Source organism: Acanthopagrus latus, chromosome 19 (assembly GCF_904848185.1).
Source record: "Acanthopagrus latus isolate v.2019 chromosome 19, fAcaLat1.1, whole genome shotgun sequence".
In the NCBI taxonomy this organism is placed as follows: Eukaryota; Metazoa; Chordata; class Actinopteri; order Spariformes; family Sparidae; genus Acanthopagrus; species Acanthopagrus latus.
In genome coordinates this window covers 11,689,497-11,972,997 of record NC_051057.1, presented here as the reverse complement: position 1 = coordinate 11,972,997, position 283,501 = coordinate 11,689,497, and the positions used below count along the sequence as shown (strand labels likewise).

Genomic DNA, 283,501 nt, shown 5'->3' with positions numbered 1-283,501 from the left:
ATTTGAAAAAAAAAAAAAAACACTTATTAAGCTTATACTTTCCTCATAAAAGTCCTAACACATCCTCAATCTACTGCATTTAAAAGAGTGGATTTGAAAAAGAAAATAAATACAATAAATAAATATGAAATAACAATATTTAAAAAATAAAGTAATATAAACCCACAAGCAGCAGCTCCTTACCCTGAACTTTGGTAACGGGCTGAGGTCAGTTGTCAGGAGGTCTGAAGTCGTTGTCATTGAGCAGGTGTGCTCCACCGTATATATCCACACCGCTCTGATGATGAATCATGAACGTCAGTCACACACAGTGATCCCAGACTCCAGGATGCATCTACCTCCCCCCTCCTCTTCATCTCCTCCTCCTCCCACTCATCCCTCTGAGAAAGGAGGTTTTGGAGTTTTCCTTACGTCTGTCACGTAGCAGAGCAGTCCGTCAGGCAGTCAATGACACGCGGACAACTTTAAATTAGTGAACACGGGGAGACCCAGCACCTCAAGTGGGCCTATCAGACAGTGACCCGGAACTGTGGTGGGCGTCTTTTTGATGAGCCTTTCATCAATCAGCTTGATTAGAAAGGGACGGGCAGAACACAAAGCCTCGGCTTGTTTCATGAACAGACTGTCTTGTCACCAGAACTTTCTAAATAAAACCACCCCCAAATAACAGGTCTTCAGGAGGGAATGAGAGCTTTAAATTCACAGCTTTGACTTCACACTTTGCCACCGAGCACTGAGAGGTTACAGCGATGAATCACATGCGAAAGGCCAATGTGGGGAGAAGTTGGCTCAGTCAAACGTACTCAGGTGTAAAAGTCGCCTCTGGGACTAAAGCAATGTCTGTAAAGGTCACGATACTATGTGACAGCGCAGCTCAAAATATGTCCATGCTGCTCAAAGTTAAAGTATCAGACAGCCAGGAGTTAAATAAATAACTTTTCAAGTAGAATTTTTATTGGGGGGGGGGTGACTTTTTTGTGACTCATTCAAATGTTGAGAAAATCCCATGACTAGTGTACTGGTTTCAAGGAAAACCATCCAAACATTGGCCAGTTCCAGCTTCAGGAAATGTGCTGCTTTTCTCCTTATTTTCTCCATAAAATGACAGAAAACATTCTGTAAATATTCATTTTACAAAGAGTTTTTTTTACACCTTAGATGGACAGGTTTGTAGGAGAAGACCAAAGGTTAGTCAATTAATCAATTGGTCGATCGACAGAAAAGTAACAGTTTTGATAATCCATTAATTATCGAAAGTGTGCGTAGCCTACAAGAAACGTAGATGCGATGACAGATGTAAGATCTGTCTCGTATTAGCTGACTTCCTGTCCTTTCTGCGGTTGGCAGTTCACTCCCTTCTCTTTTCTACGTCACCACAATCACGACTCCATTCTTTTGTTTCTTCTTTTTGTTTCTTTTCTTTACTTTATTTAACACTTATTTTAATAGGTAAATACAGCTTTAAAGGTGTCATCAGCCATTTCAGATCACAAAATTTGACACTTTCCTCGCAACATGTATTCTAAGTGGGTGAATCTGGATCATGATCCAGTTGAAAGAATGTTTCCTACATAGAATATAATCAGCTATACTCTAATTCCTACCCAGCGCATGATAAAAGGTTGTATGTGTGTGTGTGTGTGTGTGTCCATGTAGGTACACATGTACACAACTCCACCCTAGGGCAGCGCTCTGGTTTTCCTCCACACATTAAGGGGGCCATAATTTTGTCATGGGCTGAGATCAGATGGTATGACGCAGAGCCCTGCAATAATGAGAGGAAAACTACCTGAGGACGTGTAATCATGCCGCAACATGAAGGAATCCTTAACGAATGCAGCTAATTCGATTTTAGAAAAGGGAGCCCTTATTTGAAACACTGTGTGATTTGTTGGTGTCACAGACGCGTTAGGCACTGTGCAAAAGTGCAGAAAACACATCAGGAGCAGTTCGATTCATCCCTGTTTTGTGGGTAAAACATGGACTTGTTGGTGCTGCTTATCAATAGATGTAGGGACAAATAAATGTACACATGTTCAGTCGCAGACCTGTGTTTAAAGTTGGCCTCTCTCTTTCTTTAGACCTTGAATTCATTCACAGACAAACTACCCTACATGAAGGCAGTGGCAGACTTACAATGTTTAAAGGGCAGGGGTGGGGGAAAAAAGGGCACCAGATGTGTGCGTTGACGCAGAAAGTCACGATACATTACAAGTTTACTGTGAGGGCATCCTTTTTTTTCCCGCTGGAGGGACATCCTGTAAGGCACTTCAACATGTTTTGTCCACAGAAAGGGCAACCTAGAGGGCACTTTATCACATTTTTCCCACTGGTAGGGCAACCAAGGCAGAACTTTATTAGGTCTCTCCATTGGAAGGGCACCCTAGAGGGCACTTTTGCTGTGTTTTTTTAAAAAAAAATGGGGCAGGGGGTGCCCAGTTGATGTTACATTATCATGCAGGAATCTTACATATTAAACCTTTTAGCATACGGTCCTTTAATTGTCGCAGCTTCAAACTTACCACATCAACATATGAACATATCAACATCAACATATATATATATATATATATATATATATATATATACACACACACACACACACACACACACACACACACACACACACACACACACACACACACACACTACTAGGTTGGGGCTGTCCACATTGTCCCTTCTCAAGATCTTTTATTAATCACAGCGCTGCCTCCGACAAGCGTGTTCTTCCTCCTCTTCAAACTATGACATCATGTTCTCATCAGCACCTGATTGAATGGCTTCATCTTTTTCGTCTTGTCCATGTTGCTGTGAATGGAGCCACAGATGATCACTGGTTCAGTTACAATACAAAGTGACCTATCAGACCTCCCGCTTTGTTACACAGATTTCTGATGTATCACGACAGTAGAAGAAAGAATCATGTCCTCTGCATCTTTAAGGAGCAACTCTCATTCATAGAAATAAAAGCATGGCCTTACTATCCACTGATGAGTTTAAAGAGGATATTCCCTTGTTATTGTGGAACGTGAGAGCCCTGAGGCATCTGGTATTGATTGAGAAAAAACCCTGCTTGCACAATGATTCACAGCTAAGCTTTATGGTCTAAATCACTCCCCTTACGTGCTACAGTATATTTTGTTAACTGCCTCGTAATTCGTGACCTACAGAGTGTGTGGGCCGACACATTCACTGACCATGTTTGGTTGACCCTCTTTCTTAAAAAAGCCAACCAGTCTCACTTGAAAGTGTGTGTAAGCTCCTCTGGTCCACCGTGCAAACTGTCAGATTTTCACAGCACTGGCTCTTACATTGTTAGATAATATATTTTATTCTGCCTATACAAAACACATTTAGTATACATGTAGCTCAATACTTAAAATATTGCATTCCGTACTGATAACGAAAGAAACGTCCACCATGGTTTTTTTGTTTGTTTGTTTCACAGACCTGAACTTAGCCGTCGCGTCTCACAAGCCATCACTATGAAACTGCTCCATTTTGCACTGTAGTCCCATGTAACTATAACACATTTTGATGTTGCAACAAGGCTCAATTTGGAAGTCAGTGATCAGCAGGAAATTGTATTTAAAAGTATGTCCTGTTGATGTAGGAACTTATTTTGGCCAAAGGGCATTTAGGTTGCAGTTTAAGTAGTTCCTCCTCGAACGTGAAAGATTCACAATACCAAAGAGAGAATGGTTACAAGAATAGATAAGACTCTGCTTTGTGACATAAAGATTATAGTGAATTATCCAGTTGTGGCCTGTGCTGAAGGGACTGCAACTTGTGTAACCCAAGTGTTGTAGACTGGAAAATAAATTAACCTTGACCCATGTAGTGTGTTTGAATAGGCCCGGCATCAGCTCCCAGAGCTGTTCAGGTAAGCTGACATAATTTGTTATGTTTATATATCTTCATCATTCTAACACCATCATCATACTGCAGCAAAGCACAGTAATTCCTAATCATGTAGCTACTTGACTGATCCTACAATCATGAAGTCAACTACATTGCAAGGATAGTTTACAGGTTCCTCATGCAAGACACAATTCCATTTAGGGAATGCACAGGTAAATAATGAAATCAATAATTTGCAGCTAAACTAAATTCAATTTAAATTCAATTTTCTCCTAACTTTATTTTGCTGTTTCTATTTTTCTGCTGTTGTTTGTTTATTTCTGTGAGGCACTTTGAGGTACTTTTTTCTGTATGAAAAGCGCCATATAAATAAAGATTGATTGATTGATTGATTAGCAGCTTTGGTTTTGGGGTGCAACTACTGAGCATGCTGGCACACATATCATACATGACTGGAATATCCAGACACTAGTCAAATTATGCTGTAAAAAAAAAAAAAAGAATCAATATTTCATTTATGGCATTTATCATTATATGTACAATATGTTACCATTGTGTAAGCAGTGCTTTGTTTTTTTGTTTTTTGTTTTTCTTACTTGATTGCCAATAAAATAGATTAATTTGAATGAGAATGCAGCATGCAATATGAACTAAAGTTATTAGATAAAAGTTGTAAAAGCATCAGAAAACAGAAATAATCAAGCAAAGTACAAGGACCTAAATGTACACATATATATGTATGTTGTGATCATTTTAATCGCTTTATATTTTACTGAGCACATTTCTATTTAAGCCGATTGAATGCCTTGTCAAATGTTGCTATTATGAAATAAAGATGTCAAAACAGATGTATTCAGCAGAATTATTCGGAAGAAAAGGGGAAGAGTTACAGCTGGCCTAGATCTTTGTGTATTTGGGATGCTTTGCTGCCCCTTTGTGGTAAAATATGTGCACACAATAAATGGACACACACACACACACACACACACACACACACACACACACACACACACGTACTGTGGATAATATCAAATGCCCAAATTGTACCTAAAATTTAAATATTACCAAAAACCCAGCTAACATGCTAACCAAGCTAATCATTCATTTATCATTTAAAGCAGCAGCCACCCTCATGAATATTACAATAGCATACGTCACCCCACAAGCGACGCATGCGCACCACGAAGTGAAAGCATACGCAATCAACAACACACGCAGCGTCACCAGAATCAAACTATTGTCAACAACCTTGTAGTCAGAAAGCTATGGGACATCCAGAAGAATATTATCATCGCTCGGCAGCCGAACGGAAACACTAAACCTGCCTGAAAACCCTGCCTGGGCCGACGCTGTGGCGACAACGGAAGAAGTGAGAAGTGAAACCTCAACACTTTCTTGGAAGTGGCTCCAAATAGTTGTCAGGCTGTACGCACTTGCTTCCTGTTGTCAGTGAGGCTGTCGAAAAAAACAAGCGACGAGGTAACGATGTGAGAAATATCGTCAGAAGGACACTCAAAGCAAAGGTGGCAGCGTGGGACAAGAGGTGAACAACAATCTGGGGCAGCCGTGTGTCAGTGTGTTGTTTTCTACATGAGTCTGTCGGCAGGATGTCGCTGAGTTCAGGCGGGTGGACCTCTGGTTTCACACCGGACCAGTCCGCCGCCGCCGCCGCCGCCCTGCCCAATCACTATGGGGCCTCGCAGCCACAACTCGGCTGCCAGACCGTCCTCATGTCGGTTCGGGTGTCGGTTTGCCATTCTGGCATTCGGCCGCTGTGTCTTCCGGGAGCAGGTGATGAGTCACTCCGCCTGCAGCTCAGCATGGACCCGGGGAAATCCGGGGAATTCCGGCTGTCGCTGCAGGACAGCAGCGGGACTGGCCGGAGTGTGGTGAGTTCACGACACAGCGGTGGTGTTGTTGGGCTTGTTGTCACGTGTATTGTACGCTCTCCATGCTGGATATCTCAGTACTCAGTGTAAATATTTAATGTGTTGGGATGTATTTTTAATGGGGGACAACTTAGAGCAATGTTTCCCAAACTTATTGGGTTATTGTCAGGGCCACATTAAAGGATAACTCCACCAATTTCACACAGTTAAAGTTTGTGTTCACAGGTTTCTGGGAGCACAACCACATATGTAAAATAGTTGTATTAAGCTTTTTGTGGCTTCAGAGGAGGCTACATCTAATGTGGTATCCTGATTGCTTCCAGTAATGTCACTAAGTGGTTAAGTTGCATTATGGGTAATGTATGTGCCAATTTTGATGAGCAGTCCACTGGTCTAGCATTGCATGACAATAATACTACTGGACTCATTGTTTGAAAAGAAATTAACAAAATCGATATAGCAAACGCTAAGATATCACATTTTATTCCACACGATGTTTACTTTTCACAAAACCTGCTGCCTATATTACCCACAGTGCAACTTGGCCACTGACTGACATCACTGGAGGCAATGTAAACAGACCTGTAAACACACTTTAATGTCAAAAATTGGTGGAGTTCCCCTTTAGGCCATGAAACTGAGGCTCACTTTCTGTGCATTGGATTTGTGACCTGTTACCTTTAATTATACCTGTGCTTGACTATTTTTTGTAGGGATGCACAACATATATCAGCCCGGAATTTATATCAGCGGGTATTTATCCATATCAGTGATATTCGAACTGATAAGATGAAGCCATATTGCTTCCTTGTCTTCACCCTTCTAATTTTAAAAATACAAAAGTGTGAAATTATCTATGATCTTATCGGTATCAGCCAAGAGAAGCAGAGGTGTTTTCATTCATATCTGCTGTAGTCTCTTCCGGTCCGAATAATAGAGGTATTTGATATGCCTCTAAATGACAGGGCTTTAAGATTGTGTTACAGTGGTCTTTTTGGTGCATATTATATTAACTAACTTAGAACAACCTCAAACACTATGACATGAATATGGAGACTTTTGGCCTTGTGTGAGGTTGAGGACCAGGGAGCAGTTGCCCACTTTGCCCAGTTGGTATATTTAGCATTGCTTGTAATATGAAGCAATGTCTGTGTGTGACCTTTCATTACAAGTTGTAAATAAAGGTGTATTCAAATCTTTTTTTTTTGCAGGGCTGAGGAGTCACAAGAAAGAACTAAATATAAAACCTAATTAAACCAGTTTAAATCAATATGAAGGACAATATCTGTATAAGATAGATGATTTAATATTCAATATCTTTAATAAGATTTGTTGTTTAAAAACTTGTCTTGTCAGTTGTCTTGTTTTCCTCTGAAACCTTGAAAAAATGTCCACACCTGCAATGACATTTTGGTTTTCTCGTCTACAATGTGTAGCTCTTCTTCTTCTTCTTCTTCTTCTTCTTCTTCTTCTTCTTCTTCTTCTTCCTCTTCTTCTTCTTCTTCTTCTTCTTCTTCTTCTTCTTCTTCTTCTTACAATACTAATAAACAGGCAATAATATACATTTCCAAACAACGGCCCAATAATTGATCAGTACGATTACTATTGTTTATCTCGTTGCTGTTTTAATCGTTTTCTCTGTCCTTTTCTCAGACCATCGCTGAGTTTGATTTGGGGACAGTGAACTATGAGGTGAAGTCACCAAAGTGCCACGAGCTGAGCTTAGTGGCGCCACCACATGACCGCATCAGCTTTAACTTCCGCTGCGAGACGGAGGCCCAGGAGTGGGCTACGGTGGTGATGTCTTCATTAAGAGAAGCACAGAGAGGTCAGTCTTCCTCGCAGCCAAGTACTCACTGTTCTATTAGGTAACAACCACAGCAAAAAGATGAAGAAAATTGTACGTTGTAACAGACTCCTGTCTGTTGTGTATTCTCAATTCTCAGTAGTGGAGTTTGTTTGCCCTGTAGTGAACTTAGTTTGTGCTAATTGAGCGTAGCGTGTCAGATTGTTCATGCAAATAAAAGAGCTTTTCATTGCTGTGTTCGATGCTTGTTACTGATGTCATTCTCAGCTACTGTAACTGAGCTCCATATTTTGCCTTCAGGGGGAATTTCAGTAGTTTTGGTTTTTGCTTACTTGTTGGAGAAAAAGATAAAAACTGGTTTTAATAAACTGGCTTTTGTGACCATTGTGGGCTAATGTCATATTGGTATTTATACAAAAATTGTGCAGATAAGAACTATGGACGAAGTTGTCAGCTGTGAGTATAACACAAACTTAGCCCCCATATCTTTCATCTAACAGTAAAGTAATGCTGGCATAAGAATGTCTCTCGAAGAAAGAATGTCAGAAATAGTGCTAGGACATGCATAAAGGGATACTTCATGAACATGTAGAATAAAGATTAGACTGGGCAGCTTCATAGATTTATGCTTCCGGGCTTAATTTTCCATACAAGAGGCTGAATTGTGTTTTTTTTTCTTGGACGGACTTGCTTGCATGGCTTACAAACCAAAACATTTTCGGAATCAGTCTTGGAAGTGCTGGTGTAACCGACAAATCATCCCTGTGGCAGCAAACACAGAAGCCATTTTGTTAACGGATCTCATTTTAACAACTAAGTGGATGATGGAGCTACAGTCCCTGTCGTACTGGTGTAACTTAAATGTACATACTGCTCTCCTTCTTCATGATGATGCATAATAAATGAGCTAGCTGTGCTCACTGTGTCATTCTGATGACAGATACACATCCCAGATCAGAGGGAAAAATTCACCTTGTTATCCCCTATTGTGATGTCTGTTTTACTAAAGGTATCTACATCATGTAACGCTTTTAATTTTGGACTTGGATTTCAGTCAACAGCTAGAGAAAGAGCGAAATTAGAAGTTGAATGTTTATTGTTGGGGGTTTTTTACTTGTTTAAATCCTTTTTTTCCCTGGTTTTCAACATTTCTTATTAGCAGTGGCCCCGCAGGAAAACAGCCAACAGCGCCCCCTGGATGAACTCAACCAACAGAACACAATGGTCTTGCAACGAACAGGTGAGCATACTGAACATCTCCCTGCCAATATGTGAAATATGATCTGATATTGTTCAAAGATGTGATGTAACTAATTCCCTCATCCTTTGCTCATTTTATCCCTTCATTGAACCATTACTGGCCCACTAGTGGCTGTTTAGAGGTATGGCAACATCCTCTGCACACACTTTGCTCATATGTTCACCTGTGTGGGCTTGTTTGTGTATCTCTTTGTGGTGTGTGTGTGTGCGTGTGTGTGTACTGTGTACTGTATGTGTGTATCCATCCGTAGAGGAAACCTGCATAGAGCTGACCCGCGCCATAGAAGCAGGTGACATGCAGTCTGCTTCTGTCTTTGCTGCCACGCTCGCCCGACAACACGCCACACTCAAGATTCAGCTCTCTACCAGAGACTATGAAGACACTGAAATCACGTAGGAGCATCATTATTTACTATGCTTTTAACATTTTAAAAATATAACTGGTGGTCAATAATCAATACAAACTATGTGGCTAACAGCTGGTGTTTCATTCTGTCTGACAGCTTAGCTGTTGTCGTTGAGGATTTTTCGTCGTCCTGTTGCGTCACTGTGAAAGTTTTCCCACATATGACTACTGCAGCCCTGAAACAGCAAGTTAGTCTGGAGAATGCTTCTCCTCTTCGTTTGTCCTTAATGCAATCAAGATGGGTCAGTTTTATTAATTTAACCCAAAATCACATATCTCAAAATCTCATATGCCTTTTTGTCCTTTGGTTTTCTACCACCTTAGATGTTTCTTGAGTATGGCTTTCACCCACGAGTGCAGCGCTGGGTGATCGGCCAGTGTCTATGCCACGACCAGCGTTCTCTGGCCTCATACGGGGTTCATCAGAATGGCGACACAGCCTTCTTGTACCTCCTGTCAGCCCGTCATTCTCGCTTGACCCTCCAAGTCCTCCAGCAGGACCAGGAGAGTGCCCTCCTTCTCAGTCCTCCATCTCTGTCACTCACCACTCCCCCCCTCCCTGCTACCTCCACAAATGGCCCCTCATCTCTGGACAGGAGGCCTTACACCACCCTACCTCCTAGACTCCATACCAGCACCAATACTGGTGAGTGAAGGCATTAACATGTAGGTTGTCGGATTAGATTTGCTTTAACTTCTCAATTTCATTGAGCACATACCATTATTTAGTGCTTTATACTAAACACAGTAAAGGATTGATACATCTGGTGCCCAAAGATTAGTAATACCAGTAGAATGTATGTCACATCACCATTAATGCTAATGAAAAATCTAAACCCACTAGCTTGAAATGGCTACCATCTCAGGATCTCCGGTGTCGAGGGATAACGACATCACATTTTATCACCACGGATTACTCTGTTTTTGACTACATATGTTACTGAAATGGATGTAGGGATTAACTGACTGTTTTGGAGTTTGATGCACTACTGAAACTCTCAAACACTGTATCAGTGCACTGGCATGACTATACACTTTTATTGAGGAGTTTGCCTGTTTGCTTAGCTGTGTAAAGTTTTGGGGAGGGAGCCAGATGGCCCGTTGAGTTTTAACAGTGTTCGGCTAAGCGTACAAAAGCAGTTGTAGCAGTGGGAAGTAGAAATCGTTAACTTTTGCCAGTTGACCTATTTACAGCAGTTACACATCACAAAGCAAAAGTAGTGCTTTGCAATCGATTGTAGGAAAAATCAGCAACAGTATCACAAGATATCATCAACCCAGTTGAATTATTCTGGCGTGACTTTATAACATCAAAGTCCTTTTAGTTCTGTCAAAAATAGTTTAATTCTACCAAAACTGAATGTAAAATCACCGCCTCTAATTAAGGACTATTTTTGGGAGGGTTTGCACTTTAATATGGCATATTTATCAAGGGTTGCATATGTAGAGACACAAAGGCATTCATACATAAGCTTGATGGGTGCACATATTCACTTGCAGGTGTTTATTTATTTCCCCTTGAATGTTTCAGGTGGGTCAGAGAGAGGAAACGTCAGTGAGATCAGAGATCTCATCAACCTTGAGATGCCTCAGCTCAATGAAGCAATGAGCCCCAGCACAGCTTCCACACAGGTAACAGACATCAGCTGTGGTGCTTGTTTATATTCACACACTGTTAATAAAAAGTGTATGTTCTTACACGATATATGATCAGTGCAGTACAATTTATAAGATGTATGTTGCATTTAGTGCCACATCTCTAATAGACATAATGAAAAGGATTAATCTCAACTGAAAGCAGAGACTAAAAGCACCACTCTGTGCCGTAGGGTTGGTCGTGCCCTTCTTGCACCTACATAAACAAACCCACACGGCCGGGCTGTGAGATCTGCAGCACAAACCGGCCAGAGAACTATGTCATCCCAGGAGGATACCGACCTGACGCACTGGAACTCCGACGAATCCAGCAGGAGAAGGAGGCTATCAGACAGTATCAGCAGGTATGAAAAAACACACTCACAGCTGTACACCTGAGCATGCCATGCACTTACAGTCTTACACATAGAAAACATTTTTTCGGCATAAAGATGCAAGACTACACTCTAAATTTGGAAAAAAAACAACAACTCAGGAGAGGGTAACATGAAATTGATTTCAAGTTGAGATTTGAATTCAAAATTACAGGCTCTCTCAGGTTGACTCTCTTCTCTTTTGTCTCTTGTTTTTTTTTTTTTTTTTTTGAAGGAGAAAGGGAGAAGAGAGGTGCTGAGGAGTGCTGTGGCTCAAAACAACTCACTCCTGTATAACCTGGACCAGGACAACTGAACACATACAGACACAGACATACATGTTTATTTATGTTCCATTCACCGACAGTTTGAACAGACACTCATTTTTTAGATCACGTTAATCGTCAAGCACAAACTCTGTATGCACATCTATATGCTTGACTTGAAAGTGTGTAGCTCAGTTGTGTCTTCCCTGAAGTTGAATGTTATTTAAAGAGTTCATTTCAGATGCACTTATTCCACTGAAGGCTATTTAAGCCTTATGTAAGCCTATTATGGCTAGATAAGCAATACAGGTGGTGTTTTGCACGTTCATGAGACTGTAGAGAAACTCTGTATGAGAACAGTTGATTTTACATTTTACACAGAAAATGTGCAAACTCTGTTTTTGTGAAATGGAGAAACCCTGATACTGAAGTTTTTTTTGTTTTTGTTTTCTAAATTGACAATTCTGAAGTTTTCTAAAGTCATAAAAACATAACAAACAGAGATGAAATTTGAGCAGGGGGCCTGTGAGTACAAAATTAGTGAGGCACTCCTGAGGTTTCCTGGCTTCACTGAGGCTAACATTGGCCCTCTGGTGTCACGACGCAGGTTATCAGCTGGTTCTGTTAACTGTGGGATTTTCATATCCAAGAACAAGTGTGTTCATCTGGAAGAGCCAGAGTTGTTAATTACAAGTAACAGCATCCAAAACATGAAGGAAGTACTACATGAAATGAGAAAACTGGTGTAAAAAATTCAGTTACAGTGACAGCAGAAAGTGATGAAATAAAATCTAAACATGATAATGTAGTTTAGCAGAAGGAGATGCAGAAATGCCAGGAAATGCCTTGGCCATATAAAGTGGGTGAATTTCGATGGTTTTTCATTATGATGGTCACTGTTCAGCCTTTTTTTTAATGAAGCCCCAAAGAGCAGAGGTCACCGCAAATTGAATGTATTAGCCTGATTGTTGATTTTTGTACTGTTGATTACATGCACTCTGTGAAACAGATCAAAATAAAATGTTTTTAAAGAGAGGGTGTGTTTGCATGTGTGTATGTGTGAGGCTGAAAACGGCAAATTTAGGTTGTCTTATCAGTATCGGCCACGAGTAGCAAGTTATTTTCTGTATCGGCTGGGAGAATAAATCTATAAGGTGCGTCCCTATGTGCATTACCAGTCTCGCTGTGTCCCTGTACCAAAAACTGAAGGGTAATGGTTTACGGAATATTCCTTTAACGCCTCAAACAACACCACCCCTTGTGTCAGGCGAGGGAGGCGGAGCGCCGGGAGAATTTCGCCCATCTGGTGATGATGGACAGCCAGGACCTTCTGCCTAACCCTGAGCCTGTGGACTGTAGGATCTGCTACATGGACCTGCAGCCTGGGGAGGGGGTCCTGCTGAGGGAGTGCCTCCACTGCTTCTGCAGGTAGGGTTCAGGAGACGGTGGGGAAAAAATTGGTGAGACGATGTATCATAACTGGTGGAAAAGTGGTGGGAAATGGGGGGGAGGGGAGAGAAACAGGTAGAGAGGGGCATCACCTCTTCTTTGAATTGGATTAGAAATGTGTTTCTTTGAGCCTGATTGAATCACCTGTATGTTTTCTCGTGATTCAGTATCTGTATGTTTGTGTGTTTGCCTGCCCAGAGAGTGCTTGCGTTCGGTCATTATGCTGAGCGAGGAGCCGGAGGTGTCCTGTCCCTACAGAGATGACACGTATTCCTGCGACCGCTCCCTGCAGGAGAGGGAGATTAGAGCCGTGAGTCACACCAGTAAATACAGTACTTGCTCCGACGCTTCAGTCTGATATGTAGACAAATGGATTACCTTCAGCTGAATCAGCCAACACGAAGCAACATTTGTCCAAGATTATAGCCTGTCAGTAAAACCAAAAGGGGTCAATAAGTCCGCCACAATTTCTCTCTCCATCTCCTGTACAGTTGGTGCCAGCAGAAGAGTATGAGCGCTGGCTGCAAAGAGGCCTGTCAGTGGCCGAGTCTCGATGTGAGGGCAGCTACCACTGTGCCACACCAGACTGTCTGGGCTGGTGCGTGTACGAGGACACGGTCAATGTCTTCCACTGCCCCGTCTGCAGGAAACACAACTGCCTGATTTGCAAGGTATGATGTTTGTATAGTGTTAACACACATTTAGTCATTGTACCGTGCTCTGATAAATTAGTCATTAGTTCATTCATGACAACAAGTGAGTCTCCACGTGTGTAAGTACTCAGATGTTATTCATTATGTCAGAAACACGATGTCTTTTCTCCTCAGTCTATCCACGAGGGAATGAACTGTAAGCAGTACCAGGATGATCTGGCAGCCCGCGCTATCAATGACTCTGCTGCCAGGAGGACGACGCAACTCCTCAAGGTGATCTGCAGTATTATTTATTTCCATCGTCAATTAATTTTGATGATCATTTTCTCGATTAATTGATCAGTTATTTTAGCTACAAAAGTCAAAGCCCAAGTTGACGTCCACAACCCAAAGATGTTCAGTTTGTTGTGATTGAGGAGTGAAGTAACCACAAAATATTTCTATTTAAGAAGCTGGAATGGACGATTAAATGACGGAGCAGATGAGCAAAGTAGCTGGTGTTAGATATAGATCGCTCCTTGTAGCTCTGCTGTTACATGTACGGTATCAGCAGAACTGTGTTCCACACGTTTACAGCCGAAACAGAAACTTGCACCTACCACATCCTCTCACCTCGTGTCCTGTCTTCTTTCCTCTTGAAAGCCTGTTCTCCATCTCACACCAATGTCTTTCTCACACAGACTCTCGTGCAGTCAGGAGAAGCAATGCACTGCCCCCAGTGTGGCATCATAGTGCAGAAGAGGGATGGGTGTGATTGGCTGCGCTGCACCGTCTGTCACACTGAGATCTGCTGGGTGACCAGAGGACCCCGCTGGGGGCCCAGGGTAAGAAACCCTTACTTTGTTTCCTCGTGTCTCTCCTAATGTACCTTTTTTTCACTGTGTTCCAGGAGCCGCTTTTTGTGTCTGTTGGAATAGAACTATAATTCATGAACTTTGGTTGGATTAGTAGTTCAAGTAGTTGCAACATAACTCAAATGTTTGATAACTCTTATTCTGATCCTTTCCAAGGGACCTGGTGACACCAGTGGAGGATGTCGCTGCAACGTCAATAATCAGAAATGCCACCCTAAATGCCAAAACTGCCACTGAGAAGCTCAAGAGTGGTCGGATTGTAGAAGGGAACGAAAGACTCAGCTTGAAATAAACTATTTTCTCAAATAGGGAAAAGAGGGGGAACTGTATTTAAGCCAAAACTGACTGCACAGGATTGTAACGTGTGATGCATCCTTCTTGTCACTGACATTCTCAATTTTCTCTCAGCAATCAGAATAACAGAAACTATATGTTGACATTTAGCTCTGCCTCAGGCTGTGTGAGTTTTAACAAAACAGTGTTCATTATGGGATAAATGATTCACGTCTGACTGTTACGATGAGAGGAGTGGTTAAATGTATGCAGGGAGAGAGTGTTAACTCTTATTGCATTCGGTGCTTTTATTTTTTAATAAGTGCGCTGCAGAATGGAGTAATACAGGCGTGTTGTGTTTGTGTTTCCCAATCCCAGGATGCATTGCATTAAACTGAAGTGGCCTTATTCTCGTGCACAAAAGCTGTACCGGGTGTTGATGGAGATGTTTTCCGGGGAACGAGACAAAATCATTGTGTCCTTGATATGCAATTTTTCTGCATAGAGATAGAACAAACTAGTGCATAGCCATGGAAGATTATATATTTTTTGTGTGTCGGTGTGAAAGTTGGACTGCATGCGCACCGTGACGCCAAAGAGGTTTGAAATGTGTGTGGTTGGTGAGTGGAAGCAGGCTGTTCACATGAGTTATTCTCTCACGTGCTTCTGTATCTGACAGCAGTGGGTACAGAGGTCACTGTGGTGCTGCTGACCAGCTGAGTGATGCGTGATGACACTGTCGATAAAAAGCACAGTGTACTGATTGATAGTGATAGGTCAGTCACGATACTTGAACGGGTTCTGTAAGCGAAGGCACATGTAAACACATAAGCTCATATTTCTGTGAAGGAGCTCAGATACGACAGGGTGCATGAGGTGATATCAGCCAGCATACTTAATACTATTTCCCGGTTATGTGAAGAGTTCGTATCCACGGTAACCTTTGGAGTATTTTATAATTCATCATTGCATGAATTTGTTTATTCTAAACACATTAATGTGATTTAATAATGCATCATGCATGACCTTGCCAAGGATAAGCGACTAGCCTCACCAACTGCACTCTCTGTTACCCAGAATGATAATAAAAATTAATAAAAATAAAGTCGACTACACTACTGCCCGTCACTGACAAGCCACGAACAAGTCCTCACTGTTCATTGTGTTCAAACATCAGCTCTGTGTTGCTGGTGTACTGTTGTGCCTTAACTTTCAAATAAATACTCTTTAAACACGTTCTTCCCTGTGTGTTTTCTCCTGTGTAATTGAATGTTAAAGTAATGCCAGCACGCTAAGTAACACACTAGCTAAACTTTAACATATGCACACAAAGGTCCCACGTTGTACATATTTCAATTCAAAAAAGCTTTATTGGCAAGAATGGAGTTATATCATCACTAAATCTCAACTACATATTATTTGATGATTACATTTTACTCAAGAACAAGAATCCTCATGCAACTTTTTAACTTTTACTTTTGGATTATTTTGGCAAAGGTGTTTTTTTTTTTCTGTTGTTAAACTCTCAGCTGATATGATATGACACACTGTGTTTATTACAGACAGTTACATATTATGTGCCATTAAGACCCATTAAAACTTTTTGTTTTCATCCCACAGCATGAAATCATGCATCTCGTGTTATCAGACTTGCATCTTTTGGTCCTGGGTGAGTTTTTGTTATTTGTATTATTTCCATATTTTCCACTAGACACTGCAGGGCCCACAGGCCGAATACATGCTATTTTCCATTTGTCCTATAGGGGGCTTTGCCCTATGATAAAACTTTACCCTCATGCAATTAATAAAAGACTACATTTAGTACGTAAAATGTCCCATCTTAAAAACTGACATAAAAAATATATATATTATATATATATATATATATATATATATATATATATATATATATATATATATATATATATATATATATATATTATATATATATATATATATAAAATAGCAAGTTTTTGTGTGTCTTTTCATTAAAACAAAACTGTGGCTTCATGTATACAAACATGTATTCATGGGATCCTGAAAATTAATGAATATTTGGAACATAGTTTGTACCAAATGTGTTCTGAATGAAACATTTTTTCCCCATGTGTTATCAGTTGCTTGAGGATTACATATTTAAATTTGAATTTAAATCAGCCTTGGAAACAGAACGTTGATCAGAGCTGTCAGCACTGCAGGAATTATTCATTTCGCATTTGCGCCTGGATCTGACACAAGTCGAGCTGCTGCGAAGCTTTTTGTTGGAAAGTTTAAATCTTGGATTAACTGGAAAACTTTCAGCCGAGACACAACCCTTTGGATTACCGAGTTTGAGGACAACTTCTGCAACAAGTGTACAACCTTTATCTGCTGGACACATGGCTTCTGTTGGACCCTCTGTGGCGAGGCACCTGCTGTCCAGAGTCGGACGGTGGATCAGTGGCTTTGCAGGTAAGACATCTTTTAATATTATGCCAAACTGATTTATTAACCGGACGCTTATAAATATGCTTCAAGTGAACCTTTGCATTTGATTATCGTAAACTGGTGAATATCCAGACAAGGTATTGATAGAATTTTAGTTGACCCTTGAGAAAAAAAATCAGCTTTGGCAGACACGTTTTTTCGGTGCAAAATGATTTTTAGATGTTAAGAATGTTCTGAAATTCCCGGGACGGCTGAGGAATGTGTTGACAGCTGTGTAGTGATTTCAAACTACTGTTATTTTTGTTTGAGAGCCTCAAATGTATCAAATTTGGCATCGAAATTTTAGGGCCTGGGCCTTTTTTCTTTCTTTCTTTCTTTCTTTCTTTTTTTTTTTTTCGAAAAATGCCAAATAAAAACATATTATCGTGCGTCATGGAGATAATGGAACTGCCCGTTTCTCAGTTTCTACAGCAGAGTTTGCTGGTTTAATTGTCGCATTTAAACTTAAAATGTATCAGAAGATGTTGCAGAAGAGCAAATTTAAATGATCATATATCATGTTTGTGAGAGATGTAAGCGGTGCGTCCTGCAGTGACAGGGCCTGAGCCCAAGATGCCACCGTCTCCTCCAACCCACGTGATATGCGACTAATTAAAAACACTGGTTGCAGCAATTTTCTTTTCGATGTGTGTTTATTTTGTCAAAAAGTCCTCTAGTTCACTGCGCTCCATGTTATACGCATACGCACAGTTTGAACTGCGCGATGGCCCCACTTAGCTCTGTGCGCATCAGATGATTTGGCTGCATGTTAAGGTTTTAAGAGAAGTGACATCCTCGGTTGCCAAAGTGCCGTGACAAACCATCTCTCTGGAACTGAATAGCTGTTTGAATGAGATGTTTTCAGATCATGTGAACAGGGTGATGTTGTGGAATTGTGTCCAGCAAACTTGGGTTAAACTTACAGTAGCACCATATTATATATAAGCATACACAACTCAACAGGTTAAACTCATTATAGCCACCCTGTGGTAATGCGTCTGGTGCTGTACACTGAGTCTAGATATGTGGAGCTATTACCAGAAATTCACATGTCTAAAAATGACTGAAGCCTCCTGTTTAATTAAAGTGCACAATCTGACTGTTGTATACTATTTTTCTTCCCCAGGTGGCTCTTTATGGCCTTTTATTAACCCTGTTGTTCATAGTTCCCTGTATGACCCGGTCCTCCCTGACTACGAGGACGAGGAGGACGAGGTTGTTGTTGCTAGGTCAGATATTGGTGATGGGCTTCCATCAGCTGAGGCCCAGAGGAGAGAGGAGGATCCAAATGTAGCTCTGATAAATTCTAGACCTCCCTCTCCTCCTCTCCAGCCGATCCCATCACCGCACGGTGGGATGGAGAGGCCACAGCAGGGTCATGCTCCTCCTTCTCCTGCTCTTTTCCCTGATCCCTTCCTTTTCCCCTATGCTGTTCCACATCCTGTTCCTAATGTTTATCCCCCTGCTTTCCCTCTAGCTGCTCCCGCTTTCCCTGCTGCTTTCCCCCATGATGCTCCTCTTGATGCGCCTGTTCGTCTTCCTGCTTTCCGTTTCAATGATCCTCATGCCTTCCCTAGTGCATGTCCTGCTTTTCCCCATGCTGCCTCCGTTTTCCCTCCAGCTTTTCCCCATGCTGCCTCCGTTTTCCCTCCAGCTTTTCCCCATGCTGCTTCCTTTTTCTCTCCAGCTTTCCCTGCTGGTTTCCCTCCTGCTTTCCTCTTTGCAAATCCTCATGCCTTTGCTTTGGATAATGCTGCTCCTGCTTTCCCTCAAGATGACCCTCAACCTGACCCTCAATCAGACCCTCAGTCTGACCCTCAATCTGACCCTCAATCTGACCCTCCCACTGACTCTGAGTATGACTTTGATAACGAATTTGAGCATCTGATGGACATGTACAGGGGACCTGATGAAGACAAAGACTCAGAGCTCTCGGATACGGATGACGAGCAAGTGGTCCCTGTATTTAACATTGGACCGGAAAAGTCTTCCGAGGACGAAGAATCTCCCTCAACTTCTGGCCTCAGCTCCTCCACGAGGAGACGCAGGGAGGACAGCGACCAGGACGAGGCTGCTGCTAAGAGGCCGAGGTGGTCTGAAGAGAGCGACTCGGATTGACTCTGAATTGGGTGGACTGACAGTCCTCCATCTGAGCAATCAGTGAGTCCACATTCACTCTTCATCAGCTGTCAGGAAGTTAACCAGTGGATGGCTGCAGTGACTCTTATCCCCACTGATGACTGGTCTTTGCGCCTGGCAGGGCTGGTGACGGCCCAGGTAGCATCTTGCACCGGGACCTGTGTCATCACATGGGCAGAAGGAGAGAATTGATTTATTTAAACCCTGAGGGCTGGCCTTGGCATCTGGCCGGGCAAGAAAAAGCCCCAGGTGGCCTTTGCGTCTGGCAGGGCTGGTGACTGCCCAGGTAGCGTCTTGCACCGGGATTATTTCTTCATATTGGCGGGGATGTTGGATTGACCCCTTTTTTAAACCTTGACTGCCAGCCCTTGTATCTGGCAGCACAGTCAACATCCTGAGAAGTGTCTTTTTATTGTTCTTCTTTGGTCCTCCTCCTCATATCGACTCAGGATCAACATTTCTTTCATCCTGAAGTCCGGCGACGTCTTGTGCATATGGCAGGTCAGGAACCTTTGTCTTGGTCGTGCGAAGAGGAGGACAGCAGAGAAGAACATCTTCAACACAAAGACACATACTCTGTGGAGCAAAACGGCTGAGGGTTGCGTTAGGCAGGGTTTCCAACATCCCAGGTAGTGTTTTATTTGTCCTACCTCCTCATTTCGACACGGCGGCTGAATCAACGTTTCTTTCATCCTGTGGTCCGGCGACGCCCCAGGAAGCCCTCGCGTCTGGCAGGGCTCGTGCACGTGGCAGGTTAGGAACCTTCAACTTGGTCATGGAGAGAAACTCTTACAGTCTTACAATCAGTCAGAGCTCCCTGGGAGAAGGTGTAGAGGAAGCAGTTAAGGCAGCTCGGACAGCCTGGAAAAAAAAAAAACCCACCAACACTGATAGGACATCGTCTACTAGCTCCTTCAACTGACTCAATATGGTCAAAAAAGGTAAGTATGAGCCTCTGAATTGTCAGCAAATATCATTATATCACTTATTCAACAATTCAAAGACGTCCTACTAACCATTTATTTTTTCCCCCGGCTGAAAAAGTAAGTAGAAGCTTTTGAACCTGCCACATACTGTAACCCACACATATAATTCATTGAGTCATTCAAAGTCTGTCTGTTTTACTAACTGTTAAATCCTGTTGTCGCTCCTATTCCCCCACATGGGCCGTGCCCATTCACTGTGGACGAAAAAGGTAAGAATCACCTCCTGACATCGCTATAACATAAAGACAGACTAATGTCTACATACTGTATCCCACACGTGCTTATACACATAATATGGCTTATTTTCTCATTTAGATATTTGTCTGTCTTACTAACCAATATTTATTGTCTTCTCTCAAACTCCACCGCCTGAGTCGCAGCCGCTGTTCACCGTGGATGAAAAATGTGAGTGTGATCTTCTGATTCCTTGAGAAAGTAACCTCAAGTACTGTGCAAACAGGCTGCACACTGTACACTGATCACTAACCAATCTTTATTTTTTCTCTCCTCTAATCTGTTCTCACCGCCTGAGCTGCTGCTGCTGCTCTCTGTGGGTGACAAAAAGTAAGTAGCATGGCACGATTACTGAAATAAAAGGCTTACTCTGCCTATGGCATTTTATAAAGCTAAACTTCTTTATATAAATATTTTATTGCTCCAATTTTCAGAGTCAAAGATGGAGCTTGCAAATCTTATCTTGTCTAAAATAACCTGTGATGGATAAATGTTGGATAACTTGGATAACAGGCCAACACTTAATAGGAAAAAGTCAAGTCAAATAGTCTTGAATTTAATTTCAAATAGGTTTGAATTTAAGTGAAATATTAAATTTCCTTCTAACATAAGAAAAAACACTAAAACTCATATGTATTTTGATGACATAGGGCAGGACTCCCTCTGAGCCCCTGACAGCCCTGAGAGAGGACGTCGACCACAACCACACCGAGGCAACATGGCAGCAGTCCGCTGAGCTCACTGAGTCACCTTACTGTCTCAATTTAACATGTTCATTGTCGTATTCAATAAAACACTGGGCCATCTCAAGTGACGTTGTGCATTGTGACATTTTTCTAATATATAATATAAAGTATAAAATATAAAGTGGTGATTCACCTGCACATGGAATAAAATGTCTGGCTGTTGAACTGCTCCTAAAACAAAAGAGGGAATGATAAACTTTATGGACTCCAGCTGGGACCAGGAACAAAAACACTTGAATCGGGACAGAGCAACATTTAACTTTTTTTACCTTAAAATAACAGCTTTAAAATCATGTTGGCGCTACAGTGTCCTGTAATGAAGTGAATGGTGTCTCTGTCTCGGCCACTCTGACAAATATCCAACAGAATCTGATCTTGTCAAGGAAAATATTCTTCAGAGGGTTATAAATGAATTCCTGCTGCCCAAGAAAAAAAAAAACATACACAGTCACGCTGTCACACTGGATGACTCTGTAGAGCCGAGAGCAGAGCTTTTGACATCAGTCCATAATCACAATGAAGCCTCCCCACATACCCAACAGATCTGATAAAACACTCAGTAAAAACCAGGGGAGGAAGAAGGTTTTCATGCGATAGATCATGTTATTTATGGTACGTGAGAACGCATCTCTTTATATTCATTAAGATTAATACATTAGAGGTCGCATTAAAGGTGCAATGTGTGATATTTTTTGTTCAAAACAATATTAAAAAAAAAAAAAAGAAGTACTAAAGTGCTCCAGTTATGAGATTATATTATTGTGCCGCTTCAACACTGACCCCTGCTGGTGGCTCGCTGGTAGTGCAGGCGGACACAGACACTGAGGATGGATGAAGCTGCACTTTCATGTTTCACAATTAATTATCAGTCTTCAACTAGATACTAAGGGAAACGAGGAAGACATTGAGAGAGCTTTGCAAAATCACCTATTTCAATGTTACAATATTGTAATTCTCAGGGGGCGGGGCTTAAACTCTTGGCAGCGGGAGCGCAGAGAAATCGCTCCGACGTCCCCTTCTGACGTGGTCCCTGTGGTTCCTTGTCGTGACAGCGCGCCGGCACGGAGGAGCGGGGAGGAGGACCTAATAGTTAGTTACAGGGATTGTTGAAGATTACCACCCAGCCGGTGCAGCAGCAGGTGAGTCAAGATGTCGGCACGGTCACCGCGATTTGCTTCGACGATGTCGACATTTGCGCACAGACTGTGACTGTGTGTGTGTGTGTGTGTGTGTGTGCAGCTACAGCAAGGACGACCCGTAAAGGTGCTCAGCCCCAGAGGTCGTTTAGATTAGATTGCACTGAGTGTGTGCAGCTGCAGCGGGAGCAAGTTTGAGTCCATTCCTGCAGACAGCGTTGTGAGTTTATGGTGGTCTTGCTTTGTGGTGGCCGTCCGCTTCATGGGCTGCAGGGCTCGTCTGGGACACAGGGGGTGTGTTGCTGTTATGCAGAGAGATAAAACAGTTTACAAGCTGCTGGTCTTGTCTGTACTTTATATGCTGAGTTCAAGTGCCAGTGTTCACATGTAGGACCCGTAAACTGACCCAAATTAGACTAAAAGGCCCCAATTTGATGAGATTTTTGTTCCAGGTTCCTCCGTCTCATAAAAATGTTTGCCTTTTTAAAGGTGTGCAAATTAATGTAGTTTTCGGGAAGGAATTTGAATCAGAGGACAGACAAACAAGAAGGACCCCACGGCTCTAGATTCAAACAGTGTTTCCTGGGGACCTTATTTTCCTCTGAGAACAGCTTGTTGATTCAGTTCTGGGAAAAGAATAAATGAATGGCGTGAAGTCGAGCCTGACCCTGGAGATGTTTAGCCCAGAGAGAGATTAAAAAAGACAAAGACAGGAAGGCAGGGTCATATACACTCTGCAGCGGCTGATTAGATATGTCGGCAGTGATTGAGGGTGCAAAGAACTTGTGTCACTGTATTGATTTTTCTGAATGAACAGGTGTCTCTGCTGTTTCCTTATCAGCACTGTGTTACGGAGGGGATATATCTAATCTCTCCCTCTGTCTCTCCTTCTCTGACTCCACTTAGTCGCAGACTCGGCAGCAGCTTTTCTCTCTCGTCTCTCTTTCTTCGCTATGGCCGAGACTAAGGGGAAATTCGACTTTGCCATCGACCGGGGGGGCACCTTCACCGATGTGTTCGCCCGGCTGCCCGACGGCAGGGAGAGGGTCCTGAAGCTGCTGTCCCGGGACCCCCAGAACTACAAAGATGCTCCCACTGAGGGGATCCGCAGGGTCCTGGAGGAGGTAATGTGACAGGGATGGATGTGAGCTCTTCTGAAATATTAGCAAGCACTTTCTTACATTTATAGGAGAGCTTTGTGGAATTTGAGGTCAAATTGAGATGAAGGAAAAACAGAAAGCGCCTCCCTTAAGTTCTTAAAGTTAAATCTTGAGGACAAAACATGTCTGCAAACCACATCAGAGAGCAGGATGTGGAGTCAGGTTATAGTACAACGTCACCACTTCGCTTGTGTGAATATTATATGATCTAAATGTGTTTTTCTGTGAATTTCTTGGCAGGAAACGGGTCGGGTCTTTCCTCGCGAGCAGCCAGTGGACACGTCTCTGATCGGCTGGATCAGAATGGGCACAACGGTGGCAACCAACGCGCTCCTGGAGAGAGAGGGAGAAAGGACCGCGCTCCTGGTCACGCAGGGCTTCAAGGACCTGTTGCACATTGGCACACAGGCCAGGCCAAAGCTTTTTGATTTGGTTTGTAATGCCTGTTTTCTAAATCCACAGACATATATACGGAATGTCTAGTTGTCTAGTGTCTGGCTGTCTAGTGTCCCATCCACAATAGACTTGATCTTTTTCAAGAGACAGGTCTTGGAGTTTGTCCTCAGACAAGCTGTACTATTAAGTCTTTAATTGGTCACTTATCTGTGAGCTGATGCTCTGTTACAGAGCAAGCTGTCAGGAATGCATCATGATGCAATAAATGCAGTATTTTGCTCATGTTTAAGCCATATTCACATGCAGTCTAGGCAAACTTCCAGGTTTACTCAGCTCAGATACACTCGAGGTGACGTAACTGTGTGTACACAGGAGGTGGCGGTTCCTGAAGTGCTGTATGAAGAGGTAATAGAGGTGGATGAGCGAGTCGTCCTCAGGCAAGATGGCTGCCAGCTGCCCAGGAAAGACCCCAAACGTACCGTCACAGGTGCGAAACACGACTACACGTTTCTCTGTTTTGTTGTAAAGAGAGTTGTGAAGCTTCGAGTTTTGGGTGAAGCAGGAAATGAGTCACAAACCTCTCGACTGTAGCTAAAAAGCACTGCAATGTGTTCGTGAAGCCTTACGTAGCCTTGTTAATATATAGCACAGCTTACAGCCTTTACTGGTCTGGACTGACTTTTCACCCATGTTAGGTGCACCAGCACATAATTTAGATAACCCCAGTCATACATTTTAGGCAATTATTTTGAGTCATTTTCCAAAAGCTCCTCTCTCGAACACTTTGGCGTAATTTATCAGTTGTGACGGCTGTCCAAAAACAGCAGTTTCCTGTGTTTATGGCTATAAATGTAGGAACGTAACATCTGCCCACTCACGGATAACTGTCATGGATGTGTGGATTGTCTGAATGCTTGACATGATCTGAAGTAATCCTGGTAACCTCTGTGTTTGTGCTGCCGTCCCCTCAGGCAGCACAGGGGACTCCCTGGAGGTGTGGAGGGAGCTCGACCTGGAGCGAGTGGAAAAAGACCTCAGGGGAGTTCTGTCCCGCGGGATCACCAGTCTGGCTGTCCTGCTGCTGCACTCGTACACGTCAGTAATACGGCTTGTTTTTTTTGTTTTTTTTGTACTGACAAGATCCTGATCTGTTTTCTTGTCATCGCTTCTTTCATTACCTGTCATCTATCTGAGCCCGGAACAGATTATGTTATGATATTCTAGCTTCATTCTCATGTGTAGGGCCGTTTGTCAGTCAGTTTTCGCTCCACATGTCAGAGGAATGCGGGTTAGTAGGTGGAAGTTCATGTTTGTCTTCCCGTGCTGTCTCTCTTATCCTCTATTCATCCACCGTTGGTTCATTTAAATCCCGTCATACTTGCAGTCCCAGCCTGCAGACTTGTAACCTCTTTCCATTAAAGAAGGTTGAATTTGAAGTGTTTAAAAAAGACAACATAGACGGCAGAGCAGTGGTAGAGTTGCATAAGAGCTTTACATTCCAGCTCCTCCACATTCGTCTCTCCTTGTCTCTCTTCTGATCTCTCTCAGATGGTCCGATCACGAGAAGGCTGTAGGCGCCCTGGCTCGTCGCCTCGGCTTCACCCAGGTGTCTTTGTCCAGCGAGGTCATGCCCATGGTGCGGGCGGTGCCCCGCGGCTACACCGTCTGCGCCGACGCCTACCTCACACCCAAAATTCATCAGTATTTAAAAGGCTTTACCTCTGGGTTCAAGGGGGGCCTGAAGGTATGTTGATACCACATCATTCAAGATCGTAGCATACTACGGAGTTATAAATCATGGCCTCCACAGTGCAGCTCACGGACAGAAGATTTTCCAGATGTTCCAGTTGCTGGCTGTCAGTTGAAGACCCTGTTTCATCTGAAAAATTAAGTGATCTTATATTTCCCTTTGTCCTCAGGATGTGGACGTCCTGTTCATGCAGTCAGATGGCGGTCTGACTCCCATGGAGCAGTTCTGCGGCTCAAGAGCCGTTCTGTCAGGCCCAGCGGGAGGCGTGGTGGGATACGCGATCACCTCATACAGCCAGATGGAGAAAAAACCTGTGATTGGCTTCGACATGGGCGGTGAGTAGGGGGAGTTCTGAGGATACGGACACTGCACAGATCTGAGGAACCTCCTGGTGTTGTTTTGTAGTTCTTTGTTGCACAGTTTACTGTACTGTACTGTCTACATTGTTTCTAACATTATCTAGATTAGATTAGTTTAGATAGATTCATTACGGATTGAAGAAATTAAAAAACAATCCTTCTGTGCAGGAGAACTTTGCTTCTCCTTCACTTCACCTTTTATGCGTCCTCTCCTCACTCAGGAACATCCACCGATGTAAGTCGGTACGCCGGCCAGTATGAACACGTGTTCGAGGCGACCACAGCCGGAGTCACCCTGCAAGCACCTCAGCTGGACATCAACACCGTGGCTGCAGGCGGAGGATCGCGACTGTTCTTCAGGTCTGTCAGTCAGCTCCTGATAAATGTTTGTACGTGACTTTAATCATCACACCAGGTTACATTAAAGAGACACTCCACCAAAGTTACTGTGGTACAGAACAAAAGAGTACCTGAAAGTGATATACCTCCATAAAAGACTTTTTTATTTTCATTCATTATTTTGGTCTTCTTACTATAGATCCAGTTAAATCTATTGTGTGGATGTGTAGCTCAGAAAAATTATATAGTAGGTAAATATTTCTAAGTTTCTTTAGGTTTATAAACAGGGATTATACATACTTTATGCATTGGCATCTTTCTGGTAGATCTGACTGAGGCATTTATAATGCTTCAACTCCAAGAATAACAATTATGTGAAATGCCTTCCTTGTCATTAAATAAGATCTGATTTAATCTAAATTGTGGTAGCATCTTTATCAGAAATGGTAAAGCTTTGAAAGTCTGAGGTTTGATGTGATAATTGATACAAGTATGTTGCTTGCCATATACACTCGCGTTCATGTAAATCTATCACTTTAATTTTAAATCAATTAAGAATGGATCTTAACTATATTTGGCTCCTCTTTTTCCTGTTTTGTGAACTCTCTTTCCTCTGTGCTTCCCTCTCAGATCAGGGATGTTTGTGGTTGGACCAGAGTCTGCTGGTGCACATCCAGGACCAGCCTGTTACAGAAAAGGTAACAGACTGTGTTTCTTTCAGCATTGAACTATTTTACTTTTCTCCTCAATGCATAATGGTAATTTCTTCACTAAATCATCCTTACAGTACATGTAGTAGAGCCACCCTTACACACACACACACACACACACACACACACACACAGCCTGGATTTTCATGTTATCATGTCCAGTTCCCTTCCTCCCCCCTTCTTGTGGATTGATCCTCTGGAAACTGGTGCTTGTCCAAGTTTGTACACACTTGCCTCACATATCTCAGTTGGAGCTGAGAGTTGTGTGAAGAAAAAGAAACTTGACTCTGACATTGTTTTTTTCCCCTGTGGGAGAGTTGGGTTGCGGTTGCCTCCATTTCATACAGCATAAGAGACACACAGAGTAAAGCATCAGTATGGAAGAAATATGATATCGATGTGTCTGTGGGATTTTTCCTAGGCGGCCCTCTGACTGTCACAGATGCTAACTTGGCTCTGGGTCGCCTCCTCCCCTCCTTCTTCCCGAAGATCTTTGGGCCTGGAGAGAATGAACCACTGTCACTGGAAGAAACCATGAAGCATTTCCGCCATCTGACCCAAGAGATCAACCTCTTCTTGTCTTCTAATCAGCCACAGGCAGGAACATTTACTGAGAAATCGAGAAGAGTTTCATATTTTCTGCGTTTTTCTCCAAGGGAGTGTTGATTATTAGGCTTTACTTTACGTGTTGTCATCACAGGTTGGCAAAAATGGGGCGAACCACTCTCACGACAGCACGTCAGGGATGAGCGTGGAGGAAGTTGCTATGGGATTTATTCGCGTTGCTAATGAGGCCATGTGCCGGCCAATCAGAGCTCTGACACAGGTATTTTGCCTTCTGAAGACTCGGCTCCTTCTTGGTGAAGCAGTGACACTGGCAAACATTTAAAATCATGTTCTTCTTTTCTTTCTTTCCCTCTAACTCCTCCTCCTCCTCCTCCCTGTCCACTCACAGGCTAAAGGCCACGATACATCTCAGCACGTGTTGGCATGTTTCGGAGGTGCAGGTGGCCAGCATGCCTGTGCTATTGCTCGAGCCTTGGGGATGAAAACTGTCTTCATACATAAGTAAGGAGGGGGGGGATGTTTCCATATTGTGTGCATGTGTAAGAGGCAGTAAAATTGATGTATTTACATCTGGTTGCTATATTACAGATACAGCGGGGTGTTATCAGCGTACGGTCTGGCTCTAGCTGACGTGGTGGAGGAGGTGCAGGAGCCGTGTTCGCTGCAGTACGAGCAGCGCTCTTTCGGCAAGCTCAATCAGAGGGTGGAGCAGCTCTCGAAACGCTGCCGCGATACACTCTGCGCACGCGGGTTCATCAGGTCAGCACCCACAACACACTGCAGGGTTCGGGGTTAACCATAGGCCTCATCCTTAGAAGAACCCAGGGTGTCTGCAGGACCAGTTAAAATGTTGCCGCCTTGTGTTTCATGTCTTCTTCAGCGCTCAGATTACAACTGAGGTTTTCCTCCATCTGCGTTACGAGGGCACCGACTGCGCTCTCATGGTCACTTCTGCCGGCTACCCCAGCAATGCCCAGTCCTGTCAGGCTGGAGACTTCCGCAGTGCCTTCACCAAGCGGTTCGCTCTTTGTTTTCTCAGTGATTTGTTTATCCATGCACATTTACACTTCTGTTTACAGTGTTAAAGCAAACACGCCATCAAGTGCATGTGTCATTTTTCCATTTGAGATAAGCTTAGCAAACTTCAGAGCTGGCATTTGTTTACGCTTCTCATGTTTCTAACTTCTATGACATGTCTTCCTCCTCCTGTTTTTTTTTTTTTCACCCCTTCTTTTAGTTACCTGAAGGAGTTTGGATTCACTATCCCAGACAGACCCATCATGGTTGATGACATCAGAGTGAGGGGTTGTGGGAAATCTGGTATCAAATCAGTGCATAAGACAACGATGGGACATGGACAGGCCAAACCGGTCACGGTACAAGGACACACAGACAGTCTTATAAATGACAACAGGGAATTATAGAATCATGTGGTTCAAGACAACATCTTTAATTCCCTTCCTTTCACAAATGTTATGCTTTAATAGATAATTATTCAAATATAATAAGTTATCTGGTATTTTTTTCTCTGTTAATCAACTGTAGGTGACCAAGTGTTACTTTGAGGAGGGTCACCTGGACACCAGTGTGTATCTGTGGGAGGAGCTGCCGTGTGGTCACAGCATCCCGGGACCAGCCATCATCATTGACAAAAACAGGCAAGCATGTGTCAGATACATATTCAGTCTACATGAAAGTAAATAATAGTATCAAAGCAGACTCAGTATTGGAAACGCCAAAAATAAAGGATTTGCTAAAACAAACTAGATCAGGGCGTCCCTACTTTATTTTAATTTTTTTGTTGTTGTTACCAAGTAAATTGTCATACAGGGAATTTGTTATTACATGCAAAAAAAAATACACATACAAACGTAGCACAAATGGAAAAAGTTAGGAAGAATGTAAAAAATATAACATGATGCCTTTGAATTGTAATTCTTAAATTTTGTTTTGATGCACTATTTCAGGGATCCTTCTCAGAACTTAAGGTTAACTTGTCAGATCACACTGTAATAATGCTGGTGCTTCTCCTCTATAAACAGCAGGTCTTGTCCATCTCCTCTCCTCTATTAGTACCATCCTGGTGGAGCCCAGCTGTGAGGCCCATCTGACGGAAGGGGGCGACGTCTGCTTGTCTGTCGGCTCTGACCGTCACTGTGCCCTGGGCACTGAGCTCAACACTGTGCAGCTCTCCATCTTCTCCCACCGCTTCATGAGCATAGCAGGTACGCCTACAGAGGAGAGAGGATGGGGACAAAGCCGGAAGATGGCAGAAAATATTGGTTTGCTCAGTTGTGTTCCATCTCTCTTACATTTACAGAACAGATGGGTAGAGTTCTCCAGAGAACCTCCATCTCCACCAACATAAAGGAACGGCTCGACTTCTCCTGCGCTGTATTCGGACCGGATGGTGGTTTAGTGTCCAATGCACCTCATATCCCGGTGCACCTGGGGGCCATGCAAGAGACGGTCCAGTACCAGGTGAGGAATGTGTGCTTCTGAGTTTAGACAAACACTGAAGAATTAACCGAAGCCTTTTCTGATGGAAAGGATGTTGCGTTTCTTCTTCTTTTCTGAGCAGATCAAGTCATTAGGGACCAAGCTGAAAGAAGGTGATGTGATCCTGAGTAACCACCCGTGTGCTGGGGGCAGCCACCTCCCAGACCTCACCGTCATCACACCGGTCAGTCTGTCCAGCTCTCTGTCTGCATTACCTTTGTCTTCTCTTTTTATTAGAAACGTGTCATTACGCCTGGCTTCTCCTCCTTTTTTTCCACCCCCAGGTGTTTAGGAAAGGGGTGAGCAGTCCAGTGTTCTTTGTAGCCAGCAGGGGGCACCACGCTGACATTGGAGGCATCACTCCGGGCTCCATGCCGCCCCACTCCACCTCCCTTCAGCAGGAGGGGGCCGTCTTCACATCCTTTAAACTCGTCACCGGTGGCGTCTTCCAGGAAGAAGGTAAGAGAGGAAGAGGACTATAGGGGAATGATGACAGGAGGAGAGGGAGAGATAATACAGAGCTGCTGACGAGTTGAGATAAAGACTCCTTACAGTTTACTATACCAGTGACTTTGCCTGGTGTAACCAAATATCTACAAATAGCTCACACTTAACATTACTTGGCACCCTCCATTTTCTTACTTGTTTTTTTTTTATAATTGTTTTGTTAAAAAACACAATTTCTCTTGAACATTTGTTTCTAAGATGCTCAGTATATAAAGTAAAATACATATATACAGTAGTAGTGTTACAAGTTAAGATCATTTTGTTCATGAATTGATCTGGTGGTTATTTTCCTGATTAACCCTTTAGTTGTTTGGGCTGGGAAATGACTGACTTTCAAGATCCCAAGTACAGATTTTATATATTGGTTTCTGTGTTCAGCAGTCCAAAATTAAATTGTTTTTCTTGTCATTATCAAAAAATATAGACAAGGTAACAAATAAATTAAACGTGAGCATTAAGACTGGCATTATATATCAGAATGTCTTTGAATGCACCATCAGCATCTGTGTTTGAAATAACCACTGTTCGCAACCGTTTTACAGTGGAACAATAATGTAATTTTAGCAAGAAAAATAAAGGCGAATTGAAGTGAACACATGATAGAGGCTCATTCCTTCTAAAAGCTTACTGTCTACCTTTGGGAACGATCAGCAGTAATCTTGTGCGTACACAACCAGTATGTAGCTAATGAGCTAAAACTGTTTTGTTCTGTTTATCTCTCCCCCTCTGGATTCTTCTCTTTCCTCCCCCCTCTGCCTCCATATCAGCTGTAACTGAAGCTCTGATGGCTCCGGCCCAGTACCCAGACTGCTCTGGGACTCGTAATCTCCATGACAACCTGTCAGACCTGCGGGCTCAGGTGGCGGCCAATCAGAGAGGCAGTCAGCTGGTGGGGGAGTTGATTGACAGCTACGGGTTAACTGTGGTCCAAGCCTACATGGGATACATTCAGGTAACTGAGAGGAGAACAAAACTTTAAGTACTGCTGTTTTTTTCTGTGCTAAAGCCTCTGTGTTTGTGTTGCAGAGTAATGCAGAGCTGGCGGTGAGGGACATGCTCAGAGACTTCGCACGTCGCAGACGGCATCAGACTGGATCCTTGGAGGTGGAATCGGAGGATTTCATGGATGATGGAACTCCGATCAGACTGCGGGTTCAGATTAATGAGGAGGAGGTGAGCAGGGAGAAAGAGAAAAAGAATAAGTTGAATAATTTCTCAGAGTGAATGTGCGATAAAACATATAAAAACCTCCATCACCGCAGGGCAGTGCGGTGTTTGACTTCACAGGGACGGGAACTGAGGTTTGGGGCAACTGCAACGCTCCACGTGCCATCACTCTCTCTGCCCTCATCTACTGCCTGCGCTGCATGGTGGGACAGGACATCCCGCTTAATCAGGTAAACATAAAACAGACGACCTGTGAACAGGAGAACATTGTTTGCATGATGTTGTTTACATTGATTTAAATGGAAAAAGCAAAGGTTCTTGTTTGGGTTTTTTCAGACATCACAGTGTACGCTCAGGACGCATTGTAAGATTATCTAGGGAATGGCATCACAATAAGGAAAAATACCAATGTGAGCACTGCCGAAATTACAGATGAAACATTAAATGCTTTTGCACTTTGCCCATGAGCATAATATCTCAAAAACTAAAAGATATACATGGTTCAAATAACTTATTTAGTGTGAAATGTCTTCATGTTTCTACATTTTTGGCTCTATGTTGTTTATTTAGTCAAATCTGAAGAAAATACAATTTATCGTATTTTTCCATTTTTTTTCTGTCTGTTTAGTAAATCTTCCTGCACCTCAGCTGTTTTCTTTTAACTATCCAGGGCTGCCTCACACCAATCAAAGTCATCATACCCCCTGGCTCAATTCTTCAGCCCTCCCAGAATGCAGCTGTGGTAGGAGGAAATGTGCTCACATCCCAGCGGGTGGTCGATGTCATCTTTAGGGCGTTTGAGGTGTGCGCCGCTTCGCAGGTGAGAATAATTTTTATATTCAAAATATGTTGTACAATTCTGCTGGTGATTTACCCATTAGCCACATTTATTAAGTGTTATCTTAGGCATAGAGCAGTTATTATCTTCATGTGTAAATTGATCAACATTTGCTTATTCATTGTCATTGCTGCTCTCTTCAGGGCTGCATGAACAACATCTCATTTGGGAGCGAGAGGGTAGGTTACTATGAGACGGTTGCCGGGGGAGCAGGGGCGGGGCCAGGCTGGAATGGGCGGAGTGGAGTTCACAGTCACATGACCAACACCCGCATCACTGACCCCGAGATCCTGGAGAAGAGGTCGGCCATGTGGTAGTTAAAGAAACTAAATTTGTTGCATTTTTGAAAAACATTATTGATACTTACTTGATGTCACTGCTGTCCTTCGTGTGTTCAGATATCCTGTGGTATTAGAACAGTTCTCTCTGAGGCCCGGCTCCGGAGGTGCAGGAAGATACTGTGGCGGAGACGGCGTGATTCGGAAACTTCTGTTCAGGAGCAAGGTGGTTCTGTCCGTGCTGACGGAGAGGAGATCCACCCGCCCCTATGGCCTCCAAGGTAAACTCTGACCTATTTAACCTGCCTGCGGAAATCCTCAGTGGTCATTTTAACTTTTTTTGTGTTTTTGAAATGATAGTTTACTTACTCTGTATCCTTTCTCTTCTGGTCAGGGGGTGAGGATGGTGCAGCAGGGCTGAACCTGCTTCACAGAGCAGACGGCCGAGTCCTCAACCTGGGAGCCAAAACAAGCGTCAGCATTCAGCCTGGGGTGAGATTGCAGAATGTGCAAGTGTCAAAGAAATATTATGAAGTGTTACTAATGATAATAAGAACATTTCATAATGCAGCATGAACAATTTTGCACACACAACTATAAATTGCCAGGTAACCGCTGGTAGAAACTGTTAATCTGCCAGTTGCATCCACTCATTGGCTGTCTGTCTCCCCCTACAGGACACATTCTGCCTCTACACTCCTGGAGGAGGGGGATACGGAAAAGAGGACGACACCAACAGGAGACCTCTGACCAAGCGCAGGCGTTTGAACGAGACCTTTCCAGAGAGAGGCAGCGTCTTCGAATACCGAATGGCACAAGAGGGAGTGTGAAAAGAAACAGAGAGAGAGATAACAGACAAGTCAGAGGAAGGAAAGAGGTTGGAGAATCACAGGAAGACAAGCAGAGTCAGAGATGTTAAAGACAGACAGAGTGGGGCTCTTAAAATGGAGAGCAAATGGTGCTACCATCAGCTCTATCATAATACCATGCGAATCACAATTAAGAAAGATGCCTAGATGTCGTCTAACAACAGAAATATCAGATAACTTAATGGTTTATAAACGTACTGTAACAGTGAGGAAAGGCAAGTGACAGAATACCACAGCTCAGATGAAGGTATCAGTCAGATTTGTGCAATGGACACCTAAGATTTAATATTTTACATGTTAGTTAAAAAAAAAAATTCTCCTTTTGTGAGTAGCTTAATTTTTATAATACAGTTTGTAGTGCTGCAGAGATATCCTGGACTACAGATCTTGTTTTCCAGGTCCAAAAAAACATGTTTGATATGCGTCATCATGATTTTTCAGTAGTTTCAATGATCAATAGTTTTTTCAGTGCAAAATTATCATTCCATCATAACACCTTTCACCATATCGTGCATCCTCACTGTGATGTATTTAAATATATTCCAACTGTGCGAGAAAACACCAGCCATGTGAAGCAGCTGCTAATCTGTTTTTAACTGGAACACAACTTATCTAACACCACAGAGTCCTGACGTGGTTACTGCCCTGTCTGTGGTAACAAATAAACCACATTTCTACTAATGAGATTGTCCTCTTCTTTTTCCATGTCACGTCTATGGGAGAAAACAGTTGGACTTATCAGTTTTTAAGTAAACCACGTGTTGCAATAGTCCCTGGATTCTGTGAAAAGTGAACCATTTTACTCTTAGCTGTTGTCACATTTAGCCTTTTGGTAAAAGGGTTTGTTCATTAACAAAACTGTTTTTTTTTCCCCAAAATCTTTCTTTGTTTTGTGAAGCAGTTTCTAAATGAAGCAGAAGAGCCATTCAGCTCTACAGCCGTTGGAATGTAACAAGTAAGAACGTTTGCTCAAGCACTGCACTGTAAAAGTTTCTAGGTAGCTGCAGTGTTGGATAAAGTACCCAAAAGTCATACTTAAGTAAAATAAATGATATTGGGATAAAATATTATTGTGGTAGAAGTGAAAGTCATGCACAGGAAAAACACTTGAGGAAAAAAGTCTGATGTTAAATGAGCATAAGGTAAAATTAACCCATTATCAGCCTGGATCTGATTCCATATTCAGCATTGATAATTTAATTTTTAAATGTTTTCATTCTTTGATTTTTAAAATCAAAGTAGTCGGTATCACAAAATCAGTATTATTATTTTGGTTACTAATTACTTTGCAGATACAATACAATAATATGGCATGTAATCAACAAACATACTCTGTTAAAGGATGATTTATTTAGTTGATAAAGATACAATTTTATTGATCCCTTGGTGTACTTCACAAGCTACACAGCAGTAAAAAATAAAGAGAAAAACAAGAACACAACACATGACTGTCGATAATTCTAATTCAATTATCGTAATTATTCTGATCATACAATCAATCATTTCGCAAAATGAGCACATTTACTTTTTGTACTCAAGTATATTTTAATGCCAGTACTTTTGTAGTTTTACTTGTGTGCATTTCTGATGCAGCATGTTAGCTTGAAACCGAGTATTTTTCTTTTAGTGAGAGATCTGAGTACTTCTACCACTGCAGGACACATCTGTGGTACATGGCCACGTTTAAGCACACACGACCATCCAAGGCCTGGTGTGACTCCCACTCATACATGTAAATTCATGAGTGAGAGTGTTGAGATACAACCCAGTTTGGTTGTGTGTGTGTTTTTGGGGGAGGTTGGGGGGAGCACAGGTCCCTGTTTAAGTAGCGTCCCCTCCTCCCATGTCTTGGTCAGGAATGATCGGGGAGAAGAGGAGGCAGGATGGTGAGGGAGTGCAGGCATGCGTAGGCAGCAGATAAAGAGATAGTGGCCACAGCAGTGGAAGCAGCAGGAGGCTGACGGCTGCTGGACTGTTGATGTAAATCAGCTGGCTCTGTGTGTGTGTGTGTGTGTGTGTGTGTGTGTGTGTGTGTGTGTGTGTGTGTGTGTGTGTGTGTGTGTGTGTGTGTGTGTGTGTGTGTGTGTGTGTGTGTGTGTGTGTGTGTGTGTGTGTGTGTGTTGGAAACTCCAATTAAAGAGTCCATGGACTGTGGATCAAAGATGGTTTCCTTGTCTGCGGATTGTGATTCTTGTGGTAAAACTATCTATCATACTGAGTGGATTTGAGACTCACCCCCCAGCTGCCGCCTGGAACCATCTCTCACTTGGTTTTTGGGGAGCCACGCTGTCATAAAGAGAGAATGAGACAGTATGAATCAAGAGAAAGTCCTTGTCCATGCAGTACAATATCCACACTACATGCAGAACACTCACATGATTCAATCTGAAGAAGGGAAACTGTGCTGCAGATAGCTGGCTGTTGAGAAGGTAAACAAGACTTCTGCAGGAAAAGGAAGAACAAATATTTAGTGGTATTCAAGCAGTGAGCTGGCCAGTAATTAGTCAGCTCTTTAAAGTAAATCTGACAATTTAAAATGTGGTCATATCTCCATTTAATGTAGTGATGCGTCTCTATTTTTCACTTCTATTTCACATTACAGATGGAAATATTTTGTTTTTTGCCATTTATAAAATGGTCAAAATTAGCTCAGACTGGAACATTAAAGCATAGAGCAGTTACATTTTGAGGACTTGTCATGGCGTATTTGTTCGTCGTGGTTTGACTCCTTCTACCAGAGCTTCTTCACATTTTAGGCACCGAATAACTACAGAGCCAAGACTATGACTAAGATGGTTTCACACACATTCCTAAACATCCTGCTCAAAGTTAAGGACCGAACGCCGCAAAGTTTGAGACACAGATCAGGTTTAATTATTGTTAGAAAACTGGGAGTTGTATGATGAGAACCAGCAGGCGTAAAATCCTTAAAAAGAGAGAGGTCTTAACACCTCTCAGTCGAGCTGTGTTACAGTAGCGGCTGAAAACTGCAGGAGGGACAGCGAAACATAGACTAAATGCATAAGAATATCAAAAGAATTCAGTTTCTGTATTTGCACAAATGTGTCAAAACTGACTGACCTATGAAAAGTGATAATGTGGGAATCCAACATGAACAAAGGCACAATCAAAACAGAATGAAGTTATTTAAGATTGTGCAGTTGTTCTTCTTTTCATATATACATACACACAACAGTGAGCAGCAGCAGTTAAAATACACAGCACTTTATTACATACCCTGTTCAACTCCATAACCTTCTTTTTGATACTTAAACATCTGAGCTGCTTTCACTTCAGCTCATTTCTGTACAAACTTTTGACAAAGACCGGACAGGAAAATGGTTTAAAAAAAATACTAACCAAACATTCACTCGCCACTGAGGCAAGACATTTATAAGCAATTTCCCTTTAGAATATGATCCTATGGACATCAAAATAGTGCAAGTAACCGGCAGTGCAAGGTCCACAGGAAACGTTTAAAAAAACCCTGAGGCAGATTTGTTGTACAGTGGTTGATTGTCTCCAGTGTCCTGAGAACGTGCAGCATCTCCACAGATCGACTGTAATCTAAACTGTAGCTTGTTTTTCTTCACCAAAAGCATTATTTTTTTAAATCAGTAAACACTAAAATGAAAAAGCCAATTATAGGAAAATCATTATGGTAAACAACTGGTCCTGTATTTCATTGTCAGAACAAACAACAACAACAACAACAACACCACAATGGATGTTTCCCTGAAATTGTGCTGGTTGTTTATGAATATTGTATTTTCTGTTTAACAGGCTTATTATAAAAAAAAAATAAGGATAAATCTAGCTTGATTTTTACTGTTTGTACCATCTAAAGCCCTGCTCTGTTTTAATACGACTGTAAAATCCAAGATTAAATCCGACAAAACATTCAGCGGTCACAACAGGTAGACAACAAATTCATGGGGATAATATAAAAACAAAGCAGTGCAAATGTGATCGGAGGTGGAAAGAGCCTCTAGTAATACACACTCCATGTCATTGGAGGACTGAGGTAGATACTTGTTTTGCTGTATAGCTGTTGGAGGTACGTTTTCTCCAATGAAACCATGTAGTCAAGTGTGCATCTACTCATGGACAAGAGGGCTAGCTAAATGTTACAAAGGCTGATATCCTCCAAAACTCTGCAACGCACACCAAAACAATCTAGATGGATAAAAAGCACTGCAGCGGAGGAGAGAAATATGCATGTGCACCGTCCCTTTAAACAGTTCACCTTTGTTGAACTGGTGGTAGCGATTGAGATTTAATTTAGGAGAATTTGCTGCAGAAATGTGTTTCCTTTGTGGATCTTCATTAAACCTCCCATCCTGCGTCATAGTTTTTAGCATCTTTGCATTTCTGAGTGTATCTCAGTCTGTTTAAAAGGAGTCACTGTCAGTCAGTACTGAGGGTACCTGTTTAAAGGAGGCCCGTTCTGCAGGCCGTACTGACTGGGTGGTTGATGATGTGAGTGAGAGTTCTGATTGGTCGGCACTAACGCGTCAAACACGCTCTTATTGGGAGGCACAGACTGCAACATGTTGTCCAGGTCCATGATGAGGGGAGATGCTTGGACGGAGACTCGCCCGCTGGGGAGGATGGGCCAGTAGGCGTGGCCTAAGAAGTGACCCGGTGCTACAGGAGAGCTGCCATAGCCGTAAAGAGGAAGTCCGCCGTGCAGAGGCATTAGAGGACCTCCGTTGAACCGCATGCTGGGCGGGGCGACGGCGTTTGGCGGGGCGTATTTGGCGTAGGAGGTGGGGAGCTCCCAGGGAGGTGCAACAGTCTCCCGTCGGGCCGATTTGTGCAGCGGCGGTCTGTAGTCGTCGTACCCGTCTGAACCGGCCTCGCCATCGAAAGGAACACGCTTCCCAGACAGTGACATCCCCTTCCACTCCTCATCAGAGGAGGAGGTGGAGGCTGGGCTGGCAGAGCTAGCCGAGGCACTTCGAGCAGAGGAGGCGTAGCGAGGTCGTGGAGGCGGTGAAGATCGCGGGCGCTCCACCTTCCCCCAGCAGTCCCTGGTGGACACCTCCACGTCCCCAGAGGCACTGGGCGGCCGCAGGCTGTGCAGCAGAGAGTCGATGGCAAAGGATGAATCCAGCTTGGGTCGGAACAAATCCTCTTGTGGTGGGGATGGGTTTCTGGAGTGCATAGGTGGGAGGGTGGTGACGGGGGCGGGGGCTGGGGGCGGCTCCGATTCTGCCTTGTGTCCCTGCAGGATGTAGGGCGCCAGATCCTGGGCGAAGATCGTCTCATCCTGGCGCGACACGGCCGTGTTTTGCCTCTTGAGGAGCTCCAGAGGAACACGGCTCAGCTCCACCGCCCAGAAGTTGCCTTTGCCCTGAGGTTTGCCCGGGTCCTTCAGCACCTGTGGGTGGAGAAGAGAAGAGAGGGAGGTGAGCACTTGGCCTGAGAACCTGGTCAGACAGGCCCTGCCTAGTTTCACATGTAACCATCACAATAAGAACAGATTACAAGATAAAAACTAGTTTGGAGATTCAATTGAAGCCCTCAGGCGGTGTTTAAGGTTAAAGAGAGAAACAAACCTCTCCTCAGGACAGTAACACACAAATGATTGCTGATCTTTTCACATGGAACCCAGTGGTATGACCCAAGACTGAACAGATTCCCTCATTAAACGTAAGAAACAATCACCTAGAGCGTTTCCTTTCTTCCATCGGTTTAAATTTTGAATCTCCTACAAACAAGACACACCTTATGTTCAATGTTTAATTCATTTATTATGTATTATGTATATTATGTAATTTCAGCTTTTTGCCTTTTTATGGGAACTCCTCTCCTTCAATCACACAGATACCTTGGTGTGTCATAGATGACTGTCTTGCAGTGCATCACGTGTCACAAAATCGCTGTGCCTCCACCCGTAAGCAATGTAACACAGTAGTCTCTGCGATTTCGACCCCTCGGTTTCGACACACATACCTTCACAAAGCAGTCATAGGAGGAGAGGTTGTGTCGCACAGAATCTCGCCAGCCCTTGTAGTTTCCTTTGAAGAATGGGAAGAGGGTGCTGATCTCCTTGAGGATCTGGAAATGAAAACAGGATAAAATGTCAGTGTGTCAGTCTGAAGAGGATGCTCCACATCACTGCATGTCAGATTGGGTATGTGATGCAGCTGGCCAGTGCTGTCCAAACACACACACACACAGATGTGGTAACGTTAATATTACAGTCTGAAATGTAATGTTTACTTCACTTTTAAAAAAATCTTAAATAAGACAAAAATTTGGGAATCCCACTTGCAGTCCAGGAGCTGGAGTACAGTGTGTATGAGACAGTACCTTAAATAGAATAGTTACACATTATTTGCTTAATGAAACGTGATTTCACCATGAGCTGTGTATCTTATCACTTCAAATGATGCAGATCAGCGTCTGGTTTCACTGCAGTCCGACCTTATCAAACCAGACCAAGAGTGGCAGGGGGTGGAAGTCACTGGAGTGTCACCGAGAGGCTGCTGCTGCTGTTTAGTGTCACTTTACGAGCCGTACATGATCTCAGCATGTTATCCATACATTCAACAGAAAAGTGGCGCTAACCCTCTGATTTAAAGTTGTTTTCCTTAAACAAATACATGCAGAACCTTGTAGTTCACCTGAGATTTATTTCAATAAAAACGCTGCAGATTTAAAAAGTAACTCCTCGCGTAAAATCCACCACGCGCCATCTGGAACCTAACTACCTGCAGGACAGCGCTGAAGACGCCAACACGTGAGCAAAAGAAACTCATCTTACCTCCGATAGTGTCAGTTTCTTCTCTGGTGATCTCTGGATGACCATGGCGATCATAGCGAGGTATGAGTACGGTGGTTTTGGATACCGCTGATAGTTCTTTTTCTTCCCGGCGCCGGTGCCACTATTCTCCCGTCCGCTACTCCACGAGTCCCCGGCGATACTTTCCTGTTTGTGCGGGGCATCTTGAGGATTCCGGCACGATGCGTCTTGATCCATGGGTGCGGGCGCGCTGGTGCCGGTGGTGAGGTGTTCGTGGCGCGCTGCGGGCTTCTCGTGACGCGAAGGCTGCTGGGGAACCATCTGAGCCGGGTGGTGAAGCCAATGCTGGGCTTGAGTGCTCCGCGCTACACCGCGGAGGGGTAAACTCCGCTGCGCATCTCTGTGGAAGTCAAGTTGATGGTCGTGGTGTTCTCCGAGGTGGGACAGAGTGGGTACTGCCAAGAGGCTCTGCTCCGGCCAGTGCTTTGTCATGCTGATCAACAAGAGGGGGGAAGATCGGCCCGCACGTTCGGACAGGAGAACGGACTGATAGGGGGGGAGGGAGGTCAAAGAGTCGGTCCTTAACTTCTGGCAGACTGCTGGCTCCAGGCTGACTCTATTTGAAGAGCAAACAATTAACAGTTTCATGTAAATCCCGCTGCGTAATCGAGGGGAGAATGACGCGTTATCTGAGAGCAGAATGAGTGATCACCCCGGGGGGCTGGGGAGGGTCTGTGTACGAGGAGGGGCGACAGAAAGACAGTAAACCTGTAAATAACCCTTATGATAATATCAACATGGCACTTTAAACGCAGAGATTCTCAAGGGTTTGCTTTGGAATCAGGGCTTAGAAGGTTTACGCACGAACGCCCTCGAGAATTACGCACGTATTTTGGAGCCAAAACAAGCAATGAGGTTGTATTTTAACAAGTCCAGAGACGATGCCGACATCTTCACCTTACCGTCTCCTCTTAAATCACAGTGCATGTCTTAACTTAAATATTAAATCGTGAAGCCTTTCTTCGAGAGGGACGCAGGGCGCAGAGCAAAACTCGTGGGGGATGGGGAGGGCTGCACGAGAGCGAGGCAATTTCGATTGAGGCTTACATGCAATCAACAATTTTTGGTGAGCAATAAACATAAGGAAAGGCTAATATACAAACGTGGAAACGTTAGAAGTTGGTTATTGAAACGAATTAGGAATCACTCCTATTATATGCTACATCAAATGATTTCCTCTCGAAATTATTTGGGTCATTGGAATTCCTTTAAGATTGTGAGGAACAAATGAAAGTTGCCAGGTTGGTGATATTGGTTGGTGATGTAGGTTGGATCTATACATTCACCCCTGAAACAGACTAATATATTTTGGGTGAAAATGTACAATTTGGACTTATAAGACGCAGAATAAAAAGAATTTGGTGGTGCCGTGAGCGCGCAAAAGTCGAGGGGGTGTTTTTACGCACAGCAGGGTCTCCATGTGACTATCCAGGATGTCATTCGGTGTTGAATGACTAAGTTTCGGGGAATGCACGTCTTTTGTTCAACTTAACGTAGTGCTAATGTGCAAACTCTTTCTTCCCAGCAAGGCAGTGAAAACAAGTTGGATTAGCTGGAACCCCGTCGGCAAGCTGGAGACTGTCCCTTCCCAGAGGAGCTGCTTAGCATGTGAGGAAATACAGGGACTATTCAACACCATTTGTGGGTTTTCTGGCGCTTACAAGCTGTTAAGTGTCGTCGTTGGGTAGGACGTTCACACCTTAAAACAGGAGCCATCTCGCTCTCCCGAACAGCCTCAAGATGTATCCCAAACAAACAAAAACTCCCTTTGCTCGATCCAAGAATCAGCAAGCTCTCCGTACCGCAGCACACACCCTGACGTCCAGCTCTTTATTCCATTAACGGATATATTATTACATCCGATAAGATAATTAAAACACGACTCTGTTGACTCACATGATTGTGCCAAAAAAGATTTGTCACCAGAGCAGACACAAAAGAATTGGAAACAAGTCAATTTTCACACTTTTCTAACTGATATCACCCAATTGCCCATCATTCGACGGTCAGCCTCCATTTGGACCAATCTGCACACAAGTCACCTTCAGTTTAAAGTGTCTTAATCTAGCCTGAAACGCCCAATTGACTGTGCAGATTGTAGAGCATTTTATTTATTTATTTATTTATTTATTTTACAGCTGACTGCAAAGTAATTTGACAGTTTCCAAAACTGTGCAAAATAATAATAAAAACTTACCACGTGAATTTGCTGCTTTTGTAATTTCTGCAGCAGAAAAAACTTAAACTTGTGAACTTCCCAACCATGGTGAGTGCCAAACCTCCCTCACCTGCTGCAAGTTTGCATTTTTCTTCTCTGGTTGCTTTCCACACACTGTTTGCATGGGGCCGGAGAGTGTGTCCCCCTCTAGTGGTTCTACTCGAACATGACAGGCCTGAAGAGATAAAGCACCCAAAAGGAAAGATGTCCTGTTAAGATATTATCCTGGTAAAAGTGAAAGTCAGTCAAATGAATGGTACTTGAGTAAAAGCCTCACATTATCTGGTATGAAATTAACTTATTTGAGAGTAATTTTCTGGCAGTAAATGGACTTAAGTAAGTAAAAGTAAATCAAACAGATATTTGCATGTATGCAAACTGTACGCTTGGCCAGTTATAGGATCAACTTTTTTTTTTTATCTGATTGCAGATAAAGTTAACTAATTTGGAAATGTAACTAGTAACTAAAGTGATCTAATAAATGTAGCAGAGTTAAGAACAGCAAGATTTGCCTCCAAATATGGTGTAGTGGAAGTAAGAAATAGCGTAACATTGAAATACGCAAGTACAGCACAGTACGAATACCTCAAAGTTGCACTTGAATAAATGTACTTAGTTACATTCCATCACTGTCAAGCAGTGGTATTGAGGGCGTTCTCTTTTCTAAAGCTGAATTTGAGTTTAAAAATGAGAATAGTGTCTTTTTTTTTTATTTTTCTGTGAATTCAAACATGTGCAGGCGAAACTCCCTCACCCATCTTACCGAATGTTTGGACCCAATTTACATGCCTTCACGTGGAGAAGTGCTCACTGCATAACACGCTGATTTAAATACAAACTGTCAATCTTTCTCTTCCTGTCTACCAGAGGGCAGCTTAATAGGTTTTGCCTGGATTAGTGAGCCACGCATGAGAAGAATGGGAAACCAAATGAATAGGATAGCATCCAAGACAAGGCTGTTCACATGGGCCGATTGTGTCTGGAAAAATCCCTGCTAAGCTGCCCTGGGACGCATCCTGAAACTGACACGATGAGGAGGAATTAAGGCGCAGAGAGAGAAAGTGCTGGAGAGTTTTAATTGCGCTGCCACAGCTTCAATACTGAAAGAGTGTTGTTGTGTATAGTCTGACTTCTGTCTTCGTTTTCCCTACAATTTCTTTAGATTGTTTTTTGTTAACTACTGCAACTTGCCTCCAGGGATGTGCAGGTTGACAAAGTATTAAAATGTACAACAAAAGTCTTGTTCTGGGTGTTAAACATCGCTATTTGTGGTGTTCACTCATATGTTTCCACCAGTTGTATCTGGGCAAACAACTTTGGAGATATAAGTCACCTAGGACGTAGAGCAACGTCTCTTTTCAGACGTGGTTTCCAAGTTTCTCCACAGAATGTACAGTCAAACGTTTTGACAGTAGAAAGAAGCTCAGATGTTTGACAGAAGTCTGTAGTTGATTATTGTTTCTGGAAAGATGCATTGCCGTTGAAGTTTTTAAATATTAAACGTGGATCCGTTTACCTTCTGTTTTATTGCTGTGAATTCAGATATCTAAAGGATGGTTGTGTAAAAAATCTGGGCACATAAAACCAAAGTTGTATTCAAATTGGCCTGAACAGCTTGATAACAAAGGCATAAGTGTGAACATGTTTGTTATTTAGGTGAGTTGACCTTTAAAGAGAGCTGGCTTATTGTGTTTTCATTAGAAGTTAGGCGGCTTCATAGTTATTTCCCACAGGTGAAAAAATACTTGAATGTATTATAAAAATATTCATATTTTATACTCTTATTTTGCAAAAGTACTAACAAAGAATTTAACTGTAGAAAGTATGTTAACGTCATGCCCGTACCAATCTTCACAATAAAACTTTTGAAATAACTTTAACTTTAAAATAACGGAGTTTTAGCACACTTCATAGAAACATATGGGGAATAAAACCTCAAAGGAAAGGTATCAACTTTCAACTTAACACATCGTCTGTATATTTTAAAAGGTATTCTCAAAAATATTATTGTAACAATGAACTGAAAGCATATTTTGAAAAAACACATTTCAATATACTGAAGTTTTTGTATATTTAAAGTTACATTTAAGTTAAAGTCCATTCATACTACTATTATGTTCTTTTCTTTCAGATTGTATGGCAACATTCATTCATTCAAATGTTCCAATATTTTAAACACTGTAAAGATACAACATTGTAAAAGAAGCTCGTGCCCTGAGTCTATATCCTCGTTGTGCCTGCAGAGTGTTCAGCAGATCACAGGGTCATCACTATCACACCATCTATCTGTTCCTAGGTATCAGCAGCTGATTCTGATGCAGATGGGAGCCTCCTATGGTTTAAGAAACCAGTCAGACAATCCAGCAGCTTGAAAACTGGCCAATTGTCTGGTTGGTTCACTCGGCTGAATTGATATTTAATTACAGGGATGTTAAAAGTGCATGTGTTCAGGCTTGTATGGGGACTATAACCGAGAGGGCAAACACACCCAAACAGTTTACTGTGAAACGAATGTATTCATGCTTGACAGCAACCGGTAAAAACTCATATTGATACACACAAACACACCTGTTATATTCAGCTTAATAAAGGTGTGTTTACACTGTGGCATGTCACACCTGCTCGTTTTTGTCTTGACCATGTGCTTTCCTTTCATAACATGCTCTTCAAACTCAGATAGACTGAAGCTAAGTGTACACAATTCACAATAAAATAATAACCTAATCTAAATATATAGATATTGTGTGTTCTCCCTCAGTTGTTTTAACTCTTTAACCTTCACCTGGTGAGTGCTAAAGATAATATTGCCCCCTCTCACCAAAGAGGCCTGTGCTGGGTGTCAATGACCCTATCATTTTTAAAAATTAAGTTTATACACTTACATCGTTGCCAACTTTTACACAGGAGCAATAGAAGACGATCTGACTGGAAACATCACAAACTGGTTCATGCATTTTTCCCCCCAACTTGATAATTATTTATGAATAAGTCTGTAAATCTTTATTTGTAGTTTAGGGAATTCCAGCTGGAATTTCAATATACAATCAATGTAAATATTTGATAGTGCCAATCAAATTGATCTTGAATCTAACATACTTGTCACTGTACTATGGAAGCCCATTTCCACCAGTTAAAAAGAAAAGAAAATAGGGTAAAAGCTGAGCTTGATGAACAATATTCCCTTGGTATGATACAGAAAGTCAAATTATGAGATAAAAAGGAAATAGTATGACTTTAATCTCATAATTATGATTTACCAAGGGAACTTGGTAAATCCATGTCATCCATGTTTCATTCATTTTTCCATAACAGTGGCATGTATGTAACATTCAAGATCCATTTGATTGTCAAACATTTGTATTGATTGTATAATGAAATTATGAAAAAAAAAAATCCTACTTTTTTATTCATTATGACTTTTTCACTCGTAATAATGACTTCACCTCATAATTTGAACATCTTTTTAATCTCACAATTACTTTTTTCTCATAATTTGACTTTCTGTATCTCATAATGACTTACAAAGGACATTTTTTAATTCATCTAATCAAGCCTAGTTTTCATTTCATTCTCTTTAAATATATATAAATCTCGTTATTATAATTTATGACACCATGCGAATATCTTTTTATCAATGCTAAGTTTAACATCATTTCCTCTTGGTGGATATTGTCCTCCTTATATAAAAAGTAACGCACCTAAAGTACATGCAGCTTTGTCGCCCTCTGGTGGCGGTCGTCCTGCGGGAGGAGAGGGCGCAGGTCCGGTTGTTATGGTGAAGCATTTCCCCTGAGGGCTGCCGGAGCAGGAGCAGCAGCAGGAGCAGGAGGAGCAGGAGGACAGCTCAACAGCTCAACTCATTCAGTCTCACAGCCGCGGACCTGCAGCAGCCACTGACTGTCAGCTCAACAGGTAAGATGTGGCCACATTGTTTCCTGTCGCTCAACTCGATATTGTGCAAGCCTCTGCCCGGTTTAAGTCGCCCTGTGTGAGTTAAAGTGAGTCGTCCCCGAAGCGACGCAGCATTTAATTAGCTTGCACACGGCTGTCTGCCGCGCGGCTGAGAGGTGAGCTAACCTGAGGCTAAGGTAACGTTAGCACGACACAGCGTCAGTGTAGCCGACTTTATCGCCGCTCAGCAGGTGTCCTCGCCATTTTTCTAACAATTGCGAGTTGCCAACATAGGATAAACTCGCTGGTATTAACTTTATCCGCGTCCTGTATCGCCATGAATGAAGCCAGGTAGCTTAAATGAAGTGCTTACGTTACCTGTCAGACTAGCCACCTGTTGAGCCCGTCTGTGGACCGCTAGGTAGGTTAGCTAATCTGCCGCTCACACTTAATCCTACAATCCCAGTCAAGGGACGAGAGAAGACGCGTCGGTTGTTGTTGTTGTTGTTGTTGTTGTTGTTGTTGAGGCTTTTTAAAGCTATTTAAAGTGATTGTAACCAAAATGTTGGGGTAAATAGAGGCTAACAATTATAGTTTCAGTAACAACCTGACCTTTAAATCAGATTGAAGATATCACAGAGAGCTTTGTGATGGGGCAACTCGTGCAAAGTCTTACTGCTGTCAGTGCTACATAAGCTGACATAAATACTATATGACACTTTATATTACTGGCTGCAGCTCATAGTACAGTGTCAAATAGGTCCACTGTAATTAAGTGCTGTAGCCCTGCAGTAATATTGTGTTTTATCATAATGTGGGTATAAGCCACAATGATAAAATAACACACCTTTTCCATAGAGTTTAATCAATACCCGTTTCACACACTGTCAATAAACTTTAAACATTGAAGGCATCATATAATGCAGAGTTATTGTATTAGATTAGATAAGATTGTACAGCTCCTCTAGAGTAATCACAGACTATGTTGATCGTTGATTAATCGGTTTGAGCAAGAAATAAAGTTGCAGTTCTCCAATTCCAGCTTCTTCGAGGTGCACTGTGTAGTTTTGACGAACAATGTTAATCAGAAGATAAAGATATTTATTTGTAATGCCAAAACAAACTGAATTATATAAAGTTTGTTTTTCTTTACTGAATAAACAAACTTTTAGTTATCTTTACTGAATAAATAAACTGACACAGTTTCATACTCTTACTTTATTATATGTGGCAGACCCTGCCATGTTTTTAGCTTCAAATAGTGTTCTGAGGACCGTTTTCCTGCTGACAACAGCTTTTTTTTTAATCAGTTATGGAAAAGTAGTTTGAATTTCTTCTCCAGAAACTACATGGGGCCCCTTTTTAGATTTAAATTTTAAATGTTGTGGTTTCTTTATCTGCTGTGACAGTAAACTGAATGTCTTTGAGTTGTGGTCGACAACTATAAACCAGACATTCAAGCAAAAAATGCCTTGTGTTGTAGCTCCTCCAGTGTGAGGAGTTCCAGCTTTTATGTAATATGTGGCAGTAAACAATCACTTTTGGTCAAAGAACCGATTGATCAAGAATATAATTTAAAAAGAAAAATTCTAATTAGTTGCAACCCTTGTTGCATGTGAAGACAGGGTGTCTCAACTAAAAGGAAAAAAATATTGTGATTTGATTTTTGCTTATCTAGGTGTTTGTTTCCCCTCTAAAGTTCCCTGACTGGAAGCCAGACTGTAGTTTATTAACTATTTGACTTAACTACTACATAATTGAATAAAATAAACTCACAAATTGTATATTCTTGTCAAGTCAGTCTTGCTAAGCATGCCAACAAGTAATGCCATGTGTGGTCAAAGTACTTCTTCAAGAGCATATCCTTGGTATTTATAGTCAAATATTTGCAGGTTTCACAATATAGACAGAGATAAGCTTGTAGGCTCCTTGAAACACAACGTGACGGCACATGCACAGACGTGCGCGGTATCAAAGATCTGGGAGGATAATATAGAAGGTTAGATTATATTTCAACTCTACTCATACTTTAATGGACTGTAGTCTCTGTGATCTCACAGGGAGGCACGTTGACTCAGTTTGGATTTAATGTCAGCATCCTCCATCGCTTCAACAATAGCTTATCTCTACTGAACAACTATTCGATACTGTAGGAGGACAAAGACATGAGGTAATCATTATACAAAGATATACTTGTCATTCTAATTATTTTTTTTCATTTGTAATGATAAGATAATCCTCACAAGTCAGCTGACTCAAGCATTTCTTCAAAGGTCAAGCTGTCTTTGCTAAGGTTTGGCGCTCTGTTACATTCCTTCTCTCGCACATAAACTCCCCCTCGCATTACGTATGTACTGCATCTTTAAAATGTGAGCGATTAAGAAGGCGGATGTCCTACACATCATATCATCTTGTGGCGACATTTAAAGAGTCTTTATCCCTGTTTTTCTCTCCACGTCCGTGCCTTCATATGACCTCACTTCCTACTTAGGAGCAGTCTGAGGAGTTAAAGTAGGCTAGTTTGCCTGTCTCCTCCCCATCCTTCCTTATATCCTCCTCTATCCCCTTCACATTCTTTCCTCCACATCCTCCTGCCCTCTCATTCCATATCCTGTCCTCACGGAAAAAGCAGTGACTCTTTGTCTGTTTGTCTCTATATCTCCATATCTATTTGATCGGTGTGCATCATACGTTCACACTCCCTCTGTTTTCCCATGGCCTCTTGCTCTCTCCCTATTCTGGCTATTCTGCGGCATTACTGAGATTGCAGGGTGATTATATGGAGCAGCTCAAACCATTACACATGACAGGACTTAATGTGCCCACCTCTTCTCAAGCAGACCCCCCCCCCCACTCTCAGTTTTGTCCTTCCTTCAAGGGCTCTAAATAATGTGCTGCTCGTTCTCGCAATTAATAGTTTGGTCTGTTTCTCAGAGCCCAAAATGTTGTCTAGAAAAGCCTCATTTTCAGTGGTAGAATATAACTATCTACATTGATTCATCTTACTACTTGAAAATTGCAATGTGAAGATTTTAGACTACTTCTACTTCTACTCCACAACATTTCAGAGGGAAATATTGTACTTGCTTCTTCCCTACATCTGAATAAATAACAATGCTAATATTAAAAGTTAAGACAAACAATAATATTAAAAGTTAAGATGAAACTAAAGTTAAGATAAAACTTAAGTGATCTCAGAGGACAAACTACCCAGAAGTATATAAAGATGGTTACCATCAGCTTCAGATTTACTTGCTGTAATATTAAAGGTGCAATTTCTAAGATTTAGCTAGAATGAACTTTATCAACAGAGGGTGAAGAAATCTTCAGTGTCTTTTGGAGTTTGCATGCTAGCCAGCTAGCCCCGGCCCCACATTCTGCAAAATACACCTTCTTAAAGTGAATCAGAAGAAAGCATCAATAATCGGACTCCAGTAATAATGTAATTCTAAATGGGCCATTCTGTGTCATGAGTGCTTTTACCTCTGATGCCTGAGGTTCATTTAGCTGATTATACTCTTGTACTTGACTTTTACTGACAACAGTATTTTTACACAATTGTATTACTATTTAAATACTATTTTTTGAAAAATATTTTCATACCCTCTTCTTATCAAGTAATCAACAGCCTGTTCTGAATATTAGGCAGGCAGTTTAGGTGACTTGGCATTGGTTCAGATAGCTGGCGGGATCGTTCCCGAATCATCAAGCTGCATTGACTCAGCATTGTTTGTTCCAGTAAACGGGAAGGTCCTGCAGGTCACATCAAACAGCACACTGGGCTGGTAGTCAGACACAACAGCTGAGCGATGTCATTTTATGATGGCAAACCATGAACGAGGCGCAAAGCGCTGTTTGACTATTTCCAGTGTGGCCAGATTTAAGGCTGAGCCGGAGTTTTGGCTGTTGTGTTCTTGTAAATTCAGTCATAAGCTTGGACACCACCCACCTGATGAATGTATGAGCTTTAGTTTGTTTGTGTGTGTGTGTGTGTGTGTGTGTGTGTGTGTATTCATAGTGGTCTATTCATTCCAGCTGTTGAATGAAAGTTTATGTTCCTGAGCAGCTGAGGAAGGCCCATCCTGTTGGGTCATTAGGTGGAAAAAGTCAGACATGTACAAATGTCAGATTGATGCTGGGACACACAAAATGTTCAGTCAATATTTTTACAGTGTGCGTGTGCAGTGCTGCCATGCCACAGTTTGTACAATATGGATGAGCTCACCTCGTCTTTTCCTGTCCGTCTGGGATCTGCCTGAGTCAGAGAATCACAAGGCTCTTACACAGTTTAGCCGACAACAAATTCCCCATTTGTGCAGGAGCTTATTTTGTATGGAACAAAACTTAGACTAATGAAATGCTAGTTTAGCTCTCTGCATCCACCAAAAGCAGAGCGCAAGTTCTGAGTCCACCTGTTATGGTACAGACTATTGAGAGCTATATTTGCAGGACACTGATAGATGGGGTAAGACCACAACATTTCAGAGAAAGTATTGCTAATATTTGTTTTCATTTTTACCTTACTATACTTTACACCAAAGAAACCATTTGTCATCTTTTTGTATTTCTGTTTGGTCATTTAGTTTAATAGTTAGCTTGGATGTATAGCTGTTCTTGTTGTCATAGAAATATCAATGTTTGCCTCATCTATCATAGATTTCCCTCTATTTGTTTGTGAGGCTACTACTGTCAGACTCCTCTTCAGCTTCAGGCTCTGAAGCATACCGGGCTGAGATGCTATATTTAAGATTTAAAAACACATGGCACTTTGGATGTAAGCACTTGTGTTGACTATAAGCTTACACAGAGAGAACCCAGATAGGAGAGAGGAGAGCAACAAGTTTTACAGACACCTACAACATCTGCATATTCCTAATCTCCATTTTAATATATTTATTTGAGTTGCTGGTTGATTGATATGGTATGGGCCATAATGGTCACTTAATATTAGGAACATAAATTAGTTTAACACTTGTGGAACTTCCTCAGTCCAGTTTTGATAAATCCTGTGCAGAGAGCAAGCACATGATGTACTGTTAGATTGTACAGTGTTTACTTTACGAGTATGTTGTGTCTTCCAGTGATGTATTCTTGCTATGTCAGTGTAAAATATTACATAATGCTCCTTACCCCCTCATCATTTAACCCCTTTCCTTTCACTTGAGTCAAGTTATTATCCTAGGGAGATGAATCATGACTATACACTGCTGAAGGTATTTGACCCTAATTGTATGTCTGTACGGTAATATTGTCCACCCAGATTCATTTGGCTGTGAAAGTCCTGCATTGCAGCTCACTATGTCTGAAATAGTTTTGAAGCAATGAAGTCTGAGGTTCATACAGAGCTGGCAGTGGAGTCCTGTCTCAGGCATGTCAAGAGGAAACTCATCATTACTCTCTACTGCAGTGTGCAAGCAGAGCTGGTGTATGTCCAGAAGACAATATACTAACCCTGAACTGTAGAGCTGCTGCAATTTTAATTTTTGTAGTTGTTTATCAGATTATTTTCACAATTGTTTGGTCTATAAAAAGGCAAGAAATTATGAAAAATGAGGCCCAAGAAGCTTAAAGTGATGTCTTAAAATTGCTGTGTTAAACTGTGTTTAAAACCCAAAGACTCTCCATTTACTATCATAAATGACAAAGAAAAGCAGTAAATCTTTACATTTAAGAAGCTGGAACCTGTAAATGTGTGACATTTTTGCTGAAAAAGTGCTGCATCAATAATCAAAATAATTTCTCTCCTCTTATCAACTGTATGACTGAGATGGAGCGGAACAAAAAAGCATGGTTATTTGGATGTCTGATCATGGTTGGACATGATGTGTCTGTTATGTTTGTGACTAACCAGACATGTCTGATCCTCGGCCTCAGCTCCATTCCCCCAATACCTCACACTGATTGGCTTTGGCTGAGATTTGAGTTGTCTGGCTCGCTCTGCTAAGTCAGATAATCAGGAAGTGTGTGTTTGTGCATGTAAATGTGTTATGAGTGGTAGGATGAGTGTATCTGTGCAAGTGTGGCTTTGCATGTGTGCATGTCTCGTAACAGATGTTTTTTTTTCCTTATTAAATCTCATCTTATGTAATGAATTAACCTCATTACTTCAGCCACTTACCTGACCAATGATCCATCAAATGATTTTATGGACCCACATTCTGCAAAGCTGATTGCTCATGTAATGTACCAGCAGATCTTGATACAGCCTCAGTGAGGTCTACTAATCAACACTTAAAAGACTCCATAGGATTTAAATTGTATTCAACCTGTTGTCAGGGACTATATTGTATCCTTGATGACATTTTTGAAACCAGACAACAATCTTGAGAGATTAGACCTTTTTTATGGATAGAAAAGGTCTGTGTTGGTTGTCTCTGTAAAATACCATGATGCTTTCAACATGGATGTCTGTAGGTCTATGTAACACAGAGTGACCCTACACTTACAGCTAAGTGTACATTGAGGCTTAGCACAGATCTCAGGTGAGGCAGTGTGTTCTTAACATTAGTGTGTTCTCTAAATGTGATAAAATTCAAATAGGTTGTGAGACTAGAACACGCTTAAGTTGCCTGCTTAGTATGTTACCCCGTCTCCGACCTGCTTTTTACACAATTTTAGATTAAGAACACAGTAATCTAATTCCCTTACTGTCAGGTAATGTTACAAATCAAGGTATTGTAATATAACTAATACAAATCAGGCCTGCCTCTAAGAAGAGTACTGTCAACAAATTCAAGCTGACGTAATATTTTAATTCTGGTCGTTTGTTATAGCATATTCAGCAAACTTGTGACATGTTAATGGACTCCGGTAAAACATTATTATTAACACTGGAAGCATCTTGTAGGGAAAATCTTTAAAAAAAAAAATGTAGAGCTTAGTTGTTTTGGAACATGATTTTTGTTGTTGAATTGTGTTTGGAAGCCATTTCTTCACTGCTGCATTCCATATTTAGTCAAACATTTATTTAAATAAAGTCTGTGAGGAATAATATCTTTTTTTTATTATTTAAAAAAAAAGAAAAAGAAAAAAAAAAAAATATATATATATATATATATAATGTGTGTGTGTGTGTGTGTGTATATATATATATGTGTGTGTGTGTGTATATATATATATATATATATATAATGTGTGTGTGTGTGTGTGTGTATATATATATGTGTGTGTGTGTGTATATATATATATATATATATATATATATATTTTTTTTTTTTTAATGAGTTTCATTTCATGAGCAACACAGTACTCATGTTTAAGTTTGTGATCTCTGATCTCTTCTCCACTGATCTTTCAGATTGTGTCTGGTATTATCCCACTAATACAGCAGTTAAGTTCCTGCAGGGATTTTCCCTCTCTCTCCAATCCTTTCTCCCGTTAAAGCCCCTTAAAATGCCACAAAACATGCTCCCTTTTTTCATTTGTTCACTGTGGTTAAGAGCACCAACCAAAAACTGGTTGGGCTGCTATATGGCCTGGCTTTAATTGCTCTTCAAGTGTTTGGCATTTAATGTGTTTGTTTCCTGTTGACCTTTAAACATAAAATGGACTTAGGACATCATGGCTTTTTCCTGTGGGAGGAAAACAGGTTAAAGAAAGTTGCCTCATGGATCATTAGCATTAGAATTGACCTTATATTCATTACCCATGTCTTGATCCTGTGTTCCAACTCAGTGTTCATGTGTGTATTGTTTGAATGAATAATCCATGTGGTGGCCTGCCAGTCTATGAGAGGGAGAAAAGCTGTGGCCTCAGTCTAAGGAAATCCTTACATTGTCGCTCGTGACAAAGGGTGAGAGGTTAGGTGAGCTAAAAATAGAAAAATAGAAGGAAGGAACAAATGACAAAACTCGGTCTATCCCCATAGCAGGAACCATTAAGATTTTAGTTTGCCAGGTAAAAAACCTTATGGAAACAGTGACTGGTAGGTCACTCTCATATATATATATATATATATATATATATATATATATATATATATATATATATATATATATATATATATATATATATATATATATATATATATATATATATATATATATATATATATATATATGATGTTATATATGATGTTATATATAGCCCTTAGTTTGTAATGTACAAATACATACAGTAAAAATTGTGTGATAGCTGTTCATAAAGGATTTATTTGTTGTGTTGTAACTAATGACTATATGCATGGTAAATAACTCCTGTACTAATGTCTTGTGTATTAGTTATATAAGAGCAGTCGAGCCAGCTAGAGGGTAAATTAAGAAAGGGAGCGTCATTGGCAAAACAAAACATTATTTGTGATGCCCTTTTTGCATCTCCATCACTTAGGGATGCACTATCGATCAGCCTGACATCAGTATTTGCCACTATAGGGGATTGTTGACTGACAACAGCCTATCATCAAATAAGGTGCTTTAACTGATGTCATTGGCCGGTGTTTATGCGTCTCATACTTTTATGGGTTCAGACACTTTATCGCTTTTCTGAGTGTTTTTAAATGTACATTTTAATTCCATTGAGAGAATATTGGGGAAAAAATGTCAACACTTAAAACCCTGTAACAGCACTGGGGCTGCAACTTAAGTTTATGCTCATTGTCAGTTAATCTGGAGATTGTTTTCACAATTAGTCATTAAGTTACATTTGTACTGCATGTTTTAGAGGTTTCCCTGCTCCAACTGATCCAATTCAAATGATGAGCTTGTTATCAAGCTCTGCTGAAGCCTGATAACGACCCATTCATTTGAATCAGGTGTGTTGGAGCAGGGAAACCTCTAAAACATGCAGAACAGGGGGCCACCAGGAAAAGGACTGAAAGCTGCTTGGTGCAAAATGTTTATCAGTGGTTCCTAAAGGTGAAGATGACATCCTCAAATGTCCTTTTTTGTCCATAACCCAAAGATATTCAGTTTACTTTCATAGAAAAGTGAAACCAGAATAGAAATCACATAGATCGATAGAAAATGAATTTTCTTTCAAACTGACTAATCAGTTATCAAAATAACATCTCTTCACTATCTCATCGGCTGATTTATGGAGCGCTGTGGTCCAACCACCTCCCACCTTTTCAGCTAGTTGGCTGATGCTGCATTGGCTCCATGGCCGAGGACTACTGTCTTGTCAGTCACTCTCTCTATCTCACTGAGTGCCTCTAGTTGACCTTCCTCTCAGCGCTCACAGGCCCCGGTCTAAATAATAAATGAGTAGCTTGGAAAGAGCCGAGTGTGTATGCGAGCCACGTAACTCACCTGGGAAGTTAACGAAAGGTAATGAGAGTGATCTTGCTGACCGAGGTTGCCGTGCTCAGTACTTGCACTGAAACATGTTAGACTAGCTTTTTAACTGCTTTATCACAACGCCTCCTCTCTCAGTGTTGCCCTGTATATATGCCATTGGCGGCGCAGTGTATGTCGGGCTGCAGGGTGTGTCAATCATTAATGAAAAGCGTCCCACCATCTCGGGTTTCCTTCGGGAGAGGAGTGGGAGAGGAGGGAGTAGGGGGAAGGAGCTCAGGGGTTAAAGATAACAGGATTAGGAGAGCAGTGTACATACATTATACTGTAACACAGCACTCACATTTTCTCCCCCTGCCTTTTTTCTCTTCTCTCCCTTCAGACAGAAGCCAATATCATTGAGGAACAGATCGTTGGAACCTTTGTACCCAGCTTATCCTGTTGAAGACCTGCCAAATGTTGCACCAACAACAACGACCATGGGATGTGTGAATCCCGTCACTGTCTGCGTTAACTAAAGTTGGCCTGCAAACACTCCTTTTTTCTGTCATTGCTTTGACCTTTTTTAACCTACCCTGTGCATTTGTCCTTCACTGCCACAATATTCTTACTATGTATACTCAAAGACTCACACCTCTTGGATACACTCGCCACCTCTTTGATTCAGAAGCTCAGATGGAGCATCTAACATGGAGAGCAGTTTGACTCTGCCTTTCTAGGACAGTATTTTTTTGCTGTTACTCTCTTTCCTTCCTGTGAATCATTGGCCAAGCTACCCAGAGTTAATATGGATGGGAGGACTGACAGTTGCTTACAATCCAAAACTTGGATGATTATGTTTTGGACACACCTTTCCTCCTTTTCGGCACGGTAAGAGTTATCACCTGAAAGATGGGAAAGAGACATTGCAACTTATCTACGTGTTGCTCACTTTTGAAATCATGGAGATATCCGCCACCTGATCATATAAAATAAGTTGTTTCGTTTCATCACTCTTTGGACATTTTTGATTATTTTTACAGATAGAATAAAGCATCTTTTTGTCCTCTCTTGCAGGCCCTAACGTGGGCCTGTTTGACCTTATAGAAGGACCTCTTTAAGAGGTGAAATTTACGTTTGTAAACCTGAAACTTTTAGGTTTTAATATCCTCCTGGACTAAGAGAAACAAAGAGGAGCGAAACCTCGACTATTGCGCTGACATGGCAGCAGAGCACGGCGAGCTGCTGGCCGAGATGGCCACGGTCGGCCGTCTGAGTGCCACTGAACGCCTGAAGCATGCCCAGAAGCGTCGGGCTCAGCAGCTCAAAACCTGGGCGCAGATGGAGAAGGATGCGACACGAGGGTCAAGGGCCAAAGCGGATAAGAAGAAGGCACGCACCACCAAAATTAAATTCCCCCCCGCCATCACACTGCTCGATGCAGCTGCGCGCAATGATGTGGAGGAAGGTTGGTAGAAACACATACTTACTCAGAGGAAACTCATGTTAGAGACCCTCAAATTTTATGTACTGCAGCCCCACTCTAAAAGTCAGGGGATTCTATGATCTCTGCATTTGACTTATTTGTGTTATTCACTTTCTCTTGGCCTTTAAAGATTCCAAGGAAGTGATTGACACATAACTTTCTCTGGATACGTCACACTTTGTTGGAACAGTCAAGTCATTTTTGTTTTCAGTGGTGCTACTGTTGGCAGCAGGATCGAGGCTGATTATAGTTGCAAATCTTTTGCGTTGTAAGACACACACAACAAGTGGATATCATTTCTTATGTCTATTTAGGGCAGACAGATGTGCCAAGTGTTGTCATTTTTATGTGGAAAGGACTATGCCCAGGTGTTCAGTCATAACACTGTGTGTTTCTATGTGTGCATGTGCTTCGTCCAGTGAGGGAGATGCTTAACAGTGGCGTCAGCCCAGATCTGGTCAACGAGGATGGACTGACAGCTTTACATCAGGTACATAAACACCAACTCACATATACATAGTTGTCAGAGTCATCAGTGAAGTAACAACAACATGATCCCTTACTGTCCTCCCACTTGAAGACATCATTAAATATATTCACCGGAATTCACAATCAAGCCAGTGATATGGTGGCAGGGAATCAAGCCCCTGAATCAAGACACACCAGAAAAACTTCAACATCATCCACAAAAAATTTCTGGAGCTTCACAGCACAACAGAGTTGCAATATTCACCTGATCAACCAAAGTAGATGGGATCTTGTTACTTGTTAGTGAACATTAAAAAAAAAGCTTGTCCAACATAATCCAAGTCCCTGGAAGCCCCATGACAATTCTCAAATCTAATTGATTTGAGAAGACATTATTGACACCCTCAGTGCTTAGTTGAGCTTATGCACCCATTTCAGATGGGTTGTGTGCTGACGCTTTTAGCCTAGCAGCTGCAGTGAAGATTTCACCTTTAAAAAAGGCTGTAAATAACATCCCCTCAAGTCAATTTGGGATATAGGGGCCTCCAGAGACTTGGATTACCAGTTTATATGATTTACAATTGTTTTAAGTTAAGTTGTTGGGAAAATGCTGCAAACATTCTCTATTTTACTGTGTTGCTCCTGAAATGTTTTGTGGCCTTCAGCTGAATTCCCATCAGTAGGGAGAATAGATAATGACTCAAATTAAATTTTTGGTGAATTTATCCTTTAAGTGTTGAATATACACAAGTGCCTACTTGGTGCATTTGATGGGATAAGGTTAACTACACAGTTTTACACCAACACTTTGTGATAGCCCTTAATGAAGTAGGTCACCTTTTGTGCAGCGTGTGTGTTTATGTTGTGCACGGTCACAGCTCTCAGTTCCTGAGAGAGAACTGTTTGCCTTTATTTTGTCTGAACCGTAACTTATCTCAAGTCAGTTTACATGAAAACACGATTCATTCCCACCATTTAAGTTAGAGGGCCAGTGGCTTGAGGAGGGAGGGCAGTTTGGTTTGGTTTACGCTCCTTTTCCGAACAGTTGTAGTCAGACTATGAAGAAACCATCTTCATAAACTACGCACAAATCTTAACACTTCAGATGCTTTCTCTCCATTTCTGTTCTGCTCCCTGAGTCATTTATTGCTGTTTAGTTAAGTTAACACAAACGCATGCTACTATAAATTCCTGAGAGGGGTATTTGTGAGCACAGAGGAGTCTTTATTAAAGCAGTTGACTTTGCTCTTCCCCTTGGAAAACTTGGTGTTTGCACAGCAGAGGGCTGGGTCAAGAATGCAAATGTTTTCTATTACACAAACTCATGTATTAGTAGCCATGAATAATCATCCCTAGATTTACCTGTTTCTTACTTGTTTTAAATCGTTGTCTTTTATGTTTATTGTTCTGTCTCGATGTCCCCTTGCATTTCTGTGTCTTTTAACTTTTCACACATATCTGTCCTCTCAGTGCTGCATTGATGACTTTGTGGAGATAGTGCAGTGCCTGCTGGATGCTGGTGCCTGTGTGAACGCCTGCGACAGTGAGCTGTGGACACCGCTGCATGCTGCTGCCACCTGTGGGCACACTGGATTAGTGCAGCTCCTGATTCAGGCGTGAGTTTCCCATAACTTTCCCTCATTTACCATGTTTCAGCCCCAGAAGTGTGTTTTTCCTTTTCTCCTGCTTTTCTTATAGTAATCAAAACATAGTAGTTTAGAAGGTAATATTGTTTGGAGGTTTGTCTTTATTCTTACAATCAGGCAGACTGGATATTATTATCTTGACTGAGAGCCCTCTTGGCAAGTGGATCTACTTTAAATAAACAATGCAAATATGGCTGCAGCTCGACTTTCAAAACACTTTGCAAATGTGTGAATATTCTTTAGTGATGTGAGTACTTCAGGGTGTGCCACTGTGCTGTACTCTAATCAAGTTATATTTGCATACGTGTGCATGCATCTTTGTGTTTGTGTGTATGCACGCTTCTAGTGGGGCTGACCTGCTGGCTGTCAACGCAGATGGCAACATGCCCTATGACCTCTGTGAAGATGAGGCCACCCTGGAGCTACTAGAGATGGTTATGGCTGAACAGGGTCAGTAAGCTGAGTCAAGAAAAAAACCTGTTTTTAAATTGTTAGAATGTATTTAATTTCTTTCTTTCTCTTCTGTTCATGTATGTTTGTGTGTAGGGATAACCCAGGACCGTATAGATGAGTGTCGTGGAGCTAAAGAGGCGGCCATGCTGGTGGACATTCAGGCTCTGGTTCAGAGTGGGGCAGATTTAAACGCTCAGGACGATAATGGAGCGACACTGGTGAGACAAAGGGACATGTACTGTATAGAAATAGAACATTTTAGAAGAAGTTATTAATAAGGATTTGGCAGGCAAGGAGTTTTAACCATTTTTGTAATCCCAGGGTACATTCAGTTTACATGTTCATCTCTGGTTCAACGCTTCAAACATCTCTCCCAGCTCCATATAGCTTCTGCAAACGGCTACATATCTGTGGCGGAGCTGTTGCTTGAGCACAGGGCTCAGGTGGAGGTGAAGGACTCTGACGGCTGGACACCGCTACATGCAGCCTCCTGCTGGGGACAAGTAAGTGCTGCATACAAACTTAAACACAAAAACCTTCAACTTACATGACACAATAATAGTGTTTGTGTTTGTATGGCAGATCCAAATGGTGGAACTGCTGGTGGCTCATGGAGCCAGTTTAAACAGCAAGTCTATCCTGGAAGAGACACCTCTGGGTAAGACCAGTCCTTTTCATCCCAAAATAATGTAAATTACCTTTATATCACCCTTAATGACGTAATACCAATTTTCAGCCTCAAGTGTAATCACAGCCTCTGTTAAATGAGGAGCTAATTACCCTGACCCAGTTCTTAAATGTCATTCAATTATAGCTTTCTTGTGGCATCTTTGCTTTCATACCTTCCTATGTCTAAACCTTTTTGCTGCTACCTTTGCAGATGTGTGTATGGATGAAGAGGTCAGAGCCAAACTGATGGACCTGAAGCACAAACACGATGCCATCATGAAGAGCCAAGACCGGCAGAAGGGCACGCTGCAAAGACGAGCCTCTAGTACTGGCAGTCGAGGGTGAGAGGGGATGTTAGGGCAGGATAAAAAGAGCACATGGAAACTATGACAATGATGAAACAAACCTATAAAGGTGTAGTTTAAAGCCTCACTGTTTTCTCTTTCTCTGTCTATACAGTAAGGTGGTACGTCGCGTCAGTGTGAACGAGCGCTCCAGTCTGTACAGGAGGGAGCACCACAAAGAGGCCATGGTGTGGCAGGAGAGAGGCCGACAGCCAGAACCACAGGACGACGATGAGGACAGACAAACGGACAATGAGCTAAACCAGCATGCATCCATGGTGAGCAGGCTGAGAGTTGTTTTTAAGAAAATATGTCAAAGAGTCGAACCAGCTCTTTAATACTCCTCATTTGTTTCAGGCCACTGGTGGTGGAGCCACGTCAAGGTTAGAGGAGCTGGAGGCAGCAGACAGGAAAATCGTGTCCAGCCTTGGTAATGGAGGGACCTCTGTTTCTTTGTCCTCCTCTGTACCTGGAGAGCTGTGGAGTGGTGGAGGTCTGATGGAGCGCAGTGCCTCCTACCAGCTCAGCTCTGCATCCGGGTCTGGGTCTGGAGAGGGCGAGGGGGCGGACAGTATGACTCGAGAGAAATCACACCACACCCTGGCTGACCTGAAACGCCAGCGGGCAGCTGCCAAGCTCAATAAGTACCCGGCACCTCCACCACCCCTGCCGCCTCCCTTAGAAGAAGAGCCGTCTGTCACAGTGCCCGAGGCAACAACCACTCAAGCCCAGCCAGAGCTCCAGATGACCCCCAACATAGAAGCGGGTGCCTCCCCGAGCCAGGTGTACTTCACCCCAGCTAGTGGAGATCCTCCACTGCTGAAACTCAGAGCTCCTGAGGAGGAACAGTCTAACAACAAGGAGCCTTGCTGTGGACTGATGTAGACAGTCTGACACACATTAAGACAAGCACTGCCTGCAGAGAAGAGAATCTGGGCATGTTACACTCCAAAGTGGCAAAAACCTTTCAAAATGTTTGAAATCAGTGAAGACTGTAGGTTAAGGCCACATGCCAATGAGGGTTTGATCTACACTGCACCCTTTGCTGATTATCATGAAAACAGACTTTACATTATAGGTCCAAGCATTTCCTGTTGCTCCTTCTCATTTAGGGACTGAATGAGAACTACAGATTCCAGTGTTGCAATCACAAGCAAGTACTTTCTTTATTCAGTCTTCCTTCATTAATTTACTCATTACACTACTCAACCACTGTAGATTGATGTTTCCTTGAAAAGCCTTAGAATCATGTAAAAGCTGAATGAAATTTGATTTGAGAGCTTGAGATGATTTGTTTTAAATGAAGAATGAGGTTCTATTTTCATTACTGAGTGCTATCAACGGGTACGTGATCAAGGTTTGCATAGATTTATATAATAAACAAAAGGTTTTTGGAGGAGTTGGAAGATCGTTTGGTTGTTTGATGGTTTCAAACGTTGACACTGAATTGAAATGTGTAAACAAGGACTATTTCCTTGCTTGATTTTTTTTCTTGGACTGAAAATATGTATCTTTTGTAACTTTTCCAGTGCACAAACAGCCCACATTTCAATATTTGTAAAGCTGCAATTTGTAAATTATGATTGTATCTAAAAGAATGTGAGCTAATCTATGTTTAAATCAGCCCATCATTATCACTTCTAGATTTCCATTTTTCTGTCAGTATTTCTATTTTTCCATCCTCTGAATGGAATCACATTATTTATTCTATCTGATGATGAATATGGCGTTTGCTGTAAAGTTCTTGGACCATTTTTTTAAGATGAAAGTGTGAAGGTAAGATATTTATCAAAGAGGATGATATATAATTTCATTTTAAGCTTGTCATATGATTATTTGTCAAAGGTTGGTGCCTTGTTTAGGTGGCAGGTTTGATATACTGTAGGTTTGCAATGCTTGCACACAAAGTCCCACATGTTAGTTTGGTGAGTGGTGGGATCAAATAATCTGATGCAGACTCCAACTTGACGTGCTGTCAATGCACTCCAATTTCTGTATTGCATTTCAGTTTTGTTAGTGATTTTTACTGAGCCCTGTTTAGAAAAACAAAATATAAAAATATGTTTTCACAAATTAATTTTGTATTAGTTTTTAATTCAAGAGGTCTTTTCGTGTCTCTGGGTCCCTGGGTATTGTTTAAAGTCAAGTTGCGCAGTCTTTTTATAGAGTTCTCATGATAAATGCCATTTTTGGTCGGATACTTTGAGGATGTCTCCCTCTTCTGATGTGATTGAGTAGTTGCACATTTTGAACATTTCTTTACCAATGTTTTTTTCTCTTCCTGTTACATCATGTAGTCCACTCACTTCGAGTACATCTCGAATGTCAGAGTCTGATGCATTTGCCAGGACAGCACATGACACACATAGTGAGCACTCCAGTACACTCAAGTTATAAAAGTATTACATGCAGATCAAACTGTATGTTCCCTTGTAAAGGGTATAATATTACAAGGAGTGTATTACATATTACAATATTACTCTTGTTTCTGAAAACGTGTTTCACAGGTTCAGGTCACACTTCAGATTTTCAGGTCAATACTCTCAGACAGACAGAAAGTGCACAGATTTGTGAACTGTCTCTGGTGTTTTGTGTGGCCTTGGTAGCAGGTGAGCTTGGCATGTGTTTAAAAATGGAACCTGCTTATGTTCGGACATGTTATGGTTATGAGCCGCGGCTACTGAGCTACTCCTGTAAATCTTCAAATCTTATGTTTTAGTAATAGGACAGCCTGTTTTAAACGTATAATGTATTATGTTATAACAGTCTTTTAAAATTCGATACAGGGAAGTACGTACTGCATGACACATGTAAGTCACCAGGGAATCACATGCTTGTATGTGAACCGTTTTAGTTTGGGATATCAAATGTCTTTCCCAAGCCCTTTCCAAGACTGTGTCTCACACCCTGTCCCTTTCACACACTAACACACAGCTAACTCTACAAAGTAAATACTTCTGCTTGTCACTCTATATCCTTTGATTAATCCTGCTCTCTTGTCCTTCTCCCTCTTTTACATTATGTTCTGGCAGGTTTAATATAGACCTGGGAGGTGCTGTGAACCATAGAACAAGGCTGGAAAATGCTTGGATGGCTTGTGATTAACTCCTGATCTCTGAAAAATGTTCCTGTCTTTTTTTCACGTTGACCCAACCTGACCCTGCCTCAACCCCAGTCACTCACCTCTACAACCCCTAACCCCAACCATGAAGGAGGCTCCAAAGAAAACACTATTTTAAAGGTGCTGTTTGTTATATAAGAATTGGCCACCTGGTGGACAGCATATCACCTGAGCAACCACCAAATGTTGTTAACTTTAGCTGAAGTACCTCAGTTAGCCACTAGCAGTCTAGACTGCGAGCTCAAAGCAGTATTACAAAACAGGACAGGCCGGTGTTTGACTTGGAGCTAAAACTCTTTTTTTTTCAACATTCTGTTGATAATTTTGGTTACTTTAAGAATGTTTTGAATCAAAATTCTTACATATTGGAACTCCTCAATGTCACATATTGTAGAAAGTGTCATTTTCAGTTTATAAACCAGGTCTAGGTATAATACATATACTATGAAAGTATTAAAATGTCTAAGGAAATGAAATCCACACAGTCATGAATAGCAAACAATGCAGAAATGATGCAGGCACACAGTAGGCGGTGCCTGCACAGGCCTGTGAGAGCTGCCCAATCAGAGCATCCTGGGCTTTTCTAGAGGGGAGGCCTTAAAGAGACAGGCACCAAAACGGAGTATTGAGACAGAGAATGAATAGAGTTACCGCTGAAACAGACAGAATAAGAACAGTAATGTGTTTTTGAACATTAAAGCATGTGAACATTATCAATTCAGATACCCAAAATAAAAAAAAGGTTGAATCTTAACACAAGTATTATATGGAACCTTTAACGATGTAGCTTAAGGATGAGAATGTCTGATAACTTTTGCAATCCAAGGGTCTTTCTCAAAAGTTTTGTAATAAAACATGCAGACTCCTGACAAAACCACCTCGCCCAAGCAGTGTTGTGTTCATGTCAGTTACTCAGATTTTTTTGGAACTTTTTAGTTTTTAGTTTTAGTTTAGTTTTTTACGCAATTTTCATCTTTTATATCTTCATTTAATGAATGAACTAAGCTCCTTACAAAACTATTGTATATGAACTACATGGGGAGGGATTATTTGTCAGGATGGCTTAATGCAATTCAAGTAGTTTCTCTCCACATCTGTTTGCTGTGTTAATGATCCATCCATCATCTGTAACTGCTACATCCCTTTTATGTGGTCACAGGAGTTTTTGCTGGAACCAGTTGCAATCTGGGTGAGGTACTCCCAGGACAAGCTGCAAGCTCAGAGGCCTCATGTGCCAACTGCACATCAGGTCCAGTATCTTGCTTCAGCACACTTACAACATGCAGCTCAGCTCAGAGCTGGGATTTGAACCAGAGACCTTTCAATCACTAGCCGACCTGCTCTACCCGCAGAGCTACAACCACCCTGTGTTAATGATCAACCAAGATATTTGCCACTAAAAAGTGAAATGTCAGTGTTGTGTTTGTATCTTGTTCCAGATTGTTAGACTACTGCGTTAAAGGTGTAATATGTAATCGTTTTTGTTTAAAACAAACTAAAAATCCCCCCTTTTTTCAAGACCTGCCTATCACTTGCATTTCTTCCGGGATGAATTTAAAACCGATTGAAAAGCAGTTAATATCTAATTTCCCAAAAGCTGAAATATCCTTTATGTGGCCAAAATGTCTTAAAATGAATACTAATACGAAAATACCTCATTTTGAGTTACAGTGTGTTGTAATCAAGATGAGGCTTTGAATGCAGCAGCGTTTAAAAGCCCTGTGTTTCGCATTTAGAATACGTTTTCCATCGCTGCAAAACACTTGAATGGCGAATCATAATACTCAAATTAGTCTGTTGCTCATACCAGTTGCTTCTTAGATTTTACATCATTTATTATCATTCCCGTCGTACACGTGAAGGACGCTCTGATGTAGAGTTTTGGGGTTTTTTTTTCCGACAGAGCGTGAAGGCGTCACTTGGCAAGCCGAAACCTGAGGCGAAAAGTTAGTGAAGAATTCCAGCCAACCACGAGCAGGAGCGCGCGGAAGGCGTGGCGTGGCGGTAGGGTGGGAATATGAGCAGCACGAGAGGCGCGCGAGGGGCACAACTGTCAGTGGAGACGACAAACAGCACACGAGCCCTGTGAGCAACTGGTAAGCGCTCACACTCCCTATCTGCTCTCATGCAGCCACAGCTCCGACTTTCTGTCCACTCCTCAGCCTCTCCTTCATGTTTCAGATATCAGTCCGGAGGATGTCAGCGGCGGAAAGCAACAACAACAACAACAACATGTCCCACCAGGCGGCGAACGGCGTTGCGTGCCGGGGCAAGGTGCTCACTGTGGACAACATGAACCCCAGAGTGAAGAAGGTCGAGTACGCGGTTCGTGGCCCAGTTGTCCAGCGAGCGGTGCAGATAGAGAAGGATCTGAGGGAGGTAAGAGTCAAGTGTTGGAGCGCTGATGTGGCACTCATAGGGAGGCATTTGGAGGGGTTATGAAAGCTGTTTTCGAGTCAGCCTCATGGTGTCATGTCTTAATGCGTCGCACCACATTTTGTTGTTTTTTTAGTGATAAGGGTGAAAATGGATAGAGTTAATACAAAAGCCTATTGATTCGACTTAAAGTATAAGTTCATCCAAAAACTAAAGGGAAGTTGGGTTTTGCTGTGATGCTCCAGACATGTTTCCACCTGATCTTCCATCAGCATGAAAGTGAATGGTTAATGACTGAATTTTCATTTTGAGGTGTAGTCATTCTTTAACTTGTAATCTTTCATCTGAAGCCGATTTTTCCGTCCTTTCTTTCAAGCACTTTAGCTTTTTGATGAAAACACTGCAGTGCCACAAATATTAAAAGTGCCTCTGGGTGGATTTTGGCACACACCAGCTACTGTGGACAGTGTGCACAAAAAAAGTCATTTCCTGGCTCTGTTTCCTTAAGATATGTTCAGAAAATCAAGAGAGTGGAAAGAGCAATCGGTAGCCCAGATGTCGAAGATGCTTGCCTTGGACAGTTTCTGCCAACGCAGACAGTATGTCAGCTTTTAAAAGTCCCGGCATGACAGCAGTGGTCTGGATGTTATGTTCCTCTTCTGCACTGCTGCACGTAACAACTCAGATTACATCCTGCTGTACTAATATTGATGTACCGTGCTTTACTAGGAAGGGCAAGTTGTTCAAAGAGGAGTGTCTTTGAAACTGTAATGCAGCCCTCTCTGCAAGCATACAAGACACGTGACTAGCTGGAGGGGAACGTTTTAGTTTGAGTACATTTCACTCTGCCCTGGCCCGAGGAGGTGACTCCAGGATCCAGAGTGGAGGATGTGTATCGTGGAAGGTTATTATGTAAGATGAAGAGGGTACATTCTCTGTCCTCCTTTGTCTCTCTGGGTTTACTGGCCTCCCTCCTCCCCATTGGGGAGAGAGTTCATTGCAAGGAGCTGCAGCTGTGAGGCCCAGCAGCGTCAGAGGCCTTTCTCTGCAAGAAGCAGCCCCAGTTATGCTGAAAGTGCACAAGTTCTCAGTAATGCACTTGTTTTTCCTCTGAACCTAATTTTCAGTGCTTGACTAGAATAACTTCAAAACATTTTCTGCTTCACAAAGGACACGACAATAGTGTGCTGGGTCAACTTTAGTTCCCATTTTATTATTGTATTTATTTGTCCCAGTTTATTTTCACTGATTACGCAATGCAATGGCACGGTGAGTGAAAACAGCTTGAAATGTGAAATCCAGGAGTTTTGTTGGCTGGAGCCCCTCGGTCATCTGCTGCTGCGCTTCCTGTCAGATCCATGACTGGAACACTTTCACTTTTACTCAGCAGATTTTGTGTGTGTGTGTGTGTGTGTGTGTGTGTGTGTGTGTGGTTTGATGATGACCCTTATAAATCCTTACCCACACCTCTGGTACAACAGTGCTTGCACTGCAGTAAGCTAATTTAGGCTTAGATCTCAGCTTCTAGTAAGTCTGCATTGTCCCAGAACAAAAGAGTGGTGACAACAGAGAAACAGTTCAGAGTTCATCAGATCTCATTCCTACTTCATGTTTTATTAACTTCTTCTATTTACAGCGGCTGAAGGATTCAGGATTCTGATATTGTCCCATGCCTACATGCATTATTCCCTGAGAATTTAATGAAAATATAGAAAAAAATCACCCTTATATCTCAATGTTAAATAAGGTGAGGGAAAAAAATCCTAGCTCTGTCTCTTTATCCTGATTGACTCCAAAAGTTAACAACATTTTCTATAAACGAACCAATTAACAAACACATATACATGCGTAAAAAAAAATTTACCTCCCTGGTGGAGACAAGTCTATGCACCCATCCAATTCCATATCATCTGTAATTGGCAAGCAACCCATGTAACTGCATAACTGATCTGAACTGTTACACGGAAGATGGCAGTTTCATAAGACTAAGTGAAATGTGAATTCAGGCCAGGGTCTGTTAAGCCCCTCAGGGTTTCTTGGCCTGGTTCACTGGTCCGGCCTGTGTAATCAGTGCCTGGTGCTGAGCGAGCAGGAGGACGCAGCGCTGAGCCGGGGGAACCGACTGGCTCCACTCTATCCTGGAGAACAGCGGCCTCTTTGTTGCACGAGGACAAGGCGGGGACGAAGACTGAAAAGGAAACGTGCTGCATCCACTTACTTAGGTTTCAAACAGGCCCATATCTGAATTCACGCTGACCCAAAGCACATCTAGTCCTCGCTCTTGAAGTCACACAAGGACACAGAAGTCATGATATGGACTCAGTTGGAAGGAGAGCTCTCCCTTTGCCCTGTGAGGCCTTTTGCCAGGTATTTTATTGTGTATGTAGAACACACTGAATCATGACAGGGATCATGTCAAGTGCAGAGAGAGACCCTTTCTGTTGGTTTAATTCAAATTGCTTGTGTTTTCAGGCTGTTTTAATGAGCACCTTGTCATGATCGCACTCAACTGCAAACACTTGGGGCAGGTTTTAACAAAGAGCTTGTTACATCACCATTATCTTCTGGCAAACGAGTGAAGACTAAACAGGTTTTTTGTCAGGGTATTGTGAAGGGGATCAGGCATAACAAATCTAACAGGGCGAGGCAGTCTAAGTGTTTTTTCTTGGTTTCTGACTTGGGGTTTGCAAAACTAATATTGTTTGCAGTTTCTATATCTGGATTGCAAATGAAAGTCCTGATTTGGATGCGTTTGGTGGAGTAAGGCATCACACGTCATCTGCCACAGCTGGCCACAGTTAGGGGAAACTTACCAGTTTTGTTTTTGACGTTTAGAACTGTATCATTTTCACACCAGCGCGCAGTAAAATCTCATTTGTTTAATGAAGTGGTTTTTGAATGCACCGTCAGAAAGCCTAAAAAAATCCTCACGATTATCACGTTATCTATTTTCTTTAGTGCTGAGCCCTTGTGCGAAGTAGCAGGAGGCGTCTGTTGTCACATTACATCATCTGACAGAGAGCAACAGGTGCAACAGGTGCAACACGTGACCAGCAAACAGACTCACAGACACCAATCCAGAAACTGCAGGTCCAATTAGACCAAAGAGACGAAGATGAAGGACTTGCTGAGTCAGTGACGATGAATAGTGACGTGATGGGGAGGGACATGAAATGGAGAAAAAAAAACAAAAAACAACTTGAGTTTCGTCATGGGTCTGGATTAAGCCAGCCAGGCTCTAGTGAGTCCACGGGCAGAAACTGAGGGGTTTGTGTCTCTGTTAGCCTCAGCAGAAGCAGCAGCGTCTTCCCTGCCCGGGCCAGAGCTTCCTGCTCAATGAGCCAAAACAGGCTCTGTGCCAGGGTCTTTGTAAAACAAATGGCTGCTAATGAGAGAAGATGCATATGTGAGATGAATGCAAGTGTCTGTAGTCTGAGAGTTGAAGCCAGGGTTCCTATGGATACTTGAAGTCTTCGAGGGTTTGTGAATTTGAGAGAAAAACAACTCCTTGAAAACGTTTGAAAAAGTCAAAACTACACAAGTCATTGAAAGTCTGTGGATTTATTGTTGGATTTAAAGTTTTGTTTTTTTTTAAAAGTTATTTTGGTATTTCAGTGTTTCCAAAATGGTATTACTGCCAGCACCACTGTAGCAAAGGGATGCATGTTGTTTTGCATTTTCCCCTGAGTCACAACTACCAACAAAGCACATGATTAAACGTGATTTCATTTATTAATTTTCTCTATATTGGAGATGTGAAAGCTCACAGAAATGGTGCCAGCCTGTCTCCATCTGCAGCCAGTCTTCATTTTCCTTTCACTTCAGTAAAATACAAAATTTAAAGTAAGGTTTTGGGAGCCAATCCAAATGCAGATGGTGTCATTATTCTATAGCCATTACACTGTGCAACCTTCATAATTGTGGTCTGTAAGGATTTAAAGCCTGCTGGCATTAATTATAAAAAAGTTTGTGTTGCAACTGTATTTAACTCTGATCCTTATTTCAGAATATGCCAATTGGGTCCTTGACTTTGAGGGAATTTGGTTTGGAAAGCCCTGAAATGGAATGTTTTAAGAAAGAGGGTGCCGTAATCCTGCGAAACACGGGGTGTGAAAGAATGTACATGCAATGCCTCTGTCAATGAATCTAATATATGACCTGAGAGCTGGCTAAGCCTTTCTCCAGACAGCCAAAACAGTACAAGCCAACAGTGTAGACACACAGAGCCATTGCTTTGGGGCCACACGGCTCTTATACAACATGTTTGTTAGGATATTTGTTGTCTTCCTTGATGATGAAAGAAAGAAAGAGAAACCTGGACATATGAGGGGAACAGGAACTATTCTCACTGTAGAAAGTCCCGAGGGATCTTGACTCATACGTCTCCTTCACACTCACTTGTTGTTACATGTGCAGACAAATCCTGTTTGTTGAGGTCCTGTCATTAACAGGCAAGAGGCAAGATGCAACACAAAGTCACCAGGTTCTCACTTTTTTCCAGGTGTAGAAAATACTCTATTTTCTACACCTGCTCAAGAGAGACTTCACTTCCCAGATTCTAACAGTTCTTTGTCTCTTTGTCTTTTTCAGGGAGTCAAGAAACCTTTCACAGAAGTCATCAAGGCTAACATAGGCGATGCTCACGCCATGGGCCAGAAACCAATCACATTTTTCAGACAGGTAGGACAACTTTTTACATTCTCTCGTCTCAAGTTACTTGAATGCTTGTGTTTAAAAAAGAATGTGGCTGCATGTAGAACATCCAGAACCATGCATGTTGAATGTGTCCAAATGCTTGTTAGTCTGAGATTTGCTGTAAGAATTTGTAATTTTCTCCCGTAGGTCTTGGCTATGTGTAGTTACCCTGAACTCCTGAAAGACAACACGTTTCCAGAGGATGCCAAGCAAAGAGCACGGCGTATTCTCGGGGCCTGCGGAGGCCACAGTATAGGTCAGACAACACCCCCTCGCTCAACCAACCACATTTATTCCCCCTCCTGCCAAAACACAGACAGCATCCACCTCCATTTGTCTACACATTACACATTTATTTGGACAGTCGGTACACTATTTGAACAGAACGTGATCACCTGATCAATGTAGCCCCTTGTGTTTGATTCAGAGTTCATTTCTATGTGTCCAAGGGGCCTACAGCGCCAGCCAGGGCATTGAGTGCATACGTCAGGATGTGGCGCGCTACATAGAGAAGAGAGACGGTGGAATCGCCTCCAACCCTGACAACATCTACCTCTCCACTGGAGCCAGTGATGCCATTGTGGTATGGGTTACTCAAGTTTATATGTTGGATTAATCCATCACAAACTGATCCGCCACAATATTAAAACCACTTAGAGATGAAGTGAATAATATTGATCCTCTCAGTGTAATGTTCTGCTCTATCGACATACTACATACATATAATTGGCCAATAAAGCTGTGCTCTAATCAACTTCTGTTAATCATACACTCAGCTGTACTTTGCACATCAGTGACCTTTGTCACTGTCAACACAGATTTCTCGTTTTACGCAACCTAATCAGACTACCGAATAACTCTAAGATACACTTTACTACTGTACTGTACAAGATACGTGCTGTTGCTTGCTAAGCTCAACTGTAGGATTACTTGCCTACAGTGTAGGTGTGTTCACCAGATCAGATTGATTGTACAGTAGAGCTGCAGCAATGAGTCAATTAATCGTTACATTTATGTTTTGAGCAAAAATGCCAAACATTTGCTGGTTCCAGCATCTTAAATGTGAGGATCTGCTGCTTCATGTTGTCAGTAAATATGAATCTGAGTGAGTTTTGGATTGTTTGTTGGACTAAAGAAGCAATCTGAGGTTGTCTGTTGTGGCTCAGGGTGGTGAGCTTTTTTTTTTTTTTTTTTTTGCATTTTTTAACATTTTGTAGACAAAGTGATTAATCAGTTTATACATACACATTCTCCTCTTTTTTTGTTTATTAGTTTCCACCTTTGAAAAAGCAACATTATGTATGCAAAAGTACAGGGAAAATCTGCACAAATAGTGTCCTCTCCTTCAACAACTTGGGTTAAAACCTTTTAATGACATAAAAACATTTTTGTGACTAACAACAGACATAAATAATTAACGGGCTAGTTAGCATTCTGACAAAATGACCAAAGGGCCAGGATATCCTTAGAAGCCCTCCGTTAAAGCTAGGACTGGGCAACTAAATCAAATATCTTAACAATGTATATATTAATTTTGTTACAATATTTTCAGGATGACTATTGATACGTTTACATAATATTAACACAGGTTGAGCTTTATATCACTTGACAATAATGCAGCCTTTAAAACCAGGAAAAGACAAGACTTATGCCATATCGCAATATAACAATGCTCAGCTATGTTTTCTTCTCTCCCTCCTTCCTAATCCAGACCATCCTTAAATTGCTGGTGCGTGGCGAGGGTCGTGACCGTACGGGTGTGATGATCTCCATCCCCCAGTACCCTCTGTACTCGGCCGCCATCACAGACCTTGGCGCTGTTCAGGTCCACTACTACTTGGACGAGGACAACTGTTGGAGCCTTGATGTCGCAGAGCTCAGGAGAGCCCTCAATGAAGCCAGGCAGCACTGCAACCCCCGCGTCCTCTGCATCATCAATCCCGGAAACCCCACCGGTATGTCTGGTAACATTACTCTCTGTGTGTTACATGAAAGTAGATGAAATGTTGTATTTTTGTATGTGTGTATTTCCTCACCTAGCTTAAATCATCAATCTATGGTTATCCTGTGTGATAGGTCAGGTCCAGAGCAGGCAGTGCATTGAAGATGTGATCCGATTTGTTAAAGAAGAGCATCTTTTCCTCATGGCTGATGAAGTAATGCACCAATGTCTTTTTCTCAATACATATGCGTTTCTCTTTCATTGATTCTCCTGTCTTAAAGAACAAAACTAGTGACTTCAAAGCTCTTGTCTTACTTTGTTTCTTACCTTGTTTGACATTGACGGTTTGTGATGCAAATAGAATGAATAATAATAAGCGTCAAAGTTTTCTGCTGATTATCTAACCACGATTTTTAACAGAGAGATGTCACCACGAACCTTCCCCAGTAGATTATTCACATCAAGACAGTTATTTATGGCATTGCAAGATACATAAATATAATATTTGAATATGAAAATGAGGTACAATCTAGTTAAACTGCTCACATTCTCATATTTTCCCCAAACCAACAACTAAACATTGCATGAAGCCAGGTTTAAAATTATTTTTTTACTTTGTCGACCTTTTAGAGTTGAGAACAAGCAAAGGAATTTTTGGAACTGTATTTGTCATTATATACATGAGAAAAAACTGCCAAAACTCTTTGAAATAATAGATATCACTAAGAGACTTTCCAACTTTACTACTGACTGATCTAATTTAAGGTACAGTATGTAGCAGTTTTGTTTAAAACTTTCAGACTAAGAGCTAATTAATGGCAGCTACAGTTAGCAGAAGTTAGCAGTCATATGCTAACAGGTGACAGGTGGCCAAATGTTGCATGTAACACCTTTCTAAATACTCAAAAATATTTGTAATCTCAAGATTGACCAGTACAGGACAAAATACTGTTTTCACCTGTAGTATCTCCCCTTTAAAATAATCATATACAGTAGATTGACAAAGTAAAGTCAAGAATTTAGCCATCAATTATCCTTGTTGATGACCACTGATTTCTGACACATTTAATACAATTAATTCCTTTTTTTAAATTAACATACAAGTTAACATACTCACCATATTTCATTAGTTTTGCAAAAGTAAAACACAGTACGTCATTCACTTTTCATGACACATAAAGGTTCCCTTTTCAGTCACCTCTGCACATTTACCTTCATTCTTTTGTGTACCGAGTTTAGTTTTAAACTCTAATGAGGCCTTTTTTTTTCCATTTTAAGGTCTATCAGGATAATGTGTACGCAGAGGGCTGTAAGTTTCAGTCCTTTAAGAAGGTGCTGTTTGAGATGGGACCAGAGTACTCGAGTACAGTGGAGATGGCCTCCTTCCACTCCACCTCCAAATGCTACATGGGAGAGTGAGTAACCAGGCAAACAGAGTTCCCTTTGCTGACGTGTATGCACCTGTACTGAGAGTAAACTTTGTGTTTGGCTTCCTCCATTTGCTTTCCTCCTCAGGTGTGGATTCCGCGGCGGTTACATGGAGGTGATTAACATGGACCCTGAGGTGAAGGCCCAGCTCACCAAACTGGTGTCGGTGCGTCTGTGCCCGCCAGTCTCTGGACAGGCTCTCATGGACCTGGTGGTCAACCCCCCACAGCCTGACGAGCCCTCCTACACAACGTTTATGAAGGTCTGAGAAAAACACGCGCCTGCTAGCGCACACCCTGGCAATACACTGAGTGTGTGCAAACGTTGAATTTACTTATGTGAACACTCGCAAACCCTGCACCATATAATCCATGCTTAAAGCCTGTATTGACCTCAAGGGCACCGCGTCGGTTGTGAATAATAAGCTTTTGAATTGTGTAATGTAGTGAATACTACTACAGCACATGTTCAGTTTCTGTGAGAACATGATATAAAATTGAGATGTTTTATGTCAGCTCTTAAAGAGTAGCGAAGAGGTTTGACCTTTACAGACATTGTTATGTACGATGCATGCTGCCGGAAGCCTGTGTCCATCCAGCCCACAGCTAAGTGGAAGCATTATATGGTCAAGGAAGCCATTAGGTTGATGGTCCTTAATGTGCGCTTAGGAAATATAAGTATCCAGCGGGGAGAGATTTGTGTTTGGAGGTGCAGTGCATGTTTCTGCATCAACAGCATCGACTGTATAACCCGTCTGGCCAGAGATTTGATTGGACCAAGGGAGGGTGTCCCTCTGAGCGCTCGTGCTCTGATTGAGATCAATTCTTTAAGATGATGAAAGCCTTATAAAGAGGCAGCCCTGTCTGCTCCGGCTACACATAGAGAGCAGGATCCTTTTGTTCAAGACCTTGTCTATAAGGAGTGTGGACTGGTAGCTAGAGAGATGCCAGTTTTCCTCCATGAGGAAGCCCCCTTTTTCTGACACATACATTAATGCGTGTGTATAGTTTGTTTGTGCATGTGTGTGTATTTCAGGCCTGTGTTTTTTAAATGAAATAACAGTGGAAAATGTTGGCTGGAGGTGAAAAATTTGGGAAATGTTGACTTTGAGTTAATGTAATGTGAATATAACCATTACGTTTTGTGTGAGATCAACAATCTTGTCCTTTACCTTTTGCCTCCCCCTTTCAGGAACGGACAGCGGTGTTAGCAGATTTAGCAGAGAAGGCCAGGCTAACAGAGCAGATCTTAAACACAGTACCCGGTATCACCTGCAACCCAGTGCAGGGGGCCATGTACAGCTTCCCCCGCATCACCTTACCTCAGAAGGCCATCGACAAGGCAAAGGTCTGTGCTTCACACACACACCATCTCTCTGATGATACACTTGGCTGTATGGATGTGTATAAATGAGCATGTGTCCATCCACAGGAGGCAGGCCAGATCCCAGACATGTTCTACTGTATGAAGCTGCTGGAGGAGGAGGGGATCTGCCTGGTGCCAGGTAGTGGCTTCGGCCAGAGAGAGGGAACCTTCCACTTCCGGTACGTAGTCCTACCAACAGCTAGATCCTTACGGTGATTTTTATGACGTTTTGGTCTAAAATTAGTAAAAATGTACATTACTTCTGATTTAGCTACATCTAATAATATCAACCACATTCTTCTTGCCATCTTCTGTCCAGGATGACCATCCTCCCGCCCACCGAGAAGCTGAAGGTTTTGCTGCAGCGGCTCCGCGACTTCCACCTGCGGTTCACACAAGAGTTCTCATAACAACCCCGCCACCTCCGTCTTTGAACCACACCTCAAGATCCAACTCATTCAGTGCCAGTATCTTCAAGTGCCTTTGTGTAAAGGAGACGGCGCCGCAACGTAGCCTCCTGCAGCACACACCTCTCGCTGAATTCACACTAGATGAGATTTTTAATGTTTTGAATCAGAACCATGGATATTTCTATGTCTAGACAGCTAGTCTGTTCCTGCTGATGTGTATGTGATAATGATGATTTTAGGGGCATCCCTCTCCTGCCAAGTTAAGTTTAATTTTAAACACATGTTGGGTCACTACTTGAATAACCTGAATGGTGTAGTAGAGCCCTTTGTGTTACTAATGTTTAAATTGTTCTTAAATGTGATTAAAAACACTTGAACTACTGAAACAGTCGTTCGTTTGCAGCTTTGCAGTAATAAAAAGTCATACGTAAGTGCTGGCCCACAAAGAGGCCATAATTTTTTGTTTTATTTAAAAAGACTTAATCTTCAACAGTGCTTACATGCTTTTAGAAACAGAAGAATCTCTTGGAATGAACAGAAACTAAAAACGATGATTGAACGTTGTAATCATCACAGCAACTCAGTAACACTGTTGTGTTCCTTCGCCTCCTCAGCGTCCTCTAAGACCCGGGCACGTTAAGAGTTCTCAGCTACTCGTCGAGACATTTTCAAAGTTCGTCTCTGTTCTGTGATAGCTTTGTGGCATGCTGTTCAATGAACTTGCTGAGCCCCTCCACTGTTCTGTCACCGCCTTCAAATTTGACGGGGCTCTGCTTGCTGTTGCTCGGGGCGAAGTATATCGTGGGGAAGCCCTCCACCTTGTAGCTGTCGTTTGGCACGTCGTTGGCTGTGGAGTCCATCTTGGCGATCACCAGGTTCTTCTCACCCTTGTACTTCTTGCCCAGAGTCAAATAATCAGGCTCCATTTTTTTACAGTGGCCGCACCAGGGTGCATAAAACTCTATCAGGACGTCCTTCTTGGAATCCATGACGATCTCGTCGAAGGTCTTTCCAACCACAACCTTCACTGGTCCTTTGTTGTTCTTTGGCACTGGCTGGGATTTGATAATGGGTTTGAGCTTTCCTGAGGACATGAGAGAAAGTGAGAAGTGTAAGTTTATTTTAAGAACGACCTTAGAACTACTTAAAACAAGTATTATATTACTAGTATAAAATCTGTGAAATTTACTGTGTCATGGATTTGATCAGACTACAGTGTGTTACAGGCCATACTGTTGTGTAAGGTAATATGAACGATCAGAAGCAGTTTATTTATTCACCACGTACAGAATGTTCTAATGCAAGAGAGGCATTACTGCAACTTATTAGATCAGAAGTTGTGAAGTGCTGCCATCATATGGTGGAAACATTTATCTGCACCCATGCAGCAGACTATGCCAGACCTGGAAATAATGTGATTTGTTTGACACTTTCAAAAGTTAAACTTGGCTTTCAAAAAAAACATTTAAAAGCAGCTTCTAGGACCTTTTTCCCCCTCTGATTGTGGTGATCCCTGTAGACAAAAATGCAACAAGCATCACCAGCTCCTTGTAAAGATCTTAATCTTTACAAGGGAGTGAAAGAAACTTCCTAGCAACTTGTTTTTAATAATAATAATATTCATATGTTTAGAAGATTAATAACCAATATGATGAGCTTTGTTTTTAATGCTCTTGATACTCCTAGAAAAACAGTAAGCCTGAAGCCAGCAGGTTCAGCTGCTCAGTAATGGCAATAATTCTGAACTAAAGCTAAAAGTTATTAAAAGGGTATCGTCATCAATTTTACAGTAAAAACTAAAAAGCTCTAACTAAATCTGACCACCGACAGGCTTTAAGAATAAAGTATATGGAAACAGCTGATGGTCTCGTTTGCAGGTCATGTGGAGGCATCAGTGTAAAATTGAAACTCTTTCATAACCAGTTAGAAGTTCCTTGTAGCAGTGCAAATTACTGAAGCAACACTTGTTTCGAAATTCACATAAGTATCGAAAAAACATCAAAAACTCACCTTTCTTAAAAGCAATGACAAAGTCTCTCAGCACTTCGGAGTCCATTTCCTCCGGCTCCATGGCAAACTTTTTGCCTCCGTCTGCCAGAATTCCCACATTCACTTCCTCTCCGCTCTCGCTGAGGCCCAGGCTCTTCAGCTCGTCAGCGAAGTCCTCCTCATCAGCGATGGCGAAGGTGTACTCTGGGAAGTCCTTTGCCACCTCGAGGACCTTGGACCTCCAGAACTGTGTGGCTAAAATATAAGAAGTTCACATTTGGTTATTTTATGCTCCCACCTCACTCTACTAGATAATAGGCTGTGATGACAACTCCACAGACAACAAATGAGCAAAGGACAACTTTATTACACCAGCACTCATAAGACAGCAAGATCTCAAGTGAACCTAAATGAAAGAAACAAACCTTTCCTGAAGTCGAAGCTGAAGTCTACTCCATAGTACACAACCACCAGGGGTCTTTTGGAGTAGCGTTTGGCATCATTGCTTGGTTTCCTGTGTCCCACCAGAGGAATCGCATGCTTTTTGAAGAACTCCTGCACTTCTGATACTGATGTAGAGTCCTAAATGATAAATACATTGTTTGTTGAGGTCATACGAGAGAAAGAAGAGACCCTTGAAGACAGGCTATACAGCACTTCAAGTGCTCTTCAGGTGAAACCTCTTATAGCTACTGTAGTCTATTTAAAACACTGATACTAGAACTGAAAGACAGCAGTCGTGTATGATTCAGAGTTTCACACCCCATGAAACAAATTCAAATCACAAGCGATAAAACAGACAGTACCTTCACTGCAAGCGTGTGTGACGCTGGCTCGTACTTTGAGCGGAACTTTTCAGGCTGCACGATGACGATCTGACCTGGTGAAGCTTTGAGCAGTTTGGACACTTCAGAGCTAAAGGTGTGACGGAAGGTGAAATCTTCCCTCAGTGCATGACCTGACCGACAGACAGACAGAGAAATGAGTGCTATCCACGCCACATGTCCACTTAAAGAACAGCAGTCTGTGCTCTCATCACACACACTAGAACTTTGGCACTGATGGATAGCAATCTCCATCCAAGTTTCCTCAATGTTAGGACTGTGCTGATACCAGTATCTGAAATGTTACGAGTATGAGAATCTATGAACCGATTAAACAGGTGTAACCTTAAGATTTTTTACTGCACAAGTAACCATTATCCCTAAACACAGAGCAACCTAGAGTACATGTCTGCCCTTGAGTCATCTGTTTGGTGACAGAATTACACCAGGTTGCAAAATGTTTATTTTTTAAAACTACTTCAAGAAAGAAGGTGCAATATATAAGAACTGGCCATGTGTCAAAATCATACTCCAAAGCAAGTAATGAGCAGCATATCACCAGAGTACCTGCTAACTGCCTCTTACTGTACCTGCCATTAGCTAGTTGCTCAATTAGCCATGCAGCTAGAGGTCCAGACTGGGAGCGCAGCAACCAGATGTGTGTGATGACTTCTTGCACAGAGGCTTAAGACCAGGACATTCTGATGCTAGCTGGTTAGCATGCAAACTCTTCTGCAACACAATACATCTAGTTTTCGTGTCACTCGTCTGCTGCACACTCAGTGGTGACATTATTTGCTGAGGAACAGATCCTCCAGCTCATGGTACTCACAGGCCTCAATGTAGATCTCGTAGGCGTCGTCCTGTTCACCAGAGAACACGCCGACTATCACGGCATCGTCGCCGTCCTTGATGATCTCCTGCACCTGTTTTCCTGCCTGAACCTGCTTGGAGGGAGGCCCCGCCTGTTCGCTCATGTAGTCGACAATGCCTGGCAGGAAAGAGAACGAGCAAGAGGTGAAACCAAATCAGCTGGGACGGATGAAAGACAAAATTTGCACACTTGCTTTACACATTTTGCATATATGGGAAAGCAGAGGCAACAGACTCAGAAGGTAAGTGACCTACCGTGCTGCTCTCTGGGCCCGTTGTAGTCGAACACTTTGCCTTTCCTGAAGATCTTGAGGGTGGGATAGCCTGTCACTCCAAAGCGTGAGGCGACCTCATTCTCCACGGTGGCGTCCACCTTGGCCAGAGGAATGGGAGGAGAGCGCTGGCTCAACTGCTTGGCTGCCTTCTCGTACTCTGGAGCCAAACGCTTACAGTGTCCACACCTGAAGGTCGGTCAGGTCACAGGCAAACAAGTAGGAATGTTTGATTAGTATTAGTAGCTGCTGTTAAAAAAAGTTGTTTATTTCTGCATTTGGTCTGCTGACTGACCATGGAGCGTAGAACTCCACCAGGATGATGTCAGCCTCATTAACCGTCTCGTCAAAGTTGTCCTTGGTCAGCACCAGTGTCGCCTCAGGAGGGGGCTTCCAGTCCGGGGCTGCCACCTCTTTCACACGGGCCACAATAGCTACAACAACAACGGGCCATATTAGTCCTAGTTCTTTTAAAAACAAGTCAAACTTGGTTTGAAAGGCACTGAGGGGACTTAAGTGAATGAAATGCTCCTACCCTTCTCTGACCGTTCCCCGTCGTAGTCCACAGGCTCCCCATTCTTCAGGATCTTGATGGTGGGATAGCCCGACACTTCGAACCTGCTCGCCAACTCTGTAGCTACTGTCGCGTCCACTTTGGCCACAGATATAGGAGGGTCACTTTCCTTCAGGGTCTGAGCGATCTTTTCATATTCGGGGGCAAACTGTTTGCAGTGGCCACACCTGAAGAGGATAAAGAAAGAATTACTGACAAGCTTGCAAGGGGATATGGAAAGTAAGAGTAGGAGTAACACAGGTGTGGGAGACAGCTGGGGAGAAAACAGGTGTACCATGGGGCGTAGAACTCAACCAGGACTGTGTCTTTGCCTTCCATGAACGTTTCAAAGTTGCCGTCGGTGAGGACGGACACCCCATTTTCTTCCTTCACTTCTGTGTCATCCTCTTCATCCTCCTCCTCCTCATCGTCACTCTCCTCGTCATCAGTCTCCTCTTTCTCCTCTGCAGCATCTGACAGCAGTGAAGAAAGAGACACAAGCTGAGTCCAGTAGAAAAAAAGCTCATAAAAAGTGTTTTCCCAACACGCTGCTGCTTGTTTCACTCCACGTAGATGAAGGAAACAAAGCAAACAGGTTAGCTTCCCATTTCCTATTTGTAACTAGTGGATATACGTCAATATGCCGAAATGAAAGGATTTAACATAAAGAGGACAAAGTAATGTGAGCCTTGGGATATGTCTAATGTTAGTGTCAACACCCGCAGGTCACACAAACTGCGCATCTGAGCGCGAGCTGCTGTCCTGTTGACATTAGCCAACTTGCCCCCTGTTAGCTAGCGTGCTAACAGAACTAGCAAAACCAACGGTAACTAGCGAGTTTGGGGTAAAAATAACTTTCAGGCAGACGGCACACGAGCTGCTTTTACCCAACAGCCCCCCATTCTGCTGGAGTAAACACGCCAACATGTCAGATAGCCTCAGACTCACCTTCCTCACATCTGCTGACAGTCGCAAAATGTGCAACGCCGAGCAACACAATCAGCAGCAGAGCAACCTTCCTCATTGTCCACACAGGTGATGCGGCCCGCTGAGAGTAACGACGTGCTTCTTCCAAGTAGCCGGCTAATGAACTTAGCTAATAATGCTGATGAATGTCATCAAAATACTGCTGCTCGCACAGACACGCTGTCCGGATCAATACTGACGTGTGGCAGTAAACGCCTTGGGCTCGCGCTTTCATACACACTCCGGCGATCACTTCTGGAGTCACGCCGCCGCCGCCTCCTCCGTCTGGAACTTGTCTGACTTGCCACGTTCCGATTGGTCCTCATCATCCGCTGTCCGCCAATCACGCGTTGCCACTCAATTATACGTTGGCGGACGCTATTGGTTGCTTGTATTTATTGTTTCCCTCCCGGACCTGCACGTTTGAATGTGTGCCAGTGGGTAACAAAGATCGCACAGGCTATAAAAGTTTTATTTTGAGATACACTGCATGAGACAGTCCAGATCTGCACCTTATATGACGCACAAACAGTGCACACTCATCACAATCCAGTCTTTGCAGCCCCAGGTGACAGTGTCAAATATTTAGATAGCAAATAAAGCAATATCTTTCTCTTCTGACAATACCAATACAAGGTTTAATTAAAACACAAATAGAAATTTTAAACAATTACAAATAATGCTTTACAAACTTTGATTTATCACAGCACAAATAAATAAAAAGTACCGTTTGAAGGTTAAGGATCCCATCAGTTTCCCATATTATGCAGGTGTCTCTTAAAGGGTAACTCCACCAATTGTACACATTATGCTTATGCTTAATTGATTTTGATCACTTTTTTGTCCGTAATAGAGTCCCAATAGTGTTACAGGAGTGCAATGCTAGACCAGTGGAGTGCTTTTCAAAACATTGTGCCTACATTACCCACAGTGCAACTTTTAAAGAAAATTGGCCATTAATCAATGAAGAACAAGTTATGAAGTGTCTTTTTATAAAGAAAAAAAACTGTTTGTAGTGTTCCATCCAGAACTGCCTCTCTCTGAAGATCCTACTGTTTATCTGGCTACACTCTCAGGCTCCTCATGGACCAGAACTTCCACCACAACTTCTGAATGAGTGGCCTGACTTTTACTTAAAGAGGAGTTGTCATTTGTTGTAGTCCATTCATCATCCTTCTTCTCCAGAGCGTCTTCTTTCCAATCCTTGATGAGTGATCCACACTCCGTGACAGAGAGGCAGTTTTCTGCACCTGAGTAAGACTGGAGCTCGTCGTCTTTCAGGTTTTCCTCAGCTCTTGTTCGAGGTTGTTGTGAATTATCCAATACCACAACAATGTCTGAAGAGGAATTGTGTCCACTTTGGCGTCTCTTCTGCAGGGATTGAACCGTCTCCAGCTCAAGCTTGGACCTATCATGCAGAGAAATTAAGGAATTTGTACCATTCAGCAATTTATATTGAATATCTTGCTTAAGAATGCTTAAGTAGTTGCACAGTTCTTATTACCGGATCAGGAGAGATGCAGACAGTGTTTTTCCATGACCACTGACATCTGTGAGGTCACTCTTCCTCTCTTCTGTCATCCGTGCTCTGATAAAATCCTGCAGTGGTCACAAAGTCACATTAAAAACACCTTTTGTAAAAAAAAAAAAAAAAAAAAAAAAAAATGTATTGAGTGCAAAAGAAAGTAGTGTTGGCATGTTGGACATGAGGCCGACTCACCTGTGTGTCCAGGTCGGATGGCTCTTCTCTGAGTGAGATGGCGCTGCCGTCATCCTCCCTGTAGCGATGCGCTTTGTGAGGCGGAGTGTGGTGCAGACTGTTCGAGAAGGCGTTGAGTCTGAAGAGGAGTTCATCCACTAAGCTTTCAAACTCCTCAAGGTAATACATCTGAAAAACAAAACAAAAGGCAAGGTCATTAACTTTTATGTAAATAAGCGTATAAAGTATAAGAATCTCAGTTTCATGGCTAATTGACTTGAGATCTGCTGGTTTGAGCCTCTTTCTTCACCTTCCCTTCCACGCGATTATCAGCCCGTGCTTTTCTTCGCTGCCCAGTGAAGTCAGACACCCTCCGTCCTACGTAGCTGACTAATTCTGCTGCGGTGAAGGTGTTTTGCCTGTTTTGAGATCTCTTGGCACGTCTGATCGACGACGACGCCACAACTTTCACCTTTAAGAAAGACAGATGACTGTGAGACACTGATGTAGACTCTGACAAACTGTGAGGAAAAATACTGTGTATGTACCACTGCTGTCCACGCCACAGTGAAGGACAGACAGAGAACTCCGTGGTAAAGGAAATCACTCCAGGAGACGTGGAGGCCTCCGACAGCCCTGGGACTCCAGTGGTGACAGAGCAGAGTCTGGAGGGAGCGGGAAAGTGAGCTGAAGGCCCCGGAGCTTTGTATGAACAGGAGATTCCCCACGCAGGACAGTGCCACCATCAGTATAAGACCTGAAACCTAGGACAGAAGACAGAGACCACTTCAGACTTGACAGGAGGGCAGTACATTATCAAGGCAGCAGACGATCTGACAATCAGGAAGAACCTCACACTGCAGCACACGTGATATGTTGTAAAATGTGTTTTACCATCGGCCAGAAAAGGCTGGAGAGCGAGCGGGTGAGGAGTGTAGCAGAGGCGGCCAACGTCCTGCTGACCCTCAGCACGGTCGCACACTTCACGGTGAGGAGGAAGAGCGTAACGCCACGAAGAGTGCGAACACACTGCGGACACAAAAGACAGCTCAATCCTTCGTCGACCACTGCTGTCATCTTCGAAAGCCTCGCTTGTGCATTTAAAAGAACAGTTCACCCATAAATGAAAATCAACTAATTATCTACTCATCCGATGGAAAGTCAGGTGAATCCATAGTCCACGAAACATTTCTGGAGCCTCACAGCAAAACAGCTTCACAGCATTTTCCTAAACAACTGAAGTAGGTGGGGAATTGCTTTAAGATGTTTAAAAACAGCGGAAGAATAGCTGCAGAAATATTTTGTCGACTATGAGACTTCTACCGCCTTCTCATCAGCCATCATGACCAAATTTTTATTTTGGGGTAAACTCATCCTTTAATAAGGGCACGTTTAAAAAAAAAAACAAAAAAACCCCCCAGTAAACCTTGCATACAGTGTGTCTTCAGGACATGCAGTAAATGTGTTCTCGTAACATTAACTATTAGTTTTCTTCTCTCTCCGCGCCCCCTGCCTTCATTCGCCCCTTCCTTTCTCTCACTTGTTCCCAGGTAGCCAGGACGCCGACATCAACATGTCCTCTGTGATTGTCTCTCTGCAGCAGCTCCGCAACCTCCAAGAGAATGACGGAGTGATAGATGTAATAAACATAGTACACAAGGATCACTGCCAGCAAACTGACCTGTAAAAGAGAGAGAAACGGGCAAATCATAATGAGGAACATTTCTGCCTCTGCCGTGTGCCTTGACCTTCACTACTTCACAGGTTTGTTAGTTTAAGAGCTACAGGTCACTTCGCCCTGTCGACTCGGTCACTGTGATCTTGTTTGCTTTGGTGTGTGGCCGAGTGCTTTTTTCGCTTCGTACGCCGTATGTTTCCAGCGTTCCAAGTCTTTCAGTCTGTTTTTGGAATTATTCATGTTTTTGGCTGTGTGTTTGTGTGATTGTTCACAAACGTGGGAGACTCACTTCCAGCCAGTTGCATGGTTTTCTCCAGTATCCCATCAGCCCTTGCTGCCCTACAGTGTACATTTGATCCCATAGTTGCAGCAGAGACAAGAGAAGGAAGATGAGCTGCGAGGGAGGAAGGAAAACACAAGGAAACTTAAAGGGACAGTTTCACCCCAAAACCACATAACATCACATTTTCCTCTATCTACGTATCATGCATTTAACCATTTAGGTTGCTTTGGTGTGAGTTGTTGAGTTTTGAGGATACCAGCTGCAGAATGTCAAATATAATGGAACAAGACCACACTCACTGGTACTCAAGAGAAGGCAAGCGTCTCTACGGGCATTATGTCAAAATTCAGTAGCTCACACCAAAACAATTTAGATCGATCGATAACACCAGAGATGAGATGAAAAAAAAGAAATGCAGATTTTTGATATTCTCTGCTGTTGATTGGCTTTATGATGCCGTTGGAAGCTTGATTTTTCTGCAGATGAAAGGTGATGTGACAGAGTACCTGACACACCATAACAGCATAGTCCCACAAAGCAGGGGTGCGATACACTCTAACTGACTGGACTTTGGCAGAGGGCAGCAGGATACCAGCGGGGCTCTGCTCAGCGAGCAAGGTCACGCTGGTGAACAAGTTGGGCGCAGGGCTGAACAATGTGAACTGGACCTTCAGGGCCACCGTCCGTCTGCCCAGCCAGCCACCTGAATGCAGGAGCTTCAGTTTGGACGCGGCGTGGGACCTGCAGGAGAGCAGAAGACAAATGAGCGATGGCGGTGTTGCAGACCATTGATCTGTCACCACGGGGATAAAATTTCAAAAAACTCAAATATCATTTCCAACATGCATGTTAATCTGTGCACTTCTCACTTTGTGCGGCTGAGGCCAACTGTAGCACCCGGTCCTAAGTAGCAGCCCAGGTGACCACATGTCTCTGGAGGCGCTGCTGTAGGGATGAAGACGCTGGATTGTGGGTGAGTGGTCACACTCGAGACCTGGGAATAAAAGGCAACTCCTATAGTAAGTGAGACATGATGGTAGCTTTAATAAAAGTACAGTATGAGTCTAAACCTGACACACTCATCAGCGCGCTAATACAATATACTGTATGTGCTTACAGCCCGGGTCCACATTTGAGAAACAGCACTCTCTACAGGGGGAGTTAGTGCAAGACACAGCAGTGAGTGAGAATATCATGTGGCTGATTACTTGTAACCCTTTATTTTACAGGTCCTGAATTGTCATGTTAATAACCAAGCAACATATTTGAAATATCTTCAAAATGACCACACATTACAATAAGAATATGTTGCCATTTTCCAACAGAAAAGCAGAAACTAATTATCGTAGTAACTGGTGGGGATGCTGGTAAAATGAGTAAGTTTAGGTAAGTATAAGTGGGATACTACATGGGAAGATATGTCTCTTTTCGTTACTCACCTGGCCCTGAAATGAACTCGACACCTCCGCCTTCCACAGGATTGGCTCTCCAATCAAGATGTGTGACTGCTGGACGACACCAAAATTACTGAATTATGAAAGAGGTGAAGATGTTTGTTTGGTCCCACGATGACTAAATATATAATGCAATCATTTACATTTTTGTCAGTGGGTTACAGAGACATAATATCATGTTTTCATTGTTTGGTGCCGTGGCTCACCTCAGGTGCAGCTGATGCATTCTTGTACAGAGAATTAAGGAGACTGGTCTGTGCCCACTTCCACCACTCGTTGTGATTTTGTATGGACATAAAGGCATTATCACGGCCTCTGCTGAAAGATAAAACGTGACCTTAATTTGTGTTAACCAGAGAGCAACATGGACACACAGAGAAACAATGTGTGTGTGCAAATGTTACCTTACAAACTGTCTCCTGACAGCTTTGTTGAGGTGGTAATGGTCGGAAAATGAGCTGCCATAATTTATACACAGCATCAGGAGGAGCATGGAGCCACAGACAGACAAATCCCTGGATGACAAGAGAAAGAGATCATTCCTGATACAGCTTTTAACCGTATGCAAGCTGGTGCACACAAATAGACCAGCACACGCAGACATACCTGAGGGTTTTATGGAGGAGTGCCTCTCTTCTTTTCTTCCCACGAGCTACCCTCAGCTCTGCTGCGGTCGGCGGGCACACGAGACGGAGGTACCGGGCTCGCTGACGAGCTCTGAGCAGCTGTCAGTCAGAGACAATAGACTTTTAATAGAACAGAAGAGGGAACAGCAATAGAGAAGAGAGTCTGGTTCTGACCGTTTTGAGGTGTGAACATCTCTCTTGGGAAAAGACAGGCGTCCCGTCTGGTTGAATAGCACCATCGTGTGTCCACAGCTGTGGTGTCTCCATCTCAAAATCTCTTAGAGTGGAGAAACTATGAAAGTCTGCTCTCTTCCCGTACCATAAGGAGACAGTCACTGCCACTGTAATTATCTGCAAAACACAAAGAGCATTTTCTCAATGCAAGAGGCAATTCAAACATATGTTTACAGAATATATTCATATTTATCTGAATTATAGTTTACAAAATGCTGGCGGTAGTTTACCACAGCTGGCTGGATGAGGAAGATGCAAGACATCAGGGAGATGAGAAGAGAGTGTATCCACAGCAGAACTTTGCTGCTGCTGAACCTAACAAACACACACACACACACATAGATTCTGATTATAACACAGGTAGGACAATATTAAGTTCACCTACCTGACATTACAAAATAAAATAAAAATATTCAGTTCTGGCCCTCTAGTACAGAAAACTTTGTGTATCCCGTCTATAAAGCATAATCCACTAGGGCTACAGCTAAAAATATTCTTATCCTTGATTAAAAAGGTACAAAATGCGAGAAAATTGAGAAAAACAGTTGATTCTTTCAATCAGACCAGCTTTATAATTCTCCGTAACCCCTCATCAATGCAGCTTTACAATCACCCATTTCTCACGTATCACCTACCTCATTCCCAGCACAGCAGAGAGCAGCAGGCAGCAGAGGGACAACAGCAGACACAGTGTCCAGGCCATATAGTGACACCACTGAGAGACTGGTCTGAGTCCTCTCCTTTTCAGTCTGTCGGCGATGTGATGACCACTGCTGTGGCTGGGCCACGCTGCCTGGTGATGCCTGCCCTCGTTCCGTTTTCCTTGAGGATCTTCCTTCTTCTGAACTGCCTGACCTCCTTCCCTTGCACCAGACAAAAAAGCCTTCCGGGCTCCATAAAAGCTGCTGCGTTCACTCAAAATGTCAGACTCATTTCCCTCAGGTGCTCGATGGACACTGTTGCCCTCAGTAATCAGCAGGAAATTTTGAAGGGCTCGTCCCGTATTGTCCTCAAGCGCCTCCCTTCTCATGATCACATCTGTTTGGATTACAGGTTCGATATCTGTGTTTTTATCCACTATTGTAGTAGACGCTGAAAGAACATCCATGCCCTGCAACACAAGACGAGGGGTCAGAAAGGGATTCAAACAATGATACAGAGAGAAAGAAAAAGCGAAGATTGATGCTTGTGGTAAAACCTGGTATTTCCTCCTCCAGGTGTCCTGCGCCCACTGCAGACTACTCCAAAAGAGATGTGGCTCAGATGTACTGTCAGAGACTGAAAGGGCATCTGTGAGGACACACAGCAAGGATGGAATGAGGAGAAACAGAAAGGAAGGTGGGTAGACAAAGAAAGAAATCCTTTTTTCCAAAGGCAGGTTTGTTTGCTTTTCTTTTCCACTACAATCCCTGTTTTGTAGTGCAATTATTCAGTAATTGCTGGTTACATTGAAATCCAACTGAAAAAGTAAAAAAAAAAAAAAAAACACCTACTAAGGTACAAACTTCACCTTCAAGTGTGGCCTTTTCAGTCTTCCTGCCCGTCACTTGTCGGACTCCTGACCGTGCCAACTCGACATCGCGCAGTCGAAACAGGAAGGATATAATTCCTGCTGCAGGCAACACTGCCAACACACTTAATACTCCTGCTGTCACGGACACAGCTGATACATCAGTAAAACCCAACTCAAATGGCAACTGCAAGCAAGAGATAAGGAACAACATAATAATAATTGCAAACGTGTTTTGGAGCTGCCCTGATTCGCAACAGGTTTCACAAACCCACCTGATCATCCATCCGTGATACGATGGCTGCGTTGACACATGCGTACCCCAACAGGAGCAACAGGTTCACGCCAAGTCTTTGAGTGTGTGTGAATGAGCGATGGCAGGGGCAGCTGAGCAAAGATATCCAGCTGTGATGGTCGGCCAAGTAGTCCGAAAGCTTGAGACTCAACATCTGCAAGGCGGAGACCCAGGATCACATGGGAGAAGAGATCAAGAGATGATACAGATCATGGTGTTCATATGTCTGTGCGAAAGGTCTACCTCAGCGAAGCCGATTCCCCGAGTGCAAACGCGCAGCCTTCTCTCCACCTGGCCATCGCCTTTGATCACAGCCAACCAGCACCGGCCGACAAAGAGCCACGCACGTCCCCTCACATGCCCCCTGCTCACCTGGAGACAAACACATCATCTTGATGGTGAAAGTGAAAGTCCAAGCACAGAGGAAACAGCACCATTAACACAAAATAGATGGACTTTACCTCAGATACCTCCACTTGGTTTAGGTACCAGTCTGGGGAGGGTCCAGAGTTGTCATGCCAGATGTGGACCCCCCACACTGGGCCCAGGCTGTCTGCTGCACTGTGGTGTCAGAGACAGAGAACACATGGCAGTATCCTATGCTAGAAATTGCATCTTTTAAAGTTCAAAAAACACATTATGCTCATAATCCCGTCCACGTCTTGATCATGTCTTAAATCTACTGCAAGGATAACGCAGTGTTGTATTAAAGTGTAACATTCTGATTATTTTCTGTATAAAAAATGAAAACCTTATTCCTTATCTGTTTGAGGGGAACATTTGGAGCTACTGAATTTTACCTGAATATAAAGGTGTCATGAGAGTTCCTCCGGAACAGAGTGCATCCTGGGACTTGTAGTTCTTTTGTCTGCGAGACCCCATCTTCACCATTCAGCGCTATGTAAACCTGGTAAGACATGTGGCGATGGTTTCAGGAACACATTAATCCTAGATTTTATTGTCTTTTATGAAGATAGCAACCAGAACCCTTTCCAATATTTTAACTACTAATTTCATTTTGAAAGCAAACATTATAGATTCTTTTTCGCGTGTATATAAAGTGCATAATTCAAACTCCTCATCATTCTTTTTGTGTTTTTTTCTTTAGCATCAGCTCTGTGTTCATGGCTGCTTGGGGTTATTTGTGAATTTGTTATCAAAGACACCTGTTTAGTTCTCATACAGCTCTTCTGTGACCTATTTGCCGTGTATATAAAGACGGGTGCCGCGTGAGACGTGTCAGACTGCATCTCGCCGTCTAAGCAGGTGATAATTCATGATGAGAAGAGCCACAGTTGTTCTGGCGCTGCTGCTCTGTCTGCAGTGGACGTGGGCTCAGACAGATAGAGAGAACAAGAACTCAGAGGTTCAGTTTGAGAGTCGGGGCGCCAAAGCAGCCCCTGATCAGAGCCGGACCAACGTCACCCCTGACATCTGGGCCGAGCTGAAGGAGCTGAGACACAAGATAGAGAAGCTGGAGCAAGAAAATGCAGGTGCTGCACGAACTCAAGCGACGTTTATTCTTGGTGTCAATTACTTTAGAGAGTCATTTACTGCTTCATTTTCTGTTTTATGTAAATACAATTTGTGTGATCATTTCTCTTTTTCTAGCTCCAGAGCAAATGTGTGTATACTGTGTTTGTTTGAGAGACAACATACGTAAGCTTCAAAATCTAAATGTCAGATTTGTTATTATATGGTGTTTTAGCAATTACTAAATGAGACTAAGATAAAGGTTCATAATCAACATTTTTGTTTTTGCAGTATTGGAGGTCAGATTGAGGCCAGAAGCCTTGATCTAAAATGAAAAAAAGACTGAGCTGAAACGTTTTTGTTTGAATGACTGCATGTGGATGCTGATCAATTAACCTACCTCCTGAAATTTTCACCATCCAAACTGACACAATCATTCTATTTGACTTTAAAAAGTTCAAATGTGTCCAACAGCTTTAGAGGCCAAGATGAGCTCCAGTGTAAATGATGTGGAGGAGATGAAGAGAGTGACTGCAGGTACGCTAAATAAGCCAAATTAAAAGTCAAAATGTCAGATTGTGTTAGTAGTGTGAATGGAACTAGGTTAAGTAGGGAGCATATTTAGAACAGCAGGATTCAGTCTAATATCAACATCAATGATTACGGTTATAAAATTAAGCAGAAATTATGTTGTTCAGCTGGTACCGATTCTACTGGAATTCAAAAGTCTTGGTCACATTTGTTCACAAACTCATCAGTAACCTTTTCTCTATGTACGTATTGAATATCCACAGACCCTACGAAGGTGGCGTTCACAGCCAGTCTAGCTGTAGATGTTGGACCTGGTACTGATGCCACACTTAGATTCCTTAGAGTCCTCACTAATATCGGCCAAGCCTACAACCCAGATACAGGTAATCACCGCTTTTACTCACACACCTAAATGTGCATAAAAGATTTTTATTTATTTTTTTTACAGAAGGTGAGTTGTGATTGTACTAAGCTTTTGGTGGTACTATCGTTGGTAAAGTTGTTAAACAAACACCGTCTCGTTTTGTTACACTGACACAGTATCGATCTGTAAAGGTAATAAAACCAAGCCAGAGAGATGAATTTTTTTTAGAATAATAATGGCAACTAAAGCATCAAGAGACAAACTCTCTTAAAACAAAGGGGCGGAGGTCATGCAACAGTGAGACAAAGACAGTTTTTTTGACGTTCTGATATTCTCGCCTGCTGCAGGTATCTTCACAGCCCCGGTCACTGGAGCCTACTACTTCAGATTCACCTTATGGAACCGTCGTACAAATACAGAAGTTGGTGCTTCTCTCCATCACAATTACAAGAGGATGATGAACAATTCAGATTACAATGATCATATTGCCTATGTGTCTCTGTCTAATGGAATAGTTCTTCATCTGGAGCAAGGGGACGAGGTCTTCATGACGATAGATTCGTACTACAGTATTTCGGATACTGGAGATAATCGTACCACCTTTAGTGGTTTTCTACTTTTCCCCCTATGAGTGCAACCACAGTTATCCGTAAAATGTTTTAAACATTAATCTGTTAAAAATATAAATGCATTTCAAAAAACAATTAACTTTGTGTGTGTTTTATTGTCTGGTTTGAGGAACAAATAGAATATTTAAAAAAACATCTGCTTATTTTATTTTTTTAAACATTTCACTGTTAAAAATGACCTACAGTGCCTATCAATAGAACATATTACTCTATTGATCCGTTTATTGTAAGCGTGCTACTACAAGTAAGGGAAGATGCCAGGTGAGGTCACCATTATCAGGAATTAATGGACGGTGTGGAGGCCGGAAATAAAGTTCTAAAGTTCTTAAGTTTCTCATACACCATAAGTCCATTTACCCAGAAACACCTGAGGGTTTGACTTATAGCTGAGACAGTCTTTAACATCCCAAAAGGTTCTCCTGTCCACTCAGCCAAAAATATTTGACGTTTTTTGTTTGGGTTTAAAGGAACAGAAAATGACATTACCTTTGCGCTCATACAGGCTGCAGAGCAGGGACCAGTGTGGACGGTCACAGCATAGAGATAAGGGTCACACTGGGAGTTGTCAGAAAGGTAGTGGACTCTCCGATTAGCCTTGGCCATGACATCCGCCTTCTTGCGCGCCACCAACCCGGGGATGAATAGGCACACACACAGCACCAGCACACCCAGCACTGTCAGATCACGGGTCACACTGGGATGACAGAGAGGGGGAGAGGAGGCACTGGAGGACGTCTTCAAACTTTTTCACTCTTGCAAACTGATCACTACAACGATGATTATCACACTATCTTCGGTGTGTTGTTTTTCCCTGGTTAAATATATTTCAGTCTCAGGAGGATGAGGTCACCTCAGGAACGGGTCCAGATCGGTTGCGTCGTGGCTGCTGTGGATCCGGTGCTGCGCCACAGTCAGCGGCCTCAACTGGTGACAACTGAGACGAACAAGAAAAGAGCGATCCGCTTGTCTGAATCCTCAACTTGTAGTTGCATCTTGCATGTGCGTGAGTGTTTGTGTGTTTAATCCACGGTTTACCTGCAGCTGACAGCAGCGGTTGCGTCTGCTCGCTGTGTCCTGCAGCCGTGGTGTGTCCAGGCCCCCCGGTGGTCGTCCCAGGACAAACACAAGCTGCTCTCCACTGTGAGCGTGTAGCTCACCTCTCCGCTCAGGTGCTTGTGTCTGGGGGCTTTCTCAAAATCAGCATTCAGCACGGCCAGGTGAGCCACCCCTGCAGAACCGAAACCGAAAGTTTCAAAACACGCAAATACTGCCAGACGACAGTAACAAGTGAGGATTGTCTTGGTGATATAGAAAGTTGTCAGATGGTGACAAAAACTCATAATTTCCGGTGTGATCGCAACTTGTTTTCTATCTTATCATTTCCTGTCACTAAAACACAGAAAATAAGATTCTGAGATTTGGATCGCAACCATTGATGGGTATTTTTAACATGATACCTCTTTGACAATGTGAACATCACATCACAATTGCAAGAATGGCTATTTGTGTACTCAACATACTGCTGATACATACTGACTAAAACACTGACTGATGTCACTGAGACATTTCCTTACCACTGAGGTAGGATGAGGGCAGAGTGAACTGAGTGGTGTCACTCTCCCAGCGGTGAATCCTGTGCAGGTGGTGCATGCTGGGAGTCGGCCTCTCAAACATCCTGCCACAACAGAGGCTCATGGTTTGCTTGGTTTTTTTTTCGCTCAAAAACAAATTAATAAAAGATGACGATGGCAGCTGCAAGTCTACCTGAAGAGCAGCAGGATGGGAAATGGCTTGCTGAGTTGCGGGGTGAACGCCACACTCAGCTGGATGGCCTGCTGCAAGTGCTCCTGGGTAATATTGAAGCTGTGGTAGTTGACCCCGCTGCGCTGGAGGACGTACTCATGCGCAGAGCTCTTCTGCAGAGTGGATGTGAACAAGTGGTTATCTACAACCGTTAATAAAGCATTAAAACATTACATCTTCTCCTACATTCCTGTTTTTCAAAGGTGAAGACAACAACTCCCATGATCCCACGCTACTTCACCACGTCTGCAAACTACTAGCTGTGCTTTTTGCACCGCACTTTACTGTAGTGACTTATCACAAATGGAGTCAACTCGTGAAGAACAACAGACAGGAAGAGACAGCGACGTACGTTTCTTGCCGGTTGTTGCATCTCGACGTTTACCGGTTGCACGAGGGAGCGAACAGCGATCTTCCTCCTCGCGCTGCACTCGTACAGACTCAGGTCAATCACTGGTCCGCTCAGCTGGAAATCAGCAGAGGAAAAATGAGAGCAATGCCTTTGCCTTTCACTAAAAGGCCTTTTACTAAGTGTTCATCACATCTCGCCAGACTCACCCTCCTAGGATAGTGGGCCCAGGTGTAAGGGCTGTGCGTGAGCTCCGTCAGCACGCCGAGAACACACGGTGGTCGATGCCGTCTGCTCTCAGTCCCTCCACTGTGACGACCAAACAGACGCTGGATCAGGGAGGCGGGCATGTGGAAGGCGGCAGAACCACTGCTGATGACCGTGGAGGTTTGGTTTTGGTATGTGGCGTATAAGGCGATAAAACCGTTGTTGACTCTGTGTTCCTGGGCTTTATGGAACAAGATGTATTTCTGGAAAAAAAAAAAGAGAATTAATAGTAGAGACGCATCGGGGCAACATGCACGTTCATAAGTAAGAACATGTTTTCTCTCACCAGCATCATGTCTGAAGCGGTCTGCAGAGTATCAGCTACAAGCTGCACCACCTGCTTTGAAATCGATCCTCCCTTCCTGATGTAAACACCGCTGTTTTCCTCACGTGAGTCTGAATCTAATGCCAGTTTAACGTCAGCACTGTTGGACATTTCCGGTGTGATGTCATTATATCTGACAGCAGCTTGTAGGCTGTACGAGAGCAGGGCCATCAGGGTGTCGAGCGTCTTCTCGTCCAGATAGTACCACGCCGGAGCGCCGGACTCTGAAATTCCGTCTGAGATGGCCTGAACATGAAGTGTCGCCTGTCTCGCACTCGCGAACGTCACCTAAATGGGATCAAGCCAAAGTGAGAAACAATCTTCATCTTTCAGCTTGAACCTGTCGGTGTCTATATCAAAGAAAGTGCATGAAAGGAGACAATCTTTCACTAACCTGACTAGTAGCTTGTAAAAGGTGTTTGAGGATGCAGATGTTGTCCACCATTGATGCCTGGGATTAAAAAAAAGACATGTAGTGGTAGTAAAACGTTGTTGAAATTTTGTGTGATAGAGCGTGTAACATGGCGTGTTACAGAAGAATTGTTGACATCTAAACTGGTTGTGTTAATCCTTTGGTTTACTATAAGGTGTGTGTGTGTGTGTGTGTGTGTGTGTGTGTGTGTGTGTGTGTGTGTGTGTACCTGTTCTCTGCTCTCGAGCTCACACACTGTGCGAATGAGCACATTGCGTGTGTGTCTCTGCGCAGGCGTGTTGGCCTGGGCGTCCAGGCTGAGTCTGTTCAGGATGCCGGTGAGTAGACTGACGTAGTTACGGACCTCCGCACTGTTCCCGAGCTGCACCAGAGCCGACAGGTTCCTCAAGCCAGACTCTGAACTGGACAAAAGAGATACTTAATATCCCAACAATACTGGGAGTGAATAATAATATGGAAATATGCTTTACTTCATGGACAACATTACTGAGAGGAGAAGGGGAACCAGTGTCTCTGATGAGTAGGCTACTGAACTCACTGAGAGTTATCCCGGATTTTTAACCACACACGCGCACACACACACACACACACACACACACACACACACACACACACACACACACACACACACACACACACACACACACACACACACACACACACCCTCACAAAGGTTGCTGCGGTCAGATTTGCTTCACTGGTGATGTATAACACCGTTAAACAACCGACACTGCTGATGACAATCTCTGATGTGATTTAGGCGCCTAATGTTTTAACGTTTCATTCACCTTACATTCAGTCTCGTTCACCGACTTCCCTGACGACCTGATCAAACTCACCGTTACTTTGAGTAAGCTTATGGATTTCTCTATTTGAACATTGTTGGAAACATTTGGGGTGAGTAAGAACACAAATCAACAAGTTAATCACAGGTCTAGTCATTTTTTTTAGACATTTCAATGCAGGATTCTTACTTATTACTGCTTAAGTTTATCTGTATTTCTATTTTTTGTTGTTGTCTTTATTTGTTGGATGTTGTCACTGTTTGTTTGTATTGCCTTGTCACATATACACATGTCTTTTGTGTTCTTTCTAATCACCTGTGTGCTACTGCTAATAACTAATAAGACCCTCATATTAAAAGCTGTCTGATGCTGATGGTCTGCAAAGTGGATTGAACCTTTGTAGTACTGCACAAACAAACAGCTCTTCAAAAGGAAATACTGCAACATAACATATCCTGGTGGTCAACATCGTGATTCTTACAGCTCCAGATCTGGATCAAGATGGGATGAAGAGGAAGAAGACGACGAAGGAGAGTTGTCTCTGGAGAAGCTTGGTCGGACTCGCACGGTGACGGGACAGGGTTTAGTGGCCGCCCCGTACGTGCTGCTTCTGATCTCCGTGTAAACAGTCACTGCAGGGGCAAGAATCAATCACGCAATGAATGAAAAGGAAACCCCTGCGATACGTTGTCATGATAATGTATGCCTGCGCACTGGACGACATAAATCAACGCGTGTGTGTTTACCTTTATAGTCATCGCTGGAGTCACCAGAAGGAAGACCGAAGTAATACTCGAAGTCTCTCCCCTGGTACAGAACCCTGGGTGGTCCGTCGCCTGCCTGGATGCTGTACTTATACACTAGGTCCTTCAGCACACACACACAAACAAACACACGAGGGTTGAAATGTAGCCTATAAGTAAGAATATGACCTTAACTGAAGATCAAAACCGCTGACAAACAATCTATTTTTTCTGAGTTCATAACCTTTCAAGCACCCTTAAATGTTCCAGCGATGGGAGAATTTTTTAATCCATTAAATGTACAAAGCTGAAGACCCTCCCTTTAAAAGGAGAGTCAAATGGCTCACATGTGAAGGAACTTTCTTTGTGTGTGCATGTGTGTGTTTTCGCTCTCTAAGACAGGAGATACCTCCTTCCCAGAGGCGCAGAAGATGCTGAAGTGAGTGTATAACTCCCTTCCTTCCTCCGGTTGCACCTGGCACGTCATGCCTTTCGGAGCAGGGTTGGTTTTTAAGAATAGCTGAGTCCGGCCCAGAAGACTGTCATCGGATTCTGAGTACAACAGATGAAAATCAGATTAGCATAACGATAAATCCCTTTTATTCTCATTAGGAAAAATAAATGGCCCATCTTGAAGGAATGGTGATCACATCGTATCCTTAAGTGCTGTGAAACTTACTGGCGGTGACCTCCAACATGTACCTGCTCCCAGGCCTCAGACTGAAGGGTCTGAACCCGAGCACAGAGGAGGAGATTCCTGAAGGGAGAGATTGAAAGAGAGAAAACAACGACTAAAGACAAAGGGCGAAAAAACAAAGGAAACGTGTGTCTGGAAGTTTGCTGATTAATGTACCTGTGTAAGTGTAGGACTCAAAAAGCCCGCTGTCGACCAGGTCTCGAGATAAATCAAGCAAGATCGGCTCCTGGTTCACAACAGGCAGCCTGGAATCGACCAGATCACTCCCCTCGTCTTCATGCAACGACGGCTCAAACTCCAAATCATCTCCGGGACTGAGGTTCTCACCGTCCACACCTGAGTATATGCAGGTGTTAACACACAGCCTCCCACACTAGTGATTCTTGGTGAGTGCAGGCGCAATCAGAATCAGAATCAGAATCAGAATCAGAATCAGAAAAGCTTTATTGCCAAGTACGATTTTACACATACGAGGAATTTGTTGTGGTGATGTTGGTGCATGCATCAAATAACTATTAAGTGAAAATATAACAAATTAACAATATAAACTATTTAAAAAATAGAAAATATAACAAATTAACAATATAAACTATTTTAAAAAGTAGAAAATATAACTATATAATATAAATATATATCCACAATCTGTTTCAAGCTGTACCTGTTGGTCTTCCGGCTGAAATCCCTGGGTCTCCTTCCTCTGCGGTCATCCAGGCAACGTCGTAATCCAAATCTGTCATAGAATCATTTTAAAAATCACACACTGAAAACCTGCACAGGATTAAATGTAAAGATAAGATGGTTTAGTTTAAGTTTTAGTAAATAATGCAAGACAATGTTCGCTGGTAATGCCTTTCTTTTGTGCTAATTTTATCAAGGTTAACCCATGAAGACCCTCTGCTCTTACTGTTAACCATCAGGAAAGCATCAAAAGAAAATACGAACTCACTCAAATTGCGAAAATTACATTTTTAAAAGGATAATTGGCAGCTCCTCAAATTCTCGGTCGGACATCAAATGAAACAACGGTGTGATTTTGATTGATTTCTTGTGACTCCGACACCAGAGCGACTCCACAGCTGCACAAATCTCTGCTCGGTTCTGTCTCACCTGATCGACCTCCCGAGCCGCCGCTCTCCAAAACGGGGGAGGAAAACTCCCAGTCAGCGGAGGAATCAATTGGGAATTTGCTGATAACGCCACTCTGGCCAAAGTGGTCTAAATATAGGACGCCGCTGTTGTCAAGGGCGAGGGGCTGGTATTCACTGGGAGAGTACAAAGGCTCCGGAGGGTCAAACTCCCCCAGAGGGTGATAAAAGGGCTCCTCTCCTGGACATAAAGAGCATAAGCTGTTAAATAATTCATAAACTGTCCATTTTACTGTTACTGTGACCTTGCGTGTTATTAGCTCTTGTTGATTTCCCTCATTGAATGCTTCTGAGCTGAACGTCGTGAGCGTAGTCGACGCTATTGTGCACTATTCCTCACAAAGTCCACCTACAGGATCGATTGATTTCATTTTAAACAGCCATTTTACACAGCTTACCCGATCCTTCCGCTCTCATATGGGCTAAGGAAGAGAAAAGCTCGGGCTCCGGTTCCGTCAAACCTGCACGAGGAGAACAAGAGAGGGTCTCACTATCCTTACTCCTGTTTCAGTACAATCTGCTTTTACAGCACCGAGGTCTCCGTCTTTCTCGCACCAGTCACATTCAATTACACACCGGCCATAGTCGTCTTCTTTCTGGTATTCTCCGATAATGTTCCGCTGCCTGTCACGTTCAGATCCAGCTTCTGGACGCTGGATTCGGAGGAATTGTGGGTGGAAGTCACAGAGGTCCGAGGGGAAGCGGCAGGACCCTCCATAACAGCGGATGGAGTGGCAAGATCCACTGAGTAACAAAACGGGACTAGAAGAGAGTTCCAGTGAGATTTATTTCTTGCAAATTTTTAAAAAAAGGCAATTTGATGTACATGTTGCAGTGCATACATTATTATTATTATTATTATTATTTATTTTTTTTTTTTTTACCTTCAATGACAGGCTTGGAGGACGCATTGACTGAAAAGAGGCGCCAGGAGTACTGGATGTAGTCCGGGTCAATATCACAGCCTTCGCATGAGGCGCTGACGGAGAAAGACTGATCCCAGTTCACGTGCTCTCCCTGGCAGTGAGGGCAGTACACTGACAGCTTCCTGGATTGGAAACAGTCAGACACACGAGTCAAGGCACGGTACTTGTTACTTGAAACTTCACTTCAAAGCGGCCAAGAAGGGGGAGAAAGCCCAGTGTGTTTCCTGTTAATGCACATCGACAGTCGTCAGATACAGCGCTTGGCCAGTAGTGATGTTCTTTGTAACGCTCACCCGATCACATTCGATGTCAATGTGAGGAAGGTCTCTGACGAAGCCGAGCGCTCGCCGCTGTGGATGGTGAGCGTGAACTGGAACTGGTCAAAGTTCTGCCTAAGGAATGTAGCTGGAAATGCGACCACGGGGAACGAGGTGGGAACGTCTCGGTGGAAGCAGGAGCTGGCGATGGAACTGACTGGCTTACATGTCCAACTGAAGCTGCGGAGAGAAAATCAGACAGTCAGTTGAGTTGAGTTGAGTTAAATCTTTCCTTGAGCGAGGATGCATTACACCCATCCAAGTGCTTCCGTACCTGACTGGGCTCATGGGGAAGTCCGGGTCGTAAGATCTCCGCCCGTCCAGCACGACCGCAGTGGTGTTCCTGCTCCTGATGAAGACGTTGGTGCCGCCCTGGATGAAGGCCACAGGAGGGCTTGGTATCACCTGCACTCTCACGCTGTAGTTACTGTACACCACGCTTCCAACCACCTGAACCTGGAGGGCAACGACAGATATTTTCAGTCAAGCCACACTCACAATTGTAAAGAGATCCCAGCTCCCAGTCCGAGGACCAACGCATCTGTCACTCACCTTGGCTCTGGCAGTGTAGGTGTCATAACGCAGGATGTAGCCGGGCAGTACTAGGCTCTGTCTGTGTGTGTCTACGAGGGGCAAAGGGAAGTCCCGTCCTGCAGAGTCAAACAAGGTCCAGGTGTATCGAAGGCCTCCTGAAAGGTCACAATCCACTTCCGAGTCATAGGTCACCCCGAGACGGATCACCTCGTATCTCCGCACCTTGAAGAGAGTCGGAAAAGAGAAGATGACGAATTGTTATTATCTTTTTAGGTACCATATCACACAAACATATTAAGGATGAGAAAGATACACAATACCTGTATTTTAAGAGGTCCCATGTTTTTGACCGGTGGAGGCCGACAGGGCCGGTCCACGACAAAGATGGGACTGCTCAGGGAGGCCGAGCTGACCAGGTTGGACACGGTAACCGTCACTGTGAACTCTCCTGTGCTGAGGAGGGTGAAGAAGCGCATACAGTGAATACACACGAGCGGAAACACACACTGCAGTGAGGCAGATATTTACGATTAACAGGTAACCAAAGAAAAATGGAAAAGAGGTTCATCAAATCAGGATCTAGGAGGGGAAATTCAAGGTCGTCTGGTCCAAATAATAAGACACTGTAACTCGACGGGCACTGGATTTTTGAGGCAGATATTGATGTTTAAATTATAATTATTTCATTTTTCAATATGAAGGCCAGTGAGAGCAAGCTCTCTTTTATCCTTTATATCAAATATTATCAATCAAATATTATCATTATCCTTATTACAATATATACATATAAAATACAATATGACAATCAATAAGATACACATTAAACAGGCCATGGATAACACCAGTTTAAATATAACATATAAATATAACAAATAATGCATCATTATTATTGTAATTATGAACATTATTAGTGGTAGTAGAAGTATTGGTATTTAACAAAATTTTTATCATGTCAAGAAAATAATGAAAATTAGTAATAAGAAAATAAACATAATTAATGTTACATTTTTACATAAAAAGGGAACAGAAACAAACATTGTAGATAAGAATTGTTCAATTATTAATTATTGATAGTTATTAGTTAAAGTATTAAAGTATTCTGACCAAAATATGTAATCTGATGAACACTTTTCAGTTAAAGAAAATCTTCTCCGAGGTCTCTGATAATAATATACACTATATTACCAAAAGTATTCGCTCACCTGCCTTTACTCATTCTATGAACTGAAGTGCCATCCCATTCCTAACTCATAGAATTCAATATGATGTCGGTCCACCTTTTGCAGCTATTACAGCTTCAACTCTTCTGGGAAGACTGTCCACAAGGTTGAGGAGAGTGTTTATAGGAATTTTTGACCATTCTTCCAAAAGCGCATTGGTGAGGTCACACACTGATGTTGGTCGAGAAGGCCTGGCTCTCAGTCTCCGCTCTAATTCATCCCAAAGGTGTTCTATCGGGTTCAGGTCAGGACTCTGTGCAGGCCAGTCAAGTTCATCCACACCAGACTCTGTCATCCACGTCTTTATGGACCTTGCTTTGTGCACTGGTGCACAGTCATGTTGGAAGAGGAAGGGGCCCGCTCCAAACTGTTCCCACAAGGTTGGGAGCATGGAATTGTCCAAAATGTTTTGGTATCCTGAAGCATTCAATGTTCCTTTCACTGGAACTAAGGGGCCAAGCCCAGCTCCTGAAAAACAACCCCATACCATAATTCCTCCTCCACCAAATTTCACAGTTGGCACAATGCAATCTGAAATGTACCGTTCTCCTGGCAACCTCCAAACCCAGACTCGTCCATCAGATTGCCAGATGGAAAAGCGTGATTCATCACTCCAGAGAACGCGTCTCCACTGCTCTAGAGGCCAGTGACGGCGTGCTTTACACCATTGCATCCGACGCCTTGCATTGCACTTGGTGATGTGTGGCTTGGCTGCAGCTGCTCGGCCATGGAAACCCATTCCATGAAGCTCTCTGCGTACTGTACTTGGGCTAATCTGAAGGTCACATGAAGTTTGTAGCTCTCTAGCAATTGACTGTGCAGAAAGTCGGCGACCTCTTTGCACTATGCGCTTCAGCATCCGCTGACCCCTCTCCGTCACTTTACGTGGCCTACCACTTCGTGGCTGAGTTGCTGTTGTTCCCAAACGCTTCCATTTTGTTATAATAGAGCTGACAGTTATGTAATGGAGACACTGTTTCTTTTGTTATTATATGAAAAAAAAAAAAAAAACAAAACAAACAAACAAAAAAAAATGTGCACCAACGCCAATACATACAACAGATGTTTGGTGCTGCAGGAGTGCTTTCCAAGCGGCTTTAATAAATTGTATACATCCATTTGCCAATTTAATGTCCCTGAGAATAAAATCATCTTGGTTTTATCACACATAAAGGATTCACACTACACGCTACCAATCCCAGTTTGTATGTTATTTATCTTATGAAATGTCTTGTCTTTAATCTGGACCTTGAGTCGGTAATAAAAAGTTGTGAACTGAACTGAATATATCTGGAATACATCAACACCGATAGTGAACGTCACCTGTGGAAGACGTGCTGCTCTGTGCTCTGTCCCAGTCTGGATGATCCGTCTCCGAAGCTCCACAGGAAGCCGACGTCGGTCCCCACGTTGACCCGACAGCTCACCGTCGCCATTTGGTTCTGCGGGACAGACGGCTGGTGGATCAGACGGTTGAGCTTCACTGCTCTCTGGACCACCAGTGGGAACACATCGGAGGTGAGGGAGGTCCGGCCGCTTGACATGACTGCAACTACATCATACCTGCAGTGAGGCGAGGGGGAAAGGTACAACTCTTACTGCTTACATGTCTTTTTTTTATCAATACAAACAATATAAAGGATTTTTAATTTGATTTTTTTTTTTAGGATTTCAGGATCTATTACTGAAACTCTACACACACAGCACTTTGTTTACATGCCTTAGTATATGTTTAATGTACAGGTGACACTTTACATTACAGCTGATTAATTACATGGTAGGAGTGGGCAAACAGTTCAACAAAAAAGAGGTAGTAAATAAAAATATATGATATATCTTCAAAAGTAATAACCAATGACAAGGTGACAAAGATCCAAAAATAAAAAGTGACAATGGGGAAACACATTTAAAGACAGCAACAAGGCAGAACTATTTAGTGTCATTATAGATATATTTTCAAAATATCAACCTGCTGACAATTAAATGGTTATATCGATGCACAATTTACAAATGGTAATCATGGATTCCTGATGTAAGGGAGTGCGTTTTACAGAATTCATCTGAAACAGTCTTATTTGCAGTACACTGAAGTCAAACATCACAGGAGTCAAAGGTGCATCTTCACTGTATGTCAGCTGTTTCCCGTACCTGCCAGGTTTGTGGTATCTTGTGGTGACGGTCCTTGAGGTGGTTCGGGCTGATGTTGAGTCTCCAAAGTGCCAGAGGAACTCCACGGGGTCTGGTACGTCAGTCACAGCCTGGAAGGTTACATCTGTACTGGTGGGATAGGCTTGCTTTGCTGCATAAATCCGCACTGTCAGGGGACAAATCAGACATCACATTTCATTTATATTTATAAATCTAAATATATTGCTACACAAAGATAAAGTATCAACATTATGTTATTACATTGCAAAATAAATGTAATCTAATCCAATAAAGTTACATAGGAAAAAATATGTAATCAAATTACAGTTACTGGCACATTTTCAGCATTGCTTTTGATTGGTTCTCTTGTTTGCATTTACAATGCTTCGCTGATCGCTGCATGAACCAAAGCCAGAAAATAAAAGCAAGTCCTCAAGAGCTTAGCAGTGTCACATCCAGATAAAAGCATGAGACCTTTATTGAACTAAATCTGCTTGAAAGACTGTGAGAAAAATGAATTATCAATTTATTTAAGAAATGTGAAGATTAAAGATCTGACGGTGATTAAACAAATAATGTGAGACATTTATATTTATATATATATATATATATATATATATATATATATATATATATTTATATATATATATATATATATATATATATATATATATATATATATATACATATAAAAAGTCACACACTTTTTTTTCTGAAATGCTTAATCAAAGTCCCAATGCTCAGCGGTGTTAGAAATCCCTCCTCACCATTGTCAGCCGAGCTGTGAACAGGACTCTGACTGGTAGGTGGCTGCCACGTTGGATTAACTCTAACTTGCGGTGACGGCTTCCTGTTCCCCTCCACACACAGCCTCAAGCTTTTCTTCTGAGAAGACACTCGGTTCTCAGCTCGAAGCTCCACCACAACCGTCTCTGTGTGGTTGACATGCAAAACCACTGTCGCCTGCTCTCCTGTCGTGTAACTGCTGTTTCTGTACAGCAGTGCTGCATTCACCAGCAGAGACAGGGTCATGTTTGACCCCGCCGTGGCGCTGAATAGGACAGTGTGTTTTTGATTTGCTGCGATCACACTTTGAGCATTTAACGCCAACTCTCCTACTTGATCTTGAGCGAGGATGTGTGTGGAGAACGATGCAGAGCTGACTGGGTTAAAGGCCTCAACTGTCACTTTGTAACAGCCTGCCAGTGAAAGAGACGCCTTTATGCTCCACTCTTCGGTTGTCCTGTTCAACACGATGTCATCGTCCAAACTAAAGGTCCAGCTCACTCTCGAGCCCACTCGGCTGGCATTGCTGAGGACCTCCAGGCTGAATTCCACGTGTGTTGAAACTTCTGACTTCCAGCTCCCAGAAGGCCTCAGTGCACATATATTCTCGTACAACATCGAGGTGTCAGAGAGCAGCACTGACGGAGGATCCGAAGTGGAGAGAACTGAAGCTGTAAGGTGGTGCTGTCCTGCAGAGGGGTGGAGGCAGCAGCAAAGGTAGAGGTTCAAATGGCAGCTGGAGCGGCTGTGGATGTTGAGATAGGTGTCCGAGAGCAGATATAAATGGGTGCCAGCGTGACAACGGATGTTATCGTGGTTTTGATTGAGACTGTGACCACAGCTGATGGTCCTGTTGTTGCAGCCATGATCGCTGCCGTTTCCCTGCTGAGTCATTTCGCTTGAATCATTTCCATCTCCATCAAAATGAGCTGTGTTGTCAATGCGGCCGTGCTCAGCGGTCAGTGTGAGGTTGAGGACGAGAAGGTGCTTCATGGTGGTGAACAGCTCCACGTCCACGGGAACACACTCTCCTGAGGTCAGCTTCCTCCCCGATACACTCACTCTGAGGTCAGACATGGCGGGACGCACCACCACCTGCAAGTGTTGAGATTAAAGGATACGTTGGGTCATCATTTGGAGTTCTCTTAATGGCAAAAAAAATCCCATGAAAAATCCAAAACACCAGTGAACTGATTCCATTAATGTATTGGCTGCCAAAATCTGCTATATCTAATTCCTCTGTGTCATGCGTCCACCACATTTTGTTGCTGCAAATGCATGCTAATTCTCCAATTGTGTATCAATCCGCAGCTAAAAATAGTCCACAACATATACTCCTGTTTAATTAGCCCTGTTTAAAAAAAACATTTGCTAAAAAACTACAGTGCCCAGCTTTGTTAGGGATTTTACTAAGATTATTTTCTAAAATTAAATTCTAATATTTTTGGGCATTTTTAAATACACTGCCATACTGACTAATGCATTGTTGGCTTCGATATTTTCATGGGCTTTGTAGCCACTAAGTCAAACTTAGAATATCACTAACTGTATGCTGTCATCATTATTAAACATTTCAGATAATACTTCTGCTGTAAATACATGCTAACTCAACAAATGTGTATTAATCCACCGCTGAAAATAGTCCCCCCAAAAATGGTCAGTTTCCTCCTGTTTGAGAAACATTTGCTAAAAACTACAGCGCCCAGGGAAATTACTGAGCCTGTAAAAATATATATATGTATTGGACACATGTTTCAAGATTTATGTTTTCAGAGGTAACCAATGGGCTTGGCGCGGTGAGCCACAGACAGGCTGAGGAAGTCATAAATCTTTGAAAGACGGACTAGATATTTTTGGTTTTGGTCTTTTTATGGGTTTTGAGCCAATAGGACACATTTAAAATATCACCAGCCATATCCTTCGATCCATAATAAATATGAGGATGAGACTGCAGTGAATACTTCCTGAAACAACAAATGTGTATTAATCCGCAGCTGAAAATAGTCCCCAACAAATGCACAATTTTCTTCTGTTTGAGCAACATTTGCACAAAAACTACAGTGCCCAGCTGTATTAGGAAATAACAGAGTCTTTAAAAAAAAAAAAGAAAAAAGAAAACAGAAACTCCGTTTTTGGGACATTTTTAGTAGGAGCCAGTGGGTCTGGTGCTGAGAGCCACAAACAGGCAGGGCAAGTCATAAAGTATTGAGAGACAGACTAACACTTTGTTGGTTTTGGTCTTCCAATAGGTTTTGTTGACAATGGTACAAATTTAAAATATCACCAACCACATCTTTCAATCCATTATAAACTATGAATTATGAGCAGAAGACTGCCGCTGTATATACTCACTAACTCAACCAATGTGCATTAATCCACAGCTAGAAGTAGTCCCCAAAAATGCTCAGCTTTGAAATGAGTAACATTTACTAAATTACTCCAGTGCCCAGCTGTTTTAAGAAATTACTTCTTTTTTTTTTTTTTTTTAAATAAAACTTTAATATTCTGAAATGTTTATTTTAGATTGATGTATCTTTATGTGTGAACCAGTGGGCTTGGTGTTGAAAAAGTCTTAAAATTATTGGGAGACTGACAACACAAATCAAAAAATATAACCAGCTTTATCACTATCAATCAATATTAAACATGAGAATAACATTTTCAGTGAATGAATTCATTACTCACAACATGTATTCTCTCCTCTGTCCATCCAAAAGCACCTGAGGCGTTCACTGACACCATGTAGACTCCCTCTGCTTCAAAGGTCCAGTCCTGGAGACATTTAGAATTTAAGTTTTTTTAGTTAATCAGATTGAAAACGTGACGGTGAGTCAATGAGGAACATTTCAGATTTAATAAGTTTGTTTGCTTTCATTCTTTTTTTGTGTGTGACATTTTTCTCTCATTTATTTTTCACATTACAGTCCCTGTCAAACACTGGCATTCTACCTGCTGTTTAAATACGATTTTGACATGAGGTGGGGGTATCAGTAGCTCCGGTTCTTACATGAAAAATGAGCTATCGCACTTGGCTGCAATGCCTCACTGTGTGTAAGTGTAGTGATCAAAGAAACACATGTGGATCAGATTTGTCCGTGTCCTAAAAAGACTTTGTAGAATAATTAATTTGATAGTTGCCTATTATTGACTGGATATGATGCTTATGAGAACTTCTCCCATTTTAGGTGTTGACCCTTGACCCCACATAAATAAACATTATTTAAAGTGAGTAAAAAATGCAATAAATATTTATTATATGTGATCAACTTGTGGTGGTGTCTGTGTTGTTGTAAGACCACAGCCACAGACCATATTCTGTAATGAGATATCTGATTCCAATAAAATGCATATTGAAGCATATTTTTCTCACTAAACCTGACAACAACATGTATACAATCCATCATAAATCTTGAATGCAATTAGCATGCGCATACAATTGTACACTTATTCATTTTTAAGCAAGCCCGGTTATTTAAAAAAAAAAAAAAAGAAAGAAAGAATCCGTAAGTGAAGCTGATGAGAATCTTTAAAAGGCAGATACTGTTTTTGTTTTAAGCTTGATATTGAAAGTCTCATAATGTCATAAAGCAGTCACATACAGGCTGGACTATAAATTCATGCAGGCTGACTTTAATATCACTGATTCATTGGGAGTCAATTCTAACACTTAAAAAATAAGAATAACAAAAAATAAAAGAGAATTCTTGTTGTCTTTGAATTTGCTTCATTAGGCATAGACTAGGCTGAAGTTTTGTTAAGCCACTAGAGAAAAATCCATTATGTATTGTACATGGTGATTAATTTGAAAAAGGAAACCTCAGCCTTAAATGAAAACCTTTAATTTAGTATCTCAGCCCTGCTCACCACAGTGCCGTTCACACAGTCAGAGCTGTGGGTGCAAACTGTCTTCACGTCCTCCATGTTTGTCCCTTTTTCCTCGTGAGTAAAGCACCAATAAAACTCCTCAACCAGACCATCGCCCACGTCTGCCTGCAGCGTGGCGGGGTCACCCACGTACAGCGCCTCCACTTTAACACTGTCGGAGTCTTCGGGGAGGAAGGGGATGCAGGAGGGGACGCCCATGGGGCCGTGAAGCACAGAGATCACCGGGGGCTGAAAGACGGAGAGGTGGAGGGTGGAGGAGAGCGCGGAGAGGGGGTTGGAGACAATGACGTCTACACAGAAAACGTCAAGATAAAAGAGGAGAAGAAGAAAGGATTACCGCATTGTAACAGTTTCACTCTTAGTTAAATATGTATTCACCATCTTATTTAACAAGCTGTTCTGTTCTTGCTGACTCACATAGCTCGTAGTTTCCCGGCGCTTCCAAAATCCAGTGAGACGACACAACAAAGGAGCCGTCGGCCGGCACGCTGACACGCTGTGAACTTTGACCTTTATGGGTCGTTTCCTGAATCTCAACAGTGACGTAAGAGAAATCTTGCCTTCGCAGAGCCGGAATCCCTACAAATCACAGAAAAAGACATTTAAAACAGGAAACAGTGAAAGTGATATGTGCCATGAGTATTTTTCAATAATGACATAAACATTAATCATTTATTCTGATACATTTTCTCTGGGTGTAAATATGTTCTTTAACATAAAAACAAGCAGTATTTTTGAATTACACCATTGTATATATTTATGTACATGCAATGATGTATTTTTGGTGAAACATATAATTGAAATAGTTTTTGTTGATCATTTTTCACCACGTTTAGCAACATTTAGCTTGTTTTAAGTTGAGACCCAAACATGAAGAGCGCTACATTTTTTTCCAGAGTGGCTTTCCCTTTTATTCCAGATATACAATTTTTTTGTGAAACAACTGAATCTTGAAAAAAAAAAAAGGTTATATAAAAAAAGAGACACTGACTACATAAATACTGTCTTTTAAAAATTCTGCCTACAGTTAGCACAGCACCGTGCATGGACAAACACACTTTCTCTTTGTAATAGTCTCAATAACTCAGATTTTCTCTTTATGATGTAAATAATATGATATATGTACTGTATTTATATATAACATAACCGATTATATATTACATTTCAGTTAAGCAAAAACTCAAATTGTTTATTGTTAAACCATGAAGAATATTCAACAGCCAATAAATAAATTGAAACAATCTGCAACAGAGACACAGAAAATACATGTTGAGTAAATAAATGTAATAGAATCATTTCCACACTGCCTGGTCACAACTACACCTGTGTAAAACACAGCAGCAGCTGACCTGTGGGCTGGTCGGGGCGTCCAGTCAGGTTGCCTGAAACTTTCACAACAAAGGTCTGCCCAGCCTGCGCCCTGTGTGGAGAGGCAGACAGGCGAACCCTGTGCAGAAACGGTCCTTCAGTTCTGTAGAGAGCCACACATCCCCGTCCATCTCCTACAGGCAGGGAGAGGACGCTGGAAAAGAAAAGAAAAGAAAAGAAAAGAAAAGAAAAGAAAAGAAAAGAAAAGACTTAAGATTTAAAGCATTCAGCACAGGTCAAACACAAAAAGTGTGAGGGGCTGTGACATACACATGCCAGCTCAATTTACACACATTTGAATATAATGTTTCACTCAGACGGACACAACACTTAGGTCTGTCAGACACAGCAGATCAAGAGAAGACATGGTTGGGCACAGAAAGACAAAGGAAGAGGCATCAGTCTCTGTCTCACCTCTGTCTTTCTTCTCCTGTGACGTCCTTCATCTCTCCACTGGAAGATGTGTTGAAACACTGGCAGGACACCAAACTGTGCAGCCGGCTGCCACAGTAACAACCCTCTGAGCTCACCGCAGCAACCTGGAACCTTCAACAACATACGCTGACAGTTAATACAGCGCAAACTGAACACAGTTATACAAAACTCAGGGCTCGTGTACGGATGTCGTGAGGCACTTTCAGAAAGAGCAAAAGCAAAAATCAGTGTGGCTTGTTCCTTTTGTTTGCAGCAATAAGCTACATGTGACTGCACAGAGTAAAAACAGACATTTCCAACATGGAGTCTGCCAATATCTTCAAGGCTGCCGCTGTATTTTAATGCTGAAGGCTTTATTAAAAAGAAAGAAAGGCAAAAAAGAGAAAGACTGTAATTTCATGGTTTTACGCCCCCTTCAAAGGCAGAACAAATCACATGGAAATCTGGACTTCCACATCATTTAAATATATTTTTCAAACCGCTCTGGTGTTTGAAATTAAATTTGTTTTTAAAAGACTTCAGAACAACAGGGCTGCACAAACGCAGGAGTGCGTTTTTTAAAAATAAAAATCTGTTTTTTATACTCTAATCCAAGTTGGTGTCAACATTTAGGGACAACAGGGATAATCTTTTTAATAACATGAAGTGGATTTTCACCTTAACCCCCATCAAACATGGCACAAACAAATCCAGCTGAAAACCACCTGCGTGTTCTTGTGCAGCCCCCCCTCGCCAAAAAACACTCACCCCTCATCCAGGCAGCGCACGGAGCAGGCTACCGGGTCAAGGTCACGGGCGCCTTCGGGTGCTCGGAGAACCGAGCTGCCGGCGCTGACGCACCCCGTGAACCACGGCGAAATCTCGCGGTCCGTCGCAGGCGCCGCCGCGGACAAGCGCTGAAAAATGAGCGTGCAGAGGACAACACCGAACATGTCTGAGGCCCGAGAGAGAGGACGAGCTGGCGAGGAGGAGGGCGAGTTTCAGTACGAAGGGAAAGACAGGAGGCCGCACACTGCATACAGTACAGGGTGTGTGTGTGTGTGTGGGAGGTGTGAACACAGAGACTGTATGCAAATTAAGCATCCGAATAAGTGAGAGTTTCATACCAGAGGCCGTGTGCGTGTATCCGGTGATGCTGCTGAGGATGAAGTGATCTCACCCTGCCACCCTTTTTTTTTTTTTTTTTCCAAACTGTATTTCATGCATGTTGTGTCGTGGGGGAATTTAAATGAATGTGCATCTGCCCTTTAAATGGGATTTGTTCTGCAAAGTGAACGTCTAATTTTTTATTTTTTTTTAACGCCATGTGTCACACGCACAGCTGCACCGAGTCTGCCCCCTCCAGACCTGCGTTGCTGCCTGTTCTGTCACGAACGCTGCAAAAATTATGCGTTCAAATGAGGCACAGAAATACCACATCAAACAAACAAAAAGAAAGAAAGAGAGAAGAAGAAAGAATAGAGGAACGGGTGATCTTTTTCTCCCCCCTCCAGCCTCGTGCACACTTTTAATCCAGAGATGTGAATGAAGTGACGCTGTTGATCTGTTGTCATCACACCGCCTCGTTTGGATGGACCCAACTGGCCCGAGAGTGACCTGGCCCCGTGCCCAGCTGCTTTAGAAAGGCCTCAAAACTGGATGAGAAGAAACAAGGGGGAATTATTCCTTTACAGCCACGCGTGAGACACGAGCCACGGAGCAAATCCCGTTACTGACGGGATCCCGTTACTGTCCAGCAGCCCGTTTGAAGCCGGCTGGACCACCTCAGGGTCAGAACTGATCTCAGTTGTTTCACCAGCATTAAAAAAAAAAAAAAAAAACGGCAACTGTCCTCAGACTCGTCCAAAAGTGTTAATGTGTCTTTTTTTAATAAAATTTGGGGACTATGTGTTTTACTAAACAGTTAGGCTGTCAACTGAGCCATTAAGCCTACAAAGCTGAATAACATGCACCATGAGCTGAATCAATCGTTCATGCCGGAGCGTTCGAATTTTGGTTTTTTTTTTCTGACGCATAAAAGTGACAAAATGTGTTGCACCTGAGCGTCACCTGTGCGCACTGGTGCGTCAAGGTGCCTCTGCTCCTGCGCCGGACACGCCATTTACCGTCTTAACCCAAGGAAATTCTACCCAAAAAAATCTGAAAATGATCTCACCAGCAGTGGCAGCCCATTTTGAACTTGTTTTTTTTTCCACAAAGGTATGACCGGAAGCTTCAGCGCGATCTCCCTCTCATGACGCACTTTATTTTTTGCAGAGCGCCTAAAAGCTGTTGGACTGAAAGATACATTTAAGAAAAAAAAAATTCAAAAACAGACCAGTTTGCCCTGTGAGCCCTTCGGTGAAAAAAAAAACCCAAAGCCGTCCTCGCCGTGCTGCTAACTCCACCGCTCCACCTTAAAAAACTCTTCCGGTTTCCCAGACATCCCCTTTAAGAGAATTGCGCGCTCCTCGGCGCGGCCGGCAGGAGGCGCTTTCAGACCGCGCCATCTCCTCGGGCTGACTGTACCGGAGAGAGGCACAGCGGGGGGAATCAAACACATTTTCTGTCCATTTTTCATGCGGAATACGCGCATATTTGGACGATTTCGTTTCGTGTCCGGCCGAACGTTTGGACGCAGTGAAAAAAAAACCCAGCAAGCGGATAAACGGAAACACAAATCATCACATTTTACTTCAGCCCAAAAAAATAAAAAATAAACGGTGGTAATCTTTATTGTTGCTCAAATATAGATTAACGGCACAGCGCACTGGTTATATGATTTAAATTTGACATCTCATATTTCGGTATGTTAAATCAGGATCGTTCTTGTATTTATTAATTAATAGTGAAAATTCATTAAGTATTATTGGCCGTGGGACCCCCCGGAGTCCAGTCAAGCACCTCCTGGTTGTCTGAGGAGCGTTTTCTTAACCCAGCCCCTCACATCAATATGCGGGGCTGTGCCCCGTGACAGTGTATATAAAGCCCACACCGGGCCCGGTGTACCTCCAATAACCTGCCTCATTCGTTAAGCGCACGGTGGGTTTTCAACGTGCACACGCGGTGACACAATTAACAAACCGCCAAGTCAACGAAATCTGTCAAATAAAAAGGAGGGGAAGCTGGTGGATCGGCGCTGCGGCGCTGCGTAACGGTGGGAGTGGGCGATAAAACAGGCGAGGTGCGCGGGGTCTCGCCGAGGACGCGGAGTCCGCTGGAGGGACCGGTTCAGCGCACTGTACGGAGCCGGGGCGATATCAAATATAGATCATGTCAGCAGGAGGGTTGTCGGACAAAAAAAATAAATAAATAAAAAAGAGAAAGAAAGAAAGAAAAGAAAGAAAGAAAAAAGCAGGGACATGCTGGAGGGAAAAGCAGCCCGTTACTTCAGCCTTCACACCTTTATATTTGCACATATTTAAGCGCCTTTATCACCATGGGAGGGAATTAGAGTTACACCTTCACACGAAGATGAACAAATAATCCAAGCCGCTCCATGTGCTGATCCTTGACTGGACTTCCACCTCTTTATTCACCAGCCCCATCACAGACTCAAGTTCCCTTCATCTGGGTGTAAATATTTGAAGAAAAATCGTTCAGTGGCTGCTCCTCCGCCAAAAATAGATCCGACAGGCTCCCGCTTTTCAAACCAAATTATTGTTATTATTATTATTTTTGGCTTACAGGAGGCTCCTTTTGCCTCGCATTTCAGAGGGCTTTCCTACTTTTTGATCTATTATTTAGCTCATTCATCTCTGATCTCAGCAGATACCACTTTCAGACCAATGAGCCACACAGCAGCTCGTATACTCCCCCGAGTAATGAATTTGATAAAGAAGTCGTGTGGTGGAAGGTATTCATGGAGAGAGTCTCTTGGAGCCTAAAATAAATACAGGACCCATGATCCCTCTCTGACCAAACCTCACTCTGAAGCGAGGGCACGGCCATTTTTTAAAATTAAATCACTGATAAAGATGTCCAGGTGTGGCCACGTCTGTCCCCCTCACCGCCTCCGTGGCTCAGTCTCTGTCTAAATGCGAATTATCTGCGATCACAAGCTGTTCGTTTTATCAGCTCTGTGATGTCTTTAAAGAAGAAATCATGGACGCAGGCCAACGTTTTCTATTCGGGAGCGGACGAGAAAACGAGCTGCGTCATGTTGCCAAAACAGAAATGAAACAAGATAAGCAGCAGATTAGGCCGTCATGGCAGCGAGAGGCGAGGAGGCGAGTCCAGCCACAATAAAAAGCAAATGAATCATGTGGAAAAATAAAGTGTTTGAACCCAAGGAGGACTCGGGGAGAGGGGAGAAGAGGCTGTTTGAAGCTGCCAGACATGAGGCAGCTTGTTTTGGCTTTATTCTTCCCCAATCTGTTCGCGTTTATGTATTTTAAAGCATACTCACATGTAAACTTTATATTTCAGGCAGCTGATTACTGTGGCTGTGCAGCAGTCTGAGTGTTTTTGCGTTCATCTGTAACGCAGGACTTCCATCCTTCTGTCAAACATGAATAGGAAACGACTAACTGCAGATTTTGAAGGAATCTAGTAAAGAAATGGACTCAAATATAAAAAGAAACGTAATGTCGTATGTGCCGTTAATCAAAGGCCCTGCGTCATCGTGCGTCACCTTCTCTTTAAACAGGCGCTTGAACTGGACATTTTATCTGCAAATGTATGGCGAGGTGATTTGTGATTTTACAGCGAACAACAGCAGAATCTAAAACTGACAAATTTTCATTTCAGTCCCCAGTCTGTTTGAAATTAGTGCAAGCTTTACAACAGGACCAGCCAAAGTTAGAGCTAAACTAGGTGCCAATTTAGATAAAAAGTCCATAACTGACCATATGTTGTGCTTCAGCCTGTGCTTTCATTATTGCGTGTTCTGTTCTTGCTCCATGCGCTCTTGAATCACACAAACACAGAAATAAATGACGTTTGCCACTTTTTGCAGGTTAATTAATGAGTCTGAACTCACAATTAAGACGTAGTTGTTATTCAATCAGCTGTCTTCAGGGTACAAACGCTCCTGGGACCCGCTTATGTTTTCTTTTCTTTTCTTTTCTTTTCTTTTCTTTTCTTTTCTTTTTTTTTCTTTCTTTTTTTCTAACATACCTGATTCTTCTCTTTGTGCTGCCCAAGTCACTCAGTCTTTGCGTGATCCCAAACTCTCTGCCTATTCATTTACAAGCTGCTCAACCACGAATCCAAACAGGAGGCCTGGAAAAATAATTCAAAGTTCAGGATAAACCAAATCAATAAACCAATAAGTGACGATCTGCCAACGACCTAAAATTCATGAATGGATACTAACGCGAGAAAATGGTGGTTTTAAGGTCCTATTTGTAAGAAAAGCTGATTTTTTGAGTCTCATCCCTAAGTTGTCAGAAAACTGACGCTTTTTTTGCCTTCATCCCAAAACGTCAGGTTTCGACGATTATAGAAACCCCGAGTGTCATTATTTGACGAGTTGGGAATGAGACTCAAAACTAAACTTTTCTTACAAACAGCACTTTTAATGGGGCTATAAGAAAAAAAAACCGCATCTATTTAATCCTAAAGCTTTTTTAAGCATTAGAAGCACCTTTATTATATAGTTCACCTTTGTGCTTCAACGCGTAGCATATAAGTTAAACATCCTTATTTAAAAGCTATTTGACGGCCTCTGTCGCCCTTTCCTCCTCCCTGGGGGGAGGAGAGGGAGCTCTGCGGGCTCGGATTACCCTCCAAACAAGCCTCAATCAGGCCAAATTATTAAGGAGGATCCACTGTAACATGCAGATCTTATCAGAGCAGGATCACCAGGGTCTGACAGGAAGGGCCGGGGAGCAGAGAAAACACGTAAAAAAAACGAGTTCAGCAGGATATTACATGACTTTTAATATCACAGGAAAGAAAGAAATCAGAGCAGCAGATTACAGAAACATCAGGACGTTAAACAATATCAGTATTTTACGGCAAATAAAACATTCTGTTTATGCTGTGTAAGGTTACAAAATAACCATGAACTGACAGCTCAAGGCAGTGACATGTTACCTAAACGAATCGTGCTCCGTGGCACGAATTCTCAGTGTTTTCTGTGACAGCCCAGCGCGACTTTAACAAGGGAAATTCGTGTCTTTGTCCACGAACTCTAAAGGTTTAAACAGCTGAACAGACTCTAACCTACAGAAAAGCTCTCTCTCTCTGCTCCTTAACCAAAGGGAACTTTCTCTTAAATGTAGCGTTTCATTCAGGCGGAGAAAACGTGTTGCACGCACGAAATACCCTGACAGTCACTAGAAAGGTCAGAATTAGTGTCCATGACAGTCTCACAGATTGCTGTGATGCTAAGATGGACAGAACTAACTTTAAAAAAAAACAAAACGTATAAACATAACAACCACATTTTAAATCTCTAGCAATACCACACAGGATAAAGTTATGAATAACAGACTTTAATGTGACCTATGGTGCTTTTATGGGCACTGGAGAAATACCTTAATGATTATTAAAGGGCACTTCTACCTATTTTTCATTCCAAGTTGAGCACTCCTCGGTCAAATTGGGCCTAAAAAAGCAGTTAGTTACAATGACTCCAGAACTCCCAGCTTTCGCCTTTGTCCCACATCCTGAACGCTCAATATAAAGAAGCGGCTGGAAAGAAAAAGTTGGCTGAAACCTTATCTGACAAAGGCCCAGACAGCCCCTTGAAAAAAAAAGAAATGTGTCCTATTATATTTCTCAACCACCCAATTTAAGAAACTTCACTTGAAGAGGAGAAGAAAGGAATCTCATCCAGCTCAAATGTGATTTCAAGGCGGGGTGTCTCCTGCCTGCATGCCCTGCGGCGAGGCAGCGGGCCACGTTTCTTCCCATCCGTCTGACGTTTGACGTGTAGCCCAGACTGAACAAGAAGGGCTGTAGGTGAGAATATCTGTCGACTCCGGCGCTGACACAGTGATCAATAATCAGCAAGCTGTGGCCTGAACGCACGCAGGCCTCCGGTGGAAATCCAGCTCTCTTTCAGTCAGTCTTAAAGAAGGATCACTTCTTCTCCTGTGTGTGAATGCTACAAATTAATTACATTTTTGATGTGTCAGTGTGGCTGCAGTGGTGGAGGAGGTCTTCTGATTGTGTGTGTGTGTGTGTGTGTGTGTGTGTGTGTGTGTGTGTGTGTGTGTGTGTGTGTGTGTGTGTGTTGGTAGCTTTTATCCCCAATCCAGCCAGGGCTCCTTGTCCTAACTCCCTGGTATGAGGGGTCAAAGGTCACCACCGCTTGTGGCCAGTGTTCAAATCCCCCTATAGTGTGTAATGTTCTCAACATTATAAAGAGAACCAGTGTCCAGATATTAGTGTCCAGACCGTGGAACATTTTAATCAGCTGAAGTAAGGGCTGATTGTCAACTAATTGTATAGCCCCACAGGACTGATTTATTCTTTTGATTTTAAACAGTTACGATGGTTTAATTCTTTGTAAATAGTTCTACAAGAGACCAGTTTCTACTCTTTTTTAGCTCAAGCACAAAATACTTTTTCATAGAAATTCCATTCCCCAACACAGGTCAACCTCTAAATACATGTGGCCGTCAAAACCAGTGAGATTAACCGCTTTTGAGGTAATAGACTGTGAAATTTAAAGCGTTTCTCTGTACAAAAAATATGTTAAAAATTTGATTTGAAGACGTACCTTCAGGTGCTAATAATGTGTCTTTTTTGCAAACAAGTTGTTTAATTGTAGCATGCAACAAAGAAACCTCTGTGAGATTTTGTGTGTGTGTGTGTGTGTGTGTGTGTGTGTGTGTGTGTGCGTGTGTGTGTGTGTGTGTGTGTGTGTGTGCGCGTGGGTGCGTGTGGAGGAGGGGTTCTGTTTGAATCATATATAGATTTGACAAGAAACACTTTTATTTTCAAAGGCCTTTAATCAACAGCGGTCCTCCAAATTCATATTTCAAATGAGTTGTTTGATTTATCTGTCAATAAATGATTTTTATTTATACATAAATATGTTTTATCTGAAAGAAACCAACAATATCAATGGATAATAATGAAGATAATAATCTCTTGAAGTGATAATCATAATCACGATGTTAATAACCTGACATGTTCAGGACGGTTGTTGAAACATGCTCACACCCGGCTCAATCATTCATGTAATGGGATTAGGCAGTTTTTTAAAAAAAAGAAAAAAAAATGAACAACAGGAATTTCAAAGTTGAGCTCTGTTTATCTAAAGTGTCAGTCACTACCCCCCCCCCCCCCAAAAAAAAAAAAAAAAGACAACAACTTTGTCTACACTTTTGCTTCCAACTGAAAACTAGCCCTCCTTCTTTTCTGTGCCACAGAACAACACCAAGAGTTCATGCAGTGTTAGGTTAAAGGGGCACTATGTAGTTTTGGAAACAATATTAATTAATTCAAACAATATTAATGAGGTGATAATCCAAACTCAGAAATAATTTTTTTTTCTTAGCTGAGTAAACAAGCTGTTCACAGAGGAAATTTAGAGTCAGAACACTGTTTGAAGATAAAAAGGTGGCAGGGTCCGCCACGTGTATACAAAGTAAAACAGTATGAAATTGTGTTGTCCCTTAAGGCCAGTTTGTTTATCTTGTTCACTCAGTAAAGAAAACAAAGACTTTATTTCGTCGTCTTTCTCTTCTGATTAAAGCTCTTCCCCAAAAACTTCATAGTGCACCTTTAAAGTACATTTTCTCACCCTGAATAAACATCAGGTCCCATTAATATATCACAGAAATGCTCTCATAACACTTTTGAATTTAAGAAATGTGCAGATAGTTTTAGATCTTAAAACTGATGAATAATTCATAGATAAACCTCTGTTGGGAGCCACAGGCTGCATAACCGCGACACAGAACAGGGCAGCACGGCAGGATAACAGCCCCAGTGAGCGGAGACTCGCGCTGGTCGCCTCTAACGCGTCCCTCCCTCGTCGATCACACTGATTGAATTGTGTGTTAAAAGTTGCTCCAGTCGCCCTTTCAACATTAAGGCTACATCTGGCTCTCTCCTGTCCGCAGAAAAGCCTTTACAAATGGAGTTGAGCTCCATGACCGAGCAGAAGCCCTCTGGTGCTGGTTTTCCCCTTTCCTCCCCCCAACGTGCAGTCCCTCTGGCCAGGGAAGTCCAGCAGACATCAGCTCCCCGCGTCTCCGCTCAACGTGCTCTCAGCTCTCTGGGGTCAGTTATTAACCACAGAGCGCCGTGATTTGATTTACACATACAGGCTTGAAACACTCCAGCAAAAAGTAGCCTCACTAATTCGGTGATCAGGCATTTTTAGTCAGAGTTGCGCTTTGGTAGATTACATGATATTTACAATTATGACAATATCAACTATACTGCTAGATAATAACTATTAAGAATTTTGAAAGAAGGCTAGTGATATTTTTTATAAGGTTTGTTATGCTTCTCTTGTCATCTTTTATAATAATAATAATAATAATAATAATAATAATAATAATAATAATAATAATAATGCTTCTCTTGTCATCTTTTATGATAATAATAATAATAATAATAATAATAATAATAATAATAATAATAATAATAATAATAATAATAATGATAATAATACAACTCTCAATTTTCTAATGGCAATAGGCTACATTATTTTGTCAATAAATAAAAAATATAGAATGATGACTAGATAAAATAAATAATTAATGTAATCTATTTTGTTGTATCCAAACCCATAAAGGTACTATAGAGAATATTTCATCACTAAATTTTTAAAAAGCTGAATGCCTCATCTTCCAGAAAACGCATGAGCTGCCGTTCAACCCCTCAGTGCAGCTAAAGCACGATTAATCGAGTAGTTTAAACTGCGGTGAGAAACTAACCGACACCTTCGCCGGTACTTTAGAAACACAACATTTGGCGTCTGAATGTGATTTTCAGGAGGAAACGCTGCTGCAGCATCAGAGCAGCGGCAGCAGCAGCAGTGTTGCTCCACTCTCCTCTGCTCCACACAAGCCGCCGTCCCTCCCTCTGACCCCGGCTCTGTGCAGGGGGATGCCGGGTAAAAAAAAAAAGAAAAAAAGAAAAACAACCCAGCAGAGGCAGCGCTGTTTCCCACGGCTGCCTCCACCTCCTTCACCGTGAGCCACGATCGCGCCGATGGGAGGCTTCACTGGCGAGGAACCAGCACGTCCTTAGTGGAAATCATGAATGTACATGTGGGGATGTTATTTTCGGGGATTGGTCGATGGATCTGATTAAAAAAAAAAAAAAAAAAAAATTATAAAAATAAAAAAAATAAATAAAAAAGAAAGGTTTCTCACTCCTACTTCTGCGTGACTCCGCTCTTACGTAATGGCAGCACGATTATATTAATATTATAAATCCATGAGCCGCTGACCTTTGCACTACTTATTCTGAACTCATGGAGATCTGAACTCTCAGGCGTGTTGATTGATTGCTTGTCACCTCACACTCTTAAACGTGACACACACACACAGGCTGCGCACGGAGGAGTCTTTTATTAACAGATTTAGGATTTAAAGCCCCATTTACATTAAATTTGGGGTGGAGATTAAAACAAAACAAAACAAAACAAAAAACTAAATGGAAAACTGTAAACTTTCACAGCTGTTGAAGCATGAACCTGCTCACAGCTCCTTCTCCAAGGGGTCAACATTTTAATACACAGGGGAGAGACACACAGGAGTGTTTTATTGTGCCTTTAATCCAGCCTGTTTCTCAGATGTGTGGCTGGTTATAGGTTTGTGTTATGGTGAAAAGCACATGGGTCACACAGATGAGCGCTCATGGCTGAGCCCATTAGATTAAAACAGACTCCACTCAATGGGGAAAAGTTTGTTTCATAAGTTAAACAGAAGCTCTCTGCTGCTTCAACTCCCCGTCCTGTTTCACTTAATCAGAGGACTGGGCTTTTATTTTGAAATTACACAATAAAATCCAATTAATCCCCTCTCTATGAACATCACACTCTCCCACTGCTATTCACGTCATAGCCTCTCTTACAGGTCACATACGCCCAAGTAAGAGCTGAAAAGTCTCTGTCAGTGTGTTCAGACTTCATTTAACAATTCGTTTGAGTTATTCTGTTTGAGTATCCTGAACTTTTTTCTTGATTCTCGACAAATAAGGGAACTTCTTGGGGCATTATTTCAATTGTAATTGACAATTCTTACGTCAACATTTTTGAGTTTGACTCTGTTTCATCACGTAGATCGTTGTGTTGGGCTCACAGATTTACTCACACACACCCACATGGAATAAAAGCTAAGTCTTGTCATTGCGTAAAAATAAATAAATAAATAAATAAATACATGATAATGATAATCAAGGCACACGATCACGGTTTTCAATTTTTTTTTTTTTTTAATTTTTACACCTAAAATATTATGAGCTCCAGAGTGAAGGGCCGAGTGACAGGCGAATGCCTCACAGCTCTGGGATTCAACATAAAAACGTCCTGACAGCTTTTATCGGTCTCCGTGTATTTAATTGTCTCAAAGATCAATGCAAAGTGCTGACCCTGACGCAGCATGTGTCTGTCAGCATTACGCACAACTTCGCCCCCCCCAAAAAAACACGCAGTCAGATATCATTTTGAGCTCTTTACAAAACATGAATTTTCTTTCTTTCCTTTTTCCCTTTTATATATTTTTTTTATGTTAAAACCAAATTGCGCCAGAGGCTTGCTTTGTCCCTTTTCCACGTATTCCTTCTATTGTTATTCTATAGAAGTTACAGTCTACTGGTTCCCAATCCGCACTGGAATTTAACCCTGAAACGCCAGCAGCAGTATAATGGCCGGTCTCTGCTCCCAGTATGGCCCCTGCAGGCTCCAGCAGCAGCAGCAGCCATGCTATGCCGGGGCCAGACAGCCTGCCAGCCCCGGCTCCCCTTATCAACCTCGGGGCTTTGGCCTGGACCATGTACCGCAGAGTCCCATTAATCAGCGAAACATCACGTCAAACATGGCAGACTGAGCGGAGGGCAAGTCTGGTCAGAGCTTCTTATGGAGAAGTTACATGGTCCTGCGCTGCACAGTATTGTGAAAGTCGAATAGCCTGAGGCGAGTTGATTCCAAACAGCAGGTACATATACTTGTGAATTGTTTATTTTATTGTATTTCATCCCCTAATGTCTCGCATACTCCGGATTTACACACTAACCCTGGCACATATAGCTGTAGCTGTGCTGCAGGACTTGTACCTCTGGAAGAAAAATAATGATGTTTTTTTTTGTTTGTTTGTTTATTTTTTTATTCTCACGAAGAGCCTCTTGCATGCTGCTGCAGGAGTGTTTCGCTGTTGTTCCGTCCCCCTTACTGCAGCGTATTAAACCGGGTAGGCTCGCACCACCTCATGCGCAGTGGTTGGAAATGCTGCATGCGTAAATATCTGCGGTTTGCCTCTTGTTATTATTGCAGGCTCCGCGGGCCCACCACTTCTGCCGTCACACAGCCCTTAAATACACCGGGGAAGGGATTCCCTCGGTGCTGGAAGAGTTGAACAGAAGTGATGAGCACGCAGCCAGCTCTTTGTGGCGTATTCGCCATCAGTCATCATTACTTCTATTGTTAGTTTAAACTGCCCACAGTGTAGATAAGCGCTACTGCAGATCTATTTGGGCTCTTTAACTTTCATTTTGACACCTCCTCGCCTCGGGGACCAAACTCTTATCTCGTACTTAATTGCAGACTGGATATGTCTAATTTACCCTAAACGCCCTTTAAACATTTATGAAATTACTCGTGTTGCCGAGTAAATTAAAAAAAAAAAACAAAAAAAACAAAAAAAAACTGGAGACTCGGATTTAATGACAGAGCAGTGAAAGACATATCAAAGATGAAAAGCAGCAGCTGTGTTCCCAAAAGATTTTTTTTGTTTTTTCAAGAAAAGAAAAGGCAAACCCCATAAACAAAGTTAAAACAAATCTTTGTTTACATAACCCTCTCCCAACGCAAATCCCAGGCCAATTCCCCCATCATTAAATCCGTTTAACCCCCCTCTCCTCCAAAACAACACACGATTGTCCAACTGAAAAGAAAGAGAAGGAGTCTGATAATTACACTCAGTCGCGTTTTAATGAATGCTTCATAATTATAAAAAAAAAAGAAAAGAAAGGGAAAGTGCTTCAAGATCCGCCGTTCAAGTTTCCATTTCGAGTGCAGTTGTCCTGTATAGATATTCACAACAACAACAACGACAAAAAAAAGTCAATATACAAGAAAACCCCAGAAAAATTCACAAAAATAAATATTCAGTTTCATATAAACAACCAGTGACTTCAAATTCCATGTCAAAAACCTGACCTCAAGTATTGTATCAAAAAAGCGAAGTAAATGAGTGGATGAGGAGGGCAGGGAGGAGGAGGAGGAGGAGGGGGAGGAAGAGGAGGACGAATGGGGGGAGAGTGCACGCAGCCCCTGGCTGCAGCACGATGCAATTGTTTACATTGATAGCGTCACTGTCAGAGAGCTATTTGTCTTAACGGTGGAAAGGCCCTCCCAACAGGCCATTACCACCATCTCCGTCCCTCAGCCGCGCATTGTGAGTGCTGCGTGAGAATAGGCTGGTGCGTCAGGGGGGCAAAACCCGCACTGCTCTGGGCGCAGGCTATTCCTCTTCTTCCTGTGCCGTGCAGCCCATGCTTTTGACATGCGGATTAAAGGTTGAAAGCTTCGCTCTCGCAACACAGCAACTTCCCCCCTCTCAAACCCTGTGCAACCCCCTCAGTTCTTTTTTTTTTCTTTTTCTTTTCTTTTTACTGCTAGCCTGCTCGCTCTTATGCCAGCTTGTGTCATGGCTTCGAAAAAAAAGAAGAAAAAAAAAAAAAGAAAGAAAAAATAGCCAGCTGAACAGACTGAGAATATAAGTTCAAGTTTGAATTGTCGCTTCCAGCCGCAGGAATAAGGCCCATGGTGAGTTTCTGGGGCTTCATGGCTGCAGGGTGCTGCTTTAATCACATGGCTGAACATCTACCATATGTGTCCACACCGTGTTAGGCAGAGTGAAACTCAATTTTTTACACATTTTCTTCTTTTTTTTTTTTTTTTTTTTACAATCACCCATTAAATAGTTTCTACAATCCTCTGAATGAATGCACCCCTTTGCTGTGCTTGTGAGGGCGCTGACATCATTCACGGGCTTTGGGTTTGTTGTGATCTGGCTCGCCATAAGCTGGGCCTCTCTTTGTCGCGGACAGAAAAGCCTGCCAATTAGCAGAGCGCGTCCTGCACTGCCATTAAAAAACATCTACACATTTTTACCTAAAAAAACCTACATGTGGGTGCAGCCTCGACCGCTTGACTCGCTCCTGTTTAAAAAAAAAAAAAGAAAGAAAAAGAGGAAGAAAGAAAAAAAAAAGAAAGAAAAAAGGTGTGTCCACTGGAGAAGCTGAGAGAAACAGGTCTGGGGGGGGGGGCACTACATTCACTGAGCGGCCATATTCAGAAGATGGTGACAAAAAGAAACATTAAAAAAAAGAGAAAAAATAAGATTGTATTCTGGGCGTCTCGGAGAGGAACAGTGCCAATAATTAGAAATAATTGGCGTTTTTTTTTCAAACTAAAAATAGAATAATGAACAGCAGTGGCTTCTCGCAAATCAGCAGATTATCAAATTACAGGAAACCAGGAAATGGCATAGGAAAACTCACGTATGGGTACATCCTAAATATTCAAATAAATGAATGGAATTTGGTCTTTCTATCTACATCCAAATACATCTTTAGCTGTTTTTATTTCCTTTTTTCTTTCTATCAGCATCACTCAGACATCATTTCACAGGCTAGGCAGAAACCCTAAAGCTGAAACGAGACCCCCACCAGTATCAAAGTGCAATGCATTTAAGCCTATCTCCTGTGCTTTGTCGCATTGTTTCTGAGCAGCCAGGGTAGCTACAAGGTGTTTTCACGCTGTTTTGGTGCTGTCTCTCCCCCCACGGTGACTCCTGAATCACATCCCAACCATATCCTCTCTTGGGCATTGTTACCATCTCTGTGATTTACATTACGTCCGTGCTTCCAAACGCACGCACACACACACAACAAAAAAAAAGCAGGCACACATGTCGATGGCCAGAGTGGGATCGGGAGGGGACGTGAATAGGAGTCTATCGTGGGACTTAACGTGCTGAGAAGGTCTGAGCCTTATTCCTTTTTTGTTTTTTGATTGTCTGTACGTAAGGCCTGTGTTGTGTCTGGGCCTGCGTCTGTGCGCACTCACACAAACCAGGAAATACTCGGCAGAAATAAAAACAAGGCTGAAAACCAGATCACAAGGACTCTAGAAAAAACCTACAACCACCGCGAATAAATTCCTGTCAGATCTAATAAAGGCTTAACCGTGAGTATGTATAGATAGACATTAGTGAACCATTTCTTTTCTCTTTTTTCTCAATAATTCTCTGAAATTGAACACTTGGACACGTGAGCTTCTGAGGCCAAGCCTGACAGAAAGAAACAGCTTGGATATATATATTATAAAAAATATACCAAGCGGCACAGAGGGGAAAACCCTGATTTTGTTTTTGTGATTTATACAAGGTCAAACTTGCACTCAGTCTCATCTCAAGGATTTATGTTTGTTTTTTTCTTTTCTTTACCCCGTTTCCTCTCTTAGACAAAGCACAAACTACTGAAACCCTGGCACCATACAATCCAACAGGTCAGCATAGAAGAGCGAAAAAGAAGAAGGAGGAGGAGGAGGAGGAGAAGAAGAAGAAATCAGGGAAAAACAAAATGAAAAAGTCAAGTAAACACAATTACGAGAACCTAACATATTGCTTAGGACTGATAGCTTATTTTTTTAAGTTCTTGTCAGCATAAATCCAGGTGCGGTGTCTCACAGTCCTGTGGTTGTCTGAGGCTCCAAAAAGAGCGATCTTGTAGACCCCCCCCCCATCAAACTTCAAAACAAAGCGGAATGTAAACCCATTCACAGAAAGAAAAGAAAAATAAAGCGGGAGAAAAAATAATAATAAACAGCGATAAAGTTAAGACTCTGGCTGTGATTAGGTTTCATATGGACACGCTGGGGGCTTTTTTCCCCTCTTCTCTTAAAAAAAAAAAAAAAAAAAACAGCTCAGTATTTCCTCGTTCTCTGAGCGTGTGGGGGAGGGAGAATCTGGCCGCCTGGCTGCCACCTCCACACGGGGTGGGACGGAGGGGGAGGCCCGGGGCCCCTCAGCGAGTTCAGGGAGTAAGCGGGGCACAAATCCCCGTCGCTGCCAACAACCAGCGACGGCGGGGATGGGAAATTTGCCATGAGGCTGAAAGGCGTTTTTGCAGGCGATGCTACAGTGCTGGCGGTGCTGCGTTTGCGTCTGCTCGGCAATTCCTCCGTGGATGCCTCCTCGCAGCCCGCCGAACGAGAAGAAGAAGAAGAAGCAGAAGAAGAAGAAGAGGAGGAGGAGGAGGAGGAGGAAGATGAGGAGGAGGAAGAGGCAGCCTTGTTGACCCTGGGCACGTTTTGTTTTGTTTGCGCCCTGGAAACTCGGGATTTCTTACTCCCCAGCACCGGAGCCCTACAGTTTTTGCTCCTGTGGTCCCCCTCGTCGATACACGGGCTTTCCTGGCCGCTCCAGGGTTCCCGAGGACCACAGGGGGACCTGGGGACCACATCAGGGCTCCTTTCTGTGGCTGTAACCCCGCTGCTGCTGCTGCTGAAACAGTCCCCTTGTTTGATGGCTCCGCTCTCTGCCTTGTCTCCTTTACATTTGACTACAGTGGCCTGGCTCTGGTATTCATATTCATCGCAGCTTTCCTCCACTTTAACTTTCACACTGTGGAGGTTGAAGGGTGGCGTCCTGGCTGTACTGTCGCTGTCCGGGTGGGGGGCGGCGGTCACGCAGGACTCCTCCGCCTCGGTCTTTATCCTTTTCACAGGAGTGGGCAGCTTTAGGCAGGCGGCTTTCGCCTCCCTCCTGCTGGCACATTTGGGGAGCTTGTCGTAGTCACACCTAGCGCTCAGTCCCGGGGGGCACTTGGTGGGGGGACCCGGTGTCCTGCGTGAGGGGTGCAAGGCCTTACTCCGGTTGGGCCCCGGTGAATAGGGGGCCAGCTCGTCCGCGGGGCCAGTCCCGTTTGGATCAGCCTCAAACGCCCTTTCCCGTTTGGACTCGGCGAAAAAGCACTCCCCCACCCGAGCCGAGTTGAATTTTGGCGTCTGCAAAGGTCCCGGGTCCTTTCTAGTTTCACTGCATATAAATTCACATTTCTGACGCCTCTGCTGTCTGCTGTCCACTGTCTGCGAGGTGGCAACATGACCCAGTGTCCCGTCCTGCCTCCCTTGTTGCTGCTGGTTGTTGTAGTGGAACGTGGGCTGCAGGACCAAAGGTGCTTTAAAAGTGGTGAGAGTTTTCGCGAGGGAGCCGACCCGGGCCCGTCGGAACCGGATGCTCTGGACCGAAACGCGGCTAGAAACGGAGCTGGAGTCGGACTGAGAGGAGCTCTCCTCCTCCTCTGAGCTGACCTCTGAACTCTCTGACTGCGTGTCATCTTCCTCGTCGCCCTCCTCCTCCTCTTCCTCCTCCTCCTCCTCTTCGGAGCTCCCCGAGTTGCTGGTGGTGGAGAGGCCGGAGCCGAAGTCCGAGTCCGGGTACGCCCGGTCCGAGTAGGTGCTGGACTCGGTGTCGCTGCTGTAGCTCTCCGGGAAACCCTGCTCGTGGTGGTGATGGTGGTGGTGGTGGTGATGTTGGTGGTGGTGATGGTGGTGAGGTCTGGGGTCGAGATAGAAATCCGGACCGAGGTGGAAAGCACCGAAAGAAGCGCCGGGGCCGCCGGCTGATTTGGGTTGAACGAGCAGCACCGGTGGTACGTGGTGCTGCGCGTGTCTGCTCCTGCTCCACGAGTGCCTCGCGCTGTCCCTGCCGCCGCCGCCCCCCTCGCGCCTCCTCTTCCTTTTGTGAAGTAGGTCGCCGGCTGAGCGCGAGAGCCTGGACTGAGCAGTTATGGCGGACTGAAGCACCACCGGCTGCCGGCTCACCGCGCTCCGGAAAAACGAGTGCCTTTGGCTCAAAGTAACGCGGTTCCCTGTTATTTTCGTTGTTTCATAGTTTTTAAAGTGTTTGTGACCGGACTTGGTCACCGAACGGTATTCCCGTCCGTGGGTTTTGTGGTAAATTTGAGGTAGTTTGGAGTCGGTAAGGCAAGAAGGCAGCTCTCTCCTCCTGCCCGCTTTGCTGTGAAGTGTGAGAGTCTCCGGGACGCCGTGCAAACTAAACCAAACTTTTTCCCTCCACAGCTCGGCGTCGGCACGGAGGAGCCCCGGCGACTCATCCTCAGCCCCGGGGGAACACGCCGCTTTCGCTTTCCTTTTGTTGGACTTCAACACCCGCTCCGTCTTGCAGGAGAAATACAGAGCCTCCACGTCCTCCCGCGATATGAGAGTGCATTTAGCGGCGTGGAACGCTATAGAGTTTATTGCTTTGAGCTTCCGCAGCTCCTCCAGGTCGCAGTGGTGCTTCTTCACCTTCAGGTGGTCCATGCGCTTGTGCACCGTGGTCCGAGGGATGTTCTTCAGCAGGTCGGTGAAGACCTGAGACAAAGCAAACATTTGCTTGCCTTTGATGAGCAGGTATCCCAGTCTCACCCCTTGCATTTCCTCAAAGCCACACTCCAGGTCTCCCATGTTTTATGTCTCCGCTCCAATGTATTAATCCATGTAGTCACTCTCAGTATACTATGGATTTACCAGTGAATGGCATGGGGGTCGCGGGCTCAAGGCATCCTGCTCATACCTTTAATCCATCCACACCGCTGCTGCTGCTGCTGCGTCATGAAAATGCAAACTTTGACATGCAGAGTTAAATGGAGCTGCCGGTGTGCAATGGGCTGAATGAGCCGACAGCAGCATCCACTCGTCGCCTCTTGCCCGGGTCCGGCATGGTGGAGGAATGCGACGGATGCGTCCACCAAGCCGGGGCTGCTGCTACCTGCCTCTGCCGGCTCCACTCCCCTCTGGACGGCAGCAGGACGAGGGGTAGGTGTACACCACTGCCTCAGCCAGAGGGATAAAATAGCTAGAAGTGAGAGAGAGAGAGAGAGAGCGAGAGAGAGAGAGAGAGAGAGAGAGGGAGGGAGGGAGAGGGAGTTGTGAGGGTGGAGGGGAGGGAGAAAGAGAGAGAGAGAGAGAGAGAGTCCGAGACAGAGAGAAACAGAATAAGAGCTAAAATGCAGCTGCTATTCTGGCTGCTGGTTGAGCCACAAATAAAATGACAGAGAGGGGAGGTGCACCAGTCTGGAGACACCTTCATCAATTAATGCCCTCGGAGTCGACGCCCATTGGACGCTGCTGACAGGTGATGCAATAAAAATGGATATTCCATCCCCACCCCCTTCCACACCCTGCCATTACAATAGTTTACAATTGTGCCCACGGGCCCCGCTGTTTGAGTAAATAACGCAGTTATGACAAGTTCATATTTCAATGGCTGAATAAAAAGCTAAATCAGAGCCGTTGACTGGTGCGTGTGCACGAGCAGAAAAGGGTAGCCAGTGCCTGCAAGTTGTCATGATAAGACTGGAATGTATGTATGTATGTATGTATACGCTTTTCCCCTTTCGGTCCGCATCAGAACGCATGCGGTGGCGGTGCTGTATGGAATCGATTGTATGCTGGTAAAATGACTCCACGCTCCGGCTACTTTAGACGGTCTGATGTGTGTTAACGCAGCGCAGCTTAAACAAAGACATTTGCTTTTTACACTTGGAGAGCTGCTTTTCCTTTTCCTTCAGGCTGCTGCCCTGACCAAGGCTCAACTCATCTGCTTTTGTTGGCTCAATAGCTTTTCCTCCATACGCAGCTGACTATAGACTGACCTACTTATCCTACAGTATTTGTCCGGACTGTGTAGACCTATGTCCATTTTTGTCTGGCTATATCCTAATTAATCCACCGGTATTTCCGATGGTTTTTACACCTTTTCCCTTTACAGTTGTGTGTGTGTGTGTGTGTGTGTGTGAGAGAGAGAGAGAGAGAGTGTGTGTGTGTGTGTGTTATAATTTGACACGTGCTGTAAAGCAGGGTGCAACGCTGTTAATATATCGCGTATTTACGCAAGCAGAAAAAAAAAGTTACGTTACGTCAAACTTAAGAATTTATATTCTAGTGAATTTAGTGGAGTCGTGACGCTAAACAGGCAAACCCCTGTTAAATTGTATCCCACTTTTTCGCCCTGGTGAAAACAACGTACACACTGATTGGACGGACAAAAAGTGCAGAGTCAGGGTTGCTTTTACCACAGGATTTTCCAGACAATGTAAGCTGCAGCCAATTAAATAATACAATGAAGATCTCGCGTGAAAAAACCCCCCACCGTTTTCACGTCGTATATTGAACAGCAATTATAGAATATAAATAACACATTACAAGATTATATTTATAATAGGCTAGGAGCAACAAGTAGCTCTCTATATCATGGGGAAAAGGAACATAACGTTGTCACTTACAGGCTTTTTTCACCTATGAATTCTTTGTGTGTCATGCGTATTAATCTGTACACATTTTCACATTATGTCTATGCGCATGTGCAAACCTAAACACCTCTCTGACTATATATATATATATATATATATATATATATATATATATATATATATATATATATATATATATATATATATATATATATATATATATATATACACACACACTGCTATTCTTTTCACGGAGCATGCACACGCTGGCACGTACGCACACATAAGAAGAAGGAAACAAACACAAGCACACACTCTGAAAGACGCACGAGAAGGCAGAGAGGCTGCAGCCACCACCCACAACGCTGTCCAAATAATGTGACTGCGCTGTGTATTATATAGGCTAATTGTGTGAATTACCAATAGGCCTATGGAAGCTAGTTTGGACTCGCTATTGTGTTTCGCCCCTGAGCCGCATTTTCCCAATCCTCCCTGCGTTATGTTCCCTCTTTGTTATCTATAAAACACGTGAATCCCCTGTGGCCCGCTCCTCACCGGCAGCGCTGAGCGCGATGGGGCCAAACTCGAGACTGGGCATGCTCATCTTCTCAACGTTAAGCCCGTTTACTTATTTACAGATTATTGACTGTACGTCGAATAGCAGCAATGTTACCTCGGTGTTACATCAAACAGTGTGTTTTAAACATGTAGGCTATGTTATTATAGATGTTCCGTAAATCTTTCAATGTGATTGGACCGTGTCCACACGAACCGCGCAATGGACTGTGGCGCATAATCTGTAATATTGTGGACGTGGACAACACCGAGATAAAGGAAACAGTGTGTGAATGGGCCCTAATGCAAAAGTGAATCAATTATGTGTATGTATGTATGAATCAATTAGGTGTATGTGTGTATGAATCAATTAGGTGTATGTATATAGATGAGATGTTGACCACACACTACGGTACCTGTAGCCCTAACGCGCACGCATTTGAAGGATTAGGGTCATAGTGATGCACCTTGAAACGTCATGCTATTTATAGGGACTACGCTTTGTAGTGGACCAAAACTGTTTATCTCTCTGTACGGGTTAAGCCTTTTGCTTCCAAATGATGAGCTTACATTACATCCGCTGTGCGTATCGCGGCGCAGAATCGTGAAGATAATTAAATATTATAATTATAGCAGCCTCTAGTGAGAACAAAATCCCCTCCTACTAATGAAGTAGGTTACATTTTAGTCGATAAGACAAGTTACTTGAAGACGGTCAGGGTTAGCAGTTGAGACACCAGCAGAGATCACTGCGTATGCGTGTGCCTGTGTGCCTGTGTGTGTGTGTGTGTGTGTGTGTGTGTGTGTGTGTGAATCTCGTCTCTGTCTTACATGCTTCCCAATCACCTCACAATCAGTTAACTCCAGTTTAACTGCTGGGTCACCCACGGGTCAGCTGACCTGCATTCTCGTCGCTTTAAATACAAAGAGCTGTTCAGCTGTAGTCGCACAAGAAAAACTCGCCTTTCACGTGCTGATGGCGTATGACAGCATTAATACACGGGGCATGTGGAGTTTTCACGGATGCAGCAGAGTGAAGTGAGAGGAGGGGGCAGCAGCTTGTTGAGGTCCGGATCCCCGGGGGAATAACTCCCAGAGCCCAGAGCCCGCGGTGCACACCGTGCCCGGCCCGGGAGATGCAGAGAGGAAGAGACAGTCGAGGCTTGTTTCATCTCACGTCCTGACCACTGCACCTTCCGGAAGTCTGAGTTTCTTCTTTGGTCGACCCAACGCTTGTTCATTCTTTTACCCGCATCACACGGTGCAGCCGAGGGTTTCCACTTGAGATAGACGAGTTAGACCAAATGTGAACAAACCAGTTCAAACCTTCTGTTGACCCAATTCGGTCCACATCCAAACTGACCTGTTTCGTGTGCGCTTTGCGTAGTTGTCCTGTTACACAAATACACAATACTGAGATTACACACAGCTGTTTGACGTTTGTAACGTTACTCCAGTGGAGATCTATAAACAAGTTTCTCATAACTTTTTTCACCCAATGTTGTCACGTGTCTCTTTTAACCAACGACTTTGAAACTCAAAATATATTTTATAACTTTAAGGAATGAGCGTACTGACGCACTGTCTTAACTCTCACGTTGTGTTTGCGTGATGATCTGAGAATTTTCAAACATTTTTATTTTATTACCATTATCGTTGTTATTAAATTCCCGGAACATGAGCAATTCAAAAAAAACAAAAACATGTCAAAATAAAATTCAGAAAATAAATAAATAAATAAAATACTTTTAAACTAGTCAACGATGTCTTATCTGCCGAAACATCTGCCGGTGAAGTTCCCCATTCATCGCTGCTGCGGACATTTAAGCACCCCATGCTGGCTGCATGATCACTGTTTTTGAACCAGAGCTCTAGTGTTATCCCAAGATCTGAATTGAGGGCCATCTAAAAACAATAATATAATATTGTCATAATTACTGAATAACAATAAACCTTGCGCATATATACATATTCGAGTATTTCCAATTAAGACCGGGGGACTCTTTGTTATGCAGATTCGTGATGCACCAGATGCCACAGGCCACTTATTCCACTCTCTCCCTCTCTCTCCTGCGCCTGCACGGGATGTCGGCCGGGGGACCGGAGGTGAGGAGACGAGAGCGAGTGGCCGAGGGAGAGAGCTCATGCACGGGGGAGGCTTCTTACAACAGCCCGCTGAAAAGCGGGGGGAAAGCCTCAGACGACCAACTCTTGGAGGACACTGATACACTCCTGTGGAGGCTTGGTGTGTGTGACATGGCTGGGGGAGCCTGGACAGTGATTTAAATTAATTAATAAAATCTGTATTTCAGATTTAAAGTGTTGAAGTAGCCTAGTTGCGAATTCTGACTGTTGTTTCAGGCTACCTACTATTTTTTTTCCCCACTACTTCACAGTGGAAGACCGGCTTAATGGGGCAGATAGACGGATTACGGTAAGGACATTGCCTACACACACACAGACACACACACGCACATGACCAGTGAACACACACGACCAGTGCAGTGTAACCTACAATTCGACAGTGGTGGACTCGTGGAATATAAATATGAATCCACGAAGCTCACTTCAGTTTAACCATCTTGCAAAATAAAGTGCACGCGCGCGCACACACACACACACACACACACACACACACAGACACACACACACACACACACTGCAAACGCGATGCGGAAACCAGTTTCCTGAACGAGCTCTATGTAACTGGTTCATTTAATTTTTTATAAGCTCGGCGTAAAATCATGTCGGTGCAGGAGAGCCTCCAAAAAAAACAAACAGAAAAAAAAACCCCAAACTCTTCCTACTTTTTTTCTCCAGTACTCATCAAACCCAAACGTGTCGCTCCCGCAGCACCCGAGTCATTTGTTTGTGCATTGAGTTTTATGGAGACACTTGGTCAAGGAGGCGCAGGCACTTGTAAGAGCACGGACCTTTTATGACACAAACCCACTGCCCCATGCCAAAACAATGAATTCCTCTCCACCCCCCAACCATCCCGGGAGAATGTGATTTTACATGCAATCCGAGCCTGAAGTGTGTGCGGACACTGGCGGGGGGAGGGGCTCTCTTCACCTTTCACCCCGCCGTGTTGGGACTATTTTTTTTTTTTTCTTCCTGCAGGCCCCTGTGCTAGGTTAGACTCGCCGACGAGAGAGGAGACTATAGGTAAATACTGATAGGGAGAGCGTTACACGGCTCTCTCCTGGCTTCCCTCTATTCAGGTCATTTCAGGTTCCTCTCCACATTACACTCTTTCACAGATCCGACCCGGGATGCAAAACACAGGCGTTTCCATTTGAATGTGATCGTTTGAATGTCTGCAATCAAATGACACGGGTGGAATAAAAGCGCGTGGCTTAACAGCAGAAATGACATGAACCATCAACTGTCATAAGACATGAGGGAGACCTACACAATCAGCCCAAGTATGTCCATAGCATAGAGATAAAAAACAAAAACAAAAACAAAAACTTATAAAGGCAGACACACAGCCTATAATTGCAGCCATGATGAACACCAGGCTCCCTTAAATTTAATGATGCATGTATGGGGTTGCTGCAGGTGAATAATCTTAACTAGAACTCACTGTATAAGCTGCATTCATGCAACAGTGAGATGGACAGAAGAGATGTGGAGCTGGCACATGTGCTGCTAACTAGACCACTGATCTATATCGTCTTAAAGGGCCACTATGTAGTTTTTGGAGAGTTAATTCAAACTCAGATTATCAGTATTTACAATGTCAATCCGGCAAGTGACATATTTGTTTTTTCCATAACAGAATAAAAAGGCTGTTCTCATATGACCATAAGGTCCCCTTTCTAGTCTAATGTGTGAAGCTAGAAAGGTGGCAGGGTCTGCCACATATAAACAAAGTGAAACAGTGCGTAAAGGAAAAGAGTTTTTATTTTATTTCAATGTGTTTAGGCATTCAAAAAAACAAGTCAAAAGTAAAAGAAAATCAATCTATCTCTGCCAATTAAAATGCCTTAGTGCACCTTTAAAGAACAAATGGTGAGGCTAAATGTACATACCAGGCCACACTGTGTAAAAGCTGATCAAATAAGTCAAACAACACACATTTTGCTCAACGTAACGTAAACAATGTGAGGCTGTTTATTTGGTTTAGCGAGGTCTACACGACACCCATGAGAAATACACTGCTCATTAATAAATTGATCTGAAAACAGGCATGCGGTGCCTGTTTGGGAACACAATTGCTTCAAAATAAAAGTCCTATGCTTAGCTGTCAGTAGTCATTTGTTGAAGCTTATGAGCTCAGTCTGTGAAAACATTCCTCCCAGACTGCTTTAGTTTTCTGCGGAGTTCCCCTGCAATGCACACACGCTCACACACACACACACACACACACACACACACACACACACACACACACACACACACACACACTTGGGATGCATGTTTAAGGACAAGAATTCAGAGTTTATTACTTGTGTGATGTTTCTAACAAACATTCCTTGGTCCCGCGTCTTTGGGAGAATTTAGAGTGGTCAAGTAAAACACACCAGGTGGAGTTAGGCAATCTATAAAGAGCAGCAGCCATTAAACAAAATAAATAACATGCAGGCGGTTAAGTAGGTCCAACATTTGTGTATATACAATGCCTCAACACAATGCCATTTCAGCTGCGGCTTACATATAAGTCTGTGGGTGTGGGGGCTGCTTTTCCCAACTATTGCCTTTCTTCCCTGTGCTTCTACATGTTCCCCATTCTGCACAGGGAGACCACAAAACTTCTCTCAGCCTATGCAAACATGCCCAGAACCCAATCATGAGAGCCCTTCTGACTTTTTAAAATCTCAAGTGCTGCAAAGTCACCTCTCCGACAATTAAATGTAGACCAAAAGCGAGAAGAATAAGAGGGAATATGAATGAGCGTACCGCAGGAAAGCCAATTAAGCTCTTTTATTTTCACGAACTGTGTCTATACAGTCCCTTTTAATGCTTGTGAACGGTGAAATCAATGAAATGGGAAATACCACAGTCAAATATGTTTTTTTTTTTTTTTTTTAAGATGTTGTCTCAGTCTTTTATGTCTGTGCTCTCTCTCTCTCTCACACAAAGGTCCAGCTTCACTACAATAATGTGCAAGAGAAATAGACTATGTTGAATACACAGGCAGAAAACTTGAAAACCCTGACAGAGGCAGTGGCCTATGACAGAAATCCAGCTCTATAGGCTACATTTAAATTGCAGAAAAATACGGGAATGTTTCTTCAGTTTGTTGCATTGTAATAATTTCTCATCCATATACATCTTTTATGTAGCAAAACCATACAGCTGACTGTGGTTGGGTTTATCGATTCTCACACAAACAACTGAAATAAAGAGTGAGCAGCAAAGGTCTGACGTAGTATCCAGCCATAGCCTGATTATAATCACAAAATACCTGAAATTTTATAAAAGCTCTTACTGCTACACCATCTATACCTTGAGGTCACCCACAGTGTTTGAAAGAAGACAGTGTCACTGCAATTTTCTGTCTCGGAGACATCTCTTCTCTGACAGCCTGAGGAACATTATACATGATTTGAGCAGACTTTGACTTAATCAAGTGCAAGTTGTAAAAATCATTTGCCATTTTCAGTGTTTCAGTAGCTATATGGGCCCCTCCACAACCGCTACCCCCTCCTTCGCCTCCCTTTGTTCTCTCCAGCTCTAATAGGTTTTCCCCTGCCACACACAATTCACTTTTTTTTCTCCTTTTCCCCTAGCTCCCCATCCCTCCCACACCCCCTTTTAGTGCAGTGCCCAGTGTCGACTGGAGCATTTGAGCAATTTGAAATTAAAGCAAACAATGGGCAGGCACTCCCAGGGACCTCTCGCTCACCATATTACACGGAGGACGCTCGTGTGCTCTTGCGCATTATTGGCAAGTCATTACGTTTCTCTGGAAACCAAGAGCGGGAGCTCGCTCAGAGGAATCGGTGATGCAAGCAGCAGCTGAGTGCTTGGAGTACGTGTGTGTGTGTGTGTGTGTGTGTGTGTGTGTGTGTGTGTGTGTGTGTGTGTGTGTGTGTGTGTTCTGGAGCATCCTTGGCAACAGCATGGGGATGCTGTCAAAACAAAACTGTACATTGACAGGTCTGATATGCAGCCTGATGTACGATTCTCAAAGCCTAGTTCATATTTTTTGAAAGATAAAAGGTATTCATCTTCACAATGAAAAGATTTCCAAATAGCAGTATGCAGTGTAGTAGCTTTATGCTGACTGGGTCTATACCTTTACTATTTACAATCATAATGAAATGGCAAAGGTGACAAACATAAAATGTTTAGTTACTTAAAAATTACGAGTCCCAACCCAAGCTGCAGATTTTTTCAAGAGGTGTAGGTATATACACATTTATTCAAATTTGTTATATGTATCAGCTATAATTTTGTTTACAAAAATAATTTGAATGTCCAGTTTTTTTGTCATCTAACTATTGTCATGTTGTTTTAAACATGTTTAGGAAGATGCAATAAAACATAATAAAACACCCACAAGCCTAACTTTTAAGGATGTATGCATGGATGTGTATAAGCAGCCTATATAGCCTAATTACAAATGTGCACCGTAAGACTATAGAGTGGCAGTAAGTGATGTGACAGTGATCTCAGTGGCCGCACACAGCATACATAAAATCTTAAATGTGGGAAAAACCCAAAGTAAGGTACAAGTAGTGTAACAACTGATGTGTGGTAAGTAAGGGTTGCACTGTGGAATTAAAAAAAAAAAAATCATGATTTTCATACATAGTATGTTTATTTAAAGGTATTAAATTCCACTGTGGTAGTGTTATAAATAAAACAAGTTTTAAGTTTGAAATTGTTTTAAATTTCATGTCTGTCAGAACATAATAATAAAGCATTTCAACCAAAAATCCCCATCATTTTTATTCTCTTCAGGACACTTGTAATTTACAACTATAGTGAATAAAATTGTGTAGGACCATGATACAATGAAACAGTGAGGCTGTCTGATATGCTTATTACACCATATAAACATCATACCATTGCAACCCTAGTGTAAGTGTGGTAAGTGTGTTTTTTCCAGGCCTGCAAGTAACGATTATCTTCATTATTGACTGTTGTGCTTATTTATTTATTTATTTTGATGTATCAGTTAATGGTTAAGCAAAGGGTCCCCACACTTAATAGTTTTAAATAATTATCAGAACAGATAATGTGAATGACAAATTTTCCAGAACCCAAGCAGATGTATTTATCATAAAGATAATCCATTAGAATATAAAACATTATAATTTAAAAACAGCAAATCCACATAGTTGTATAATCCAGATCAATGATTTATAATTTGTCAAACTAATAGCCAAGTCATTTTTGATCAACTAGTGCACTGATCAAGTAATGATTTCCACTTTAAATTCAGCTTTTCTTGTTAAATAATCACACACGATCTTCACACTGAACGCAAAGTCTCTGATTTTTAATCTTGAACAGAAAATATTCACATTTGTTTTTAATGCAGCTGTGCTCTACGCATTTCAAATGTATCTTGGTCCACTCAGTACATGAAGAGTTACAGCCCTTGCAACAAACAAACACGTGGTAAAATCTCAAATCTGTTTTAAATAACACATGGCCTAGTAAACACACATCTGTTTCCTAAACATGGTGCTTGCAACAGCTGCTGAGCTTGGTAGGTCTCTGTCAGTAATACGACACATCTTTGCCTACCTCCATGTTGCTACACTGTTGACAGTGAATCGAGTAAAGTTAAGCCTCTTAACTACAAAGTTTCAACCCATCTCGGCCATGTGGAACCAAAATGGAACGTTGCTCTCGGCGATCCAATCACATCCGTATTTCACTTCCTGTCAGAGGGCACGCACACACACGCGCCTTGCGTCATTACGCATTTCCTGTTCTCTACGAAGTCCCCCCTCTTCTCCTCTCCGTCGCGCCGTGAAGTGGATGTTTTGGTGAAAAATACGGTGTCGAAAGGGGACGTAAACACGTTTAAAACATGACATTTCGATCGAGTGGGACCTAAAGTGCCGTACTGGGGGAAAGAGGGGCGTGTTCGGCGAAGGTTTTGTGTTTATTCGTGCATCGTATTCTTTCCGCATGTCCGCTTTCTTCGTAGATGGTCTCCGGCGAGCGTTGTCTGGCGGCGGACGACGAGTTCTCGACGAGTAATATGAAGGAGATGATCGGCGGTTGCTGTGTTTGCTCAGACGAGAGAGGCTGGGCGGAAAACCCGCTAGTCTACTGCGACGGACACGGCTGCAACGTCGCAGTGCATCAAGGTAAGCTGTGCCGTTAGCTCGGCTAGTAGTTAGCAGCTAGCTTGCAGGCTAGTTAGCGTTGTGTTGTTGCAAGGTTATGGAGCGCTCCGTGTGGAGCCACCTCCTCCGCCTGCCCTCACCAAGGCCAGGCTGAGGTCAGGCTCGACTAATGCAGCGGGGCAGTCCGCTGATTCGGCTGAGAAGTTCATTTAGGCTGTTTAATCCGCCATGGGCGATAGTTGGCCGCTACCTCATGAACACGCTCCTGGCTGCGAGTTGTGCTACTATTTTATAAGCCTGTCAGAAGCTGTCAAGTGGGACATATGGAACGAGGGAAGCTTCAAAATATGTGGACCGTCCCACTGTATACTTAACAAAACTCCATCCTGCAATCGATAAGGATGTGGAACTTCATCAGACTCTGCTTTTTAAATGTTTGAATCCAATATTTTGAATGGTGCATCCAGCAAAACAATGACTACAAATGGCTACATATTAGCTGCCGGGACAGTGACAGTGATGTTGTGCTGCCAAACCAGTGCTCACCCTGGATGACTCAGATGATGACGTCCACTGTTTACAAAGTCAACAGCTGGCCATGTGCACATTTAGCAAACACAGTAGGTGTTAGAGTGTGCACTTGGAGCATGGGTTTGTTTGTCACAGCTTGTCAGTGATTGGATGGTTAATAGGCCAGACAGGAGCACTTCTGTAGAAGAACAGAAAAATTGTTTGCTACATTTCAACATTCAGATGTTGTCAAATGATTTGTCTTTGCTGGTTTAAAGTTACAGAAACTAACCTTAGACTGTGAAAATGGTGATAGGACATTGTGTTTTCTAATCAGAGACAGGGTTGTTTTAAATCTCGCAGTATTCCACATCAAGGTTGTATGGTGTTGTAAAGTACTGTAGAGAGAAACTGTCACACTGAGCATAGTGAGTGAGCATGGAATGCTAGTTGTCTGGGCTTTGTTATACTTAGTATCAAACGTACACTACCAGGAATCACAACTGTATTGTATCATCACAAGGTCTGTCCATAACAAAAGCAGAGCTTTTGAAGCTTCAGTACAAAGTGTCACTAAACACTTGAAGCTGTTGAATGTTTTGGTTATCAGACGACAGATAAAATGCATATCAAAACACAAACCTGCTGTTAAACATCAAGTCACTTCCCAAATGTGGTCTGGTTAAATGTCTGTGCTTCAATAACTGACCATGGAGCACATGGCATACTTTATTTCATGTGTAATGTCTTGCAGAGACACATAATGGGGATGGTGGGTGGGTGACATGAAAGCCACATCTTCCTCCTTGAGTGAATTATTGGTAGCAGACGAGCTGCACTGTATTAGATAAGAATACGCAGGATATTGATTCAGATAAGAAACGGCACTCTGTCATATCATACGTTACCTTGTCCAGATCTGCTACTGAACCACAGTTATGGCAGCTTCTTTTTAAATTAAACATGCTTGACAGATAGTATTAACTAGAGACAGTCAACAGTGTCTACAAGAGTTGCAATCGTATGAGATTTTCATGGTAAGGTAGTCTCTCAGAAAATGTCATGGTTACTTGGCATCAGGATGTTACACAATTATTGTTATTGTTTTAATGTTCAGTTAAAGAGTCTGTTATAGGAATAAAGAACAAGTGCTTTATATATTTATCATTTCATAAAATGTGTCCCGGCAGACGTGAAACGTGATCTAAACTCACATTTTTTAATCACACAAATATCATAGAATTCAGCACTGGTGATAAGCAGATATACACTGTATGATAACAGTTAATACCATTGTAGACTGTGAAATTGCTATACTGCTATACTACTAACCCTAGAGTCAAATGAGTAAAAAATTATTTTAGTCAAAATCATGGCTTTCAGAAGTATACTTAAAGGGTAACTCCGCCAATTTGACACATTAATGTGTGTCCAAATGTTTTGAGGAGTAGTACGGCATATGCGAAAAAGTTGTAAAAAGCCTTTTGTGGCTACAGAGGATGCTCCACATAATCTGATAAACTGCCCCCAGCGATGTCACTCACTGTGGCTTTGTTTCATTGTGGGTAATGTAGGCATCAGGTTTTGGTAACACAGCGTTACAGGAGTGCAATGCTAGAAGTGTAGACTCGAGCATTGCTCTCCTCTCACACTATTATGGACAGTTCAAACACAAATGCTCAAAATAGGTACAGAAGAATCAGACCTATTGCAGTTTTTATTCTGCTCATTAATGCCTATAATACCCACAACCTGCAACTTAGCTGCTGAGTGACATCACTGGAGGAAAATTATCAGGTTACATGTATGTAATAGTACTCACAAAGACTTTTAAACACACTAAAATGTTTAAAATCAGTGGAGAATTTAATCTTTAATTTAGTATTTTTGTTATGTGTATGTACATACTCAAAACAGGATTATTATATATACCATGCAGTTTAGGCAGGGCTTAGGTATGAGTACTTACCTCGTGAGTGTGGCTGCATGCTACGCAGGATGTAATAGACTTCCAGAAACAAGCACAGTCTCAAACGTTCGATAACAAATCTATGATGAGTAACAACATGTCTCCTGTGTGTTTGAGCGCTCCTTTGAATCTAAGAAAAATGCTTAAAATAACAACAAAGTGTTCAAACTGTATAATTAATGTGGCATGGGTTAGCGTGGCAACAAATTAAAAATTGTAGTGATTGGATCAGCAAGACATTATTATTAAAATCAATCAGGCATTGGTCCAGATAGTCCTAATCAACCAGGACTTGAGGATTCGTCTGTAAATCTGGTCACCTGTTTCTTAAGTTGAACTTTTTCACCTTTGCATGTTTTGTTCTCAGGAATCTGGATTATAGCTCTTTATATCATTGGATTATGGGCTCTGGTCAGATCAGACATAATCTGAAAATGTGTAGAGGTAGGCTATTTACGGGTAGTGCTGCCACATCTAGAGTAGCGCTGACCGTATGGTGCACTGCATCCTCAAGTCTGAGTCGCATCAGCATCAATGAAATCGAGTTATAACTCACAGAAGTATGTGTGTTTTGAAGTTAAAGTCCATCATGTAAATCATATTGTTGGCTAACACAGTGTCATTATTGAGAATTGACAGAATGTTATAGAATGTATGAAAGTGAAGAGATACAAATAGTGACAGAGTCTTATCTGACCTTATGAGAACGCTTTAATATAACCTCTACCTACCAAAATAAAGTTTTTGCATCTGATAATTGTTTTGATCTTTTTCATGTAATTTTGTGGGGGAGACATGGTAAAGATTATGAACTGTCTGAAAGCAACATAAACGTAAAGCAAACAATAATCACTAATCACTACGTGTGTTGATAATAATGCATTGCCACCGATTCTGCCATGGTCCCATGGGCTTAAGATATTTTCTTGCACTCCAAAGTGTGTCAGCTGTTGGTAGCATGATATGAAAACAACAACAGTGTGTTCAGCAGCCTGTCAGATCAAAAAGCTGCTCAGTTCTGTATCCGAATCAGCACAGTCACAAGTTTGCCTTCTGGCAGGTTTGAAGGTAGTGGGATATTTGTTAAGATTTTATCAGTTGTCATCAAGTTTGATGTGGTTTCATTATCATAGTGTTAGTGAATTCTGTAGTCTTTTACTGTGGTTGTTATGACTCACTTTCATTCCCTCCCTCCATCTCTCCTCAGCCTGCTATGGCATCGTGCAGGTCCCCACTGGTCCTTGGTTCTGCAGAAAGTGCGAGTCTCAGGAGAGAGCAGCCCGCGTGGTGAGTCACACGATCCAACTATCCATTCATCATTTATGAGTGAAGTCCTGGAATAACAGGGCTGTCTCTTAAAAAAAGGTGGTGCTCATGCTAATCCTTGAACAGTCCTTTCATTTATAGATGAACTAAGAAAGCAGTGGCAGGTGAGGGCTTGTAGCAGGCCAGTTGAAATAGCACAATGCGTGATGAAGTCACTGTAATATTTGTTAAAGTGAAACTCTCACCAAAATGCAACCTAGGCTTTTTTGTGAATGTATATGAGTCAACCCTTCGTGTAAAAGCATAATTACGTCAAAAGAAGCACTTGTAAGATTGACCGTATCTTCGTTTTCGGCTCAAATTCATTTTCAAAGAGAGTTCTATGGGCACATCTAAGCTAGCATCAAAATCGCTATTTTTAAAACACTAAGAAGGCTCGACACAACATGAAACTTTGCTTGTATTATCACCAGGGTCTCTACACATGAACGTGAGCATTGAGAACATTGTTTGTGTGCATAGAGCTTGCAAAAAAAAAGTTTTTCAACAACTCACGTTGGCTCAACTCAGAAGCTCATGGCAGCCCAGACATACTCGGGGATTGACATGTCTGGATAGAGTGTATATGATTCAGTTGTGCCATGTGTAGAGACCCTGGTGATACTACAAGCAAAGTTTCATGATGTGTCAAGCCTTCTTGTGTTGTGTTTTAAAAAATAGATGTAAAAAATGTATTTTGATGCTAGCGTAAAAGTGCCCCATGCACTCCCATTGAAAATGAGTTTGAGCTGAAAACGAAAATACGGTCAATCTTAAAAGTGCCTCTTTCATCATAATTATGCTTTTACAAGAAGGTTTGACTCATTCACATTGACAGTAAAAGCCTAGGTTGCGTTTTGGTGAGAGTTTTACTTTAAAGTCTTTAGAGTCCCACTGTTGGCAGCCCTGTTCAGTGCCAGTCATTACCGTTCAAGGAAGCACAACACGTAATCATCGTCAGCAGAACATCTCTGGGTACCGAAGTTGGTTCTGAACGTGATCCGTCCACTGTTTCTGAATATTTTAGTTGTCCGTTCACTCTTGTTTTTCCCCAGCTTCCCCAGAGGGATTCTTTATCTTTTGCAGTGTAGAGTTTCCATGGTTATCCAAGTTGTCCCGACATTATCTGGGGATAACGATAAGGGAAAACTATGCCACTTGCCGTGAGTCAGTCGAGCTTCTGCTATGCAATGAATAAACCTTCTTTTTTCTGGAAAAATCTTGATGGAAGGCCGAATAGTGTAGTAAAAGTGAGGTTTATCGGGAACCAATCCAGATGTGGATGGTGTCATTTTCCCACAGCCAGTCAGTACTTGCTTCAGAATTGTAAGTTTAAGGTAAACAACTAGTATATTGTCAGTTAAGCTGACCTCTTTGTTTAATATTTAAACAGGCAATAATCAAGTTTTTACTGTTCGGTCACATAATGAGGTAACTGCTGATCATAATCACTTTACAATTCTGGTATCATCGACATAAGATTGGTTCTCTATAACTGTTCTGGATCTGCTTATATGTCTCTGTTATAAGCCATTTTTATATTGGGCAGCAAGCCGCCAATTTACCAGTCCTTTTGGTGGCTAGGTCCGGTGTTTTAGACAGAGGACTTTGGGGTCTGTTTTGGTCCGCCAGTTTGCCACCTCGGAGGGTACAGTTATTTCCGCCTCGTCTGCTATCTAAATCCGAGGCGTCAATGTGCCGGCCCCTGCGTGAGATGGGTGGAGGTGTTGATGACCCATGCTGTTGTGCGACCCACAGCAGGGGAGTTTTCAAACCAAGAAACTGCTGATTACAGCAGTCAGTCCATCACTTCATCCGTGGACATAAAGATGAGCAACTGGACAGCCGCTGAGATCCAGGAGACGCAACGTCTCCTCGGCCTGTGTAGCTGTTTGTGTCTGCTTGTTGTTGTAGTGGCAAGCTAGGAACTTTCAAATTAAAAGCCCACCGCTAAGAACCCAGTTCTAAACTCCAATGAGGTGCAATGTAAAACTCTTATTTTGAAGACAAATTCATTGTCACTGTTCACAGCCCAACTTCGTGCTTCGCATCACGTCACGTTTACGCCTGTAAGATTGGCCTTAACTTGGAGCAAATGTGTCACCTTTTCTATCTAAAAAGGGCTATATACTAAATGAATGAAAAACTTGTGTTTTGTGTCCGGTCTTGTTGGAAGTCGCCACTCTGAGGAAAGGGAGAACAATGCATTTGTCTTTGCAACAGTGCTGGCAAAAATGATACCACTTGGAAACGCAACAGAAAAACTGTCTGTTTCCATTTTAAAATATAAATGAATACAATCAAGTACCCAAATAAAGATACTGGTGTATTGCCTGGCCATACTGCAAGTATTACTGGATGTATGTGCATTATGGCAGTGCAGTAGTCCAGGTGTTTAGGAAGATGACGTTACACTTAACAGAAGGCACCTCACAGAGCAAGGACTTGTATTGTATTGAATAATCATAGACCAGTAGCATGATTTGTGTTTGAGACTTGAAAGCGTGTGTGTGTTGTTTAGCCCACCATGTCTATGTTTATTCTATTTCTATACAGCTTGGCAGAAGCTACTCTATCAAATGCATTGTAAAGGGAGAATTATATCAGAGATTTTCACACAGCTGCCCCTTTACTGCCACTTTTTGTGGAGAAACAGCCTCCCCCGGCAGGATTTTCTATGGCATGTCTTTTGAAATTAGCCTGCCTGAACCTCCACGATCTGTATTTTCTGTACCAGTTACCATCATATCTCACCAAATGGTTTTGAATCCAGATTCAAATGCTCTATAAAAGATTATCATGGGTTCCAAGCCACTATGGCATGCAAACGTTACGCTCTTAATTGTGCATCCGCATATGAAGATGCCCAGGAACATGGGGCCTGGAAAGAACTGCATTTCTAACTATCAATGCTCTCCACAGATCTCTGAATCATGTCACCATATTTATATGTTTTTTATTTACTCAAACTTGGCACAAAAGCCCCAAACTGGTGAGGCTTGTTGAGTTTAAACTTAATACGACCTCTGCAAACATCTAAGAGGCTGTCGAGATTTTGTCAGGGTAAGATTTACTTACGTGGCTGTTGATACAGGTGCTAGGAATGATCTGCCTACTGGCTGTATGCATGTGTATGCACATGGCAGAATTTAGCGGGACAACTAAGTTTTCCTTGAAACAACATCTGATGAATTTACATGGCATTCGAGAAATGAGTTAAGGGCAGATATCTGACAACAACAAGGTCGCTTCTGTGCATGTAAACATTTCAAACATTGCAGAGCTGTTAAGTGTACAAATTTCTTTACATTGAAGCTGATGCCTGAGGGGCTCAGCAGCCAGACTTCCTTCACCTCGAAGGAATCTGTGTACAAACATGTTTACCCAGCATTCCAGACAGACAACATGGGGGAGATGGTCCTTTAAAGATAATTAAATATTCTCGTATAAAATAGTTAAAGGAAATTGGTACCCATGTATTTATGTATATTCAGGAGTAATGAAATTATGTGGAAAGTTAGCTTGTAATTATGAGTAATTTTCTGATTGACATCAGGAAAATGAAAGGTGCATGAGATCAAGTAAAATTCTCAACCCATCATTTTTTGAAAGGGATGAGATAAATATTGACCAAGAACCCTTATTTTACTCTAATTTACCAATTAACGCATCAGCTGCTTAACCTGAATTGAGTTGTCTGAATTGAGTTGACCAGTAGAGCTGGTGTCTTGTGATTCTGTTTTGTCTAATGAAGGCTAATAAACGAAGGGTATTTACACCGAAAGCATTTGAACAGTAAATCAGCAGATAAAGTGCAGATTTAGACACATTTTGGCTTGAAGAGGAGATAAAGACATTTAATCCTGCGCTTTCCTGAACAGAATTTCATAGTGAATAAAGGAGGAGCACAGAAGAACTGTCTTGTTTGTGAGGCGTGAACTTCAACACAAATTCGGTGAGAGAATGAAGGGAAGGAAAAAAAGAAATGAACAACAAGTCTTTCTGGTCCGTTACAGATCACACACACATCGTTCTCTTTGTAACATGTAACTGAGGCCTTAAGATGAGCAACACCAGTTTATTTGTGAGTTGAGGCTCAGAGCAGCAGAAATAATCGCGTGACGACTGGCAATTGCAGACACACACGCGACGACGCTAGAGAGTTTCTGCCCTCGTGCTCCAGTGAGGATAACTCGCCAGTTCATCTCCTATACTGTCATCTTTGTCATGCTTGTGTGTTTGCCTCATTCTGTAAGTAGATGAGGTTGGTTGTTTCTGATCTGGTGATTCCTCTTTCCTTGCAGAGATGTGAGCTGTGTCCCCACAAAGACGGAGCCCTCAAGAGGACAGACAACGGAGGTAGAATCCCTCACACACACACACACACACACACACACACACACACACACACACACACGCACACATCTGTGCTTAGCCTCTTGTGTATTTTGTCATTAGTTGCATGTCACCGGCAAGTTTAAGGGGTGTGAGCGTGCTGGGAGAGTTATGTTGGTGTTTGTTGTGTGTGCGCAGCCTCTCCACCGTCCTTGCCAGTCCATGGTTTATGAGTGTGTGTATGTGTGTGTGTATGTTTATGAGGGGGCGGGCCAGGATGGGTATAGTGCATGGCCTGTGAGGAGTCTCCTCTCTGGGTTCATTGGGAGGTCAGCTTGGTGGAGACTGTAAATATTCTGTGTGTATGTGAGTGTGTGTGTGTGTGTGTGTGTGTGTGTGTGTGTGTGTGTGTGTTTGAGTCAGTCAGAGAGAGAGAGGCACAGCTGTGGGATTGTGTCCAGGCCTGCAGGGAGGCATCAGGACAACACTAACACACACCGTTTTACTACTTTCTCTTTTACTTTACCCTTCCCATGACCCCTCTCTCCCTCTCTTTTTCCTCCCATTTTTCCTCCCACCATGTCTTTTTCCCCCACCGTCCGTTTCTCCACTCATGTCAGTTCCTCATCACTTGTTGCTGTTATTTCAGGTGGGACAGTAATCAAGCAGAGCAAAGTTATTAGTCTGTATGATCCAGGATCTTAACATATAGCAGACAGAGAAGAAGGAGAAGACATGCTTCTTTAAGTTGAACCTGTCTGGTGAATGTTTGCCCTGTTTGCTCTTGGTGCTCTAACTATAGCAGAAGTTTGATGATAACTTAAAAAGTTGAAATAATTTGCACAACAAAAGGTTTAGCATTATGAATTTAAGTGGTTTAGATGAGAAATCAGGAAGAGGACCAGTTCCTACAAGTCAGTACTAAGAATACTGACTTCTGGCAGTATGGATTATGTATGGAGACCATAAATGACAATGAAGAGCAGCAAAACCTAACATTTTGCAAGCGAGACCTAGCCAGTGTTTACACTTCTTCTTTGAAAATTGACTGAAACACGTACTACATGAATGGTTCATTCAAATACATGTGTGTTTTCTTTTAAATAACATGTAAAATAACAAGAAATTTAGATTTTCTCAATTAAACTAAATCAACTAAATTTCAGGCGCACAGATGCCACCACTGACAATGTTTAGTCATACTGAACAGATTTTTAGATGCACGTGCAACCAAAACAGTCACACCCTGGAGTCCTGTGTCATGGTTTTGGTTTACCACAGAAGCTCATAAAGCCATTGTCATGAACTGAAAGTCTTTTGTTTCTTTTTTATTTTAAAGATTGACATCGCAGCGCGTCAGATTGTTTATCATCAAAATTGAAGCTCCCGGTCTCCACACATCAGACTCCGATAACTACTTGGAGTGAAGGATGTTTGAGAAGGGATGCTTTGTTGGGTTTTTAGGTGGTAAAAGTGTGAATGCTCAGTTTGAGGAGGAAGGCTGTGCCACTTTTATAGTCCTGTTTTATAGGCCTCTTCCAGATTCTTGGAGGAACTTCAAAACAACAACATGCCCCCATTTTGCACCCGCCGACTCCCCTCCGTCCCGCCCTCTGCCCTCCTCCCCCGTCCCGCTCACCAGGTCAAAGGCAGGTCAGGGGTTCAACTGTAAGTTTAAGCCTGTTTTTGTTTCCGCTATGGGGGAAAAACAGACACCTCCAGTGTGGCAGTAGACTCCCACCTCCATTTGACCTCCCACCGACCTCCTCCTGCTCCTCCTCGGCTCGTCGTCAATTCTGCTGCCACTCCACCATGCCCCACTGTCATCCCACCGCCCCCAGTTTGTCTTCGCTGACAGGCAGCTGTGTGTGTGTTAGGGCTCAATAAACGGCTACTCAGATAGATTAACTACCAGTTTGCAAATTAAAAAATTTACTGCGCCAGACCACGTTTAGGTTGTGTTTGGTTCTCTAGGTTGAGGCCAGTATTATTCATTATTGCCTTTTTCTTTAGACCACTTTTGGTTTAGAGAAAAAAAAGTTTAATGGGCTGACAAGGAAATTCACAGAGTCTGGAAGCTTTATTTTATCTTCATAAATGGTCACAAAGAGGTTTAAAAGGAAATACCTTGGACATAAGCATTCATCAAAACTCCACTGGACTCTGTGGACTTTAATAGCTTCGTGCAGATAGAGTCAGGGGAAATGAAGTATAATGTGAGAACTGGGACCATTATCGGCTGTCTTGGTTTGATTGTTTGATTCATGGCAGAGTTCAAAAGGCGCCCCCCGCCCCCCCAACTCAAATAAACCAGCCAAAGCACAGAAGCATAGCAAAGTCAGTTATGCATCTAGTGAAGAGACGTCACATTTTTTACAGTCTGTGTCATGAGTTACAACTCTAAAGAATGTGCAGCAAAGGGCTTGTTTTTTGTTTTGTTGTTTTTGTAATTGGCTGATAAAAATCTGTAGGTGTAGGTATGTTTTGTGCTCTTCAGGTTATCAGTACTCTGAGCTTACTGAGTTTTGCCACATTAGTAAAACTCGCAACCAGCAAATCAAATGCGAGGATACATGACACAAATTCTGCACACTTTTGTTACAATTAAAGACCTTAACAGATGGTTTATAAATCTTTATGCAAACCCTGAAATGTTGCCACAACTACCTCGTGCTGTCATACATGATCAGAGACTGATTGTTTTTGTGTGTGTCTTTGCAGGCTGGGCTCATGTGGTTTGTGCCCTTTACATACCTGAGGTCGAATTCGCCAATGTCTCAACTATGGAACCCATCGTACTCCAGTCTGTGCCTCATGAACGCTACAACAAGGTAACTGTATTCAGCAGCAGATTAAGACATTTACAGTGTAATTATCAAGGATTTAATGTGTTTTCAATTAATATTGTTCACTTAACCATATGTATGTGTTTGTGTAGACATGTTATATCTGTGAAGACCAGGGCAGAGAGAGTAAAGCAGCCACTGGAGCTTGTATGACCTGCAACAAACATGGCTGCAGGCAGGCCTTCCATGTCACATGGTGAGACACACTCACATCACATTAACCTCACAAAGACAAAGAAGCAGATTGTTTCTTCAGTTCTTCACTGAAATTCTACTAAAGGCTTACACATAAGACATACGGATGAGTACTGTAGCGCAGTGATATTGATAGGTACGTGTCCTGCGACTCTGACATAAGGACACGGTCAACTCACTATCCATATTTGATCCCTGATAATAGATATATTTTTATTGTCAGTGTACATCTACAACAAAATTGAGATGAGATGCTCCTTATTAGTGCAAATTGTGAAAGTGCATACATAAAAACATTAATACTAAGATAAAAATAGATAAATAAAAAAAACATAAAGTCCAAGCACGCACCTCACATACACCATGTCATTCAAGTTATTGCACACTCACCAGATTGATTGATGGGATTAATGAAACACTGTGAAGAACAAATCTGAATTGAAATAATTATAAAAGAAAACTCACTATCAAGACAGAAAAAACTCTGGTTTCCGACCATCTGCAATGTGTGCTAATATCTCAATCATCATGATATGAGTATAGATAGATGGATCGATAGATACATATATAGATATATAGCAGATGTATATATGTGTGTATTGATGTGTGTGGGTATGTGTGTGTTTTTTCACATGTTCGGACTGGCAACTTGAGCTTCAACATTTTCTGTGAATGCACTTTTTGTTAGAGTTGAGGTTTCTTGAATGTATTTTTTGTTTTTCCATCTCTCTGCCACAGCGCCCAGTTTGCAGGGTTGTTATGTGAGGAACAAGGATCCGATGCAGACAATGTCAAGTACTGTGGATACTGCAAATACCACCACAGCAAGTTGGTAAGTGTCCTCTCATATTTTTTGTCCTTTTGTCTTTTGATATTCTAAACCACAACACTCTCTGACTGATGCAACATTAGACAATATATACAATACAATAATAACAATGTTTTTTGTGTATTTTATTATGATTTGGTATTAAGTTTAATATGATAAATCTTTAAGCATTTTTTTTTTGTGAATAGGCTGGAAGAAATGAACAATTTGACATTTGTTCATAGTACCTTACATGTCTCGCTCTCCAGCTTTTATTAGACTCATGTATACACACTTTCCCCAGCAACAGAGCATTGATATCAGTATTAGTATGAAGCAACTTTGACTTGTAGCAACACAGTGTTAGTAGCATGTGACTATACAATAAATGTGATTTCTGTTTTTTTTTCTATCCACTAACTTACTATGTATTCAACATACTTGCTTTCCCTGAGAGATACCTTTCATCCTACTGAGAGATGACCCACCATTACTTTTTCCTTTTTCATTTCTGTTTACGGCCCACTCCTTGGCCTCTTTTTTCCACTTCTCTTCCAATTTTTCCAACTTTTCCTCTGTTGTCTGTTTCCTCTTGACCCTCTCCCTCCTTCAGTCAGTTCCTGGTCTCTGTTGGCCTCTGCCCTCTTTCCCTCCATCTGTCTCTCCTGCCCATATTTCCTTCCTCTTTCACCAATGAATCAATTCCTCCACTGCTTGCCTCTGTTCCACCTGTCTTTTACCCTCCATGTACCCCTTTCCATCTACTCTTTTTCCCCCTCCATCCTCATCTCTTAAATCTCTGTAACAGTGGCCCACCACCCCTCCACTCCCGTGTCTATTAAGCCCAGAGTGAGTACGGCAGGTCGGGTTTGCAGGTGCTGGATGGGCCTGGTTTTCACTGTAAGGTCAAACCAGGCCAATAAGGTTTAATCATTATTTATGTGTTTCAAATTCCTTGGGAAATAGAATTTTAGCGATTTATGTCTTAGTTTTCCCACTGACGTGTCTCGTCAATTAGCTTTTATTATTTGGTGAGCAGGTTTTGTGCTCCTTTACTTGAATTGGACACATGCTTTAAATAAAACAGTTTGGTCAGTTTAGGGCTGTTTTTAGAAGTCGATTCTACTCCTTCTCTCAACAGTGTAAGAGTAGTAAGAAAAGTACAATTAGTAATATGATTTAGAAAGTTTCTGTACAGTTTTTCTGACATACAATTGTCATTCACTCTTTAATGACAGAATTACTGCTTTCTTGTCCCTGATCACACCTCATCTTCTGTAGTCGGTCTGTAGCCTGATAGGTGGATAGCGAGCCATTGTTGAGCAAGATTCAATCAGATAAGGGGGGAATGAAAAGGACAGGACATATCAACATGCAGATACGACAACTGGATACACAGAGGAGACGCGTTTTCAGCATACTCATCCAATGTCGAGATGTCCTGTTGTGTTCCAGATGTTGTTCTACCACCCTTAGTTAACAACCTATCGCAAGGTACTTGGGGAGGGATGCAAATATTTAAAAAAACAAAAACAAGACATGATTAATATGATTTCTGGAACAGTGGTAGGATGGAACCACAGGACAGACTTTAGTATTCACACACATACACACACACACGGATGACATTTTGCAATGTTAACAAACGCTGATGGAAAGACTCATGCTGTTATATTGATCGTGTATGAATGGCTTTGGATGAAGGGGCATAATGTCATTAAGCTGGGATTGTATGGATGACAGGAATGCACGAGAGGGAATCAATGATGAGGAAAGCAATGTTGTTAGCAGAGTGGGTTTCATATAACACCACTTGATGGATGTTTACGGCATGTTAGCAACATATGGGATTTGACTGGACTCAGTCAGCAGCTGAATCTAATTTCAAACTTAGATTATCCTTGTTTAGTCTGGACCACAGTGTTTTATCTCAAGAAAACGTATGAGGGGTGTTACGATTTCAATTCTACGTCCAAAATCGATTGAAATGAGCATTCATTTTCAATTATCAAACCAAAAGCAGGACCGGTGATTCTCACAGTATTGTTTGTTTTCTCTCCATCCTTGCTGAACAGAAACACTACTAGCAGCTTACACACACACAGGCATGCAAAAATGTCATTTTAGTTCCCCTCTTCTGTGTAGTGATTGTTCTTTTGGTTTTGTGTGTAACAATTTGTTCCCAATTGAGTGGAGAACTATATGTTAAATAAATATTGTTGATGCATTTTAAATAAATTATTTAAATTTGACAATATGGCAAAGTGGTATATCAAAACATGTTGTTGTTGTTCTGAGAAGAATTTGGAAATGTGAAATGAAACAAATTGTCTTAAGATGCTTAAACATCAGGACTTAAATGTCTAACAATGGTACAGCCGTAAGAAGTGAAAAAACTACGTGAATCTGAATTTGCATTTGAGGTTTTGGAAAATCTTGACACCCCTTTTATTTATGAATAATTTCCTTCAATGTAAGAAGTGTAACTGCACTCATTGATGTATCTGCTTTACTTTTTAAGTCTCCATTGCTGGCACTTGGCTGAATTTCAAATCTTTGTTGACAGTTATTGGCAAATATTGTTGTATAACTTTGTGTCACTAGCTGTTCTGGTCTTTAGCAGTAAAAATATGTTGGCAATGGATTGAAAGTGTCTCAAAATAGATTGCTACAATATGTTGTTCTTTTTCAGCCTCCAGCTATAAGATTGAATGATGATCTAGTGTTTATGAAGAGGTTTTTAGTGTCATTCAGTAGGAGCAGTAAACTCTGAACTCTGCTACATGTTTACTTACAGCATGTCAACATGGAAATCTAGATTTAGATTTCTAAAGCAAAAAAAATCTCCTTGTGCCTCAGACAGTGAGCTGTATGTGAGGCCAGAGGAGGCTCTTGGTGCCTCTGAGAGAATCAGTTTTTACATGAAATGCCAAAAGTAACCGCGTCTGGTCATAGATCTGTACTTTTGAATAGAGACTGGATAAACATGAGCCTTGATCTATGCCTGGAGGTAATGTGGCTGTAATTTGAGGATGTAGTTGTTTATCGCCATGGAAACGGATACTATGAACTGAAGCGAGCTGGCTTGGGATGAGATCGATAGACACGTTAAAAGTGTCCCATGATGCCTCTTTAGATCCTAGTTTTTAGGCAAAGGAGCTTTAAAACAGCAATAAAAACACAACTTATGGTTGTATTTTACTGTTTCCCTTTGATCCTTTTTTTTATAATGTGTAGAATTCATGGTTGTTCAATTGTTACATTTTGTCTGTAAAAGCTGAATAAGGATTGGCTATTTTTCTTTTTTTGACAGTGGAGGAATAATGTATTTTTGTTTTAAATACCTACAACCATCATGCATTTTCTTACTCAGTAGTGACAATTAAGCTATTTTCTGTGATCAATGCTCAATCAGTGACAATGTTTTTTGAATGTTTTTACATTTTGAGTTGTCTTTGAGTTCAGTCTTTTTTTAGCAAAAGTTTTTGTTTATTTATTTTTTTTATATCATAGAAGTCTCTTTTAAAATCTTATTTTAGCCTTTTTTTCTTTGGGCTTCATCCAGTAACTTGGAGTTCCTCTTTACTTTTTTAGCGAAGGAGCAGGGGCCGTGGTAGTAGGTCTCAAAGCTTAAGTGACACTTCCACTCAGTGTATGGATAGACCTCCAGACGAGGACAAGAAGGTAAGACAGCCCTCAGATCTTACCCTCTCTATGCCTTCAACCCTCAGCTGTGACTCCACTGTTACACGCTCACACTGTGGAGGGACATGCCAATATGCAGTAAAATCAGTGATCGAGAATCATTTTCAGCTGCTCTTACAATGACTTCATAATGAACATTTGAAGCATTTAAGCTGTCTTTGAACATATTTGCAGTACGTTTATGGCCAGTGGAGTCTCAGAAGACAAATTTGTTTGAATTAGAATGGCAAACGAACAGTAGGTGTGACGTTTTTGGACATTTGTTGAAGAGTCATGTTCACAACAAAGATGGCAGATCTTTTTTTCTGGCTCTGACATGTTGACAACTAATCAAAATCCAGCTAATAACTATCTTGGGTCTGGAACATCACTTTTAAGTCCCTTGGTTACATAAAATGATAATGAAATGTTTTGAAAGGGATGAATGGCCTTGAAAGTAATGCACTTTGTATCAATATTTTCCAGAGTGAAAACCCAAGCTTTAGATGTTTTTGATTTGAGCATACTTATTTGACAGGAGCCTAGAAATGTGTTGTACCTGAGAACACATTAATGTGTCCAGTTTTACTAAAGAAGGCCATTTAATATCACTGAAGTCCTTTCATCTGATGCTTGTTTAACTACAGCCAGCCTATACCCACCAGCCTCTAATGAACGCTACATTAGTGTGACTTCATCAGTCACAGCTGTTAGCAGAACATGTAATCACAGGCTGCGAAAAATCAGGATTTGCGGGAGGTGTCGAGTCATCTGTTCCACTTTTTTGTTTTTGGTCATGTGTACAGAGCCCGTTTCACAGCAGAAGCCAGGACCCAACTGAAGCTGAATTATTGCCGCATGTTTAAGTAGTCATGAACACTTGTGATGGCTGAGACTCCCATGTCCAACTTTACAGGCCTGTAATAGAGTGTAAATAAGGAGGTACTCAAGCAGACACATGACTGTCCCTTTACAGTTAAGCTGTTGAGAGAGAGAGAGAGCGCATAGTGTTGCCTTTTCATTGATTCTAACCACCAAACTCGACCCTGTTTGGATAGCTCCTTGGAAATCCATTCTGCCTTTCTTGAATAACAATCACTGGGAAGAGTTTAAAGGATTCAAATATTGACGTTGTTTTGACTGGTCATGATAACTACTATTTGCTGAACGATGTATTGTCAAAGAAATAATTAATCACTGATCATGATGATACAACAGCTTAATAATGCAGGTACACCTTTTCAAACACCAGTGATCTTTTTAATTTGTAAGAAATATGAATTGGAATGAGAAACAATATTAAAATGTCCTAGAAAAATGAATCATTAACAAATCAAAGACGAACACTATAATGGAAAAAACAGCGTGGTTGTTTCATTTGTTCTGGCACCATGTTGGCAAAAATGTTGGTAACATTGTTATGTAAACAAACGGGCATTGTCGAGGTCAGCGTCAGTGATCGAGTTCATGCACACATCGGTAAATAGAAATTGTATATGCAAAACTGTATACAATACCAGTGGATGATTCATGTGACAGACCTAAGGTTAGTGTGTGAAGTCAGCTTTATCAAGTTACTTATAGCACACACAATTGTCGCAAAGTGCATTGTAGCAAACAAAGGACAGTCAGATAAAACAAACAAGGCCAATTAACATACTCAAACATGTGACACACAGCTTGTGCATGTGTGCGTGTGTGCGTGCGTGTGTGTGCGTGCGTGTGTGTGTGTGCTCGCGTCCACATGCTATTGAGCCCCTCTGCCTGGCTTTTGTTAATGCTGCCATATTTGCATCAGTTAGAGTACCCCCTTCTCTCTTTCTCTCTCAGACTCTCTCCCTCTTTCTCTCCCCATCCACATTCCAGGGTCAGAGATCAGTAGGCTCAGATGTGTGTGTGTGTGTGTGTGCGTGTGTGTGTGTCCACACATGCATTTGTAATGTGGTTTGGAGACTCAGATGTATACCCACCTCATGTTAGACCCTGCAGTCAAACTACAGCAGGGGCTAAAAGATCCCCCACACTGGCCGCTTAGAAAAGGCCTGCAGGAAACACGCACACACACACACATTCACACACACACACACACACACACACACACACACACACACACACACACACACACACTCTCTCTCTCTCTCTCTCTCTCTCTCTCTCTCTCTCTCTCTCTCTCTCTCTCTCTCTCTCTCTCTCTCTCTCTCTCTCTCTCTCTCTCTCTCTCTCGGACACTCACTCACACAAACACATCCATACATACACAATGGCTGGTCAGAAATCCTGCAGGAAACTGCACAGGGGAATTCCTGCCAGGCCAGGGCGGATTATTTTCCCCCTTACTTCCTGTTCCTCCGTATCCCCCCCTCGTCTTCCCTCGCCGCTCCTCAACCCCCATCACCTCTGTGTCTACACCCTCTCATCTTCCTCCTGAGGCAGCTGTGTAGATTTGTGAAGCATTTAAAATACGTTCTATCAAATTAACAGGCAGTGATTTGTTATTGACCCTGGCCTTCTATTTGTGATATAACAAAGCAAAGTTTAATTAATTTAAGTCTTGTCTTTGCACATTAGAGAAATGAAAGGTAAATAATTAATGGACTGGACAAGTAACCTTTATTTAAGTGTGGTGTAGATAAAAAATGCTAAAATGTATGGAATTTCTGCTTCTCTTCTCTTCTTCATTTGATTTGTAGTTAAACATTTCAGGACTTTTGGAGAAACAAAGTGATTTGAAGATGCTCTGGGACTTATCTGTTGGCATTGTTCACAGTGGTCTGTCATTTTTTGATGAAATTATCAATACATAGATAAACCAGTGGCAAATATATTGATAATGACTATATTCGTAAAAGCCCTAATTGAATACATGTGATTACAGTGACCAAATGTAAAATGACACCAGGAAAAATAATAAAACTAAACTTGAATGCATGTGTGTTTTTAGAACTGTGAGAAGACAGTTATACGGAATAGTGTTTATGCCCTACAATTATTATTATCACTCATGAGAACCGAAAAACTTTTAGTACTGGAAAGAAAAAGATACGGTTGACACATTTTGTTGGCACCTTCTCGTGTCAAAATTAGCAAGCATTAAATGATCATTATCAGAACATAGAATCTTTGAATATGAGCAGATGGTAAAATAAGCAAAGTGACAAAAGACATCTGGAGTCTGGACATTTTTGTTTTCTCTTTAACTGTACGAACTCTGTGAAGATCAACGTTTTCAGAGCCGCACGATCGGCATTCGACATAGACGGAGAGCATTTTCAGCCCACCCTTGTGTTGCTCATTGCTCGGGAGTTTGTTGATAAATAGACATGGCCCTCGTCCTCTGCCACCTCTTATATTTACCCCACACAGTCTCAAAGAGCACTCGGACATGTCAAATGATTAGGCTGCTAATGGTCAGCAACAGAGAAAGAGGGGAAAGGACACGCTGAAAGGCTTTGTCACTGCCTGTATAATCAATTGACCTGATTGATAAGGGTGTGTCAGGGTTACATTGTGTGTGTGTTATGTTTCCCACGCCCAGTGCTTCGTGTGTGTGTGTGTGTGTGTATCTGTGTGAGTGTGTGTCTTTGTGTGTGTGTTATCCGACTCTCTCCGCTCAGCCTCTGTCCATCAACACCTACCTCTGGAATGTTAATGAAAAACAACAAGGGAATCCCAAAGAATTTACCTCTCTGTCTCTCGCGTTTTCTTTTCTCGCCATCATCTCTCCTTTCTGTTGCAGTTCACTGTCTCTGTCCTACGTTTGCTTGTTGTTATTTGATTTTGTAGCCTGTTTTAAAGGTAGGCACTATTGTTTTAAAGTAGGACTGGACAATTGGTTGATGAGTCAAGCGACAGGAAATTGTGGCCGCTGCCTGAAAGTTGAAGAGTGGAATCGTTAGGCAAGAAGCCATTTTTTTCAGTCATACCGCTTCTCTTTTTTTAGTGTGCATCACTGCATGTAGGAGCAATGAATGAGCAACAGCATGGCATGCTATTAACTGGAAATCCTGATTTAGGGACATCCCAACAAACTGAAATTATTTTGGGACTAATTAATTGAACAAAAGTGAGAACATTTAGCTTATTTCAGTCTCTTGACTTTTTGTTGCTGTTGCTTTTGGTTTACATCACTGATGAGTGATTATCTATAGGTCCAACTGTTTGACAAAGTAAGCAATCTAAAGTCACCACCTTGGGCATGTAAAGAAAGCTGCAAACAATACAATATTTAATGACTGACTTATTATTAGAAGTCACTTTTAAAGGATAAATATTAAACAATCGCTGCTTTTCTTTGTCCTTTATAATGATAAGTGAAGAGTGTTTTTTCTCTGGATTAAAGGGGTGTTGCTTTGGAAAATTAAGGGCATTTTATATCTTAAAATGTGTGATCAAAAACTAATCGCAGATAATGGATGATATAAAATGTAAAATTTTATAACCGTTATTAACCGTAGGTTAGAGCCCCTCAAACAGTGAAACGCCTGGAGTTCAGTCAATACTTGGGATGGACCAGTTATCAACATAGCCAATCATCCTGGCTAATATTGGTGCTTTTTTCCAATTATTGCTATCAGTGTTTTTTTGTGTAATTTATTTAAGAATGCAATACTATGGCCCATGTGTAGCATTCTCTCAGTAATACCCTATCGACACTGAATAATCTCGATCTTCAATCTAACTATTGTCTGAAGTAAGAGGAGGGTAGAAGTATAAGCAGCAGGATATTGGAATACTGAAGTGAAGCACCTAAAAATTGTATGCAAGTACAGTACTTGCTTCATTAGTTGTTCTAAATCATGACACCAAAGTTTTTATTTTTTTCTTCAGTAGTGTATTGGTTTCAAATATCAGTTATTTGTTTTACTTGATTACTCATATTCTGCATCGACATTGGTTGGTAGATCCCTATCAATGTCAACATGAGTTCAACCATTGTTTGAACTCACACAACGCTTTTTTAATGAGAACCCCATGTTTGGAAAATAATTTTTGAGGGAAGTGTGTATGAAATGACCAAATTGATACAGAATATATGCCACTGTCAGGCACAGTGGAATACGGCGATATTAAGAGCTTTAAAAGCTACTGAACAGAAAACTAAAAAGAAAAATATTTGCTAGTTGCTGCCTGAGTTCAAGGATATTACAAGAGATATGCACACCATCAGAAATCTTAACCCCTGAGCGTGAGCGGAAGCCAGCGTGCAGCGAGGTTACAGTAGAGTTGCTATCTCCTGATTTGGCTGATGGTGTCTGTTAACTGCCAGTCACAGAGGAAGTCTGGTTAAACTGTCACCAGCCTCTCCTCAACGAGACTGTGGTGGGGAAGATGAGGGGGGAGGGGCAGGTACGTGTGTTTCAGAGTTGTCATGACACTGAACATTACAAGCATGTTGAGTCCCATGTCGTCTCTCAGGATCGCTGCATATTTCCAATGCTCCTTGGAGAGAGAGTGTGTGTGTGTGTGTGTGTGTGTGTGTGTGTGTGTGTGTGTGCGTGTGTGTGGGTGGGTGTCCATGTTAAAGTGTATGCGAGTGTACGTGCACCTGTCTGCAGAGAGGTGTCAGGGTGCGGGGCGTGCGTGTGTGTGAGGTGTAAATGCGCTGGCACCCCGTCGCCACATCAGGGGTGCGAGAGGAGGGTGGCAGCACGTGCGATAGCAAGGGTGTAAATTGAGCTGTGATCGTCCAAGAAGCAGGATATGATTGGATGAAAAGACGAGACCTTGTGGGCTTCGGCGCGAGGCACTTATACACACTCTCCCTTAAACTGTAGCCTGCTGATTCCCCCCCTTAAAATCTGTCCTCCGTCACTCTCTTTGTGTTTGTGGATCTCCAGGCTTTCATCTCAGACCGAGCCTTTGAAATGCAATGCTCTCTCTTTCCGTCAGCCACACATATACTCACTCTTCTGTGCCCATATCCTAATAACTCCTTTAGTTTGTTTTATTTTTTGCCATCTCTTTGGCTTTAATCTTCCACAGAACACTTGTGGTGGACTCCACATTCAGAGTTTTTTCCTAATGTTTCTAAAATGCCATAAAATAATGGTTGGAGAAGGTCTGATTTTTCTCTTTGTGTCTGTCTTTATTTCTCTCCTCCCTGTATCATGTCTTAAGCAGCTTCACCCATCTGTTTCTCCTTTTTGTTTCCTTCTCTTCCCCACTTCAGAAACACAAGGAGCGGGACAGACACAAACCGAAACACAAGAAGACGATGGACATGTCGCCCTCCCTCGTCCTACCAAACATCATGGTCCCAGACAAGGTTAGGGCACTCCTCTACTCCTCACTCCTTTGTTTTTTGTGGCCAGGCTGGTAAAATATTACAGCAGGGGTGTTTGGTTGACTTTTTCTTTTCTTCTATCAACCCTCATGGCTCTTCCTCTTCATCCCTCACACATCCTGATCTTCCATTGATCTTTCTCCTAATTTTGGTCCTCCCTGTTCCGTTGCTTCTTGTGCTTGCTGTCCTCCCTTTCCGTTCAACCATAATTTTTCATTGCACTTCCTCCCGTCTCACCTTCCTCCTCCAGACCTTCAACAGCAGCAGCTCAGGGGGAGGCGTCAACTCTCTGCCGGCGCCCTCGCAGAAGCGGATGGACGATGGCACGGCCCGTTTCACCACCGCCAACTTTCAAGAAGTGTCGTCGGCACTCTCCAGCGGCAGCTCCAAAGACAGCTTAGCTGCAGACACTGGGAAGGTGACGTCCGAGGCGAAGAACAAGAAGAACAGCAGCGGCAGTCACACGGTGGGACAGCGGGGCGGCCGCAAGTCTCTCACCTCCTCAGGGAAACCCCTCCCCTCCGCCGTGGTCACCATGGCAACCTCCTCCACGTCTGCCTCAGTTTCCACTGGGCCTTTCCACCAAGGTGAATTGATAGCTGCAAATGGTCCTGTATGTTAATTTTCCCAAAGCTGGGAATTAACCGTGCAGTTACAAAAATGGAAATAACAAATCACCTGGTGCTCCCGCTCTCTGAAAATCTGCAAATGCAGCATATTTGCAATAACACATAAGTTATTAAAACCCAAATAAGAGTGTGTGTGTGTGTGTGTGTGTGTGTTTGTGTTTGTGTGCTGTGTCATTTTCTGGATCTTGGCCAGACACCAGACTTTAGTGTGTGGCCATGATAACGGTGTTTCGTCTCGACTGGCCTCTGGCTCCTGTAATCGGGGGCCCAGTCTGGGAAGAGAAACACAAGTGCACACACAGAAAGAAAGAACATGTGGGGAGGTCAGGACCTGAAAGGAGTCGGTGCTCACACTGAGCTCCTGTGTTTGGTACTATCAGGACCTTGAAGCCTTTGTCAGGTGTGTGTTTGTGCGTGTCTATTAGACAAATGTGTGTGTATGTTTTAAGTGCATCCGTCCATTTGTGTGCTTTCAAGGCAGTTGGTCTTTTAATGGGAGGACTACATGATGAGAGAGGGCTGACTGTACTGCAGATAGACGGCGGGAGAGCAGATAAAATGCTTATTTTGGTTATCTTGTGTCTGCTGCTCCCATGATGATGGAAGGGAGAGTAATTTGGAAACTTTTGCAGCTGTAATGTCTGTTTCTCTACTGCTTCTCCATCTCACATGCCGTTCCATTTTATCTCCACTTCTCTCTTTTGTCCACCTCATCGTCTCTATTTTCCACCTGTCTCTCATTCCTCCAGGCCTCCTGTTGACCAGTGCCAGCAAGACGCCCTCTGCTCCTTCCTCCTCCGACTTCCTAAGCTTCTCAGATGCATCGTTGCGTCCCGGGGGTGGGACTAGCTTCTCCTCCCCGCCATCTTTCAGCAGCTGCCTTGTGAAGCCGAGCTCAGAAGGTGGAGCTTCAGAGGGAACAACGACACTCTTTGGTTCTCTGATGTCCGCCACTACAGCTTCTGCAGGTACCAAACGTTTACAACAATTTACAACATCGTTCACTTAGTGCTTTGATAAATTACACTTATGGCACCACTTAATATTACAGCTGAATTAAAAGCCAACCCAACAGCCCTAATCAATGTTTGCAAAGTGAGTTTCTTGATTTATGCTTCAACTGTAGCGCCTCCTTTTTAAAATATCCAGTGGTGTCACACGTACAAATGTTGAAACGAGGCAGGTAAGCAAAGTAACACAATGTACCAGCCTGGTATTAATGTTGGGTATATCTCAGTAATGCAACAGTAATGAAGGGCCAAAAACAAAGATTAATAACATCTTTAGTAGTTTAGTAATAACAATAGTATTTTGGTAACTATATGGTAACCTGATACGAATTATATGGTGATAATAATGTAATGAGTTTATATAGGTTGATGTATTCACAGTTTTACAGAACTGGTAATTACCATTTTTATAATGTTGAAATTCATCCAGTAGCACTCATTGAATTGATTTTTGGCAAATATTACCTGGTTTCACTTTCTAAAATGTTAATTGCATGTTTTTTTATGATAGTGAACAGACTGTTTGGGTTTTGGACTGATGGTGAGATAAAACAAGCTATTTAATTAAGTCAACCTTTGTTCTTGGAAACTGTGTTGGGACTTTCCCCAAGTCTCTGACATTAGATCAGACAACTAATAGATTAAATGAGTTAGTAACGAGCAGATTGACTAATCGGAACTAATCGCAGCCCTGATTTACAAGAGAACTGATGACGCAGGAAGTGCTTTCCTGTTAAAGTAGATTCTTTGATGCATCTCAGCCCACCAAACCACAACAAAACATCAAGAGACTGCAAGCTGTATGCTTAAATATTCAGTTCTGCTTTCTTATCATTTCAGTGGGCGGGAAGCTGTATGAGAATTCCCACAGTCTCACAGCCAGCGAGACGACAAGCCTCGGTGGGTCCGCTGGCTACAAACGGCCCCAGCCCTCCAGCTCAGGGCCAGGGATCGGAGCCGCAGCAGCAGCAGGAGGAGGAGGAGGAGGGGATGATGGAGTGAAGAAGAAAAAGAAGGGCAACTGGCGAAACAGATTTGGACCTTGCTTTACCACGGACGTGAAGCCTTCAGAGCCAGCTCCTTCCCTGACTCTAGCCGCCTCCTCCGTTGCCAACACCTCCTCCACCGCCTCCCCGTCCTCCTCCTCCTCATCCTCGACACTCTCAGGCCGGCCGGGCTTAGTCTCCAGCAGTGGATTAGGAGTGGGAGTTGGGGGAGGAGGAGGAGGAGAGAGGGGGCTTGGGGTCATGGGTGTCAGCAGTGGGATTCAGAAGTCCCCGTCACTCCTCAGGAATGGGAGTCTGCAAAGCAACAGCGGCTCCGCAACCACTGGGCCAGGTGAGGAGGACACAGCCACGGAACACACACAAAACACAAAAATGTTTTACAGTAGTGAGACACAAAAGAACACACAAAAGAAAAAACTCTCTCACATCTTGGAATTTGGAAATTATCTTCACAGTTTTGCTGTCACTAAAAGCCAGAAATAATTAAAAATTGCTTTGAGCTAAAAAAAAAAAGGCAACAGCCTGGTTTAGTTGAAGATTTTTTAGCAGATTATGTCCAAGTTGTGATCCACCTCCTGATGTGCCATTCACCACCAAATGCTCATCAATGAAACAGAAAATGCTTGCGCCTCAGTGCAGCAGCATATTAACAGTACCAATCACAAATAGCAGGGCTCTGACACACCTTTGTGATTGACTCCTTGTGGGCATGTGTGTGTATGTCAGAGAGCCGGGTCTGTGTGTTATTTGTCCACACACACGTGGAAGTGGTCTGTATGTTTTTCTCTTCTTTTTTCTTTCAATCGTGTTCTGTTGCTTGGCAACTGTCTTTATGCTTTGGAGTTTCCCCTCTGCTGATGGAAATGGCTCCGTCAGTGCAGCCCACACATCCCACATCTCCCCTTCCTCGCAGAACTGCCACCCTTTTGTTTCTCTCTGCTCCCTCTCAGCTGCTCTCTCTTACCTGCTCACCCCTCGAATCCTCCTCTCACCTGTTGATGCTTTATGCAGTCGACGGTGTGTTAACAAGTATAAATGTAAATTAAGAAAATAAGTGCTCTAATTAGGATAATGTCCATCAGTGATTGTAAGAATCACCAGGTCTAACACAATGTCAGTGTCAGCCCACTTGGTGGGAGTAAAATATGTTGATATGTGCGCCAAATTTCTTGTATGTAAATAAATGAATAAATAAATAAATACATAAATACTTACACTTACAATATAAACCTAAACGCTGATCCCTCAAATGTGGTTATGAGAGATATGTTCTTAATTTAGGCAGGATATTTTATATTTTAAACAACTTTATTGTCTAAAATGGTATTATTGCATCGAAATGACAAAGTTATTATGAATGAGCCTGGCGCATATCAGACAACATACACCGTTATCAGTTTATCAGCATATTGATTAGGCTTTGCTAATTTTGAAATAGTTATGCACAGTATATTTTCCTTTTGCGCTACCCTTTCCAAAGTGGTTCCATACATCTTCTTATGTTTGTCTTTAACCCTCTTTGACTATTACTATGAATATTAATACTTATAGCCCAGGGTCACACTGATTGGAACATCAATAGAGTACAATAGATCCATCTTGTTGTTACTCATACAGTAGCAGTATAGTTCTTAGAATATAAAAATTGTGCATTTGATAAGTATGAATGTAACAATCCACAGATTCTCAATTCATCAAATGCTCGATGGGCATTCAGGCGCAGAGAGAAATTATGTTATAGTCCATCTTATGAATTTATTTTTGTAATTCATTGTCACAGTTCAGTGAGGTTAATTGTGAATTGACTGAAATAACAATTTTATATGACTGAGGGAAATATCCTATTAAAGTAATGTGACATTCATCAGTTGTATCATATTTTTTGCGTCACTGCAGGTTTATTTTTAATTGTTATACATATTGTGTCTATCATACATGTTGATACGCCGTCATGCCTTCAACAGTGTGTTTAGTGGCTGTTTTATATTTACATAGCTTTGAGCATTAGCTGGTGAGTCAAACCTGAGGACTGGTGCCGTTTGCCTTCAGAATAAAATTTATTTCTGCAGTGTTGGTCATGGATCATTTTGTTTGTGATTTTTTGATGTTTGTGCTTTTCCCTACAGCAGTGGTAGCATTTCTGATCGCAGCTGGTGAAAGCAGATAGGGGAAACAAACCAGTGGTTTATGGCTGTGTGCATTATATGACTCCATGTGTGTGTCTGAGGATCATGTGTTCGTCTTCCTACTGTAAATATTTAGCTGAGGGTTAATGCAGGGCAGTAATGGGGAGGACGGCCCCCCCCCATCCTGTCTGCTGACTCCCCCGTGCTGATGGATAGATAGTTAGCCTGATAGATATGTGTGGGGAGAGGCAGGGGGTTAGATTTTGGCTAGGTTAATGTTTGATGGCAGGGGGGTCACCGATGGGACGGGCGAGCTGGTAGAGCGCGGTGGGGGAGGTTTGGTGGACATGAATTTATTCAGGCTGGTGGGTGTGTATAAAAGAATAAAAAAAAAAAAAAAAGAGGCAGGATATCTTAAGATGCTGATTGCTGTTGATTCATGTATTGATTCATTATTGCTTATTTACATGACGTTATGGTCATGTTTTTTGAAGATTTCTGTGGCTTTAGTTTTTGTTTCCCAGTGAAGACTTGATTATCATCAGCTTGGTCTCATTGCAGGACACATAAAGAGAAGTTGTGAAAAGCAGGGAAATTTTTAGTGAACGGACTTCATTTAGATACAAAAATAAGCTTGTTGGAAATGTTGAAACCTGCGTTTGAAATTTCTTCATCACTTCTTTACTATTTAAAGTTTGTGTGTGTTTGTGCCAGTTTATTTTTGAGCTTAAAATTGTGATGTTTTTGCTGTTCATTTTTAATTTGTGCATTTAACAAGTGTGGCGGGTGAAGATTGAAATATTTTTGGAGAACAGGGCATTCATCCAGAGCAAAGCTTGCTGAACACACTGTAGAAAAACCACACACACACACACACACACACACACACACACACACACACACACACACACACACACACACACACACACTCTGGATGCAGAAACTCTCTAACAAACAACACATCTGAAAATTGGAGATGAACATTTTCAAAGTGACAGCTCTTTCATGTCCTTTAGAAGAAAAAAAAGTGTGTTCCTAATCAGTAAACTGTGCCAAAAACATAAAAGGTAAAATAATAATAATATTTTCGGTTGGATTTACACTAGTTCTGTCACCCCTCAATTTGAAGCCTAAATGTGTTTTGTATCCCTTTACCATCTAACTGTGCATAATTGCAGACACTTGGGAACAAATTTCATTGTCTGCAAGCTGTCGTTGACTCTGCAACTGATGTGGCGTCATCAAGCTACATACATTTTGTGATACGTGCGCATAGACAAGGATACGCATACAACCATGAACGAGCACACACACACACACACACACACACACACACACACACACTCGCACAGTTACATTGCCTGCCCTCGATGTGGCTCTGCTCCCTCTAAACGCTGTCGTCATGTTTGAATGCATTTCTGTTTGTCTTTGCTGGTAGAAACTTCTCAGAACGTCTTTCCGTTGCCTTGATGGTGTTCAGTGTTTCCACATTCCTATTTAAATCCATGATTAACTGACTGTCTGTGCAGCTTAAAAAGTGAAAAGCAAGTTGTAGGGCCCCGGCATCAGCCTGCAACTTTGATGTAAATTTCCTCTTAAAACAGAATTTGGAGCAAGTTCTAAGTGAAAACTCTGATTCAGCTGTTAAATAACAGAGTATGATGCCGTCCGCTTGGTTTTTAGATCGGACTTAACCCTCCCCAAACAGACAACATAGATTTCCAATGGAGATAATACCAGCTTGAACTAATCAAGGTGGATATTTTTGAAGCTTACAGACGTACTGAGCAGGAAGGGAAAAAAGGAACAGGAAGGTTGGCCGATTGGAGGCAGTTGTGCTTCAGGGGCTTAACGTTATTGATCACACAGATACAGTATAAATTTTACAAGCTGAGGCTTGTGTGTTAGAGGAAATGTGATTGGTCTTTTGTTGTCCTATGGGATGTTTTAATTCCTGTCAAAAGCAGTAATCAAATAACAATCTTTTTATAGAGAAAAGGTTTGTTTGAATAAAAGTCTTAAGAATAGCCTTGTTTTTATGAGCATATGCAATTTAGCGCATTTAGAGTGTTTTTTTTTTTTTATAGATTGCTTTTCAACTGAGCACGGTATCCTGCTTTTCACTCAAACCTGATGTTCACCTCATCTAGAGCAAGAAGTTTTTTTTTGTTTTTTTTTTACCAAAAAATTATAATATTTAAAACAAATGAGTGATAGAAATATAATGCAATTAATCCTTATATTTAAAAAGTTTTAACCGATTTACACTTTAGTTTATGGATGTTATTGTTTTAAATTCAGCTGTCATTTCCTGCCTGATCAGATTTTACAGTGTAGTTTGGTTGACTTATTTTGAAATATCAACAAATTATAAATTATTTTTGAAATTATTCTTATGAAAATACATCACACATATGCTGTGATTCATAAATAACAGTCAGTTTAGCAAGGTATTAAGTGACCTGTGCATTGTAACACCATCAAGTCAATAAGATTTCAGATGAACCTGTATTTTTCCCAGTCGCTGCCTCTGTTTTTGCAGCTTCTCATTGTGTCTCCCCTCCTTTCATCGATGGCGTGAGCTAAACTCTGATAAACTGTTGGTTTGGCCTCTAATCCAACTGCTAAAAAATCTTGCAGGAGCTCATGCCCCCTGAGTCACGGCAGCCCTGCTTTGGGTATCAATTTTTCTGGTGCATATTACAAAGCGTTATAAATAGTATGTAGGCCCATGTAGTGTTGGGATCTCTCTTGCTCCCCTCTCTCTCCCTCCACCCCTCCCCTCCTGGCACAAAGATCTCTTGTTCCCCCAGTGAATGTGTGCTGCCCTGAGCCATTCAGGCTTTTGTGGGGCTGAGGGGCCCTCCACCACCACCCCCACCTCCTCTGCTGGGGTCAAAGGGGGGCAGGGGCAGGGCTTATCCCTGGTTAGTGGGCGAGCGCAGGGGTGTGTGAGGGGAGGGAAGGAGGGGAGATGGAGAGCAAAGAGATAAGAGAATGAAGCATGCGTATGGGAGTGTGAAAATGAAGCAATATGTTTGCGTAGGTGATTTACAACCAGAGTATATTTTAAATGTAATGTTCATGATGTTTTTGAATAAGCTGCATAACATCGTCTGTTTTGTCTGAATTAATACAAAGAGCACAAAGACTACACGTGAAAGGCAGAAAACATGCAGATTGATTTTCCTCTTTGTCATCTGTCCCAATTTGTAAAAGCTTTATGCGAATGATTTGTGTCATCAGCTCAGTGTTTCTGAACATTTGAACATGAATTAAGTGTAATGAAGAAAATTATAACCACTAACACACGTTATCTGACTGGACACTCAAACAGGCCAGCTAATTTAATCATGCGTTGCATTTGTTGGTTTTATAAATCATGCATTAAATTGATTAAGTCAACACATCTGCGCCTTGATTAAAACTTAATTTTAGCTGTTCCATTATCTCCGTAAATGATTCATGCTTTAATCTTGAAGCAATATGTCCGTTTCTCCAATTATCAACATTTTTTGTTACTTCATTGTGAATAATCTTTAAAAAAAAAACAGAGAAAATGAAGAAAGTAGGAAAAGAAAATAAGTTGTACAATTTTTAAACGACACGTTTTAATTATTCAATTAAAATGTGTTTAATTGCAATTTTTGTGATAAGAATATTCCTCAAAACTTTATCAGATGCTTCTGACAATTAGCAAAGTAATTCATGTACCGAACACTGGGATCCATGGCAAGAATCCCAACGATTTGAAGAAATGGAATGGTGCCTAGTAGAGCGCATACCTCAGCCAAGTCCCAATAGTCCCCTTTAATTCAATCAAGCCTAATTCAATATCAAAATGTAGGCCTATTTAAATCTGCCTGATCTTGATTTTTTTTTTTTTTGTTGTTGTTGGATTTGCATCAAATAGCACTCCAGCCGCCTTAACGACCCTGGGTTTTTTCATGAAGTGCAATATTCCCTGAGAAATTAACAAAAATACCCCATCTCGCAGTGTCGAAGGAAGTGAACATAATTGCCCGTGTCTGTCTCTTCATCTGGATCTACGCCAAAAGTAAATGGGGGTCTGTTCTTGGCCAAAACCCATCATCCGTCCAAGTTTTTGGGAAATCTGTTTTGTATTTGTTGTTTAATCCTGCTGACAAACCAATGAATCACCCGACAAAAACAATCAATCTGACACAGCTGAAAATATTACCCCCTTAGCTGCTACTCTGACTGCATTTACAGACACAGAATATTCTGGTTTGTACTCCTATTTGCATAGTATATTCCACTAATAGCCTTGATGTCATGGAGCCATGCACACTCTGATTTAAGAGGATAAACTTTTATCCTAACACCTTTTTGAGAAGATAGGCAAACAAATGAAAACTTGTTGATATCTTTAATAAAGTCTCATAGCAGGTGTGTTTACCCTTCTGAACCAGAGATGTGCGCTCCTCTTTTGTGGAGGCTACCTTGCCCCAGACTTACAGACTGCTGGCTATTCATCACGTAGCATGAGATATTCCCAATCACTGTTTACATGTCCAAAGACTGCTGCTACAAGCCAAATGATATCTGCTCTTGTCTTTATCAGAAGATGCCACTTTTGTCCTAATTCAGAATACCCTAATGAAACATGCTGTTTACACAACCTTAATCAAATTCTGAATATACTTATAGTAAAAAAATAATAGTGGAATATTAAAGGGAATAAATGGAGTCTATGTCAATGACTTGTCATAGTAGGAAAAGCTCAGGTGTTATTAATCACAGCAACAATGGCTCCTTAACCCTAACCCTTTATTCAAGTGTCCCAGTAAACCATGACAGTGTGACAGTGAGCCAGTATGCACAATAACAGGACCCTGAACCTTTAACAGATAATTTGAACTCAGCCATGATATATATATTATCTATTTGCATTTATGCTTTTCATATTGTAACAATTATGGTCTCTGTGGCAGTTTTTCCAGATGATTTAAACGTAGTTTTAGCTGAAGATAACACAGTTAAAGTCTTTTGTCTCTGATTTCTCTACAGGTGTTTTCTCTGGCGCAGATGGGTCATCGTGTGGGACAGGAGCCGTCGCCGTGGGCGGGGCCAGCTCCGAGTTGTCCCAGCAACAGCAGCCCACGCCTTCGCTAGCCCCTCCCTCCCCGTTCACCGCCACAGCACCGCTGACCAGCACAGCCTCCACGCATGTGAGTCCACACACGCAACCCCCTTTTGCTCTCACATACATGACAATGCATGCTCATTAAACACACTCAATCTCTTTCTTTTCTTCTACACACCCACACACACACACACACACACACACACACACACACACACACACCCTCCCTCCCTCTTCATTCAGCCTCCCTCCACATCTGTCTATTCACCCACATCTCTTGCATGTTTGAGCTGAAGTGTAGCTGAACTGTGGGAACACAAATAAACCAAAGCACGCTAATTAAACGTCTTCCGCACCAAATCTCTTGGCACTATTATTAATCCAAAGCATGTTAATTATGTGTGAAATGTGTGTTCTGACCTTGTGTGGGTTTTGTTTTCTCAGCTCAGAGATTTTATAGCTGATTTCATACACCTGTAGAGCATCTTTCTGCTTTATTCAGGGCGTAAAAATAAGTCTTGTTAATTTTTTTTTTGAATCCAGCTTACTTCAAAATGTATTGACCTTAGTGAGTATGGTCTGTCTTATATTATAAAACTGCTGTTTGATTATTAATGTAAATATACAGAAATGTGTTTATGTGACCAGAAAGACAACACACACCGCACATGTTTTTCAATGATAAAGACTATAGCCAAAGTTTAAATTATCCATCCTCTGGTACCTGTTTTTGCTTAACACTTTTCAGGAATACTTGCAAAAAAATGTGTGGATGTCAGGCATTGTATTGATTATTTTACTCCCTATTCTTGGTATTGGTCGGACACCATCTCTGAATTTGATTTTCTATTCCAAAATCATGTGGTGCACTTTTTAATGTGGAGAAACATAAAAAATCTCTTTCTCCTTTCTTGGATTTATTAAAATGTGGGGATTTTTTTATACATGTGAAATCATTTTTATACCACTTCCAACATGTTCCCATTTACCCCTCAGATGTTGAGGCAACAGTTTAGCAGGTTTACCCAGATCAAAATGAATTATAGTGATTTACAGGCATAGAAGTACAATTTTTATGCTTTTCCCCAAAGTGCAATTGTTTTTGGAGTGACCCACTGACTTATATACACTTAAATTCAAAACTGAAGGCATTGACTCTGATTCAGTGAGCTCATCCCCCCTCCAGTAATCACTTCCCACCCATCTCCCCCTAAAAATAAAAATAAAAACTCATCTTCACTCACTGACCCCAGTGTCTGTCTGTCCTTTTCAAAACCTCCCTAAAGACCACATTCTGTCGCTGTCCACCCAACTCCCATTTTTCTCCCGTGTCCACTTACCACCTCTCTTTCTCCCTCACACACACACACACACACACACACACACACACACACACACACACTTTCTCTCACCCTCGACCTTCCTTCTCTCTGTCCCCATCCATTTCTCTTTTTCTCCCTCCGTTGTCCTGTGATGTAATGACATCTGACAAGCACCACAGTAGGGATGGAGGGATAGATGGGAGGGAGGGATCAGGCCTGTGTGTGTGTGTGTGTGTGTGTGTGTGTGTGAGGTTGTATGTGGGGGGGTTTACTGGCCTGGCCTTCATCTTGCCCCCTCCTCTCTGTTCAGCACATATTATAGAGGACGGGAGGCCCAGGGAAGCGCAGGATATCACGCCTGTTTGCAGCATGTATAGATGTGTGTGTGTGTGTGTGTGTGTGTGTGTGTGTGTGTGTGTGTGTGTGAGTGTGAGCAAAATAGACAGAAAGAGAGCATCGGAAAGCCAGAGTGAGGAAGACTTTGATTGAGAAATAAATGCTTTTTTCCCCTTAATTTCCTTCAGTCACTCCAGATTGTTAAGATAACAAATAAAAAATCTGCGTTGGTTTGTAACGTGTGATGCATTGCTCAGGGCATCTGGGAGACACACACACACTCCGAATGGAAGCTGCAGAAATTACGCAACTATAGAAGGACGCCAACAACAGGCTTCCCTCAGTGTGTGTTTGAGTGTGTGTGTGTGTGTATGTGTGTGTGTGTGTGTGTGTGTGTGTGTGAGTGAGTGACAGAGACCATTTGCTATTTTCAGTCCGCTAGCAGACTCCCGGCCTACTGTTATTGGCTATCAGCCCAGGACAGAGAAAGGGAGTGCGAGAGAGACTTTGAATGAAAAATGAATGAAAATGAAAAATGAATGTTGATGGGAAAGGGGGCAGGATTATGGCACTGAGTAGGAGGAGGAGGAGGAAGGGGGCGGGGGAGGTCTAGGAAGAAATCTGAAGTCATTTCAGTGAGGGGAAAAATTAGACAGAGGGTACAGGTTCTTTCTGCAAATTTATCATTTAGCAGTGGTGGGAATTTCCATTTTTTTCCCCCAGATTTAGTTATTTTAGACAAATCACCATGAAATTGTAACAGGAGATTTTGACTTCCTGGGGTTTACTTCAGGGTGCACCCTAAATTTCAGGAGATAGGAAAGAAAGGTGGGCAAAGCATGTGCACACTGAAGCTTTGTTTATTTTTCTTTTTTAAAATTTGTTTTCAGGTTCAAGTAATTGAAGTCTTCTAGCCTTCTATGTTTTACTGCCAATCACAGCGTTCTTAACACTGAAATGTACTTAAACCCATCAGAAATGTATGAAAGTTTTCAACAAGTTAGAACTTTTTCTGCGGTAATTTTTATAATAAATATCTTGTTGTGCTTTTCAGCTTGACCTGAAACTTCAAAAGAAATTGTGGTCGAGCATCTTCCTTTGACTTTAATACGTTTCTGCATGCTCACATGCTTTGGACATATCTTTTCCAGGCAGCCATTTTGTCCTTTTAGATAGACCTGATTTCCCTCCTGATAACCCCACCCCACCCGTCACTCCTCGTTCCTTATTTGGGAAATGCCTTAATTGGATTAAACTCTATGCATCAGAAACACTTTGTCAGCATGTCAGCGCACTGTCGTGGTGTCGAGGCTCTCTGAGCCCTGTGTGTTTGTTGTGTGTGTGTGTGTGACAGAATTATGAGCTGTGAATCCATTACATACCTACCGCAATGAAATAACACATAGATGTTTCTGTGACATGGCAGAAATTCTCAAACCAGAACGATCAGATTGGCTCTCAGCTTTGGGGTCATTAGATGTGTAATTACATGTCAAATAAAATAATACAAGAAATGTGAACTGTTGCAGCTGATTTGTTAAATCCACACCAGAGAAGCGTCTGTGATTATGAAACAGCTCAGCAACTAAAATTCCCTCTAATACATTGATGATGTTGCTTTAACATTGTACTTTTTTTCCCCCCAAAAACATATTGTGCTTAAATAATAGACCTAGAATCAAAATTACTGGTTTCATACTCTGAAGTGTAATTAAATAAATAAAAACAAATTGCCCTGTTTGTGCCCATGTCAATCCACTTATTTTGTCACCGGGCTCTGGAAAATTGCAATCAGCATTTTTCATCATTGTGTAATATTTTATACAATTAGCTCTAAATGTATGAATAAAGGAAATAATTATCAGGTAAATATACAATGAATATAAATCATTGAAATAATTATTAATGAAAATCAGCGTTTCTTGTTGCCCTGAACAATCTTTTTGATGCTCTTTGGTGCTCATTGTTCCCACGATTTAAAATCGTCCTGATAGGAAAGCTGACACATAACACATAACTGCATTGTTGAGGCACTTCTTTCTCCCTCCTTGTTTCCTCTCACATTCTGTAATATCAGCTAATTAATTGTGAACGAAGATTTCCATCACTGTTAAACGTTTTGTGGCTTATTCTTCTCTGTCTGCAGGTGAGCGGTCTGCCAGGGTCCGTCTTCAACCTCGCTCCCTCCCACATGTTCGGTAACAGGCTGAACCCCAACTCGGCCATGGCAGCCCTCATCGCCCAGTCCGAGGCCTCACCAGCAGGTATGGCAGCATACCTATTGTGACAGAAGTGTGTGTGTGTGTGTGTGTGTGTGTGTGTGTGTGTGTGTGTTCGAAAGAAAGAGAGGGAGATAATGGATAGGTCACGCCCCCTCAGTCCCACAAAGAGGTCAAGGGTCAGCACTCGTGATATTTTCAAGCTCCTCCTTCACAGCTCCAGTTACATACCACGATTGCCCCCTCCCCTTCTCTCTCTCTCTCACACACACACGTACACACACACACACACACACACTCACACACTCAAACAAATACAACACATTAGTTCACACACACATCATTTACATGTAAAACATGGAGCTCCTCTAAGCTGTTGTCCATATAAAAGAACAAGCTGGGTTGTGTGATGGAGGAGCAGAGTAGCTGCCTTCAGGGAGCTCCCGCAGCAAGGAAGAGGTGGTTTGTCGTCCGCCCAGCGCAGAAGAGCTGATGAAGGAGTAAGATGCGGCTTCAGTAATCAGAGCAGACACTTCCTGATAAAAGACATATGGTTGAGCAGAGAGGAGAGAAGCAAGAGAAAAGAAAGGAGAGGAGGAGAGAGTTAAGAGTGAGGAGGAGGTGGAGGAGGAAGGTAGGTAGTTCCTGCTGCCGGTCAGCAGTCATCAGAGCCAGATCCACCCTGACCTGTAGGTCAGCTCACTAATCAGGCTGAATGACGGGGGGCCACAGGGCTGCGTGCGTGCGTGTGTGTGTGTGTGCGCGCGAGACCAGGCAGGTTCTGTGTGTCACACAAGCAAGCTTTGTTTGGTGGTTTGAGAAACAAATTGTCACACCATAGTGGCATCTTTTTTCTTTTCTACCTTATCAAAAAAAAATTACATTAAGTCAGTAAATTACTTATTGTATTTATTAAAGTAGAATTCCAATAGCATTCCAATCAATTATTTAATAGCTTTTATATTTATTAGCACAAATGTCACGCATTTATTGATTCCAGGTTGTGGGATCAGAGGAATATCTGCTTTTTAAATAATTGTATGATAATTTATCAAAACCGTCATCAGTGCAGGGCTGCAAATAACAATGATTATGTCAATTAATCCACAGAATATTTTCTCAGTTAATTGATTAATTGTTCTATATAGGGAAAATGTCAATCAGCACAAGAAGACGCCCTCAAATGTCAAAAGATATTGAGTTCATTTTGATTGTTTATTTATTTGAATTCTTAAATTTCTTTAAAAAATGTCAAACTAGTTAATCAGTTGTCAGAACAATTGCCAGTTTATTTAATAGTTGACAAGTTATCATTGGCACTCGATTATTTTTTCAGATCAGCCGATCAAGCAACTCACGGTCCAAAGGGAAAATAGTTTTAGTTCACTGTCTTTATATAAATTGGTTAAGAATCTGAAATCTGTGAATTTGGGGGGCATTTTTGCCTAGAAATAGACTGAAATGATAAATTATCAAAATAGTTGCTGTTTTTTTTTCTAATTGATCAGTCAACTAATCAATCATTAAGTCTCCCGTCAGTAATTAAAATGACTGTCATGAATCCATTGTGATACGCCCTGACCGACACAGTCATGTACAGCTGCACAGGCACAGCACTGTGTTTGTGAACTCGTACGGGTCGTGTGAGCACAAACATGCAAGGTGTGCATGTGTTTGTATGCATGTAGGCTGTTTACTTTGGCAGCCGCGTCTCTTTGCTTTTGAGTGTCTAGAGGGAGGTGCCAGGACGGAAAGGGTTACAAGAGAAACAGGGACTTGAAAAAGAAGGCGAGCGACGGACTGGAGTGGTGACCTCGTGGGGGTAAAAGCTGGGATTGACTGTCTTAAGTAGAGGGGAGTTTGTGTGAGTGTGTAAATGCAAAAGTGTGCGTTTGCATGTGTGTGCATGTGTGATTCATTACTCTTACTGAGGAAAATGAAAAGAAGCGTCTGGCCAGGGGCCCAGAGGGAGGAGGTAGAGACTCTCACAGAAGGTCGAGGGAGAGAGAGATGCACATGCAGTTTGAATGAAGGCTCGTGTGAAAGAGATTGAGAGGAAGAAAGACAAAGATTTGGACGTTGCAGATCCAGAAGTATTACAGTGTGTCTGCAGTACAGCAGATACATTCAAAAGCTTTTCTTGTTGTTTTGCCACCAAGTCTGCTTTTTCTCACCCCAAACTGAGCTGTCCAGTGTGGATACATCTCAGAACAACTGCATTGTGTTTCGGTGTGAAGGTGAAAATCGTGTGTGTGTGTGTGTGTGTGTGTGTGTGTGTGTGTGTGTGTGTGTGTGTGTGTGTGTGTGTGTGTGTGTGTGTGTGTGTGTGTGTGTGTAGAAGAATGGAAAAAAAATAAATAAATAAATCTTAATAATTATTAAAAATTATCCAATCGTGAATTTAATTTTACAAAAACATACGAGTTCAGGAAAATTCAGAAATAACGATGTTTTACTATGATTACTTCAGCCACCGATTTCTCAGCTTTTTTAAAAAAAAAAAAAAGAAAAGAAAAAAAAAACCTATTCAGAGAAAACTGCAGAAATGTGCTTCTCCCTTTGCTCTCTGCTTTTAAGACTCGGTTGTTTCAGGAAATCAGAACACTAGCCCTCATATTTATGCTTTGAGATTCCCAAACGTTCTGAAAATAGCCATAGAAATAATATGTAGACCTTGGAAAATCTGTAGACTCAAGGAAGTTTTAAACTGTTCAACAGGGAATCAATTCAACTGTTTAAGATGATTGGACTTAATTGGACTTTATGGGTTCTTGGACTGTTGCTTTTTGGTTGCCATCCAGAAAAAATTCAGTATGATATCCTACATGGTGCCATATGTTTAGGGACAGTCAGACCCGAGCAGAAACTCCAGTACAATGTTTTCCCTAGATTTGTGGAAGACTTGGATGCAGGAATTTGGTGAGCAGTTTGGAAGGATTTCACATTCATTTTGAGAAAAAAAAAATGGAAAAGTCTGAATGATCAAACTTGTTAAAGACATCCAGTGGGGACTAACTACAGCCATTAACTGTGGAAAAAGCCATGTAGTTAGTTTCAAAGCTCTCCACTTGATTTTCCATTCATTTGGCCTAATACAGCTCATTTGCTGTAGTCAGTGCTTATAATTGTAGGGAAAAAATATCCTGCAATAAAAGCAATCCCAATACACACGTATGTCAAACAACAAATTGATACTGGGATTTGGGAGTGGGGGAGTTGTGTCAAAACCTGTCACAGATATAGAGCATATGATAATCCTTCCTGTCAACAATGTTTTACAGCAGGAGTCATTGTCATTTTGTTTACTGGGGTGAACGAGGCGTGCATAAATAAATAAATAAATAATTTTTTTGACAGATATTGCAATAGAGCTGTAAGTCATGATTTTAGTGGGCATGTACCCGTACGACTCAAGAATAGGATTTGTTGTGACACTTTTTACCTTGCCAAACATATTGCAGCTCCAGCGCTTTGGAGGTTGCACTTGGCCGTGTTGTGATTTTAATAATAATTGTACTAATTGCTCTCCCGCGTTTCTCCCTTTTGTGTCGTTTGACAGCAAAAACAGGAATAAAATGTAAATGAGAACCTTTTTAATTGTGAGTATGAAAATCAGTTTAGGTGTGGTGGATGGCACAGAACCAGTTTGACCAATATACACTCAGTACGAACGCACAATAACCAGACTGCCAGTGTCACTCCTCACCTGATCTTGGCTGTGATGCACAGTTTTGTTGTTTTACTCGTCAAATAAAACAAACAAGACTTTCGGCTCTGTTCCTGCTTGCAGACAAGAGATCTTTCCAAAAATGAACTGAAAATGCAGCTGCGGAAGCTCATCATATTCACAAAATATTGTTTTCAACTTTAGCCAGCTACGTGTGGACTTGGTCTTAGATGTACAATTGATTTTTGTTTGTGTGTGTGTGTGTAGATCAGGAGGCAGGAGACAGCAGCGTCGGAGCTCAGGGCTTCTCCATAAGAGCTTCTCCCAAGACCACCCCGCGGTGAGTACACACTCGCACAGATGCCCTCCCCATTTACATTCCTCACTGCCCTCCTCCCTCCCCTCCCTCCTTCTCCCATCCCCCCTTCTTTTTGCTTTTCCCTCCGCTGGCCCCTCGTCTCCTCTCTCTTCCTCTCACTCCTCACACACACACATGCACACTCTCCCTCTCGCTCTCACCCCTACAGGCAATTCTCGCTCTCCCAGCGAACGATAACTTGTGTTTTTGAAGGTGGCAACCATCCTTCAACTCCAGTTAGATTTTTTTTTCCTCTTGGTGTAATCACACATGGACGAAGGACAATCCGATGATTTTCCGCATTGCCTACACTTGGGAACATTTGCACGGATCTTTCGTGATGGGAGTATTGACGATAGAAATCTATTTTTGTTTATTTCTACGTCTCTGTGGGAAGGATAATGTCACTTGATGAGGTTGGTCCGAATTTTCATTATTTCGCAGATTTCATTTAAGCGACATAATTTGTCTTGGATGGGCGGAATTTGATTTTGAATATTATAGCAGAGAAAGTGTTGAAAGTAGCTGATTTGACATCATTGTCAATTCATTTAGGATTACTAAATGTACTTAATGTCTGATTATAAATGTAGCTGATACATTTTTTTTAAATCCAAACTTCGACACTGTGGCATCGACACGCATAATCGCAGTGTGTTTACGTTTGCTGTGTGATTTAAAAGTGAAAAACGGATGGCAGTAGCAACTTTTTTCCCCACCTTTTCTCCACATTGAGCACCTCTCCGTCCACTTTACTCTCCTGCTGTCCCTCATTTCCCTTCTTCCACACTCAACAGATTGTCTCAGCACACACACCAAGATTTATCACATCAAGACAGTCCACTTCCCTCTTTCTGTCTCTCTCTTGCACGTCCTCTTTCTTCCTCTCTCTCTGTCTCTCACACACACACACACACACACACACACACACACCACACACACACAGAAAGCCTGGCCCCTTTTCATTAGAGGCCACTGTAACAACAAATTGATGTAGTTTTATAGCCAGCAGTGTCTATGTTTGTCTGACGTTTATGTTAGGTCGTTAATCTCCCCATTGACCTCTCTATCTCTCCTTTTCTATCCATGCTCGGTCTCTCTCTCCCTCTCTCTCTGTCTCTCTCCCTTCATTCAGCTCTCCCATTGGCGGCCTGCAGATCCGCTATGACTCCGCGGGGTCGTTGCTGGGGCCGGGGTTGCTAGGGACAGGGGGAGGCGGCGGGGACACTGTGCCCCCGGTGGCCACCAGCATAGAGCAGCTCCTGGAGAGACAGTGGAACGAGGGGCAGAGCTTCCTGCTGCAGCAGGGAGCGCAGGGAGATGGTGAGGACGCACACATACACACACACACACACACACACACTGAAACACACCTGATGCAGCATGAGAATGTGCTCATACACACATGGCTGGGTATGACGTGAGATTTCTCATGTCTGGTATCAATATTACATCTATTTCGCTACCTTGCTCAGAGGACTCAGATGTTCTAAAGAATTCCTCAGCTGGAAGTTTCTTTGGTTCATTTTTTTTTCTTGTTTTTAGTTACTCATTAGCATTTGTGACAGCCAACGCTGAATGTTGCCTCCATCTTGGTAAAGCTTTGCAGACTTTGGAAACACACAGAAAAGTGGTGGCCACAAGAGACTCTAATTCTTTATGTGACAAAGTTTGATGTGCTGTATTTTATGAATATAACATTGTTACAGAAACAAAACAAATCAGATTTTATTGAAATGTCGGCAAAAATGTAATTTATATACATATGAAATCTCCTCAAAAGCACTTAAGAAATTGTAGAACTTGACAACAAATTAAAATATTTTGATTGACCTCCATATTGTGACAGAGTCACAGGGACAACTCTCTGTACTTTCACAAAATATTAAAGGATACACTATGTAGTTTGGGAAAATCAATCAATCTCAGAATGGTCATATTTACATTAATGAAATGATTCTAATGCCAACTCAGAAATGTATTTATCTGATATATTTTCACAATTGAAAAACAAGCCAGCCTTGGAGAAGAGCAAAGTCCCCAGAGTCCAGTTGAAAGTTAGAAAGGTTCCTGCTTTTATTCTCCTATTCTCAAGTGTAACAGTCTGGTAAGTTCTGAAAATGGCAGCCATTAAAAACCGGGAAAAAACAGCAGTTATATTACACTGTAACAATATCTAAATCTAAGATGATTTGTAGTCTCATATCATGATAATGATATAATATCAAAATATTGTCAAGCCCTGTGAACAAGATTACGAATCTGACAAGACATTCGCTGCCAGCTTTCGGTACTTGTAGCACATTTGGCACATTTCTGTGGTTCAATACCCTTCAACACCCACACTACAGCTAATCATTATTTCCACCTTTTCCCTGTTTGCCTCATTTCTCACTTCCTAGCCATTGATCCATCGCCCCTCTGCCTTCTAGCTGTTGCCATTTGCTCATTCTCTCGCTCCGTCTCCTCAGTCACTTCCTCACTTTATCTGATATTGTTGCATCTGTCGATCTCTGTCAGTTACCTGCCTACCTGAGCATCGCTGCAGGGATCTATAAAGTGAAAATGAAATAGGGAAGGCGGCCCCGTTGTCCGAAAGGTCGTCCTTCATCTGGACAAGTCAGGTTTAAGTTTCTGTGTCGCCGACTCCTCTGTGCTGAGTCTGCACAGGCACCAGGGTCACTGTTCTGTTGCTGATCTTGACCTCTGACCTCTGTGGAGTATATCTGTCCAATCAGTCACTGAGTTGCATGGTTGTGCCTTAAGGAAGGAGTGGCCTGTCAGGAAGTCAGGGCATCGTTAAGTTTAGGTTTGAAAGGTTTGCTTTGACCTTGTGTTGCCACAGAACGATCACTTTTATTTATCTCACACACGACCGGACAGCAGTAAATATTTTTAAGCAGGAAACAGAAAGAGCTTCCGCTCCCCTCAGATCAATCAGTTCTCTCCCTCTCTTTCAGTGGTGGGCATGTTGAAGTCCCTCCACCAGCTGCAGGAGGAGAACAGGAGGCTGGAGGAGCAGATTAAAACTCTGACCATGAAGAAGGAGAGACTGCAGCTTCTCAGCGCTCAGCTATCAGTGCCTTTCACCCCCTCCACGGCCTCCTCTGGTACACAAACCTCAAACTTGACTTAACATTTTACAGTGAAACAAACGGTCCTGGTGAAGTCATTTGCTGTTAAAATTGTTATTAATGCAAGATTGTGCAGATAAATCAGAATAATGATAACATCTATTTGTACTTTTCAGACAAGACGATTGATGATTAGCTGAAAGGAGCAGAAACTAAAGCTAAACTTTTGTTAATTTGTGTTTCAGATGTGAAAGGAGCCCACTTTGGGGGGACTGACTCATCGTTACCTGCGGCAGCTCAGGTAAGAACAAACCCCCAACAAACACATGATGGCCAGCAGCAAATCGCTAATGTAATTACTGAGTTAGCCCCTGATCCCAAGTGATTGAAGAGAAGATGCTTCTCTCTTTCTCTCTCAGGACAGTACGTCATGTGGTGGCCACAGCAGTAGTGGCTCCACCTCGTCCCTCTCCACCCCTCCCTCTGTCTCCCAGAGCCCGCCCCAGCCGCAGCTGAACGGCGTCGCCAACGTGGGAGCGACCCCGGCTGGGCTGGGCGGCGTAGCGGGGCTGATGGGCGCTCTGGGTGCAGGGAGCGCACTTGGGATGGGGGGAATCGTCGGGGCGCTGAACGGGGTGATCCAGACGCCAGCGGGCACCGCAAGCCCTCACACACATACCACAGGAGCATCTACAGGCGTCACGTTGCCCGTCAACAACAGGTGTGTCCAGAAAGCTTTTCCATCCCTGATGTGAGGGAGCATCCAACCTCATCTCTTGGTTTCTTAAGGTGTTTGAATGTGACCTTTATCGCATCCTCTCCTTTTTCTTTCCTCTTGCTTGCGTGTTGGATTGTAGCAGCTCAGCAACTAGTAAGAACAGGTGAGACAGAAGTCTGTTCAGTATCACAGCAACCTGTAGTCTGTCAGGGGAGAGTGTGTGAAGATGTCACAGTACTGCTTGTGTTGTGTGTGTAGTTACGTACATTCATATCCTCTTAAGCTTTATTACTTTCTTGCAAAGTTAAAGTCACCTTAATAAATAAACACAAACAGAAATAAATGCAAATACTTCTGTCATCTGTTGGTTTATACGTCGATATACTTTTTTTGTGTGTTTCTTTTTGCGGTGACCGGTGTAAACCTCTTTTAACTTGTAAAACAGTGTGTTTACTGTGTTGTGCTCTGTCTCGTCAGCGCTGCACGGCTCGGCCTGCTGTCGGAGCAGCAGAGGCTCATCCTGCAGCAGCATCAGCTCCAGCAGCTGCTGTCCTCTCAGCATTCAGCGGTACGGCACACACACACACACACACTGCTAAAACACGCAGTTAAACATACACAGAGGCACTGAGCTACAACTTTCCTGCAAGATTAACTATTCTCAATCCCTCATTTCTTGTCCTCCTTCTTTCCTTGCCTGAAACTTTCACTTCCTCCTAATTTTATCCTCCTCTCCCCCTCCCTTCCTCCCTCCGTCTCTCTCCCCCAGGAGCAGCAGCAGGTGTTGCTCTACCAACTGATGCAGCAGCAGCAGGACCTCCAGCAGCTGCAGTCCCTCTCCTCCTCTGCCCAGATTCCCTCCATCCCGCTCTCCTCCGCTCAGCTGCCCATCAACAACCTGCTGCCCGGCGCCCAGAGCCAGGGCCAAGGCGCCATCGCCGCCAACCCCTTCCTGGCGCTGCAGCACGCACACCCTGACACACACGCCTCGGGGGCACAGAAGCCACGGCTAGCAGAGAAGGCTATGGGCGTCACGGGGCAGGAGAAGACATGACGGCAAATGCTCTTCTTTTGTTTTGTTTTTTTGCTTTGTTTTATAAATAAATATGCAGAGTCTTCGGGAGATCTGACTGTTGGTCAACTTTGTAGTTCATTGATGAGAACATTATGTGTTCCTGGTAGGTTTTTCTTTCCAGTAATCTGTGCTAATACATTAGCACGCTGTAGTTCACCTTTTGCCGGGTTTATTTTTACAACTTTTCAGGTTACTGTCTTCATTTTGTGTTCATTTTTATTATTTATTTCCATCCAGTTTTAGATTTAGTTAATAGCTTTAGTGCTGCTTCAGGTTGTTATTATGTCACTGTTGAGATAATTATTTTGATTTCATATCACTGGTAGCAGCTTAGCTTCGGTAAATATTCACACGGTGTGTCCGTTCTCGTCTCTCAGCGGGTGAGTTGACTAACTGGTCAGCTTTAGCTTTAGTTTCTTCTTCTCTAATCTCATTATTCTGCCTCCTCCTTGCGTTTTCGTCTTTCTCTTGTTATTGTGTCACATTTTTAATTTTTTTTTTTGCTTCCACATTTCTCTCACCACTTCCCCATCCTCCACACTCAGTCTAGTCTCTCTGCTGTCTCACTCTCTCAGGGGCCTCAGCTATCACACAAGTTAGCACAACACACACACACACACACACACACACACACACACACACACACACACACAGTACCACAAGTGTAAAAAGAAAAGAAAAGGAGAGAAGAATCAGAAATACATGAATATAAAAAAAACTACAATTCCCTACCACAGGACTTAACGGTAGCAGATGTATGTTTGACATCTGTCTCGCAGCGGTCCTGAGGGGGAATTGTGAAAATATCCTACATGTTCTTGCCGTTGCCTCTCTTCCCGTGTCTCTCTCACTCCGTTTGCGCAGATCCATTAATGTCAGTAAGCCAAGCCTCGTACAGTCACCGCAGAAGCCTTGCTTTTGACTGTCTCTTCTCTGGGCCAGATTCAGGGGGCTCACTCAGGGAAGTGAAATGAAACAAAAAAAAAGGAAAGAAACAGCCAGTTGAATGTTTAGAGGGATTGCATTAATCCACACGGCACAGACTCACAAAGAGAAATTATGCAGTTGGTGTTAAGCACGTGGAAGTCCTTTCTATTTCATCTTCCTGATTGAGCCCCCCGCTGCAGCTACCTCTCGAGCAGGACCAGCCTATCAGGACCTAAAAGGCCGACAGCAGCGGCCGCCTCAAAACAAACTCACAAACAGTCAGGACTGGCCAGTCAGGGTCCAAACCCCAAGTGCCTGAGGCCAAGGAAGGGAAGGCGGGATTTATTTTTCCTTTTTACCTGTGTCCCTGTCACTTACATCGCTACTGGTAATTAAGCTGCGTTGCCACGGCAACAGATTACAAAAAAAAACAATACTCGTCTAACGTCAGGCTGGACGCGCTGTCTCTTTAATAAAAAAACAGGAAATATTATTCTGCTGCATTCTCTAACATCAAAGCCAACTTTGTATTGTGCTTTTTATTTATTGGGAGTTTGTTTATCAGGCATAAGATGATATATTTTAAAAGCCTGCTGGTGTTGCATTCTAACATCATTTTGTACTACTGTGTAAAGTTTTGTTTGTCTTTTTCCTCATACAGTCGATTCGTGCTGTAAACCCTTTTAATGACTTCTATTCTGTGTTGTGTTTGAAAGCTAAAAGCTACTTGATAGTTGGCTGATTGGGGAGGGGGTTGCGGCTGTATATAGCTGTTTGTAGGGGGGAGGAAATGTGTCCGGAGGGGTGTTCAGTGGCACAGTTTTTACCTCGTTAAGTGTACATAGACCTTTTCTCATTGGCCGTTAGTGTAAATAAGTGATTGTGATTGGCCGTGTTGGTGTGAAGGAAAGCCAATGAAGCCTCAGTTTGTGTGTGTGAATCTTTAGGACCAGAAAGAGAGAAAAAAAAAAAGGTTGACAGTGACTGGACACACAAAGTATTAATTTATTTTTATATGTTCAGGGACATTGTGTTTCTTTTTTAAGTTTTGCACCATTTTTTTTAATTTTCATTTTGATGAGAAGTCATTTTATACTTGGGGAGTTGGGGTGGGGGGGCACCATGTTCTCCCTGTGCACACATTTGTTTGGATCAATTTTGTACAAGTGGAAAATAACAAGGAAGGGTGCGGGAGAAATTTTGACATTGTATTTCAGAACACCAAATTAAAGAAACACTATGGATAAAGTATTTGGTCTTTGTGTTCAGGAGTTTGTCATTTGTACCATTAACTGTCAAGGTGGGAAATATATTTGACAACACAGAGCTATTTAAACTCAAATATTTCTGAATATACTGAATCATATGTGTGTTTTATATATTATATACAATTCTTGGCAGATTTAGCTGTTTTAGTTGAATAAAACAAGTTTTTATTGCTGACAGAGTCTGTTGATTTGATTAGTCGCAAGAGCAGCAGTGGGTTCAATTCAAATGCATGTTTAAAGGTGCACTGTGTAGTTTTGGAAAATAAATTCAGAAACTATTCAGAAAGGTAATATTTACAACATTGATTAGATAATAATCCAAATGTTGAAATATTTATGATTTCAATAACTAATAATATATCACTGTTTGAAGCCTGAAAGGCGGCAGGGTCCGCCACAAAGTAAACAAAGTAAAACAGTATGAACTTGTGTTGTCCTTTAAGGTCATGAAAGCAAACACAATTTGATTATTATTTGATGTAAATATTTTATTTAATTTCAATTTTATAGAATTTAACTGGAATTTCCTCCCAAAAACTACATAGTGCACCTTTAAGTTGTATTGTTTCTAAAGATATAATACATATTATTGAATGATTACATTTTACACATGAAAACTTTAGTTGTATTCATCATCATGCTCATTGATCAATGCAATAAAAAAAGAGCTGAAGTTAGCCAAGGACAGATGTTAAAAGAATAGAATATAAATAACATGCAGCTATGTACTATAGTGCACACACACCCATGAATAACACCACTATAATACATGGTAAACAGCTTCAATCCATGGCAAATAAATGAAATAGAGCCCAAATAAAAAAAACACTTTTACGATTTAAGTTTTTTAAATGTAGTTTTCAGGTACAAATCCTGACACCATGAGGTGACTGCAGATACACTGAGGAGAAACCAGAAAATGTTTCAGTATTATTTAAAATTATTTGACAGAAGGGTGTAATGGCTTACCTGGTTTATATTATATATCATTAATTATACTGAAAATTCTGGAGGAACTGGCAGCAGCGAGGTGTGATTTATTCAGTAACAAGGGGGAGGGAAATGAATAATCATGGAACTGAGAAGTGCCAATAGAAGCTGAACATCTTTAAATTTAAACAATGTGCTTCGAGGCTCCTGTCCTAACAAATATGCACACGCACACACACACACACACACCCTGAAGCTGATGACTTCCAGCTGCCAAGAAACAACCAGATTGTGTGTGTGTTTGTGCGTGAGTGTGTGTGTTACGAGGTGGGGGCACCATTCTGCTACATCTGCTTCTGCCCTGGTAATTAAAAGCTCACTTTCCTCCTGCACCCCTGCTCCCCCAAAAATACCCCCCTTCCTCACCCCCCTCAGGAGTTTTAAGTCGCCCCTCCTTGCACAGCACACACACACACACACACACACACACACACACACACACACAATCTAACCTGCATTCAACAACACAACCCCCCTTTTCTCTTCCCCTTTCTCAAGCACTTGCTCACACAGACCCCTCCCACTACCAAATATCCCTCACTGTGCATATGCACGCGCGCACACACACACACACACACACACACACACACACACACACACACTATCAGCCCTGTCAATCACAGCCAGGCTGTTTAAACAGCATATACCCTCCCTCCCTCCTCCTCCACTACCACCACCACCCAGGACCATCTCTTTTATAAGCCTCCACCATCAGAGCTGCCTCCCCTCCACTCCCTGTAATAGCAGCACCACCCTGCCACACACACACACACACACACACACACACTCGTAGGGCAGAGCTGCTGTGTCCATCATCGATCACGCTCCCCCTAGAAACCCTCCCCAGGGGTAGCAGGGCTTACCAGCTGATGGAGGACCCCTGTGTGCTGCCCGACCAGGTGCCTGATCACAAAGTCAAAAACAACTACTAAGCCCTGGTGTTAGGAGACAGGAGGTTTCTCCCTCACACACACACACGCAGAGCAGATAGCAGGCCAGTGGGAGGGTTAAGCCCTGGATGATTAGACAAATGTTGGGCAGATATCTGCGGCTTCGGATGCCGAGCTGTGCCGCTGTCACAGAGGAATGCGCCACAGCAACATGGATACCTGCCTCCGAATGAGCAGGCTCTCTCTGTGCCTGCCTCCTTTACTCTCTGCTGCAAAGTGAGGCTTCTTAATTGTTTGGCATTTTATTTAGAGGCAACAAAGCTGGAGGACACAAGTGCAATCAAGACAGCTCGAAGCAGAGTGAAACCGAGGAGAGGAAAGCTGGATTTGATTGTGGATTTTATTTGCACAGCCTTGATTGGATCTATGAAAACCAAATGACACAGCTTGAAATGATTTGACAGCCGTATAGTGCACATGTTACTACATTCACAAGTCAGGTAAAACGATGTAAGTTATTATAGGTTGTTATGAGGCTAATATGAGTGTTCTTGTATACTTATGAGTACATGATATATGTCAAGTATTATAGATATATTTAAAGGATTCCTCTCATACCCAAGCTAACTAATAGAATGGGGAAAAAATCAGTGTTTTTTTTAATACTGTATTTTTCTTGAAAGTGTGTGTCATCTTAAATAGATCCCCCAAAAAATACATTACTTAAAATCACACACACACACAAAAGAAATATGGAAAATACCTCCAAATATTAGAAATTAATGCCAGAAAATGCAGGAAAAGGAGAATCTTGGTGAAAAAAAAAAAAAAGTTTTAACAGTTTGAGAGGCCGGATTTAGAAATTATGAATTTTGAGAAAAACTTTTTTCAGGATAGTCTGTGTGAGAGACATCCATTTTGACAAACATTTTACAACAACACTGTCAATAGACATAACAAGACATGACTCCATTGATCAGGACTTAAAGGAGAAGTTCACTCAAAAATGCAAATTCAATCATTATCTCCTCACCACCATGCTGATGGAGGAGTCGGTTGACGTTTCGTAGTCCACAGAACATTTCTGGAGCTTCACAGTACAACAGCATCAGAGCATTCACCTGAGCTACTGAAGCAGATGGGGACTTGTTTGAAACTTAAAAAACAACTGGACATAAAAACATACAAGTGGCTCTGTGCAGCTCGAATATATAAGGTGAAATTCTTTTTTTTAATTTTTTTTAAATGTAATAGATGAATATATTTGCTGATGGTTTGGAGACATGTGCTTTTCACAGGACATTGGTCATCTTTTCCCATCCTGGAGAAACTCAGATGTCACACTACAAATGACAGCGACACTGTAAAACAAGTTAACCAAGTGCCATGAGTAATTCCTACAAGGGTTTTGGCGTATGTTTGGTAATTCAGTTAAATGATTTAATTAGACCTCAGCCTCAAAGAGAGGCAGCAAAGAGCAATAAAGCTGAGAGAGGCTCCGCTGTAATAAACCATTAGCAGGAGGAGGCAGCCGCTGGTGTGTGTACAGTAATGCAGTGTAAATCATCACAAGAGTGGCTGCCATTAGGAGGCTTAATCCTGGCCAGAAACCTGTAGTCAGCTGCTAGGGGCCCTGATCCGGTGCAGAGTGGAACCAGATCCGGCAAAACAGAGGTGTTTAGGAGGAAGAGGAGGAGGAGGAGGAGGAGGAAGGGTACAAGGAGAGTGTAAGGGGAACAGCTGAGGAGATTCTCAGGGTGTTGTGTGTGTGTGTGTGTGTGTGTGTGTGTGTGTGTGTGTGTGTGTGTGTGTGTGTGTGTGTGTGTGTGTGTGCGTGAGTGTGCGTGTGTGTGTGCCCCCCACAGGTCTCTCTCCTGTAGGATAATGGTGGCGGGGAGAAGCAGCAGGATTCAGCCTCATCCCTCTTCACTCTCAGATAGCTCGTATTCTTCTGCTCAGTGACACTCCTCTGTCACCCCCCCGACACACACACACATACACACGCACACACACACACACACACACACACACACACACACACACACACACACACACATATCCTTCCCTCTCGGTCTGTCTCTCCCTCCTCTCCCTAAAGCCTCTGCTGCCACAACACACATGCAGTGTCTTAAGAGTAAACACAAAACAGAACAAATTACGGCCATTACAGCACGAGAAACGCACCTCAACTTATTTCACTTTGAAAGGCACTTCACATCAGTTGTGTTTGTGTAGCCCGAAAATACAAATATGTGTTTCTGAGGGCTTTGCAGTCTGTATCTCTCTGATTCACACTGCACCATATGGGTACCTACAGTTAAAATCAGTAAAAATAAATTAATAAAAAAAATAAACTAGTCACAGTCATTTTCCACACTTAAAACATCCTGAGGCTGAGCTGAGAGACAGATACTTAAACAAATCAAGTAATTACAGCGACAATAAAACTGCAAGCAATTATAGAAAACCTGCACAAATGTAACCCAAGTTCATAAGCTGTGGGGAATACTAAATATTTGGATTTGTAGCTCTATCTATCTATCTATCTATCTATCTATCTATCTATCTATCTATCTATCTATCTATCTATCTATCTATCTATCTATCTATCTATCTATCTATCTATCCTTGTCACATATGTATTTGTGCACATGTACATTCATGACTGCCATTAGGATAAACAGCCTAACTACAATTTTTAAATTCTCCAAATTCACAATTATTGGTTACACAAGGGTAACTCTACTCTTGATGTATTTTGAATTACACTTTGGATTAAATTAAAATTCTTCTTTTTAAAAGTTTACAAATAAATAAAAGCCTAAAAACTTTTAAACAATGTGAAAATGTTATACGAAATTTAGATGACATCAGATCGTGTAAAGTGAATCTGACTCTGTTGGCCACATGTGTGTGTAAACGCCGATCAGTGGCGTCGTGCAGCAGCAGCCTCTTCCCGGGACTCAGCGGCGCCTCGTCTCGTCCTTCTGCCGCGCGGAGTGAATCGCTGCGCGGCCGGCGAGCCGTCCCTCCCCCGCTGCCTGCGGCTCCCACTACCGGCGAGAAGAAAGGAGCTCCGAAAACCGCACGCAAGCGGTTAACAGCAGGGTAACACCGCCGAGTGCATACATTCAGCGGTGAAAGATTGGGGCGGGACACATTTTTCAACGCATGCATTATTTTCTGCAGTCTGCTATTCCCCTCTGTCAGAAGGGGGGAAATGCAGCTCTGCCGCGGTTTGTGCAGCAGGAAGAGTTCACGGCTCTGCGGGTCACATCACCGGGCACACTTCACCTCAGCCTCCTCCACACCGACCACATTATTAACATTTAAATTTCCGTCAAATGTAGGAAGAACTAACAAAATAATTAGCGCACATTATATAATTGTTACAAATGTTTTCGTCTTCTATCTACTTACTGAAACAGAGACTCTAGTGGCTCTGGCGTGTATTTCAGCTCCTCTATACTACACTTAGCATATATACTTGTATAATCTTAGGGCACTGTGTCATGATTTTAGTAGAATTTAAAAAAAAAAAAATTATAATAATATAAAAAATACACACAAGTCAGACTATGATTACGACAGCCTCATTCTACAGTCATATTTTCTAATATTCATAAATTGACTTGTAGTCACTTTTTAACTGAATCAATTAATTCTAAACTATATGTGGCTACTTTTAATTGGATCCAATTGTTTTCCTGTCTTGTTTTGTCCTGCTATTATGGCGACTTCCAGTGTGTTGTTTTATTTTGAAAACCAACCACCAACTCCGGGGAAGCCACATGACCCACACGCAACGGTAATGCACTGGATTGTGTATAAATTCAATTAAACTCATCTCTCCTCTGCAAATGGCATTTTCCCTGTTGTTTTAAAAAGCAGGGTTTGTCCTAATTGTGGCGCAAATGTGTTTATTTATTGTGAAGGGACAAACAGCCACCATGCTGATATCACAGGGATGTTTCGTATCCATAGTAACCTCTTAGAAATGGATACAAAAAAATAGAATAACACCAAAAATAAATAAATAAATAAAATAAAATAAAAAAATGAAAGGCACAAAAACACCCCTTAACAACATGCATCTCCTAATTTAAGATATTTACATCCTGCCCGAATTAAAAAAAAAAAATAAAAAAAAAAGAAAGAAAGAAAAAAACCCAACATTGTATTTCCTGTATTGATCAGTGTGAATGGGCTGGGGGGTGAAGAATGAAACACCATTACAAGGACGGGTGGTGCTGGCAGAGATGAATGTGATCTGGTGGGGTTATAATGAATGTGACGGGATATAGATCTGAGATGAGATCTGGTTTGATCATCAGGTAAAAATAGATCAGTCAGCGGCAGATCATTACTGATAATTACTTCCAAGGGGGGTCTATTTTATTAAATAATTCCAGGCCTGGCTAGTGGTGTGTGTGTGTGTGTGTGTGTGTGTGTGTGTCCATATATAATAATTACAGTAAAAAGCAATGTCTTTTTTTGCACTTGCTGTCAGCTGCCAAATTTGATTTTAGCATTCATCAAGTCAATTTCAAAAAGCTTCCGCATGCATAACAAATCATAAACCCTCTGATATCCGCCCCTCTGCCCCACCTGTGTGTGCGTATTTTCACAATTAGCTCATAAACATCGGAAGGGGGGGGGGAAGAAAGCTGCTGAAAGAGGGAGGGTTTCACACGCACACACCTGGGGGCCAGGTGGAGGATAAGTGCCTTGCTCAAGGACACTGCAGTGGGCTGTAAAAAGGAAGACATCCCTGTGGAGACTTGAAAGTAATTTTCCAGGGCTGAAATCAGAACGTCAGCGGCTGAAGAGGAGTCGAACTGCCGCTGCAATCACGATAAATGAGCCAACGACAAGCATGTAAAGAGACCTGGGAGTTCTCTGACGGCAACAGCTGTTATATGGTAAAGACCCAGGCTGCATAATGGTGCAGGCTGATGTGTGTGTGTGTGTGTGTGTGTGTGTGAGAGAGAGAGAGAGAGAGAGAGAGAGAGAGAGAGAGAGCCCTTCCCCTCCCCTGTTCATCCACCTATCAGCAGGCCTCATTTATTATGCAGACTGGAGACCCCTGGGCTGGAGGGGAAGGCTAGTCTGTGTGTGTGTGTGTGTGTGTGTGTGTTCATGTGTGCGTGTGTGTGTGTTTTGGAAATGTGGGGGGCTTACATGTGAGCACACACACACACGCACACAGAAACACAAAAACACACACAGCTGATTCAGTTTCTTTGCTCGCAGATGCATGCTGTGGGAGCGAGGGGCCGAGAGAGGTAAGAGGACAGAGCAGAGAGAGAGAGAGAGAGAGAGAGAGAGAGAGAGAGAGAGAGAGAGAGAGAGAGAGAGACAGGTGATTGTGTGTTAAACGCCCTGCATCAACTCTGATTGAAATGTGAAGCCAATGAAAGAGGTGTGTGTGTGTGTGTGTGTGTGTGTGTGTGTGTGTGTGTGTGTGTGTGTGTGTGTGTGTGTGTGTGTGTATGTGCGTGTGTGTGTGTTGTGCCATCGGAGCATGTGTGTGTGCAATCACGCAGACCTTGAGGAAGGCGCACAGAAAAGGAGCTGTAAATGAACCGCACCTCAACCCTGACAAGCATCTGTGTACACAAGTAGCCTCAATACAAGATGTTTAATTAACTTGCCACAAAGATGACACATCAAAACAGCTGTGGCACCTCTGTCTGCGACAATGCAAGGCACGAAAGGCGGCGAGGTTCTATCCAAGCAGACAGATTAATAATTCCACTGGAAACGTGATCCATTAATTGACAGAAAAATGTGCCTTTTTCTCATCGAGGGTTTGGACTTTAATGCAACCACAAACGTTCTAGTGTTACACGCAGGATATGATGATCGTCCCATGACGTAAAGCAGCTCGTAAAGGCACAAAAAGTGATGTAAAATCCTGTCTAATGGTGGAAAGGGACTTTTATTTGACAGCTATATTTACTTTTAATACACTCAGCACACTGTAATATACTCATAAGCTTATAAAATAAAAGCTTTTGTGGTTTTCCAACCATCGCAGCTCACGGCCCCTCGATATCAAAGAGTTGTCGGTTCGTCCAAACAACGCAGACATTTCCCCACTGAAATTCTCCATCGGCAAAAAAAAAAAATCAGCACATTTTTCATCCAAAAGAAAACAGGGTCTAAAATATGAAAACGAATTTCTGTTGCTGGACTTTTTCCTTCTTTCCCACATTCATCTGGTGACCTGCTAGACGCTCTAGACCAGAGGCTGGCAACCTTTTTTGACTTGAAGTGCCATTTTAAAGTTTTCTTATCAGGTGCCATATGAACCTTAACGTCGACACACTTCATCACACTGTGCTGTGATCTAAATCTCGAAGGGATCTGTCATTTTGTTTAATCAATTCAGGCAAGCTGTCTAGCAGCATTTAAAAAAGAAACAAAACAATTCCTATGATCAGAGCATTTTAATTATATGTTGAGAGCTGCTGTCTGTAGCATCAACCTGCCGATCTTGTTAATTAGCAGCAAACTTATAAATTATAACAGTTGTTGTTACTTTCTGTGGTTACAGTGGACATGCACACTTCCAGTTTCAGCAGACATTTCCAGACTTACAGACCCGCTGCTAGTGTGCCGTTGGTTAAGATGGGGCATGTCAATGGTGGCACGCCTTAGTTTAGGTTGCTGACCACTGCACGATTAAATGCTTCCCAAACCATTATTTGAAGGCCGGTGTTGTGGTTTATCAACATCAGTTGCAACCGCATGAACTACACAGTATTTCTTGAAGTCTTACAAAGTTTTATAAACACTAGTTGCAACTTTTCAATAAACAATTGCTTAATACTTAAAACTTATTTATAGTATGACCTTTGGATTCAGGATTTTTTTCCTTACTTGAGTACAGCCTTTAAATACATCTTCCACTTCTTAAATGTGCTATTTGTAAGAAAAGTTGATTTCAGTCTCAATCCAAACGCTTTGGGATGACGGATCGACAAGAAGCACCTTTCAGTTAAACAAAGGCTCACCAGGAAATGAGTGTTTTCTGGCGCGGCAAACAACAAAGTCACAGGTCTCTTGATGCCATTTTAACTATTACATTATGATACAACAGATTAGATCTTAACATGTCACTGAGCCCCAGTAGATCTTAGTTACATGGAGCTCGGTAATCTGTCCTGACACGCTGTGGTTGTATAAGAGCATAAAATGACTAGAAAGTGTATTTCTGATGCTAAAAACTAGCATTCTTCATCAGTCTCCCTCATTCCAAGCTGTTGACATGCATTAGTGGCACAATTGTAAGAGCTGTGGTCTAATCTTTTAAAAGTCCCAGGGTAACGTTGGAAGTGGCCAGAGGAGAAGGGGAGAGGGGGATGGAAGGGGGATAAAGGGAGGAATGGGAGGAGAGAAACTCAATCTAAAGCACCAGGTGCACCTTTTGTCGACATAATCTCCCAACCCTTGAGACCGCGCACACACTGGCCAACATATACAGCCTTTCATACGTACACATGCTGCCTTTGCGACCAGGGGGATTTGGATCCTGGGTTGGCTCTGGTCATATGTAAAAGGGGACTCTCAGGTCACTGCGCTGCCAGACCATGGGTTTAGTCTATTTTTGATTTATGTAATAATCAACAGGACAAGGCCTTGAACTTTTCTTTTTTTTGTTCTTTCGCATTGAAAGATGATATGGATTTATCACAACAAGCTGACACTGTGTATGAAATTGTTGTCAAAAGAATACCTGCGCGGATTAGCAAGGAATCGGAGAAAAAGAAAAACGGAGAGCCGTCAGGAGAAAAATGCTGTCACATGTAAATTTAAAGCACATGTGCCCCTCCGCGCAAGTGTTTTCATGTGTGAACCAGATCTCACACTGTATTCTGACATCCAGTGCTTTTACTCAAAGCAAAAATCCATGTGTGTTTTTTTTTTATGTGTTTGTGTTCAGCAGCTATGGATTAAACTCCCATTTATCATTATAACAGCAATAAACGAGTAATGAAACGCGCTATAATGTAGTGAAAGCACATATAAGTACGTCTCAAGGTGTTTACCAATGCATTTGTCAACAACTATAACTCAACATATGACCTCATGGGTTTTCAGCACATTCATTAAGAGTTAAAAACTGTGTTGAACATGTCTCTGAGTGATTTATATAAACACTTAATACACCCCAATTTGATCTTGTCTGAAAGCGTGTATCATTATTTATACAGTGTTCTTGGGACCTTATTTTGCTCTGAGAAGAACTTGTTTATTCAGTTATGGAAAAAATAAATATAACTGTTTGTATTATTACCTCATTAATACTGTAAATATAAAAAAAATATGAGTTTGACCTACATGGTGCCCCTTTGATGAGGGAAAATAGAAAGGAAAAATTTGGGTAAACACACTTATTCACCTTCATTGCTGAGAGTGAAATAAGAAGATCATTAACATGTCTGCATGCCAAATAAGAACCTTGACCAGCGGTCAGTTAGCCTAGCTTTTTCTGGTGGCTAATATCAGCTAACGTTAGCAAACTTCCTGTGTATGTTGCCGTGACGTGTCTGAGCTCCTCTCTACTTGTACACAGGTCACAAATAGGTCACATGTGGACAGCGAACGCGCTGGTTTAAGATTTGCCGGTGGAGGGATTAAAAACAACACATTCTTAAAGCGGAAGGATATGCAGAGCGGCGGTGGCTGAATGAAGGGCACAGGACCTGAGCTCACACCCATTGTGAGCCTACAGACATGTATTGATGCCTGTCAGTCAGCCCGCTGCATTGCACAGGGAGGCAGAACAAAGATCTGCCTTTCAGAACGGCAGCAGCGGTTGTTGTGGTGCATCTAGAAAGCTCGAAATGTTTGAATACTTGCAAACACACCCTTGAATAACGCTGCGGCGCATGTTAATCAATGGCTCTTAGCGCCGTGGATTTAAGCGGGGCCGGGCGCCCCTTGTCCACAATCCCTCACCCGTCATCCTTTAAGCTCGACCCCTAAACTCCTGTAAAGCCTCAAGTGGGGACGAAGCCAAGGACGGAGCAGGCTGCTCATTGTGATTTAATCTCTCCCGGCCTCTCCCTCCACTGCCAGAACAAACATCAAATATGGCCTCCTTATCAGGTCCGCACTGCTCTATCTATCTATCGCCAATCAATATCTCCTATTCTGTGTGTGTGTGTGTGTGTGTGCGGGCTTGTAGGAATGTGCGAGTGAGTGTGAAACAGGTCTCAAGGGCTGCGCTAACTAAGGTCAAAGATCAGGTATAACCCTCCAGCGTGGAATGACAGATATGGCCGGAGGAAAACAAGATAAAAGAGGGAGGGGAAAAAGAAAGAGTTATACCAGTTGCTTGTGTCCTAAACAACAGATCATGCAAAAAACAAAAAAAAAGTGTTGTTGTTATTGCTCTTGTAGTCTCTGCTTACAGGCACAACATCGCCTCAGGTCAGAGGCAGACATCGTATCGGCTTACCTGGTTGAACATCGGCCTCGACCAGCGTGCTTTCAGCAGCCAAACGAGCAGCTGTCTGCAGCCGCACACACGTCGTGAACACTGCGCTTTACTGAACGCCTCCTCCAGTCACAGGGAAGGGGAATGAGAATCAAAGAAAGGCGTCGGCTTCTCGGGCTTCCTGTTTGCAGCGAGGAAAGAGAACCAAATGTGAGGCTGAAGCCTTTGACGGCCACACACACACACACACACACACACACAAATCCAAAGGTGGCATACATGCATGAAAGCCACTTTTCTCTCTTTCCACCCCCCCACCGGATGGGCATGGATTTACATAGGAGAGAAAATAAGTGTATGCATATGCATCAAGGTGGGGCTCCTGAGGTGATATGACACCCTGTGTGAGCCTCTATTCACCATGAAACAGCTCCATAAAGCTGCAAAAATGCTGCCAGAGCCTCTGCAGCCAGGCTGTTAGAGATAGATGGGAGAGAGGGCTGAGAGAGAGGGAGAGAGAGAGAGAGAGAGAGAGAGAGGGGAAATCCTTTGTTCTGTCAAGGACTTAACACAATCAGAGTGTACAGTGTGTCAGGAGCGCACAGGCATATATCAACTTCAATCTCTTTTTAATGAAAAATCCTGCCCTCTCTAATATGTGCAAATTAACCTCTTCTCCTCCCTCCCTCCCTCCCTCTCTCCCTCCCCTCCTCCTGCCTCCTGTTTCCCCTCCTCTCTCTCCCCTCTCCCTTACAGAGGCCCCTCACTCACTCCCTCTATCCTCTCCTCACTCTCTCCACCCTCTTCTTCTTCTTCTTCTTCTTCCTCCTCCTCCTCCCTTCCCACCATCCGTCTCGCTTCACTTTCACCAGCTTTTCCACGTCGTGCTCATTCAGAGGTGGAGGGCCCGGGGAGAGAGACTGATAGAGACGCATTTCCTGCCTGTCCGTGCGCTTGTTGCTTCGGCCCCAGCACAGCAATTATCTACACTCACAAAATGATCAGAAAGCAGCGGAAAAACATCCCAGAGTCAGTGTCCGGAATTTAAATTCACCCTCTATCCAGCTATCCATCCATCCATCCATCCATCCATCCATCCATCCATCCATCCATCCATCCAATCCACCCACCCATTTATCCAATCCGTCCTCCTCTACTCTCTTTGGTTGTCATCTCCGGCGCACACACTCTGGATCATGCTATTACCCTGATTATCCTGATGAGTTGGTCAGATCCTCGCCTTCTCATTCTGCCCATGCTGATTGTAATTTAGAAATTACACCTAATGAGGAATTTTTTAAAAACACGGCGGCCGCTCTGTGCTGCCAGCTCCACCGCCGCTCCCTGCCCTAATGGATTTCCTGGTATGGAATCCATTTTTCCCCCCTTTCTGCCCTGCAGGGGGTCCGGCTAGCCAGGCCCTCCCTCCCTCCCTCCCTCCACCCCCTCCCTCCCTCCTCTGCTCCCACCCCCATCCCACATCCCCTCCACCACCACCACCACCACCCCACACTCCACTAATTGGGGGCGACTGGTTTTGGTGAAAAGAAGTCATAATCATTGTTTCTGCTGCTAATTTAAGTGGTTAAGTGTATGGGATCGGCTCACAGGATGAGGAAATGAGTATGATTAAATTTACATTTTTTAATCTTAACAGCTTAAAGTGGCAATTTCCTTCTTCTTCTTTTTTATGGTGCTTCTTGTTAAAGTTCAACCCCGCACAAGACAAAATGCACATGTTGGGTGTTTCTGTAAGCGCCTCAAGAGACTTTTTTCTGGTTTTGTTTGCTCTTCTTTTTTAAGTGGATCAGACATTAAAAAAGAAAAAAAAAACAGTGATTGAGACAAACGTCCTGATGTTGTGCTTTTAAATGAAGTGAAATGTTCCTTTAAATTTTTTTTTTCACATAACTTCTCTTTATTTTATAAAGGAATGTGACTGTGATGACAGTTTTACCTATTAGTCTCCCAAACACCTGTATGATGTGTGTGTGTGTGTGTGTGTGTGTGTGTGTGTGTGTGTGTGTGTGTGTGTGTGTGTGTGTGTGTGTGTGTATTAAGGTGGTTGGGGGGGGGGGGGGCAAACACACAAATAGGCCCACATGCAAATCAAAGCCATCAACAGCTTGTGATGAAGTGAGACGTCGTGGCATAAACAGAGTGTGCCGTTACCATGGAAGCCACTTTCACCTCACAGGCCGAGAGACAGAAAAAAAAAAAAAAACACAAAGAGCCACCGAAGCAGGGAGGGAGTGACAGAAAAACAGTAACAGACAGACAGACAGACAGACAGACAGACAGACAGTGTGATACAGGTTCTCCTTCAGCCACGTTAAATGGCTTTTCAATCCCCCTTTCGGAGCTTTTCCACCAGTTTCCTTCTCCCTGGGAAAGAGAAAGCGGCACTGTATTTGTACAGTGAGTTCATTGAAACGTTGTTTAATAGCTGATGGAACATTCACAAGTTTAACGAGCATGCTGCAGATCTACAGAGGCAGATGCACAGCGGCTGTCGGAGGGGGGATTTCTGTGGTTTCTCGGGAGCCACATCTGTCCCTTGTTTTTGGTCCCCTCTCTCGCTCTCTTTTGTTTTTTCTTTTTGGCAGGTCACAACCTTTTGGACTCGGGGCTCCTTGTTGGAAAAGACAGCAGGTTTGCCTCACCGTACTTTGTCCGTCGAAAGCGGTTGTATACGCACTCGCCAGGACAATCCAATCCAATTTCCACCATCGCTTGTCATTTAAGAGGGGAGCCATAAACAAGATTCACTCGGCCAGAACTGGAACAAATCGCTGCCTGCATTTTCTGCATTGCTCCAAACGTCCACTTCACTCACCAATTTATTATAATAAAGCCCGCTGCAGGAAATTGAACATAGCGACCCGGTCACATGACGTCACGCAGGCCGTCCAGGCGGAGAATCGCAGGCGAAAGTGGGACTCTTGATATCTCCTTTAATTTGGCAGAGGCACTGATGACAAATTTCCTTCCTTTATACTTTATAAATGATTCATCTGAGCCAAATGGGAACCTTTATCCATTTAATCCGGCTCATTTTTTTCTCCCTCAGAGATGAAGGGGTTACATAACTTCCACAAAGGGGCAGCTGAGAGATCGAAAAAGACGGAGAAATTAGCTTAGATGTGGTTTCAAAATGTTCTGCCATTGTTGGGAGAAAAAATGTGAACATCTGCTTGTGAAGACATGATTCACCTTTGAGGTGCAGTATGTAGTTTTGGGGCAGACATTTCAATCAGAGGGGAAAGATCTTTTCTTGTGTCTAAAAAAGTGACCCCAAAGGACAATTTCATGCTGTTCTACTGTGTTTATATTTGGTGGACCCTGCCAAACATTGTGCTCATTCAGTTACGTAAAAACATAATTGTACCATTAACCATTATTATCTAAATATCAAAATTCTGAGTTGGAATTTCTTCTCCAAGAACTGCGTAATGCTTCTTTAAGCCTGTCAGGTCAGTTTAATTGCCATTTTCTCGTCATTTTGCATGTTGAGATTCGCCTTGAAGCCTGATTGCTGCCGAGTGAAGGAAGCAACCAGCCTCCGTACCTTCTGCCAGAAAGGTCGGTCGAACGAGCGAGGTCGAACGAGCGAGGCCGCCGCAGCGAAGCTAGCTTTCAAGGTTTTGCCAGAGAGGCTACAGGAGGTAATCAGAGGAAAATATGTCCTCTCCTCCTCCTCCTCCTCTTCTTCTTTTAGACCTCCATTAGACCAGCCCGCCTCTGTCTGGGAAAATTGATTTTCTCTCCCTCCCCTCCTCCTCTCTTCTCCTCTCCTCTCCTTTCCTCTCCTCTCCTGTTTCTCCTCTTTCTTTTTTTCTTCTCAGGTTCCATTTGAGGCTTGCTCATCCACTCTCAAGAGCAGTTCTGCGAGACAGAAGGAGAAAAGAGAATAGTTAAGCCGCGACAGGTTGTTCACACATATAGTTCCCCGACCGGCCCCCCCAGACGGCAGCCACCATGCCGGGCTCCAGCCTCATCTCTGTCATCTGCTGAGGCCTGCAGTGGTTTCTTTCTTCCTCCCTCTTTTTTCCCCTTTACTCATCTGCCTAATCCTTTCCTTCCTCTTCTGTTCTTTCCCCACCTCTTCCTTTTTCTGCTGCTCTTCCACCAGTTTTCACACTTGCACCCCCCCCCCCCGCCCTCCCCCCCCCTCCCCCCCCCCCCCCCCCCCCCCCATCCACCCTCCCTCCTCTCTCAGAGCCAAGTCTTGGATCAATGCACCATTGATTTTCCTATCAATGAACATTAGTATGGATCAGACTGCTGCCTGCACTGCCCTGCCCTGAAAACTACCCTCACACACACACACATGCACCTCACACACATACATACATGCATGCACTAAGAGCGCCTGTTGCCACAGGGACCCCAGATTTCATCACTGGGTGCTGTGGACAAAAGGAGAAACAGCAGTTGAAATAAAGGAGGGTGGGATTGATAAAAGAGAGGTTCTAGTTGAAAGCACAGGAGCCAATCAATGGAGGGAGTGACAGAGAGGGTAGGAAATGAAATCAGACCGAGCGGGGTGAGTGTTTGTTTCTCGTCGCTGGTCAACTGCCTGCAAGTCCATTCACTCCGGAATAATTCAGTCTGTTTGGCAGCCGGCTTAGGCTTGTTGATCATGACGATGAATGGATGCATGTGCTTTATATGCACCTTTGGCTTTTTCTCAGACAAGCACGCACACACTCAGGTGGAGATTCACACTTTTCCCTCTATGCTGTGCTCCTTTTGTGTCCCACATTGTGTTCATTCCACACAAACCAACGGCAGAGAGAGAGAGAGAGAGAGAGAGAGAGCGCACATTTCTGAACACATCAGCTACATTTTGCATTGACAAACAAAGAATCCGTGCGTGTACACTCAGAGTCACCATCTCCAATTAACCCTGCATTTAGGGGAGAGGTGGAGAAACAGGATGGCAAATAATCTTCTGCTTTTATTGTGTGGTACTTTAAAGGAGAGAGAGAAAGAAAGAGAGTTGTTTATGTAGTTTGTTGTGGCGTGAAGCTCTTTCTCGATTAAAATGGCGTCCCCCAAAACTACAAAATGCAACTTTAATAAATGAAAGACTAAATAAAGGATGCTTATAGTCAACCTCTCCTTTCTCGCTCGGGCCCTGGATGTCCTTTGCGACTCAGTGTATGAATGGGCTTCTTTGGGGTTTTTTCCTGAGGTAATGTTGTCTCATTCATAATTACGCTTCCTCACATCCTCGTCTCTTTCTCTGGTCAAACACAGAGAGGAGCTGTGTGTGCAGACTGGTCCTGATAGAACAAAGAAACATCCTTCTTCTTTGGGAGCGCTTGCATGAAAGTTGATCCTCGACTAAGACCCCCTGCACAAGGAAACTGAGATGCCCCAGGGCCGTCCTTCGTCCTGCCTGATTGTAAGGCGTTTTAATTTGGGCTGCAGTGGACGACTGCCTGCCTGAGCACTTCAGCGTGTGTGTGTGTGTATGTGTGTGTGTGCATACTTAAACATAATGAATAAACTTTACCAAAGAGAAAAAAAAAACATTAATATTTATTCAGTCTGCATGAAGGACAGTTCATTTATTGTTTGTGTATTTTTTTTATTTCATTCACTAACTGTTTGCTGAATATTTCCTAATACAATTTTTTTCATGATTATATAATTTCAAATGTGAACAATAATGTTTTTAATTCTTCTATCTATGCAGTATGAATGGTGTTTAGTAGTGTGAATAAAATGCTGCAGCGGCAGCAGAGATCTGAACTAGTATCGTCTGGTCTGCTGCTGAAACTGTAGCCTGTACCAATGGATTTGTTTTAAAGGAGCACTACGTAGTTACAGGGAAGACATTTTAAACAGTGGAGTGAGATCTTTATTTATGTACTTTGTATGCCTGAACACACACACACACACACACACACACACACACACACACACACACACACACACACACACACACATATATGATCAACTCTTTGTTTTCATGACTGAATAAACAAACTGACCTTAAAGGGTCATACTGTTTTACTTTGTTTAAATGTGGCGGACCCTGCCACCTTTCTAGCTTCAAACAGTGGTCTTACTTCTTATTTTCCTCTGCGAGCAGTTCATTTATTCAGTTTTAGGAAAAATTCACGTTACTGTATATATAATATTTTCCTTTCACTAAGTATGTTGTGGCACAGGTCCTATTATGGCTCTGTGCGAGCCTGAAGGAGAGTGTAGTCTGCAGGATAAAGAGGCTTGCAGTATATTACAGGCCTATAGAGGTTCTGAAGGACGTAGTAGGTTCCTGAATGTGCAGACGGCCTTCAGAAATACGAGAGGCTGTGTAAGCTGACTATCACACCATGTCACAAAATGAAAAAAAAAAACAACAACAACAAAAAAAACAAGCATTAAACATCGTCTCTTAGTGCAGAGTCACAAAATGTCTTCCACGACAATGCCACACTCATAATCACAACAATACTATAGCTGCCATTCAGGAACCCTGCCCCAGCAACCGAGCCGGCCTTGAGCTTCAACGACTGTATTTCCCACGGACTGTAGCCCAAATGTGCTGATAGGAAAAAACGTTATATTTGCTGGTGTAACAACTTCACTTGGGCTTCACACCCCCATCGCACATTCATTCCTCCTGGACCCAACACAGATGGCCAGCCCCTGAGAGTGGTAGTGCTGCTGTGGAAGATGGGAGAGACAGGTGAATGGAGGAATATTCATGGAATGTATTGTTGGATCGGTGATATTATATAAAGCAATGCAGAGCTGTGACCAAACATTTACAAATCCTCTTCTCCTGCAAACTTCAGGACACACACACACACACACACACACACACAGAAACAAACAGTCAACCTGTGGGAGCTTAACAGAGAGGAGGAGGAGGAGGAGGGGGCCCGCAGATTTTTCTGGCAACATGTCAACCCAGACTATAACCTTTGCAACCACAAAGTTCAATTACTCACTTAGCTCACTTTGATCCAGACTTCTGCCTCTGATTGAGGCTTTAGCATGTGGACTGACTGAGACGAGGCTCAGTTCTAAACAAACCAGCAGCAGCAGCAGCAGCAGCAGCGCGGTGCACGGCGGCAGATCCCTGTGTGATGGCCTCATCATATGGAAAACACGACAAGGGTTGGAGAACTGAGCGGGTAGTGATTAACTTCACGGGTTTTACGCTGCTTTAGAACAGATGTGAGATCATGTCGGTTTTTTTTAAAGGTAAAGATACGTTTGTGCAACATACAGAGGGGGAAACAATGCTCTTAATGTTGGCAGTTGAGAGCCAACTGTGTTGAACTGCGAGAGACCCGAGCTGCCTGCTCAGGCAGCGGCAGGGTAAACATGGCGGGTCCACCGTGAGAATGTATCTGGGGGAGAAAAAAGCCCAACAAAACTCATTTTTAGTTTCATTTTTTACCGTAAATACGTTTCGTGGCAGCGATACACTGGCTAGACCACTCCTCTCACTTTGTCCGACCCGCCTGTCGCGCTCGTCGCCGGGCGGGACGTGAGGGGGGCACGGAGCTGCTGACAGCGGCTGCAGCAGCGGCAGCAGCCGGCAGGAAGCTGCTATTCACCGGCAGGCGGGAGGAGGAACAGCTGCCCCTGCGCGGACACGGAAACACCGGCTCTCACGCCATCCATGAAGCCCGAAAAAAACTGAAATACCATTAATAATTTAAAAGACGAAATTTAAAATACATGACGATGAGTATGGTTTTGTATTTTAGCCAGTATATTAAATGTTACAGACACAGTTAGATATATATTTTTTTATTTTTTAGACCTGAGGCTGAAAATATTCAGGAATAATCTACAATATTACATATAATTATACTGATGTATTTTATTTACTGTGGCTTAATTATTTGTATTTAAATTAATTATAATTTAATTTTCAACTTTGCCTATGTGTGATATGCGATATTGGCGGACGGTTCCACTGTTATATTTGAATATTATCTTATTTTCACAGCTATACAATATGCGAATGCAGTGCAGCGAATATGAAAAGGTGAACGGCAGGTTAAAGACTATGATCCCTGTTATTGAATTCTACGTCAGGTAATATTTGCATTTAATATCCCGCCGCCACACATGGGCCTGCCATATTGTTACTGTGATAGACAGGCTTAAAGGGCTGTAATTGCAATCACATTGAACTCCGAAAGCTTTTATTGTCTGAGTACGAGCTTGCACGCACGCACGCGCATGCACACACAAACACACACACTCTCTCTATCTCTCTCTCTCACACACACACATGCTAAAGAAGTAACAAAGCCTATTTTAGGCTATGGATGTATACGTCTATGACCTGGAGCCTCTCTCCTGTCACGCTCGGGGCTTCTGCCTGCAGTCGGTGACTGCTGCTGCCGCAAGTCATAATGGGAGCTGATGGTGGTGACGGTGGTGATGGTGCCGGCTATAGAGATGGTGAATTAGAGCAGGCATGCGCGCTCTGGTAGAGGTGAATGTGAGCCATTCAAATTTCCATATATGTCCTGTCACAAGGGAGACCCCCCCCCAACACACACACACACACACACACACACACACAAACCCCGCCCCGCCCCGCCTTTTCCTCACAAACCCCTTAAACACACACACACACACACACACACACACACACACACACACACACACACACACACACACACATTAGCCTCCCCCCTCACTCTCCCTCCCTCCTTTCTTTGTTCCCCTCCGATGATCTCCCCCCCTTGAGCTCCCCACAGGAGAGAGAGAGAGAGAGAGAGAGAGAGAGAGAGAGAGAGAGAGAGGAACCACGCCACTGCCACCCAGCGGCCGCGGAGGCGCGCGACCGTGCGCGCGAGCCCTCTGCTCTCCCCGACCTCCATGAACGTCCGTCAGCTGGGACTTCTCTTCTCTTTTTCCGAACAACTTCGCCACATCTTACACGCATATTCACGCAACAAGGCCGCCCTCCCGCCATTTTGCTTGTGTTTCTCTTTTTCTTTCTTCTTTTTTTCAGCGTCTGGGCTCGAGCCCGCCGCTGCGCCGACACACGCGCGCGCACTGCTGAAGTGTCCTTGAGCAAGACACTGACCCCATGCTGACCTCTGGGGACGGGGAGGGGGACTGGTCCTCCTGAGATGATCACATTAGCGCCATCAGACGGATGTGTCCGCTCCTCTCTCGCTGCTTCTCAGCACCATATCTGACGGATGACACATGGAAATGATTGGGTGACGAGCAGCTATAGGCTCTGCAGGACAACAATTTAATTAGCTCTATATATTACAGAGTTAATGAGGTACTTAACGGGGAGGCGTTAATTACAGATTCTATATGGCCCCGCTCCTTTCTGCAGGGCATCCTCTCCTCTCTGCACCTCTAAATGGGACTAATCATCAATCATATTTTTTTTAACCCGTCCGCTCAAGATCTTCCTCTTTTATTTATTTGTTGTTGCAACTACATCATTTCTGTGATTTAATCAGAGGTCACCCCTCTCAAAAACAAAACAAGCGGTAGTGCGTAAAAAAATAAAATAAAATAAAATAAAAATAAACACAAGAAGAAAGGCTGCACGTCAGGGGACAAGATGATCAGCCTGTTAGTTAAATGATAAATAATTTAAACGTGATAAAAGCGGCAGAGGAGGAGGAGGACGAGGCTTCTGTTTCCAACAGGGGGCAGAATCACTCTGAAAAAAAAAAAAAAAAAAAAAAACTCGTTTTCTCTGATGCTGTCTTTCTGTATCACACACCCACACACACCCACACGGGCACTGCTCCTGGATCTGTTGGGGTTTTTTCCCCCTGCGAGCAATTTTCACCTTTTAGTAAGCTGCCTTAAAAAAAAAAAAAAAAAAACCTCCCTTGAATACACCGATCCCTGCCCAGCGTGTTTGTTTGCTCAACAAATAAACTTTTGAGCGAGATCACGCGAAGTGTAGCTCGGTCCCTCGGGTGTCCAGTCCTGTTCAGCAGTCCTGAAGCTGAAAGGCTGCTGAACCTCAGTGTTTCAAACGTGCTGAGGTGATTAAACAGACTTCGATGTCTGACGAAGTGCAAAAGCAAGTTTTCTTTCCTCCCGGGAGCCCAAATTAAGTTCTCCTCCACTTTCTGATTAGTCGAGAGATTTAAGATAATAACCAGATATGACTTGCGGTGAATTCAGTTATTTTTCTCCACCAGGGGCCTCGTGGTTACATCGGGGTCCTGACCCCCGGAGCTGGTTGCTTGGGAATTGTGGTTTAGACGATCTTTTTAGCTTAATTGAGTGTTATTTCAAGAAAAAAACTGTGTTTGGTGCTTATAAACAATAGAAGAAACGTAGTTCACATTTCGTATTATTTCATTTATCCTCGCATGGTTATTTTTACGCACAAAACAAGTGGCTCTGGTAATAAAAGAATCGCATTTCCTAAATCAGTGCAGGTGTGAGTCCGTCATTAAGCTACTTTTTTAATTTTTCTCCACGTTGATTTTTTTTGGGGGGGGGGCGAATCACAGTCAAAACAAAACATGCCACTCAAAAGCCTCTGCTTCTCTGACAACTAATGCCTGTGGGTGCAATACGTAGGAAAACTCCAAAATAAAAATGAAAAAAAGTTATCTGGAAGGAGAACTCACACACACACACACACACACACACACACACACACACACACACACACACACACACACACACACACATCCATAGAGACCTCTGTTTTATCTGAAAATGTAGCAGACACTGAGTCAGAGACAGGTGAGAGTGAAATGATAACTGTTACTATAGTAACTATGAAATCTTTCTCTTTTTGATATCAACATATCAGACAAAAGCTTTTTCACTGAAGTTACCTGCGTGTTCACTGCGGGTATATTTAGAAGACACGCGTTTTCTTTGTTTTCCTCTCCCGCATATATTTCATAGAATACGGTAAATATGTGGCTAGACAGCTGCTTACCTGTGACGTTTTAGAAAGAAAAATCACAAATTCAACTTTCTGATTTATTCGGCGCTGAGGGGAAACTTGATCTTTCTTTGCATGTGGGGTCTGTGGGGAGATGAATAATTTCCGCACCACGACACAGTGATCTCTTCCACAATTAAGAAAACTCGTCGACTAAACCTTTTTTTCCCCACCGTCGCCACACTCTGCAGATAATAACGACCAGATGCTCTGTTGAACTTCTTCAAAAATAATCAGAAACAGGACAGTTTAATGCAATAAAGCCTTTAATCCGCGGATCCTACTGAGACTCGGTGGAGGCTATGACATGACGTAAAGAACATGGATTCTAACCTATTTAAGAAATGATGCTGCAGCCATCTTTTTGTCAGCGTTAAACTGAACTCTCTCAGGCAACATTAAATCTCTCTGTCATAACTCCATGTATCCCTGCTGTGGGCTGTCGGTGCTGTGCGGCGTTCACGGCCCTTTTGAATAGCCTCTAATTAAGGTTAAGGTCAACCCGCTGGATCTCCACTCACCTCCTCTGTCTGCATGCAGCTCCCGCTGCAGAGGAGAGGATCCCTCCCTGCAACTGTGAAATAACTGCTTCTGGTCAAAAAAAAAAAAAAATCCTGATTTTACTGTTATCATAAGCAGCTGTGGATAAAAAAAAAAAGTTGGGGAACAAACCACTGAGCCAGACCACAGGAGCAGGCCCCCTGACTGACAGTTTATTTTACGAATCCTTAGCGCCCACCCGGAGATCATATAAGCCTCCACTTTTTTTTTCTTTCTTTCTTTCTTTTTTTTTTTAAGACATGTGCTACTTGTTTTTATGGTGGGGATAAAAACGTGGCGAGCAGAAAAAGAGGGAGAGAAATGTGACAGTATATGAGCGTCTTAAATTCTTGTGAGACTTGTTGCAGTTCTAATTGAATGTGCGTCAAAACAGCCAATGGAAGACCTCGTTTGGACAGGTCTCGAGCTGCTTTTGACAACGACTCCCTGTTGTAGACAATGCACACATTTCCCAAGGTCATATTACCGCAGCGTCCTCTTAAAGGGGATGTTTCCAGCGTGTCATTGTCAGTATGTCAGGACAGTCAGAGGAAGGGAATCACAACTAAGAGCAAAGTGGTTATACGACTGTGTGGATACTGTCGAGTGGAGATTAATGACGATAGCGAGTGAAATAATGACATAATTAATAATAGATAGATTTTGACTGAGGTTAAACATCAGCGTGCCAAATCTGCATCCAAACAAAATCCGTCAGCAGGAGCCCAATGATCAATTTTTCATTTCATTTGAAGTGTAAAGTATCAGTTTAGATTTGCAACCACAACATCAGTTTCTTTCGGACGTGTGTCCCTTTTGTGGCTTATCCAAATGTGACACTGAAGTGGAGACATCAGAGCAGTTTGGACTCCTTCACAACGCCTTTAAAGAGCTTCACGGCTCAACTGACTAATGAATTCGGGGAGGTCGTTCGGGTTTTCCAACCAGGATGTTGTGAAATGTGTGTCAGATGTCTTGGAATAATTGTGACATAAACTACTGAGAGGTAAAAATAAAAGGGGGGGGGGAAGAAGAAGTGGCTTTACCAACAGTGACGCAGATGACACAGGGTGAGTAGCAGAGCTATTTCTGACAAAATTTCTGAAAATAAAAAAAAAAATAAGCTCATGTTTCCGTTGAACTTGTGCGCTTTAATCTTTAAATAGCCTCATCAGAGAAGCAGCATAATGATGGAAAAGAAGCGCCGTGTCGGTTGTACGGTAAACAGATCAGTCCGAGGGTGAAGCTGCAAAGACAACCATGCAGAAACAGAACCAGGCGGGTACTTTCAGCCACACAGACAGTGTGGATTTATCAGTCACTGTCACTCACCAGACACTCGATGTCAGGATTACATCATTTAGCAGGAGTTTTATTTTGAAGGAGTTGCATTAACTTGTTAAGAAGCTGCACAACTTGTAACCACGTTGGTTTAAATACACGGCAGCACTCAAACAAACAAACAAACAAAAAAAAACGCTGAGACATTTTGTCTATCAAATCCATTCTGACACGTCGCTGACGACGCGTAAACCTTTACGCATACCAATAAATGACAACGTAGGCCTGATATGACGTAAGAGACGTCGCAATGACAAGTGAGGATGCACATCGAGATAAGACACATGTCTTGGAGGGGAGAGAAAAAACAAACAAAAACGAAACAGCAGGGAGAGAGTGAAGGCTAATCTATTTCACAACGCGACCCGGAGCCAAAATGGACTTTGGACAAAGCGCGGAGTCAGAGGTCACTGCGATAGCTGCTGCGTGTGTGGCCGCGCTGCAGTAGATGCAATCCTCCTCATTTATGAATAATGGACGACAGGCTGTGGATGGTCTCACTTATAGGGGAAATGACGCAGCCCAAAATGCGTGTTGTGGTTAATAAAAGCGTTGCATGCCGCCGGGACGGGCAACATTTGGGAGCAGTGAAATAATCGTTGTTTTGTTTTCCCCCCACACAGGAGTTTAAAACTGCTGAGTGAGCACTGAAAAAAATCAACAGCGCAGAGGCTAAGATGGGGGTGTTACTGTGCTGAGTAACGCAAGAATTAAAGTAGGCTAATTAATAGGAATTTCTTCGGGACTGCTCCTTTAAAAGCTGCACTTCTTCACGGCGGAGCGGCGTGTCCGTGTGTGCGCCATGATAACCTGGAGGATCGGTGTGTTCTGCGCTCCCAGCTCAGTGAAAAGCAGTCTGCAACCATCTGCATGCAGCATAATCCCGCAGCTAATGATGCAGTCGCGTTTTTTTTTTTAATGCAAAAGGGAATTTCCTTCCTCTGCAGAGTTACAGTTGTCACGTGGTTCCAAGTCGAGGCTGCATTACACACTGATTACACATGTTTTAGCTGACATAATGGAAATTTAGAAGTGCTGCTCACCAGCGCTCTACCTGCAGACCGCCTCCTGGAAAACAACATCGTGCGCAGGAGAATAAAAACGGAGTTAAAGTGTAACAGAAAGCGCTTTGGAGCTCATTCTGCCTTCACTGCTCAGACGTCAAATGCGCGCTGGTTGTAAAATTGAGTCCATGTTGTTCATCCTCTCACCTCTCTTTAAAATCGGTCAGCTCCATCTGTTGATCTGGAACTTTAACAGGGCAAATCAATAAAACTCATGAACGTTTTTGCAAGTTTCAAACCTTCTAATGAAAAAAAAAGAAAATTATGTCAACGTGGCGACGCTGGTTAATTAAAGGTGCACTGTGTAGTTTTGAATTTGGAAAGTTCTGAATAAGAAATTCAGATATTCTTTTTTCTATTAGTGAATAAACTCAGATGACTATAAGGTGCGAGGTAAGCTTCTTTATTCTGTTTATTCAGACATGAAAACAAAATATTTTTTTTCTTCTTCTTCTTTTTTTTTTTTAAGTTTATTAAGGCATAAAAAAAATCATTCAATGAAAATCTTCCTCTTCTGATTAAAGTCTCCTCTCTATAACTGCTCCTTCACCTTCAGCTCATTTTTTTGATCAGGGCCAGTGATCAAAACCCAGGAAGTGTTTGCCAGTTTCAAACCCTCTAATGAAGAGAAAATGATGTCGACGTGATGATACTGGTTAGCTAAACTGTAAAAGGTTTCAGTTGTGATTGTGGTACAGCATTTATCTGTAAAACTGTTTGAAATGTAATGTAATGTCTAAAAAAAAGGCTGGTGCTGACTGTGCAGAAGGGGAACAACATTCAAATGATCTTAATTGTCATGTCAACATGTCTCACCAGCTTCATATCATCTCCAAAGGGAAGTGATACTGACTGTTTCCTGGTGTCAGCTCTTCACTGCACTGACTGTAACGAGTGCCCCGGACAGTTTGCATTCAGTGTGTCCAGGTATAGCCAGTGAACAACACCCCATGAATTAAATATCAGCACATTTCATATGGTTGCAGCGGCCACAGAGTCCTTATCCTGTTCTAGTTTCAGTTTATTTTGAATGTGTGGCTCTAACTGCTTCTAACATGGTAAACCTCAATATGAACTCACTCTCTCTGTTGTTTTGGTTTTATTCTCTTCAAAGTCAAAGGTTTTCTTTAGCCTCTGTGTTGTAAGGTGCCCCTGCAGGGTAGTCTTAATCACCCAACCTGCACTGGTCACCTTACAGTTCAAACCCAGACTTCACTCTTTTCATTGTCATATTCTTGGTTTTGCTGTTGTATTCCCATTTCATTTTTTCCCCCTATGTTGATGTGTGCATCAGTGTTTTTTGTTTATGTCTGGACAAATAAAATATCTATCTATCTATCTATCTATCTATCTATCTATCTATCTATCTATCTATCTATCTATCTATCTATCTATCTATCAGTTCTCTTCTAAGTTTAAGCTGTTTCTCATCACTGACACAAATCAGACCCCTGGCCCACATTTGATAAGACTTTGTCTCTGGCTCCTCCATTTGATCACACTTCTGCTTTTATATGTTTTATTGCAGAACAGCTGTTTAAACTCGTGTCTGAAATAGTCGAACATTATTTCATCGTCCTTTTGGAGGGAATCAAAGTGAAAATAAATGGCTCCTCTTCCTACTGGTGGACCCTCAGAAGACCCTCAAGGACCCCTGAGAGTCCCCCGGACCCCACTTTGAGCACCACGCGCCCTGAACATCTCTCCTCCGTGACGACCCTCCGGTGATCTCTCCCTCCTCAGCCTCAGCTCGGAGTCTCTCTCTCCTCAGCTCTTCAGCTCCTCAGCCTCTCCACACGCTGCATCAGCTGATGCGTCACGTGGTCTCGTGTCGTGGGTCACCCCTTTTACAAAATGGAGTTGTCTGAGTCTGTGCAGAGAGGGCTGCAGTCCCTCGCCGACCCGTCCGCCTTCGACCAGATCAGCTTCCAGGTGCTGGTGGACGTGTCTTTCCGGAGCCTGCTCTCCTCTCGGGGGGACCCCGGAGTCCTCGGTGAGCCGCCGCCTCTTCCCCCGCCGCCGCCGCCGCCGACGACGCTTTTGTCTCCGCGGCTGCTTCCGGTTTCTCTCCGTGTTGAAAGTGTAGACAAGCTGCCTCGGCGTTTGCGGGTTTATTTTTTTATTTTGCTCTCCTGCGAACCAGCACTCGCTCCAAACCGGTTTCCTCCTCCCGTGTTTACGTGAAGGATCTGCAGCGAGGCGAGGAGGATCTGCGGCAGACAGCCGCCCGTCAGCCGCCGGGGCTAAAGCGATGCTAGCCTGCTCTGCTGCCTGCTTTACATGCAGCAGCACACACACAATCACACGGCCACTCGGGGTGCCTTTTGTCATTTAAACCGGCACCAGGTCTCCACTACGCACTATCAGACCAAATCCATCACTGTTAGTCCAAACTGATAAGGGATACACGTGCGATCACTCGCCCTGCGTCCGCTCCTTAGCAGGTCCTTGAACGCACCATCGCTTATTTTGAATTATTTTCAGGGATTTCAGCAGCGAATGTTAAATCATGCCAAACGACAGGAGGGCTCTTCCTGTCGCAGTGGTGTTACAGCTCCTGCTCTGTCCTGGCCGTGGATGCGCGTGTGTGTGTGTGTGTCTCCAACTTCTGCAGCAGTCCAGTTCTCTTTAATGGCAGAATGATGTAGAAAGTGAAATGTTCAGTATACACACAAACAAAGGACCCACTCCACTCCTCCTCCCCTCCTCTCCCCTGGCTGATGCAGCTCGGGGGTCCATTCACATGCAAATCATCATTGATTTCCATTCCACACGTCAATCTAGAGAGCACGAGTATGGGTCGCACATTAAAGCAATCAAACGCGTCTGTTCAGTCCACAGAGAGTAAACACACACACACATATATAAACCGCACGCTCCCCTTGACTGCACATTTGCACCCTCACTGCAGCGTGTTGTCTTGCTCTGTGGTTTTACAGATCAGCCCGAGCTGAAGCGGCTCGACCAGATCCTGCTCAAGCAGAGTCACACCGCGGCCACCACCTTCATACTGGAGGCGGTCAAACAGAGCGCGGACAAGTCGACGATAAGGTAGGCGTCGTCAGACACAGCAGGGCTTCCTTCCTGTGACAGTGCAGCGCTGCTGCAGCGGTGAGCAATCTAAAAATAGGCTCATTATTAGCTGTCTGTCTGTGCCCCTTATCACACACTGTGACAGGAAATATGTTGTTTCTGCAACTCCCAAAAGACCAGGACTCTAACAAATACTGCAGCAGTAAAATTCAAAGATTGCAGCAAAACATTACACAGAGCAAATATGCAAATTGTTGTCTCATTTTCCTGTTAAAAACTAGAATAAACTTTAAGGCAGGTGAATGTTGTAGAAATGAGCAGACTTGCAGTGTTGTGTTCTGATTGTGTGTAAATAATGGGGTCTGTATTTATATTTAACACACTTGTCTTGGATTGGTTGAAGCTTAGATTTGAAAATGGCAGCTTTGCCTAATTGCCCATCTGCATTGCTTTGTTGCATTAAGCTGTTTTTGTCATTGTCTTATGGTTAGGTATGGGACGATATGAAAATATCCAACATAATTGTTATCCAGATAACCATCAAAAAAATATTCTTGAACCTTTAAAAATAAAACTGGAATCACTTTAAGCTTTTCATTCTGCGAGGAGACAAATATTTCCGTAGGAAGCACATCTTCAATCCAAGAATCTGAGACAAGTCATCATAAATCATAGGTCTTCCTGCACAGATAAAAGATTGCAACCTCACCTACCTTTGGTTTGATTTTCCACACATATAATTAAAACTTGTTTTTGTGGGCGGTACAGGGTTCAAGCCATGATTCCAGCAGCGGTGACAGGTTTGGGCAATTCCAAACAAATCAGGAAGTCAGTGAGTTAGACATCTTACCTGTGAGGATACTCACCATTACTCCCATCACCACAATCAACTAATTGTTACTGTTTTTTTTGTTTGTTTTTTTTGTTTTAAAATCTCAATCCACGATTAAATCTTTTACCGTCCCACCTATGCTTTGGGTGCTTGAAATTAGAGAGCGTAGGTGTTATTCTGATCACTGTCAGAGTGAAGGATAAAGGCATAAACATTCAAGTAGTAACTGTCTCTGTGTGTGTTTGTGCATGTGTGTGTGTTTGATCATCCAACAGACAAGAACCAAAATACAGCTGAAGAACCATTTTGACTCACTGAGTTTCTTCCTCTGTTCTCTTCCCTTGGAAAAAAAAAACAAAACAAAACAAAAAAACATGCTTTTAAGTGGTTGTCTTTTATTTCTTCCACAATCTAAATTGAAATGTGATTACAAGCCCCTGTGTTCCCTTTAGACAATGGAGACATCAACAGTCAGCCTACACAGGACCAAAGCACTGGCTCTTCTTTGCAAAGGGGGGGAAAAAATGAATGCTGGTGTAAACTTCCAAAAAACTGTCCAAAAAATGTGACCGTTTTTTAAAAAAACCAGACAAGTGAAGTTTGGTGAAATGGGTGTGTTTTTGTTCCTACAGCTCCTGCCTAGAAGAACTCACATTCAGTGCAGAGAGAATAGAAATATTCTACAGCACCTATCAGGTGACAGCTCCAACACTCTTTAAACATTTTATTTATCTATTTTTTTGAACATACAGTCTTGTAACCCATTGTGGCTGATTTTTATCCATCACTCACAGAAGCATGTTTGTGTTTCACAGAAACATAAAACAGAGCTGGACCGTGTGTTAGCGAGGTAAGCCTGCAGAGATGAGCAGAGCTGGTGGTGATATATTTTGAATTTTTAACATTGCAGCCTTCCGACTGAAGGATTTTGCTCACTGATTGTTAAAAATGAAAGGTCAACGTTTTCCCCATTTTTTTAAAAAAAATTCCCCTCCACACTGGTGTTAAAGGGGCACTGTGTAGTTTCAAGTAAGAAATTCAAACTCAGATTTTTAATATCCAAAAAAATATTTGAGGTAATATTTATTTTTTCCACAACTGAATAATCAAGCTGTTGTCAGAGGAAAATAAGATCCCTAGAACACTGTTTGAAGCTTGAAAGGTGGCAGGGTCCGCCACAAATAAACAAAACAAACTTTTGTCCCTTTGAGGTCAGTTTGTTTAGTCAGTTTATTCAGCCGTGAAAACAAAGAGAGTGTGTTTGTTTAGTTTGTTCAGACATACAAAAAAAGTCAGTTAAGATCTTACATTTCCTCCCCAGAGCTACACAGTGCACCTTTAAAGACATCAGATTAATTGCGATGTAAATACTGTTTTTTTTTTATGACGCGTCCTCAACAAAAACGTGTCTTTATTTGTGAGGGACAATTGGTCAGTTCATATTTAACACAAACACAGAAAAGTCACGGTGCACAAAACTAAGGTGCGTCGTTAAACCAGCTCAGATGGCCCTCAAATTGAATCCTGAGAGGGTTTAGAGAATCGACTTTTCAAGGACTTTCTATGTATATTTTTTTAAGAACACGTGTCCAACACTTTCAGCATCCAGATCGTAAGATTATGGTCGAATTATAGAGCAGTACCTCCCCGAGCCGCTGTCTGTTAAAGTGCATCTACTCTTATTTACTCGAGATCACAGATTGCACAGTAACTGTCACCCTCTCCCAGCATAGGGAGGTGTCCACCTCGGGTTAACGACGTGTCGTGGCGTCTACAATACCACATGAAGGTACAGGAGATGAAGTTTGGGATCGTATCTTTAGTGTTTTCTGTTGCGCAACTTCCTCAAGAAATTAAAAAATAAAAAAATAAATAAAAAAAATGTTTGTCTCTCTGACAGAACTCCCAGGTCGACAAGGTCAACGAGCCCGTCTACCTGATCTCACTGGACACTGAGGTGAGACTCGGAAACACAACTTTATGGCTTTTCCAGGTTCCCCTCTGTGTGATTATCTTACACAGTGAGCCGTGTCTTGTTCCTTTTCCTCTCAGAATGAAGGATCCTCGGAGGATGTCAGCTTCACCTGCACGATGGAGCAGCTACAGGTAGAGGAAGGGTTTTGTTTTGGGGTTTTTTTTTTGTTTGTTTTTGGGTTTTTTTTGTAAATTTACTTGTTCTCCGCATCTTTTCCTTTTTTATTATTTTACTGAGACTAAAAAAAAAAAAAAAAAAACCAAGAAAAAGAAAAGAAAGAAAGAAAGAAGTCAATTCATTGACCTGATAGCTGCTGGGTATTTTTCAGCTTCAGAAGAGGGGGATTTCCAAAATAAAACATCTGTGAAAATGCATCTGAAAATAAATGAGAGCGGCGTCAGGACGAGGATTCTCATCACCACAGAAAATAAACGGATCTTGCAGAGAACCGATTGATGACGTTGACGGTGATGCGTTTTGATATAAAAATAAATGTGTTATGGCCATAATGTTTTTTTTTTTAACCTGTGACCTGGTCTCCATCACATCCACGGTGCTTTATGAAGTCGGTGGATTCACGTGGCTTCAGTTTAGCGTGACTAAAAAAAAAAAGAAAATTTATCCGAGCGCACAAACTTTGCTTATCTCTTATTTATAATGAGGACTCTTCACAGCGCAGACATGGTTTTATTTCCAAGCGGTAATTATCATTTCCGCCGACTTGATTCCCTTTGTCCCTCTTTAGGATCTGGTGGGGAAGCTGAAGGACGCTGCCAAGAGTGTGGAGAAAGCCAGTCAGATGTGATGTCCTGCTCCCCTCGCCTCGCCAAGCACTGACCTCCAGCAGCTTCCAGCGCCACTGCTCAGCTCTTCTTTTCTGTTTGTCTGTTTTGTACCTGGCATTGACGTGGCATTTCATTCCAACTTGTGTTTCACTAGTAAATAAAAGAAATAAAAGCGCCAACAAAACGAATGAAACTCCACCTCGTGCTTTGACTGATTTCACGCTGACCCAGATGTGAGACTCTCCCATCAGGTGGGAGGATATATTCCACCGCCATGTTGTAGGTGTCGCGTGTGTGAGAGAGATGTGAAACGTGCGGTTTGAATATGGAGTCGGTTGTGTGACTGTTTTGCCTGAATAGGATTTTTTTTTAAAAAATTGTATTATTTATTTATGTATTTAGCCACCGTTACAAGAGGAGGATCAGCTTGTTTTGGTGTGTTACTCTGCAGGACTCTGGCTGGTGATGGCGCATATTTATATACATAAGAAATCTGTGACTTTTTTTTATTTTTTTTTTTTTTTAGACCGAGCGGGTTTTTCCCCCCCTCCTCTTGTATCCCTCTGCATCCACCTCAGCTGAAAGTTCAAAGCTCCTGCATGCTGAAGCGCCACGGCGGCTCAGATTCCATAAACATCCGACATGCCTTCGTTTTCTGCGGCGCTGGCTGAAGGAGAAAGACTCCGATTCATCAAGTGGAAGCTGCGGCGCATTTTTTTGTTGTTGTTGTTTTGTTTTCTGTTTTTTTGTTTCTTTTTTTTTTCTTGCACATGTCAGGGCAGCCTGTGACAAAGGTTTGACAGCAGAGCCATTTGTCACATGGACGTGTTTTTAAACCGAGTGTGCATGGATCTCTCTTTTTTTTTCTTTTTCTTCTTCTTCTTTTAAAAGCACCACGGATGAATGAGGTGGCCCCTTTGAGCTCTGGTGGACCGATGGAGAGACAGAGAGAGAGAGAGAGAGAGAGAGCTAGAGAGAGAGAGAGAGAGCGAGAGAGAGGAGATCGAGGCATTTTGAGGGGTCCTGAAAAACGACGTGAACGTGTGTGAGTGTGTGCCGCAGTTATTTTTAACCCCGGAGAGACGAGGGAAACACCGTCGGCAGCCACTTTCCGCACGCCCGCGATCGCAGAGCAAATTCGAGCGCAAGTAGGAGACGTGCGAGTGCATGAATTGTGTGTTCTTTCTGGCCGAAAAGTGAACCAAACTGCGTGGACGTGTGTGATGGGGGTTATTTAAAAGCATGCGTCATACATGAGAAAAGAGCAGAATACACCGACAGGACATTTCTCTCTCTCTCTTTTTTTTTTTTACGCGCCCTTTAACCAGCTGCCTGCTGTCATCGCGGCTCAAGTGAAGCACACGCTGCTAGGTGCTTTACGGTATTTAAAGGCTGTTCACATGTACATTATGTGCGTTTCGTGTGTTATTTTGTATCATGCGTAGTAGATTAGGTGGTGGTGGTGGGGGGAAAACAGCGTACACCGACAGTAATTCCTAGGCACCCTTAAGCAACGAGACCACGTGACCAAAGCGGGGCGGTCGAACTACAAGCCATTTTGGGGACGGTGTCAGTTTCCACGGAGCACACACACACTGCTGCATTTTACTGGGGGTGAAGCGGATATTTTGGAGGCAAAGTTATCGGTGCCGAAGTGGGATCCTTCCCGAGCCGAAGCCGGACGACCGGGCTCTCCAGACGCCGCGAATCGGACACGCACACGGCGCGCAGGCGGCGAGCAGAAGAGGAGTTTTTATTCGCACGTCTGAAATGCGCTCCGGTCCGCCGTGCGCTCTCCGCCACTGACAGCGTCTGCAGCCTGCTTCAAGATGGCGGCTCGGCTCCTATTCATTTTCTGCTGATCGCCCCCCAACTTTCATTGTCTATTCGCCTCAAGACCCACCGTTTCCCAGCCGAGCCTCCAGGTACGTCTCATTCGATATCGTGTCTAACTAACGGGGGCAGAAGGCGACGCTCGGGTCGGGTGCTTTTGTGTTTTTGTACGCGGCGATCCAGCGGTGGATGTGGAGCTCTCAACGGTGGCTGCAGCGATCACCGACGTGGAGCTGCCGTGTGTGTGTGTGTGTGTGTGTGTGTGTGTGTGTGTGTGTGTGTGCGCACCACTTTTTTTTTTTGTTGTTGTTGTTGTTGGTAAAAGATGTTCCCCGCACGGCCACACACGCGAATTAAGATCCACGCACACGCGCTCCGGCACGATCTCGCGTCGGGTAACGTGTCCGTATAAGTTGATCGCGGTCGGGTTTCGCCTTGTGTCGTTTGGATTTATGTAAAGTGGGAGATCTCGGGCGAACCAGGCTGTGTTGGCTGAGATCTTAACGGCAGCAAGTGCTCCAAACGCTCCTGCCGTGCTCATACTTCCACGCAGCGTCTTCATTTTATAGAATCGGGTAGTCTGGGGTGTTGCGAACCGGGCGCTGTGTCGGCTTTGGGTGTATGTGACCCGATGTTTGATTTATTAACTTAACTTGGACGGCTCCCACGGACGTGACAAGGAGGCGAGCCATTTTTAATTGTGCATAAATGTTTCGCGACTGCCGCTCGGTAAACACTCGGTTCACCGATCATCACGCACCCTGGCCCGTCGTCCCCCGGCGTGCGATCGTCCCAATTAAGAGGGGCGGTCGGCTTTTGGAGAAATTTTTAAAAAATGCAGGCGACACGTCGGCCAGGGGGGGAAGCTCACAAAAGGCTGGTTGTTTCTCGCGAGTAAGCCAAACGCACGGGTTAAAAAAAAAAAAATCACTTTATTTCATGTGGGCTAATGCCAGCGTGGACTGTTTGTTGACATTTATTGTCAATATGGATTTCCATATTTTCTAAATGCTGGAGGACAGTGTGACTCGAATGTGGCGACACAGGGACAGCCAGACACGAGCCAGGCGGGCTCCTGCCTTCTTAGGGGGCTTAGGTCGGGGGGATGCAAAAAAAAAAAAAGAAAGAAAGAAAGAAAAGAAAATCTGATTGTACTCATGAATGCTGTTGGGCAGCCTAAGTGTGCGTAATGGGTTAAAATGATCCCCCCCCACCGTCACCCGGGTCTGCAGATTGACAGGCTCACGGGGTCCATGTAGTTGTGATAACGCAGCCTCACAGATTCTGGGGGCTTGCAGCGTGAGGTGGGCACAATCTAACCCACAGCAGGACAGTGAACCCTGGTTTGTTTCGACTCTTGTTATTTAGGAATCCCCAGCTCTTCATTTTCAAGGTTGTCGAAACTGACAGACAGCGGTGTGAATATGAGCTCTTGTTTTTTCTTTTTCTTTCTTTCTTTCTTCTCTCTCTTTCCCATTTTCCCGATTTTAATTGGGTTATTTCCAGCTGCTGTTGATTTACATGCAAGAGGGGAACCTTTACAAGAGGAACTGGGCTCTTTTTGGGGAATAAATGAGGTCGGCATGACTTCGGGGTCACTGCAAGAACCGAGGGGGGAGGAAATCTCTTCATTTGTTGCTGCTTTATTGGAGGAATTAAAGATTCATCTGCGTTAATGTGAGGGTGTGTTGCCAGCGCCGGCTCCAGGATTCAACCGAACAGTCTTGACAGAAAGGCACACACGTCATGTATCTGCTCCATCTTTTCTGTGTGCAGCCAGCGCTTCTGTAGGAGAGCTGGGTCCATAACGGGAGTCTGGACCACACTTTGGTTTAGGCGTTTTGTTGGCTGATGCTTTTTTTTTATTTTTAATTTTTTTAATTAATAATATTTTTTTTATCCATTTTGCAAGCATTCGTTCCCAGTCTGACCGAAACTTCGGTCCTTTGTGGATTTGTGGCGTGACTGACTCGATGTCTTATAAAGTCAGCTCCCGCAGGACAAGAGAGAGAGAGCAGTTGTCCAAACACCAGCCAATCGATTAATGGCGCAACAGGCTCCCTGCGTATATGTAGCCCGAGACGTCATCCATCATTATCCATGTGTGAGGCATCCCTTGGATCGGAGCCGCCGTTCCAAACTTTGTCTGCAGTGGTCTGTTGAGAGACGGCCAAGAGGAGAGGTCGGTCTGAGCACTGAAGCCCGGCCGGGACTCGGGCATGGTGCCGGCTGTGGCACCATGAAGTGACCGTGTGGGTTCTGGGCTGGAGCTGGCAGAGTCACCCAGAGTTTAAAGAGGGTCACCTCATCATGTGCAGTCTATAGGCGCCAGTCAGACTGTTAATGATGCTGTTAAATTATTTCTTCAAGGGCGCCCAGCTTTTGATAATGCGCGTCGACATCATGGGTGGAAGTTTTTCAAACCGTTTTTTTGTTTTTTGTTTTTTTACAGACAGCCTGGGTTTGCTTCATGGCTTGCAGTAAAAATGGATAAACTACGATAACTTGACACTGGAGGACTCATTTCGGTGTTTGTGTGGTTTGCCAGAACCGGGCTTGTAAAGTTAAAATATCCGCTGGCACGACCCGGGTAAAGTTGTCGCGGGTCTCGTAATGGCGCTGAATAAATAAGTATGACCCAGTGTGCGCTTCAACTTCTTCAGCACGGTGGCTGCCGTCTGGCCATGTTGCTGCTGCTGCTGCACGGCTGCTGATTATCAACGCAACGCGCCATGGAAAAACACGACGCGGAATAACAGCAGAGATTATTCTCCGAGTTCACCGCGCCCGAGCTGCTCCCCGGATCCGTCCGTAAAGATCGGAGAAGCTCGCGTAAACTACCCGGATACCGTTTTTATTCGCCTTCTCTCGAAGGAAACCCCGCAGCCCGTTGAACCGATACGGGTTTTTTTTTTCCTCCACAAAATGGCAGCCGTGCTGTCGGCAGCCTGGCAGTCCAGCGGCTGTCTGTGAGCGCGGAGGGGACGGGGGGAGCCTCCGGTCCCTCCTTGTTCCCGCTCCGCACACCGGAGAGCTCGCCCGCGCTGTTCTCGGTTGGAGATCCTGGCTCGTCGCGGTGACTGGCGGTCAGCCATGTGGGCTAAACAGCAAAGGGAGTTGCCATAGAAACGCGCAGGTTTCCCCACAAGCCTGTGTGGCACACCTGACGCAGTGAATGGGTGTCTCCTGTCGTCACCCACCCCCCCTCTCACTCCCTCTCTCACCCCGGGGCGCCACAAATTACGCACGCATTATTTTTTAAAAAACAAAATCTGGGCACACGTCTGGTTCCACGGTGGAGCGGCCGCAGCCGCACCATGTATTTACTTTATCGGATATTTACCTTCCGGAGCGTCGCAGACATCTGTGGTGCTCCGTCGGTCCGATGTGTGTTTAGAATCGTTTGGATTTCTGCCGCTTTTGTTTTAACCCAAAACCGCATCATCAGCCCGGATTTTGAAGAACACTCCCGAGTCAGGATCGAGCTGTGAAACCCATGAATGAATCTATTTTTTCTGTATGTCTTTTTATTCACGGTCTGGTGCCACCATGTGTTAAACGCTGTTGTTTTAGGATGAAGCCTCCATCGATCCCTCCGTGGGAGCGATTGATTTATGATCAGTCACTGTGCCCCGGTCAGGTGACCCTGCTGCTGCCCATCAATCTGCCACCGTCTCTCCTTCTCCTTTGCATATTATCGGGATTAGCATAAAAGATGATGTTGCTTTAACACAGTCAAACAAACAGCAGCCTCCTTTTTTTTCTTCTTCCCCAAATGGTCCGTCCCCGCGTCGTAAAAGACTGCGGTCCTCTGGTTCTCTCCTCCTGTCCCGCTATGAGCGCACATATTGTTTTGACCTGCTCTCTCTCGCTTTCTTTCTCTCCGTCTTTTAAAATGTTTGTTCTGTTGTTTTCTTCCACGCAGGATTGTTGTTCCCTCCTCTCAACATGCATCGGACGACCAGGATAAAGATCACCGAGCTCAACCCTCACCTCATGTGCGTGCTGTGCGGGGGATACTTCATCGACGCGACCACCATCATCGAATGTCTCCACTCATGTGAGCAGAACAACCACTTCTTTCCTTTGTGGACATGTGTGTGTGTGTGTGTGTGTGTTAATGACAGTGAGGGTATGTTGCAGCTGCAGGGACCTTCTCTGCAGGTACACTGTGTGAAGTGTTCAGAGCTGCAGATGAGATCCCTCCTCAGTATCAAGAAGCCTTTTTTAAAAAAACAAAACAAAACAAAAAAACAGATTTAGCATCACCAGCTTAGATTCAGGATATCCTTTCAGATGTCATCTGATACTGACTTTGCTTTTTTTTCTCTCTCTCTCTCTCTACTGTTTTGCAGTTTGCAAAATGTGCATCGTGCGCTACCTGGAAACCAGCAAATACTGTCCCATCTGTGATGTACAAGTGCACAAAACCAAGCCTCTGCTCAACATCAGGTGAGACCTGTGGTTATTAGATTTCTGGGGTTCTGAGTTTATCTCTTTTCGCTATCAGATATAGATTATTATTAACTTCTGGGGCGAAGGCATCTTTCTTTAAGATGCCTCATCATGACTTAAACTGATGAACCTTCGCATGCTCTTTTCTGTCCTCTCTAATGTATGATAGATGTGTGTGTGTTGCTGATGTTAAGCAGCCATGGCAATAGTTTTTTCTCCTCTTGTTTCCTAACTCAGTAGCAGGAGTGGAATGTGTTATTGGGTTAAAATATTCAGACAGAATTAACACTTAGTGTGTGTGTGTGTGTTTCTCAAAGCCTTGGATGCTCATGAGGAATGTCTGTATTTTTGCATACCAGCTGTGCCGTAATGCAAGGAATGGCTATTCAGGAATTTATGTACATGTAAGCGTTGACACCTCGTCCGTCTTCCTTCTCCATGAGTTTGATAGAACTGCCGCTGGTATCAGTTGTGTTGACGCTGAGAACCCCAGTATCGCAGTGACTTGACTGACGTTTCTCTTCCCCTTTTCAAGGTCTGACAAAACTCTACAGGACATTGTGTACAAACTGGTCCCCGGCCTCTTCAAAAGTAAGAGCATGACAGCAGAAGCGTCTCTGTGTCCAACGTGTCTCCTTTGACTTTCCTTTGCTTGTCTTTTGGTTGAGTAGTCAGATCCACACGCTGCTGGTCGTATCAGGACAGCACAAAAACTGTGAGACCGCCTGCGAATAAAAAGTGTGAATAAGAATCTAACAAATGTTCGTACGGAAACATCTTTAGATACATGTTTGTTTACAAGCCGTTAGAAGTGCAGTCGCTGAGCTGAGGTCACGTCTTCTGCTGCCGTCATCACATTTGGTTGTTTTTGTTATTTTAAAGTGCCGAGTTTGTCTTTGTGTTAAAGAAGCACTGTGTGTATTCGAGGAAGGAATATTGATCTGAAGAGAAATATATTCATTGACTGATTATTATTATGTTTTTATGCCTCAATACACGACCTCTTCATTTTCGTGACTGGATAAACCAACTGACCTTAAAGGACAGCACACTTTCACACTGTTTTACTTTGTGGATTATGTGGTGGACCCTGCCACCTTTCTAGCTTCACACAGTGTTCTGGCAACATTTATTTTCCTCTGAGAACTGCTCATTTATACAGGTACGGGGGAAAAAAATATTCATTTGAATATTTACAATATAAATGAGGTAAAAATACAAAGTCTGCATTAGTATTTGCTCTCCAAAAATGACATAGAGCCCCTTTAAGATGTTTATGCTGCTGAGCAAACCCCTTAAATGAGGTCAGGCTAAACTGTTTTCAGTGCCAAGTCTCTATATTACATATGATTCTCTTTCAAAGTGAGACCATGGTGAGACAGAAGACCATTACAAAGATAAATAAATTAAACAGGGCGCTTTCAAAAATCGTTCAAGTTTTAGAATTTTTCTGTTTCTGTCAGTGGTGCTGAGGTGCATGCTAGTGGTGCGATTTTGAAATAATCCATAAATTGATTTATCAGACATGTCGACCGTTAATTTAGTTTTTGTTGCACTCCGCTGTTCTGGTGTCGTGTGTCCTGTTGTATTGTACTTTTTAAATTCTGTGCCAGCTGAAGGCAAACACACTCGCTAACAGCTCGTCTCCCTCACTGTCCTCAGATGAAATGAAGAGGAGGAGAGACTTTTACGCAGAGCACCCGGTAGACGGTAAGTCAGAAAATGTGTTTTATTTAAGTGACCTGCAGTCGAGACGGTGAAGTGAAAAAACACGCTTCCTGGTGTTCAGGACGAAAAGCAAAGGGGCGTTTATTTGCAGTTCAGTGTTTCACTTTTAAATTTTTCAGTCATCCTTTTATTTTTGTGCTTGATTTTCGTGGTATTCATCTGTGTGTGTGTGTGTGTGTGTGTGTGTGTGTGTGTGTGTTCGTTCTAAAGCTTCCAACGGATCCAATGAGGATCGTGGCGAAGTGGCAGACGAGGACAAGAGAATTATCACAGATGACGAGATCATCAGCCTCTCGATTGAGTTCTTCGATCAGACAAGGTAGGCTTTGTTTTTTTTGGGTTAGTTCCAGTAATGGTGTCGTGGCATTCTTATTCATTCCTGCCACCACACTTTGTTAGTTATAAAAGTCTTTGGATGACGCCCTGCATTGTTGTAGATCAGATGCGTGCAGAGCAGTCAAGCGTTGCTGAACCTGTTCAGTTGTTGTGATGCATCAGAAAGCGAAGCTAAATCATCCAATCATCCAAGTTTTCCTGCGTTCCAGCACAATAAACAAACACACAGAATCAGTGATATCCAATCTGAGTTTGATCCTCAACACACATTTTCTTGAGGTTTATAAATTGGCTTTTTTCCAGTAATGGTTTGTGAATGCCACTGTAATTTAATATTTTGTTCTGTTTTTCAGCCTTGGTGAAATTAGTTGAAGATATTTTTAGAATTATTTTATTTCTTTTAATAATTTAATTACATTTTCTTGCAAATTTATCCACTCGTTTCAATCGTTGACAGCCCTACTAGCTTCCCTGCAATACTGAATGCACATTATAAAGGCTGTTGGCATAATATATAAGTTATAAGTTGTATATAATATAAGTTTGAAATGCTGGATGTGTCAGATATAGGAAACAGGGGGAAAGCAAAAAAAGTGTTTCTCATCAAGAGGCTGATTCTGTAGTTCCACCCTATTTTGAAAAGTCACATTTTCCTGTCGATAATCACATTCTGTTATCGCGTGTATAGCTGCGGTGTTGTTACATGGAAAAACACAAATATGACAGCTGTGAAGTCATTGTTATTTTCTCTTGTTTTATTCTGAGCAGACTGGGAGTTGGTGTGGAGACCAAGACGACTAAAGATCAGGTATGGCAAGTTGACTTTTCTACCACAGCGCTATTGTTTACTGTCAGCATACTTTTGGAAAAAAATAAGTGACACAGGAACCGCAGATTCTTTTTTTCAAGAGAGGAATATTTCATTTTCCACCTCTCTTGTCATACTTTGTCTTCCCTTGACGGAGCTTCATTGTTTATGCATCTTCCTGTTTTTAAGGTGGACCACACTGTGCTCGTTTAGATGTACTTCTACACATATACATTTGAAATTAAACTATTTTGGACACCTTTCCTATTTTTACAGGTGGCTAACAAGAGGTACCTGCAGTGTCCAGCAGCCATGACAGTCATGCATCTGAGGAAGTTCCTGCGCAGCAAAATGGACATCCCAAGCACCTACCAGGTCTTTATTGATCCACTTATTATTTATTCATTTCATATTTGACCAACAAGCTGGACGTTTAATCTAATTAATACAAATCCGTTGGTGCATGATTCTTATTTTATCTTTCTTCAGTGCAAATATATTTATGTGTGTATATATAATTATATTTACTATATGATATGTTTTTTTCCTCTCTCTAGGTTGAAGTCATGTATGAAGATGAACCTCTGAAAGATTACTACACGTTAATGGATATAGCATATATCTACACTTGGAGAAGAGTAAGACTATTTTTTAAAACAATACATAAAAAAATACATTTATTTCGATTGGTTTATCCTCATTTTCCTCATGTTACAAACAGCAGTAAATAATAAATGCAGTTAGTTTGCCCGTTAATGTATAGGATGTGCAAAAGTAGTCATGATTTTTAACAAATACCACCTGCAGTATACATATAGACCCCCTGTGATTTTTGGTTGAAAGAAAAAGATGTTGACTAATGGCTAAGAAAGCATCCATGTTGATCTTTAAATGACTGTATTTACAATGTATTTGACGGATTTAATAGCCTAAATTAAAGATCGTAATTGATTCCGTTTCACTGCAAAGACAAAAGAAAACAGATATTATTAGAAGTGGTGCAGCAACCAGCCAACTTTTAAAAAACACTTATTTATGTCTATTTGCTTTTTTGTTTTTATTTTATTTTCATTTTCTTTTTAGAAAACAGGCTGACTGGAGGTTATTGTATAAGAAGTTTATGTACATTTCCATTTTTTTTAATTTGACTTGTAGGTCCACACAGGGGTTATTCCCTGAGGATTGGAGAAATATGGCAGACTTGAAAAAAAATGTTAAAATAAAAAAATAAAAATCCTGAAAATAAAGGGGGATAATGGCTTTATCCGTTGCATCAGAATATTTATTTTGGATGTTATAAATTGTTTGGCATGCCATTTAAATTTCAAACAATTACAAACTGATCGGTGCAGGCATTGTTGGAAAGTTAATTTCTGTATTTTGGCTGCTTAAAAGCGAGCTGTGTTTTGTGATTGTTTTATTTTTGTGTTACTTCTTTGCTGCATGTGGATTTGTTTCCTGTCTTCAGTCACCTGACGATATCTGTCTCCGTCCCTCTCTGACAGAACGGCCCTCTGCCGCTCAAGTACAGAGTCCGACCCAACTGTAAGAAGATGAAGGTGAGCCACGCGCAGCAGGAAGGCCAGATCAGCGCGAGCAGGTCCGGTCCCGAGAGCGACTCCGCCAGCGACAAAGCCGGAAGTCCCGCCGGGGCCCCGTCCACGTCCTCGTCGCTGCCGAGCCCCGGCACGCCTGCGCAGTCCCCGCACCCGCAGCACCCCCACGGCCCCAATAACGTCAACGGGACCCCGGCCGCCGCCCCCACGACCCCGAGCCGGTCCTTCACTCAGTACGGTAGCGGAGGCAGCGGCGGCAGCAAGCCCCGGAAGGTCTCCCTGAACGGCTCGTCGACCTCCTCCGGATGACGCGGGGCTCCGGACCGAACCGGACCAGCCAACGCCAGAACCCCGCTCAGCTAATACTGTTTTCATGCCAACGTAGTTCCATTGTGTAGACAATGTTCTCTCTCTTTCTCTCTCTCCATCTGTTGTTCTCAATATTCTGGCATCACGTGTTAAGTTTCAAAAACGTAGTGGGATCGGAGACATTTCAAAATAAAAGGAACGAGGAAGTTGGGTGACGTGGGGATCTTTTTTTTTTTTTTTTTTTAAATACGAAAGTGTTTTGATGTCGAGAAAAAAGAAAGTTGGAAAAGGACAAGCATTTATCCCATTTTAAAGCTACATCTTTATTTTACAGAAGTGACTGAAGATAGACTTTTATATTTTCTTTTTTTCTCTGTCTCAAATGAAATGTGTTTATCATGATGATTTTGATTTCATGTGTGTTGGGATATTTTGAAACATGCATGCTCATGATAACACTTTTTTTTTTCTTTTAATGAAAGAAGATTCTGCGTGTTTTCCCTCACCCGTCTCGTTTTGACAGGTTGTTTTGGGAGTGTTTCAAGCATCAACTTTTTAATTTTTTTTTGTTCCGATAAAAGACAGACAAACATGTTTGTGTAGCGCTGCTGGCTTCACGGGAACGTTGCCTCTGGAGGAAAAAAAAGAAAACTTTAAAAATCGCCTTGGAAATAAAAAAAAATTAAAAAAGAAGAAAAAAAAGTTTCTTGTAGCTGCAGTGGAATCGGATTGCTTATGCTCCACGTCTTTAACACGTATAAGCAGTTGTAGAGAAGCCACTTGTAAATAGAAACAAAATGCATATTTAATCAGCGATGATGTTATTTCTCTTATTCCCCTTTTGTTCTGAGGGAATGACTTGGGCTCCTGTTCGGCTCCATTTCATGCTCAATGACAGATGTTTTGATGTCTCCCGTGTTTTCCGTATTTGTATCGCTCGATTGTATGGACAACTTATTGTATTGTTACTGTTGCACAGTATAAAACATCTAAATAAAAAAAACATTTTACACTTATGAATAAAACCGGCTGGTTTTTTTTCCCCCCTTGTTTTTTCTTTTTGTGTTCGAGGCTCATCAGTCAGGCTGCTGCTGCCATTCACCGGACTGAATAAAGGAAGAATAGAAAATGTGCAGCCGGGTGCAAAAGAGTCACATCATGATGTAGATAACTGAGTTAAGGAGGCCAGTCTGAGCAGGGAGGAGGAGATCTGGCCCGGGATCAAATCATGTTTCTCAATACATCCAATTAAGATGGAAGCCATGTTGATATCTTTTTTGTGTGTGTGTGTGTGTTTGCAGATGATTTATCACACGGGTAATTGCATTTTAGTGCTCTGAAAAGAAGCGTTCTAAATGGAAACATCATTTGATTGGACTATTTTAAAATAGTAATAATAATCATAACTACCAGTATAATTTTCGTGCTCATATATGATTAGATGTAGTGGATGGCAAAAGTAGGACACTAAATTAAACATTAAAAAAAGAAGTTTCATGGTTAACACAATTTTATTTTATATTTTTTTTAATTAAAACATTCAATAAATATTCTACCCCCCCAAAAAATTGATTAATTATAAATAATATAAAAATCCCGAAACACACACAGTTGGGTTTTTTTCAATCAATCATCCACGCGGCTGAAAACAACTGGTTCATCCAATTAAATTCAATCAAATTTGATTCAACCTGAATACGTAAGTTAAACAAGAGGGAGCAAAATGACGCCATCAGATAAGTGTTTAGGCTTTATTTTATACCCAGTGTTTCCTAGACCGACTTTATAGCTTCAGCAAAATTGAATAATTAAACCATAAAACAATAATAGATTTTTTTCGCATTTGATAAGCAGAACAATGTGTTATTATGGGCTTAAGCGCTTAATAGTAACGCTGATTCATTTGAATTCTATAGGCTTATTTTCCGTCCAGATTTTTTTTTTTTTTTAAGGACTTGAAACGGAATTAATGTCTGTAGGGTTATAGCGTAAAGACAAACTCACAAAACAAACAAAACATCAAATAACTAATCAAATAAACACAGTCTCACTCAATTCAAAAGTTCAGGGTGTTGGTGGGTTGAATGCGTGTTTGATTGACTCACATTTTAAAATACTTTTAAAGAAGTTGTCACTGATGCAGAAACTTTGGCTGTAAATAGGTGACAGCTCAGCCGTCACCATCAGGTGATGCTGAAGAAAGAAAAACTGTTCCTCCTGAATCGGCTCGTGTAGAATATCTTTCACTGAGCTTTCCAGTCACACAGCCGAGGAGATGCAGTGTTTTGTGTTACTGGACCAAGTTCTAGTCACACCTTTGAAAAAGAAAAAAGACCTCGCGCATTCTTTTAGTCTACCATATTTCTCTTGAATCCACCCTGGTTTTTGTTCTTTGTTTGGCGTTTAAGCGCAAATATCATACTTCTCATACCGACGAAGGGACGATCGCATTTCATAATGCATTTAAATACTACCAATAAAAGTTGATTGGCATTTCATTTATCTTAAAAACGAGCTTCACAACGAGCTCGGGGTCATTCGAGGACACACTCCTGAGCAGGCAGGGGAAGGTTAAAAGAAGGGAGGGGAACAAGAAAACTCTTTCATGGTGAAATGTTGAGCGCCTCTCAGAATCGGCTCAACTGTAGTCAGCTTGTTCCCTTTATCAACCAACGGCCGCTGTGAATTGGCGCTTCTGTTTTTTTTTTTTAGTTTTTTTTTCTTTGAATCCTCCTTGGTCAGAGTGCGCGGTTGTGTTTTTCGCGGGAAAACAAAAGACGGCGCGGACGGAGACGAGCGAGGCAGTCGGGAGAGCTCTCACGCGCGACACGTTTTCCGGGAAACGCAAACGCCTTTGCGAGGGGGGAGCGGTCTCGGAGAGTCGCGCATCTCTTTGCAGGAGACGATCTTCGGGCGAGCCAGCGGCGGAGCGTCGCGCTTCCTGTCTGTTGCCACGGCGACGCGTAACAACAACACCACCTAGGAACCTGGAGACGACCGGGAGAGACGCTCCGCTGGCTCCTGTCGTACGTTCAAGTGTGAAAATACACCTAAAGGGCAGCAATGACTCAACGGCAGATCATTCAAGGTGAGCCCCGTGAGCTGCCCGCGTCATTAAAGGAACATTCAGCTGGAAGTCAAACTTGTGTTTTTGTCTGTTTCGCGCTGTGCAGTGTTTGAGCAGTATCAGAAGTCAAGGATGCAGTTCGTGCAGACCGTGGCTGACTTGGCTTCCCGACCACAAAACATAGACATCCTTCAAAATGCTGGTGAGAGGCAGCTTCATAAGACTGTGTTAGCTTTAGCTGATTTCCCTAGTGTTTATTCCTCTCCTCTCCTCTCCTCTCCTCAGGTGTCTTGTCCCTGCTGCGTCCCCTGATGTTGGACGTGGTCCCCAGCGTCCAGCAGACGGCGGCTCTGGCCCTGGGCCACCTGGCAGACCACAGTGACGACCTGGCCGAGGCCGTGGTGAAGGAAGACATCCTGCCCCAGCTGGTCCACTCTCTGGCCTCGCAGAATGTCAGTATCTCACCCCTTTTCGGTCGTGCACACAGGTTGTCCCAGGGACTCAGTCTCCACCCTTTTGGGGCCGGTGTGTGAAAGACCCCGCAGGACCTTGGGGTCAGCCCCCTGAATGTGAGAGTGTGTTTTGGGGCTAACTTGGCAGTTCGCCTGGGGGCTACTTCAAAACCTAAGGGCCCTTTACCACAAGAGCGACCCGGCCTTTGTTTTCTCTGTCTCAGCCCCCTCAGAGGCTCAGACTGGATGGGGGGCGCTGTGTAGTTCTTGTTATTAAAGGGACACTGCAGTCTCATTTAATGTACTCTTAAATCTGACACTACTTGGTTTATATTTTTCAACATTTCACATCAGTCATGGCAAGAATTCAGGTTAGTCTTCCACGCTGGGAGATTTTAAAGTTTAACATTGCTTTATCAGCTTGACGGCTCAAAACTTACTAATTGTGTTAACACTTTACAATAAGGCAACAAGTTGTGTTTGTCATGTTATGGTTTCCTGATGCATGATTTATGATAATGGAGGATGTATCAAACGATCAAATCACAGTAGATCATCAGTTAAGGAGTGTTGATTCACAGTCAGTTTACATGTTGATTGATATTCAAACAAATTAGCTGGATTCCTCTCACATTAGGGTCGATTACAGGACCAAGCAATTGCTCAGTCACTCTGATAAAAAAAATTGCTCCATATTTCTATTAGAATAGGTTAAGTTTTGCTTTAAACCAGGCACCTTATGCAAATCTCTTTATACATATATATTTTTACCACTCTCTAAATTCCGCCATACATAAAAAAGTGCATTTAGAGTGCAAATGAAGATAAAATGTAAATACAAATTGATACCTTTATTTCTAGCTCAGTTGAGTGCCTCCTTCTTAGCTTTAAGCATGATAGGGCCTGCCACCAGTCATCCCTCTGACAGAGAGCTCCACAGAAAAAAATCTCTATTAATGTTTAACAGAAAGGAGGGTGGGGTTGGCTGCTGTCTAACTGGCAGTGTCTTTTTAGCAACTGAAAGTTTCAGGAGGCTCGTTTTGTTATTCACTCCCTGAAACTTTTATCTGATGGCCACTCCAACAGGATATGAACAAAAGTCCCCCCTTGATTCAAATCCCATGGGGTGCGGTTCGGAGAGTTAGTCATATTCTTTATAAAACACACTGCTTTGGCTTCAGACAGCTCTGATATATGAAGTTCAGAGCTCTTGTTGTTTTTTTAATTATATTTGTGTTGTTGACAAATGTGTAATGCAGCTGAAAATAGTATCAGATTTTGATTTTGTTTTATCAGCAAGATAAACAAGAAAGAACAAGCTGATGTGTTGCATGTCAGTTAATGTACAGCGTAACAGTGAGTTCACATTCCTTTACTGATGAGCTATTTGATCATTTGTTAATGGTTAGAAACAGGAAGCCATGATTCATCCTGTATCAGATAAATCATCAAATCACAATGGGTCATTAACTCATTAAATATATCATCGAAGTCTTATTATAAAATGTTACCTATATGTTCTGAGAACTGCATGTAAGTATGATTTTGAGAGTTAAACTTCCTCTGCAGGTTAACTAATCCAAAATCTGCAATATTTATGTGACTTATTATTGTGTGTAGCACTACACAATTACACGCCCTTGGGTGACAATGAATCTTAACTTAAAACAAAAGAAATATGACTTAATACTTACAGTTGTGGTTTCTGAACTATGTTTTTGACTAAAAGAATATATATTTTATGTCTGCATTTTCAGGAGAAATGTAAGAGCACACAAACCCTTATAGTAAAGAAAACATTTGGTGTTATAACAATGCTTTTTATAGTCATTTACACATTATGTAATTTTTCTCAGGGTTTTGAACTAAACACTTCTCTGTTGATTAGGCTGATTGGGTCAGAGGAAAAGAAAGAAATCTTTTGAATGAAAAATTCTCATAAGTGTCTTGACACATATTTATTCATTTACACGTGAAATGAAGACAAGTAATCATGAAGGGTTAACACTTCAGGGAAACCCCTATGGTCCATTAGATTTTTAAATAAATAATTTGTTATTAGGGGAAAAAAATATCATCTCACTGATAACATTACAAGGAGGTTTTTCATGAAATCAGAAACCGATATTACTAAATTGTCTGTTGTTGGTCTGATCCTCTGTGTTGGTATCTGTTTGCATCCAGAGGTTCTATAAGAAGGCAGCAGCGTTTGTGCTGCGTGCGGTGGCCAAACACTCCCCCGAGCTGTCCCAGGCTGTGGTGGGCTGTGGGGGAGTCGACGCTCTGGTCCTCTGCCTGGAGGAGTTTGACCCCGGGGTGAAGGAGGCTGCTGCCTGGGCTTTAGGCTACATCGCACGTCACAATGCGTGTAAGTAAGACACACTGACATGTTTGGATCTCTGTGAATTCCCTCTGGCATTTCTTGGAGAAACATTTTGCGCCCACGGTAAGATCATTCTCTCTCTCCTTCACATCTGGACACATGCTCACTGGACGCTTGTGTCCGTCTCTGTGCAGCGTTGGCTCAGTCGGTTGTGGATGCAGGTGCCGTCCCCCTGCTGGTGTTTTGTCTCCGGGAGCCCGAGATGGCCGTCAAACGCATCGCAGCTTCCACCCTCAGCGACATCTCCAAACACACGCCGGAGCTGGCCCAGACTGTGGTGGACAACGGTGCCATCGCGCACCTGGCACAGATGATCCTCAACCCAGACGCCAAACTCAAGGTGGGACAGCCTCACTTAAAAAAACCAAAAAACCTCACTGGGTCATTTTGTGGAATGACAGCAACCTTTTTCTTCATTTTTTCATTAGTGTAAAAATACTGTTCATAAAAGACAAGATACTGAAACAAACAGAGGCACAAACAGAGATATTAAGATTTGAATACATGAAGGGATACCAACTTATTCATTTTAAAGGCACTTTGAAAAGATCGTCCCAGCTCAGCACAACATTTTAGTGCAAGCCTGTCATTAACTTCAGATGTGACATAAGATGGCACCTTTGCAATAAGGGCCTTGTAAATAGGCACAAACAGATGTCTATCACGTCTAACAGAGAAGAGAGGAACACCTTTTTGTACAGGGGATTAAAGGGGCACTATGCAGTTTGGAGAGAAACAATTTAAACTCAGAATTGTAATATTTCCAATATTAATGAGGTAATAATAAAAAACTAAAATATTTCTCTTTTCCATGACTGAATAAACAAGCTGTTCTCAGAGGAAAATAAAGTCCCCAGAACACTCGTTGAAGGTAGAGAAGTGGCAGGGTCCACCACATTAACAAAGGAAAACAGTATGAAATGGTGTTGTGCTTTCAGGTCAGTTTGTGTATTCAGTTTATTCAGTCATGAAAAAATATTGGTAAATGAAGCTCATACTCTTCTGATTAAAATTTCATCCCCCAAACTACACAGTGCACCTTTCACCTTTTCACTACCTTTAAACACTGCTTCTATGATCCTCTACCTAACCAACATAAGAATGTCAGTGCTGCATTCAGATAAGAAGACAATTTTTTTTAAAAGTAATTTGTTGATGAGATTTGATACAGTTTGAGGTATTTATGTACTGTAACTCTTTCAATATTAAATATTTCCACAGTGAATGTACACAAGTTTTTGCTACATTTATCTCTTGCTCTAGAGAACAACATACATTTAATTCTGGAGAGCATTAACAGGACAAACTTTGAAATAATGTTGCAAATTAGTTTCTTAATACCTGGGATATGCATGTTTAATATTCCTGTAACCTATTATTATTATTTTGATCATTAAAAATATCATTATTTATTATAAAAGATTTTTGAAGAATATTTTGATCAGACGTATGATTTTTTTTTTTCATATTTATATTTGGACTATATTTAAATCTCATCTTGATGGTTTCTATTGGGCTTTATGTCATGCCATTGTCCTTTGTCTGTGTATTCTTTCCCTTTCCCCTTTGTCCCATTTGAAATTAATCTGATAAATTGTGGATTCAGTGAAGTGATATAGAAAGTTTTGTCATGACTCAAGATGATATTATTCAAAATAAATGGTATAAAATAGTTTGTCAGGATTACAAAACATTCTTCATCATGGACTTAAATTCAACATGTGCTTATGGATGTTTTTTATTGAGTACAAACTGTAGTAATTTATCATTTCTGAGTAAACATTATGGATTATCAGTGTTATCAAAAGAATAAAAAAAAAAAAAAAAAAAATCATGTACAAGTCAAGTTTCTAACAGACGAGAAAGTGGTGAATTTTGAACAGAAAGCAGCACCTATCCTTAAAAACTATTTGAATTGAAAGAACTACTGTGACCACAGGTAGATTCTGTAATTATTACAGTCAGATTAATTTAATTTAATAAATAAAATGCATGATTCAAACTAGTTAAAGTTACAAATCAAAAACAGTGAAATGCACAAACATGAAGCTGTTCAGTTTTCTAAAATGTGAATGAAGTCTTGTTTTTGTCTCCATCCAGAGGCAGGTGTTCGCCGCCCTCAGTCAGATCAGTAAGCACTCGGTCAGCCTGGCAGAGATGGTGATCGAGGCGGAGATCCTCCCGGCAGCAGTGACCTGCCTCAGAGATCCAGATGAGTACGTCAGGAAGAATGTCTCCACGCTGATGAGGGAGGTGGTGAAACACACACCAGAGGTATGTCAGGAAACACACACTTAAAGGCACACATATAAAAAGGCTAGAAATAAAGCAATGTTTGTGTGTGTGTGTGTGTGTGTGTGTGTGTGTTTCCAGCTGTCCCAGGTGATTGTGAACTGCGGTGGCATGGTGGCAGTGATCGACTATCTGGGCAACTGTCGCGGAAACCTTCGTCTGCCGGGGATCATGATGCTGGGATACATTGCGACTCACAGTGAGAACCTCGCCATGGCTGTCATTCTCTCCAAGGTGTCAATCTCTCCTCTTATTCTTCTCAACAAGCCACTAGAACCAGAGCCCCCCCCCCCCCTCCATCAAGTCCAGTATGTAGGTCATGTTAACTGAGCTGGTCCCCTTGTGCTGTGTGTCCTCCACTCCTGCAGGGGGTGCCCCAGCTGGCCCTGTGTCTGTCCGAGGAGCCTGAACATCACATGAAGGCGGCTGCGGTCTGGTCCATCGGTCAGATAGGTCATCACACGCCAGAGCATGCCAAGGCGGTGGCCACAGCCAGCCTGCTGCCCAAACTGCTGGAGCTCTACATGGATGCCAGCAGCTCAGAGGACCTGCAGGCCAAAGTAAGCAGTGGTGGAGTGTAACTCCACTTATAGGACTGTATTCTAGTACAGAGCTGAGGTATATACATATATATGTATTATACATTAAGGCTGTTTTTTAAATGCTGCTGTACAGTTCTACTCCAGCACAGTTCAGAGGAATACGTTAATAAAAATAAAAGAAATACTTAATTATTGTAATTTTTCCTCCACTGCATCTGTCTGAAAGCTTTAGTTACTTTACAAATTAAGATTTTTTGCACTCAAAAAACATAAAAAAATTAAATTATAATTTTGATAATTCCTAAGTGCAAAAACATTTCATGCTTCCAGCTGTGGTGATTATTTAAATAACTGTAATGTATATACATATATAGTTACAAAAAATGTATTATTTAGAGATTAATGTACAAAAATGTACATTATTAAACTGTTTTTAAGAATCTTTACAAACCAAGCAATCAACTGAATCATGTAGAAAATAATTGTCAGAATAAAATAAAATTTAAAAAAAGTAGTTGAGTGAGCACTGTTATAATTAGATATTATTAATCATTAATAGTTTATTTGTGTTTTACTTTGAAAAACTGGACTTCTAGTTTGTATTTTTGGCTAACAACCACTGTCAGTTGTGTAATTAAATTGTGCCTGGGGGATAATTTATCAGCCTACAGTTACAGTGAAGCACACACAGCTGATGTCAGTAATGGCACTTTGGTGCGTTCTTAGCGAGCAGTAAAAGGCGACAAGATTAAATTTTTAGAGCCCTATTTGAAGAGATTTCTGTCAAAGGCGAGCTGGTGTCAAAGGTAAAAGGTAAAAAGCTAAAAGAACAAGAAGAAGAAGGTTGACAGATTGTAATGGCTGTCGGCTTCCCTCCTCTCGTCTTTTAAAGTGTAAGAAGGCTCTGAAGAGCATCCTGCAGAAGTGCACCTACCTGCCAGGTCTGGAGCCGCTCCTCTACGACGCTCCCAGCAACATTCTCAAACATGTGCTCTGCCAGTTCAGCAAGGTGAGTGAGTGGGTGAGTCTACAGCAAGTATGACAAATCAGTTCAATCAAATCAATTCATTTCAGCTTTTAAAAAGATTTTTGTGATTCATATCGGATTTCTAACTCTGTCCCTCCTGCCATCACAGGTGCTGCCGCATGACAGTAAGGCTCGCCGCCTGTTCGTCACCAGCGGGGGGCTGAAGAAGGTGCAAGAGATCCAAGCTGAGCCTGGCTCCCTTCTGCAGGAGCACATCAACGCCATCAACAGCTGTTTCCCTGAAGAAATAGTCAGGTGTGCCCCCCCCCCCCACACACACAAACAAACACACATGTGCATAAACAGTAATCTAAGAGTGACTGATCAGACCACATGACCATAAAAAAATGTAGGACATCCAGAGCTCTGTGATGACTCACTGAAGTTTTTTGGGAGTATTTCCTCATTCCTCCCTGTCGTTTCCTATAAATATCAGCTAAAACAATCCTTAAAAAAATCAAACAAAATGAAACAATTTTACATTAGATGTGGAAATACAAAGTGGCAGAAAATGGAAATAAGTACACTTCAGAACAGTATTTGAGTAAATTCTATTTGTTACATTGTTACATTCTGTCTCTGGTTATTCTAAATCTTGCCACGATTACTTTTATTTATTTATTGTTTCTTATTTATTTTTCTTTTCTTTTTCTTTTTCTTTATTTATTTATTTTACTACAAATGTATCTCTCCTCCAAATGCCAGTTAATTGTATCAATGATGACCAATTATCGGTACCAGGATTGGCCCTGAAAAACTCACATCAGTATATCCCTAATTAAAATACACAAATACAACAATACAAATAAAATGATTAAACTGGGTCTGTAAAAAGTCAATTTAAAAAGAAAGACACCATATTCTCATGTATAAAACACATTTTTCTGTGTGTGTGTGTGTGTTGTTCCAGGTACTACTCCCCTGGATACTCGGACGTCTTGCTGGAGCGGTTAGAGAGCTACCAGCCGGCCTGATGTCACTTCAAGCTTCCTGCTAAAACGCTAACGCGCATGTGTCTTTTCAGTAAATTTGCATGATCGTATCAAAACATAGCTTTCAATCTGTTATATTTGCGTGATCGTGTAGTAGGAGAGACATGTCTGCCAATATTATCACTACATGTTGAAGTAGAGATCCTCAAGATTTAATTAAAAAAAAAACAAAAAAACAAAAACGTGAGTGGCACCTTTAAATGGCACCCCACCCTTCTGATGTGAGGAACAACCTCGGCCCTCCTTTATAACAGCCATTTCACAGAAACTCTCTTATGCCTGCTACACAGAGGTCAAAGGTCAGGTTCAGACACAGCAGCCAGCCCCGTGTTCGTATTCTGCTGCTCAACGGCACTTAGGCAAGCTGGGAACTCACCATTTCAACCTGTGTGTTTCAGGTTCAGCTCGTGCGCATCTTTATCTTACAATTGCAAACTGATAATTCATACACAATAATTAATATGAGATAATGCTGTAGTTTGCAGGGGTCGCACTGCCCCCTGGTGGCCGCGACCGCTCATTGCACGTCAGCTGTGTGTGTGTGTGTGTGTGTGTGTGTGTGTGTGTGTGTGTGTGTGTGTGTGTGTGTGTGTGTGTGTGTGTTACAGCAGCTGCAGCGCACATGGCGAGCCGCTCTTTGTTTATTGTCTGCCTGGTTTGTCTCCGCTTGTTCTCCACATTGTACTGACGGTGCAAATGAGCCTCCGCCTCTCACAGCAGTGGAGATCTGAGCATGTTATGGCTGCAGCTGCCACCACCCCCACCTCTACCAGCACCAGCACCAGCTCCTTACATTTTTTTTTTTTTTTTTAAATTTTTTTTAAATCTGACTTTACGTTCATACAGGGCAGTGTAAACCTTTGCTGTGTGGTGGATTAAATCTGCCCCTGACTTCCTCTATTTAATACATTTTAATACATTTAGATTTGATATATATATGTAAAAAAAAGAGAAACATTTAGGTATGTAATGAAATTGAGTATATTGCATGAGAATATATTTTTTAAAAACAGTTTATATTATATATATATATATATATATATATATATATATATATATATATATATATATATATATATATATATATATATATATATATATATATATATATATATATATATATATATATACACACACACACACACACACACACACACACCTGGGAGCCTAACACTGACATTTAACGAACATATTTAACTTGTTAGAACAAGAGGTAATATTTATTCTAATGCTGAATGAAAATGTGTGAACCTGTTTTTCAAATCAAAACATGAAATTAGACATCAAAGGCATGTTATATATATATACACATGTATATTTTACAAAAATTATGTTATGAAGCTATGACTCGTGGGAAAGTGTTGGTGCGTGTGTGGCAACAGGAAGCAAAGCGAACTATACTTTCACAGTCAGTCACAGATTATGTTCACACATCTGTCGGGGTGATGTGTTCAAGTGCAGGGCATAAAAACGATCAAAGGGGGAATTCGTGAATGTAAACCTACAAGCCGGGGCGTTTTGGGAAGGGGGGGGGAAATAGGCTTAACAAAATGGGAGTTGATTTAGTTGAACGACATTTGAATTTGAGTTTGAATAATGAATATGGGATACTGATATAATAATGAAATGAAAGCATTGGCGATTTTTTTTTCTCGCGAGAAACAAAATCGCCACAGTCCAGCCAGTTTTAGGTAACGTTTGTTTCTCATTTGTTTGTGACATCTGACATGGTTGCTTTTTTTTTTCCCCAAACAAACAAAACAAAACGCAGTACTGACGATATTTTGTTTTTTTCCATAAACACATTGTCCTCCGTGTTCTACCTCATCTGTGCGTTTGAGCTGTCCCATCACAGAAACTGCATTTTACACACTGCTCCCCAAAGTGTAAATTATGCATGACTCCGTTCAAAGCGCCAAGACCTTATTCATTTATTTATGTATTTTTGCAGAATGTAACCGCTTAAACGACGCATTTCAGAGATGAAGACATTATACTCATTATATACGATCTAGAGAGGAAGGCTGAATATTTCCTCGGATGCGCGGCCGTCACTTTGTGTTGAGAGGCGGTGGTTCGCACCAAGAAAATAAATGTTCTTGAACATAATGCGATCTGAGGCGACGTGATGAGGTCACAGCAGGAAAATAACCGCAACATGGAGAATCAGAAGTCACTATATCTCGTTTGTAAGTCAGCGTGCCTTATTAAAAACTATTTTCAGCACATTTTTAACTAATAATGTTTTTAAAAAGTGATGGGGATAAAATTGGTGATTTAAAAAGATAAAAGAAAAATCTCTGGTAATAACTGCAATTAGGCGAAAATAGAGCTCGTGTGCGTTTTTGTTGTTTTCATGATGACGATCCAACAAACCAATAAAAATACCATTATAAGCACTTCTTCAAAACCTTTCGTTATGGCTCCTCTTTCAGTTTATGGTGGGGACAGTTCAAAATAAAATAAACAAAATAAATACATATTAGTTGACATGTATCAGTGGCAACGGCGCATTGTTTAACTGAGTTTTAGACACAAATAAAACAAACAACGCCTCTAGTTGTCTTGGCAAAAACAAACTGTGACAACCCATCATGCAAAGTTCATTTTCTTCAACAGACAATATTTCTTTAATGTGAAAGAAACATGTCATCTTAACTATAGAGCACGAGTGTTAAACAAATGAAGGAATGCATGTGAGAAATGGAATCGTGAAGAACCAAAGAGGAAAACATCAGAGGTAGACTTTGAGTTAAGCAGAACAAGTGCTTTAATTGGTTTGAGTGAACGCTTATGGAATGGAGTGTATTATTATCATCATCATCATCATTAAATGTGAAGAACAATAAACATACATCAACATTTTGGCCTCTCTGCCACTGAAAGGGAACTCTCACCAACTGTTGTGAGACAGCAATGCACAAACACACACTCACACATACACACGCACACAGTAACGCTGCAACCGATGCTTAAGTCTTTTTAGGTGTGTAGTTTTAAAAAAGGACTCAGGACTGTTGTGAGACCGGAGCTCGATCAGCAGGAGGGGGGACGTTTCCCGGCCCGGTGAGTGTTCACCTCCCACATGCCTCAAAATTCCAAAGATCTGTTGATTTTAAAATCTTGAGAGCCAGAGGAAATGTTTCCTGCTCTGCAGATCTCGCCCGGCCTCCTTGTCAAATCTAATTTCCCTTAACACTTGATATATCACATGAACTCAGGGGCTGTTTCCCAGAATTCTGGACACTCCATCTCCCAGTACACGTTAAAAAACAAACAAACAAAAACAATTACTGTTCAAACGGACACATTTTTACGATACACAATGTTCTTCAAGCTCATGTGGGGTAGTTCTGGCTGCTGAAAGATGCTTTTGGCAAGTTAACAGTGGCAGCAGGTTGACTGATGGGTGAAGGAGCTCATTCATGAGAGAAGTCACAAAAGCATAGGATTCATTTTACGGTACAGCAGCAGGGCGCGCGTGTTTTTTATTGTCTTTAATTTGCATCTGTTAAAGTCCGCCGTCGTCACCGCCTTCCTCGCATGGAGATTCAGAGTTCATCTTCCCAAAACAAAGCTGAAGAAAAATCACTCTCCCAGCATGCACTGCTCTGTTTTCTATTTGTGTAACTAAGAGGGGAAGCCTCCAGGGCCGACCAGAGCAAAGCATACTAGAAGAGGATCCCCTCAGTCCCTGTTTTCTGTATGACACAATATGTACAATATGAGCTACGTGACAATAGAAACAAAACAGCCCATTAATAGTGAAAGAACACAGAAATATCAACTATTCAATGACTCAGGATGAACTATAACCTCCCTGATAAACACGCACGTGATCTGGGTTACACAAAAAGAGATGGAAGCAAGAAAACAGAAACCTGTTTCACGAATGAAGAAGCATTAAAGTGAAATTTTGGACCCCCCCCCCAAAAAAAATCACATTCCTGAAATGCGACCAATATCTGCAGTTAAGTGGTGATGAAGATGCTGTCGGAATGGGGAGAACTAGCACAACAAAACACAATCACGACACACGCACGTTCCACGATGCACTTCCACACACACACGCACGTTCTTTATAAAGGCAGGACCAGCGTGAAATGAACAGGGGGGTTAATATCAGAGAAGGTGGAGGAATGGGACGCCTGTACACACCGAATGATCAGAATGATGGATCTGAATTTACAGAACTGAATCCACCAAAATTTAAGACAGCTGTTCACTTTCTTTCTTCTTCTTTTTTTTTTTGTTTGTCGGTTAAAACACAATCATTAGCATGGTTTTGTTTAACTGACTGAAGCTAAATACAAAGGTGTCAAGGGGTGGAGGGAGGTCGGAGTCAGGAGGGGTCGAAAATAAAGTGGGAAACGATGCATGTTAAAGAAAACACCCTATTATTAAAATAACCTTTTTACCTTTGTTTTAAAAAAAGATTACAAAATATAAAATTAAATAATTTTGGAGTATAAAGGCACACATCTTGCACAGTGTATACAATGAAAAACAGTTATTTAAAGCATGGCAGGGGAAACTTTTTTATGCTGAACAGCTCATGAATCTGGTTAAAGTGTAGGGACACGACGAGAACCTGAACAGCCAACAACACAGACTAGAGAGGGAAAAGGAAACTTAGTCCGGTGACATGCAATTTTTTATGACCTTTTTTTTCTTTAGTTACATCTATAGTAAGCATTGTATAAATTCAAGCAGTATCATTCTTCATTTACCACAGCACCATCATTCATTCCTAAGGGTGGCTCCTTTTTTGTTTTTTGTTTTTTTAAATACAACTACATTTCATGACTAAAATCCAATGTAAAAATATAAATGTGAATATAATCTATGATATCTAAACAAACATATTGTGATGGAAGCTTTTTGCATGGGTTAGAATAGTCAAGGAGGACGACTTTACTTGTTAAAGTAGGTTATCCACAAGTGATACACAACGTCACACGCACAACAGCTTTTTCTCACTTACATACGAGTATATTGCATTTCCCTTGTTAAGACCGTATCAACTAATTGGGGTTGTGTTCGTAACATTTGGTTCCTTTCCTCTTGTGCAAAATATACAAAATTGAAAAAAAAAACAGTCAAACAGAAACAGAAATTATTACCACATAAATTCATAAAACCGCCAAATTCAAACACAGATAAACCACCTTTTAAAAAAAATGTCAACAATAACAACACACACAATGATGAATAACAAACTCAGGCTAGGTCAGAGAAGAGAATGATGAAGTTATCTTCCCCGCCTCCCTCCACCCCTTTCTTTTCCCAACCCTCTCCCTTGACAACGTTTAAACACTGACACACACATCGCCATCACTGGGTGTGTGCTGGTACGATGCTGGAGGTAAACAGTCTTCTGTCTGCCCTGAACGCACAAGCAAGCACACTGTTGCCTGGCCCCCAAAACCCGCCACCACATTGCCAGCATGGAGCACTTCAAAGAGGGATTGGTAAGGTTAGTTTACAAAAGCCCTGTAAACAGAACTCATCCACTTTCCTCATTGAATATTGCAGTAAATTCTTCCAAACCAACCCCTGCAGGAAGTGGCACCCGTGGGTGAAAAATGGCGGAAGATCTGAGATCAGGCCTCTAAAGATTCAGAGTTCCATTTCCTCTTTGTTGCAGCGCATGTAACAGAAGAGAAGAGCTTCTAACCTCTAATAACAAATAAAAGTGCAACATGTTTGATTTTTACTCATAAGGTGCTGATGGCAACAGAAAGTTAAGGGCTGCTGATGTTTTAATGTGACACCCTTTTTTTTTTTTTTAACAAAGATATAACAAGGACATAATCACTATAGCCACAAAGGACTTCTGGGTCTTTCCCTGCCACGGGAACAGAAACCAGGCCTACATTACAACAATGCCCAATGTATTCAGAGTATGCTCGAATCATGCCTCTTCTCATTTAAAAAGGTCCTTCCCTTAATCATTCTTAACCACGACAAAGCAAAAAGGGACAAAGCACCGACAACCACTGAGGTGCAACTAGCGCTGGAAACAAGCGTTATAATTTACTGCAACAAGTGAACTCATCTCAGCTGATGAGAAGTGTTTGGGTATGTGGAAAGAGGATAACCTGAAACTGTACACGAAGGGGAAGCGGGAGGGGGAGGCATATAAAGCGTGAGTGATGGAGGAGGGACCCAAATAGGAAGATTTTGTTTGGCTGAGTACTTGTCGAGCATTCGGGTAGGGAGTCTGGCTCTTGCCCTATTGGAAGACTGCTTCCTACTTCCTGAAATGAAGCAATTGCATTAGTCAAGGCTCAACATAAAGTTTCCTGTTAAACCTTCTTTATGCAAGAGGGACCTCACTTGGTGCCGCAATCTGACCTCTACACTCCCCTTGACCTTTCGCTATTCACACCATACCCTCCACCCCACCTCCCCTGCAACTTTGTAAGGGAAACCCAAATACAAACATCAAAATAAAATAAAAAAAATGCAGGGCTCTGGGTGTTGTATTAGAGGGCAATAAAAAAGCCATATTCCCACATAAACAGCCATACGGACAAAACAAATAATATAAAAAAAAAACAAAACGTAATGACTTGGACACTTGCTTTCAACACCCTTATCATCCAAAGTAACACATGAACAAAACTCAACAGAGGAGAGGTTAAATGTAAACGAATGATGGTTTTGTTTTTAGCTGCAGAGCGTGGCAACCCACTGACAGAGAGGGGGACAAACAGGGAGGGGTGAGGAGAATGGATGAGGGAGAGTGATAAAAAGCCATCACAGCACCTTATTAATTCAACCTCTCGATGTTTTTTTCCTTCTCTCCGTCACTTGTCTTCCTCAGCCCTACTCCCCTTTTGCCCTCCCTTTCCCCCATGTGCCTCTGTGCCTCCCGTCGCTCCTGGAGGCTATGACAGGATAGTGGTGATGAAATCGTAAAACCTCTTGGAGTACTGCTCTGGGTTCACCGTGGAGATCTCTGCTCCGGCCTGTGGAGGGACATGCAGACGACTGTCATTCACAACGTACATCGTTTGCTGAACAGAACCAATTTAACACAGAGTATCATTTCTGCTGCAAAGAGTCTCTAAATCAAAACAGTACAAAAGAGAAAGTAGCGTGGGATTATGGGAGTTGTGGTCATTTTTGTTTGACAACCTTGACTGCTGATGAAAATGTATCTATGAGACTCAGGTAGAAATGAAGTTTTATTCACGTATGTTTAGTCATGTGCACTGGCTTCCTTCCTCCTCCTCCGACTCACCATTCATAGTGTCAGGTTGTCCCCTTACCTTGATCAATGTTATGTTTCTCTGTGTTTAATCATTGTTGCAAACATTTGGTATTTATAGCTCAACAATATATTCAACAAAGGTCTAGGTTTTTTTTGTGTTTTTTTTTCAGACATTTACATGTAAAGATTTACATCAACACCTCTTTAAATAGCTCCGGCATGCAGCTACAATTGTCTATACATGTATTTAGCCTTCATAAAACCAGGTGAGTCCAACTGAGATCACATTTCTTATTTTACAAGGGAGACCTGGCCCAGAATGATAGCAACAAAGGGTTACAGTAAAGTAAGAAAAAAACACTAGATGTTCTAGAATATTCACACAGACAAAACAGACTCAATAGATTTCACTATAATTTTTAAAACTGATCAGTGGTAAATATTTTGAAGTTTAATCTCAGTCTGTTGATTGCTCCAAGCAGTGGGTGCCGAAAACCTAAAATCTTTCTTTCCAAATTTAACAATGGGAAGTTTGCCCTGTATGGCTTTCTATATAAAAATATACCAGTGACAATTTAATTTTGAGTATAATACACAATGATGAGTAAGAGAACCACGGTTTGTAATGAACATACCCCATGCTTGACAGTCTTGGCGGCGTGGGCAGCTTTCTTCTTGGCGTCATAATGCTGAAGGATATCTATGACAGCCATGAAGTACACCTCCTTCCTGGGAGCAGCTGTGATTTAAAACAAATGCACCGTGAATCATGTAAATCAAGTACTGTTAAATAAGAAGAACAAATTGCTTTAGATATTTTTGACAGGTTTGAGAACTGGAATAAGGACTACAAAAATCCAGTAGGGGGAGCCCTCAGTACTACATTTAATATTATGCAAAGTTTGTATGGTACTACACATGCAATTGGCTGCTCACTTTCATTGCTTTTGATGGCGTAGACGTCAATGGTGGGATCAAACTCCCCAGGTGACAGAGGCTTGTTGCTGTCCAGGGTATTGCTGGGACTGTCAGGGGGTGTTCCGATGCCCCCTCCATCGCTCTCGCCCTCCTCCTCAGCCTCATTGTCCTCGCTCTCCACCTCCTCCTGCTCTGCTCGCTCAACATCGTGGATCCCCACCAGCAGACTGTAGTCCATGAGCTTCAGCTGGGCCAGGAACTGAGGATGACGGAAGACGGGAGGACAGGAGATGAAATAAAAGTAAGTGAGAGGACGAGAGGAGGACAGAGATGGGAAAGGGTAGAGAGGAGGAGCCAGAGAAAGAGAATATATTAATACAGACAGTAAGGACTGACACAGATGGAAAGGTTTTTTTATTCTGTCACATCTCATTGTTAAGACCTACCTCCACATCTTTCCTGAGCTTCTCCAGGAACATTTTCTTGTTCTCCCCGTCAATGTGGATCTTCTGCCCATCATTGATGAAGTCATTGTCCTTGTAGGTGGGCAGCTCCTTGGCCTGCCCATTATTATGTGAGATTAGCGACCAAATAAACAACAGTCAAAACCACAACACTAGACTGTTCAGACCTGAGTGGCACGGTAGTGTAGGCGGCAGACCTGGGCAGAACTGTGACAGAATTCTGGTGCTCATATCAAGTGCTTTAGAAGATGAGTCCATAAATATCACTCTATCCAATCATACTAAGTTGATATCATTGAATATCGATAGATACATTTACGTTAAAAGGTCAGAAATTGACTAGAAAGAAATGGTTTACTGAAAGTGATGACACCAGCATCAGTATTCATCATCCTTTCCCCCAGAATACTACTGTACCATACTGTGCATATCATTACACAGGACTAACAGATAGCATATACCTGTCTTCTTCAACTGCAATCGAGAGGTATTTCAAAATGCATGACGACAAAGATTAATTCTAATCTCAGTCACTAGTCAAGTCAGCTGCTGGTTTTAGCCTGACAAGACAATCCTGCATGTTGAAATACCACTTTGATATAAATGAGGCTTTGAGCCTGTGGTTTGTTAGGTAAGCCTGTTTCATTTAGCCAAATACAACTGTTATTTGTGGTATAAAAAAACAAAAAGTTGGCTAACAAAGCGCAGGCAGTCTGTCCAAACCACGGCTGACCTCTTTTAAAGTGATCTGACTGTGTAAAAGAGTACATGCAGCATGCTAACAGTAGGGCACAGATCCATCCGATGCATCGATTCGCATGTTTTCCATATTGTTCACGATGAAATTTCGTACTTCTCGTTAACACTTTTTGGTGGTACAATGCACAGATGCGAGGAAAGCTTTTTAAATGCATCTGGTAGATCCATACACTTTTTGTCATGAAAATAAAGCCATGAAGCGTCCATGTTGGCACTGGGATGGGCTCTGAAAAGCATGCCTACCTGAGACAGATCAAACAAACACTGTGCACTGATGCGTCTTTGAAACCAGATTATGTTCTGTATCCAATATAAACTTTTTAGATAATTATCTCAAGCCAGCGTACTGTATCTTTTTGACGGCCTCTCACCGTTCAGCTGACAAGCAGTGTCTATTTAAGTGTCTATCTACTGGGATTAATTTCCTTCTTAAACTGGCTGCTGCAGAACTGCCAGCAGCCCGTAGGGGGAAGAGGTGTTATGTGAGGAGGGACAGGAGGCCTAGTTCTGAGTCACAGAGGAAAAAGAAAGCAGGAAATGTGGTAACAGGGCAGCAGTAGCAGTTTAGCTACTACGGTGTTTCTATGGCAGCAGGAGAAGAGCAGCAACACAACAGCACTCTGTAGCACTAGAATGAGCTCAGACAGCACACACTGACACACATACATACACATACATATTAGACCTTTACACAGACGAAGACAAAAATACATATCACAAGATAGGACACTTGAGCACATATATATACAGACATAGACCTCCAATTTGCTGTATATGGGATGTACAACTTGTTAGACTGGATAAAAGATGCAACATAAAAAGTTAATGAGAACGCAACATAAGTCTGACAGCAAAAAGTGAAGATAACCTGACAGCACTACGCGGGCCTGTCACCTAAACTGACACCTCAGCCTTTACATTCATCCATCTCTCTAAGCTTTCATATTCAACTGTCGTTTATTTCCATCTCACACATTCTCAGTCTTTCTAACCGCTTCATTACATCTTATGTCTCTTCACAGTCATGCATAGGGTTCTTTCAGTTGGCCTGTTATAGATTTTCTGTTACTACAATGACATGTGTCTGACTCCTGGCTGGTTCACTATATTGTGGCAGTAAGTAGAAAAACAGAAAGATACATTAGAGGCAGGAAGAAAGGGTGAGTTGCCGATGAGCCTTGTAAAGCTGTGTGACAGGTGAGTTTCTCCCTGTCCTCAAAAAGAAATGAATCTCATTTCTCTTTCGTTCTGCCGTCTGGTTGGAAAACGGATCTTGGTCTTTTGACAACACTGATGTCTTGCTGTGTCAGAAGGACAAAGGTTTGCCTCTTTGAAGGATTTGAGATACGCGGTTTTATAAATTATGAGCTCTGACTTTTACAAATAGCAGAATTCCTCTGGACTGTTTATCAGCACTCAGTAATCAGTTACTGTCAAAACTCCAGTTACAAATCACTTCATATCGTTATAGGGGAACACAGAGTATAAGCTTTGTTTACCATTATTTGTGCATAACAACTTGTTGTGATAACAACTTGCTCTTGGAAACAAAACAGTTTGAGAGTATGTAAACTGGACATAAACAATACAAAAACTGTTTGGTCTGCAAGTTAATTCATTTGCCAGATAGTGCCTTTAATATCCAGATTATTGCTGCCTCTACACTAAAAGCAGCTACAGTTATATAAAACCATGATGGCTGTCATATGCTGGACTTGAAAATAAAATCCCCTGAAAAACTAGAAACAAACTAAAAACTGGGACACTGGTAACAATGCGACAACACTAACTGCTTACAAAACGCTTATTATTTCAGGAAGCTGTGGTAATCAAAAAGACATTGAATCTCATTGCATTTGGGAATACTATACAGCTTTAACTTTAAAAAAAAACAAACAAACAAAAAAAAACACCTAGAAAACCTGATTTATCTCTTGGACTAGCTATTAACTAATGTCCCGTGGCACCTACTCACCAACTGCCAGATATACTCTATTTCACAAAACAAAGGCTGCAGCGGGGTGCACGACACCGAGCCAGGAAATATTATCTGCAATCCTAAAACCCTTCAGAAAAACTATGTTTCACTGATTTAGAAGACAAATCAAAATGTGTGCTCACTTTCTACTGCAGAACATAGAAAGATTTTGTGTAAGTCGGTTTGTAACAGACTTTCAGACAGTGACTTCTAAAAACAAAATGAAGAAATTCTGAGACAGCAAAAAATATAATTTCCAGCAATGTAAAAAAAGTATGTACTTTCTGTTCCCATATCTGTTTCCTTAATTTCATTTTGACCATGCAGTCTCTCCTTCCAGTTCATGCCACCAACTTTACTCTTCCGCCTCTCGCTCTCCAGTCTTTCAGATGCATGGTTTCCGTTGAGTGAATGGTGGCAACAACAACAACAACAAAAAAGAAACTGTCTGGCAAAACTGAACTGGCTGACACGTTGAGCAAAAGGTGACTGTAAATGGATGAAAAGTGTGCAAAATATGGCCTTGGAATAACAGAATATCAGCTCAGAGAAGGCGAGGAAACGGGAATGCTCGGCCGTACAAAAAATAACAATAAAAGAAGATTGGTTTAATAGATCATGCCTGGTATATGAGCCCTGGTTCTCTTACATCTCTTACGTGTTTCATGGCGCAGTAAAAGCGCGTGGCAATCCGCAGTGTTTGCAGCCTTTGCTGAACGTTACCAGATTTGGGCCGCGGGGGCACATCCTCTGGTTGGGGCGGCTGCTAGAAAAGGGGGAGCGAGGGTAGGGACGGTAGGGGTGGAGGAGAGGAGAGAAGAAAGGAGAGAGGAAGGGAGGAAGGAAGTTGGAAGTAAAGGCAAAGTGTTTAAAATGTAACAGAACACAGTTGTTTTTTTCTTCAAATTGGTAGAGGGTTGGAAAGGGCATGAACGCGAACGAGCTGTACGACCAGTCTGGATGTTTATAATCCTCTGATGTCTTTACATCTGGGTCAACAACGTGTTTATCAGTGTCCAACAGATTCATCCAATGACGACGTAAGTGTTAAGATTTTTGCTGTCATACCATTTCCATGCTAGTGGTTTAGTAATTCAGTTGGATTCAGACTCTGTCCCTAAAAATGATTCCTAAATGTTTAAATATAAGAGTTATATAGATAATGCTTTATAATTAAGTCCTTGTAATAAGTGTTAGTTAATAGTTAATAAGTCCATGAGATGCTTATTAACTATAAAAAGACTAAAAGCGTTAATTGCATCATGCATGTATTTATTGTTAGACTATAAGACAACTATACTATTCTCACAAAAATATGAAAATGTTTATAAACTGATTAAGTTTATGTTAATAAAAGCCTTATGTGTTTTGTAATAATTGTTTATAATAACAAAACTTACCCATCATTTTATTGTTAAACTCAAAAGGCTTTCATTGACATTATCATGCCGCTATTAAGTGTTTTTTTATGCTATTCCTTATAAATGTTTTATAATCTAGCAATAAACTTGCTCATTATTCTATTAACACTACATAGTCTTGATAATAAGCATCATATAGGGACTTATAAGGGTCTTTATAGCTATTAACTGATGCTCATTACAAGGAGCTTAATATAGAGCGTTACTGTTATATTCTTGGTCTGGCTTCACTGGTATTATGACTGTTTCCTGCCATAAATGCCTGGTAGAGAAACGAAGTGCTACTATAAGGAAGATGGGAGCTGGAACTACAATGAGCAAGGAAACAACTGTACTAATATGCATATTAACCTGTATACTGCAAAGCATCTATTCAAGTGTAGTGCTATTTCTAAGGGCTTACAATTACTGGATATGGGGCTACTACTAAAATATCTATGCAGTTCACACTCATCCTGACAGATTAATGCCATGGGACTGCACCAGAAGATGCCAGCTTGTGCTGGCATGAGGAAAAAGAGGTGAGTAAACAAAAACCGACTAAACAACTGTGGCAGATAGCTACTGAATAGAGACCTAGTGGAGACAGGTGGTATTCCACATACCAAGGGCCAGTAGCTACCTAATAACATACAAACACAACCTCTACTGTCTCCAGGTAACATAAATACAGCGATTGCACATCTCCTCTAGTAGTGGGTCATGGACAGGTTTTTTTGTGGTTAACCACAAATAAAGGAACATGACGTATGATTCGAAGGGCTCAAGTAAGACATAATATACCTAGTTGGGGCTTTAGTCAAGATCATTTAAGAGTTAAAAAAAAAAAAAAAGAAAAAAGAATGCTTAAACCCACTGATCATCTGCTTGGTAAAATGCAGAACATCTGCCAGGAAGCCAATTGTTGCTGTTTGAAAGTCAGAACCTGAGACAGCAGCTACAACCTAAAAATGTATTTAATGAAAAGAAAAATACATGTCATATGTGGGTAGAAAAGAACATGTCCACAATGTGCAACAGAATGGGGCTGGTGTTCATACACATCGGAATGTGTTAGAGATAACGTAACTTGAAAAAAGATGCAGAAAAAACATCATATATCATGCAGACGCATGCATGAAAGGGAGACGGTCATGCAATCAGGAGAGAACCTTGCCGTGCTTGTTGTTTGTGTGTGTGTGATGCAATTTTGTACACACACACTCTGTACCTTCTGAACAAAACACTTTTCTTTCTTCTTTCATTTGGCATGATGCACGCTGTTCCTCATTTTACAGGCCAACTGCAGTGTGTGTGCTTACATATTGGACTTCAACCAGAGAATAACTTTTTTAAAGGAAACATGTATTTGTTGCCACTGAGCACTTGTATTGGGTAACAAACATAATTTTAGGCATGTCTGTATTTGAGTGCATGTACAGATGCGTTTCATATGGAGAAACCAGCATGTCCATTGTTAGATCATGGTCCTCTGGACCTTAGTTGGTGTCTTGAGACATATGCACATTCAAAAGTATATATGAGATAACATCCTAAGCAGAAACAGTGAATAGCTTCTAGCTATTGAAACTTTATGAAGCTTAATGTATTAGTTGGATTTCACTGATGGGTATGATGGCAAATAATCTTCGTTCATGTCAGTTTGGCAAAATGCACCGTGATGCTTCTTAATTTCTATTGCTCGACTATGTGTGATGTTTCACACACAGCTAGAGTCACACAGTAGGCTCACATGAGTGGTAAATCCACAGCAGCTTTGTTTTTCCACTCATTTAACCCCTCACTTTAACCCCAATAACGTTTTGTTTCTTCTTCCATTTACACTAGGCTATATTTAGTTTGGGGATTCCCTTAAGTCTTCCATGCCTCACTGAAGGGTGCCCAACGGTTAAGACCTTGTAAAAACCAGCTGGAAAGTTCAAACCCCTCTTGGTCAAAACAGTGACACTCATATAAAAACCTTTCTCATGGTCAGATGAAGCTTTGCAATGTGACACATGGAGACATGCAATGAAAAATAACCTTGGACAACTATCCCGTTCCAATACTGCTGGGCTGACAGTTCAAACAAAGAGTACTCCAAATTCACAGTGTTCAAAGACACTGTCAGCAACTTCCATCACTCACAAGTCAAAGCCTTTTATGTATAGCGTTTATAGAAAATCATTACCCAATACAATTTTAACAGGAAGCACAATGAACCATCGGCCTGTCACAATTTTAGCGGCCAAGAACCAAAAACTCAAAAAACAGCCAGTCTCACACAAACAGCCACATTTCCATCACCATCATTCACACTAAAGCTCTTATAGCACTTGAATATACTGCTCACACGCGCACACAGAGCTTGACAGAAAACACATCATACACAGGACTACTCAAAATCATGACACATCTGATTGAATAAATATCTAAACATATATTCCAGACACACATAACCCTCAATCTTTCACACACAGACAGCAAGCAGGGGAACTAATGGAACAGCAGAAGCGAGGTTAGAGGGGATGAAGCAAATTAAAGAGACACAAATAGCGTGCAGGGGCTAGAAAGGGAAATGGGGTGATGAAGTAGGTGCTAACTGAAGGAGATGATTATTTGCTACTGTCATCCCCACCCAAAAGGAAACAAAAGCTGTCACTGAAGCTGTGTTTGTTGGGCTTGTTGGGTGATGACAGTAGCCCTAGAATCGTTTAAAGCTGTGGTGGTTATTGGAACCACTGGAAACACAGTTTCTCTCTCTCTCATTCAATAATCGTCCACAAGGCTTTTAATTGGCATGGTGTTCAGTCAGAATACTGAACATTTTATAATATTCATGTTTTGTGTATCTGTAAAAAAAAAAAAAAACAACCTTCATGATTTGCCCTTGCTCCTTACATGAAAAATGACACCAGTATCAAGCCTTTAGTGGTGTGCAATTGCAATGTGTCCATCTGTTCAATCCACACTGACTCCGACCTCCACTGTCATCAGAACCCACTGTCACTTTTAGCAACGCACCTCCTGATGTGCTAAAAGGACACCAGCCTGTCTAATGGACAGAAATAGTTTTCCACTGAGCTACGTGAAAACTAATAAAAGAAGGAAATGGGCATTGTTTATGTTTACTGACACCACTTGTTTTATTTACTTCACAACAAATTTAAAGTTGGACTTTACTATGTTGAGTGCACAAATAAAAGAGACTTTAAAAAGGGCATTAAAAATGGTTTAACAATGACATGGAACAATGTGGTGTCGGTGTGGATTGATACATTTGTAAGACATCAGTTCTGATGCTTTAAGAACGGCTGGCAGTGTGGACAGTCTTGTTACTTTTGATGTACTAGTAAATATACTTTGTTTAAAAGCATTATTATTATTGTGATTATTATTATTATTATCATTATTATTCTTATCATTATTACTACTATTATTGCTTCTTCAAAGTACTGAGTAAAGGCTAAGAGGTCCTGCCTGCGCTGAGGATTAAATTGTGGGTATGTATAACTGTGTATCCTGGCTCACAACAGCTGACTGTACCTTCTCCTTGTCGCTGGCCTCTCTTGCAACAGTGGAACCCTGGAAACAAAAGAAAGGAAATTACTCACCAAAACCTAGTTGTTAATGGAAGCACTGGAAAGTCTTACTTTAATCTTTCCTCAACTAACTCATTCCTGCAGAAATCCATTACCCTGTGCATGTTTAATATAGAGGGTAATCCAATAAGTCACACACAGCATAATGTCTTAAAACAGCTTAAAACAGCTTCACTCTGCCCTGGGACTGGCTACCTAAAGCCTGTTTCTGGACTAGCATTACCTGATGGATAATGTCTGCCATCTCAAAAATACAATCAAACATTATGTATAGTCACAAAATATTTTTTAGAGGATTCATTTCTATGTGACAATTTATAAAACATTTGTACTACAAGCAGGCTAGTCTTGGGAATGAACAATATCAAATTATTCTTGAACCAAAAGTTCAGATGATCAGTAAAAACAGGTCCCTAAAACAATGAGCAGTGTAGTGCAGCTATTGATCAGAATGACATAATCTAATATCAGTGTCCTTTCTGATCACTTTTTCTTTTAAAAATATTTCTCCCCCTACCTTGAGATCATATTTTTTGTAGACGGAAAGCCGGTGAGAGAAGACATTGCGTGTAACAATCATGTAGGTCTCATCTCCATCCACAGTGAGCCTGTACATCCCCAGAAATTGAGGCAGCAGCGTGTTGCCATGGCACTCCACGATGAACTACCAAAAGAGAGTGAGGAATATCAGTTTATGGCCCCCTTATAGTCACAATATACTTACTTACTACATGTCTTAAGGGTGGAGACTGTGAGAAATAGAGAAAGGTTTATAAAACCTATGACTAACTCACTCGTGTTCAACTGTATGGTGATAAACAGATCGAATTCTAACCTACTACAAGAGTTGTCCTGGGAAATCATATCAATCTGTACCCTGACACTTTTTGACATTTAGTCAGTCCAAAATCAAAAGGCAAACAAAAGTTTTAAGATCTCACAGTCAATGTTGACACTGGGTAAAAAGTGTTTGACTTGTGTGTGCTGCAGGCCTGAGTGGTAGATTGAAATTAAACTTCTGCATTTGTGTTTATAATGTAGTCCAATTTGGTACAAGCTCTCAAGTGTCTCTGAAGTCCTGTGATCCCTCTAAGAGAGGTACTTGAGTGTTCTACAGATAGAGATGTTATCACCTGGTGGTATTTCTTTAGAATGTTATGCATCTCAGCAACATCCTCACTGCTGATGGTCTTGATAACGTAGCGCTTGTCATAAGAGGTATGGAAGCGGGCTCCGCTCCGTCCCTGGGCCTCACTGTTCAGGGGAGCACTGCGTGTCAGAGAGTTCTGCAAACATATGGAGCAAGAACAGACGGACAAATCAAGATCATGTTTATCAGAATCTACACCGTGAGATATGATCAGCTTGTCTTCTTGACATTTTGGCAACACGTTCATCTTTTGCACTGCATTCAGAAAACCAAAATGATGAACTCATTACTTCAGTTTTACTCTCTCGAATAGTCTGTCACCAAAACCACAGAAAACATTTTAGTTTTCTTAGCTTATTGTATTATGAGTTGGGGCCTTTATTGCCATCTTATGTTAGAATAGCTGCTTTAGCTCTCGTAGTGTATTTGAATGGATCCCACAATACAGCATCTACCACTGTGTTGTCTGACCACCTTCCAGTCACCAGTCTAAACATGTGGGGTTCTGACCTTTACTCCTGCTGCCTGTCCAGACCTACACACAGACGCAAACAGCTGCTGCCCAGACTTTGGAGCTCAAAAGTAACATGATCCAACACCCCTGGCTCAATGCCTCATTCTGCAAGAATTCCTCATGTCCTGTGCCCTCAGTTTGCTCTCCCCTCTTCCAGACATAGCATCTTTTGCTTGTGTTGCAAAGTGAGGACTAACCTTTAAACCTAAACCAACTGTTAAGCCACATTTCTTTATTGTGTTTGGACCTAAAATTGGTTGAAGTCTTGTTTCTGGAGGATCTTAAAAAGAATGTAAAGGACTATTTACAGGTCCAGGTCCTGGTATAAGATTGAAGTGGTTTGTGTCACAGGCGGAAAATGTTTAAGAGGCCCTTAGCCTGAGGCTGGCACAGATTAAAAGCTTTCAACCTAATATTTTGGTTTTAGTTAGTCATTTTCTCCACCATGCATTAATCATAATGTAGGGGAAAAGGGTTAATCTGTTTGCACTTCAGTTACCCACTGCCAAAGTTTAATTTAATACTACTAGAATTGCTCATTAAAACTAACACTGCTGCATGTCTTCAAAAGAGAAGGCCTGCAGCTGATGGTACCCATCGACTGTAATGAGGAATATTACCATTATAATTAGAGAATAATGCTAGCCAGCCTGGTTTTAGAGCAAGGGCAAATGCAAACCAATAAACTCACATTCACAATGTGACTGGTGCCTAATGTAGGAAAGGAGTTCAATGTTGAGAATGTCATGACATTCCTTTGCACTGGCCAGTGTCTTAACACCCCCAACTGCCCACTCACTGCAGCCAGCCGAACCCTAATGTAAACATGCAAGAAGGACAGCTGCACTAAGCTGGGACACAATGACCTCAAAATACTGCCAACTCATTGCCTGCACTAGGAGTGGGGATTTACTATGTAAGAGTGGAAAGTTAAGGAAGGAGTGAGCTGAAACAAAAGATGGAAAGGAAAAATTGCAATAAAGTAACATTTTAATAGTTAAGTGTGTGATCCAATTTGTTTGCCAGTGTTTCAGCCTGCTTGGTGCATCAGGTGGTCATGTTTATCAGATACATAAATATCATATCCATTTAAGGATAATGTTTTGCCTGTAAAATAAAATCATCTGACTGTCCCTAAGAGCTGGCAATCTCATGTGGCAATTCAAAATAATCTCATAACACAAAGCATAACCAAAAAAAAAAAAAAAAAAAGGATTTGCGACTCAGAAATAAGTGTAATGTTGTTTGGATTTTCATACCAAGAAGTCCTGATCATCAATGCCAAACCTCTCTCTGAGGTTTCGAAACACCAGAGGGCAGTACTCCTTGAACTTGAAATGGCTGGGCATGTTCTCCCTGTACAAAAATCAGAAAACACAAGTGGCATGGTGTTTGAGATGCTCCATCTCCTAAAGAATATATTGAAGAACTTTGAAAATTATAAATATATATTTAACAGTGTCAACATTGCAATCATATGAAATACTTAGAAAGACCTTACTTGTTGAAGAGGTGGTTGTCCACTTTGATCTTCGAATAGGCCTTGAAGTCATCTGGCATGAGCATGATGGGAATCTGAACATGGCTTAACTCATTTATCTGGGCATAAAAAAGCATAAAGACGAAGGGAAGATCAGTAATGTATCTGAGAACAAAAATACATCTAAAACATGTCAATCAAATCCCATGTCAGATTAGAAATTTTACAGCTCAGGAACCAAAACACACTGGGATATTGAGGGGAGGAAATGGTGGGGCATAATGTGGAAAAAACATACTACTACTTCATTTTATGCAAATTTGGCGCTGGAGCTTTGCAACCATCACAGAAATATTTTTTATAACTTACTGTTACTGTAGCATCTTGAAATGTTCAAACAGGAATTCTGCAGATACTCAACCATATCCTTTCTGTGAGTTTCACGCCTCAACTCACATAATCTTTTCATGATGTAAAATGATCCCACCTAATAAGGTGCCAAAGACTAGTGCAAAGATCAGCATTCACATAACTTCACATGAACACTCACATGACTATACCCTATCTCTGAAAAACCCCAAACACATTCAGTGTAACAGAATGCACACAAGTATCCCTTGTGGTATTTGTAAAAAGGTGAAAATGTTGCCCCAGATGCCAGTAACTATTATGTTAAACGTTGTGGCACACAATCAATTCACATAAATAACGTCACTTTTTCCTCTTAAGAGAACCAAAATGTGGTGTGTTGCAAAACTAATCAAAAAAGCACCCACAGGTGCAAGGATGAACTTGCAACTGAATTTTTCTCCCTAAATCAAAACCACTGGATAACTATTTATTGGCAGCGTTGTTCCAATACCACTGCCTAAAATACTGGAATTGGTATCAGCAAGACCACAAGCTGATCAGCAATACCACATGATAATAATAATAATAATAATAATAATAATAATAATAATAATAATAATAATAATAATAATAATAATAATAAAACAGAACCCTGCTACTTCCCTGCAATGTCCTGTATACCTGTATGTTGTATGCTAAACATATTTCTTTATACACAAGTAGCCAATATCCATTAACAGCAAGTGACTTGTGCAACCTAAAGAAAATCCATACTATCCATACTGTGTTAGTAGTATACAGTTTAGAATACAGTTGGGAAGGGAAAACGGTATTTGTATATATCCAGTTATTGGGGTTAAATTATGATTCTGGGCAAGAGCTCTGGGACAGGTCATCGATCAATGCCAATCTTTGGCACAGAACACCTGGTGATTTGAGCAGTCTACAGATTGGATTTTCTGGATGGTGTAGCCCACAGAGTTGAAGGACAGCTCAACGGGAAATGAGAATGGAGAGGTTGCCAGAACTGCCAAAGCGTCAAGGTGTCTCCAATGTAGAGATAAAGACAAGATGAGAACTTGTAGGTTATAAAGCAGTGAGAGAGTGAGAGTGACAGAGAGAGGGCGATATGACGTGTATGAGTGAAAGCTGGGGATATGTCTTGCTCCTGCAGGAGAGATAATCTTAATATCCCGCAGTCTGTGATGCACTGCTGTTTTCTAATCTTCTAGTTAGAGTGTGTTCATGATTCAAGAGCAGATAATCACTATTCTCTCTATGTATTAGGATATTTCTCTTTATCAGCATTTCTTTCAACAAATGTTGAAATGCATTCTTAAAATTAAATGGTGAGTTTGTTGAAATGGAGCAGTCATCTTACTGTTTTCAGATGTGTCACAAACAAATCAGAAGAGTTAAGGCAGTGCCAAGAAACTTGAGTTTACAGAATGCTTATGTTTTCAAAAAAAATTATATGACATTATTTGACTCTTAAGTGCAACTATAACTAAACTACATATTGTGTACCATCAGGTACCCTTGCCTGTTTCACTTGTACGGTTATGACTGTTTGTATATTTATGGCCATGATAGCTATCCAATAAAAGGTAAAATCTTAGACCATTTCAAGAATCATTGCACATGTAATAGACAGCGGGGCTTCACACACATAAGGTACATTGCAAGAGTTTCCACTTGGAGCTGGTCATGCGTCACACTGCTTTAATACGTAGACCTGACATTCGTTATGACTCAGGCACAGCTTGAGACAAATATGATGCGTGTGTGTATGTGTGCGTGCCTGTGCATGTGCATGTGTTGTCGGCTGCAGGCAGGAGTGCTGGCAGGTTGCATGAATCTATTAATAACCAGTCATTCCACAACGCACACTGAAAGACTCACATTTTGATTGACTATAACATTAATCACAAAGCAAATGTGTTCCTCTACATTACATTCCTGCATTTCACATTCTTACATTTGCTCACAGCTAGGATTGTGCAGACAGACAAGAGGTGGTGTCATACCACTATTCCAGTAGCTGCCTTGAAGGAATATTTTTCACCATCGGGGATACTTTGACCATGTAATGCTGCAGGAGTATTACAGCAGATGGTGCAGAGAATGGCCTCAGCAGGACTGACTGATCCATGAAAGCATTTGGCATACTTCAGGTTGCTGTCAAGACGTATTATTTTCAAGACAGTGCACCTTAAAGATGTTCATATCAATTCTCATACTTTAGTGTTAGACAAATATAAATACACAACATGGTTAAGATTTCAAATTGGATGATTACAGCTAACTTATGCCAAAAGACAGATTATGATTAACAGGTTGACCTGAAGAGCACCTTCTTGATCCCATGGCCTCCCAAATTAGTAAACTCCTGTAATTAGAACTAAAGTTTTAACATTAAGGACTGTAAATAAGTCTGTAAGACACTTACTTATGTGAGTTAACTGACCAGTAAGAGAAATGGAGTTAGTTGCCAAAACATCTTTGTTTGCGTAGCATTCACGATACACACTGCAAAAATAACAACGAAATAAACAGGCGCACTGACGTTTTCTGAAGTTGTGTAACTGTCACTGGCTAACTTATAAAAGTGTGAACAATTCAACATACTCAATGCCCCAGACAGCAGCTGACAGCAAACAGAAATTATATGTTGGGAAAGGTGGTTCGCTGAAAATGTCCAATCAGAAAACCTTAACATATACCATACTCAACTTCTGTAAAAGTTACACAGTAAAGCATACTCTTGTTTCCAACAATTTGTTATGAAGACTCCTCAGTGAATACAATGTGTGTGTAAAAGAAAAGAAAAATAAGAACTCTGACCCCTAGCTTGACTGGTCAAATGTAAAACAAATCTTAATGCTGAAGTCTGCAAAAGCTTGACCAGTGTTGGGCAAAGGTCTGCCTTTGTATGCCATTCAAACTAGCTCAGCAAACATGCACAAAGTGAGCACAGTTGCTTTTCAAGAACAAAGCTGTTTACTTTGCGTACAGCACTCAACTATCCCTCCACTCTGAATATCCTCTAGGATTATTGTAAGATTTTTAAGCAAATTAAAAGAAAAAAGAAGAAGCATGAGAACATAGACTTAGTGTGTTATCAACAGAAAAAAAATAAACAGCTGAAGAGAACTTTTTGAAAGGAAACCTTTGAGATAAAGACAGAGAAAAAAAAAAAGAAGCAAGCGTATCTGGAAGAAAGCACAGGAAAAGAAATGCATAAAGGAAGGCATTAAAGAGAAAGAGCAAGCATAGGATCTAAGTCCACAGATGCCATATTGGAGCATGTTTCTGTGCCCTAGTGTGACAGGCACAGACGTCACAGTGATGCTATTGCACAGATGAATCCCGGGTACTCAGTGGGGAGATGTCGCCTCATCACAACAAAGCTGTTTTTCACACAAAAGCAGAGACAAAGCCTGATCTTACCACGCACACATGCGAGGACACCAGTGTACTGAATAGTAACGCCAGTCACAGCAATTAAAACACAAACATACATGCATGCACATATAAAGATTAGGTGGTAATATCTTACTAAATGAGGTATGAATGCTTGTCCCTAGCAGACTCAGAAAACAATCTGCATCAGTTTGAAAGATCCCCAAACTACACTAATGCACTCACATTTGTACTGTAACGGTTTAAGTGACAAATGTCCCTGTTCCTGCAATTAAATTCACGCTGCCCTAAAAAACTATGAAGACAGCATGAGTAAGACTCTGACTGGGAATGACTATATAAGGCTATTTTCTCAGATCATGCTTCTGACAGGATCAATTTTTTTGTACTTTTGTTTTGGGTAGTTGGCACAACACTGATTTTTTTTAACAGAGACACTGCCCTAGAGTTAAATGTTATTGCATAAATGGACTTGTGGCTAATATCAACCTAACCATCCCTCTGAGCACCTAATCCAAATTAAATAACATTTAGTACTCATATTTTATCTGCTAGGCCCTTGTCATAGTTTCTATCTCTGGCATAGTGTAGCTATGTTTTGTTTAATCAGCTCTGCTTATCTTCCTGCAGCTAACAAACATACAGACAAATTTCACACCACCACTTCCTGTTTGTCTCCATGGTGATTAAGACTGGATTTCCGGCCCAGAGTGAAGCAAGTGTGTGCTGTTGCTCCATTGGACAGGAAGTCAGTGAAGAGAGCATGCACTGTCAGCAGCATAGCATAACCTTATCTCTGTGAACAATGACAGACAGAAGAGGCAGATGACAGCTCACTCACACTGATGACAGCAGTAAGATTGTAACACAAAGAAATTTTGGATCTAATAATACAAAGGAGGGGGTCATTTATTCAGTGCACGGAATAGAAGGGTAATGAAACTAGCAAAGTGGAGAGAAACCTCTCAAAAAGTTTGAGAGTTTGAGACTAATCGGACATGCCATCAGGATATGTAGCCTAGAGGGAGATATTCGACAATGAACAGGGAAGCTATGATTGTCACCCCTTTTTTCTTTTCTCATATCTGATAACTCAAGTTCTGACTTGCAAGCTACAACTTGAATGAGTCACCAGTGGAAAAAAAGACACTATAGTGATGTTGAAATTCTGTCCTTCAATATCAATGTCTTCAGGCTCTATCCGATTCATTCTTAGTACAACATTTTATTTCAATAAACACCAAAGACAAAGTGACTGCATTATAATACATATCACTACATGAAACTAGTGGCTGATGAATTCATTTTGTGCTCCATGGCACACAATAATATAATAACAAAAATAGCTTGTATGTGGTTTTAATCTATTTCACAAGATTGGGATTGCTTTTCAAAAACTGTAAACATTCACTTTAATCATCACTGTACACGCGATAATTATACAATGGCGCAGTGCAGCCACAAACACAGCAATACAGCATCAGTAACCATTAAACAACTGGTTAAACTGAAATTAAAATATCACTCTCAACTGCCAAGCTAAGTGTAATACAACAACCCTGTTTTCAGACCATTTTAACATATCCATAGCACACCAATCTAGCCTTATAAAACAACTGCCAAGTTACTGCAATACTGCTGAGGACAAGACGATCTTCAGTCCTGAGTCCAGTATTTATTTTCTTATACAGCTCATGGCGGCCATCTGCTCTTGCAATTTGCCTTGAAGGTAGCAGAGGTCAGGGAAGTTAACAAAATGGAACTGTTCCAATATATAAATTTGTATTTCAAGTAAAGAAATTTAACAGCGATTAAGTGTAATGTATTACCTCAGAAAAGGAGCTGCCATTTTAAGTCAATCATGACTTACAAAAAAAATCGAAACTGTGAAGATGAACAGGAGCCTTGGGAAAACATGAAACGTAAAATAACATTTTCTATGAGAATCATCATGCTTTAGTTTTGAGCTGTCAATTATGAGGGGGTGAATGTGCTCAGAGTCTGAAGAAGCGACTCCTAAACAGCGTGCTTCCTCCATGCCTATCTACAAGATGTTACAGTCTAAGTGGTTCTAATTAAGGTGTAATCAAGACAGACTGAACATGCAATTAACCAATACGTAGAGACGTAAATACGCTGAGAGCTCTCCCAAATAAGACATACATGCAAACACACACACACAAGTACCAAAGTGCCACAATAGCATCAGTTTTTTAGGAAATGGCAGAAAAGAGACAAACAAACCACTGGGTGTTATATACTGGCCCAATGGCTATTTACTCACCACAACATGACATGATATTCATAAACCACAAGAATAATCATAGGCAGTAGATATTCCCAATGAAATGGAGATTTGCCCTTTAATGGTCAGATAGTGAGCATCAAAAGGTCACCTATAGCTGTACTGGATTGTATTGCATGTGGACTTGACCTTTCACTTACCAATAAACAAGACAATTACATCATCAACTGACCTCTAATGAATCGCAGAACTGTTCATAGTATAACAATGGTATCTTGGTGTTTTATCAGTGAATTATTGGCTAGACTGTTAAAACAGGGCGGGTAGAGAAAATGTACAGAATGTGAAATTTACCATTATTGTTTTATATACTAACTGAACATCCATTTTAACTGTAAATACCTCAATATGATGGGGAAAGTCTTAATTGCATGCATTTTATGCAGTTAATCTTAGCATGGTGCAACATTACTTAAATGCTTTTGGAGAACTTTTTACTAAATTCTAGGAATAAATAACTACATCTTCTGCTTTATACTACATGCTATGATTAGCCCTCACAATGTAACTACAAATGTGACCATGACAGCCTGTCTATGACCTAATTCTGTGGAGCTACTTTGACAACTTTGGTGTCAGAGGTAGTCTGCATTCCCTTACATCCCATTGCTCACAACCACAGCGTGGAGAGGTCAGCAATAATGAGGCCACACAAATGATAAAAGTGGAACAGTGGTAAGGTAGAAGGACTGCTGCCTATGTGTTGGTAAGTGAGAGACACACAGACACAGAGCCAGCTACCCGAGTAAGACACCTGCAATTAAAAGCTTATGGTAGTCATCCCTTGAAGTGTGAGATGTCTGCATTACATCTAACAGCTCATTCTAGTCTATTTTAGTCCATGTCACTCACTCAATCACAGAAATACACAAACACACACACTGTGCTAAGGAAAGGAAATGTGTGTTTCCAAATGTTATACTACACTGAACTATGCCATGTATATAGAATCCAGTGCATGTTAAGACAAATATTCAATGTCAGCACCTTGTTGCAACAGACAGGCTCCTATCCATGTTGAAACACCACATGACTAATAACTAATGTGGAAATAGGTTACACACACATTGTAGTTGTCATCAATAGCTACAGCTTGCTCGTGCATGCACACACGCACACACACACATACAGACAGCTCAGTGTGTCTGTTGTGAAGTCAGTACTATGAAAGGCCAGATATTAAAGGATATAGTGGTTTAAATGAACTGAGCAACAAACAGGCTTATAGTATACTGCCTATCCTGTTGGCTAAATCAAGCTACTCAGCAACATGTCGCATTGCATTTGGGTAAAGAGAGTGCCATAAGACAGTGACTTTGTCTTGAAGGACACACAAAAACACAAGTAGACACATCCAGACAGGTTTGCAAGCATGAGAAAAACAAAATGTTTTGTTTAAAGGATTTCAAAGACAATGTGACTGCAAAAACAAGATGCTTTCTGTAAGTTTCTCTATCCGTCACTGCCTTAGTGTGTCAGGATTTAAGGCTTTGGCTTTTTTGTTTTCCTCACCCATAATCATCACACATATTAGCTGTAGGTCACTCCTACAGATATTTATAGATTACCCTCTTATGTAATCTACAGAACCAGACACAGCTCCTGTGAGTCACACAGCAACGAAGAGAGGGGAAAGTAAGCCAGCCAGACAGGATGACACAAAAAGGGGCAATCACCAAAAGAGGTTAATGGAGGTACTGAAAGAGAGGAGTGACACACAGGAGCGAAACAAAAAGGAAAACCTCAAATCCAAGGAAGCCTAAAATAAAAGAATGAAGACAACTCTCAACCAAAAAAAGAAAAGTTTTTATATTTAAGCAGACTTTTTTGATTTAAGCACCTTTTTCTCAGTTCAATCTGAATAAAAAATAAAAACATCCATCCATTTATCCATCATCCACTGCACAGTTGATGGGGGCTGGAACTGATCCAATTTAATCGCCAATTCATCACAGGGCAGACTCTCATTTACAGTTTACCAACACTTTGGTCAAATAGCTCGCGTCTGATGCCAACCCAAAGCATCAGTATCTGAAGACTTGGGAATATCATTTAACGTTCTCCAGAATCACTATTACGTTATACAGTGTTGCTTTAAACATTAGAAGTAGAAAAAATAAAAGAAATAGTTGTTGGGAGGAATAAAAATCACAATGTATCACAGTTATCATGACGAATTAAGCGGCTGCTACACTCATTGTCTCTTATTGTACTCTACTCAGGATTGGCTGAGTCACATGTCACACCTAGAACTAAAATTAGGTATTACCTGACCAGTCTGGTATGTGACCTTATATACTATATCTAAAAGTTTTACATCAGCCCAACCCCACTGTCAACGCATAAGCTGATAGCGATATATCTGTGATAAGCCAATGGAGGATCTAAATTGTACTGACTCTATGCTTGTTATAACAAAGCTCTGTGCAACATCAACTCAACGCAATCTTGTTTACTTTACAAGGACAGTGGAAGGTGACATGCAGCAACAGGTTAGGAGCTGCTGAACTCAGAAGGATGGTGACACAGTAGGTGCCTTTCAGCTTTCCAGTCAGTGACAAATCTCATAAAGCATCAGTGAACACCTTCTGACAACTTTGTATTACAAGAGTACATTCAGACATCCCTTTGACTGACAGACAAGGCTGGACTGTATCTCTTTTAGGGATTCAGAAATGATTAAATGAGGATGTGAAACTCTGATCCATTAGTCTGGCTGAAATAAAACTCCTAACACGCGTTCACCACCTTGAAGCATTTTAAGAATTGGCCTGTCATCTGTAGCTTGGATAAGTGTATCTTTGTGAAATCCAGTATTTTCAATCATGCCTGAATCCCGGCCAATAAATCACACACACACACACACACACACACACACACACACAATAGTCTGTGTCTGATCCAACGTTAACACCACTATGGGTGATGTGTTCCTGTGGTGGTTTTGCACTGTTCACCCATGCAGATGTTAATTTTTGAGTAAGGGCCTAAATGGGCCACTAATTCGCCCCCAGGATGTTTGGTCTTCTTTAAGAATCATTTTACTTTCAGGCCTTAATATGAGAAGCATATTACTGTACAGAGCCAGGATTTACAGTGTTTTTTGTTGATACTTAAATGTTAGAGCAACTATTTTCATATTCTTTGATATCAAGAAAACACAGTATATTACATGATACAACAAACACAAAAATGGTCAGCTTCCTCACATATCCTGTGGGCTGTAATTGTGTTTAGTCTCTATTATGTTCATATCAGCACATATCCAGCATGGGTGTGAAAGAATGATTATTCCTCTCAGGGGGAAAGACACTCATTTACAGAATACACTTTGAGGCAGCCCAATCATCACATGTGAACTAGGTGCAGCAAAAATAAAAAAAGACAAGAGCAATTCCTTATTCATAAGATCATGCAGACTTAGAACAAGGAGATTCTTTTGAGTTTGAAATTGATTTTGTAGACCCTAGTTAGTTTGAGCATTTGCACACACTAAGCTTCAGTAGTTCAACAATTTCCTAAACAAAAAAAAAATTAAACTTTTTAGCTCTGGCCTCAATCCATTGTAGTAAAACCATGAGATTTGCAACCTATTTGGGCTGCGAGGGGTGCAAGTAAAATTTCAAAGTATGAGGATTAAAGTAAAAATTGGCTACCTGTCAGGAAATGTTACTTTCAGCAAGCTGCCACACATATTTTGCCACACAACAAAACTTCATATTGCTTATTATTGGCTTTTCTCAGTCATAAAAAAGAGCGATTCTGATGACATATCCTGAATGTCTCAATTATTTCTATACACCCTGGTACTTCATTTAAATCATTTTGTATCTTTGCTTCCTTAAACCAATAAAGAAGTGGAATCTGTGGCTCTTCTGTGTTGTGCGGAGTAACCAACTAGCTGGTATTTCTTCTTAGCTGGTTCAATTCACCACCTTGTTCTCTGAGCAAGACACAAATAAGTCTGGTTTTCAGGTGGAGCAAAAGTGGATGCTACTGACTGACAAGCCACATATGGGAAGTGGGGGCCAAATTTTGCAGAACATGTGCATGTGTTTGCATGTTGCCTCTGCATTCTGGTTGCATTCTCATGCCCATCCCCCTTATTCATTCCTTTGCAGTGTTCTGTTATTTACAGCTTGAGGTTACTTTTACAAATTCCATGCTGTATAGCAACATTAACCCCTACAAACTGCAACCTGCACACCCTCTGGTAACAACTGTGTGACTCAACCTGGTGACCTGACATCAAGAGTCATTTTTACATTGCCAGTGTTAAGAGAAACAGAGTACCTTATCAAGTAATGGGAAAAACAGCAGGGGAGATAGCCTGAAGCATAAAAAAGGGAAACGTGCTGTTGGCAGTCCTGCTCCGTGTTATGCAATCAAAGAGAACAGTTTGAACATGTAGATACTCCAAACTTGTGTAGGTTTTTTTCTGGTTTTCAGCTGCCCATAATCCAGAGTTCTAAGACATCTCAATAAAATGGTCTATGTCTATAATATGAACCTTTATTACTCGCTAAAGAATGTACAGAGGCTGCAGTTTATAACTATAACATTGAAGGGAAACATATTGTCCGCTTGACAAGTCTAGCTGATGTTGCATTAGGAGTGGGAATGGATATGATTTTATTGGTATCATTTTCGATTCTGCTTATGGGTCTGATTCTTTATCGATTTCCCTATTGATTCTTGATCAATTTTCTCTCTGGAAAAAAGTGTGCCTTCACAGTCACATACATGGCTGTCGTGGAATTTAAACCGATGTTACATAGAAGGATATTTCATATTTACATGTTGCTTTTGTTTGCACGCTAAAATTATCATTTTACAGGCATTACAGATCATTGTTCTTCTTGAAATGAAGCCATTATTTTAACCATTGCCTTCTCTCCACCCTGACTCCTTCTTCTGACAGCTGTCAGAAAAAATGCCGGCATTAATAAACGTAATTGATACATTCAGAGGCAAACAATTCTGCCAGATTGGATAATTTGGAATCAGTTCTCTGCTGGAACTGATTCCATCTGATAATATAATAACCATTAGTGAGAGGACAATGTATCAATGTCCATCTTTCTCAGGCTTACATTAAAAAAATACAATGACTGCATAGCTGCATTGAGGTCAGCCTCCACTTTATGTTGCCCCCTCAGGATTAACTCCAAAGCCAGGTGACTGTAATCTATTGACAGATTACAGCTTAGATGCAGAATAACAGCTTTGGATCTTTAGCTGTCTTGGCCACACATACTGTAAATCAGGCTATAAAGGCTGTGTAATCCACACTAAACTGCCACCCTTAACTAAAAGACAAGAAAACAAATGAAACTGTCTAAAATTAACTTGCAGGTAGTGTCTGTCGCATTGATGTCCATCAAACACCCCAGGTTTCCTCAACCGAGTACAGAGATATGGATTTAAACAAAACAGACTAACTAAAAATTGAGTTTCAAAGTATGAGTTTTTAATGTAGCAAGAAACAACAAACAAGGATCAAAAGTGACCAAATCTGTGCACAATTGCTGCTGCCTTAACCTAAAAATGCAATATTATCTTATATATAAAAGGGAACAGTCTCTGATGTCATGAGACATGCCAAACTGCATCAACAAAGGGAAACAGTGGTCAAAAATGTAAATGTAATGTATGAGAGGATATGACCAACATATACTACTTCTAATGTGATAGATGTCCAAATAGAATTCCTCTGACCCACTTACATAGTGCCAAATTAATATTGATGAGCAACTGCCATGCTATGGAACTAGTCAAAAAATATGTATATTCTATCAATGAGAAATGTTGAACTGATTTGCTAAAGAAGTCCCTGCCTGTTCGCCTGTTTCATAATATCTGGTAACCACAGCCACACAACACAACCAAGCAGGACAATCACAGACAGACATATAAGGATATTTCACAAAACCAATTGTCTTTCCTCTGCATGTTGGCCTTTTTGCAAACCACGTTTAGGCTCACTCATGAGCTTTTGGGAAACAATAATGTCATCACTGCCATTCACTAGTCTGTTCCTTTTTTTGAGAATGCACCTGAACATCAATAGCGACTACCAGTTTGTTTATGTTTTCCAAACTTTACATACTGTGTTTTAAGTTAACAAATTAACTTAGATGTTTACAACAGAAAAAGCTCACTATGCATGCTGAGAATGCTTTTCTTTGGTGTTTGATGTATCCTTTACCTAGACTTTATTGCTGCCTATTGAATGTTTGGAGTTGTTTCTGCCTTCTCTCGTGTGAAGAGATATGTTCTAAAAATGATCAAATATAATAATGTACCTGCATGTGGACAAGGCAATAAATAAAGAGCAAGCATGCAGAGAAGTAAACTGCATCAAAAGGCCTAAATACCTTTTTTATTTTCCATAAACCCTACAATTGTCACTTTTTACACCATTAGCAACTCCATGGGAACTATTTCATACCAACATATAAATAGACATTTATGTACTGATGGAATACATGAAAGCTGCTGCTCACTTACTGCTCAACTCCATTTGTTTATACACAGTTCTCCTCAATCTCAAACAGGTAAATTCTTCCGTAAACAGGCTGGCTTTACTGTAATAACCACATTCTGATTATTAGCAGCAAGCTGAGTAAAGGATTATGAAAGGCTATATATTCATAATAAGATTGCAAGAGTGAAGAAACCTTAAGTACTCCAGATTATATGCCTTGGCCTGTTGACAGAGTGCCGTCTCTTTGAGTTCAAAAACAATGCGTGCAAAACATCGGTAAAGGGTTTAATATCTGGGATTTGGTGCTAGAAACATCTGTACATCCTCAACTATCCGACTTTGCTCTCCCTCCAACATATGAGTGTTGGCCCAGCGCAAATATTCAGCAAAGGAAGAGAAAGAGAGCAGAGCACAGAGATAAGCTGTCTTGCATGGGAAGATCTCTTATGACACAAGGCCCTAGGAGCTTATCCTACATGTGCACAACAGGAAGCCAAAGAAGAGTTCACTGCTCAGACACACACACACACACACACACACACTTTTAGTGCTTACATCAAAACCATGCATATATCATGCGAGATGTAACTGTATGAAAGCTTACTAAAGCAAATATAAGTAATGATTTCAGCACAGTCACTCATTTACAATGACAGTACCGACCAACGTCTGGACAGCTGTCATCTCCTATTTATCAATCAAATGCAAAAACACAAAGGCACACAGCTGACAGCAAGTGGGGCTTAATGTGGCACATCAAAGGGTCAGGAAAGACACAACTGTGGGGGATCATAAGGACATTAGATGGTCTGACTCACCGAATGGTTGACTCCCCACATAACCACGCTGAGCAGAGGGTCGCTTGCGCGGAAGAGCTTCACTTTCTGGGCAACGAAGTGCTTTTTCTTGGTCTTCGTTTTGCTCGCAATAGATGCAGCGATGCTGGCCGCCGAAGCCATTTTAAAGCAAACTGGCTGGTTATTGCAGTCTGTGTGATTATCTTGAAAGAGTGTCTTCCCCTTGAGGTTGGCACAGCGGCCACCAGCTCACGACTCAGTATTACCAATACTATTCATTTAGCCAGCTTGCAAATCAAAGTGCCCCAATTCTTTTCTTCATCCGACGTCCCACACAGCTTGCCTGACGCTATGGCCCTAACTCGACAAGAACTAATGTGAGAAAATAAGATATGTTAAAGCTAATACTGCTGCTTTCCTTCGCCTAACAGTCCGCTGCTGCCCTCAGCCCGCATCATAAGTCACCGCTCTTCCTTCCTTGACTGGTCTGGAGCTCTCCGCACCCCTGCGATGTGGGCTCTCACTGAGCTGGCGTTAGCATAGCCGATTAGCTTGCTAGCTAGCAAGCGCCAACGATAAATTTTGTAAAATTAATAAACGTATAAAACAAAAAGCGTGTGAAGCCCAGTGACAACCGACACACAAATTTCGTGCAGCCTTACAACCAATTACTAAAATGACACATTAGTGATGATGAATGGCTAACTGAACGCTCCTGGCCATCAGCTAACCTTACTCCCTCCGACCTTCGCTAGCGAGCCAGCTACGTAACGTCAGCCAACTGACGGCACAAAGCAGAACCGGACTCCGTTCAGCTGCTAGCTACCATTAGCCTGCAAGCTAACTATTAACATTAGCAGCTCTTAACTAGCAAAGCGGCTCAGCCCTCGTACGCTTCCGTTGTCAGTCCGTCGAGACGACAGGGGTACCGTGTCATAGTCCTGCCCCGCTTGAACTGAAACGCCGAGGAGCAACTATCTAGACGTCAAAACGAGCGGCCAGTCAACTCCGTCTGCAGCGTAGAGGCTCATGTGTGCTGCTGTCAACTGACAGCTCGACGGAGGAGGGGAGGTGACAGCCTGCGCTTTGCAGTGCCTGCTGCGCTGATTCGCTGCAACCCCCTCCCTCCGCCGGGTTAATGCTACTTTTTCTGTGGCGTTTAGCAGCACACAGGAGTGTTTTTTTTTCATATCAGTCTAATTTTGCCTTTAGATTTCAATAGCACGTTGACAGCTGAAATAAATCAAAAACCCATTTGAGCGTGAATACGCAGCATTCGCTGTACATTTTCAGGTGGGCCGGTTGTATGAATGTGAGCGTGCGAGCGTGCGTGCGTGGGCGCGCGCATTTGCAGCTCGTGTAATAATAATGCATTAGCAGTAAAAACCTGTACATCATCCCAGCCATCCCCCATCCTTGATTTGCTTTAGTTTAGATTAATCGGAGGCTCATTTCAGGCTGCAGAGCGATAATGTCCCACACCACCAGCGGTAATGTCTTTAGAGGTCATTTGGCTTTCTGGTGCATACTGTGCTGTTTCCACTGGCACATTGCTGTGTCAGTGCCTCTCTAAGAGCAGGAGGCATCAAGTGTGCTGATGCTGTATAGAAGCTCATTTGTTTTATGACTCACCCTTCACAGCAGCGCATAGGTCTGCCTTTGCCATGACCTACAGATGAAAGCCCCCCTCTCAACACATACACGCACACTCTCTCTCACACAATGGCCCATATATTCCCCTGTCATTTTTCAATATAACATCCGTTCATTTCTTTATGAAGCCCACCTGTTCATGCAAATGTGAGCCATAAAGCTAACCGGTGAAGCCCTCGTTAGCCCAACGTGGCATCCGTTGCCTAGCAACGCGATGTCAACCTCGTTTTCCAAAACACCAAACTAGCTACTAGCCTGACTGTTTATGCCGGCGGTCGTGGTTATGACACATCTTTAACTTGCCATTTAGTTTGGAGAGAAATAGGTAAGGGATACTGAATATTTTAGATGCAGTACTGTGTGTCTGTTTCCTTTGAAGGCGTCAACACTGCAAGTGTAGCCGGCTAAACTGTCAGGTTAGCTTCGGGATTTGGCTAGCATGGCTAACTAAATTCATGACCACAAGACACAGAGTTGATTGCATTGAACAGCGGATGTGCCTTCTCCCCCTTCTAGGACACAGAATGGGGAAGAAAGTGAGAAAAGAGAGTGAAACTTCATGCAAGGAAACGGTGAGAGATTCCTGCCATGAAAACCTTCTCATCTTTCACCCCTTTGATGAATGTAGCTTACGTGTTTGTGAAGCGTTTTATGTGTTTCATGTCGGCTGAAAACGCTGCCCTGAAAGCATACCCGGGCACGGACACAAGATATGATATAAAGATATTACACAGGTATAAAGCATTAACATATCTGTCCTCACGTTGCCAGTTTGAACCACTACCTGTTGAGGGAAAAAACCCAGCAACAGTCGTGCTGCTGCTGAGCTCCCCAGAGGAGGACATACTAGTGAAAGCCTGTGAGGCAATCCACACATTTGCAGAGAAAGGTACAGTAGGGTTTCGCGCTGCTGGCACATTTTGTTTGTTTGTTTATGCTGAGCAACTATGCAGCTGAAAAGCGCAAAAATATATTTGTGGTTGACTACTGTCCTGTCTAATCTCCTGACCTTTACGGGGAAACCATCTGTTAACATTCTACCCTCATAAAACACGCGTATGCTTTTGTACATTAGGAGCAGCTGACATGTTTGAAATGTTATTTAAAATAGAATCAAAATCCATTGAATAATAAAAAAAAAGTCTATGTCTACTCTTTTTTAATGTTTAATCACACTGCAGTGTTTGTCCTCACGACTTCACAGATACACAATAAACGCCCACACGCACTCAGGTCTGTTGGGTACCATACTTAATTTCCCTGTTCACTGTCTCCCCCTGTTGTTAGGAGATGAGAACAAGGTTTCTCTGCTTGGACTTGGGGCATTGGAGCCTCTCTGTCAGCTCATCAGTCACAGCAACAAGTTGGTCAGACGCACCGCCCTCATGGCCTTGGGCATCATGGCCACCAACAGTGAGTCAGTCGGCTTCTCAGTCGTTTGGTGGCGTACAATGCAACCAGGTGACTGGAGTTTTGTTGACCTCCAGACTGAATGGTGGGTTGTGGTTAACGTTGTCTCGTGTTTCCATTGAAAGGCGATGTAAAGAGTGCTCTGAAAAAAATTGATGTCATTCCATCAATCATCGACAAGCTGTCACTTGAGGGTGAGTCATTTTGATCATAGGATGAATAGACCCAGAAGTATATATTTACTGTGTATATGCGGCAACAAAACTAACAAACAACAAAATTTCCTCTCTCCTCTTCAAGAAGATGTAGTTGTCCATGAATATGCAACACTGTGCCTGGCCTCTCTGTCAGTGGATTTTGTCTGTAAGGTCCAGATCTTTGACAGCAAGGGCCTGCCGACTCTAATCCAGCTCCTATCCAGTCCAGACCCTGATGTTAAGAAGAACTCTCTAGAGACCATATTCAACATGGTTCAGGTGAGTCAAAGTTATCTGCCTTGAGGAGGTTTCGAGGCTGTGTAGTTATAAAACTATCAACTGTATGGATCTCACAAGTCATAGTCTTGTGATGGGTGAAATTCAGAAAATTGTTCTTGCCTGTTTTCTCCTCTGTTATGCTGTATGTATAAAGGACTTCCAAAGTCGTCAGGCAGTACATGAACTGGGCGGGATCCCTCAACTTCTGGAACTGTTGAAGTCAGACTTCCCTGTCATTCAGCATTTGGCTTTAAAGACGCTGCAGAATGTCACCACTGATAAAGACACACGCAATACCTTCAGGGAAGAGCAAGGATTTGAGAGGCTCATGGATATCCTCAGTAACACGGTAGGAGTGTGTTCCAGAGAGAAGACATGCTTTTGTTGTAACATATTATGCATGCTTCATGTTGCCCTGTAGTTTTAATGAAATGCAATGAAGAATTTGAAATAACTGCTTATGTGTGCATCATTAAGTAAAAAAAGGTTTCTTTCGAATCTGCACTTGTTCTCACCTCCTGTTACCTTCTCGAGCCATATTCGAGGTCTGTGTCCTCTACACCCTCTTACGTGCATCATTTTTACAGGACTTCAGTGACCTCCATATTGAAGCCTTACAGGTAGTTGCTAACTGTCTGAATGACAGTGAGAGTTTCCAACTAATCCACCAGGATGGAGGGCTGACAAGGCTGATGGAGTTTATTATCACCCCTGACATCACTGAAATCCAGTCCTGTGCTGTTAAATGCATCGCCAGGGTTGCTCAGAGCGGTAAGCACAAAAGGAAACAAAAATTAGATCATTTTCTCTTTTTCTACTTTAAGTTTGGAAATCGTAAGGGTACTGACTTAACTTTCCAACTGTGAGTGTAGCTGAGAATCGCAAGCTGCTCCACAAGCAGAACGTGGAGAAGGTTCTGGTGGAGCTTCTGTCCGTGTCGGATGTCAGTGTGAAAACAGCAAGCTGCCAGGCTGTGTCCAAAATGAGCTTTCATCTAGCCTGCAAAGACCGCTTCAGAGACCTGGGTACATGAACATGAACAACAAAAAGCCAACATAATATCAATACTCACAAAGATGAAGTGTGAATGTGTTGGTTTTCTATGTGTTTCAGGTGGTATCCCTGCAGTTGTACAGCTGCTGAACAATGAGAGCTTGGTGCTGAGAGAGGCAGCAACGCATGCCCTTTCCAACCTCACACATGGAAACAAGCTCAACGCATTGTGAGTGACGGACAACCTGAGGACATTTCTTTTTGCTGTTCTTGGAATAAGTTTGGAATTTTGTGTTCCATTAGATATTTGAATGTCATAGCTACATTATGTTACTGCAAAACACCTGAAACTTTAGAGATTTCAAGGTATTTTGAGTGTGTATTCCACAAAGTATTATTGATATATATACTGTATTGCCAAATGTGTACAAAACACTTTCTAAGACCCAAATTTTAAAGTTGAGCAGTAAGCCCTCATCTCCACTTTTTCACAAATGATTTTATGCATCATCTGTCTTCTCATGGTTCTCCCTTACTGAATAACTCTTTGCTGCTCTTCCCTCTCCTTCACCATTTTATCTCCCACTTTTTTTACACCCCTGACAAATCTTCCCCATATCCACTATCTCTCTCTGTCTTGCTTCATGTTTCAGTACTACTGTCTCCAGCAGTTATTGAGACTCCCCTCACATGCAAAATACCTTCACTCTACTGACTCTGAATGTTTTCCCCTATTTGCTACTAATTCATGCAATCACATATGTCACGCAAGCACTACAGAAATACTATGTTGTATGCTATGTTTTAAGACTACATTTATTGTCAGCTCCGTAGATTTGAAGCTGATATTCCATCATTTCTGTGGTATCTTCCAGTGCAGTGTACGAGGCAGGCGGCCATGAGATCCTTGTCCAGCAGCTCTGTGGAAACTGTGCTGGGACGGTGGCCAATTCTGCCGCTACACTTGGCAACATGGCAGGACAGGGGGTCATCCGCTGCAGCATCTTGTCGCATGGAGCCATGCAGGCCCTGGTGGAGCCCTTGAAATCCACAAATGTGCAGGTCCTGATCAACACCACACAGTGCCTAGCAATGCTGGCCTGTGACACAGAAGCGAGGGCAGAGGTTGGTGTTTTTTGTCTGTCTAACTGTTCAAAAGGCTGATTATTCTGAAATATGGAGAGGCATTTTTGTATAAAGCAAATATGATTTAGTCTTACTGATACTGTTTTTGTATTTTTTGATGGAAAACACAATCTATAGAAATCTACCTCAAATTCACTCCCTGTTCTACATAGCTCCAAACTGCTGGAGGCCTTCAACCACTGGTCAATTTGCTACGCTCTTATCACAAGGAGGTGCTGCATAATGCATGCTTGGCTATCAATGTCTGTGCCAGTGATGGGCCCACCGCCGTGGAGATGTGCAAATTTGGGTAAGACACTATGATAACAGATGACAGTGACATCAGGGCATGACTGATGAATCATGAAATGTAGATTTGGTGGATCATTATTTAAATGTGTAAAGTAATTCACAGTAAAGTCAGAGTAGTATCTTAAATAGCCAGTAGATGGCAGTGTAGGACAGTAATATTTCTGGCTACATAATAATGTATAGGTCATTTTGTTCATGTGTATGTGTTAGTGTGTGCATTTTTATGTTTATTATCAATAACTGAATATCTATAGATGTGCTTATATTTCTGTTCTGTGTGTGTGTGTCTCAGAGCCGTGGAACTGCTTCAGGAAATCAACCAATCAGTGAAACGTAGGAGTAGTGTCAGCAAGCTGGCCATGACCAGCCTGCTTAACTCCAATTTGTCTGTTAAATACAGCCTGACAGGCCATTTGTCCTCCACTGACATTATTAGTGATGGCTTCTATGATGCTGGAAAGGTGAGTGTATGTGTGTTCACTAATGCAGTTAATGTGAGGTAGATGTCTCCTGAGGAAAGTAAGCAAAAATGAAAAGCCCACAGATGTGCTCATAATCTCATGTTCATTATTCTAACAACTGTTTACTGTGTAGCTGTAGACACACTGTTATAAGTTGTATTTGAACATTTTAACTTCAGCATAACAAATAATTTTTCTTTTAGGCTTGTGGGGGTCAGAGGATTCTGTCTTTAGAGGAACTGTCTGAGCAGCCTGTCAACCAGCAACGGCCCATTATATTTGTTAACACAGCAGCTGAGTATGCTTTCCTGAATTCTTTTAGAATATCCATGAAATAGGAGTAAACCAGTGTCGGGTAATCTACTTTGAAGCCACCAATGACTTCAAGTGGAAATAGTTGAATTGTATCAAAGCTGCCCAAGGGAGCGCTCTAGTTTGGTTAAAGAGTTAACAGTTAAGAATTATCCACCTGTCGAACCCCAAACAATGTATACATTTTTTCTGTTTGAATAGGTGTAAGAATATTTCCTTTTATCACATGTTTTCATGGCACTTTTGAGTGTATTTTGTTTATATATAAGAATTAAAAGCTAAGAGAACTTGTCGTGTATAGCAAAATTACCTCTTGCACACATCTGCATGATTTGATAACATGTAATTCACTGCCTAACGTTAACTTCACTTTTTATTTTATTAGTGTATCATTTTCCAATCTAGCAAACTCCTCACAATGACAGCCAAACAATGACAGCAGCCTGGGCCTTTCACACTACAAGCAGAGTGGGACATTAACAAGAACAGCCACACAGATAGTGATGAAGCACTGGCTGGGACAAGTTCCCTACACTACCAGCCACACTATGTAGTTTGTCAGTACAATTTATTGTAGCTGTTAGATTACTATCACACTCCCCTTGTGTGCTCCAATCCAATGCTCCACTTTTTTTCCTTTCTCTTTTTTCCCCCTCTCCCTGTTGCCTTCAGTGTGCCCCGTTAGCAAGGCCTCACCGGGTAAACGATCCTATTTTTTACGATGGACACACACTCAGGGTAAAAGGGCCTTTGTGTTCAGACAAATGGACTTAGACTCACAACCATGAAAGTGCACAAGTGCACACGTTTGAATATTCAGCTGAGGATGCTTCCACGAGATACACACACATATTAGCACACACAAAAAATTCCATATGTAGTAAAGGCTGTAGATGCACACACACCAATGCTTCCACAAGCTTTCAGCATTCTGATGAATTAACGTTGCCAAAGAGAGCAGTACCCCCTCAGGGTACCTCAAGTCCACCCCATTGTCCCCCGTTCAGCATGCAAACACACACACACACAACATCTCAGGCATTCTTAAACAGTGTGTTATGTAATCCATCCACTGCTTAGTATGACCCAAGTTGAACTGAAGTTGAACTAAATCAAAATACATTGCACCAGACATGTTCTACCTCGATCTTCAGGGGAAATACTGTTGCATTGTGGCCAAAAGTTAAATTTAAGATGCAGAAAATGCTATGGTGTTTGGGAAAAATCAGAAGAACCAAAATATAGTATATGCATAATACATAAGAGTAAATTACAAAAAAAAAGAGAGTTGAATGATAAAATAACGCTGCTGTTACATAAACCATTTTATTCTTGTCCTGTGGCAGAGAGATAGTGGATGCGCCAGATGAGAGCCAGAGCAACGAATTGGAAACAGACACCAGCAGTAAGAGAGACCGCAGAACATCAAGGTGAGAGTGGCTGTGTATGTGCGGGAAGGGGATACATTCAGTATGGTAAATTGACTTGCATTTCTATAGCACTTTTCCAGTCTACAGACCACTTGAAGTGCTTTACAACACTTGTCACATTCACCCACTCATATTCACATGCATACACTGATGGCAAGAGCTGCCACGCAAGGTGCCAACTGCTCATCAGGAGCAGTTTGGTGTTCAGTATCTTGCTCGGGGATACTTCGACATGCAGTTGGGGGAGCTGGAGATTTGATTCCGATTACTAGACGATTACTAGATGACCTGGTTCAACTCCTGAGCTGCAGTTGCCTGCACAGTATCATCATATCTAACGCTGCGTTGCTTATTTTTAGTGTTTTCTTCCAAAGATGTGCATAATTTAGTAACATATTTTTGACATAAAAAGATGCTGTTACAGTTGTTTCATTTTAGTATAATTTTAAGCATAGTCCGGAAAAATCACCACTGATATTCCTCCCTATCTTTCCGACACTGACTCAGATTTTGTTTTAAGAACTCCCCTTCTGGACAGGAAGAAGAAGCAGAAAGATGAGACCCAGCCTGAGTCTCCAACGGAGAAACTGTGGAAGATGATGGATGACGTCTCATTACAGCTTCTGGTGAAAGAGGTCAAAGAATCCATCCTCCCACTGAGTGAGGAACGGGAGCAGTATGCTGCCTTGGCAAGGTGATGATTACTGCAGCCAGCACATTACTTCCAATCAGAAATGTTGCCAAAAATATAGAAGGAAATGAACATTACATTAGACCAATGGTAGTCATTGTTTTCAAATCTCCAGAATTGAACTCGTTAAATGTAACAATTGGCTTTTACATCTGACCCACACATGCAAAACAAACACTACAAATTTTGATAGCTCCTACATTATAATGGATGTTGTTTGTATGCATTTTGGTGCCAGGCTGGTGAATGAAGCCATGGGTGGAGCGGTGGAGATGGAAAAGTTGCACGAATTCCCATGGATGCTGCACCTCAGCGAGCTCAAGTTTCAGCTCCAGTCTAATGTTGTTCCCATTGGTTTGATCAGAAGGGGAATCTACCGCCATAGGGCACTTCTCTTCAAGGTACCGCTGACTTAACTACTGCACCGGATCATCATCTTCGTCACCATCTCTCAACTCAACTTTCATGTACACTTAAACCGTCTTCACTGAACCCATCTCTTGTTTCTAAGTAATCACTCCCCGACCTGTCTTGAATCTTTACCTTTTCAGTGTCTGGTTGATCACATTGGACTGAGCTGCACACTAGTCCGGGGTGAATACAACCGTGCTTGGAACGAGGTACTCCTCTTCACAGGGAATCCATCCAGCAATGGGAGCTCTTCACTGCCTTGTCGCTACATAGTGGACCTCATGCACCAGCCTGGAAGCCTGCTGAAAGCCAACACCCCTGCTGCTGTGCAATACCAGATTATATAGACAAACACTGTGGTGTCAGTGACATTTTACTGAGATACATTATAGATTATTGATCTATATTGTATGTGTATTTGCTGTATGGTAGTTCTTTAAAGCATACAGTATTAATCAAATGATCAGTTGAGTATTTCCGTGCATGCATGAGCCTTAAAGGGAAATACTTTGTCAGTGTCTGTCTTTGAATATGGCTCTAAGTCTGATTTAGCCTTTGGTTCGTACTGCAGAGGTTTTAACAGTGTTGCAGCATAAGTCCAAACAGTCAAACTAGAGTTGGTAGTTTTTAACTTATATATTTTTGTTTTCACTTTTTAAATTTCAGTTCAGTTTGTTTGTTTCAGTTTCATTTGTTTAGTTTCATTTCATTTGTTATCATTTTATTGTGGGTATTTACGATTCTAGGCGTTCAGAGTAGAAATAACTGACTGTCATGTAAACATCCCAGTAGTAAACATGCAGTAATGTCCACTTATACTTGTTGTGTTGATGGAAAAACGCTGTGAATGTGCCGTCTGCCACTCTGGTAGATAAAACATGATGAAGTGCCTTCCATGGTGCCCCTCCAGTAACCTTTGTGCGCTCAGATGCCCCTCTGTTTCATCATACTGCATGCTAGAATCAATCAGCACAAAAT

The 283,501-nt window shown here is 42.2% G+C and overlaps 16 protein-coding genes and 1 long non-coding RNA gene across 47 annotated transcripts in view; 10 read left to right on the top strand and 7 right to left on the bottom strand.

Annotated features, from left to right (window-relative positions):
• The window catches only part of prlh2 (prolactin releasing hormone 2), a 2,330-nt gene extending 1,844 nt beyond the window's left edge, over positions 1–486 (bottom strand). The window contains exon 1 of the mRNA XM_037079802.1: positions 184–486. The gene's annotated coding sequence lies outside the window, so the exon portion shown is untranslated. The remainder of the gene's footprint in view (positions 1–183) is intronic.
• A 4,550-nt stretch (positions 487–5,036) lies between these two features.
• shrprbck1r (sharpin and rbck1 related) lies at positions 5,037–15,966 on the top strand. 2 transcript variants are annotated; one of them, XM_037079342.1, is made up of 14 exons: positions 5,037–5,750; positions 7,404–7,578; positions 8,717–8,797; positions 9,069–9,210; positions 9,321–9,411; positions 9,548–9,869; positions 10,755–10,855; positions 11,053–11,223; positions 12,766–12,926; positions 13,146–13,257; positions 13,439–13,618; positions 13,775–13,873; positions 14,281–14,424; positions 14,611–15,966. In XM_037079342.1, the coding sequence occupies exons 1-14, from the start codon at positions 5,469–5,471 to the stop codon at positions 14,689–14,691; spliced, it is 2,142 nt and encodes a 713-aa protein (XP_036935237.1). In that variant the 5' UTR covers positions 5,037–5,468; the 3' UTR covers positions 14,692–15,966. The 2 variants fall into 2 exon arrangements, with proteins under 2 accessions (XP_036935237.1, XP_036935238.1); XM_037079343.1 differs by having other exon boundaries at positions 5,469–5,750; positions 8,720–8,797.
• A 954-nt stretch (positions 15,967–16,920) lies between these two features.
• On the top strand, positions 16,921–34,557 carry oplah (5-oxoprolinase, ATP-hydrolysing). 3 transcript variants are annotated; one of them, XM_037078597.1, is made up of 29 exons: positions 16,921–17,178; positions 22,258–22,437; positions 23,341–23,558; positions 23,835–24,026; positions 24,363–24,477; positions 24,962–25,085; positions 25,539–25,734; positions 25,910–26,075; positions 26,321–26,459; positions 27,069–27,136; positions 27,570–27,745; positions 27,849–27,974; positions 28,104–28,216; positions 28,304–28,474; positions 28,596–28,733; positions 28,953–29,091; positions 29,261–29,373; positions 29,789–29,940; positions 30,036–30,196; positions 30,297–30,398; positions 30,499–30,673; positions 31,489–31,673; positions 31,748–31,894; positions 31,984–32,118; positions 32,559–32,708; positions 32,870–33,027; positions 33,125–33,285; positions 33,399–33,496; positions 33,682–34,557. In XM_037078597.1, exons 3-29 carry the CDS (start codon positions 23,388–23,390, stop codon positions 33,832–33,834), a joined length of 3,924 nt encoding a protein of 1,307 aa, XP_036934492.1. In that variant the 5' UTR covers positions 16,921–17,178; positions 22,258–22,437; positions 23,341–23,387; the 3' UTR covers positions 33,835–34,557. The 3 variants fall into 3 exon arrangements, with proteins under 3 accessions (XP_036934492.1, XP_036934493.1, XP_036934494.1); XM_037078598.1 differs by lacking the exons at positions 16,921–17,178; positions 22,258–22,437 and adding an exon at positions 22,522–22,654; XM_037078599.1 differs by lacking the exons at positions 16,921–17,178; positions 22,258–22,437 and adding an exon at positions 22,543–22,561.
• Positions 34,558–37,082: 2,525 nt separating this feature from the next.
• foxh1 (forkhead box H1) lies at positions 37,083–46,733 on the bottom strand. Of its 3 annotated transcripts, XM_037078602.1 has the most exons (5): positions 46,601–46,733; positions 42,973–43,077; positions 40,646–41,240; positions 39,832–39,936; positions 37,083–39,256 (listed from the first exon to the last, which is right to left on the bottom strand). In XM_037078602.1, exons 2-5 carry the CDS (start codon positions 42,987–42,989, stop codon positions 38,285–38,287), a joined length of 1,689 nt encoding a protein of 562 aa, XP_036934497.1. In that variant the 5' UTR covers positions 42,990–43,077; positions 46,601–46,733; the 3' UTR covers positions 37,083–38,284. The 3 variants fall into 3 exon arrangements, with proteins under 3 accessions (XP_036934497.1, XP_036934499.1, XP_036934498.1); XM_037078604.1 differs by lacking the exon at positions 46,601–46,733 and having other exon boundaries at positions 42,882–43,028; XM_037078603.1 differs by lacking the exons at positions 42,973–43,077; positions 46,601–46,733 and adding an exon at positions 42,384–42,692.
• ppp1r16a (protein phosphatase 1, regulatory subunit 16A) lies at positions 46,674–63,145 on the top strand. 2 transcript variants are annotated; one of them, XM_037078600.1, is made up of 12 exons: positions 46,674–46,814; positions 56,406–56,893; positions 57,161–57,470; positions 57,908–57,978; positions 59,427–59,572; positions 59,949–60,052; positions 60,149–60,273; positions 60,433–60,558; positions 60,638–60,713; positions 60,936–61,065; positions 61,184–61,346; positions 61,426–63,145. In XM_037078600.1, exons 3-12 carry the CDS (start codon positions 57,224–57,226, stop codon positions 61,951–61,953), a joined length of 1,716 nt encoding a protein of 571 aa, XP_036934495.1. In that variant the 5' UTR covers positions 46,674–46,814; positions 56,406–56,893; positions 57,161–57,223; the 3' UTR covers positions 61,954–63,145. The 2 variants fall into 2 exon arrangements, with proteins under 2 accessions (XP_036934495.1, XP_036934496.1); XM_037078601.1 differs by having other exon boundaries at positions 46,701–46,814; positions 56,410–57,470.
• Positions 63,146–66,139: 2,994 nt separating this feature from the next.
• On the top strand, positions 66,140–76,791 carry si:ch211-217a12.1 (alanine aminotransferase 2-like). 3 transcript variants are annotated; one of them, XM_037078648.1, is made up of 12 exons: positions 66,140–66,285; positions 66,371–66,568; positions 71,156–71,245; positions 71,408–71,516; positions 71,710–71,843; positions 72,972–73,215; positions 73,337–73,416; positions 74,481–74,617; positions 74,718–74,892; positions 75,822–75,977; positions 76,062–76,174; positions 76,315–76,791. In XM_037078648.1, the coding sequence occupies exons 2-12, from the start codon at positions 66,386–66,388 to the stop codon at positions 76,403–76,405; spliced, it is 1,512 nt and encodes a 503-aa protein (XP_036934543.1). In that variant the 5' UTR covers positions 66,140–66,285; positions 66,371–66,385; the 3' UTR covers positions 76,406–76,791. The 3 variants fall into 3 exon arrangements, with proteins under 3 accessions (XP_036934543.1, XP_036934544.1, XP_036934542.1); XM_037078649.1 differs by having other exon boundaries at positions 66,198–66,285; positions 66,378–66,568; XM_037078647.1 differs by lacking the exon at positions 66,140–66,285 and having other exon boundaries at positions 66,362–66,568.
• A 42-nt stretch (positions 76,792–76,833) lies between these two features.
• pdia4 (protein disulfide isomerase family A, member 4) lies at positions 76,834–82,171 on the bottom strand. Its single transcript, XM_037078646.1, has 10 exons — positions 81,865–82,171; positions 81,212–81,389; positions 80,899–81,104; positions 80,659–80,797; positions 80,347–80,552; positions 80,051–80,209; positions 79,201–79,352; positions 78,820–78,976; positions 78,416–78,649; positions 76,834–77,489 (listed from the first exon to the last, which is right to left on the bottom strand). Exons 1-10 carry the CDS (start codon positions 81,938–81,940, stop codon positions 77,074–77,076), a joined length of 1,923 nt encoding a protein of 640 aa, XP_036934541.1. The 5' UTR covers positions 81,941–82,171; the 3' UTR covers positions 76,834–77,073.
• Positions 82,172–82,336: 165 nt separating this feature from the next.
• LOC119008397 (polycystic kidney disease 1 like 1) lies at positions 82,337–115,302 on the bottom strand. 10 transcript variants are annotated; one of them, XM_037078637.1, is made up of 57 exons: positions 112,980–113,229; positions 111,572–111,782; positions 110,804–110,935; positions 110,371–110,543; positions 109,439–109,600; positions 109,001–109,311; positions 107,822–107,908; positions 105,118–106,231; positions 104,351–104,516; positions 103,526–103,765; positions 101,303–101,435; positions 101,001–101,204; positions 100,723–100,904; positions 100,425–100,628; positions 100,090–100,253; positions 99,782–99,967; positions 99,604–99,666; positions 99,168–99,386; positions 98,719–98,790; positions 98,217–98,396; positions 98,043–98,120; positions 97,773–97,915; positions 97,367–97,487; positions 97,102–97,252; positions 96,044–96,236; positions 95,797–95,853; positions 95,364–95,690; positions 95,020–95,280; positions 94,814–94,927; positions 94,423–94,574; positions 94,233–94,333; positions 93,694–93,886; positions 93,509–93,592; positions 93,145–93,352; positions 90,462–90,568; positions 90,123–90,222; positions 89,905–90,033; positions 89,642–89,815; positions 89,367–89,553; positions 89,055–89,146; positions 88,492–88,967; positions 88,087–88,171; positions 87,797–87,973; positions 87,603–87,721; positions 87,401–87,511; positions 87,203–87,314; positions 86,982–87,050; positions 86,412–86,536; positions 86,049–86,283; positions 85,549–85,653; positions 85,122–85,262; positions 84,476–84,610; positions 84,130–84,345; positions 83,892–84,053; positions 83,603–83,770; positions 83,387–83,481; positions 82,337–83,290 (listed from the first exon to the last, which is right to left on the bottom strand). In XM_037078637.1, the coding sequence occupies exons 2-57, from the start codon at positions 111,754–111,756 to the stop codon at positions 82,939–82,941; spliced, it is 10,032 nt and encodes a 3,343-aa protein (XP_036934532.1). In that variant the 5' UTR covers positions 111,757–111,782; positions 112,980–113,229; the 3' UTR covers positions 82,337–82,938. The 10 variants fall into 10 exon arrangements, 8 of the variants coding, with proteins under 8 accessions (XP_036934532.1, XP_036934533.1, XP_036934540.1 ...); XM_037078638.1 differs by lacking the exon at positions 112,980–113,229 and adding an exon at positions 111,931–112,929; XM_037078645.1 differs by lacking the exons at positions 111,572–111,782; positions 112,980–113,229 and adding an exon at positions 115,212–115,302.
• LOC119008401 (complement C1q subcomponent subunit C-like) lies at positions 90,770–92,733 on the top strand. 2 transcript variants are annotated; one of them, XM_037078651.1, is made up of 5 exons: positions 90,770–91,154; positions 91,609–91,671; positions 91,929–92,048; positions 92,377–92,450; positions 92,545–92,716. In XM_037078651.1, exons 1-5 carry the CDS (start codon positions 90,938–90,940, stop codon positions 92,578–92,580), a joined length of 510 nt encoding a protein of 169 aa, XP_036934546.1. In that variant the 5' UTR covers positions 90,770–90,937; the 3' UTR covers positions 92,581–92,716. The 2 variants fall into 2 exon arrangements, with proteins under 2 accessions (XP_036934546.1, XP_036934545.1); XM_037078650.1 differs by having other exon boundaries at positions 92,377–92,733.
• A 9,224-nt stretch (positions 115,303–124,526) lies between the features above and the next one.
• On the bottom strand, positions 124,527–129,843 carry skida1 (SKI/DACH domain containing 1). The gene has a single exon (XM_037078381.1). The coding sequence runs from the start codon at positions 129,411–129,413 to the stop codon at positions 126,867–126,869; it is 2,547 nt and encodes an 848-aa protein (XP_036934276.1). The 5' UTR covers positions 129,414–129,843; the 3' UTR covers positions 124,527–126,866.
• Positions 129,844–139,634: 9,791 nt separating this feature from the next.
• mllt10 (MLLT10 histone lysine methyltransferase DOT1L cofactor) lies at positions 139,635–186,774 on the top strand. 4 transcript variants are annotated; one of them, XM_037078923.1, is made up of 21 exons: positions 139,635–140,034; positions 143,700–143,779; positions 148,102–148,156; positions 150,854–150,963; positions 151,071–151,174; positions 151,912–152,005; positions 155,576–155,665; positions 161,835–161,930; positions 162,199–162,535; positions 163,327–163,545; positions 164,428–164,925; positions 171,752–171,912; positions 175,632–175,749; positions 179,639–179,711; positions 180,865–181,052; positions 182,690–182,839; positions 183,049–183,104; positions 183,223–183,524; positions 183,664–183,684; positions 183,999–184,089; positions 184,291–186,774. In XM_037078923.1, the coding sequence occupies exons 1-21, from the start codon at positions 139,872–139,874 to the stop codon at positions 184,573–184,575; spliced, it is 3,291 nt and encodes a 1,096-aa protein (XP_036934818.1). In that variant the 5' UTR covers positions 139,635–139,871; the 3' UTR covers positions 184,576–186,774. The 4 variants fall into 4 exon arrangements, with proteins under 4 accessions (XP_036934818.1, XP_036934817.1, XP_036934820.1 ...); XM_037078922.1 differs by having other exon boundaries at positions 183,661–183,684; XM_037078925.1 differs by lacking the exon at positions 155,576–155,665 and having other exon boundaries at positions 183,661–183,684.
• Positions 186,775–204,180: 17,406 nt separating this feature from the next.
• LOC119008738 lies at positions 204,181–206,056 on the bottom strand. 3 transcript variants are annotated; one of them, XR_005071514.1, is made up of 4 exons: positions 205,593–206,056; positions 205,369–205,492; positions 205,088–205,230; positions 204,181–204,800 (listed from the first exon to the last, which is right to left on the bottom strand). It is a non-coding gene; the product is annotated as an uncharacterized LOC119008738 (long non-coding RNA). The 3 variants fall into 3 exon arrangements; XR_005071515.1 differs by lacking the exon at positions 205,369–205,492 and having other exon boundaries at positions 205,543–206,056; XR_005071513.1 differs by having other exon boundaries at positions 205,088–205,492.
• Positions 206,057–213,675: 7,619 nt separating this feature from the next.
• Positions 213,676–218,820, top strand: commd3 (COMM domain containing 3). The gene is made up of 8 exons (XM_037079301.1): positions 213,676–213,990; positions 214,937–215,048; positions 216,495–216,558; positions 216,678–216,712; positions 217,591–217,651; positions 217,763–217,819; positions 217,915–217,968; positions 218,583–218,820. Exons 1-8 carry the CDS (start codon positions 213,852–213,854, stop codon positions 218,640–218,642), a joined length of 582 nt encoding a protein of 193 aa, XP_036935196.1. The 5' UTR covers positions 213,676–213,851; the 3' UTR covers positions 218,643–218,820.
• An 828-nt stretch (positions 218,821–219,648) lies between these two features.
• Positions 219,649–230,667, top strand: bmi1a (bmi1 polycomb ring finger oncogene 1a). 2 transcript variants are annotated; one of them, XM_037079300.1, is made up of 10 exons: positions 219,649–219,770; positions 224,381–224,515; positions 224,811–224,907; positions 225,446–225,501; positions 226,573–226,620; positions 226,849–226,957; positions 227,743–227,782; positions 228,059–228,157; positions 228,340–228,420; positions 229,288–230,667. In XM_037079300.1, the coding sequence occupies exons 2-10, from the start codon at positions 224,404–224,406 to the stop codon at positions 229,645–229,647; spliced, it is 1,002 nt and encodes a 333-aa protein (XP_036935195.1). In that variant the 5' UTR covers positions 219,649–219,770; positions 224,381–224,403; the 3' UTR covers positions 229,648–230,667. The 2 variants fall into 2 exon arrangements, with proteins under 2 accessions (XP_036935195.1, XP_036935194.1); XM_037079299.1 differs by lacking the exon at positions 219,649–219,770 and adding an exon at positions 222,455–222,637.
• A 1,900-nt stretch (positions 230,668–232,567) lies between these two features.
• On the top strand, positions 232,568–240,463 carry spag6 (sperm associated antigen 6). Of its 2 annotated transcripts, none has more exons than XM_037078310.1 (11): positions 232,568–232,735; positions 232,821–232,916; positions 233,000–233,166; positions 235,351–235,534; positions 235,684–235,889; positions 237,650–237,823; positions 237,923–238,075; positions 238,210–238,401; positions 239,276–239,404; positions 239,520–239,665; positions 240,321–240,463. In XM_037078310.1, exons 1-11 carry the CDS (start codon positions 232,711–232,713, stop codon positions 240,382–240,384), a joined length of 1,536 nt encoding a protein of 511 aa, XP_036934205.1. In that variant the 5' UTR covers positions 232,568–232,710; the 3' UTR covers positions 240,385–240,463. The 2 variants fall into 2 exon arrangements, with proteins under 2 accessions (XP_036934205.1, XP_036934206.1); XM_037078311.1 differs by having other exon boundaries at positions 232,574–232,735; positions 239,276–239,392.
• Positions 240,464–243,154: 2,691 nt separating this feature from the next.
• Positions 243,155–275,098, bottom strand: pip4k2aa (phosphatidylinositol-5-phosphate 4-kinase, type II, alpha a). Of its 4 annotated transcripts, none has more exons than XM_037078402.1 (11): positions 275,036–275,098; positions 259,908–260,005; positions 259,666–259,762; positions 257,876–258,028; positions 257,260–257,406; positions 256,687–256,725; positions 252,390–252,506; positions 248,986–249,099; positions 248,558–248,798; positions 248,257–248,360; positions 243,155–247,376 (listed from the first exon to the last, which is right to left on the bottom strand). In XM_037078402.1, exons 2-11 carry the CDS (start codon positions 259,970–259,972, stop codon positions 247,296–247,298), a joined length of 1,158 nt encoding a protein of 385 aa, XP_036934297.1. In that variant the 5' UTR covers positions 259,973–260,005; positions 275,036–275,098; the 3' UTR covers positions 243,155–247,295. The 4 variants fall into 4 exon arrangements, with proteins under 4 accessions (XP_036934297.1, XP_036934298.1, XP_036934295.1 ...); XM_037078403.1 differs by lacking the exon at positions 275,036–275,098 and adding an exon at positions 274,882–275,022; XM_037078400.1 differs by lacking the exon at positions 275,036–275,098 and adding an exon at positions 273,271–274,393.
• Positions 275,087–283,501, top strand: part of armc3 (armadillo repeat containing 3) — an 8,438-nt gene continuing 23 nt past the window's right edge. The window contains exons 1-18 of one of the 3 annotated variants that reach the window (XM_037078398.1): positions 275,087–275,227; positions 275,419–275,474; positions 275,674–275,791; positions 276,190–276,315; positions 276,438–276,506; positions 276,616–276,788; positions 276,943–277,137; positions 277,376–277,559; positions 277,661–277,813; positions 277,902–278,010; positions 278,657–278,906; positions 279,080–279,216; positions 279,511–279,679; positions 279,883–279,977; positions 281,338–281,421; positions 281,942–282,115; positions 282,351–282,513; positions 282,664–283,501. The exon at positions 282,664–283,501 is cut by the window's right edge and continues 23 nt beyond it. In XM_037078398.1, the coding sequence (XP_036934293.1) occupies positions 275,427–275,474; positions 275,674–275,791; positions 276,190–276,315; positions 276,438–276,506; positions 276,616–276,788; positions 276,943–277,137; positions 277,376–277,559; positions 277,661–277,813; positions 277,902–278,010; positions 278,657–278,906; positions 279,080–279,216; positions 279,511–279,679; positions 279,883–279,977; positions 281,338–281,421; positions 281,942–282,115; positions 282,351–282,513; positions 282,664–282,870 (2,454 nt within the window). In that variant the 5' untranslated portion in view covers positions 275,087–275,227; positions 275,419–275,426 and the 3' untranslated portion in view covers positions 282,871–283,501. Of the gene's footprint in view, positions 275,228–275,418; positions 275,475–275,673; positions 275,792–276,189; positions 276,316–276,437; positions 276,507–276,612; positions 276,789–276,942; positions 277,138–277,375; positions 277,560–277,660; positions 277,814–277,901; positions 278,011–278,656; positions 278,907–279,079; positions 279,217–279,510; positions 279,680–279,882; positions 279,978–281,337; positions 281,422–281,941; positions 282,116–282,350; positions 282,514–282,663 lie in introns of all 3 variants that reach the window. The other 2 variants (XM_037078397.1, XM_037078399.1) reach the window with 2 other exon arrangements.

Excerpts from the sequence above, each read along its gene's own strand:
- shrprbck1r (XM_037079342.1), top strand. The coding sequence starts at position 5,469 with ATGTCGCTGAGTTCAGGCGGGTGGACCTCTGGTTTCACACCGGACCAG. Across the intron at positions 5,751-7,403 it reads GCGGGACTGGCCGGAGTGTG|ACCATCGCTGAGTTTGATTT; the intron begins GTGAGTTCACGA and ends TCCTTTTCTCAG. Across the intron at positions 9,870-10,754 it reads CCATACCAGCACCAATACTG|GTGGGTCAGAGAGAGGAAAC; the intron begins GTGAGTGAAGGC and ends TGAATGTTTCAG.
- oplah (XM_037078597.1), top strand. The coding sequence starts at position 23,388 with ATGGCCGAGACTAAGGGGAAATTCGACTTTGCCATCGACCGGGGGGGC. Across the intron at positions 29,374-29,788 it reads ATCATCATTGACAAAAACAG|TACCATCCTGGTGGAGCCCA; the intron begins GCAAGCATGTGT and ends CTCCTCTATTAG. Across the intron at positions 31,674-31,747 it reads CCTACATGGGATACATTCAG|AGTAATGCAGAGCTGGCGGT; the intron begins GTAACTGAGAGG and ends TTTGTGTTGCAG.
- foxh1 (XM_037078602.1), bottom strand. Across the intron at positions 39,937-40,645 it reads AGAAACTGACACTATCGGAG|ATCCTCAAGGAGATCAGCAC; the intron begins GTAAGATGAGTT and ends TTTCATTTCCAG. Across the intron at positions 39,257-39,831 it reads CCTATGACTGCTTTGTGAAG|GTGCTGAAGGACCCGGGCAA; the intron begins GTATGTGTGTCG and ends CTCCACCCACAG.
- ppp1r16a (XM_037078600.1), top strand. The coding sequence starts at position 57,224 with ATGGCAGCAGAGCACGGCGAGCTGCTGGCCGAGATGGCCACGGTCGGC. Across the intron at positions 60,274-60,432 it reads ACGATAATGGAGCGACACTG|CTCCATATAGCTTCTGCAAA; the intron begins GTGAGACAAAGG and ends CATCTCTCCCAG. Across the intron at positions 60,559-60,637 it reads CAGCCTCCTGCTGGGGACAA|ATCCAAATGGTGGAACTGCT; the intron begins GTAAGTGCTGCA and ends TTTGTATGGCAG.
- si:ch211-217a12.1 (XM_037078647.1), top strand. The coding sequence starts at position 66,362 with ATGTTTCAGATATCAGTCCGGAGGATGTCAGCGGCGGAAAGCAACAAC. Across the intron at positions 71,246-71,407 it reads CAATCACATTTTTCAGACAG|GTCTTGGCTATGTGTAGTTA; the intron begins GTAGGACAACTT and ends TTTCTCCCGTAG. Across the intron at positions 71,844-72,971 it reads GAGCCAGTGATGCCATTGTG|ACCATCCTTAAATTGCTGGT; the intron begins GTATGGGTTACT and ends TTCCTAATCCAG.
- pdia4 (XM_037078646.1), bottom strand. The coding sequence starts at position 81,940 with ATGAGGAAGGTTGCTCTGCTGCTGATTGTGTTGCTCGGCGTTGCACAT. Across the intron at positions 80,210-80,346 it reads CGGGCCCAGAGAGCAGCACG|GCATTGTCGACTACATGAGC; the intron begins GTAGGTCACTTA and ends CTTTCCTGCCAG. Across the intron at positions 77,490-78,415 it reads TGTCATTGCTTTTAAGAAAG|GAAAGCTCAAACCCATTATC; the intron begins GTGAGTTTTTGA and ends TCATGTCCTCAG.
- LOC119008401 (XM_037078650.1), top strand. The coding sequence starts at position 90,938 with ATGATGAGAAGAGCCACAGTTGTTCTGGCGCTGCTGCTCTGTCTGCAG. Across the intron at positions 91,155-91,608 it reads GCTGGAGCAAGAAAATGCAG|CTTTAGAGGCCAAGATGAGC; the intron begins GTGCTGCACGAA and ends TGTGTCCAACAG. Across the intron at positions 92,049-92,376 it reads AGCCTACAACCCAGATACAG|GTATCTTCACAGCCCCGGTC; the intron begins GTAATCACCGCT and ends CGCCTGCTGCAG.
- LOC119008397 (XM_037078637.1), bottom strand. The coding sequence starts at position 111,756 with ATGTTCGGTGTTGTCCTCTGCACGCTCATTTTTCAGCGCTTGTCCGCG. Across the intron at positions 101,436-103,525 it reads GAGCAGCACGTCTTCCACAG|CACAGGAGAGTTCACAGTGA; the intron begins GTGACGTTCACT and ends CACCCTCCTCAG. Across the intron at positions 93,593-93,693 it reads ACCGCTGCTGTCAGCTGCAG|TTGTCACCAGTTGAGGCCGC; the intron begins GTAAACCGTGGA and ends TGTTCGTCTCAG.
- skida1 (XM_037078381.1), bottom strand. The coding sequence starts at position 129,413 with ATGGGAGACCTGGAGTGTGGCTTTGAGGAAATGCAAGGGGTGAGACTG.
- mllt10 (XM_037078922.1), top strand. The coding sequence starts at position 139,872 with ATGGTCTCCGGCGAGCGTTGTCTGGCGGCGGACGACGAGTTCTCGACG. Across the intron at positions 161,931-162,198 it reads ACATCATGGTCCCAGACAAG|ACCTTCAACAGCAGCAGCTC; the intron begins GTTAGGGCACTC and ends TTCCTCCTCCAG. Across the intron at positions 183,685-183,998 it reads TCAGCAACTAGTAAGAACAG|CGCTGCACGGCTCGGCCTGC; the intron begins GTGAGACAGAAG and ends CTGTCTCGTCAG.
- commd3 (XM_037079301.1), top strand. The coding sequence starts at position 213,852 with ATGGAGTTGTCTGAGTCTGTGCAGAGAGGGCTGCAGTCCCTCGCCGAC. Across the intron at positions 216,559-216,677 it reads TATTCTACAGCACCTATCAG|AAACATAAAACAGAGCTGGA; the intron begins GTGACAGCTCCA and ends TGTGTTTCACAG. Across the intron at positions 217,969-218,582 it reads GCACGATGGAGCAGCTACAG|GATCTGGTGGGGAAGCTGAA; the intron begins GTAGAGGAAGGG and ends GTCCCTCTTTAG.
- bmi1a (XM_037079300.1), top strand. The coding sequence starts at position 224,404 with ATGCATCGGACGACCAGGATAAAGATCACCGAGCTCAACCCTCACCTC. Across the intron at positions 225,502-226,572 it reads GGTCCCCGGCCTCTTCAAAA|ATGAAATGAAGAGGAGGAGA; the intron begins GTAAGAGCATGA and ends CACTGTCCTCAG. Across the intron at positions 227,783-228,058 it reads CCAAGACGACTAAAGATCAG|GTGGCTAACAAGAGGTACCT; the intron begins GTATGGCAAGTT and ends CTATTTTTACAG.
- spag6 (XM_037078310.1), top strand. The coding sequence starts at position 232,711 with ATGACTCAACGGCAGATCATTCAAG. Across the intron at positions 233,167-235,350 it reads ACTCTCTGGCCTCGCAGAAT|AGGTTCTATAAGAAGGCAGC; the intron begins GTCAGTATCTCA and ends GTTTGCATCCAG. Across the intron at positions 239,666-240,320 it reads TTCCCTGAAGAAATAGTCAG|GTACTACTCCCCTGGATACT; the intron begins GTGTGCCCCCCC and ends GTGTTGTTCCAG.
- pip4k2aa (XM_037078400.1), bottom strand. The coding sequence starts at position 273,411 with ATGGCTTCGGCGGCCAGCATCGCTGCATCTATTGCGAGCAAAACGAAG. Across the intron at positions 252,507-256,686 it reads AGGCCAGCGACAAGGAGAAG|CAGCCGCCCCAACCAGAGGA; the intron begins GTACAGTCAGCT and ends CCCCTTTTCTAG. Across the intron at positions 247,377-248,256 it reads CCAAGACTGTCAAGCATGGG|GCCGGAGCAGAGATCTCCAC; the intron begins GTATGTTCATTA and ends GTCCCTCCACAG.